Genomic DNA, 230564 nt, shown 5'->3' with positions numbered 1-230564 from the left:
CACAAAACAATTTAACCCTTCTGCTGTCACAAAGCAGTAGTTTTATGGGTTTCTATAGTCACTGGAGCCTACAGACACTGTATCCCACCCACTCATTGTTATTCTGCTAATGCCTCACTATGTTTACTATGTATATATGCAGTATTGCCTTGTTTGGCTGTCCCGAACTACTTGTCCCCATCCTCCACCTGGCTAAATGATCCGTCAATTTTAAACCAGGCTTCCTTTGGGCTAATTTCCAATGTCCGAGAAGGATGGTCAGCATGAGTGAAATATTAACTCAGTGCCAGCTTGATATAGAGGGACTCCTTTGTGACTAAACAAGCAGGTTATAAATTATGCAGCCACTCACTGTGTTGCTGTTGTGAAGTGCTATTTAATCTTTAGGTCAACATAATATTCTGAAAACAAACAAACATGCACTGTTTAATATTGTAATAAACTAAAAACGGTCCTGATTTGTATTACATGTAGGTACACATCTGATAGTCAAATTATACACAAACAATATTTAATTTGTTGATTTGCTTTATTTTAGTGCATTTAATCTGTACTATGTATTTGAAGTATTTGGTCATTTTAAAGTAAATTTAGCATCACTAGTATGTCACATCACCACCACTGCTGCTCTTGTTAAGGTCTCCAGTTTGACATTTCCACTGCAGTTGCCATGGTTCCCTGAGGACGTGTTCCCATCCAGAACTGTCTCCTTTTTTATTGTCAAAGCAACCACCAAAACATGCCATCCTCGTTCCCCAAGAAACCCCCATTAGTGTCATTGGGGACAGGGCCACTGCATGTCGGACATATGTTCACTGCAAAGCTACATGTCTCTACACCGCGCACTGTTTTGACTAAATAAATGAGGTTGTTTGCACTTAGACGTGACAAATTAAGTCAACACTAATTGTACTATGTCTTTTTTATGACTCTTAAGTACTACAGCATCTAAGTAAAGTATATGCAGTGAATGTAAATTTAAATAATGTAAATAACTTTTTCAAAATACAAATTGAATACCTTAGGGAATAATCGAATTTGTGTCACAGTACTCCACTTGTCCGAGATTTTAAACAAACATTAAGTCAAGTGTTTTTCCTCTGTTGGCTGGCTACAGGAGCTGGGAGTGTTACATGTAAATGCATGTGCACAGTCCAAGGCCATGTGAACGTAATTACTCTATTAACAATGGAATTTGGTTAAACATCAATAGACTGGCAGTTCATTGCATCTTGTGAGTCATTTAGAGTCAGCAGCAATCCTCTTACAGCCTTTCATTGACCGTGTGATACCCAACCCCTCTGTCTCCACTACTCTTATACACACAACCTCACATACTTTGTTCAGAACATGCTAAAAGTACAATAAGTATTATCCTCAATATAGGTTACATAATCGTTTCATTCTTCCTTTGTCAAACCACAACTTCCCCCTGCTTGAGGATGGGTATATAATGAGTATAATTATATGCATTTTGTGTAATTAAAACAAGTTGGTCCTATTGAAGTTATTTAAGTGTAGAATGCTGTTTGAATATGAGGTTTCCATACTTGTATCAACATCTTTATTGAAAATACTCCAAGGTGATCATTGATGATTTGTTGATTGGATCCCAATTCAAATGAAATTCAATGTTTTGCAGTAGTAGTGTTATTATGCAGATTATGAACTGACATTTCACTGTAAAACTACCACAACAAAGACATAACCCTTTTGTTATGGTTGTGATGGAGCTTGACACTTTGTTTAAATTCAGACAAATGCCAAAGTCCTTTTTAGGAATATGAATGAACCTTCTGCTAGGTAACAATACTGTTTCATGTTTAAACTGCAGAATGATAAGATAATCCTACAATAAATATTAATGATAAAACAAATTTGTCTTTGAACTTGGGTCAACCCTCTACAGTTGTTAGCCTTGCATTATTGAGTTTCTGTAGGGATTTCTGCCTTTGTTGATACAGGAAACACTGAAATCACAGTTTTACTACGTCACAGTCGGATGTGGTTGCCTTTTTCTTTTGCTGTTGAATCAGTTGTATTTGCTCAATGTGAGTAATTCTGAAAGTCTGATAAGGTGCTATGGCATTGGAAAGACATGAGAAAATTATACAAGTGATAAGAGTGTTTCCAGGCATGAGTGTGTTGAGTGACGTGTGTTGTTTGAATAGACTGCAGTTTTAAGTTCAGCCCCCTTTTACCCTCTCGAGCTCACATGACTGCTGTGGGGAAAAGATATGTCCTTATATATATGACCCTTTAAGTTCCTGTGTTTAGCTCCGGATGCCCTTCCTGGTCCAACCATCTGTAGGCAATAGACCATGACATGACATTCATTATCTTGAGACCATGCAGCTGTGGATGGATTAGCTTATTTATCTTACTACAGCTTACTTAGTGTCTTTACATCAGCTTTAAGAAGTAACTAAAGTTGTGTGTGTCTAAACATTGCCACTACTCACTGCATTAACAGATAAGAAAACACGTATTGTCACAGAGATCAGATCGCGACAGGCGTGCTTTCAATAAAATGACATATCACATGTTGGCGGTGTGATTCTAGCTACCACAAATGAATGCTGTCATTGTGTCTTTGGGGAAGCCGTGTCTGTGTACACTGGTGTGTGAATGTTTTTGAATGGGTGAATGGTTCCTTGATGTAAAGTGCTTTGAGTGCTCAAGAAGTTGTAAAACGCTATATAAATGTGACCGTTTACGATTTAGACCTTTTTAAATTATTCCCACCAAATGTAGATTTTTGACATAAAGATTTACTGAGAACTTTATTAAGAAATAGTCTTAATAATCTTAATAATTCACCCTTGCATTTCTGAAAACATATCATTATTGTGCTGCATACATAAAACTGATTCAGACATATGGAGTTATAGGCTTTAAGACGCTGGTAAATCCAGATGTTGTGTGATTAGGATGAACTAAATTATGACTCTTCTGTTTATTGCCTGTATCTTGACCAACCCATTGATGTTGGCTGTAAGATGACCAGCGCCTTATCTTGCTCGTGGGACAGATGGCTAAGCCGCAGAGGTGAGAAGGGGAGGACGTGTGCAGAGCTCCTGTCACAGACACAATGCCCGTCTTGTGTTTGGTTCACTAATTATTTATGTAACCTAATCATCCCGAGGAGAATCCCGTCACTGCTATCCTTGTCCGTGTCTGCCTTTGTTGTTGAGAGTGTTACCGTGGTTACCTGAGTCAGTGGTCATAAGATAAGACTCTAAGGTGGACTACAGAAACACAGTATGACGACAGGTGTGCTTCCCGATAGCAGGTGACGTAATACACAGGCACCTAGGTATAATGTTTCCTGTGTACAACTGTGAAAACACACCAGACAATGTGTCTAACTACGGAAACATTTTGCAGAATTCAATATCTATTATTAGTATTATGTCCCAAGAGGCTATTGCTTGTGGCTCTGGCAACGGAGCATCTTTTTGTACTTTGGTGGTTGAACAGTTTGATTGCAAAGTCAAGCAGAGGTTTAGAAAACATTAGGACTGTTTTTCAAGTATTCTGTGTTTACCAGTAGTGGCCCATCAGTGCATTGGGTTGTTCCAAGCTTCTTTTAGCCTCCTTTTTACGCTGTTTTTACTAATGTTTCTCTGGGGATGTTTACAGTCTTTGGCGTTCAATCCCTAGCTCTATTAACTTTCATGAGAGGATGGTTTCATAGTTCAGTTCTCAAAATACTGTCTGCACCTCAAGAACAATGCTGGCTGGTCAGTCTTTCTCCTTTGGCACGTCATTCCACTGTGGCTTTGAGAGATTGATTTCTAAAATATCGCTGCCACTGCCGTACTGCTTTGGCCATAAAATCCCCACAAGACCTACACAAAAGGTTGTCATTAGAAACCAGGTTGCCATAGTTTCCAGTCAACCAACAGCGCTCACTCTCAAGTGTCCACATCAGCAGCTTTGGTCGGCCATGGCAGCAAATGTAAACAATCAACACACAATCAAAGAGACTTGTTAGAAGTGACTATAATAAATCCTTTGTGAGTTCAAATTGATTAGCAAAGCACTTGGGTATCCTACACTGATATTATGGGATTGTTAAGTCACTTGGCGTATTTCTGACTTCCGGTCCAAGCAGCTGGAAACTTAACAGACTTTGGCATTTTGACACTATGCCACTATGCTGTGCTCCATAGTGTTCAACTAGCACAAAAATTGTAAGCATACTACTTGTTTGCTATCAGCCGTCGGGTGTGTTTTGAATCAGAAACCAAGAAATACTCCCTGTGTGACTTCATCATTTAACAATCCTATATGTATGATATGGTAAAAGAAAACATGTTCCTAAGATGTAGTTTACAGTGGATATTGTACATTGTAGTTTTTATGCTCCTTACTTTGATAGTTATGCCAAGCCATTTAACATATTTTCGTGAATATCAAGCAACGGGAAAATAAATAGTTCATATGCGGAAGTAGTAATGTGTTGTATGGTAAAAATAGTACTGTAGTAGTGATAGTATATTGGGTTTCAACACTTCATTTGGGTAATAATTTGGCACACGTTGCTGGTTTTGAAATGGATGCAATAGGATCTTTGCTAATATCTGTAGTAGGCAAGTCATGTACCGGTAGTCATAGTCATGTTGTAATCGTGATAGTTATTACTTAGTCATTTACATGGGTAGGCCTGTCATGATAAATAGTAGACAGATGGAACAATACTTTTTGGGGGTCAGTATTTCTCATGTACTTTTTCCTTGTACTAATGGGAAAAATTGCGTGCAATGCAATGAGATTTGAGCTGAATGTAAATTATGATATTCTATGACTCATTATAAACATAAACTAACTACTTGTGTTGCATTCTGTTATTTATTTATTGAAATTTGTGGAGGTTTTTAACAATATTGTACATTAAGAACTTTTTGTTGGATAATTCTGCTTTTTTTTTAGGTTTCAATATTATCGTTTAATATATCGTTTTATACTTCAGCAATATATCGCACTTCAAAATGTGTTATTGTGACAGGGGTCAGTTCATGGGGTTAGTTCTTAGTATCTGTAAAGTATTACCGGTACTGGTAATAGTAGTACAATTAGCAGAAGTAGCAGTAGTAGCAATCTGACTTATTTATTCAGTCAGAAGTCACCTCCAGCTGTGCAGCCCTCTTTAACTGAGTGGGACCTCACATAAAGTCACATAAACAGTAGGTTCATATGACATAGTGTTTCCCACAGGTTTATATACAAGACTATGATGGTACGGACAAGCTACATGAATAATTTTATTGAATGCAACTTTCAGAATATACAACACTTTTTAATTCCACTAAGCTGAACAGACTGATGATTAAAGATTAAATAAAGTTACTTCTATATGTCATAATACAGCAAGCAAAACTTCAATGCTTAATGCAGTGTATACATACAAAGATAAAGAAAGAAGAACACTTAGCTCGTTTAATACTATGGGGGCTAGTGTCGATGGGAAACGCTGCATTAGAAACTATGTACCTGCCTATGTGTACACTGAAGAATGTGCTGGATGACTGCCAAATATGAAAACACAGGCGGACATGGGCTGGCCTGGTGGAAGAGAGGTAGGCAGAGGGTCACGGCAGATTATTTTTATCCAAACTGGTCCCTTGACAGTGTGCTTTTTGACACTAGCTTAACCTTAAACAGATAGAGAGTGATAGAGAGTTGTTGTGAATCAGACAGAGGATTAGCTAGGCCTGGGCAGGGATCTTAGGTAAGAACAAGGATTCTTATCAGACAATGACGTGTGATGTATTGCATTTGACTCAACAATAGAATATCTGTTATACCACATTTTAAATACATAGAGTTCAATTTTTATTCAGTTTAGTTTTTTATTATTACCATACTAGTGTTATTAGTGGACATACCGAGTGTTTGTCCACTGATCCGAAGGTTGGCGATTCTAATCCCTCTCTCGACATAAATAACGTCATTGATACAGCGGTTAGATCCACCGACCCACAGGTTGGTGCGATTCTAAGGCACTTAAACCCCCTTGCCTCCTGTGTTTACGTACTCTGAAGTATGAATGTGTGCGTGAATGGGTGAGTAGTTCCTTGATTTAAAGCTCTTTGAGTGCCAAGAAGGTAGAAAAGTGCGATATAAGTGTGACCCTTTACCATTTAGTATGTCATAATTGTATACTGCTTATATCATATCATATTAACAGGTAAGATGGGACATTTCAAGAAACAACTTTATAAAATGAATTGTAATAGACCACTACTAGCAGTAACTTATCAGACCTCATACCCTGTAACTTAGATTTTTTCTTTTTTTTTTTTTTACCTCACATTCCACAATAATTGCCCCAAGAGAAAAAACAGCTCAAGACATTTATGGGTAAGTACCGGTAAATCTAAATCAGAACTGTGGGTTGGTAAAAGTCATGAGATTTTTTACTGACCTATAAAAACAGGAACATTTCTGCTCTAAGGCCTTGATCAGCACAAGTTTGATCACTATCAAGAAGTTCTGTGGGCTGTAACATGAATCCTTCCAATGACACTGATGACCACGCCCACTATATCGTTGTAAGTTAGTAAACCCAGAGCATTGCTTTGGATTGAAATCAAATTAGCTAAACCACTTCTGAGCTATCAAGGCAAGGCAAGGTAAGTTTATTTGTATAGCACAATTCATACACAAGGTAATTCAAAGTGCTTTACAGAAGAAGAAAGACATTAAAATTACACAAATCAAAACATAAATAATCACCCAATCTGCAACTCTCTCACCCACTCGTTTGCACCCTTTAAAAACTCTCTTTCACTCTTTAAACACTGTCTTGCTCAGTTTAATAACTTTCCCATTACTTTACAAAAAAAAAAACAAAAAAAAAAAACTTTCTTGTCACTTCTCAAATACTTTCCTGTCACTTTACTATGTCTAATAAAAGTCCATCAGTCCATGTTTCTTTTGTCATCATAAAATTACCATTAAAAAAGAAGAGTGCAGAATAAAAACCGTTCAGTCGTCTGCACAGCTAAACAGAACCGTTTTGAGCCTGGATTTAAATATTGTCAAAGTAGAGGCCTGTGTCACATCTTCAGGAAGACTGTTCCAAGTTTTAGCTGCATAAAACTGAAACGCTGATTCCCCATGTTTAGTCCTGACTCTGGGCACCAGCAGGAGGCCGGTCCCTGAAGTCCTCAAATTGCGAGATGGTTCATATGGCACTAACATGTCGGAGATATACTTTGGACCTAGGCCATGGAGAGACTTATTCACAAGCAGAGCTGCTTTAAAGTCTATTCTTTGAGCTACAGGAAGCCAGTGCAGAGACCTGAGCACAGGACTTATGTGCTCGTACTTCCTGGTTCTAGTCAGGACCCGAGCAGCAGCGTTCTGGATGTACTGCAGCTGTGTTAAGGCTCGTTTGGAGAGGCCAGTGAGCAGGACGTTACAGTAATCTAACCTACTGGAGACAAATGCATGGATAATCAATCGAATCAGGTTCTTCCTCATTGCAGTATTGGATCTATTTGGGCTACATTTTGTTATCCACTACCACTATCCACTACTCCTGTCATTTGATCGAATTTGAACTCGGTCTTAGATTAATCATAGTATATATTCACAGTGGTGTGGTTGTTCCTTAAGTCAGTGTTAAGGTAAGATAAACGCTGATTTAAAAGCCTTTAACAACATGCTACACTTGGTTATCACCTGAACTATTTACAGAGATAGTTAGCTCTCAGCTAAACAAGTATGGTAGTGAACAGGTGGACTTGTAGAATCATTTAGCCATGTTATTTGCTAATTATTATGTCATAGTAACAAACTGACAGACGGAATTATTTCATAGTGTAGTTTTATTGTCAAGCCCCCACACAACAGGATTTAAATTAAGACATCACACCTTACGTAATTAGAGTTTTGGAATGATAATATGAAAAACAGATTAAAAGAACGTATGTTGTTTTCAAATTTGCCACAGTTCATTTTTAGGATTACATTGTGACCTGAATAATTGCAATTATTGATTAACTGAAAAATCTTCTTGACATCCCATAGCTGGCCATGAGTCATGTATTTTTAGACTGAATAGATCGCGTTCCTGCCACATAGCAAGAAGATCTGATTTCTGGGTGAATGGGGAATTTCTGTGTGGAGTTTCCATGTTCTCCCTGTGTCTGGGTGGGTTTCCATTGGGTGCTCCATGGGGCAACAGTAGCTCAACTGGTAGAGAGTCTTAGCCAGTGATCTGAAGGTTGGCAGTTCAAATCCCATTCTCAATACAAACATCATTGGTAGAGTAGTCAGATTCACTTACCCACAGGTTGGCGGTGTGATTCACGCTCCCACAGAATTCTGTTGTTGTATGTTTGGGCAAGACACTTAACCCACCTTACCTCCAATGTGGAAAAACCCTACATAAAAGTGTGACCATGACCTTTTACCATTTTCCCCTATGAATTACTATGAAACCCTTTCAGGTTTTCTTGTGGTCTGATTTACATTTAAAACCATAAACTATGACTCCTGACATTACTGTAGCATTCATGTACTGTTCTGTGGTACATCTGCCTGTGTGTACGTCTCAGGGGACCCAGAGCCACACAGGGACAGAAGAGCAGATGGACAGACAGACGACTACAGGATAGAAAAACTCAACTGGCACTGGACTCATGCTGTCCCTGCTGGTGCATAATATGGCATTTTGTTTCCATTTAGGTGTTATTGATGTTTTATCAAAGTTTAAATAGTCTATGCTCATTATTTTGGTATTGCATTAATACTAATAATAGAAGCAGTAGTTCACGTTTTCCTCTGGAATTGTTCAATCACAAATTTCAGTGCTATTTTAGTGTATTAAAAATGGCTTCTCCAAAAGTCTAAACTCTGCTCCTAACCACACGCTTTTAATGGCAGAGAATTAGCTATAGACTTCTTGATTAAAAGTACACAAACATATCATTGCCGATTAGAAATGATGGTATCTCAGATTCCAGTAAAGTTGAATGAATTGCGTAGTCCTCCTTGTAGTGGTTGTAGTAAAAACACAATAGCAGTCAGATACAGAGCAATAGTCACAAATTTGCTTAAAATGCTATAACATACCAGTAACTACCAGTTTTATGGGTCCTTTAGGAATGGAAAGATTGTATTAGATTGTATTATGGAATAATCCATCTGTATCTTGTGTAATAAATCATTATCTTATCTCCAAAACAAAATCCCATTACAGTTTGTTTTCCAGTTATTTGTACTGTAGGGTCCTTACTGTATCTTTACTGTCTGTTATCAGCTCCACTCCCAGTCCACTATCTGCAGTCCTCTCAATATCAATGGGAAAAGTTCAGCACCGCTTACAGTGATAAATGCTCCGCTTTGTCTTTTTGCTATGGTAGCACTATGCACTCTCAGCCCAGAGGTTAATTAATTGATTAGTGTCATTGATTAAAAGCGGCCTTTTAAAACGGTGTTAAAAGCAGAAGTAGAAAATCTATTCATATAAAATGACGCAGACTTAATACTGTACGTCCAATGCAAGTGTGAACTTCCTGTTTTTTGATTGCAAATGCTGAATTAGCATGCCAAAGGTCTGCTTTGTAATCAAAATATGCATTGTTCATAATTTATCCAGACGTAGTCCAGCGTAATATAGGCCCTTTAAAGAACATTATAACAGATCAGAAAATAGCGTACTATATTCTGATCTGTTATAATGTTCTTTCCTCATCAGAAACTAACACTTGTTTTGTTGTTTTGTTTCATTCACATGTTTAATACACAAACCCTGCATATTTACACTGAGTACTTCTCTCAAATAGAAAACACTTGCTGACATCAGAAGTTGGAACAGAGCATTCTGAGCTTTGCATTTGTAGACACACTAATAATAAAGGATTTTTCAAACATGTGTGAATGAAACAAATCACAATGTTTTTGAGGAGGTAACAACATTCTAATATGTCGCAGAAGCTCAGAAAAGTTGATTCTGTGTAATATAGGACCTTTTAACTAAATATTAGCAATAGCAACATATTCCATGTTAATTTGTTGACACCTTTTGAATGCTGTTTAGTATTTTGTTCTTGTACCATCTTATTTGCATCATGGTACAAGGTGTCAAGGCAATATGCAAAGTTCCTGATTTCAACATGGAACTATTCTAGGGCAGAAGTTAAGGGATTTCCCTATTTCTCTATCATATATTTTGTCATATTACCCTGCACAATTTCTGCTTATTTGTGATTGGGGCCAGTTAACCAGCCCTTTTCTCACCGCACAGGCTTAAAGTAAGTAAAAGTAAGAATTCCGATTTACTCAAGGTCATCTCTGACAAAATACTGACCAACATGTTGACACAGTGTGATTTTCCACCCATGCTGATTTTGCCACTTCCTGTTTGCTTTTATAATAAAGAGGAACATTTATAGCAGTAGTATGAAAGTGAATGGATGAATGTGAGCTAAAGTTGGAAGTAGGAGCAGCAGTAGTGAGAATTTTCTGAGGAGGAAGAGGGCCCAATGCCAGGACTGATAAGTGCTGACGTCACATGGGATGAGGTAAACCAAGAGTCCTCTCAGCCATTTATGTTCATTTGCCTTCCCTTTTGCTACTGTGGGTATGCTGTCCAACTAGACCAATTTATCACACTGAATATTATTGCTCTGAATATTGTGCTGCCCTTAAAATCTTGGAGAAGAGCCACTTGTCTAATCTAAAGTATGGCTTTTAAAAACATGAATCAAACATGAGTCACAAAACCTTACTAATAACCGATAATAAATCTTTTTCTTGGATATTATGATTCTTGAACTCGATTAAGAGCCCCAAACCCATCCTTGCAAACTTCAAGCTATTTGATTTAAACTAGATTAGCTTTACAGTACTGCTCTAATTTCTATTATGACCCAAATCATTGTGATAATGATTTGTCCATAATCAAAAAGCTCTATGTCAAAATCCCCATTATATTTTTGTAGACTTAAGAATTCATGTTAATGCATTCAGAATTTGTTTTCTGGAGGCTTGTGGGTGTGGCATAAAAGAGCTATGCAGTGCAGCTGTGGGTTTGGAGGAAGCCGCATGATCCACTTATGACCAGCAGTCATGTGACCATATATTACTGGCGTTAGACCTCTGTATGTGTGCTACTTCAGGTTAACAAGCACAGCCTGCATGTGTATTTGCTTGGGTAATCTTGTCATCTTTGCAGTGCCATCTGTTTAGCCATGCCACACCAACCTATCAACCCAGTTCTTTTTAAATTCAAGTTACCCACATCACACTGGATAGAAAGATATGTGTGTCTCTGTGGTCTGTTTAAAAATGTGATTTCAGTGCAACAGTGGTGTAAATGCTCTTGCACAGTAAGAGTGGATAGACCCTACAGTGTGCACTGAGTGTGCTCTTGGGACAGTACAGTGCCGCTTGCATACAACAGGTCAGGAGAAGAGGAGTGGGGGAAACGGACACAGGAAAGACAAGTAATGACAAAGAGAAAGAGAATGACTGGACCCAAGTCAAGCAGGAAGTGCTAACTTGTGGTTATGAAAGAGTTTGTGACATCAGTCATCAGACAAACCTAGGAGTGATTATGGTCATTTGAGAAAGTTGATTTGAATGGTGCTAAAATAATAGTTTTTTGTGGATACACTTTAGCTTGGTCTTTGTGTTCAAACTTTAATTGTTTTATCACATCCAGGCAAAGTCACATAACAATAGGTTTATTGTCCTAATCTCAGCCAAACTCCTTACTCAGCAGTCGCTGCATTCCAAACAATGACTAACCTGGTGACAAGAGAAAAAAGGCTTGGCTTTGAATACTCTCCTCACATGACATAAAAAAGATTGAGCTATACCACAGACACTCAGAAAGTGCATGCAATTGTTCTTTTATAGGGCTGTGCAATTCCTTCAGTCATTCCTTTGTCAATGATCTGCTTTGGTGTTTTTAATAGAGTGATCTACAGCCAATCCTCTGTCAGTAAACGTGTGTCATTCGGAGTTCAGTCTTAGGAGGAACAAAAATCTCTGCATTGTTTATGTTTAGGAAATTGACATTGAAGGCCACATTTACTTCTTTTTACACAAGACAAGAAATAAATCGAGATTATTCAATATGAGGAAAAAAAGTAATGATTATACCTTTGGTTATATTGCCTAGCCGTAAACCTGAATCAAACTTAGATGTGAACATGTGAGCTTTTCTTTGGTTTTAGATTTTGGTCAAACCACAAACTGTTGCACTTATTTCCAGACAGGAAGTGCATCACAAAAGCAATGTGGTCCACTCATATACAGCATTGTTCAAGGATACAAACTCACAAAATGTCAGTATATTTGACAATGTGTTTTTTGGTTTTTTTTGTAATCCTTTGAAGCACCCTCATGAATACCAATCTTAGCCCTTTCCTTGTCCTACATCACTTGCTGTTCATATTATCATAAAAGAGAGATTTATTGGCACTGACTAACACATATGGCATTACTGACCGCATGTTTTAGTATTGACAGACCAGATGCTGCGTGCGTGCGTTTGTATCGATCTTCCACGCCTCAGGGCCTCCTCGGCATCACTTACCCAGGGTCACGAGAGGTAGAGGCTCTGTTCCTGTACAGATGAAGTCCAATAATGATCCAGCAGCACCACGCATATTTCACATGCCTACCTTAAAAAAAAAGGCAACTCAAATTGAAAATCTTTAACTCTGCACGTTTGCTTTGTCAATTATGTGGAATTAGGGTCATTGTATTCGCTAATTGTGAGGATTTAGTGCTAATGCTTTGAGTAATCAGGTGTTTACTTTCCAATAAGGGATTCAAATGGGCTGCGCTAGGCTAATTTTGGGTCTTTATTTCTTGGATAGGGACATCTATTTATCTTAAAAGTTGGCATACTTACTATACCTTCATTTGCATGCTTGCCCCACTTCCTCGCTCATAATTGTATCCACGTGCAGATATGAGTGTCACCGATATGCATTGGTGCTAAAAATGTGTTTCTGCCAGAGTGACAGCTTTAATGCCTGAAAGCTATGCGGGTGTGTGTAAGGGGGGCGCGTGCACGTGTGTCTGAGAGAGCGTGTACTGTACTGTAGAAGGCATTTGTGGAGAGGTATAGTGGAGAGGAGGGGAAAGTGCTGGTATAGTGCTTATCAGGGAGCCAGCAGAAAAGCAGAAATCGCCTCCCACTGCTGAGCTATCAATGTGAGTTAATTGCGTTTCCTTTTTGAGGCCTACACCACTGCAGCAGCTGCGGTCAGGGGCTTTTGGTGTGTCCCTCAAAATGTGATTGGGGTGTTTAGGTTCTATCTAAGGGGAAAGCACCCTCATGTGTAAAACACAGGAGAGAAAGTCCAGTGTTTTAGCTGCGAGGGAGGTCTCTGGCATGATTAAGAGGTCAAAGATCAACTGTGATGTCCTTGAGTGAGGCTTCATGTTTTAAAATGTGAGTTTCTTAAGCTTCAAGATAATATAAGCTTTCCAAGTATCACCAGATCTTAACCTGGACTATATCAGACCTAAATTGGGGCGAAACATGGTCAGAAATGAAACTATATATTGGTTAGAGAAAAACATAAATAGAATTGCCACTGCAGGCAGGAATAGGTCAACACTATTTTGGCTCATGTTGCGTGCAAATGAATGGCATGTTTAAATCCACAGCCAGGACAATCCCTAATTTTAATTTCAGTAATTATTATTTATGTTGCACTATAGACTAGAGTACTACTTGCACTACTTCAAAGTAAGAATTTACTGATATGGGTAACATAATGTTAAGTCTTTTGGAATGTAACATTTATTTTGAATTCTGCAGACCCTGGCGTCCTGGGCCCTATACATTCCTATACTCCCATGTGTTGATAAGTGAAAATAAACTATGTCAATACCACTCAGTATTTATAAGTCTGTCTGTGACATTTTTGACAGAGCCATACAAGCTTTGGTATATACCGTCTTTATACAGTGCACTAGCTTATAGTGCGTTTCTACTGTGTCTGCGTATGTCAGCCTGCTATCCATCATGCACTTTATTTAGTTAGCCCCAAACGGACTTGACACAAATGATACAAACCACATTACCTCGACAGTGACACAATGAGATGAAGAGGGGAGATAGGAGGAGAACAGATAAACTGGAAGAGGCAGAAGGTATGTAGAGAGAGAGAGAGGAAGAGAGAGTGAAGAGAGGAGGTGGGCTGGACTTGGCATGAGCACAGCCTGTCCTATTGAGGAGGACAAGGTCGTTCAAGGTCTTCCGTCAGGCGTGATGGCTGGAGTGGGGGTAGTGGGATATATATGGAGTAGTAATGCATTGGCCCACAGTAAAGATGTTAGCGTGTATGTATTCAGAGCTGGTTGTCATTATGATAATGGACTTACATTAAATTGCTGTGGGTTTCTTGGTTTTGCTACAGTAGATAAATGCTGTATTGTATCTGTTATGTTTTAGAGTTTTGTAGCTGAGAGGAGAGGTAGAAGCAGCCTATTAAATGTCTTCTGTTGTTCTGACATTTTTTTTCAAGTAGAATATAAATGTTGCTTATATATAGTTTCTGAATATGTATGAGGTCTGCAATAATGAATCAAACAAGCTTTTTAACTGATCGAATAAGGGGAAGTAAAATAACCAAAACCTATTCTTCTCATTTCATTTGTGTTGCATCTGGTTTTTAGACTTATACAATCATGAGATCTCGTATTATAAGTTCCCATATCAATGTTCAACAAGCAAGTAATATACCCAGGCAGTCTTTCAGGTAGTCCCTTTTAAATACATGGCTTTTTTTTTGGAGGGCTTTTACTGTGACAAATAGTTATGTATGTATGTATGTATGTATGTATGTATGTATGTATGTATGTATGTATGTATGTATGTATGTATGTATGTATGTATGTATGTATGTATGTATGTATGTATGTATGTATGTATGTATGTATGTATGTATGTATGTATGTATGTATGTATGTATGTATGTATGTATGTATGTATGTATGTATGTATGTATGTATGTATGTATGTATGTATGTATGTATGTATGTATGTATGTATGTATGTATGTATGTATGTATGTATGTATGTATGTATGTATGTATGTATGTATGTATGTATGTATGTATGTATGTATGTATGTATGTATGTATGTATGTATGTATGTATGTATGTATGTATGTATGTATGTATGTATGTATGTATGTATGTATGTATGTATGTATGTATGTATGTATGTATGTATGTATGTATGTATGTATGTATGTATGTATGTATGTATGTATGTATGTATGTATGTATGTATGTATGTATGTATGTATGTATGTATGTATGTATGTATGTATGTATGTATGTATGTATGTATGTATGTATGTATGTATGTATGTATGTATGTATGTATGTATGTATGTATGTATGTATGTATGTATGTATGTATGTATGTATGTATGTATGTATGTATGTATGTATGTATGTATGTATGTATGTATGTATGTATGTATGTATGTATGTATGTATGTATGTATGTATGTATGTATGTATGTATGTATGTATGTATGTATGTATGTATGTATGTATGTATGTATGTATGTATGTATGTATGTATGTATGTATGTATGTATGTATGTATGTATGTATGTATGTATGTATGTATGTATGTATGTATGTATGTATGTATGTATGTATGTATGTATGTATGTATGTATGTATGTATGTATGTATGTATGTATGTATGTATGTATGTATGTATGTATGTATGTATGTATGTATGTATGTATGTATGTATGTATGTATGTATGTATGTATGTATGTATGTATGTATGTATGTATGTATGTATGTATGTATGTATGTATGTATGTATGTATGTATGTATGTATGTATGTATGTATGTATGTATGTATGTATGTATGTATGTATGTATGTATGTATGTATGTATGTATGTATGTATGTATGTATGTATGTATGTATGTATGTATGTATGTATGTATGTATGTATGTATGTATGTATGTATGTATGTATGTATGTATGTATGTATGTATGTATGTATGTATGTATGTATGTATGTATGTATGTATGTATGTATGTATGTATGTATGTATGTATGTATGTATGTATGTATGTATGTATGTATGTATGTATGTATGTATGTATGTATGTATGTATGTATGTATGTATGTATGTATGTATGTATGTATGTATGTATGTATGTATGTATGTATGTATGTATGTATGTATGTATGTATGTATGTATGTATGTATGTATGTATGTATGTATGTATGTATGTATGTATGTATGTATGTATGTATGTATGTATGTATGTATGTATGTATGTATGTATGTATGTATGTATGTATGTATGTATGTATGTATGTATGTATGTATGTATGTATGTATGTATGTATGTATGTATGTATGTATGTATGTATGTATGTATGTATGTATGTATGTATGTATGTATGTATGTATGTATGTATGTATGTATGTATGTATGTATCAATTCTTTTTCTTTGAATTTAGCCAATTTTGTTGAGTTTAGCCAATTGTTTAGTCTCACTTGGTTCTCCTTTTGTACTGACTGCAGTGCATTTCTGCTTTGAGAGAGAATTATTTTCTGAGGTGATACCATAGACTTGAACCACCGCTAGGCCTATCTTTTTTCCTTTAATATCCTGTGCTGCCCTGCTTCAAGCTACAGTACATAATATTTGAGATAAAATGAGAACATTGATTTCAGTTAGCACATATAGCCTGTAGGAGTTGCCCTGCAAGCGAGGCACTTTGCGTTAAAACAAGAATAATGTGATGGGAAAGTAATGCATTTGCTAATGGCATCCAGTGCATTGCTAGCTTAGTTGTGTTTGCAAGGCATATAGGTCCATGCACGCAGGCGTGGCTGCTAAAGATGCTAAATAAATGAATTAGCCGATAATATTGTGTGATGATGCAGAACAAAAGATGGATTCAGATGGATTCAGACTGTTGACTTTTGGATTTGCAAATACAGTTGTAATTTTCTGGTCTCACTCCACAGCAAACAATTCAGCTCATGAGCTATGATTCATATATTGGTTTTATATGGATCCATGAAATACGACTTGTGACATTTTTGTGGCCTGTCATTGGTATAAATTATAATACTTTTTAGGTCTTAGCTGAATAACTTTGGTTGTGGTGCTCTTTGTTGTTTAATCTTTATGTGACGTGTACGTGTGCATGGATTGGATCTGATCTGAAGAGCTGGTGTAAATCACGCAGAACTGCACCAATGCGCTTCCTCATGCGTAGGCTTCATATTGTTTTTTTTTTTGTCATTTCTATGTCAATTTTTTGGGAATACCAGAATCTGTGTATTATTGAATGTTTTGTCTGTCAGATTACACTAATGCATGATCAGATGTTAAATACAATTAGTGGTTTCTCCAAATATTTTTTACCCTTACATGAGTAGTTTATTGGGTTACTACTTTTTTCTTTTTCTTTTTACTCGAGCAATATTATTTTAAAGTTAACATTATTCTTACTTTCATACAAATTTTGGCTACTCTATCTACCCTGGTGAAAGGTGAAGTCAAATGAGTCCACAGTTTCTACCAATAGAAGCAGAGAGAATGAGGCCCTATACATTTCCGAGTCTCTGGTTACTTTTACTCTGAACCGGCTCATTTTTCTAACGTAGTCGTGTGGCTTTTCCTTGAACTGGCATGTAGTGAGAGACACAGTAGGTGTCTGGAGTATCAGGGTGACTCACGGTTGGACCACATCCCTCCTCTTTGTTCCTATACACTGAAATTCTCTGCAGACTGGTCGGGTCGGCTCATGCATGTCATAGGAGGGAATCAGAGACATACATGCAAAGAGAAGCTGGCAAAGTTTCTTATAAGGATTCCCATGCAAATAGATTACAAATGAGGAAAAAGTGTGTCACATGATCGCACATCTCTGTATGGTTTTGTGGTTATTGCGTGTAAACAAGCAACAAAGGTTAGACACGGAAATTAAAGCAAAAGGACTGATCTTAACTTTGTCCTGTTTGCGGGTGACAACTTAGCAGAGATTTTGATAATTTTACTCTGGATCTGTCCTATGAGTATTCAAGGAATATCTGTAAAACACTGATATTGTTCACACCACCACTACCATAACTATTGGTGACAGTTGGCTGAACCTATCCCACCAATTATGAGCTTTAGGCATGACACACTCGGGACACTGGCAAGTTTGTCACTTTTACAACAGTTCCATTTTTCCTCATCATTCAATTTTAACTCTGAAAATAAGTTCTCCAATGTTTAATGTGTAGGTCAATGTGAGTCAGTTATTTATTAAATGGCCAAAAATTTCCTTCCTGCAGACTTCCCGCTCCTCTCATCACTGATTAACATTCCTGTCACAGGACTGATGTCAGCTCCTGGTGTGAGGAAGGGAAGCCCTCATTAAATACCAGGGCAGATCAGGTGGACAGGCTTTAACCGCTGTGAGCACTCGACCGCTTATCTCATCCCACCATATGGATTATTCATTTTCTATAAAGACCAAGAATTAGGACAGAGAAAATGGCACTTTAGTTACAATTGTAAAGCATTCAGATGAGGCTGTGTTTGTACAAATAATTATTTACAATTATGCATAGCCAGAAGCTGTTGTGCAGAATACTACTTCTTCTAATACGTCTTTTGTGCCCAAATGTATTTAGATTAAGACTTCCTGTTGGTCATTGCTATTTTAGCCAATCAAGTTTTAGTTTTCCACCACTTGTTTGTTTATAGTGGCAAGATAACAGAAAAGGCGCTGTATGACTCCAATGCATTATTAATATTGGTGCTTGTAATTGTCATCTGCTGTCTCTAAACATCGCCCCCTGTTGTCTTTATGTCCACAGTGAATGAGTATGTGTTCATGGTCCAAGCCAGAGGGATCCAGATCAGGGAGAACGTGAAGAACATCGGAGCTCAGGTCCTGGAGCAGGTGGTGAGGGGCACCTACAGCAATGGCACAGGTAAGATATAATCCCATCCACATTCACACATTTTGTAACTTCAGTGTGACTAATGCATTTCTATTGATGCCATATTCTAGACTACTCCTATGACTTTAACATGAGTGACAGTGATGCTCCGCCCACCACATACCTTCCAGAGGGCTTCACTTATCTCTCATCACAGCTCTGCCCTGAGCGACTGCCCTCTATGAGTGAGTACATTTTTACAGTTTAGCTTTCGACATCGCACTTGTGGCTAATGTTTAAGTGTTTAAACCACACTAACAAGATTGCTTTGTGGGATTTATTGAGGTGCCCCTTCTAATGACACATCATTTTAATGGTCCAGATGCATTATTACACTTAAAATGCATGCAAAATGGGGTTATTGCAACTAATGGATTGGCGATTTATGTGCCAGGGCAATTAGTTGTGGCTCGCTTCTTTTACTATGCACAGGCAGTGAGGCCTATTGTAATTTCTACTGTTTGTTTTTCTCTCCCAGCGGGTAGGCTTGAAGTGAACATGAGCGAGGTGTCTTTGGAGGATGTGGAGAGGTCGCTGCTGGAGGTACAGCCTGGAATAACCATGGGAGGGTACTGGAAGCCCCAGGACTGTTTACCTCGATGGAAAGTAAGAAAGTCATGAATACTCAATGTAGATACTAATAATAAACACATTGTAGGTCATTTTGAGTAGAGCTGGGCAATATTGATATTAAAATGTATCGATATAATTTTGCACAAGATATAAACTTGGCCATATCGTAAATATTGATATAATGTAATCCTATGAAAAAAGAGTCGATGCTCAGCCTGTTTGTTTCCCTGACTCCTCCCATCACATAGAGCACAGAGCTGCAGCCTGATGGTTGCCTGTGTCACAGGCTGCTCCATCTGCATGTCCTGCTCTCAGAGTCTGGACTAATACTGTCCACCAGGACCCACAGGGATATGTTAGCAGCCCCTGAGTTTTCAGGGGCTACTAACATATGGCTACGCTGTATACTGCGCTGCTTTAAATTAAACCCAGCCCTAATAGGCTATAACTGAGGGCAAGTAAGCTGTTATTTAAAATACTATTATTTTATATTGGATTTTTTTTTTATTCAGGAACAGACATCACCAAAGCAAGTTTCACATTTACATTTCTACATTTTGTATCATCAGCCTATAGGGAAAGATATCACATTAAAAGATATCATGATATACATCAAACATCGATATATACATTTTTGTCCATATCGCCCACCTCTAATTTTGTGTAATGTAATTTATCAAATATTATAAACTTATTACAAGAGTGCCATGTCACATGCATGTATTTGTTCACTACAATGTTTTTATGCCCAAAAGCACGACTCCTGCTAAATAAAGATTAATAGAATTTGGATACTGTAGATGAATATTCCATCTAAACACAATATGAATTTAAGGTTTGTAGTAATAGCAGTTGAAGTGATACAACGTAAGGAACATTTTTTATTTAGGACTTCTGAATAAGAAACATATGTTTATCCATCTCATTTATTCTGCAAATGCCAAGGGCTGTGAGTGTGTTTTTATGTACACAGTATCCTGGAGCAGTGTCAATTATTACCTTTCTTCAACATCCAAATGTTGCTTAATTTTCTGCTATGTAACCTTCTATTCATAATTGATGTATACCTATACCCCTGCTTTCATCTTTCTATACTTTCAACAATATCATGAATTCTGTGTTTTTGTGTTGTTGTTTTTAGGTGGCAATTCTAGTTCCATTTAGAAATCGTCACGAACACTTACCCATCCTCCTGAGACACCTGGTGCCCGTGCTGCAAAAACAAAGACTCCAATTTGCCTTTTATGTAATAGAGCAGGTACATACCCTCTAAAAAACAAAACAACTCATTTTCACATAATACTGTTGTTTCTAATATCTTGAAAAATACATGCACAAAACAATGTGTTGGTTATGTATAGCATCTTATCAGCAGCTTATAACAATTCTGTGGTTAAAATAATCTGTGCATCTAAAATGCATTCACTGAGCAAATGTGGAACCATGCAACTGGCTACTTTTTAGGATGTACCCTGCCTAAAGCCCAAAGATGCAAAAAGAGAGTTACCATAATATAGTAATAATCTCTTTTTTTTTTTTTTTTTTTAAACATTCAATTTTACACACAAGATTTTAATGGGTCAGGTTTTTATTATGTGAACACAAAATTTGCGAATTTTCAGAGAATTGTAAAAAAAAAAAAATTACAACATGCATAATTTATATATACTAAATATTAACCTCAATATTATTTTTCCCCCAGGGGGGCACAGAGCCATTCAACAGAGCTATGTTGTTTAACGTTGGCTATAAGGAGGCCATGAAGGACTTCGACTGGGATTGTCTGATCTTTCATGACGTAGACCACCTCATGGAGAATGACAGAAACTACTATGGCTGCACTGGCATGCCCCGGCACTTTGCAGTACATTTGGACAAGTACTCCTACATGTAAGTGCTTCCCTCCTGCCCGCTTTGAGATTTATAAGTATCTCTTTCCTTAATCTGTAATGTTTAATGTCACTGTCCCTCCAAGGCTTCCGTATAATGAATTCTTCGGTGGTGTCAGTGGCCTCATGGTGAAGCAGTTCAAAAAGATTAATGGATTTCCTAATGCATTCTGGGGCTGGGGAGGAGAGGACGATGACCTATGGAACAGGTGAGGAAGAACTGACATAAAGAGTCATTGACCCACACCAACCATGTGACTGTATTGGTGTCATTGACTTTAGTGAGATCTGCACATCAACCCATCAAGCAAATACAACAACAGGAAATATTTGGCTTTCTGGGGACTAAAATGAATCCCTCATTTGGGTTACCAGTTTCAACACTGACAGTTGGTTTAAGACAAAAACAAGTCTCAGATCTGAATTCCCATTATTTGAACCCCAGAACGTGCAGCCAATCCTTAATAAGTGCTAGTGCAGCCTCTGCAGCTCAGTGACTGAATTCTGGAGGTTTTGAACTTTCAGGTGAGGCATGGCCTGTCCAAATACTGAGAATGAGAAAAACTTACTTGTGCTCTCTACATGCACGCTAAGGCACTGGTTTAGTTGTGATTGTAAGACCTTATTTAAAACTGTAAGAGAGCAGACTACATACAGTTCATTTAAAGAAAGGCAAATATTTATTTGGCGTGTAACTCTAAAGTTTACCTATGATCACACTTGTTTGCCAGGTTTTTAGTGTCATTAGAGAGAACTATCTCAACCAATGTTACCTTGACAACAGTTTGCAAACTACTGGGTTTGGCCGGTTGAGAAATAATGCTTTTTTCCTCTCTATTTGTCTTTGGCACACTGCATCATTGTCCAACCATAAGGCTCCAAGGCAGCTGTAATTCATTAAGCTGTGTTTGCATTTTACTATAATGATTAGTATTGTATTCCTCTGTGTTTTCTCTTTAGATTATATCATGGGAGAACATTTGGAATTTAACAGTACGCATATCTTTGAGATAACTGTTTACTAAAAACATGTTGCCATTCAAAGCTTACTGTGTGCTGTATGGATTGACATGGAGTAACTTTGTTTGTACAGGGTGCATTACGCCAATTACACAGTGAGCCGTCCACAAGGAGACCAGGGGCGCTACAAGTCTATCCCACACCACCATCGCGGGGAGGTCCAGTTCTTGGGGAGGTGAGTGTGTCTAAGTCTGAAATAAACTCTGGTCTATGGTGAAAAGTGGCAGCTGATAATTGTACTGGGGGCTTAGGCTCATGTGATGTAAGCCAGTCACATGAAAGGCCCAAAGCAGTGACTTTCAGAGTTTTGAAGCATTTAAAGACTTTGCATGTGATGTGCGTCAGGGTCGGATTCCAATCATGCTTTTGCACTTTTACTCAATTTGGTAATTCAATATAACAGGCAAGACTGTCTATTTTGGCAAAAAGATAAAAACTTGAAAAATTAAAGGTTAAATTAGTGAAAGTTCAATTGTAGTTTGCAATTCAAACTGTTTGCAAAAAGTGCTCAATATATTGGTAAATTGTACACGCAAATTGTCTTAAATAATTTAAATAATATGATCAAATGTTTGTTTGTATTTTTTCCTCAGTTCTAACCCACTGTAGTTGTGTAATATATATGTAAAATCACACCCAGAGATATACTCCACATGCATGCTATGAACAATCACAAAACCTGCCTGTCCAGTTTCATGGTATTGTTTATTAATTCACAACTGTTACATACCATACTCTCACTTTGAACAACTCACGTGTTTGTACTCCAACACACCCTTACTCGCTCCCCCCTCCTTTAGCACACCTTATTTTCACATGCAAGAAAAAGTTCCATTTCTATCCTCTATTGAATTTGTAATATCTGTTACTTTTCCACAGGTATAGTCTTTTGCGCCATTCAAAGGAGCGGCAGAAAGTGGATGGCCTTAACAACCTGAACTACTCTCCCCTGGTGTCCAGGAGGCCTCTGTACACCAACATCACAGTCAGCCTGAGCAGGAAACTAGCTCCAGTTGCTGACTATTGACCTACACCCTCAGCTGGACTGCAAAAACAAAGCCCTCACTGGGAAGTGTCCTGGGACAGCAGCCATATTGTCACCATAGTCGCAGCACTGTTTAGGAAATTTCATTTCATTAGATTTTTTTTTTTTTTTTTTTTTTTGTATGCAAAAAATGGATGACCAAAACAAGTATGTTTGGTAAATCATACAAAAATGTGGATCAATGTTGCGCTAATCTGTGCCATTGTCCCCATCACTCCACTCATTTGGGCTTATTGTAGTCTTCACATGCCTTTTCAGACCATTTTGGCCTTCAGCATCAATTTCCCACAACCCTCAGCTCTGTCTTTGCTAAAAAAACAGTCCCTCATACATACATGCACACATTTTACTGGGCTGATGTTGTCCTGGGGATTTGCTCTGCTCTTGCACTTCTTATTTTCACAAATGCAGTAAAGATATTTGCATGCACATGTACAATACACAGCCGTGGGATGAAGCCTGGACTCCTGCAGCTGGTTCTGCAGATAGTATGCCAAATTATATTAGAGACAAGATATAGAAAGACTGTTTTATTGAAATAGTTAATATATTCATCATTTCATTTAAGTACTGTGATGTCCTTGTATTTGCATAGGAGAATCGGATGTTCGGGCTTGTGTACGTGACTGTATCAATGTTAGCAATAATAATAATAAGCTGTAATATACCAGACAGCTGAAAACTTAGAGCTGACTTCCTCACTGTATACAGATGCAATAGCCGGGTGCTAGCTTAGCCACTGGACTAAGAGCGACTGTGTATGCAAATGTTTCCACAAAACACACCTTTGCCTAACAAACATGACCATCCCCTACAACCCTGTGTGTGCGCATGTATGTGTGTTTGGAGAGGAGAGGGGGAGCTATGCAAAGTCCCTGCCAGTGCACGAGTGGCACTGACGATAGCTTTGGGCTGGTTTGTGTGTGTGTGTGTGTGTGTGTGTGTGTGTGTGTGTATCGTCTGTAGAAACAGACACGAGGGAGGAAGAGAGAGCGAAAGAGAGAGAGCGAGCTGGCTATTTTAGGTTCCATAATGTTTACTCACTTTCACTTTTAGGAGGATCTGGAGACTATACTTGATCACTGTCATTGTCACTGGTGTTTACCAAAGCTGTTTTGAAGCTTGGATGTTTTTTCCATTAGTTTTGTGTTGGTAAAATGGTTGTCTGGGCCTTGCTTCACTGCAGTGAAGCAAGGCCCAGTGGAAAAGTGGAATTATTTCAGTGTTATTTCAATAGTTAATTTCCTGCTGAACTTTCATTCATGCATTCATTTTCTTATCAAATTAGCAGATAACCTAATTGTAGATCCTTTGAACATAGATTTGGCATAGGTTGTAGCGAGATGCTTTCCTGGTCAGAGTGCACATGCTTGTGACCTCTTGTGGTTGGATTAATATACACAGTTACATTGACTAATTGAGTTTAATGTCTGTAGGCATGTGTACTGTAACTATTGAAATAATTCCACTTGGATGATAAAGTGTGTTAAAAACACAAACAGGGGAAGTTCACATGTTGATGCTATAACAAATCAGATCTGGTGATGAACTACTCATTACCCTGTTAGCTTGTTAGCTTGCAGCCCAAATGTCAGGCAGGAGATTTTTTGAAACAGCATGCAGTGAACTAACAGCAGTGCACAGTGTCTTTTTGATTTGCGTGTTTAACAGTGTTGATTTTCAGTAATTTGACCACTATTGTAAAACTTCATTTTTCACCAACACATCTTCATCATCATCAGAGTGTGTCTTTAGTCTTGAAGCTATACTTCACACAAATCGCCTTGTATGCATTTATAAGATGTGTCTTTTGGGGGGAAAATGTGGCTAATTGTTTATGTTACCACAATGAAATAACAAGAGGCAGGACCTCGTTTTTATTTATTTGATCTTTTAAGAATTATTTTGTGTAATTGTTGAGTTCTATTATCTTGTTGTTGATGTGATAATTAAGTAGGTGGCTCACATGACCGACTGTGTTAGATGCACTGAAACCTGTAGTCCCTAATATGTATTTATGTGGGGTTTTGAGGCTAAACAGGAAGTGGTCCATCTTATCTACATTGTGCAATGAAAAGCTAAAATTTTTACAGTAAAATAATGGCAGCTGTGGTTGGCAGAAGGTTTCCTGTATAAAATGTATTAAAGCAGCTTAGTGTAGGTGACTTGGATTCTTTAACATTATTATGTTTTCCTGTAAAAACCTAGCAACCACAGCTGTATGTATTTTACCAAAATTTTACATTTTTGATACATTGTGATGAAATGGACCTGCCCTTGTAGCCTGACATGTATTATATCTGATAAAGCCATTTTGTGTGACAACCACAGGAAAGGCAAGACGCCTAAAAGAGCTAGTGGTCTCTGTCTTTCACTAAGCACCTTGTGGACTAATTGATAATCAATGGTGCTGATTTTTCAGAGCTAACCTTTTGCGATGGCTGCTCTATGCTCTACGTGCTTCACTGGATGTCTACTTCAAATTCCTAACCCCCGCCAATGGAAAGAACATACTGTAAATCGTAGTACTACATCCCATAGTGTGAAGATTGTACTAATTGTCATATTTATTATCACAATAAATCCATTAAAGTAACAAATGAAGTTATTCAAACTAAATGCATAAGTAACAATAAAATAACATTAAAAAAAAAAAAATTACTGAATCCGTATAGTACACTTTTCGTCCTACTTGCACAGTATCTTAAACTGAGTTCATCTTATGCTTTTATCTGTAGTGAAATTCAGCCGTTGCCTTTTCATTAAGCAGTGATGCATCAAGCTGCCTATAGATATTTGGTTGCCACTTCAAAAACACGTTGTATACCTCATAGCCACTCACTAAGAGGTGACTGTGACAGTCATGGACCCTAGCGACTTACTGTATGTGTTAAGTTTTCTTTTCCTTGTGTGTTTGAGTGAAATGGCTAATGTATAGTTGATAAAAGGTTTCATTTTCTATTCGTTTTTCAACCTATTCTATATTATCCACATGTTTATTTTTCATTGCTTTAAATTAAAAGCTAGATGGACTTATAGCAGAAGCCAAATGTTAACTAAAAAGAGAAAACTATTTTTTTTGTGCAATGAACTGGCAGCTTCATCAGCCATTGCATTTTATCAAAGCAATTCACATGATCATTTCAAAAAAGGGTAACCAAATAGGAGCATGTTTTTTTTTTAATTTCTGTTTGTTTTTCTTATCTTTCTGCACAATCTAAATAAACAAATGGATGGTAAACCCTCTTAAGAGCATGCCAAAATATGTTTATCTTGTGGTCTCATAGTAGACCATAACCAGGCTTGCTGCTGCTCATTTGAAAACAAACTTGACCTTTGACACCCGTTGAGCTCCCCTGTTCAGATCCATTCTGTGTCTGTTTCAATGACGGTATGCTGTTTTACCATGTACCCGATGAAACTGGCAGCCTTAAGCTTATTAATTTATTGCAGTGTTTTTGTTTTTTTACATTTTAAGTTTTTATTTTTATAAGAGAAATGTTTAAATTGAGAAAAAATGTTCATATCAAGAAAAAAATCATTGTAAATATTGTGTGTAGTGTTTTAGCGAATTATAAGGACTTAAATCACTACAGATGCTAGTGTTGAGAACAAGACTTTGGAGGGGTTGTGGACAAGTGATTGTGGTATCATTTAGAGGTACTCAAAATACTTCCTAGTACATCATTTTCACCCATTACTTCATCCCAGTGTCCTAGAAGTATCATAATTTATTGTATTCATGTCCATATTTGAGTAACATCTTTGACTATAAACCATTGTAGATTAGCAAGTACCGATCCAAAATGGCACCCAAACAAGAACCACAACCCACTCCAAAAACACATATTTTGAAGGAAAGCAAACTAGAATAAAAATATGAAAAAATACTGCTACATTTACAGTTATACCTGATTGTAAGGAGGTATAGTCCTCCTTGACCTGAAGCCATTTGAAGCCACTTGTCAAAGTTTGATGTCAGCCTTATGTGTATCTGTTTGTGTATTGGCACATTATCTTTTGATTATTGAAATTTGTATGATGGAGACTTTTCTTTTATACCATCATTGTTATTGTCAGAGTACACCGATAATAAAAGACAAACTTGTAAAGATTCATATCATGTCCCCAATGCTTTCTCTTAATGAAATCATGGTATGGTGTTTCTTTTTTCTCCAACCGATGACATAGCCAAGGTGGAAGAAGTCGTCTAAATATGTTCTCAAATATTGCCTGGTCGTCCAAAATAGTACAAATTGTTATAGTACATTTATTTATTTTGTTTGACGTGGAATACTCCAGTCACAAGTCATAGATCAGATCTCATAGTAAGAATGCATAATTGAATAAAACAAATAGATTATTTTAATGCTATGCTGAAGATTTCAAGCAAAGCAATAACATCTCACACTGGATTGCCTACTACTTCTGTGTTGTGGTTACAACATGCACAGACCTGCTTCCTGTTAACAGACATTTATTACTTCCATAAAATGCAGATGTCAAATAGTGCAGCCAACAGGAACACATGACACACACTGCTATCACTGTGTTGAACTATGAGATAATACTTCAAAATGATCAAGAGGAAAAAAAGGTAAAAAGCATTTGAACACTTTAGATGTTGACAGAAGAGTTGGAGGTGAGTCTAAAAATATCTCTGATTTCATTGTGCAGATGAAACGGCAGTAGCTAGAGCAGGGAAAGTGTTCTGCTAACAGGTACGGATATAGATATCACCACGTCCTCTCTTAGTGTAGAAACAGAGCACAAAACAAAAGAAGACATTTGTATATGATATTTGGACACATTCAGAGCGGTCATGATGTCACTAACTGCATAATGTAATTGAGTAAAAGGGAAATTGTACTTTAGTATCCCTGTACGCCAATTTGTCATCTGCATTTGACCCATGCTTCAGTGCCATGTTTGGTCAGAACTACCTAGCTGGAGGATTTGATGTTGTTAGGTGCAATTGAGAGTTTCCAGAGAAAACCTGACTAGATTTACTGTACATGGGTGTCAGGAATAACTGTCTATGGAAATTAGCCTGCGGCTTCAATCTGGCATATTTACATATGATACATATGTCCTTTAAAGGGCCTGTACCCATTTTTTATCATGTATTTGAGCTAAATTTGTCTTGCAGACATATTGTATAAGCAGCTCTTGAGGTCAAAATAAGTCTGCTGCGTGTTATCTGCATCTAATTATAAGTGTTTTATTGTCCACTATCAGAAGTGCATGCTAGTTGTTGTTGTTAGCTTTACTGTGGCAGCAAAACTCCGTTGACATGTCTTGTTCCTTTTTTTTAATGCATAAATTAAAAAAAATCTAATTTAATTTGATCTTGATTAAAATCTCTGATCCTATAAACAGATCAACTGACATGGAGAACAAGCAAACTATGCTCAGAAACGCCCCACCCAGACTGGTAACTGACATCGGGATCTTGTTTCTGTGAGGCTAGTGCCCTTGGCTCTTTATACAAGTTTGAAGAAAAACTTTTACAAACAGCCATCAATCTAGACACAGTACAGATATTTCTAAGCTGTGTACAAAGAAATACTTAGATGCCCACTCTATCTCCCACATATGGACACTTGGAGACCAGAGCAAAAGGCAGAATGAGGAGCTTCGACTGTGGAGGTCACTTGAGATTCATTTAATCCAAACAGCTGCAGCCCTGTAGCGATTAGCACATTAACCGCACATCTCGGCCAGTTAGCGAGTGACAACTGATTCAATTATCCTCCAGCAAAAACAACAACACACCAAATAGGAGGGGGATTTTGTAATGAAGTCCATAACTCATTAGTTTATTTGTCCACCCACGTAAATCTGCAAAAAGGCAGAGGGACTTTCCATGTTTCCAGGTCAGCTGAAGTAGTGCTTGAATTACTCATTAGAGATTTTTGTGAAGACAGTTTTAAGTTTTAAATTATTATTATGTGTTGTCAGGAAAAGATGTTGAACTTTCTGTGTGCCAGTTTGTGTTTCATGATGACAGAGATATCCAGATCAACAACTCTGCAATGTGACAGTTATACAGTAAATTCCATCATACAAGTCTGACCTGTCCTACAGCTTTACATGAACGCAACCTTATAATCAAGTTTTGATGAGGACTCTATAACATGTTTAAAGCTCAAATTGTTATAGATTAGTTGAAATGGGCAGTACATCAAATCAGTAACACATGTTTTCTCTGCAGCTCCACGGATTTTAGCCGCACAGAGCTCTATCAGCAAATTCTCCGTTTGCTGCAAGCCACTCCCTCAGTATTTTTTGTTCTTTTTGGACAGCAGCTGCAAGACAATTAAATAGCTAGTTTCATTTTAGAAGTGTCAAACAAGTGTGGTGTATTGTTCTCCAATAATACAATCTTGTGTTTTAAAAGCCCCTTATGTTGATGCCTCGGTGTGACCAATGCGTGAAGGATCGTTGGCAGAGGCTCTGTGGTCGTGTCACTCCTCAGACCAAGCCACATAAGGAGCAGCCTCTTCAGATGTGAGAGCTGCTCTGGCAGGAGCACACTGCTGGAGTTGTTCATTCAAACATCACCCCTACCATCAGGGCTGTAACGGGTGCCCAGAAGAGAAGAAAAGGTTCATTTGAAAAGATGAACTGCTGTGAGGTGTTATAATTTGATCATATTTTTAAAGAAATCAAATAAAAAGTACCTTACAAAGGAGCATTGTTAATATCATATGTGCACTTTGTAATTTTTCTGGTACATGCAACGCTTTGGGTTAAATTGTAACTATATATGTATTAAACATTGAGACAAGCAGGTAACAGCACTAGACCAAATTACAGGTCAGCTCTGTGAAAAGATGACCCCCATTGCTATTCAGTTTTTCTGAGCAAAATAGATACCAAAACAGATACAGGAGGATTCCAGGCAAAGCAATAACATCACCAAGGAGACAAGCAGGTACATAATGCATTTTTAACTGAAAACTACTACAGTTGTTACTGTTAACCCCTGTTGCTAAAATGTACTGTACTACCTTGTTTGCTCTACATAAACATGAATTGGATGCATTATTTAATAACGTAAGAACTTAAAGTCATTGATAAAAGTAATAATGGTGCAAGTCAATAGAAAAGTCAACACCACTGCAAAAATGCTGCTCAGTTATCATGTTCATTCAGTGACATATATATTTTTTCATTCAGACACTCTCCATTTGCACACATAAGGAGACGCCTCTTCAGAAGTCAAGAGCTGCTCTGGTATGCACATGATTCTGCCCACATTAATTCATCTACACGGCACCTCTCTGTCTCCAGCCTCATCTCCCCCTCTCTCTGATGTATCCATCCTTGTCTTTGTACGCTGTTTGTTGTTCCACTGCACTTTTCCCAGCAGAGCTCCATGATCTGCAACTCCACAAGGATCCTTTTAAATAAACCTTACATAACACTTGCTTTGGTTTTGATTGCCACTGTTGCATACGTCGCTGTCTGTAAATGAGCACGCATGAATCATTATTTTATGACATTTCCTGCCATTAGAAGAACAAGATAGTGAGAATTTCTGTGTGCAATGGGCGGCACTCTAAGAAAAGCGAGAGATAAAGGAAAGATCAAGTAAACAGCTGAGGGTCCATCAACTGACTTCAAACAGCTCCACTTACACCCAGTATAAGTTACATATAAACTATGTCAGCATTGGGACGGCTGTATTCCCTATTGCCACTAATCATCCAGCCATTTTTAGAGAAACAACTTTCAGCTATGGGAGTAAGATTTGTTTATTTACTATTGAACTGTTACCATATTAGGGAAAATGCCGTTTTATACATATAGCTTTATAATGTTTGATATCACTTATGAGGTATGATAACATGATATATGCCTCAGAATGTAGTCAATGTGATTTTTTTTAAACTGGAAAAACAAAGAGGGATATGATAGGAAAAGCATATGACGCAAACCTATACCTTACTTTTTTCTTATACAAAATGCTAAATTAAAATTCCATGGTCATGTGACAGTTGGAAGAATATTTTAGCCATTCCTATGCAGCAAAAGGGAAAATTACATTAATCTGTGAACTTTACTCTACTTCTACTAACCTCTATACTGAGTGACACAGTTGTGGTCTATCTACATGAAGAAGTTTACTCACAAGCATACGTAAATCAATATGTGCATTGCTCATTCTTGTGCAGACGCAGTGAAAATAGGCCCTCGCTTCAGCCAGTGTTGTGTCCTTCCTGCAAACGCACTAGCTCAGCTTTGAGATTCAACCAGCCAGAAATGCCCTTTAGCCTGCTGCAGTTTTTAGCTTTCCTCTTGGTTCTCTATTATATGTGTGCTGACATCATGCATTCAGGGCTCTCTCCTATCAGCTTCAATCAGGTCTGAAGAATATAGGACAATAGTGCCTCACGGGTTCCCCTGAGTTTCTATATGTGTGCAAATGTAATAGGCATTCATCACTTCACAGCCTGTTATGTAATGTTTGTCATGGTCTGTTAGGTGTAAAGAGGAGCTCAGTGTTACAGCATGTAGACAGCTGTGACCCTGCCTACGCACACACATACAGGCTCACACAAACACACACACACATGCATACATACACTCACATGCATATAGCTGTTGTTTTGTTCGTGCACATGTTATCTCCGGGTTAACAATAGGCTGATCCTTTGTTTTGTGATATCTCCCATGGGATATCCTGGTACAGGCACCTGTCCGGCCTGAGGGCTTCTCTCCTGTTTGTCTGGTTTCAACTAAGTAAATGTATCCACAGAAATAAAGACATGGTATGACGTCTGGTCTGAAAGTGTTTGCAATATGGTGTTATTGACTGCGCTGTTTGGGAAAAAAGAACTCAACGGAAATTAATGTCTGATTTAGGCCTGCATCAAAATTGTTAATCTAATGCATATTAAGGATTGCTTGGAAGGGGATTATTCCAAAATTGTGAATAATTGCACAAACATTTGTGGAAAGTTTGTTCTGAGGGCTATCGTACGTTTACGGATTTTGTCCCACCAATTACAGATTTTCCCTGGAAATACAAAAAAATCCACAAATTACACTTGGACGCAAACCCAAACCCACAGTTGGCTTCAGTTTGCAGAGTGAAGAGAAAACATGTTTAACACCAATTTAACTTTAATGAAAGGTGCACTATAACTTTTCTTCTCGTTTTTCATTATGATGCTATAGCTTTCCTTGAATTAATCCACAATATGAAAGTTATCTTATCTATCTTGCATTTACTGGCTTAAAAAATACCTCACAATAAACATAGACTATATCTGTGTAGGGGCTCATTTTCCCATAGATCTTGGTCCCATCACCTGCTTGTCTCCATAGAATTAGATTTTGCCATACGATGGGACATTCCATGAAAAGGAATAACATCTCCACCAACAAGGGATTTATGGGGTGGTCAGGATGGACATGGTTGGTGCGTTTCCCATTTGTTTTAGTTGTCTTTCTCACTCAGAGCTCCAGTCATGAGCAGCATGTTGTGACTCCTGTCCGTACAAGCTTCCACTTCACACGTCCTTGACACTATTTTGTTGAGTGTCTCGTCGCTGTTTGCAGCTCTGTCTTCTCTCCTCTTCTTCACTTCTCACTCACATTAAGCTGTGCATTGGTCAGTTTCAGGGCTCCGTTTAGGGCTGCGTTCACGCTTGCACATCCATCAAAACTGGAGCGAAACTCAGACTATAACCAAAATGAAACAACATCAGGTCTAAAATGCGCTCAAGTTAGAAAAAAAAAAACGAAAACAAAAAAAACTACAAGCCAGAGACTGTATAATTCACATTTCCATACTAAAAAATGGATAACTTTTCACTTTGCTGACCCCTTGTGGCTGGAGTTAGTATCAAAAATTGTGTAAAGAAGAATTTATATATATACAGTCCATGGTTCTTGCTCGTGATTTATTTGTGCGTTTACGTTATCGGGTATCATGTTTGAGCAACTACATGGACACTGGGTGGGGTACTAGTTCTTGCTTCTTCAAGCTGTTCCCTCTCCATTCATTGTTGGACTAAACCCCAAATTATCATGTTTTGGAATCTCCTTTCGGCCGAGCCCAAACAATGATTTATTCACTCAGATTTGCAAAGCGCTACACCCCCATTTCTTTTCCTATCCTATCTCACTATCCCAGGTTTGAGACAGTAAACACATTTTAAATTACAACTGAACTCAAAGCCAGGTTGCTCTGTCGGCAGATTTCAGCCCTTATCAGCACATAGTTTAGACAGCGACATCCCTCCCTGATTAATTTCCTGTCAGTTTGTAATAGGATCCAGAAATGTATCATTATTAATATGCCTCGGACTATATTGGCTGTGGGAATAAGAAGTATGTACTGTTGACGTGAGCAGTTTTGTCAGAGAGGAGAGCCCACTCTTTAACAGTCTTTTTTAAAATTATTATTATATTGACATAGATGCGGTTGTCATGGAGTTTTTGCAGTTCAAGTGGAGTCATGAGAAAGTACCTAGTTATAATGTGCAACTGTTTGAAAATGTCTTTCTCTCCCTCTGATGTGGGAATGTTTTTTGCATACTACAGCTATTACTGCTAACTACTACAACCACTATTACTACTACTTCTAATACTTCTACTACCACCATTATTACTACTACTACTACTACTACTACTACTACTACTACTAAAGGTTGGTAGAGGGGCCCCTACCCGTTTGTCTCCATGGAGATTAAAAGGTCTTTCTTGAGCTCCTCTGATGTGGGAATGTTTTTTGCATACTATAGCTACTACTACTACTACTACTACTACTACTACTACTACTACTACTACTACTACCATCACTACTACTACTACTACTACTACTACTACTACTACTACTAAAAGGTGCACTATGTAACTTTCTTGGACCCCTATCCGTTTGTCTCCATGGAGATTAAAAAGTCTTTCTTGAGCTCCTCTAATGTGGGGATATTTTTTGCATACTACAGGCACTACTATTAACTACTATTACTACTACTACTACTACTACTACTATTACTACAATTACGAATACTTTAAGTTGTAATATGTAACTTTCTTGGCTCCTACCCGTTCGTCTCCACGGAGGTTAAAAAGTCTTTCTTGAGCTCCTCTGGTGTGGGAATGTTTTTTGCATCTACTACTGACTACTACTACTATTACTTAAAGATACACTATGTAACTTTCTGGGCCCCTACCCATTTGTCTCCATGGAGATTTTATTGCTTTGCCTGGAATGTTCCACAGTATGACATAAAACATCATTACAGCTGTTTTTATTGCTCCACAGTGTCTTGAATGACATGCATTGTTACCAGGAGCGGAGTCGCATCTCCACAAATCTGACCTGTAACTTGGCCTGGTGGTGCTTAATGCCATGCAGTTGAAAATTCCAGTCAACGCAATAACATCTCTGTGGAAACAAGCATTTGAAGGACCCTTTTAAATAGATGAGTAAAAGGAATATTTTTTAGATGATGTTTTTGTTGAGACAAATGCACGTGATAAATGAATGAAGCTGACTATAATGAGCCACACAATGAGGTTAGACTTCACTTCTACACCTGGATCTCTGGACAACATCAGGCTTTATGCCCTTGTTCTTTAAACACAACATCTCCAACTGATATAACCAGAGCAGGATGGAGCAGTCACAGCATAATGAAAACCAGAGGCGAGGTATAAAAATAATAACAATAAAAAAAAAATCCTGGCAGTGCGAGAGTATTGAGCGGATGAAGAGGTCAGAGGTCAAAGGTGGGATACAGGGAAAGAGGGAATGAAACAACTGTGAGATGAACACTGTGGAATGGGAGGGGTAGAGGCAAAAGCTCGTACTGAATTGAGATGATGTTTTGGTGTATTAAAGTCCATATTTTGTCAGACTAAAATATGCTTAAAATAATAATACTGTGTAAAAAGTACATAAATCAGATATTAAGTAATAGTTCCAGAATGTATCACTTCAAAGTCTTCCAGTTTTTTTTTTCTTTTTTATCAGTAGCTTTAATCAATAGAAAACACATGTGCATGGCCCTAAAGTAATACTAGATAGAATACTAGATTTGTTATTTTGCAAAGATGACGTGCATGTTTCGGTTGTGACACTATAAAGCCTGTTCTATCAAAGTAGACAGGAGATAGTAGTGGGGATGCCATATGATTTTACATCTGGCCTGACCAGAGTCACAAGATAAAAGATTATTCACTGTCAAAAGGTTATACAAAGCCAAAAAAAACAACAAAAAAAACATCCAAAAAATGTTTTGTGCCAATATTTTGAAAGATTTTCTGATTATAAATTGTACATATGAACTACAGTGTCCAGACTCTGTTGGAAATGTTGATAAAATATCTTAAAGGTGCACTATGTACTTTTTTCTAGTGGACGGTCTGCCACCTGTTTGTCTCCATTAACATGTTACGCCTGAATGTTCCACAATATTGCATTAAACTTGACTGCATCTGTGGAGAGGAGGCCCCACGGAGACCTTCACAATAACAATTCCTGGCATTTCCTGGCACAAGGCATTTTAAAATAATAATAATAATAATAATAATAATAATAATAATAATAATAATAATAATAATAATAATAATAACAATAATAATAATAATAATAATAATAATAATAACAATAACAATAACAACAACAATAATAATAATAATAATAATAATAATAATAATAATAATAATAATAATAATAATAATAATAATAATAATAATAACTATTATTATTATTACTATGCATTAAAACATTTGTAATTTAATAATCATGCATATTAACAATAACATTTCCATGGAGACAAGCAGATGTCAAACTCAACACCAGAAAAGTTACATAGTGCACCTTTAAGAACTATAATTTTAAATGTACCATATGATCTTAGTTAGGATTAGTAAGTCTTAAGTCTTTATTGAATTTCTATTGAAAAATACAACATCCTCAATTTGTTTTGTTTTTTTTAAACACCACAATAGTTTGATACTTTATTCCTTGTACATACCAACATATCCTGGAAGGCATTTTTAAAGCAGGAACACAATTATAATTCATACACAATGTACATATATAGCACCATAGTTGACAGTACAGTATTATTAAAGTGTCCACACGGATCTGGTGTGCTTGTCAGTAGAAACCCGTAGCAGCGTATTAGTCTTTTTTGCGCATCAACATTACACAATTCTTTTACATTTGCCACTTAATCATGATAACACAATGCAGTCACCTCATATAAGTTAAAAAAATGAAAACGTATGAAAACATAACATTTGTCCAAGCAGAAAATGCCCCATATAAAAACATCACTATGCACAATATAGGCACATTATATTGTGTTCTGGATCTTTCCACTTGGCTGGTCAGAATTCCCCACACATCTGGAGGCACTAGGAGACTGGGGCAGGAAGCATATGCATATCTTTCAATACTTCAGTTAATCTGCATCTGTGCTGGTTTTGAAATGACAATACAGGAAGTCTTTTTAAGTCTTTTTCTGTAGCACTGATGATCATGCTACTGGTCACCTTTTCGGCTCGCAGCAGCTTCCTTAGCGATACACTCTTTGACCTCATCTTTGAGTTCGGCCAGTTGTGCTGAATGTACTGTAAGAGTACCATTCACTTTGGCAAGATACGTATCCGAATGCCGCTCTAGTTCTTCACGGATCTGCTCCAAATGCTCCGTTAGCTCTCCCAAACCGCTACACTGGCCCTCTACCTGGCTTACCCTACTGTCCACATCCTTGACCTCCTTCTTCACCTCCAGTGCAGTGCTTTTGCAGCCCTGAAGCTCACCCGATAGGCGTCTTTTGAGTGCTACCAGCTCCCCTTTAAGGTGTGCTAATCTCCTCTCCCCAGCACCCAGGAGAGAAGCTTGGTGACCCACTACTTTGGTTATTCCTTGAACCTGGTTAACTATCTGGTTCTCCCTCTGCTCCCAGGTAGCATTGGCATGTCCAACCTCACTTGCAATAAATCTTATGGAGTCTTTCAGCCCTCTGAGAGTCTTGTTTACTGAATGAATGTTGACTTTAAGTAGCGTGATCTCGCCACTAACTGATCCTTCCAGCTCTTCTTGGGCAATCTTGAAAAGCAAGTTCTGTAATGTGTTATTTAGCAGATCAAGTTGGTTGGATTGATTGTCTAATCTACCATTCATCTTTTTCTCCACATCCTCACAGTCTTCTACCCCTTTGCCATTGATGCCCCCTGCTGGCGAGGTAGAAGGAACGCAAGATGAGGTGCACAGGAGCTCCAAGTCGATGAGCTGTTTTTGGATGCCACCGATTTCACCCTCAAATCGCCTTTTAACAGATTCTATCTCCAGAGCGGGGATCACCTGACCCTCCAGTAGAGCAGGTGAGGTGGCATTGCTCAGCTCTCCCACAGCCACAAACACTTTCTCCTCCAGCATCTTCAGCTTGTCCTCCAGCATGGTTTTGAAGCCGTCCAGCCCAGAGGGGAGCCCGGACACAGCGGTGATGGTGGCGCCATCTGTGGTGGAGTTGAGCCGGTTCTCGATGTCCAGGAAGCGGGTTTCGATCAGGGTCTCCACCTCGATGTTCTGATCTGCCAGTGCCGTTTGCATCTGCCTCTGCGACTCCGTCAGGCCCTTCACCGAGTCCTCCAGCAAGAGCATGCGCTGGGAGAGGCTGTTCACCTGATGCAAAAACAAATGCTTTTTATTTATTTATTTATTTGTTTATTGATTTATTCATTCATTTATTTTTATTTTATTTTTATTTTTTTTAAGTTTCTTTGCACAAACAAATAATGCATAAATGTATTCTCGGTCTGAAAAAAAACCATTGCCCTCATATAAAAAATAAATAAATATTCTCCCAATAATTAGTGCTAGTGATGAAACTATATTCTGTTGGAAAATAAATTATAATAAGTAAATAATTTAATATAAGGACAAGTTCAACTGCAAAAACAGATATCTCCATTTTGAAAAATTGTCATCTTCTTCAGTGAAAATAATGCTGAGTGGATTTTATCAGGGACAGGTAGATTCATCCATTATAATAACAAATTGGACTAAAGGGACTAATTCTGTCTGCAATTGTTTTCAAAATTCAGTTTCCATAATAATGCCAAGCTGAAGCCCATGAATGTATTTTGTGCCTAAACATTTCCCAAAACAATCTACACCAGATTAGCTGCATAAACCCATACCTGTCCGCAGCAGCTCTCAGTGAGGGTGAGTCCTTGGATCTGAGCCTGCAGAGTCCCCAGCTCCTTCCTCAGTCCTGTCTCCCTCCCATCCAGAGACTGTTGCATCTTCTCCTGTCCGTTCATGTGGTCGCGGTGACACTGCTGCTGCACTTCGCTGATCATCTTGTCACAGTGGGACTCCAGACCGATCAGACGCTGCTCAAAGCCATCCAGGATCTCAGAGCGCACCCCAGCCAGCTTCTGATTAACGATTTCCTCCACGTTCAGGTTAGAGCCAGCGATGGGTCGTCCTCTGGGGGTTTCTAGTAACTTCTTCAACTGACCATCATGACCAAGGACCATGCCCTAGAGACAGGAGTGCAGTGGTCTTACAGGTCAAATATGGCTTGAAATAAGATAAGACATTAAGTTTACTTTCATCCCAATAAAAAGGAAATTTTTAGTTAAATGCATACGTGTTAGTCTAATATAACTCATTTCACAAACACAAAAAAAAATTGCACTACCTGTTTGTTTTCATTATGATTACATGCTTTCCCTAGAATATTCCACAGTATGGCATTAAACGTACCTCCCTTGCATTTATTTTATCAAGGTGTTATGTTGTTAAAAATGCCTTTAAAAATATGCCTTCGTTTTGAGAGTGCATGAGGTTGCCTCTCTACAGATCTGACCTGTACATTGCCTGGTGACGTCACCTGTGTGTCTCCATGGAGATAGATAAGTTTACTATTATACTATTGAACACTCCAGGTAAAGCAATAGCATCTCTATGGCAACCCTCCACCAATTACATAGTGCATCTAAGTATTTGTGGTTACTCTAGATATATGTACTTCTTTGTTTTTGGATAGATTATTGGATGAATACTTCTAAAATAATGTGTGAACAGGGACATGGTTGATCACGTTTACCTGGATCTCCTCTATGATGTGTGTCTTGGCCCTCAGCTCATCCCTCACTTCTGTTACTCTTCCTGCCAGGTCCCCAAATCCGTTGAAGCTCTCCTGGCCCTCTAAGCCGTCTGGACGTCCGTCTGGGATCACTCCGAAGCCCACGCTGGAGTCAGGGGTTCGGGGCGTGTTTGGGAGCAGAGACACCAGGATCTTGTTGGTGTCTTCTCTCAGTGAAGTCCTCAGCCGCTCCTCCAGTCCGACCACCACACCGTTCAATGTGTCCAAACTATGGGAAAGACGCCTCAAATCTGCCTCCATGCGGTCCAAGCGCTCACCAGTCACTCCAGATCCCCCAAAGGTATGTCCTGTTTGAAGACACATTGAGGAATCGTGTTGCAAAGTGTAGCCAAATATTTGAGGTGGGCAATATAACATCTGCAAGATAATTGGGGCTTCAAATAAACAATCATTCTAGAAGTGGACTAGAGAGCTTTTTTTTTTTTTTCTTTTTGATTAGACTTTGGCTGATGAGGATTATCGTAAATACATTTTTTAATCAGAACAAGTTGGAAATATGCTTCTACTTCTACTTCTAGACTTCTCGTCAGAGAATAATTACAGAAAGTGTAGTCGATTAGGTTCAGTTATTCCATTTAACCATTGCAGCCTTAATAACGATACCTACATTTTGAAGATACGCAAAATTATAACGTCAAACACACTATATTAATTATAACAACATTATTGTCAAAATAAGCTAATTGAGTTCATAAAAAAAAAAGAATAATTCTTTATTACTTTCAAGGCACTCAAAGTACGTTACATCCTTTAAAAAGCAGCTTGTTATTCAGACAAGTTAATTTACTACTCTTTGTCTTATTTTATCTGTTGAACATTTATTGTTGTTGTTTATCTATTTTTATCTATTTTTATTTGCACTCTGTAAAGCACTTTGTGATTTTATCTGTGAAAGGCGCTATATAAATAAAGTTTACTTACTTACTTACATCAAGGAACAACTCATCCATTCACACACACATTCACACACACATTCACACACCAATGTACACAGACAATTGGGGCAAGGTGGGTTAAGTGTCTTGCCCAAGGACACAATCACAGCATACATCTGTGGGAGCTGGAATCGCACCACCAATCAGTGGATCTGACCGCTCAACCAATGATGTTTGTGTCAAGAGCGAGATTCAAACTGCCGACCTTCAGAGCAGTAGACAAACACTCAACACTCATGGGCTACTGTCTCCCATATAAATGTGACCACACATTTGCAACGCTATCCTCCATAGATTTTTCTTTGCTTATGTTTCATTTTACTGTCTAAGTCCAATTCAATTTGTGTGTTTTTTGAACCACAATAGGATCATTCATTTTTGTCAACTTCTTAACTCAGACCTTACCGGTGCCAGTCGGCAGTTGTCCTGACGGTATGGGCCTTGAATCGGGCACACCTGGGAGGGGTCTGCCTGGTTCGATTTGTCCCTCTCCAGGTTTGTGGTCAACTGGGGGGCGGGGGCCGTGGGGGAAGCCTTTTACCCTGGGACGATGGGGCAGAGATGCACCTTTGTATGGAGGCATAATCACCCCAGGCTCAGACGTTGGCCCCTCTACACAGCTCTCCCCAGAGTATCCAGGACAGCACCTCCACTCCAGCTCAGTCACTGTTTTATAGCCCACTTTGTACTTTGGCTTGTATATTGTCCTGTACCTGAATCAGAAAAGAAATACAAAAACGCACAATTAGTTCTTAATGATCTGTTTACAAAAAAATCCAAATTTGGCAGAAATAGGGACTTGATGGAGAGTAAACAAAGCAGTTGAGTTTTTCAAGGTTGTGTATAGAATTAGAATGATAGTGAAAGGGAAAATGGGATTAGTGAAGCAGAAATAAAAGGATGAAGTTGTTGGCAATGGGACTGACCAGATTAGAGGGAGATTAGGAGATTAAGGTGAAGTGTAATGTAAATGATGTGCTATCAGAGGATTGGATTTGTGTCAGTGGCAAACTTCACTTTTCCATGTTTGATCCAAATTGATTCTGATTGTGTGCCAAACTCCTCCTGAGCCTTCTGTAGAATCTGTTGTGCCATTTTCTATTGGGAAAATGTTTTACTAATATTGTTCATATATTGTCAATTATTTTTGATTAAATTAATTCATTGAACATTAGACTGAATTATTGACCTCTCAACATTCTCAGTCATTAATGTGGCCACTAGAGGGCAGCATTTAAAAGCAGGATGGTTCTTGCTCTCACTGACTCACCCCTTTAATCTAAAATCATCAGTCATTTAAACACTTACATAACAACGGGACACTTCTGGCCCCAGATGCACTTGGTGGTGTACTCGGCCTTCACAAACGGGATGGCCCCATCCTGCATGATACATGTGATGTTCTTCTGGACCACATAGGCACAGTGGTTTCTGTGGGGAGATAAGATACTTTATTATCATCATAGAAAATACATACTGCCATTCAGATGCTACCTTCTTACAAAACAGTTATCACATTTAGAGAAAGTTATTCATCTTTCACTTATTTGTCTGTTCATCTGCATCCCAGGTTTCAATGTTACATTTATATGGCCATTGGGTGCCTGATGTCATTCAGTCACTCTTTGTGGCTTTGGTCGCAGCACAATTAAATATACTTAGATCAGTGAATTCAGATTTATGTTTACATAGACAAATTGAAAGTCATCTATTCCTGGTTCAGTTATTCTGATCAATAATAGTGCATTAGATTTATATAGCACTTATTGATTATTCAAAGCCGACCACCAACAATGCTCACACACAACATTCATACTAGACAATGTGTGTGAAGTGCCTTGTCTAAGAACATAACAGCAGTTTCCACTAGAGCCACTGTTCCCTCACAGTGGCACCTGGTATTCTCAATCTCCCTTCCAAGGACTAACCAGGACCGGTCTTGCTTAGCTTACGAGATCTGGAGACATCAGTCATTGGCAAGTCAGTTGAAAGCTTATAAGGAATTTGCTTTCTGCACCACAATAAACCACTTTATTACAGAACTGTGAGCAATAAATGTAATCCAAATAACTTGATACAATAATGCCGTCAGTTGAGGGTAAAAGTGGAAATAGGAGTGTTTTTAATGTGCACATATCCCACCACTTATTCATCTTTAGCTGTCATAAGGTTATGGGAAGTTTTAGGCATGTTAAATTCCATTGGATAACAGCACGGGGTCTATTGTTTTAAAGCCATTATCAGTACTGTATCTGTGGCGTGTCTCTAGGTTAAGGAGAATGAGATTTGAAATACTCATGGCTGTTTTCAATTGTGGAAGTGTTTATTCGTGTAATATGAGTCCCACACATAATAACTTCACTGTATCCACTTAGAGCAGTTGTTGCATCATTTTAATGTCCTGACTGTCTTCTTCTATTGCTCTCCATTCATTGCCAGTGCAACAACAGCAACTGCCTCATGTCCCCTTGGCCTCTCTCTCTGCTGCACAGGAAACGATGATCTGCACTCCCCAGCCTCACGTGAAGTCTCTCCCATCCTGAGGGGAGCGTTTAGAAGCATATGCACCACTTAGCTTTGCTCCACAGCTGTTTCTGGACAAATACAAGGGCTCTGATTGGCAGGGAGAGGGAGCGAGAGGGGCGAGTGGGGGCTGCATGCCAAGTGAACAAATTCAGTGGGCTTATGCAGACAGTATGGCATGTTCAAATGTGTGAGAAAGCATTGCATGACTGCTTTCTGCAAACCTCATCTGTAGAGAATGGATGTGGTGATTAAGGTTGCCCCCTAGTGTGTGGAGTTAGAACTTCTTCCGACATCATGTGCACATTGATTTGGAATTGATTTGCAACCATTTGTGTTTATTTGGGTTTGGACATGGAACAATAAGATTTTGGTTTATAAAGTTTCAGTTTCTGGACTGCTACAAAGCAACACTTAATTACCTACTGACAGTTTGAGCTACGTGTCTAACAGAGTAGCATTGGCATCAGCATTCACAAACATTTCAGTTGGCAACTCATGAGTCAATTTTTTGATGATTTGATCTGATAAAGATTCCCAGACCTCATCAGTAATATGATGAAAGTGCCTTCCATGTATACAATCCTATATTTAGATATGAAAATTATGCTTTAGATGATTCCCTCTTCACTCTTCATGATAGGCTTATTGGACCTGTTGCCGCAGCTGCCTCGGAGTTCATCCAACCACCACAATCACTCATTCTCTCAACACATTCATACATAAGCACACTACGGCAAATGCACTCTATGCACTGGTGTGAAGGACTGAACCGCAAACCTTAAGCAAAGTGGCATATACTGCTAGTTTATAGAGTACACACGACACCATGACTGGCTCCTCATGTGTGAAGTTGGTATCCTTGCCTCCAAAAATCCATCCAACCTATGTTCTTTGCAGCCAGTATCATAGTAATTCAGATGCATAACATTTGGATCTCATCAGAAAAACTCAATACAGTGGTACAAACTCTGAAAGCACAGCACTACTGCCTTGTACACATCACAGCTGTGTTGACAGGGAGCAGTGTGTCGGTCTGTGTGCCCACTCAGAGGACATATGTTAATGGAGGGGGAGCAAAGGGGAGCAAGGGGGAGAAGGAGGGAGTGGGTCTCAGTGACAGAGCTTCTTTCATCCAAGTCTGACAGCCTGCTGCCCAGTCTGAGCTCTGAGAAGAAATGTGGATGTGAGTGCAACTGATGTGGTGTGAGGCGATGCCTTTGGGTGCATAAAGCTCTTACCAACTTGTCAAACGGGCACAGGATTTGAAGCAAAGGACAGCATTTGTGTTATAATCCATGTTGGTCAGTCTATGGTCAACTGTGTCTGCATCTCCATTGGCAGATAATACTTACATATACAGTTGATTAACGCCCAAAGGCAGGGTTACAATAGTGTTGCAGATCTGGGACTAAGCAAAACACTTCACCTATCTTTCCTACCCCATGGCAGCTGTGGTTACAGTGGTAGCTTATCATCAGTAAAGAGCTTTGGGTGTCTACAAAGGTGCTATATAAAATTCTGGAAAGATTATTATTAAATCTTTTGTTTCACAGAGCACTGACATAAGTAATGTGTATTATATTAGCACAATCCACATGGACTCATTCCTCAATAGTGAATAACTTATGTGTCAAATGTACCTATCTTGATTGCAAGGTGCTTCACAGTACTGCAAAGGAGTATCAAATAATCAGAATAATATGTTTACACTTTTAGGTAATTACTTAGAGCAAAAATCTAAACATAGTATAGACAGCCAATCAGCAAAAAGCCTTTATCACACAAGCTTTCAAAACCTAACTCACTAAAATAGTAATTATCATGGTTTGCATCATTGTGTTAAGTTGTTACTACAGACTCTTTATGCCTCATTATGATGCAGGCCAGTAGACAGACCAAATTACATGAGCTTTGTCAAGTGTAGCATGTCAAAAAGCTCTGGTTCACATTGGCTTACGATGCTCCAATCATTATGAAGTAAACAAAAGCATAGCATTGCACCAGAGTCATAATATTTCACAACACTGCATTCATTTGTTCTGTCAGTACGAAAATATTGATTGAATTTCAGCATCTTTGTCATGCGCTGTTACGTCAACAACTCCACCTGCTGGCTTTGTGCTTTACAATCCCACAGAGACATCAGCATGACGATCACTCCCTGTGCTCTCATACACTCCTCAATACTAGTGAAAGCATCAAGGTTTAACGCCAAAGCAATTCTCAATTTTCAGACTTGTAAAACCTCATTTGAACACATGGGTGGTATGGCTGACACACAGGATTACATCATGCTTATGTGGAATTATGGAATGTTGTCCCTGTATGTTATTGCAGCTTTTAGGGAGATGACAACTAAAGAAATTCCAAAACTGCTGTCAAGTTATTGGATTTTGTATTTTACCTTTCTCAAGAAATATCTCAGAAACCGATGGCCCACCAGCACATCCCATAAATCAGTGGTTCGCAACTGGTGGGTCAGGATTCAAAAGCGAGTCCAATTATAGACGACTGCAGTCAAAAATTGCTTTGACAGTGTTTATGAATCAACTAAACTCTGAGAAGAAATATTGTTTACTACTGTTTTGAAATTATCCTATTCTATAAAAGTCATCTGCAAAAGGTTTACAGTCTAAATTATTTTAAAAGGGTAACACAGACGCATAAAAATATGTCATACTACAAGCCTAAATCACTAAATTATGGTCATTTAACATATTATTTAAAGTATTCTATGATCTTGACCATAATAATAATTACCATTCATACAATTAAGTAGTCAATATTTCCTTGTGTTTATACAGTTTCATTGGAGGACCCTTATTTGACCCTCAGACCCAAACACACACATGCTGTAGCTGCTCCAAGAATCCAGATGTACAAAGAAAACACAGTCCAGATCCTGGCCCTGCGTTCACATATCTGTCCATGTCATTTGTGTCTGGGACTGACATTTTATCCCTGCTTTTCCCACTAAAGTCTCGGAGGCTGGCCTTGAGAGAATGGGATCGAAGATTAACGAAGATCCTTTCTCCACTGCGCCAGTGAATGCACCAGCAGCAGGTCATCTCCTCTGTTGTGTATAAACAAACCTCTGCTGCCCAACAAGCTAAGAGTGGACTAGAGATAGTGGGAGCAAACCTGAGCCATTCACTTTGATAATGAAGGACAAGAATAGTGCAGCACCATAGGAGAAACAACACACCCGTTGTAATTCCAAGTAATCGTGTCAGGGTTAGCCAAGCAGGTGTGTGGTTGTTCAGATCAGTAGTCTCTTAGTTATAGCTTATAGTTTTATAGTGGGATTGTGGGAATGGGATAGTTAGAATCATCACCATAAATTAAAGGTTGATTTAGTAACTTTTCCAATGAAGCGTCTGCCACCTGCTAGTGTCAGTGTAGATGGTATTGCTTTGTATGGAATGTTCCACAGTATAGCATCATCCTCCATGGAAACAACCAGGTGCAGGTCTAAAACTATAATGCTTTGGATTTTGGGTCAATGGCTATTCCAAGATGTCGTAATGGCAAGCTCTCTTTCAGCCTAAAACAAAATAAAATAAAGCATTAGTTACTTTGTTAGCATGCCAATTTGAGAGATTATCCAAGGTGACCCATGGGATATCATTAGCAGAATACAGTACAAGGCACTAGATGGAAATAGAGCAGGTGAAATATTACCGAGAAGTAGCAGCACTAAAGGCATGATGAGACTTTAACTTTGCCCACGGGATAGAAAACAGCTTCTGCTAAGACATGACCCTGAAATAGAAGAGCAGAGAAGGTCACTAAAAAGGGAAGTTAGTGACCCACTTAACCCATGTAAAACTTTAGCTTCACTGCTAATTTATGACCGTTTAAGTGCTGCGACCTTACAGCTTTCGCTGTAATGGTCAAGTCAAATTAGCCAAAACAACAAGCAAGTACAAAGGAACTCCCCACAATCAACCGAGAAATCTACTTACACCCTGATTAGTCCACCCAAGCTCTAGTGATTAGACTAGTCCAGTACCTCACCTGACCTCATTGTCATATTCCCAAAGTTATTCTCTAAATTTATTCCACATTTTCAGATTAATAAATGCAATTTGGCTTTAATAAGTGTGTGAAAGACAAATTCTGTAGGATTACTTCATTCATTCAATTATGAGTATTAAGTTTGTGAATCTTTTGAGTGAAAAAGAAGCACTCAAGGACTTGCTCCTGCCTCCTATTAGTATCTGAGTTATTGTCTCAGTGGGTGGGGGAATGAGCATATCATTTGCCTCTTTAAAGTTCTGACCTTTACCTTTCATAAGTTTTAAACTTGGCACTTAATAATGCATAAGCATATGTCTCATTTCTGTCAGACAACACAAAATAATGTATGTTTTAGAAATACCCCAAAGCTTTAGTTGACATGAGATTTGACCATATAAAATACCAGTAGGACTGCAAGCAGTTTGTATGAAGCAAAAAACAATGGCTGATGCTGTCAAAATGTTACATTTATCACTGACATGATCAGAACAAGTTTGCTGAAGAAAACACAAGGGAGCTTCATGGATTACATACAATGTGCAAGATTGCTCAAACTCACATGAGTGGAACAAAACATCACCTCATCATATAGACAACATCATTTCTCATTCATTTTTCTCTTTCTATTTATTATTCCTGCTGGTTTTACTCAGATACGGCACTACCATTAGTCAAGGGTATGTGCGGACTCCAGTTGGCCTTCATGACCACCATTGCCCCAAGCCTTAGAACTATTTAATATTTCACAATAAATAGAAAACTCCATATAGCATCTGATTGTTAAATCCCCTAGAAAAACAGCTGGTTCTGCTAATTCTGAAAGTTTTATATACACACTTTCACAGGATAAGATTGGACGATATATATGTCCCCACTTCCACCTTCTCACTCAGTATTGTCTTGTTTTGTCATCACACCATGTCATTTTATTGCAGCTCCAGTCACACTGTAAATATTTCCAGTATAGCCTTACAGTTCCTAAATCCCTTCAAAAGCTCCCAGGGGAAAAGACAGAATTCCCACCTTGGATTCTCATGTGGAGGGTTTCGGCAAATATTATTACTGCTGGACCTCCACCCCGCACCGGGCCCAAAACAACTCACCTTTCATCCCCTGCCTCTTTCTCATAACCTCCTGCTGCAGGCTTCAGCTCTGCACCATCAGCAGCTTCAGGTAAGCTCTGTTTCATTTTTCAAGCAGGCATTTCTACATTTACTTGACCAAAATATGCCATGCCTTGCATTTTAGTTGAACCTGGTCCAAATAAATCTCTAACCATTGCACTAGGAGCCACAAGTTGAAGACTTGGATTTGGCAACATTCTTCTCCTGACTTGTTCTTGTATGCATAAGCAAAACTTTACTTAGGCCTACGTTTAATTTTACTTTTAGTTATTAGATTTTTTTAAAATTAGCCCCAGTCACAGTCACAATATTGTTGTTGTGGCCATGCGGGAACAAGAAGTAGACAAACGCTGATCAAGAAACTGCACTACTGTACCACAAACACCTCCATCTTACTATAGGATGCTGCACCTGATTTTACGCTCTATATAATAGGAAAATACATCTACTTCATTTTAAACAATTTGCAGCAGTCACCCCAACCTTATTTCTTTCCAAATGCTACTGTTTTGTTTTTATGGTAATGCTAACAACAACTAGGATGCTAACAGAGCCCTTTCTGATTCCTGGGCAATAAAACACTTTATTGTATGCATTCAGGACACAGTCATCTCATTTTGACCTCAGCCACTTTACACTTTAAATTGAATTCTTCTGTTTTTTGGGGTAACTTTACAATTCAACAGTTTTCTTCAATTATGTGGCTTATTTTTGACACTTTTGGTTCCTTCACACTGATGACTTTCTCACCTGCAGGCTGCCTGACCCTTTGAACTCAAGCCCATGGGGTAACTTCTGACAGATTTATGACCATCAATGGACCATATACAAAACTATCCATCTTTATAAGGACTTTTATCATGAACAACTCACCTCTTGTGGTTTTTCCATATATATATACTTGCAATGATGCCTATTCTTGACCATGCTACACCCCCCTAGTGCACAGTTTGCTCTTGCAGACACTGATTAGCCTTAAAGGGAGGACAAGCCAGATTTAGGACAGAGGAGATCTTCCATAAATAAGGTCACACGTTACGCTGGCTGTTATTATAGCTCAGGGGCACACAGTTACCCCAACAAATGCTAAGAATTTCGCTAAAAGGCATCAGTGCTAACCTCAGTAAATCAAGCAGAATGTTTGGACATATCAGTCTCCAGTGTTGTTTTGAGATAAAGTGTATTTTCACTGGGAGCATAGTAAGCGGATCAAGACCGGTAGTGAAAAATTACAATGGTAACTTATCCCTAGGCATTTCAACAAGTTTATAATCTACTTTGTATGGGAACAGACTCTTGTTGTTATTATAGCTATAGGGGTTACATTATGAGCTCCTTGCACAGACTTTTAACTGCTGAGGTAGAATAAGGTCAGAAGCAAGTTTTCATTAACTGTTCAATACATCATACTAATAGCAGATTTGCAGTTATTCATGACGCTGTGACTGGCAACCACAGCATTTGCAACACTCCATTTCTATTGTTCATATTGTCCACTTCAGGCTGTAATGGTTGTTTTTCATGGGTGACAAATGATCCACTTAAAACACTTATATATCTCATTGACAATGTTGACCCCCACGTCACCTTGCCATCATTAATTTTCCAAATTAAAAACAAAACTATTGACCTCACAATACGCTTGTAACCCCATAGAGTAGTATTACATTGGAAGGTCATGCATCAAATTCATCTTTTCCCAGATTTCAAAGCCTAAACATCCCAGAAATCAGCAGAGATGGTTTACTACTAAGGCCGTGTGACCCCATAGCAGGACACTGGCTTCATTCTTGTCCTCTGTTGGACATGTCACACAAAGTTACAACAACGAAATTCGACCTTTGACTTCTCCTAACTCTGTGACCCTTACCCCCTGATCTCCATCTCATACATCACAGGAAAGGCCTTGCATATAGACCTAATCTTATCAGACAAGACATGCGGCATAATCAAGTTATACTAAGGCGATTTGGCAAAATGGTGACGCTGTAGCCTAGCCCTGCGCTTTATGGAAGACTGTGGGAATCAACAGTGACAACCCTGAATGCGTCTGATACTTCGCTCTGAGATTTCAGCAGTAATGACAGGAATTTGTGAGAGCAATTATGGATTCAGTGAACAGCTGTTAGCTCTTTGCACTTGACAACACCAGTGACATCACAATAATAATTTAATGACATGAAGAGAATTCATTTGAATGACTCTTTTAGCAAAACATAAAAGCCTGTGTTTTACTAGTGGGTAAGCCTCTTGGTTGGATAATCAAATTTTAAATTGATGAAATATCAACTTTCCATTTTATTAACAATAAAATGGAAAGTTGATATTTCATCAATTTAAAATTTGACCTGCAGAAAATTTAACTAGCTTGAGTTTGTATTATTTGGTTTATTATTTGATCCTCTGATTGGTTGGCGATTCAAATCCCATTCTCGACATAAACATCGTTGGTTGAGCAGTCAGATCCACTGACCTACAGGTTGGCCAGCTCACACAGATGAATGTTCCCGTTGTGTCCTTGAGCAAGACACTTACCTACCTTGCCCCCAGTAGCTGTGCACACTGATGTATGAATGTGTGGGTGTGAATGGGTGAGTGGTTCCTTGATATAAAGCACTTTGAGTGCCTCGAGGGTGGAAAAGCGCTATATAAAAATGTGACCATTTACCATTTGATTCAGTATTGTTATATCTTTGTCAAAATTAATTATTTTTAAAGGGATTCAGCTTCATCGCCTTTCTCACTGCAAGACAGGACCATTGTATCTTAAAGCCGTACACGTTGAATTAAAATAGTTTTGTCGACAGATGAAACTTATTTAAATATAAATGTACATCATTTTAAGAAGTACAGTGAAACAGTGAATTTATCTTGTCCTTTGAGTTGAAGAGAATATCCCATGACAACAAGGCCATGGAAGACATTACAATTTTAGTGTTCTTGTGCACTTGGGGAACATATATTTTCTGGGGAGCAGTCAGTGGTCGAATTTAACGACTGCTATGACTGCTAAATCAAATGACTTGCTCTGCTTCCAAAACACAGACAATCATTCATGGTGAAGAACAAAAGACCTGCCAACAGCTGAGAATGCTTCAGAAAATGTCATTGAAAAATCATGTTTGGTGCACGTGAGACTTGAGCTGCTCAGATTTTACAAGCAAAACTCTTACCAGGAACAAATAAACATGTAGACACCACTGGGAGCACACACTTAGACTGTGGGGTGTATGTTATTTTTAAGCCCCTCTTTCCACTGACCACTGCAGACCACAACAACTGAGCTCATATAACTGTGCTGAGGTGGTCTGACACTGACAAACAGGTCCCAGGGGTGCCATGTGTCCAGCCAGGGTCACAAGGGCCTGTGTACAGACTAGACTTGGACTTGCAGAAATAACTTGCAATCAAAACTTGACAGTGAAAAATTGACACAACAGGAAAAAAAAGTACATATCCACCAAGGTACAGCACTGCATATTGCAAAGGTGCCTTACCGTGCCTTACCCTGAAATCAAAGCTTTTTTAACACTTAAATTAGCCTTAATAAAGACTTAATTCATAACCCTAACTCCTAACCCTTTAATTAAGTTCTTACAAAGCTTGAATCATTCCTAATCATTTCATTATAATTAAGTCACTGATCATGATTTACTATCCAGTTTTGTAGTTCAGGGGTAAATTCTCTCTCCACACGCGCACACACACACACATATACATACATACATACATATATATATATACTACCCTTCACATACTTTGCACTGCACAGTAGTATGGCTCTTTCATCTGTCAATATCGGGATCGTGCCAGCATCATCAGCAGCATCTGTCACAGCCACTCTGTGTAATATAGCTGTCATAATTTGGTATGTGGCGTTGTAAATAAAGAATATGGAGCTAGTGTCAGAGGGTAGATTTTCAGACCAGATGGTAAACCTATTCCTCTGATGATGGCGAGGTTTTGCACGTGAACGTACAGTAGAGGGTGGGAATTATGATGACTCAATCTTAAAGTAGAGGTGGTCCCAGGCAGGAAAAATAAAAGAATTCCCTATCCTAATAACTAAAGTGATGATGATGTTAAAGACCTTACCATTCAAGAGACTTAGGGGAGTAATATGAACCCACTGAGGCAGACAGCATTTATACAGTTAATTGAATTTACATTTATCTCAACTTACTATAATTGGTCAAAATTAGCATGACTAATTTTAGTATAAAGCAGGTTCCATACTGTACTAAACCAACATCTGACAAGGTTGAAACAAAGATCTACCTAGAACTAAACCAGGTCTTAAGGCCATCAACAGAACTATAAGATTTAATACAACTTATAAAATCAATTAGCAGGTTTCACTTAAGTATTTTAACAAGCTCCAAGCCAGGCTTAATCTAAACCAAGATCAGTAAACAAATTCTTAACCTGGATCAAAACATGTCTTTAAGTCCCCATAATGTAAACAAGAATGGGTACAATAATCGATAAATATCCTATGCAGGCGTCCCACAGTTTGGGAAACACTATTGTAGGAGATGTATTGAAGCAGCAGGTAGCCGAGGCAGCTGTCCAAATGGATAACAGCTCTTGAGGTAAGCCAAGCAAAAGAGACAAGAGAGCAAAAACCTTCGGGTCAAACCTGACGAACAAGGTAAGAATGCTCAGAATGTTTAGATGATTAACAAAGAATATTGTAGGTGGAAAAAGTCTGTTTTGTTTTGTATTTTATGGCTTTGAAATTGCAAGCATAGTTTGATTTCTCAACCCTGACATGAGTTTCTTGTGGGAGTTAACCATTCTTGTAACATTTTATGCAGCACTCTCAATTTGAACAACTGTGTAACTGTGTTGGTATTGATTTGTGATACTAATGCTACAACCCTCTGCACTCCAGCACAACTCAAGTCAGACTGAGACAGGACAACAATTATGTGATCATCTTTAAATGTACCACTGGAATTTCCACATAATGTCTTTGTTTCCCTCATATGAGGTGTGATGGTTGCTGTATAATGTTGAGCCTTGGGCCACAGATGGTTTGAGGTGTGAACCATTGGAAAGGAGGCTGCAGGGCTCTACATTAAGCAGTACCATACTCATGCATCTCACCTGCTTCTGCTACAATGCACATACACTTTGACCTTACTGTTTGCAAGAGGTGAAAAGACTTTTGGTGCAGGGATTCCCTAACTTCAAAATTGGACTTTGTAGAGCCAAAATTTAAAACCAAATAAGAATGGTAAAGTAGAACTAACATTGGAAGAGGTGGTGACTTAAATCTGAACTAAACCAAGTAAAAAAACAAAGATACTGTACATTCTTTTTGAACAAGGATGAAATCAAGTCAAGACCAAACCTAAGAATTCACCAGAATAGAAACTATCAACAAAACAATCTGGTACCTAACCAAGCATAAACAAGGACTAAATGGGAACTAAAATATTACAACACAACTAAGCCATATCTTAAACAGGTTTCTGCAGAAACAAAAAAACAAAATTTAATTCCCAAGAAGACGTTTGTTTGAACCTGTTACAAAATCACTTACTTGTGTCTTGACATTGGTTTGTTTGGCAAGTGCTGAGGGTTCAGTCCAGCCTTGTACAGGTTGTATCTGCTTCCATAGTAAGGGTTGACATGTCCTCCATAATAAGTCCCTTTACTGTGCACCAAAGTTAGAAGTGCTCCTAAAAGTAACAGCTGTGCAAAACACGACCTGGTCCTCATTTTTTTTGTTTGTTAAAGCGTAGATAAATCCGAGGAAAAGCTGAGCTAAGTTGCAGAAGTTGTACTGTATGTTGTTTTCTTCATAGGCCCCAGATGGAGATAGGGAGCCCAAACAGTCGATGCATAAGCAGCATCTCCTCCAGCTCAGCACCCGATTGGGATGTACCAACGTGAATAGCCCATAGGCAGAGGAGAGGAGGAGAAGAGGGCAGAGGTGTGCAGGAGGTGGGGGTGAAGGGTCCAGTCCGAAGTGTGTCTAAACTGGGAGCTGCATGCATGCACGGGACGGGGGCAGAGTAGACTCCCGGAGTGCTCTGAGAGAGTGAGAGCAGCGTGGAGCAGCAGTCAGCCTAAAGGGGCAGGCTAACAGCATTTGCATAGCCCACCCCAAGCTCCAGCCCTCCACGTGCAGGGACAAGGGGGAGGCTACTGCACTAGTCCCAGATAGTAACCCCCAAAATATGTGCAAACACGGACGTTGAGGAGGTTTTTAGGGATCATAATCTGAGTTTGTACAGTTGGGTAACACTTTGAATTGTGTAGTTTAAACTATATTATCCACAAGTGTGATTTATGAATTATTAGACTTGTAATTTCTGTGTTTTCGCTTAGAAAATAAATATGTGGGTGTTTATGACATTGTGGGGACCATGATCTGTATACACTCAATTTATGGGGACCTGCCTCCTTTATGGGGACATATGACCTTTATTAGTAGATCAATAGAATGATTTAAAGTTCAAATATGGGTTATGGTTAGACTTTGGGTTAGGAAAGTGCAGTTAAGGTTAAGATCAGATTCCAGAACATTAATGTAAGTCCATGTAATGTCCCCAAAAAGCATGGAAACCCATTTGGGTGTAATAATAAGATTATTATTTTGAGACTGTACACACTAAATCTCTTGTTTATTTAATCTCACAATTAAATTAGAGATTGAGTCAACTGTTTCTATCTTGCAATCAAAGATCATAGATACCACAGAGAATACTGTGTCAACCAGTGTTCATTTTTGAAATTCATATTTATTTAAGAGGATTTAGTCCTTCATCCATGTGTGTATAAGCCATGCAAATCTTGTCTGTATGGCTTGAATTTCAGTATATGTTAGCAGTTAAGTTTTTGCTTTTAATGAAATATTTTTTATTCATTTCATGATTTTTCCCATAACCAAATTTACAGCAGGTCTGACGGCATGGTTCACTCATGGGTTAAAGCATTGAAAAAGACTGCTGGTGTCTCCTTACCCTCAAGTGGGCTCATTACCATAGTCTTTCATCACTAAAAGTCTTCTGTACACAGGCAACTGAACACTGACTGTACTGGACACAGCCGTATTAAGTCAGGGGGGAGAGATAAGGACTAAAAGAAAGTTATTTTATTACATTCTATGGTAAGTGTCTTGCACACTTGATACCAGTGTCCTGCAGTGTCTGTGCTACATCATGACATAACACTTTTATTAAATATTTCATGAACAATCAGTTATTTTATGGGTACACTGTCCTGGGAGAGCAACTTTAGTCTTTTCTTTGAAAAATGTCAGATAACAGCTGTCCACCAGAAAGGCTAAAACACATGTACACATACTTTGATTTTCTCCACTCGTGCAAATTCTGGATTACTTTTTCATTAATAATTCCTAATTGGATTTACGTTTTTACTTTGAAAATTGTCTGGAACAGCATTATTACAATTCTTTGAAACATTTTGCACAGCTGTCCACCAGAAAGACACGTAGTTACTGCTAGCCATCTTCGTCCAAATCTGGATCACTTTCTCAGTCCTCTATCAAACCAAACCGGCCCATTAGGTTGTCAATGTGGAGCATACCATGGACTGAGATAAAAGCAGAATATTCCGAGCTTTTGTTGAAGTCTGATGGCTGGCACATTGTGGACTGTAGGTCTCATGTGATCTTTACTGTTTTGCTTTCACACTGACCTGAAAATGAGGAGTTTGCAGAAAAGAGTAAACGGTATTCTGTCCTCATGGGGGTGAAAAGGCTGCAGCTCAAACAAAGGGTCAATCCCAGACACCTGCCCCAGACTCCATCTCTGTCTCTTCAAGTCTGTCAGAGTGATGGAGAGATGGGTGGAGCTTTCTGGTAACTTAACCCCAAATGGAAAGTGCGAATGAGCCAGGCAGAACACATTGATACTAGAGCGTCTATAGAAGTAAAAACAACATGGTGGGTCCTTAACCAACACAAATAGTTAAAAGGGTTGTAGTTATACAGTAGCTTTGTTTTTACTTGTAGTGGCAGCAGACTGACAGATTGCTTTTACTTTGTTTAAGCTTTATATCAGTTATACACCAAAATATAAATTCATGTTAATAATTATTGTGTTGTTTTTCCATTCCGTCTGAATATAGTTTTTTTGGGTTAATCATTTAATGCAGTGAACCCTAAGCTTTGAGGGTCTTTCAGGGCAGGGAGGGAGATAATTAGTTGCAGGTGGCTAACAATAACATTTTAATGAATTAATTTTTAAACAGTGACCGAGGTGAAACAGGAGGAGGTCCATTGTGTCCAGACTTTGAGCATCTGAGCACAGATGCCTCGCAGCTGCTACCTAAGCACATGCAGAGCTAAAAATGTATTTGTTTTTTTAGGGAGTGAGATACAAAGACGTTGAGGGCAGTTTTCAATTGTTAGAAATATATAGGATATAACCACTTTCTCACTTGATTCATAAAATACAGCCTCTACCACTTTGATCCTAAAACATGCATTAAACAAGACTGACAACACTGACAATTCAAAATAAATAACATATTGTCTTTACAATAGGCTTTAAGAACCATATTCTCTTAACAATAGGCTTTTAAGGACAGGTCATTTTAAAAGAAATACGGCGAAGGGAAACGTTTCATTCATCAAAATGAGTGAAGGCACAGAGCTTTATGTTTTTAAATAATACACTACAAGAGCGGCCATTTTTGGACAAAGCTGGTCAAATATGGGCACTTTACTGGGGTCAGGGAGATCTTCCTGTGATGGAAACTGCTCTTTTTTTCCACAAAAGCAAGAGGAGGATATGAACTCATAAAGACGGAGGTGTGGGAAAGGCACGGCATTTCAGAGCATACACGAACACTCTCCTCTGCTTCAAACAGGATCTGTGTCCATGTTGTGGTCAGTGTGTGTCAGGTATGCACACCACTGTTTACCATCTGTGGCCCACCGCAAATAAAGGCCTAAGTAAGTCAACAGCACACAAGACAATTCATGAATGGAGTAGTTTGGTCCTCCAGAATAAGACTTAAGTCAACTGTATATAATACAAAAGCAAAAACAAACAATTATCTTATATGAAGGTTTAATTTCCATGTGGGTTACTATGGAAAACTGTTTGTTTAGACCAGACAACATGCTTTTACAGTCCTTTACCAAGAAATCTGTACCCAAATCTTATCTCCATGATTTTCTATGGGCGTGACTGACAGGTGGATTAACCAATCAGAGAAGTGCATGGTCTCTGTCAAAATAAACATGGCTGCTTACGGGGAAAAAAGAGGATTTCCGCAGAATCAACAAGCAAAGAAGAAAACTATATAAATCTGATGTAGAAGATGTTACAGATTTTATTCTCTGGGCTTTTCCATTAACTCAGTTGCTTTGCACATGTCAGAGGAACTACATATAGCTACAGCTGCCTTGTGGCAAACTGATGGAGATGTGGCTGTCTTTGTGTGCATAAGGCCACTGAGAACAGTATAAAGTTTCTGACAACAGGATACCACCCACCCCTAAACGTTTGGTTATGTGTACATCTTTATCTGCCTGTTAAATGAATAATCAGTTCATAATTTGCAACTTATTCAAAGCAAAACAAACCGTAAGTGTTTTTATAGACAGAAATGAGCCTCATGATTGACAGAATTTAAGTACACATTTATCCAGAGCTATTACATTTATTAGCTTGAGTCTGCTAAGGAGATCTGTAGTTTGGACTCCCTCTGCTTCTGTCCACTGGGAGGTCTTAGGAAATCTCATCATCGCTCATCTGTTTTATCCTCACATCAAATTTAATGTAATGTGCTTTTTGCATGGAAGTCCACAGGTTGAGCTGAATCACCATATCCTGACATAGCAGCCTTTTAAAACAACCCTAATGCTATTGGAATCCCCTGTCCGCCCTACGCTGGGACAATGACTACAGGCAGTCTCTATGATTTATGGGACAGCCTTATACAGCATGAGCTCACTCCAACCAAAAGCACCATCTCCTGCCCTGCCAAGTGTGGTGGGTTCACTGCAAAATTACACTGCATCTGTAATCAATGCTATCACGCGGCGGCACGCACACGGCTCCAGTGGGTATGATCCACGCTGGCTGTATGGGTACATCTGGTTTGCATCAGAGAGGGACCACCACCACTCGAACCGCGTGCGCTTCAATCTCCTTCGTTTTTAATACGTCGTCATACTTCGCCAATTCGGAGCAAAATACAGAAGCACAATGCACCGCTTCATACGCCGGAAAGCAAACTGACTTGGGTCTAAATCCAAAACATTGAGCTGCTGTTGGAATATGTCAAGGCAAAGACAAGTGTGTGCGTTCCCAAACTGTGGGAGGGAGTGTGCTGGTTGGCTTTTGGGGACTCATTTATGAATGGTTTGGACAAGGTTAAGTTATGGTTTTGACCTGGTGCTATGGTCTATTATTTTTTGAGAATAATTCTGTTTTAGGGTTTGGTTTCAGTATTATCGTTTATTGTCTATATTTACTTTAGTAATATATCACACTTCAAAAATTTTTATCAGGCCTAGACCTTCCTTTGTCCTTGATTACAGCTTATTTACACAAATAGTGCATGTGTTATTGCTTTGTCTAAACTTTCTATGGCCTAAACATATGTATTTCTATGCATTTCCAGGTCAGATCTGTGAAGAGGCGATCCAGCTCACACTGCTTTTATCAAGGTATTTTTGAGAAATAAACACATATCGGTGACAGAACAAATGCAAGACGCAATAATTTTATGCCATACTGTGGAACATTCCAGATAAAAGAACTAGCAACTTAAAGGATACAAGCAGGTGTTGGAGCATGTACCAGAAAAGTTACATGATTCACCTTAAATTGGATTTTCTGGTTCAAACAAGACCAGGTTAAAGAACAAAGCCTGCACATTTAGGCTGAGTTCTTCTCTCAAACTGAAAACACCTCTTTTCCACCTTGTGATGTCATGTGGTAACACAGGAAGTGCGCTATTTGGGTAATTTCCGTCCTGGAATTGACAATCTCTACTGAAATAAAGGTCAAATGTAGCTGTTTACTGTAAAACTACCTCTTCATGACATCACAAAATGGAACAGAACATTCTGAGCTGATGTGGACAGACTAATAATAAAGTGTTACTCAAACACGTGTGAATGAAACAAAACGCAACTCCAGGTATGTTTTTGAGGAGGTAACAACACTCTGATACGGCTTAAAGGTCACGAGAGTCAATTCCATGTAGTATAGGCCACTTTACTATTTTGACTATTTAGAAATGATCAAGACATGTTTACTGTACCTCTTTTCTCTCCTTGCTTTCGACTTGTACCTCACTGTATTCTACTTAAATCACACTCACGTGCAAAATCGTTTCAAATGTAGTTCTCTTTTTAAATGCTGAGAAAACCCTGGCTTTAATTGCATTCTGTTTTATTGTGAATGCTTGGACTGGTGGGGGTCAGTGGTCTGCAGAAAATATGAGGTGTGCTGAGATGAACATGGTTTAACAATGAGCCCCTTGTTTCCTCAGAAATGTGCAAAGCAATTAAAGACTGGTTTACTGGCCACGACTGCTCTTCTGGAGGTGACACAAGCCAGCGGGACCCAGATCACTGTTTAGATCCTGAAGCATGCACCGTTTAGAGGCATGCATAAATGAATTCCACTGAACAGAAAAACATAGCGGTAAGGAGAAAGAACATTTTACTAAGTTGAAGGAACATTTCATTTAGAATTGCTGAATTTTGTGTGTTTTGGTAGATACACACTATTTGTTGTGAGAAAGCATTCACAAAGCCTGGTTCATTCTGCCTCTGGTATGTCCACACATTATTTAGCCCTCAAAAACTTGGCATGGGTACTATATTGCCCCAACTCTGCTATGGCCTGGGCAAGATCTTAATGATGACGACAAAACCATGAGACATTTTACAGTAGAAAAGTGCTCATTAAGCTGCTCTGACTTTGGGAATAGTGGGTCCAGTCTCAAACCTCAGCTGTAGGTTTAAACACAAGGGTGGAGCATGGGACGTCAGCTCCACCTTATCACCCATAATGTGTTCTACTCATAAAATGTCAAAATGCATATTTGGTATATTAGACATTCACGAACATAATGATTTTTAGTCTAGCTTGTGGCAGTGATGTAGTGTTTGGTGGTAGAAACAGTACAGTTGTGTCATTGGCTATAGCTCATGGCTCAAGACACACATGTGCATTATTCTAACATACTGTATCTCACAATGGTTTGGATGTGCTGCAAGGAAAGGCAAGGCAAGTTTATTTGTATAGCACAATTTGTACACAGTCATTCAAATCACAATACAAACAAATCAAAACAGAAATAATCATAATATCATAAAATTAACATTAAAAGAGAAGAATGCAGGATAAAACCCTTTTCATATGCACAGCTAAACAGAACCATTTTGAACCAGGATTTAAACATTGTCCAAGTAGAGGCCTGTCTCAAATCTTCAGGAAGACTGTTCCAGATTTTAGCTGCATAAAACTGAGACGTTGATTTCCCATGTTTAGTCCTGTCTCCGGGTATGTCTAATAGAGCAAAATCCAAAAGCCCTGGAATGTATTTTATACATCTCATCAAATCTTCTTTTTATTTTTTTGTTTGCACAATGCCTCTAACAGCTCCCCTGCTATCTAAAAAGTAACTTCTTATTGATTAGATAATGCCTTCTTTCAATATTAAATAATGGATTTAGTTCCCATGAACCCTCAATTTTTTTCATTCAATTTTCATATTTTCCTTGTGTAATATTACCACAAAATAATACTTATCCTGTCAGCGGTGCCAGCAGAAAAACAAACCACCACCCTTTATTTCAACAGAAGCAAATGATTTGAGTACATGTATATTTTGAGGTTAAATATTATTGGTTCAGTGCAATGCGTTATCAGTCTGGTGTGTGAAATGCAAGTTATGAGGTCCTGGCAAAAGTTATGAAGTTTAATATAAAGATTCTTTGATAGTAAAAGTTAAACATGATATTCAACTGGAAAGGTTTGCATTACAAGTACACTCCTTCTAAAAATGTAATACAAATTCAAAAAAGTGAAAAACAAATAATGCTATTGTGCTCTATAACAAGACAAAATATGTTCCATTGTACTCTCCTTTGTTTACCAATTTAAAACACACCAAAGTACTTTCATTATTATGCTGAGGCTATGGATAATTTAGCTGTAACTGCTATCAGTGTTTGTTACTACACTGCACAAGAAGCTAATCTCCTTATTTGATACGTGCTGTACCATTTCTTATCTTTCTTAGAGACCACAACTCACAATAGCCACTTTCACTGCAAACAGGAACCGGCCAATTACTCTTACAAGGCAGAATGATATATTTGGACATTTTCACTCAGCACACAGGGGGTTGTTAATGGTTCACTTAAGGTCATCTCTTTGTAGGATGGTTAAGTCAGTGTTACCTTTTCCTCTCGTATATCCATTGGCATCACTCACCATGTTGTTAAGTGGTTTAGTCCACTGCACATAGAGCCCAGTTAAGACTCTGCATCTGTACCTGTGTAGAGACACTTCTTGCCCTCTCTCTCCTTCATCACCACATTATAACAGTGGAATGCACCTCCTGGTCAGCGCTCGGACTTCTAATGGCTCTAGTCTTAAGTGCAGCGACTGTAATCAGTGACAAACATTCAGTCTGGGCACATGCCAAATCCGCCCTTTGGGAATGAGATTTCCAGTGTTGATCGGTGGTGCCAACTGGTCTCTGTTGCAGCATGTAAAAAGTCTCTTTGGGTGTCTGTCAAAAATGGGAAAACTTTCTGCTACTTAGTTTGAGAATTTTATGACATTTATTTAGGGATCCAATGAAGTGATTTGCTCAACACAATTACAGGGACATATATCTAAAAATGGTTATATGAAATAGACCTATTCAAATGAGATAGGCCTAGACCTAACTTTGTCCTTGTTTACAACTTATTTATACTAATAGTTCACTTTTTATTGCTTTGCACATAAACCTATCTATTTTTATTCATTTCCAGGTCAGATCTGTGGAGAGGCAATCCAGCTCACACAGCTTGTATCAATCATCTTTGAGCAATAAACATGTATCCGTAACTGATGCAAGACAGATTAGTTAAATGCTATATTGTGGAATATTCCAGCCAAAGAACTAAACTGAATGGATACAAGCAGGTGGCGGACTGTGTACCAGAAAAGTTACATGATGCATCGTAAACTGGATTTGTCCTGGTTCAAACAAGGCCAGAGCCAATATTACGCTATTTTCTGATCTACGGTGTAATGTTTCATGATCAACAACATAGCTGGACTTGTGTTTTGTTCCATTTACACATGTTTAACACAGAAATTCTGCAAAAATTCTCTTTGAGTGTCAAAAATAGGAAAACTTTCTGAGTTTTAGAATTCTATGACATTTGGTACAAGGAATCCAATGACATGATTTCCTCAACACAATAACAGGGAGAGGGCTAGGGAAAAGTGACATTCTCTATTACTACACGGCATTTTTTTTTTTTACTCTTCCAAAACATATAGTTATGTTTTACTTGATGTCCCATATCGTAAGTATATTGTGTATTATTCTGAACTAGACCACAATTTTTCCATTTCATTTCTCTAATCTAATTTATAACACTTCTTATTGATTTATAGACAGTAGACTGCATCACAAACTACAAAGGAATACCTCCATGTTTGAGATAATTAACAATAATTCACAGTGAACTCGACAAATCCCCAAATGGAATCTTCAAAGATACATTAGCACATAATTAAATTAGGCTCGTCAAATGAAGAGGACCCAGCAAACAGAGTATTTTTTAATTGAATGAACCACAGCTGTGCAGACCAAAGTTTGTTGCAATAGGAATGTAAAATATGTACTTTTGGCAGTAACTCTTCACAAGTGTCCATGATTAAAGCCAAGCTGATGTGTGAACGGCAATTGTGTGAGTTATAGTCTCAAAGGGAAGTATTACCGAATAGCAAGAGAGTCCCAAACCAAACTTATTATACAGAAGAAAGAGAAAACTGAGGACAATAAAGGAGTGGTGCCTTGAGAAAAATGCAAAAGAACAAAGCCAGTTATAATTTACTTTAAGAGTTAGGAAATACAATGTTGTTTTTCTCTTTTTTCAGTCACACCAGATGCCCTTCCTGACGCAATTAATCATTTGTCATGATTTGTATTTTTGTCACCCAGATTGAGACCCATGTCGTACTCCAGGGATTTCAGTCATGGGACCAACAGGTGCAAACATTAACGGTGAACAATTTAATATGCCATAAGGTCCACCACCTCCTTGTCTCTATGACGATGATATGGCATAAAACATGTTTATTATGCATTTATTCAATTGTAGGTATTTTCACTGCTAGGAAAAAAAAAAAAAAAAAAAAAAAAATATCCATAGACTTATAACTTGGCCTGGTTTGACCTGCTTGATAGTTCAGTTTAACTCAAAGCTGTAAAACATTCCAAGCAAAACAATAACATATCCATTGAGAAGAGTTACATACTGCACCTTTAAATATGACTTAACAATATGATCTTAGCATTTTAAAATGACAACTCAAAGACAGATGTACAGATGCTAAATGTAACAGTGATGGCCTTTAAGCCAGAGTGTATATCAGTCTGCAGAGGCCCAAGTGTTGACTTTATGATTTATAAACAGCACAGTTTGAAAAAGCATCAAGAAAACATTTGGCAGAAGTTGTCTTATGAGTGGGAGATTAGTAGCCGATGCACTGTTGGCTGTGGACTTTATCAGTCGCTTTAGGCCTGTATATGAATAATCAGACCACCCACTGTTCACTCCCCAAAATAGAGAAACACACACTGTTAAAGTCACAATACAGAAGCTAGCTGTCCACGACATTTATGAGGCTGCATAGGAAAACTGCTGAGTTAACTTTCCACACCACAAATCATCAATTCGGTAAACTCCTCATTGAGGTAAGGCCAGGCTTTCAACACTTGTCTCCTCCTATACACCACACTACTCAGACATTTAATATGACGCCCAGTTCCTTAATGGCAGATGTAAAAATTGCAAAACATTCTCCTTTCCTGTTCTATTCCCACAAACAAAAACAATCACTAAGACTAAAACTATCACCACACCAAAGTTGGGATGGAGTAAAAGTATAATATGGTACATTGCAACTTTTGTGTTGCAGTCATAAAATGAATTGTATTGAAATATTATTTTTTTTTTATTAGAAGTGAGATTCACAAAGCAGTGTGGAAACTTTTTCTTGGTAATTATTCTCTTTAAGTTTAAGTTTGTGCAGCACATCCAATGGGTATAAGAGGTGGAGAAGACAACAGAGGCTTTCAGATCAAACGGCTTCATCAGAATCTGAGCTGTGCCCTGGTCCTCTGGAGCTCTCAGGCCAATGCACATCACATGGCTCATAAGGAGAGGGGCTTTAACAGGAGGAGTGCAGGTCATGGGGAGTATGAAATAAAAACAGTTTGACATGTGCAATGCAGTTGTGCATGGGTAACACAGAGATAACAGCACTCACTTTCAATGGAAGTATATTTATAGCTAAGCTAAGGCAACTTTGTTTGAGCCCATAGGAAAAGTTCTCTCATTTGGCCCATCCTTGAATCGTGCTATAGAAATAAGCAAGCATGTGCCCAGGGACCCATCTCCAGACTATGAGCTAGCTTTGGGCAGAAGTGCCAGTTAGATTGTCCTTAACCTATTGTGAATGTTTTAGGATGATGGGAGAGCACCCAGAGGAAACCCACCATGACACTTAAAGAACAAGCTCTACCCGATTCAGGAATCAAACCTGGGACCTTCTTGCAGTGAGGCAAGAGCACTAGCCATTCAGCCATTGTTCTCTGAAAGTCTCTTTAATCGTTGATATTTAGAAAACATCTTCACAATAGAAAGTTGAGAAATTTGAGTTTGAGCTCATACGCCAAACCGATTAAAACCTCACTTTGCACTTGCCTTTTAACTCCAGAGCCTCATAACACAACCTGCTGCCTCTCACACACCTGACTGCATTATTCCACATTAAGGGCCCACACGTGCCAGGCCCTGTGTTGGCACTTGGTCCAGTGACTCTCTATTCCCTTGGGCCAACTCTAGTAAAACGGCCCCTATAAATATATGGCCAACTGTTCCCCTTCAACTCATAAATCTCCAAAAGCTGCATTTCTCCCCCGTCGTGGCATCTGGCGTCATTTGTCACATATGTGGTGAGCAATTAGGTATAAAAGAAAACCAGGAAACCAAGGAGAGGCCATATTAGCTGGTGCCAGTGCTCATGGCTATATTAAACACCACCACAGAAAGGTTTTGGGATCCCAGAACTGCTGTGAAAAATGAACTATGGACCAAAAGTACAGGCACTGGGGATGACATCACTGTTTTTAAAAAGATCATGGGAATTTGAGTTTTATGATTTGTCCAAAACATGTTCACATAAGTCTTAAACAGGAGAAAAATTTATGCCACAGCCATCCTGCAAACTGGACAATACTGACCAGCCCTTGCTCCTAATGGGCAGCCAACACAATATAACTTACTGAAGAAATAATGTTATGATGGATAAATATTATACCTATTCAAGATATTTTTGACATACTGGTGCAACATAATGGATACTACTCCCTAATTCCATATAGTCTGAAAGAGATTGTGATATAAAAGCCTAATTTATGGTGTCTTTGTGCTCCACATCCTGAGCCAGATCTTTTTGTTTCATTATTCAAGTAATAGAAGCCAAAAGCTAAAATAGATCTTCCCGTGTTACACCCTATAACTTCCTGGTGCCAGATGCTGCTCTGTATGTGACCAATTTTGAATTGAACCACCATCTTTGGACTTATGAATTCAAGGAAAAATCTATGTGTATTAAAGTTGGGGCATATGACATGGTAAAATGTGGGGGGGAGAGTGCAAGAGACATTCAGCAAGAAATATTTTTCAGCCTGCAAGCTTGTGTTTCTTATTACCATTGCAAATTCTGGAGCTGGCATGCCACTTGCATGATTCCATAGAAATACCAAAGTCAATACCAAACTAGAATGTTCTCCATGGAGATGGATCATTTCTATACCATACTGTGGAATAGTAAAGCCAAATGAACAACATTTTACCAGGTAGAGGTTCCCTTCCAGGCCAAATAAGAGTCAGTTCTTCTGGAGTTGCATGCTTGTTCACAATAAGGACTCATGCTTTTCTATGTTGTTTGTGCAATACACACATTTTTGTGTACACACAAACATCATAAATGAAAAACACATGCTTTTATTAAAGTCTGTTTTTTGGCTAAAATGTTACATTGTGCAGTTTTAATTTCACTTTCATTTTGACACAAACTCCTGGACTTAAAGCGTGCCCAGTTCTTCCTCTGAGGTAAACCCCAATAGGAGACTTATTACTGCAGCTGTTTCCTGTTGCTGTGTAACTAGCATTAGGTGTTTCAACAGAGGGGTCACACAGCAAAGCTACTGTCCCAATCCCAACCCCATTATACCCACTAAAGGCACGGGTGAATGAGACGCTGCTCAGGTCTGCTGTAAAAGAACTGCTCTCCATAAACCTTAATTGAAAGTCTTATAGTTAAAACAGACTACAGTATACATTCCACATGGTTCCCTCCACTTTTAACTCATTCATCAAAAACTTCTTGGGACTTCCTGGCCTGGTTCTTCAAAGTCATGGGCCATAGAACTGGCTGTAGCATGCACCTGCAACAATAAAGATTAAAGCATGTAGAAGCATTTTCCAACTAGTATCCACATTTCGTGTTCTCCTTTGATATAACTAAATCGCAACATTAGAACTGTCCTCTACTGGTTCACCTCTGTTCCTTTATTGAACCACATTTGATAGTGATCTCTGAAATCTGGGAACATCCCTCTATTGCTTTTTCCCTTGTTTTAATTAAAAGAATGATACAGCTGTGTTATACACCTGTCATTGGCCATTATGTTGCGTTTGATATGTGTACAATTTCAAGGTTAGTAAGTCTGGAATGAATCACATAGAATCCTGAGGCAGGTAGTTTGAAGAAGGTTTGTCCTTGGTCCTTATAGCCATCTATTTCCACAGCAAACAAAGGACAATAGCACAGCACTTTGCTATAATGGGGCTTTGACCTTCACACTGGAACAGTGTGTGAAAAGAGGTCCACGCGATTAGCGATGCACATCCAACAATTTGACCCAACCTATCGACAGCCAAAACCTGCTTTTATTCACCTCTGGGCCCTTTTTGTTTCTATTATATTCTGTACAATGCAGGTTAGAATTCTTTTTGTATACATACAACAGGAAGTCTGTCTTTTTTAATTCAAAGTTACAGAGGTGGTTAAGGTGGTTAAGATACAGCGTGAGAAATTTGGAATGATTTAGAAAATTTTGAATGACTCCAGCACTGATTTGTAATTCTTCAGATTATTTCAGCCAGTATCACATCTGCTCTTTAGGCAACAGTCAACAATTTGTTAATAAGAGATAGTGACCTATACTGTCCTCCATATGCTTAAGTCATAAAATAAGGGAAGAACTTTCGATAAAACAACTTTGATATAAACAAGGCTGCTCAGTTTAAAATTTGGATTTTATTCTCGTAATATTACAACTCCACAAATAATGTACTTCTTATCTTGGATTAAATGTACATGTTCTTATACTGAAAATCTTTAGTTGTCTTTTGTAGACAGATTTCCTGCTTATGTTAACCCAAACGTTATATTCTCTTGTTAACTGCCTTGAGCTTCAACCTTTGACCTCCAGCTATTAGTAGACGACTACGACAGCGAGCTCAAAGGGTAAGCATTAGCATACCTTCTGCATTACCAGCATTACTGCAATATGAAGGATTACTTTTCTGTTTAGGCTATCCTCAAGCATTTTCATGGTAGTTACATCTCTACTTCAACTAATGCTAGTGGTAATAAAGGGCTGTCGGGGCTTCTGGTTTAGGAGAAAGAACATAATGCGCCGAAATTAGACCAAAAGCACAATGTGGCTTCTGTTGCTACAGTCAAACTCACCCCTCAGTGTCCCCAATGTGCAGAGTCAAAATCATTAGCAGATGTCAAAGAGGCTCCTTTGACCGGCAATATCACAAACACACTCGCTCTCAACTTCACAATATTTTTCGGTCTCCTCAGTCACCACGTCTGGCCATGATCCCTTGCATTTCCTCTCTCCCATCTGCAGCTCTCACATGCACGTTCATTTTGGCCACGAAAACACTCCCTGAGAAAAATACAATACCCAAAGTAGAAAAGTAAAGGTCAACTGAGTACCTGAACCTGGCTCTACTTCAGACGTCCCAGTTTTGAGCCCTGTGTTCCATGTCTCAGCAGATTTATCCAAGTTGTCCCAGTTCTTGACCAATTTGATACCTGCCAACAGTGAGGAAGGGAATGTATTTTCATCAGTTTAGCTGAAATACAGAACACAGTGCTTGGAAATGAGCATAAGGCAAAACAATTTACAGACAGAAGTCCCTCCGATTATATACTGACACAAGAATTTTGAAAATCTGATCACTCTTCGCTACTGTCCAGAAATGAAATCACCTCCAACACTTACAAAGTTTCACTACAGCAAAAGGATAGGGTTTTTAATGCAGTTACAACATTGTAAAATCAGTTACTTTTAGTGACCTTATTCAGACAGACCTCTATTACACATAGACTACAGAGAGACGGTGCATTGTTGACTTGTTGGTGCACATGAACAGTTTACACAAATCAACCTATCCTCAATATAACATTTAGTACCCAGCCTTTTCTCTAGTTCTCTTTGTAATAAACGGGATTCACAGTAAAATATCAAAAATGGCTCTAGGGACTGTAAAATATTTAGGTGTGAAGATCATTGTGGAAGTGTAGGAGTATGCTAAAGATACTGTACTACCTTTACTTTTTAGTTATACTGCGATGGGCCAGTAAAAATACAGGCCCTTTGATAATATAGTTAAAAGAGAACAACGTTTGCCTCGAGTAGACCCTGGTTCTGAAAGAATGTTGATGAGCTCCTGATTTTTGATGTAAACATGTCTGTCAGATGATTTTATTCTTGTAAATCTTCATACTTATAATATTACAGCTTTATTATTGTAAAAATCCTGTTTATGTTTTTAGGGCTACAGTTTCTTTCATGAAAATACAACTTGCCAATCTTCTAAAAATATAATTTTAAGTTTTTTTTTTGTTTTTGTTTTTTTTTGCTTTGTTTTTTTGGGTTGTTTTTTTTAATGTGACCCTACATGACTCTCGTATTATAAAGCCACATCATTATGTCATGTGATGCCCTGTATTGTGTGTTAATTTGATGATTACCGGTCCTAATTCTGATAAACCCAACGTTTACACCGTATGGCTTATATGAGAACTAGATTTACATTTGATATTATTGCCCTCAACCTAACTACTTCTCTGTTCCGACTCATAACACTTCTCTGGGGAAATTTACAACAGGGGACTCCAGCACAAGCACTGCAGCCTCCATCAGCTGTAGCCGTGTAATTATCACCTCATAATTAGTTGTCCGTGTTTCACAAGCCAAGAGCCGTTTTAAAGGTGTGCAGCATGGGCCAAACCCTCACCAGCCCGTTAAGTGAGAGCAGACAGGCCTCGAGGTTCGGCCGAGTGGAGGGAAAACTGGATCACGTCCCACAGTGAGACACAACACACTCAGGAATTTACAGCACTCAAGAAGCCAATGAAAAGCAGAGGTTTCAACACAGCAGGAGCAGGCAGCTGAGGGGAAAATACTATTACTATTACTATTACTATTACTATGACTATCAGTGTTTAGCAGCTATGCATAATTTGTTTTACTGAAAGATCATAAAGCAAAAAGTAGTAAGGAGTAGTAAATTGTTTCAAAATGCCACTTCACCTGCCTTGCCCCCAAATAACATGCATTTGGGAAACAAAATTGGATAATGCAATACCTTTCACTTAAAAAATCACTATAAAGTTGTCAAAAAATTGATACCCAGATACTCAGAACTAGATACTACATAAAAGGGATGGTTTACATTGGCGGAACACCAGAACTGTGCTAATAATAAAGAATTATTGAAGAAATTGTTGGAAATTCTATATGCATAATTTTAGTATCAGAATCAGTGTAATGAAACTGCGCTTGAAATTTTAGTTACATTACAAATAGTCACCACCAGGTACTTTTTCAGGGACGCAAGCAGCCGTCTTTAATTAAATGCCCTGTGGTTTTCCGGGTTTTCCAAGTAAAGTGATAATATCTATTAGGATTTACAGGATTAGTGTCCGTTACAGGGGGAAAGTGGAATGTCGGAAGAGTGTGGTTACTCTCTCAATCAGCGCAAATCCTGTGGGCATTGGCCAGGACCACAGAGCCTCAGCGTCTGGAGGCAGTGGGCCAGTCCGGATCACTAGACCTCTATGAGACTAGACCTGCCATGGATCAGTGCTTCTCAACATGCGGTACAGGTACATACTTTTGCAGTTCAAGTCCTGGAAGGATTTATAACCATGTTCTAGGTCTTGCTCCTCTGATCTTCCATGTACAAACTCACAGAGCTCATGGTTATTGGTCTTAGAATTTATTTTGGGTTTAGTTGTGAGTAATTTGTTCATTTTACCCTGTTTCTAGTTTAGTCCTTATTTATAGTTCTTGTTTTATTTTAATCTGTTTTAGATTTGGTGCAGGCTCACGGTCTTGAAAACCTAAATATTTGCTGAGATGGTGAAAAAGGGTTTAAACTCACTGGACTATCTCATAACCACAATCTGGCGTGGTTATCTGGCATTTTCTATGAATGTTTATATGGGAGAGCGCTCATACAGACCAAGCTATGGGCTATTAACCATTATGGCAGCTGTGATGGTGCTAGAGGAACCCCACATTCATCACATGTGCAGGGTCCTTGGAGACTCTCTGGCAGAAATGTGAGTTCAAGTCCAAACCCAAAGCATTAAACAGAGAGGAAAGGGGGAAGAAAAGCTACATCAAGACCAAGAGGGCCAAATCTGTCCTCAAAGAATATGGTGAGCAGGATTTACTATACATGAGACATCTGAATGAACTGCGGCTAACTGCTAATGCTCGCCTTGCACTTCTGTATGTCCAAATGTACAATTATCACTAACCACACTGGGTCAGAGATCCACAAGGGATGAAAGACAGAGGCCAAGTGCCAAGACTACTGTGCAAATTTAGTGAGCTATGTTATAGGACTATAGTTTGCAAAGTCATAATCTAAATTAATGCTTTTCTTGGCAATATGTGAGGCGGGCGGATGGCGATTGGCTGACCTTTAGTTTGGATCAGCATTTTGTCTGGCTCCTTCCTTCTTCAGGCAGATAAGGAGAATCTATTTATTTTTTTATTTTTTTTATTTATAAATTAGTAAAGTCAGTAAGTTATTATGTAATTAGTAATTAAGTAGTTTTGTCTTGTTTAGAATTAGGAAGTATTGGATTGTATCTATTCAGTCCAAGTCATGGTTTCAACCTATTATTTAATCGATAAGCAAATGTTTCTGTTAAGCTCTAATCTAGCATGTAAAATTCTTTTCAAAGCAGCAAAGAAAATGTCCAGATCTACACAATTTGCGCACAATAATATGCATATGTAATATAAATTATATGTGAGCTGTAAGTAACTATAAATATTACTGCATATATGAGGTGGGTTGAGGATAATGCAGGATGATTACGCCCCGAGGTAGTCCTTGTTCCATCCTGGTTCAGTCCCATTATTGTTCCAATGGCATAAGCAGGATTTTCATTCAACACACAAGTAAACTAAGGCTTATAGCCAATACTTGGGTTGCTTTTCCTCCAAATGTACAATTATCACTAACCACACTAGCTTCCAGATCTGTGAGGAGGAGGGATGAGAAGCAGCAGCCCATTACCAACACTGGTGTAGCCCTCCATCTTGCATTGTTTGTGTGTCATTTGGGTGCTGTTTACCATTAGCGCGTGGGGGCAACATTCAGACCATGGATGTCAGACTTTCTCAGGGTTAGAGTAGACTTCAACAAAAGCAGGAGTCAGTCAGTCTGCACAGAGCGAGAGGCCCCTAGCAATGCCCAAACAGGGGCCCAGGGTCACTGCATTTATGCCCTCCGCCCATGTGTGACCACCAAGGACAAACTGGAACAGCACTGAACTCTACAAGGACAGATGGAGTATAGCTGGTCAGTAGAAGGAGACACAATATGAGCCTGCAGACAATCAGTCTACAAGTACTGTTCACAAAATACAAAGTGAACTGGCCACCACACATTCAGGGGCATTTTCTCCCAATAAAGCATTTTAAAAAATAACTCAATTACATTTTCATTAAAGGTGCACACTGTAACTTTTCTAGGTTGAGGGCTTGTCACCTGCATGTATCTATTATTGGTTTGCTCAAACGATTCCATAGTGGCATTTAACTTATCTCTATGAAGAGCAGCAAGTGATGCCACCAACCTGTTAAAGGTCATATACTCACAGAGAAGCAAACTGTGTTACAGTAAGAATACATGTAATTAAATACATGATATAGATATCTTTAATGCAATACTGTGGAACATTCTAGGGGGGAAAAAAAACCTTCTCCATGAAGATAGGAAATGTCAAGCAGTGCGCCTTTAAATGTTACAATTGCATAACATAGTCTGACCCTCTTGTTGTAGAGAAACAAACCATGTCCACTTTGAATAAAGTTAGTGGAGCCAATAGTACAGTAGAAAGTTTACCATTCGTCTAAACACATCCTCTTACTTGTGTAGTCATCCCAAGTTCAAAGACAGATGGCGAGCTGGCAGCCCTGGATCCTGTCTGTGAGCCAAACTTATCATGATCCATAAATGCCATTTTCTCAAGCAGAGAGCTTCCCTGATTTGGATGGGTGTTTAGATGATGAAAGGAATTTCCTGTCTTTACTTTGCTGAGATCAACACTGCTTAAAACCATATCTAGTGAAGACATCAATGCCAAAAGCTTCTCATTGTTTCAACACTGGATACCAACCAGGAAGTCATAATAGCAGGTATACAGGAGGTATACAAATCAGAAATGTATCCAAACGACTTACTCACTCAAGAAAGTGGTTAGGAAAAGTCAGGGATTTGGGAAGGAGCTTGGAAAACTTCAGTTTCATTTCCAAATATTAAACAACAATTTGGAGGCTACGTTTGAGAACTTGGAGAGATTACCACAGAATTCAGAGTTCTTGTTCTTGATGGGCTGCTGATGAAAGTGAGTACGTTGTTGTATATAATCCGGGTGGCCAAAGCTTCTCCAGCTGTCCCGTTTTGGACCATGCCAATTGGACACACCAAGACCCTAGGAGCCATTGGGACCACAGGGACTTGGGCCAAACACTGAAGACTGATTTACTGGTAAGAGTCGATTAGCGGTAGGAAAAGAGTGGTTTTGCTGTATCGCTTTGATTAAATGAATTGAGAACAAGCTAATTGAAAATTAATACTTGGCGCTGATTCGGTAACATGTGGACAAACACTGTTCTGGGAATATACGTCAGAGGGATCCAGAGATTCACACAAAACAAACTCTAATGCTTCCTCTGCTAATTTGTTATTCATCCATCTTTCTATCTATCAGAATGCCTTTTCAGCAAGGTCATTTTGCTAGCAGGGTTTAATTTGTTCTTCTAGCAAAACAAGTAATTCCAAATCTAAATTTGGCTAACTTCCCCAAAGTCCATAAGTTGTATTCACATTCCCACTGCAATATTAGCATCACTGATACACATTACCTCAATTACAGAAGACTGTAACTGGCACCAGGCACAAGCCCCAAAGCACAGCACAAGATCCCAGACGCCTGGTATCTGTATTTGTTTACAGAATACAACTTGGTGCATTTTTATTTTTTTTTTATGTGGAGAGCTACGTGGCTGCTCTGAATTTGTTTCCGTTGGTTCTGAACATGTGCAGAGAGTTCACATGTATAATGACACATTATCAGTGAATTATGATAAGTGTACTTGAAGCCAGGTTTCATTATAAAAGATTGTGTGCTGACAGATTATTTTGGTCTTTTGACATTTATTTGGGAGAAAGTAATTTTCCACATTAACCTTTTGTCTTCTCTAATTAACTGAATAACATTTGAAAAGGTTAGGTTTGGTTACGATGAAGCTCAAATTTGTTGCATGGTTCTCATCCAGACAGGGCGTGTTCAGAGCACTCTCCTGCCTGAAGTGGGTGTTCACTATCACAAATACTACTTGTAGGAGGAAGATAAACCTGGAGTAGAGTAGCTGCCCCTCTGCATATCAGAGGAGCCCATGTGATGCTTAGGCATGTCCCACCTGGAGCAGGCCCTGCGGAGCACCAAAGACACATCTCTTCTTTTGCCTTGGAACAACTCTTATCATTGGGCAAACTCGAGGAATGGTCTAGCGTGAGGTGCTAGGTCAGTGCATGAGTACACAGCCGAGTTAAGTGTAAGATGGTTGTTCTTTTACTTATTTGAGTACCCACATGTGCGTAGCAGACATGCATATACAAGTAAATATGCAGTGAGTATCATAGATGCAGGCATCTGACAGGTTTACATTTCCTAATGCAATTACAGACAGAAAGTGAGAGTCAGAGCAGGTTCTTGTTACACTATGTGACATCCTATACTGCAAATAAACATTAAAAACATGACAACTGCAGAGCCACACAAAAGATTAGAGACAGGGATTCAACTCAAGCAGACATTCATCTGCAGTATCATATCATCAGTTTGACAGTTTTAAAAATGAGGCACACAAAAAGTTTGTAGGCTTTGTTGAATTTTCATACTTTCCAAACCAAACTCTTTCTGATGATAATATCAGTCTTGTAAACAAATGGAAAGAGCGAGGCATATACCTCACTCTGCTTCTGTCATCCTTCTTCAGGTTTGCAGCAACAGTAACCAAATTCACTCTAATCACGAAGTCCATGTGTTAGAAATAAAGTTCATTTTCCCATCTTTGATTGTCCCCCGAGCTTCCACATTTCATCACTTCCAGTAAAAATGCAGTAAAGGGTTCATTGTGTTCAGTGTGTCCTCCAGTTCATTGTGATCATAAAAACAGTAAGGTCTGGTTAGTGGGAATAGAAATAAGTTAGAGGTATGATCTCTGAATCAGTGGCTGAAAAACAGCAGTGGAGCGCAATCCGGCAAAAAGTGCCAACAATATTTGACCTTTTCTTCTCTTAAGAAAACACTCAATGGAAACTCAATGGAAAGAAAACACAAACAGTCACACGTGCAAAGGGAGCCGTGTGGAAAGTTCTATAGTGTTCCTCACTTTGGTCCATGCTGTGCTGTAATCAAGCTGTAGGATCAGGAGTCTGTATCCGCGCTGATAACACATGACCTCTTAACATCCAAAGGTCAGCTGGTATAGCACTGATGTGCTTTCTTTATTTATGTATTTTATTGAAGAATAGTGCACATGCTTAAAGACAGTTTTAAAGTACTGGCCCAGTTTGATATCAACTCACATATATAAAGTAATTTGTATTTCAATTTGACAAAGGCTTTTTGCCATTCATGATGCAGTCCTCATTTATTCAGAATTGGGACTTCAGAAGTGCACACTGGTCTCTGTGTGTTTATCCAGTTTCTATGCATAGGAGTAAAACAATTATTTCATTAGTGGATACGTTAGCTGCTCTTTCACACTGCATTGATTTGGTGTTGTAGTTTGGGAACTGCAGTAATAATAGTATGTGGAGACTGCATGCATATTTGGTTCTCTGTCCGTCGGGAACCCCAGGGGCAGGTTCAGCTCTAGTGTTTTGATATTACACATTTTTGTCAATGTTTTTCTTATGAAATACAATTAAGCCACTGTTAATGAGCCTCTTTCTGGAGTGTGAACATGTGGCCCTAAGCCCCACCTCCCTTTATAACTCTCACATACACGACACAGTCCAATGCTTTGGTATGTAGACACACAAACACAAACACCTAAGTGAAAGTGGGCGTCCGCATGCAGCCACTCCACTCTGTTTGTTTTCTGTGGATGGCTCGAGTCCAATGGGTGGACTTTCAAAGCCGTCTCTAATCCATTTGATTAGCTGAACTCAAGAACCTGGGCCTCGGACAAAGAGCTCTTTCACACATGCAGTCGCTGCTTACAGCTACATGTGATCTCAGGAATCCGTCCATCACAAAACATTCCCGCTGCATTCCACCTCCTCCCTTTCTCTCTCTCTGCTCTGTTTGTGTTCCTTGCTCACCCCTCAGCTGATAACAAACACTGATATGTTTAGATTGATGTAATGTATCGCTAGGTAGCACTGTTATTCTTTCAGTGAACCTTGATGATAACAAGCGTGCTGGATTTTAAACGCAGTCATTAGCCATGCCCGTCAAAGATATTGCTACTGAATTAGGCAAGGCAAGTTTATTTGTACAGCACAGTTCATACACAAAGTAATTCAAAGTGCTTTACAGAATAAGAAAGACATTCAAATCACAATGAAAAACAAATGTAGAATAAAACCCTTTCAGTCATATACACAGCAAAACAGAACTGTTTTGAGCCTGGATTTAAACATTGACAAAGCAGAGGCCTGTCTCACATCTTCAGGAAGGAGTACAATTACAGTATTTTATTTTTTTTTACCTCTCTTCTAAAACACATCAATGAGAAATTAATATTCATCAACATCTTATGATTTGGAAAAATAAACGCAGTATCTTCCACTGATTGACAAGCCATAAGCCAACTAATTTCCTTTTCACCTTTCTGTTGTTAGTGTGTGCTGTATATCATGCACAGCTCGCCATTTCCTATGAACATTGCACTAATATCAATGTGTGTATTCCATAAGAGAAAGTACTTAGCAAATCATATTTTCCACCATTCACTCGCAAATGTTTAAGTGACTGTATTTATACCTGCACCAAGTAAGTGAGGGCACAGTCCACAAACTTGCTAACATATTAGGATTGAACTCACGGAAACAGTTCTAAGATTACGATCTAACCATGTCTAACCAAACCAAAGCACTAACCACTTTTTACTCTCACTTTGAGTTTTGAAGAAAGATTCCATTGTATTTACATTGTCTTTGTATATCTCTGATGAATCTGAAGTCATTAGCCAGTTTTATATTTGTGATTTTGGTTTCAAAACTAATAAACTTTAGCCAGCTTGGCATTTGGAAATACTGCAGAACAAATACACATCTCACAAGTTCCCTAATGATCTTTATAAGGAAAACTAATCTTATCCATTCACATTTTTCATTCACGTCATTCCTGGACACCCTAACATTTCACAAAATGAAATTGAATTTGCTCGTGATAAACAAATCTGCTCCCAAAATAAAACAGAGGCACTAAACGAATTCCTCCTCATTACATTTCATGTCAACATTTCATTAGCAGCGCCCCATGTGCTCCTGGGCCAGTGTCCCGCGTGGGCCCAAGTTTTGGCAAAGTAATGGACGGACCATCTGGTTACACAGGGCCCCTATTGACGCTGGAAGTCTAATGGCAAAGAGTGTACAGGATCCCAGGGAGGAGCATGGAGATCGCACTCACACGCACGCCTCCAACCAGCTAAAGCCCAAACATCTGACCCAACCAGGGAAGCACGCACTGCAGTAAAATGGTGATGATCAGAGAGACCCCAGAGGAGCTGCAAAACTGCAAAAAAAAAGTGTGGTGTGAATAAATGGAAGCAAGTGCAGGCCTTTCTGTGAATGTGGATCAAAGTTCAGAGAGATCCCTTAAGATTACAACTATGTCACAGAGTCTTGAAAAATGTTGTGCAAGCAAATGATTAAAGGATGAAGAATGGATTTCAAGAATTAGTACCATCAGCTTCGAAAAATTATCAAAACATTACATCAGTATTAGTAGTAATATTCAAAGTGATTCCTATTCATTCAAAATTTTCTGTCATTTTACTCACTTTTTTTTTCAGTTGCATAGTTGTATAACTGTTCTATGTTGAATAAGATTTGTTGGATTTTGAGATGTAAAACAAGAGCCACAATTTGTTCAAAAACATCTGTAACTATTCACTGCACCAATATAAAGAGGGTGAATCTGAATTTTAAAGCCATTGGTCCTGACACCACATACCCCACAATGCCTTGCACATGCAGACATCTGCCCGATCCAATGGAACAAGATGTCAAACGAACACTTTCACATGACAGCGCCCATAAATAAAACAACAGCATGTCAAAGCAGTTAATGAAATGTGCATTAGATATCATCCCCCAAAGACCTATTGCTGCTCTTTTATAGGTTGTTCCAGACGAAAGCACATGGGACCGACCCGAGCTGAGGCCTGACTATAGATGGTAAGTCTGCATAGTTTTACTGAGGTGAGGGCACTGTAAATTAGAGTACAGATCTGCTGAACACGAGGGAAGTCATGGTATGCCCTAAAGTACTAGAATTGTTTCATAAAGTTGGTCAAAGGCAGTATATTATTATAATTACAATGTGGTTTATATTGTGCTGAGCTGAATCTAGACTAGAGCTAGCAAATGCATTTGTAATGCCTGTATTGATGAAAAATATTAAAATACTGTGGACCCTTTACAGAAGTTAGATTTCACAAAGAGTAGAGAAAATACTTGTAGTCATAGTTGTGTGGCTGCCATTGAGAATACTGTGACTCAAAGAATATATAATATAATGTACATATAATATATAATGTCACAAAAAATACGCCAAGATCTTTTTTTATTATACTTTATGTTTAAAGTCATTTTCACATTTTTTACACACATTTTTATCACAGCAGAATATGATATGACCCTTATAGTGAGTTAAAGACATTTGTGGTTGGCTTTTAAGGTGTCAATTTTGTCTATTTCTCTTGACATGTTTCTGTCTCAAACTATGAGTCATCATTTTCATTTTAAGTTATTGTTCACAAGTTGCCTCCATTCCTTACATGTCTGTATTTTTGGTTTACACCATTTTTTTTAGTAATGGTCTTCTTGCAGGCTGTTAATAGTATTTTCAACAAGCAAGTATCCTTCTTAAATACTATAACAGAGGTGTTCCCAAGGTACATAACTAGACAGGGTTTGCGGAGAGTCTATCCCAGTACCTCCATTATTACTGGGTGTAGAGTGTCCCAAAACAGTACAATTTTCAGGCATAACCAAAAGATATCTCCAACAAAGTTGTACTCCGGACCTATATTTACTTGTAATTTGGGCTGTGATGGAAAAATGAATTATATTTTTCCAACAATGGTTTCCAACAAACTCTGAAAGGTGGTTTGTGGTTTGTTGGGTTGTACAAATGTTTGACCATTCTCTATCTGAAACTGCAATACCCAGTGCCAAGGTAATTTTTTGCATTTAACTGCAATTAGTTGCAAATTTCCTTTTTGAAACTTGTCCCATTCAAGTTCGGTTTTCTTCCCACTATCCTGTACTGATAGCCATTATCTGCAGGAGATACAGAAACAGGAAACCGCTCACAGTGATGGTTTATGTTAGCTGTCAACATTTATTAAAAACAATAAACTGTGCAAATCTCTGACAAACGAAAAGCCTCCTCAGCCACAGTTATGGTTCTGATGGAATTGGTTGGTTTGAAAGAAAATAGTGAAAGATGGTCAGATTTTGATGACTGAGAGGTAATGAGATGATTTGACAAAGAAATTAGAGATTCAAGATAGTGGTTCATCTGCAATATATATATTTTACCATATAGGGCCAACAAAAAACACCACTGACCCTTTGAGAGGATTTCTGCTGTCAGGGAAGTGTCCATTGGACCAGTTTTGATATAATATGCTACTATCATTCACTAAAGAATTACTATGGAGTAGAACACTGACTTTGTATGTGGGCACTGACTTGCCTGGGTTGATCTTTGTTATGTTTCAGAGACACTGGGGCAGCGCCGTACAATAAAATGTTTTCCCCAGAAACAGGAAGACAAGTTTAAATGTCTATTAGTGTCATATTGTGTAAAGGCAGATTGGACACAGAGCACAAAAGCAACTGGCTAATGAAGGCCAGAAGACAATGGCGAGTGGAAATGAAAGAAATGCAATGCGATTTTTGCTTTGTTCCTGAACATGCAAAGCATCCTGTGCAGCAGCAAGCATGACCAATCATATCTCAAATAAATACCATGAGGGCACATTGGAATCATGTTTGGTATTTTTGGTCATAATATAGAGCAGAGAGCGGGCATTGTCAGGCATGGCCCTGGCAGGTATATTATCTCTTTGCCGGCCAGATGTGAGAGTGTCCAGCCTGGCAGCGCTCACATCTGGGTTGCATTGGACCCATGAGAGAGGTGAGGGGGAGGCAGCTGGATCATATTAGGGCCTAGGACACTAGCCAACCTGCTGTTTGTAAGACTATTGGACCTGTCCTCAGTACTAAACTCCCTCACAAGAGTTAAAATGGGGCGTAAACATGGTATGGCAGACACAATGTAAATCAGTGATACTTAATATAAATGGCAGTTATTAGTATAGTCAGTGAACTAGGCCGGCAAGATTCATTCTCATGCTATCTGTGAGTTTGCAAACTCCAGAGAATTCATCCAGCCCAGCTTCCTCTGTTGTGATCACCCAATCACAGGGCAGCATTGTGGTTTGGGCAGAAGCCAAAAGTGAAGCACCTAAACAGAAAGTAAAAAAAAAAAGAAAGAAAAAACATGGCAACCCAGATGAATGTTTAGAGGAAACAAGGACTATTTTGTTGTTAAAAATGTGCATAAGGTAAGCATTTTTCCCTCAACTGAATTTTACAAAAGTTTGATTTCTCGTTGTGTTGCGCTAATGGAATGCTTTGACCAATCAGATTAAAATATTCACCATGATGTACTGCCTTTTCCCAACCACTTTCAGCGAGAGCCGGTAAAGATGGATGTGTAGAATTCATATCAGAGTGTTACGCATATCAGTTTTATCAGTTGAATATATGGTACCATGCAAGAAAGCATGACTATGTCTATCTAGCCTTTACTCAAGTACAGGTGTTTTGATTGCTAAAAAACATGCATTCTTACAATGAGTAGACTTGTCGGTCCATAGACCTGACTTGTCATTGTTGTAACACCACGCTTGACTCCCATAGAGATACTTTGAGGCCATACTGAGGCCAAATTTCAGACAGAAAAGTTATATGCACATTTGAGTCATGAGGTTAAAAGGCAAAAAGTTATTCCAGATATTTTGTGGAACCAAAATTACTTCAGTAGCTTAAAGGTTATGAAATTGAACTTCTGGTCGATACACAATTTAAAGGCCACTTTTCATCAGCTTAGTCCAATCAAAGCCAACCTCAGTGGACAGGCTAACCATGGTGTGTGTTTGTGGGCCTAGAGCCTGGGGTTAGATTTAGATTTTAATGCAGGGGGACAGTTGTGTTCAGTGGGAGGTGATGACTCTAAGCTGCCCTGACACATACAGCCTGCAGTGGTGACGGGGATATTTGGACGTGCCAGTAGCCCGTAAGCCTCTGGTGCATTTGGAGCGATGGAAATTAGAGGAAAAAAAGTGCTAAAAGGCCACCTCTTGATTTTTTGCCAAATGTTTGCCTGTGGGAAAATGTTTGATGAGGAAATCTACACACACCTGGCTCTAACACCTGTCGGGCTCTGGCTCAACACTGACACAAAATGTCAAGTGGACCAGTCAAAAACAAGATTACTCAGAAGTGCAAAATGTGACTATGAGACCACATCAGTCAATGCGCACGGTAAAGCAATAAGCTCTGTGCACGTTAAGTAGCTCACTATGTCTCACAGCTTAATGTGACTTTTAGTAAAAACTGAATGCACAAAATAAACCTATTCAAATTCAAATTCATTAAAATAAAGACTATTTCAGTTTGTGGTGTCTCATCTCCCCTTCTAAACACAGAAATATTTGTGATGTTATTAACATGTTGTCAGTGCCATTCACCCGCAGCTCCCTGTCCACTGACTTATCTTTAAATATTTATTCATTTTAGCATGACTTGGCAAAAACATCATGGAGATAAAATTGGACAAGAACTAGTGACTCTAACAGTGAAATCCATTATATATCCATTATATATATATATATATATATATATATATATATATATATATATATATATATATATATATATATATATATATATATATATATATATATATATATATATATATATATATATATATATATATATATATATATATATATATATATATACATACACTTATAATAACCTCAGGAGAAAGATTATGCCGTGGATTTAAAATAACCCAATAAAATAACCCAATAAACCATTAAGCTTGCTAATAAAATTGTGGTTTTCAGCAGTGCCAATCACGCCAGTCTGCCTCTATTCATCATCACTCATTCATTATCTCAGAAACTATAGAGCATTTACAACGGAACTAAGACCTTGTGCATAATTACAATTCATTTTAAAATCTCAATACAAACTTCAGCTGTAGGGGATCGATATAGTAAATCATTGTTGGATTTAAGGGATTTTGGATTTAAGGAGTATTTCTCTCCTGAAGTAAAAGATTTTCAGGGATATACAAGACCAAATTGGACCCAACTGAAGAGGACAATGGCTTGGCAGTTGTCATGCTGAACATCCAAAAAATAAATAAATAAATAAATAAATAAAATAAAATAAAAACTAAATAGAAATAGAGGCACAACAACACAAGGCAATAATAAACTGCAGTGATAAGGATGTGATTAAAAAGAAGAATACAAAAAAAAAAAAAATTCCAGGGTAACCATAACATGTGGAAAACCGTTGTAAGATTTTTAGATTCGTTTTAAACTCCACATTGTTAAAGATAATCTCACCTCAGGCTATATAAACCCAAATACATTTCAAAAACTAGAAAATTATTTGTGGTCAACAGCACATTGTGGTGTTGTTTTACAGTCTGAAGAGAGAATATACATCATTCCTGCCAGAAATCAGGATCCACCCAAAAGAGACAACGCTTAAGACTCCAGAACTTACACATGGTTCAGAGGATGCCTAGATACTCTTCATATTGAGTATCAGAAATGCTGTGTGTGTTTTACATTTTGTACAGGCATTGTTGTACTGTCCAATAGTTAAAACTTAAGTGAAATATGAGAAAGTGAATCCGCACCAAAGTGTCCCAGCTAAACTATGTGACCTACACTTCTACCAATCTGTCCACAGAATTTACTGCTGCAGTTTGCACTTTTCATTCTTTGAATTTTCCCCTTTATGTTCGGCCAACACATATTTTGTCACATACTGGTTCCATATGTTTGATAAGTGCCCATGGCAACTGATAACGATGTTTGAAAGCACTTAAAATTGTGAGTTAGAAGTAATCTCTTTTTTAAAAAATAAATTGCATGTACATGTCTTTGCTTGGCTCTGGCTTATTTTGTGATTGGTTATCCAGCATGCTAATATCACCAGTCAAAGTCACTCAAATAAAAAGATTTCCTACAGTCACTTTTGGCTCAAATTTGTTTTTATAACTTATGACAAGTTAAAGCAGCTCTAACTCAAACCTTATGTTTATAGTTGTGTTAAAGGGGCTCCACTGAGGACCACCCGCTTCCACAAACAAACTGTTTGGCCATGGGACAGGCCAGTGTTTTATGTGGTTCTGATGGCGTCAGAATCAATGAACAGAATGAAAATTGTTGAAATTGCATTATATGTATATGCTCAACTTTGGCATCTGTCTAAGTTTTAAGAGTCGTGCTGAATGAAAACACATCCTGTCACATTCCCAAACAGATGAACTTGGGGAGCACAAATCTTTCCAAAGCAGCAGTTTAGCTAAAGATGATGCAGTGATTGTCTAGTTCAGTCGCCACAGGGAAAATATCCAGTTGAATCCTTTTGTATGAAGCGAATAATAATAAGGAATCCATTGATCCAAATGTCCATCCAAAGCATAGTTCTTTTCCTGACATTTCGTGGTTGGAGTTGTAATTCTGGTGTTTTGGACCTAAATCGCAATGATTCGATATCCTGGATTTACTATATCTTGGCCAGTTTCCAATCAATATAGAAATGTTCAATGTTCATGGGTGACCTTAACCCATCCAAAACCTCTGTTCATAGAGCTAATAAGAGTGTAAAATGCTTCATCATTTATCTCTCATCAGTATTATTTTGTGCAGTTCTAAAAGGCACATTTGCAAACATGACCATATGGTGATCATTAGAACAGTATTATTGTCGTACATAAAGCTGTAGTATCTCAGTTTGTAGTACGTGATTCCCAGTGGTTCTCTGTGGGGGGCGGAATCATGGCATTCCGAACTGTTTCCTGTCTGGGTGACACCAGTAACACCAGTCTTTCCTTCCTCCGTGTCTCATCTTTCTTTAGGGAAAATATATAGTGTGTTTTTCCTTGCTATCTCTCCATCTCTGCTGAACAATGCTTCTGTTATATGGAGGCCATCCTGCTGAGGAGCTGTTAGCCTCACTGTCTCAGAACTCATTCACTCATAAACATCTCGTGACCTGTCCCACTGTCTAATTTTCACCTGCCACGTTTGTCTCTCCTCAACAATGCAACACGTGTTTAGCTTGTTTTTCCTAATTATTTGCTAATGAGGTCCAACGGTTGAGATTACTTCACTGGAACAGGGCCCCAGAAGTCCCGCCATGGCCCCGGATATGAACTTTGACCTATGGGTTGACTGTTAGTTTAGCCGTTCAATTACAGTCCTGAAAAAACAATAGGCCACAGTAAAATTATTAGATCAGTAAGATTGTCTATCAATTTCACTTCTCTGTGTCCTCAATTCTTATTAAGACCCAAAATTCCCACTGTACTAGAGTCAAATAGAGATAAATAATAGTGACCAGTGAAAGACTTTGTGAAATATTAGTCAATTTGAAGTTATGTTTATAGCGTGAAAGCTGCCCCACCTTCTTTTAGTGACCTAATGATATTACAAACTGCTTTAACAAATCACACACAATGGGCTACATCAATAAGAAATAGCAAACATTCAGTAGTAAAAAGTAACTGAAATGATCTATTATCTTCGCTGACCTGTGTATTAGCAACATTCCAGCTCTTCAGCTTTCTCATTTCAAAGCATTTCTCCTGAGTTTTGTTGATGGACAATTGTGTGCCACTCCTCTGTTATGTTTTCAACAGTCTCTACAGTTGCTATGATGCAATATTGAACAGCTGGGTTAACGTGGCCCTCTGCCATCCCTTATTAGAGGTTACACTGATCCACTTAAAAAGGCGGGAACAGTACAATGACAGCATAAAAAACCACTTGAGCCTCTCACTTTAAGGAATTTGTAATTATCCTACAGGTATGCCCGTTGTCTCCGCGCAGGTGCACATGACAAAGATGGAAATGCTGTTAGGGTGTTTACTACACTGGAGTTACACTATGCAGTCTTTACGAAGCTAACACGCTGTAAATCTAGCGTCACGGTGGACTAAAAGACTGCTTGAAAATGACTGTTATATATCTACTTGATGGTGAATTGTAGACAACAGTGACATTACTTTATTTATGTGTTAACAAACTACTGCCAATAAGGCCTTCTGTGTGTAAGTAGTTTATTATCCATGTGACAGACCAGGCCAAAGGGGAGAAGCAACGTCATGGGGTTGCACTGGGACAGCTTGTTAAATTGAAGAATAGTGCACATGGGTCACAAAACACTGTATTACAAATACTTTATCTGTTCATGTGTCTTAAGTTATGTGATATTTACTTGATTCTAATTGCTACACCATTAAGAAAACAGTATATCACACAAGATGATCTCTTAACCCCCTTGCATCCACTTGAGCTCAACAGTTTCAGTACTGTTGCTTGCATACATGTTGTGTATTTTTCATCTAGTTTGGACTGGCAGACTTTCCATAGTAATGTCTATTGATACAGCGCCTTGTTTATTGGGTCAACTGAGATCCAGAGATGCATAATGGCCCCGGGGTCTGCTGGTCAAACAATGTCCAGATGCAAAACTTATTCCATCAACTCACAATATTTATTAACCTCAGTCAGGGACAGTACCAAGAGTTTCCAGCAAACTTTTACCTCTCATTCGTGTGTTCTCCAGAGGGAGCTATACTTGCCAACTCACCATTTGAAGCAGCAGGCATATTTTTTGTAGATAAAAGCTCACTGAAATAAATCTTACTTTCAAATGACAAGCCCAAATGGTGTTAGAGTCAGGCCCCATTTAGCCTTTACATGTGCAGTGCAGTCAGTGACCGCTCCAAGGACACTGTTGATACTGCTGATGTGTATCACTGGCCATAAGGTTACATAAGCTCTGGATCAAGATTAAAAACACAAATTGGAAACGAAAATCCTCAAGTTTTTAGTGCGCTGCTCCTCCTAACACACAAGCCAAGCAGCCCTGCAGAGTCTCCCTGCCTCCATTACAATATCACTTCCATATGGAGCGATGGACAATTGCAAATCTAATGTGTGGTGTTGCCTGCCAACTAATTGGGTAAATACTAAATAGGGTTTACGTAAATGCAGATGGACCATGAAATGTATCCAATTAAAATGAAAATTTATGCATTTTTATGTCCACATCATTTACAACTGAAATTATTCTAATTACAAAAGTTACAGTTGCAACTGAGGGTAAGAACACAGATCATATTCACATGCTTCATTCCCTAAAATAAACATGAAATCAGTACAATTCATTTAGCAAATATATGTTTGAATGTTGTTCTGATTGTTTGGTCCATATACACATAGTCTAAATATTGTAATTTTTTTATTTATTTATTTATTTATTTTTATCAATAAATGTACTTTTTTCTATTCCATTCTTGGACAAGTGGAGCCATGTATTATAAAAACATTATAAATCAACAATACCCATGCAGATTTGTAGCAACCCAGAGCGGACATGTGAAATGAAATGACGGAAAGACAAGCACAAAGGTCCTTTATTCCTGTGTAACAAGCTTCATATACAGTTGCCCAGGTGAAATATGTAATTAATATTGTAAATGACAGCACATACTTTTATTGCTGGTATATGGTCTGTTCATACCATGGTCACATTGGCTGGGTTTGTTAATCTGACCTTTTTGCATCACATTTGTTTATGTCAGTCTATTTACAGGTCCTTAATAAAAAGTCCTGCTGTTACTAAACTCAGTCAACACTGGACACAATGTTCACTTGATGAGACTAAATACATTCATTAATTCTAGCTTCTTCTCGGCCAAACAGCTTCTCATTAACGTTGTCTAACATTAATAAATGTGATTTACAAGCTGGTTTGTACACAGCATTCCTGTCCAAACCAAAACCATACTATTGCATTGTGTGAAAGCCAGACTCTAATACCGTATAGCGCTGCTGGACACATTTCAAGTATCAGACTATATGTTTACCATAAGCTACTAACTGCTCTTTTTGTTTCTGCTATGAAAAAATAAAATAAATGAGTAATACAGTGTGGGATATGAAGTTTGGAGCCAAAATGCTTTAACTACAAACAGATGGATCTTGATTTGTTGAACTTAATTGATGGAGGAATGGAAATAATTTTAGCCTCGCCAATCAGAGGTAATGGCTATTTCTCCCCTGACACTGTGTACTAATGACACTGCCCTATAAAATGTGCACATTACCTGGTTCCATAAGGTTTGTGTAAACTACATTTCTTGACACTGCTCCATTGGTGTTGTATCCCATAACTCAGATTGCCTCATGTTGATTGCAAACGATAGGAAATGGATTAGTCCAGTATTTAAGAATTATGTTTTCGTCCTGCATTGGCTCTCAAAGACCTGATTTAGACATGCTTCTTGGTTTGCTGAATATTCAATTAAAACCTAATTATTTCACTGATAATGTTTTTGAAGACCTCTTGCACACAATGATTACAGACATTTTGAATTTATTATATATCGGCTCCAGATTGCAAGTGTTGCTTATGTTCAAAATGTCATCTTCTGTGTTATAGGGTCACATGGAGATAAAGTAAAATAAGCAAAATAAATTGAAAAATATTTATCAGATCGAAAGTGAATCCCATTACACTGCAGTTTGCCTGAATGTGCAGCTTGTTCAGTTCAGCCAAGAGGTTAAAACAGAGAGACAATAACAGTCTATGATTTATTGTGTGAAGGTCTGACTGAGTTTTTCAGTGAGTGGTTCCCATATAGGCTAAAACCCAAGCCCCTGTTGATTTGCTGTTGTTCAACCTGTGCCCAGCTTTCAATCAGGATCAGAAAATACAAAATGGTCTGCCAGCTTCAGTCCGGACATGTGCATGTGTCTTGTTATGCTACCACACAAGCTCAACTCACATAGGCCACAGACAGAAAGGTTTTGCGAAATGCTCACCTCTGGCTTCTAATTACAGCGAGGTGTGTGTGTGTGGGGGGGGGGGGGACAAAATCAGTGGACAACATGAGTCTTAATTTCTTCCCTCACACAGTCTGTAGCAGGATGAATCCATTCAAAGATACTCACATTTCTCTACCTTCCTGCTGGATTGATTTGAAGCACTGCTTTTGTGAAAGTGAAAGTGCGAGGAGCACATGGCATATTGTTATTGCTTTCTATAGATCATAGTCATTTGTTCATATATGCACAACACTTTATTCTGTACACTGTATAATAATAGTGCCTTAGTCCTAAATAGCACTTATATAAGTCGCTTTACAATTTCATGCATTAGGCATTGACTCCACACTCGGTGGTGGTAAGGTACTGTTGTAGCCATAGCTGCCCCGGGGTAGACTGACAGAAGCAAGACTGCCAATCAGCCCCTCCGACTATCACCTACATTCAGCACACTCCACTTTCATACTAGGCACTGTGGGTGAAGTGTCTTGCTTAAGGACATAAGCTCAGGTTTTGCCACTGGCACCTCTTTGTGGCATCTGGAATATGGAAGTACCAGTCAGACCAGGCCTTGCATGGTTCTGAGATCTGATGAGATCAGGCTATGACAAGGAGGTGTGGCCACATGTATTCATGATAGACCAGAAGAGTAAGTAATGGAGATTGTATCTTATATTTTGCAGAGAATATGGGCGGAGAAGTTAAATAGACTGACCCTGTCTGAACTAGATATAACAAACCTACACAACAGATAGAGTACTGCCGTTCTTTATACCAGAATGATCATAGTCCGCCAACCCACTTTAAATCTTGGAGTGGATTCTCTTAACCACTGTGTGCTTTTAAGTGAATGGGGGAAAGTTGGAGTAGGTTTGCTGCTGATGCAGAGAAAAGACAGGAACAAATGTCTCTCTGGTTAGAGTCTGGACGGTTCAGTTAATAACATTGGAATGGACTGCACAACAGTAAACACAGAGGGCTGCAATCAGTCTCTACTCAAAGAGCAAAACACAGCGAATTACCCCTGCAGTGTGGAGGAGTGTGCACTGTAAAAGTAATCATCTTATCATTTGTATCAAACGAACAGTAAATACATCAAAACAACAGGGTATGATGTACAGCAGGCATTGTCAAATTAGATGGTTATGGTCTTACAATGTTGTGGCTACATAAAATATGGAACTGCTTTCAATATTACATTCCCAGGAAGATATTTCAATGAGATTTAAGCATGTCCCCTAAAAGAATAAGGTAGTTATTAGTGTATTCCCTTGGAGATTGAGGTCTGGTGGATTGAATGGAAGGGAGGAGGGGGGTGTTTATGTACTACAGTTGTTTACTTTGGCCACACTATAAGCCAGAGGAGGTTATATGATCATGGGTGTAAGCAACTAAAGGGGGTATTAGATAATTGCCAACATATTGGAACTATAGGACATTACATGGAGTTGTTCAGCCTGTTTTTTTTTTTTTTTTTTAAGTAATGGAAGATACACCAGAAAGAAAAGATTTTGCTGCATACAGTGTTACTCCATATAACTGTTGCCTTACATCAGAAAGAGCAATGAATGTACAAAATAGTTCTAATGATCTTCTCTGAACACTATCCAGTCTCCAGTACACTTCCTTACGTTCTAAACAGTACCATCTCTGAGCCACTTTGTCATGCTTTTTCAAGACAAGCTCAACCCTAATCCACCCATAACAAATCATGCTTTATTGTTTACGTTAATTTAACCACTAAAGGATACATTAACTACCTTTTAGCTCAAACATACAACCCAGATGCCCTCCCACAGTGCCCAGCCACCTTTCTGCTCCTGACCCCTATACCTTTGCATCCTGGGAAAGCTGCTTCTGCCAAAATGTGAACATGTTCTTGTCATTGGAGATCAGGTTTAACGCACATATATCCGCTCCCCAGTGTTCCCTTGTGACCTGTGCATGTGCCCCTGCCAGATGAAGCACAGGTATGTGGGGAATGCCATTACAGCTTACACCATAGAGGGAGAAGTGAGAGGAATCACAGTTGGGGCCTCCAAGAATATTTGTTCAACCTGACTTCATTTAACATTGAGGCCAGGGTGGAAGAGATGAGTTTACTGCTATCATACTATCCAGATTGTCTTCCCCCCTGCAGGCTACAGCTGCTGGTAAATAAATGTAAGCATAAGTAGTTAGCCAGGTATTTTGCCCTCTCCTTATATGGCTATCTCACCCTAATCTAACGTATGTCTTTAACCCTAATTTGTAGGGCTTGGATTATAAATGCCTCATTTTGCGCCTAATCAACTCATTCCAGCACCTCCTGTTCTGGGTCAGAGCAGTGGTGCAACATTCGGTGAGGTTAATATCCCATCATGAGGTGTTAACTGTGTGTGTGAGTGTGTGTCTTTCTTTGTTGTACAGGGATGCACGTAGAAAATTACTATGAATTAAACATAAATGCAGTGCAGCCAGCGCCAGAGGTACTCACTCACAGCACATTGTGACACAACACTAAACAAAATATAACTTTGCACCTTATCAGTGGTGAATTTGATTAACCATGTGGCAAGTCCCTTAAACTCTCTTAACCAAAGAAAAACAATACATTAAATATCAATTCATTATTCAGGTCACACATACCAAACACAGTAGGTGCCAGTGACTCCACTCCACATACTGTACATCTCCAAACCTCTGAAGTATCTGAAGCATGCTAACATCCACACAGATGAGTTAGCGGGAGCCTGCCTGTCTGACATCTGATTTCCCCTCAGAGGGCTTCGGTCATAATGCACAGAGGAATGTAATCGGCTGAACAGTGTCACTGAATCAATACTGAGGCGTCCACAGTGAAATATTGATTTGAAAGAAAGCAAAAGGCCAGAGAAGCATGACCAGGTTATTTTGTGTGACAGTGTAATCCTTCATACCACTCCGGACAAGCCAAACAAATCTCACGTTTTAATAAAGACAGGAATTCTGTGGACCAAGAGGCAATCAGAGGAGGGCGAGTGTCCAGAGAGCACTAGATCTGTGTGTTTAGTCCCTGGAGCTTCAGACTCAACTGGATATCATTATATAAAGAGAATGTAATGTAAATATTATAAAGTAAAGCAGAAACAATTATAAGATGCACAATGTCAATGTAATGTTGTTGTGTTGTTGCTCCACTGTTGTATGTGTTAACCAAACTAAAGTAATGAAGAGCCTTATCCCAATCACTTTTAATAGGAACTATCCCAAACTGACTTGTATAACTAAGCTGATATCAGTATTGCTACTCAAAATTTAGATAAAATGACTTTTTTATTTATTTTATTTCATTTAGAAGTTATCTTTAGAAATAAATTAATTTACAAATAAAAGCAAACCCTTGAGACAAATACACCCACATCTCCAGGCTCCCTTTCAACTCCAGTAGAGTCGTTCATCCTAGATCACATGACCCACAGCCCCCTGTGCAAGTCAATTAGTCATAACATACCTTTATGCCTATTACAACAAGCGCTTCAGAGCTGCAGCACTAACGAACATCCTCATTATTAATTACTAGTTATTGTTTCCTCTTAATGGATTCTTTCTTATGCCCCAAGTCCACTGTTAAAGTTGTGCTCATTTTCTGAATAAAACAAAGCTGCAGCACATGACTTTTTCAGTGCCACCCTCTGGTTCTGCAGACTTTGGCAGTGAGAGGTTTATTGGCCAGGTTGATCCTGTTCCTGTTGGCTTTAAGAACTCACTTTTATGTGCCTAAGGGGTCAGTTTTGTTTCATAAAGTGAAAAATGATTAGACTGCAGAGGAGTGACAGGGCAGATTTGAGCAGGTCCTCTGGGCATCTTTAAAAGGAACAAATCTGTGCTCTTTACCCAGCAGGATATGAGGGATATCAGCTGCAGCCGCTGGCCAACATGTGCCATTGGAGCCATGTGGGCACATGTGTGGGAACCACTTTGCATGCATTTACCATGTAAAAAAGCAATATCCATCCATTCAAGACAAACAGCAATGTTTAAGTTCATCTTGGTTCACTGAACAAAACATTGCAATTGCACTAAGCATACAGGGTGTTCCAATGTGACCATGCCAAGAATTGTCTGCAATGTATCAATACATAATAATCCAAAACAACTGGTAACAGTAAAGGCATTCACCTGCAGTAAAGACAAAAAAAACTAGTACTTTGTCATGTTGGTGAGTATTTTTCATTCATACCTCCAATGGTTCTTTCATGTGTTTCATAATATGAAGTTTTAAACCATGATTCTTGACCATGACTTTATACCCATATCACTAGACACTGATGTTAGGCACACTATATCTGCTTGAATCACACTTTATAAAGGGAGTTGGAGTGAAGCTATTCCCAAGTGGAGAAGTCTGGAATTCTTGTAGATTAGCTCCCAATCTCCCTTAAGCATGAAGGCGTCTGCAGAGCGTCCCAATGGAAAAGGGGTTGAAGTGCTGATGCTGGTGTGTACGTTTGATATATTGTCCTCCCCAAAATCTGTATTAGCTCCTGTGACTTAAAAGTAATCAAGATTGTTTTTTCCATTAAAGAAGACTTGGGCATGCAAAAAGACTGAGGGAAATACTCCACCAAATGCACATGTGTATAAGAGCAAAATATATTTCAAACTAAAACATACAAATAGCAAGCAGGGAGTGTAAATTCATATTATAATTGGTGTCAAGAAGTATTCTACAAGGGAACTGCAAAGATGTCTCTATGTCATATTTGATTATTTGCAGTGACATATGCTTTTCCTGAACAACAATGAAATGGAAGAAGCTAATTGCTCAGCCTTCTATATTGGATGTTTATGTATTGCAATGGGGCCTCCCTTCACACACACGCACACACACACACACCCACACACACACACACACCCACACACATAGTCCCATGCATATAGAACAGCTATTTACCAGGTTTCATTCTGGCACATTCAAAATCATGAAAACATTATTGTTGATTTAACTGTTGTTTACCCCATGTGATTGTTCTATTGGCAGCATCTCTCAAACCTGCACGCCTCTTTACAAGACAAAGGTACGCTTTCATTGCTCTCTGCAGATTAAGCACTGACAGCCAAAACAATCCATCCGTATGAAAACTTCCCCAATCTGCTCATTAAACATGACTAGTGCACGGCAGGGGTTTCCGTCTCCGTGCGGGTCTCTGTTTGTCTACCCACAAATCCCGCTATCTTGGGTGTTGGGGTGCAGGAAAGGATCCAGACTGAAAGCTGTGTGAATGGAATACGATTAGCTGAAGGCAGATCGTCCCTCCTCATGTCTGTGTATAAACTCAGCTGCTCTCACTACATGTTTGTTTTGGACTAGTCGTCTCCTCTTTACGAAGCATGGATCTGGACGCAGAGGTGAGTACTCCTGTCAGCTCTGACACCCCACCTGGCAAAACACAGGAAAGCACTCATCTGTGTGGAGTGCTGTGTTTCCTCCAGAGTCTCGAGACATATTCATTTGGCAGGATCAAGCATTTGGCATAACATGCCTAGTCTAATGATTTTTTTGCAATCCAGATATAGAACCATAAGTCGGGTAAGTTGTATGCATCTAAAACCTAGAACAGTCTTTCTGAAGATGTGAGACAGAGACTTCGACAATGTTTAAATCCAGGCTCAAAACTGTTCTGTTTTCTGTTTTTTTCTGCTCTTTTCTCTTTTATGTTTTTGATTTATGATTTTATGATGGGTTTTTTTAATATTTTGATTGTTTTTCATTGTGATTTGAATGTCTCTCTTATTCTGTAAAGCACTTTGAATTACTTGTGTACGAATTGTGCTGTACAAATAAACTTGTCTTGCCTAGAACCTATGGGAGGAAATACTGCAGTTGCATTCTCAGAGTACATAAAGCATTATGTGGTAATCTAGATAATGATGTGTTACACTGACCCCTCATAGCTGTAGTTACAGGAATTAAACTCTCAACAAATTCAGGAAATTCAGATGCACTGTCCGCTCAATCAGTAACTATCCACATCCATCACTGATACAGATAAAGTTTCCAAGGATGTTACATTTGACTGTGTCTATTTATTGAACTTAATGTTGTGTTTAAAAAGTTTAAATCACCGATTGATTCAAGACAAACTTCAAGTGGGAGACTGTTGTCACTGTCAGACTTTCTTAAACTAAAAGTAGTTTTCTGTTTCATTGGAAATTCATCTCTTATTCTGTGGTTATTACTTGGTTGGTAACGATGGCTGGTAACTGCCGTGGCCATACCGGCTTGTCAAATCTCATCAGATCTCAGAAGGTAAACAAGGCTGGGCCTGGCTAGTACTTGGATGGAAGACCTTTGTGTCCTTAGGCAAGACACTTTAGCTCCCTATGTTGTGTATGCATCAGTGTTGGTGGGGGTCCGAGGGGCCGATTGGCGCAAATCTATCATCTCATCTATCAGTCTGCCCCAGGGCAGCTGTGGCTACATTAGTGGCTGTGTATGGAGTGAATGAATAATACACTGTAAAGCGCTTTTGGTGTCTTGAAAGGTACTACATAAATTTAATGATTAATTAATAATTAATTTATTAACCGAACATGGTGGTACAACAGGCTCCTTTCAGAGATTCTGAAACTCAGTGGCACTTTCCTGTGTCCCCAGATATGAGGTAAATGTAAAGATGATTCTCCAATTAGAAAGCAGAATAGATGCACGTGCCTCTCATTAGGGTTGCCAGTTTCAATGCTGAAATCCAGTTGGTTTAAACCTAAAAGGACTCTCTGCTCTGAATGGTCACTACCTAAACCCCAGCGCCTGCAGCTAATCATCAGTCAGTTCTTGTGCAGTGTGGAGTGGCCCCAAATTTAACCAGTTTGTGGTTCACTTACACAATAGCTGGGCCCCATCCCATGGTTTGTGGCATGTCAGATTAGTGTCCTCATAACGTACATTCACTGCCAAGCACATTCTGACTTCTGCCACATATGAATAAAAAGGGGTTCAAATAAACAGAAGCACTTTTCTAAATAAGGAAACAATTAAACACGTATGAAAATGTTTTTGTACAAATAAACCAACCAGTGAACATTTGAAAAGATGTTAAGATGTGCTGAGGATAATCACATCGTAATGTAATGCATGCGATTCACCCCATGATGTTTATATTGTAATCTGAAAAGTTTCTGGCATGTCTACAGTGGTCGTCATCAAACAATGTACTGCACACTGTACTAGTTTGTCTGCACGGCTGTAAGGCATGACATTACCCTGCTGTGGTTGGTGGTTAAAGAAGATATTTAAGAGGCTTAGGGCTCAAACAAGGAACTGATCCAAAACTTGAGTTATATAGTGTTTATTGATCATACAGAGTGAAGGTGGTTAACAAAAACACATTGACAGAATGTAGAAGGCAGTGAATGGAGACTCTAGCTACAGTATTGACTGTGGGGCAGCTTGTTAATATAAGCAAAACACCATAAGGCTTGTAATTAACTGTTAAATTGATGTGCCCCAGTTGAACCACACCTCAAGGATGTTAAATGCAGAATTTACTAAGCCATATTTTTAAGATGTCACAGTCTTGTATTGGGCTATGATCCCCAAGCCACTGGCATATAATTTTTGGGAAAATTCTAATTTTCTTGACGAGAAAAAGACATTCAGTTAGTGACAAAACTGTGGGGCAGTGGAATAGTCGACCAAGAACCTATGAGATTCCACTTATATGAAACAAAATCAATTAAGCCCTCAACCCCCTTGGACCATCATAGAGACATAATGGCGGTTCAATTCCTGCTCTCAACAAAAACATCAATGGTTGAGTGGTCAGATCCACCTTTGGCCATGCAATTCCAGCTACCACAGATGAATGCTGTTGTTATGTCCTTGGGCAAGACAATTAACCCTCCTTGCCCCCAATGTCTGCGTACACTGGAGTACGAATGTGTGTGTGAATGAGTGAATGGTTTCTTGGTGTAAAGCGCTATATAACAATGTGACTATTGTATTGGTAGTTTATCCATAAATGTGATTTGCCTAAAAAACAGGCTTTTCAAATGATAATATTTGATCAAACCTACAGTCAATTGTCTCATGTTAATAACACCTTATGTCTACAGGTTTGGCACACGCTTTGGAGCAGATCAGTATAGACCAGAAGTGTTTCCACTGTCTTAAGTCAACAGAAGAGTGCGCTGCGTGTTACTAATGTATCCTCTGGTACCTGTGGGGTCTCTCCTCGGTATCGTCTGTTACTTGATTCTCTTATGTTGTTTTCTCAATAATGCAAACTATTGGTGCTCATTTTTCTTTTGATGTATCAATAACTGAGATCCTGAGGTCCTAAATGTGAGAGGCACTGAGCCAAGTCTGTGGCCCCTGGCTCCACTGTGCCTGGCCACAGCACTACCCCTCACACTCTGACAGGAGCTGGTCCCTTCAGACACACATAATTGTAGTGGTGAGAGCAGCAGCATCAGACCAGAGACAGTCGGGGCTTCTGTGATCAGCTGAGACCCAGTCTGGGATCATGGCCAGCAACACTGAGGCTTTAAAAAGAATGGTAATTAAGAGTCATTTACTTAATATGCCTGTTAAACATACCCCAAATGAAGAGCCATTGTTTCTTCAGAGGCTGCTCTCGATTATGGAATGTTGGAAAAACTAGTTTTGGCACAAGTTGTAATTTTATGAAGCCCTTAGCTTCCTTATGCATACATTTTTGATCAAACTGCTTGAATTAAAGTATGTAACTCTCTTTTTAATTTTTAAACTGAAAGCACTTTCTGATGAAATTTTCCCCATTTATCCAGGCTTGGGACTTGTGGCTTGATTCGAAGTATGTAAATAAATCTGCCAGGACTTAGTCATGTAGATACTGTGAGGTTATTATTATAATAGTTACTATTGTAATTATTACAACTGTGAACTTTGTACCAGTCCTTAGAGTCTTCATAAATGGATTGCATTCAAACACAGACTGGTTGAGGCAGGTTAAGTGTCTTGCCCAAGGACACAATGGCACACTCTTCTCTCTACTGAATTTCAGATAGTTATAGTACAATGTAAAACATAAATATACTGTGCGTCCCAAATAGAAAAAAAAAAAGAATTATCATCAAAGTTACATCAAAGTTATTGATCTCTATCAAAGCTGCGTCTAATACTTAAAAGTAAACAAATAAGGTGTTATGTGCAAACTGGTCCATTTTGGAAAATATTAAAATGCCTATATTTAACTCATAATAGTGTGATCATCTCACGTCCTTTTTCAGGCATAACAGGGAAATAATGATAACAGCTCTCCCTGCTGCTCTCCAGACCATAGCTCCATAAGTCAGATCCAGTTGGGACAGGCAGAAGTGATGGGACAGAGCCAGTGGGATACCATAGGAGACTCAGCCACAGTGAATAACGTTCAGAAGAGAAGAGGGAAAAGATTTACAGATGGTTAAAAGAGATACGGGAATTGTGCTAGGGAAGAGGGGAGGCTTCCGGCTTCTTCTAAAATCTCCATGTGTCACAAAACAAATCCCGGGTCTTAAGGAATGACCTGCCGACTGATAAATGGGGGACTCAACTACACACCTGTACTGGGCTTGGAGGCAGAGGAGGAAGAGGAGAGGAAACATTGGAAATACTGCATGTTTCATACAAATAAATGATTTCTATCAGAACTGTGTTGTGACTTGGACTTGTGTGTTGGAATCTATTACAGATGTTTATTTTTAGTGTGACCTTTATGTTCTTATTCTTGTTAAGGGTCATGTTGGGATCCTACTCCAACTTGTGCCCTCTGCTGACAATGTTGATATTGCACAGGAAAGAATAGGCTCATACAGTTTTTTCATACACCATATTTTAAGAAATCCTGTGTTCAAAATTGTTCAAAAGGCTGTGATATAGGATACTTTTTTTACGCTTTGTAAATTTGGAGGGTACACTATCTGCTTGTCTCCATGGAGATTTTATTGCTTTGTCTGGAATGATTCACACAACTGAACCTGTATCTTGGTTGCATCAATTGCTTGTCTCCATGGTGACATGAACATTTAATACTGTGAAACATAACATCTCCATGAGGACAAGCAGGTAACAGACCCTCCACCAGAAATGTTCCATAGTGCACCTTTTAGTTACAGTCATCCTGATAGCACTTTATCGACTGATGACGGCTTCATTGTTTGATTTTCGTTGGTTAGATCGTGAAAAGTGACTGCTGTTGTGATACAGGGCTGTACTAAAACATACTGAACCAGGATTATGGAAAATCACATCACATACATCATACAGTTTGATATTAAGAGTTTCTTGGACTCATGGCCTGCGTCTGTGCATTGTAGAAGTTACATTCCTTCAATGGTCCTACTTTTCATTAGTGAAACAGCTGAGAGGTGCTTTCGATGAATAAGTGTGAGGAATTTCCTGTTGGATGGTGACTCCAGATAAGTTCCTCCAAACATGGAACCATTGACACACTGCAGCATAAAGAAATCCCACGCAGTGCAGCAGCAGGGTATTATACTACTTTCAGGGGAAAAATCCATTAAGTGGCTCCTTATTACAGCAGTTTTCCTAATGATAAGTTTGAATGAACTCCTGCTGCAGTGGAAACACCTGTCACCTGCTCACAATATCCTCGTAGTCTGATGCTTTATTGGCAGCACAAGCTAAAAGCAGCATTACACTGGTGACTAGTGGAGGAGGATTTCCCATTTTAGAAAAGAAAGAGAGAGGAAATTAAAGCAGACAACGGCACTGAGTTTGTGGCACAAGCCAATATGAAATATAGAGAGTTTCCAAAACACAAAAAGGGTGTGACGTGTGAGGCAAAAGAGTCAGTTCTTCTAGATCAGTGTTTCTCAAACTGTGTATCACTGGTATTTGGTACTTGGTGTGAAAAGTCTGAGATCCACTAAATAACTTTTCTGATGGAGGGTGAGCCACTTGCATATCTACATGGAGATGTTTTCCTACAATGTTAACTCTATCTTAGAACAGACAAACATGGGACGTCACCTGGCCAAGTTACATGTCATATCTGAGGAGAGGGGAATCCACTTACAATAAGAAAATGTTTTGAGGTATTTAAGCAATGAAAAAGATATAATTAAATTAATATAAGAATGCTGATAAATGCCATACTGGGAAACATTCTGGGCAAAGCCATAATATCTCAGGAGGTTGCAGGAGGTTGATCCTCCATCAGAAAAATGAATGCACCTTTAAGAATCAGAAATAAGCCTATTTCAGATTTTTCCCACTTACATCACATTTAGGTAATAATCTGAACACAGACAATAACAGACAATTGCAGTGGGTTTTGTTGGAAATGCCAGAATAATAAATCGAGAATCGCTGAATTATTCAAACACTGGATGGCTTTGTGTGAGTGGTGGGAAGTGAGGACAGCACGAATAAAAATAGGGACAATTGATGTGAGCCGGAAAGCACATCAGGAATAGCCTGAATAGCTGATAGAAAACATTGACAGATGAGTGTTTTTATATAGCCACTCAATCAGGCTCCTCTCTTGCCCTTCCTCTCCATTCAGCTGTGCTCCCCAGGGTCTGAGGCATAGCGGGCCCTCCTTTCAAAAAAACTCCAAAAACTTCACTCAGTCATGATCAAGGCGGCCGATTAGCCTTTTCAGACTGTGTGTATTCAGGGTGCACGGATATTCAAATCCACTCTGCCGCTACAAGGTCTGCCAGAGTTCACAAGCGCCCCAACTGTAGCCAAAGTCAACACATATATTCACTAAAAATGGAAGTCGGAGATCAGTCATCTACGGGCAGGTGAGCGATAGGGATCTGATAGACTGGGGCCTGGGAGTTCAATGGAAATGAGTCTTTGCTGTGGTTTATCTAAACCAAAATGAAATATCAAATGTTAGTTTAGCTTTCAAGGAAGATCTATAGCTGAGGTGTGGACATTTTTATTACATCTGTGACAAGACAAGCGGACGTGTTTTCATGTGAAATGTTGTGTTGCTAACAATCGCTATAGTAACACTTCGACCCTCTCAGGCTGTAAGGGGAAATTTATTGGCCAGCTGTTTGGGGGCTTGTGTTGTACATGATCTGAAAGACAGACACTTAACCACTGACAGAAACATGCCTCAGAGCTCTTGACGCTTTGTTTTTAGTCCCTGCGCTAATCGCCTGAGCAGATCGCTATAACACAAAGTATTGTTCGCACACGCTCACTCGTCGCTGCTGGGGATGTGGGGATGGAGTTTCCAAGAGGGATTTTAATCTTATGCATACAGACTTTTAATACCCCAGTTGAGCAAATCTCAACAGCTGTATTCATGATGGGGGAAAGAGCACGCGCTGGTTAAACATTGGGGTCACATGGGTCAGACATGTGAAGATAGGGGTGTTAAAACAGGTCCATAGCAACAGAACAATAGAGCAATCAGCAAGAGACATTTACTGACCTTTGCTGGCCAGGCTATGCACAGTAATGGCTGCAGTGCTCTGACCAGAGATATTCACATTCCAGAGTCTGTATGTAGCAACTAATACTGATACCAAGTGAGGTGGAATGAAAAGACATTTATAATTCTTAAAATGTTATTTGCTTTTTATGGATGGCTTCATTAATTTTATTCTGCACTTTTTATGTTTCTGCTCATAATAGGCTCCATGCACAATCTCACTACTTCCTATCCAATTATATCTCTTTGAGGTTTTTGCCAAGTCGCACTAAAATTAATAAATATTTTAAAATAAGACAGTGGACAGGGAGCTGCTGGTGGATGTCACAACACATTAAAACCTACATAAACAAAATGAATACTTCACTTCATTCTTGCACATACAGTTATGCACCACTTCTTCAAACATAGTCTGGGGTTCAGTCAGTCTTTTGGAAAACTATTAGATATGCTTCGTCTGCAGACATTGACATATTAATAATTAAGATCCCCTCTTCATCAAAGATCAGATTTACTCAGTCAGCAATGTTTAATATAAACCACAGTCATCACAGGGCCAGGTCAAGATGTCTGCCCCTTCCTCCATATGCACACATCCGTCCGAGCTTGGGAGGAGGAAAAGAGAGGGAGACTGAGTGGGACAGAATAGAGAGGTTTGTGTTAGCACTGGCAGCTCAATGATAGTTTATGGACAGCAGCTAACACCACACATGGACGTATAATAAGATCACAAGACCACACCATGACTGACAGGGTGACTGCAAGGCCTCGGGTTCTGCACTGTTGATGCGGTCAGTTTCCCAGCATGCAACAGCAGCTGTACGCCAAAGTGAACAAAAAGAGAGGTGACCATACTAGAAATTTGACAAGAGAGAACAGTAAGGGTCAAAGGTTTGGGGGAAATAGTTTTAGACATTGCTATATGAGCCAGTGGGTTAAAAACAAATAAGTGTATTGGTAGTTGGGTTCTTGCACATCAAGTCCATACACTAAATGGTTTAATGCTGCTTAGTCTGAGATTTTTTCTGGTTCTGGTTAAGAAAATAGGTTTAGCCTCAGGTGCCCATTTTTAGTGCTGACATTGGCCTTATTTGGTGAGGGAGGAAGCTTTTTAAACTTGCAACTTGAGTCTTTTTTTAGTAATGCAAAACATTGAGACTGAGAATTATTGGTGAGTTACATTATCAGTTCCTAACAGCTGATTTACACTTACCATTTCATTGCTAAATAAGGGGTTCAAAACCAAGCACACTTTTGTTCACTGCATACACTTTTTCATCCCAGAATGTCTCCACATAATTGGGGTACATTTCCTGCTACGTCCCACTGATATGTTTCCACCATGTGTTCCAAGCCACTCTCTCTCCATCTCATTGGATTCAAAGGCAAAAGAGCAAAGCAGTGCTGGGTCCCCGTGGTCCCAGAGTCAACCACAAACTGCATTGATCTTCTATTAAGATCAGAGCATGTGCTTAAGACGAGCTCTCTGTATGAAACCCAGTATTTTCTCTTGAAACAGATTCTGTTGTGAAAAAGCAAAGAACTCTTGTGTTGTAAATTTGAGGAAATGTCAAAATACTTGATTAAACCAGCCCCAACTCCTTTTTCTTCATTTGAGTAAGTAAGCCTTTCTAAACCTTTTTTCTTTCATTAGCATAAAAATACACTTTAAATCATACTTTGGGCAAAACTTAATTTTGACTTTGACAGGAGCAGTTACCATAATACATTAGTCTTATATAGTGTTTTTCCAGATGCTCAATTTCTTGTAGTATTCATTTGTTCCATACTAGGTAATGGTGGTCGTATTGTAGCCATAGCTGCCCTGTGGTAGAGATGACAGGAAATCAGATTAAACGTCTGTTTTAGGTCATTTAGGATTATCAAAATTATTTCTATTTGCTAAATGTCAGAATAATGAGAGCACATTTTTTCATTACTTTCTTCAAAGTTAGAAGTTTACATACCAGTACATTTCAGTATTTGGTACTATTACCTTTAAAATGTATGACTTGGGTCAAACGTTTTGGATATCCTTCCACAAATTCACAAAAGTTGGCAGGAATTTTGTCCCATTCCTCCGGACAGAACTGGTGTAACTGAGCCAAGTTTGTAGGCCGCTTTGCTCGAACATGACTTTTCAGGTCTGCCCATAAATTTTCAATAGAATTGAGATTGGGGCTTTGCAATGGCCACTCCAAAAGATTGACTTTGTTATCCTTAAGCCACTTTGTAACCAGTTTGGTAGTATGCTTCGGGTCATTGTCCATGTGGAAGACACACTTGCGCCTTAACTTCCTTGTTGATGTCCTGAGATGTTGCTTCAGTATTTCCACAACATGTTCTTTCCTCATGATGCCATCTATTCTGTTAAGTGCACCAGTCCCTCCTGCAGCAAAACAACCCCACAACATAATGCTGTCACCCCTGTATTCACAGTTAGGATGGTGTTCTCAGGCTTACAAGCTTTCCCCTTTTTCCTCCAAATGTAATGATGCTCATTATGGCCAAACAGTTCAATTTTAGTTTCATCAGACCACAGGGCATGTTTCCAAAAATTAAAGTATTTTCCTCGTATGCATTTGCAAACTGTAATCTGTCTTTTTTTTATGTTTCTTCTGGAGTAATTGCTTCTTCCTGGCAAAACGGCCTTTCAGCCTTTGTCCGTACAGTACTTGTTTCACTGAGGATAAAAACACACTTACCAGCTTCAGACAACATCTTCACAAGGTCTTTTGATTTTGTTCTTGGGTTGATATGTACATTTCGGCCCAAAGCAAGTTCATTTCTGGGACACAGAACCTGTCTCCTTCCTGACTAAGTATGATGGCTAGACATTCCCATGGTCTTTATACTTGTGTATAATTGTTTGAACAGATGAATGTGGCACCTTCAGGCATCTGGAAATTACACCCAAGAATGAACCAGACTTGTGCAGGTACACAATTCTCATCCTGATATCTTGGCTGATTTCTTTTCACTTTCCCATGATGTTACACAAAAAAGAAGTGTGTTTCAGTTGTGCCTTCAAATACATCCATAGGTGTGTCTGTAATTAACTCAGATGTTGTCAAAAATCAAATTGGAAGCATCCAAAGACATGACATTATCCACTGGGTTTTCCCAGTTTGTTTAAAGGCAGATTAAATATAATATGCAAACTTCTGACTTTGAAGAAAGTAATGAAAAATTTTCTAATTATTCTGGCATTTAGCTAATAGAAATAATTTTGGTAATCTTAATTGACCTAAAACAAGAAATGCTTGCCCTGATTTCATGTCAGACATTGTTCCTTCATATTTACTAGTCTTACAGATATTGAATTGACTTACTTCACACCGAAATCAATCATTCAACAATGACATAATTATATCAGAAGCATTCTTTTTTTTTCTCAGAGCCTCCAGACTCTAGAAGCTGAGAGTTCTACTCAAAAAGTCAAGCTGGAAAGATATATGCTTGAAAAATAAATGAATCAGATCTTCTGACGGAGCAGATGACAATAGCAAGGGCTGATCCATCCATCACTGTCATGGCGATTACACACACTCTCTGCTCAGAAAACATGTGACTTTGTTGTTTTTGTGAGCTTCCTGCCTCCAGCTGTTGAACAGAAATTTTTTTTGGTGGTTTGTCAGAAAAAAGGCCTGGGAAAAAAATCAATCACTGTCCACTCTAGTTGCAACACTTAAATAGTTAAAACACCGCAAAACCTCAGCAAAAATCCGTGGCCTGCATCATGGTTCGCTGTCGCCATCTAATGGCCAAGTCAAAATAAATATATACACAAACGCATTCTCTGAAATAGTTCTGATCAAAAATACTATCTTTAATATGTAGTATTTATGATATATTTAGGTATAAAGATATATGTAGGTATAAACAATCAAAATGAATTGAATTCCTGTGGGCAATTAGAATTTTACTAAGTGCACAATACATCAAATATATTGAATACAGATAACAGAGATGTATTTTCAAATTACAGATATCTCAAGTCTATCAGTAACATGATCACTACATGACATATCTTGCCCTCTGAGGGCAAGATATGTCATGTAGCAGTAGGTGCACTGTTCATTGAATTCAATGTGGTGAAGTGAACATTTCCCCTTTTCACATTTTCACTATAAAAACAATGTAATATCTTTCAGTTGACTATGAACCCCTCAGGCAGCTCTACTACCACAGGAGCACAGTCATCCAGGTCGGCGTCAAAGTCCCATCGAAACTTTTTGGTCAAATGAGCTTTGAACTTCTCTGCCCTTTTACGCAGTGTGCTGTCCACTCCAGGTCCAGAAGAAAACTGGAAGAAGTCCTGAGTGAGAGAACAAAGTAGAGAAGTAGAGAAGACATACATCAGACATAGATCAAAAAGAGCTATATTCAAGTCCAAGGAGTTATTCTATTTATTGTGGACCATTCTGTCACATTGTTTATGGATGCAAAATGCTAGTAATGAAGTTATGTGTTGAGACCATTTTGTATTATTTGGTACCTGCAGCGTTGATGTGAGGAAGTTATTCTGTGACACAATGTCGACAAAGAAGTCAGGTGGGATTTCTCCGAGCTGGTGGTATAGCACAGCGATGAGTCCTAGATACAAGTCTTTATGTTTTCTCATGGCGTCCTCCGAGCGACACAGCAGAGCCAGCAGTGTTTTCCAGTGTTCAAATCCTTCATAGACATTGCCAATCAGGAAACACACAAAGGCAAACTGTAGCTCCCCTGAAAGAAAAGACAAACACAAATGTCAATATTAAGTGGAATTTAGAATGACAGTGGTGTAAATGTACTGTACCTAGTAAGTTGAGAGGTTGAGTCTGATAGTACTTTTCCAGTACCATGTCGAGGGCATAACTGTGGTCCATGCTGCACAGTGTAATCTCTGCTGGGCTTGCTCCTGGAGGGTAGGTTTTCTTGGGAATGACAGAAAACCGTAACTCAGTCCCTTCTCTCTGCTTCATTTTTGGAAGCCTGTCCAGCCCCTCTCGCATGCTCTGGCAGGCCGTGTCGTTCCTTGGCTGCTCGGCTCTGTCCTTGGTGTGGGTTAACTGGAGTTCAGGAATCACATCACTGAAGGCACAGATTCGACCTGAAAGAGGCTGGAGCTTGGTGGCTACCTCTTCATTAAGACGGTCAGTTAGGGAGACCCATTTTCTCATGACATCATAAGGATAGGGGCCTAGATGAGGGTCTAGCTCCTGTAGATTTGCTCTAATCTTGCTCACCTCTTCCTCATTCTTAGAGGCTGAAAAGTCCAAGTCTTCCTCCTTAGCATCCCAATTAGCCAGAAGGATCTCCCTTGGTTTTAGCGTGAGGAAAAGGCCAGTCTTTGGTCCAATCTCAGTGCCACAGCTGGGAGAGTTAACGGAAGAGTAGTGGAGAAAGTGAAGTCCTGGGGGAATCATCTTTACCCCGCGGAATTTCGGACCAACGTGCCAACTTTTGCAGTCGATGCCCAGCTCCGTGCCCCGCGGAACCCCGAGCAGCACCAGGGTAGCGCCTTCTACAAACAGTTTTCGGGCAACATCTGGATCCATATCCACGCTGCTACTGGCCATTTTTTTAGAAGTGGATGTCGTTATCGATCAAAATTGAAGACAAAATCAAACAATAACAACGATTATTTCTCCCTGTCCATTTCAATAATAAAAAATCATTACTTGCTTAACTGTACACTAAACTAATATCCCAGATAAGTAGTGTTTTCCACGGTTAATACGTCTAAAAACGTAAAGCGTAAGAAACATGCTGTGTTAAAGGAACAATTCTGTTGAATCGTGAGTGCGTCGTAGTTTGAGGACCCCGCCTTGACTGTTCCGGACTGAAACATGACACAACATTGGTTCCGGGCAGACGATTTTACTTTTAAATTTGTTATTTTATATATCAGAGCAGAATTGAATTAATATGTGTAATTAAAAAAAAAGTCTAGAAGAGGGTTTTTTTTTTTCTGTGAGGCGAATTTATTTAAAACACTGACACTTCATTTTGCACTATATTACAACTTTTTACTTGTACTTAAAAAAAAAAAAAGAAAGAAAGAAAAGAAAAATACAAACACGACATAGAAAATCATTATAATATGATTTTTTAGCCTAAATGAGAACGGCAAAGAAACATAAATATAAAACAGAGCACCTAGTAAAATATTAGTCAGCTCTTTAGACGAAAGAAAAGAAAATGGTCACAGTTTTACATTTTAATCTAAAATATATATTTTAAAGAAGACATATTGCGCAGAATTGACTTTTAATTGTGCAGGTGTTCCTCCATTATTAGCTTCTCAGAGTTGTATTTTGATTGGTTCATGCATGTTTGAGTAATACGTATTGTCCTGCATTTGAGGCTTGACTGCTCAGCAAATGTATACTTTACCTACCCCCATCTCAGTCCATAACCATAGTTTTACTTGTAACTTAAAACAAAAAACAAAACAAAAAAAGGTTGTGATTGGTCAAACATAAAAGATTAAAAATGTTGCATTAAGCCTTTTTAAATCAATATTGCATTTTATATGAAGAAAATGTAAAATAATCCAGACTATTTCACTGTAAATACACTGTGAAGTTTCTGCCAACATACTGTAAGAGCTTTTATCATTCTGATGAGCCGTATCCTCTTTTTTTTCTTTCCTTGAATTTTTTGGACAGATGCACAAGAAAGCCGTTTGCCCTGATTGCACAAGAACACAGGAATCAGAATATTTCTATTATTCAGTCAGTCAGATTTGTAAACTTGTTCCTCACCAAATAACCCGGGCTGCAGTTGTGAATAATGACTTGCTCCATGCTTTCCAGTGGGTGGTTCAGTTCAGACTGTTTGCCTCCAATCTGACACCTCATCCACAGTGTCATATCATAAATTGAGCCTAAGATACGATGCGCCTGTGTGTGATACAAATACATTTATCATATTAATCACCTCAATTTGCTGAAAAGCAAACATTTGTCGTTATTATTTTCTCTGTCCATGGTGCTGAAAATGATACAATTATGCTACCATCAGTTACCTTCACAGAGGGACACAGGCTTTTCTCTTTGGAAGTGTTATAAGAAGTTGTAATATTCTACAAAAAAAGAAGAAATTAAAATGTTACAAAGAAAACAAAAAAATACTCATACACCAATTTAAAATAAAGATAAAGCAAATGTCTGCATTTCATTTATAAACACTAGAGGGCATCACAGTATAGTACAAAATTCACAGTTTAGATAAACGTGAACGCACAAGACTTTGCAACTCAATGAAGATCAGTCCTCTGTATGTGCCAAGGATCTCCGTGTAATTACATCGGCGTTTACCACCAGAGTTCACCAAAAGGACCAACACGACGACAACGCGTAATTGAGCTCTGGTCACACACTGAGAATAAAACATTTAATTGTTAAAACAACTTTAAATCAGCAGAGGATAAAAGCAAGATGGACAGTGCACGACGCGCACTTCCACGCGCTCTAAAGACGTAATTACATTGCGCCATCCCGCGTTATTACCATTTATCATGTTGTTCTTGAGATCCTCAAACGTGTAAAGCCATCACTGCCACACGGAGCCGCCTCCTGACTTTCTCCAGCTCGGTGGTTTCTTGTATTTTGAAGGCAGTATGGCAGATTGGTTACGTTTGAGACGGCCTACTTCCGTTATGCTGCAGCGATTTTCCAACATCACCGCCGTGCTTTTGCCTCCCGTCACGGACCGTCAGCGCTTGGCTTTAAATTTCACCAAACTCCAGTGTCATTAATTCCATGGAAATTTCTGCCATTAATCATCTGCTTTCAACTTTTTCGGGTATAGGTTCATCCAAATAACTTTATAGGCGCATGTGTGTGGTCCGGCTCAACCAAAATAACCATGTTTTATGTTAAGAAAAGGCATGAAGCAATGGACCTGTCAAGTCCCTTAATGTGCCCTGACTGGGTGTTTATTGGATTCCATGACAGATGAAATCAACTATGTAGAAAAAAATATGTTTTTAAGCCAAAAAATGTATTATATTTTATACAAATCAGTTTTCATTTTTGTAATGTAGAGAAATTTGGACAAAATCTAATGCCGTTTCCATAATATATACAAAGAGTATATGTTTTAAAAAGCAACAGCTAACAACAAGTACATGGTGCACATGAAACAAAAGCCATGTAAGGATGACAAAACTGCCAAGCTGCTTTATCCAGGGCACAAACAGACTTAAAATATTGCAGTGGGATGATAATCTGGGTGATGTTGAGAAGGTGGTCCAGCCAACTGTAGTCCATCAGATCTTTTAAAGGCATTATTGACCAAACTCAGAAAGTGTTCTTGATTTTGCTGGCGACCAGAGCTAGTATCTCTCCAGTGTTTTTCTGCCAGTTCAAGACATGTTTAGACTCTGCACACCACAATTCCCCGTGACGAGGCTCAGCGTTTTCACACCGCTTCCGCACCTCCTCCTGCTGCTCCTGAGGGGCGAGAGTGGGAAAGACAATAGATAAAAGATGTACATAGTTCCTTAGGTGGAAACATTTAAACTTGCCGTCAGACTCATAGTATAGATGTATTAAAGAGTAATACTGACTTAAAGTCGGTAAGCCTCACCTCTGTACCATGTTGCAATTCAAACTTGTAAAAAAGAGCCCAAGCATCTCCCAGATCTGGCTCAATCTTCACTGTTCTCAGGAACCATTCTCTGGCTTTGGTGATTTTGCGCTCACTCCAGAACAATCTATAACACATAGCACAGTTAATACTTCATGAGCAAATATGCCATAGCAAATATTATTTATTAAATATGAGGCATACTTGGCCACAGCGAGCAGTACATGAGGATCATGTTCACACTTCTTCAAAGCATCCACACTCTTGGTCTTTCTTTGGGGTCTGGCCTCTAAAAACACTGCCTCTGCCCACAGGATACCTACAAACAAAAAGAAAGGGGAATGAATATGTGCCTAGTGCAAGTTTAACTGTACATTTGAGAACAAATATAGTATACCTGAATTTGGACACTCTTGCAGGGCTTTTGCCATCAGTGTGTTTGCAATGTTTTTCAGTCCACCCCGGAACTCTAGTCTCACTGATTCCAACCTAATATACAAATTGAAATAGAAGTGACATTGAAAGTAAAGTTGTACAAACAATGATAAGAATTTGTTTGGTGACATTCTTTGATTGTATATTAAGATACCATCGTATACAATGGATGTAATAAATGCTAAGTTTCTCACCAAAGTTCGGGGCTCTGAGGGTTCTTGAGACGAGCCTTTTCAAGAATTGCTCTGGCTCTCGTCAGCTGACCCACTCTTTCTTCAAGACGAGACAAAAGCAACCACAGTGGCATCGAATGTGGACACTTTTTAAGCTAAAACCAAGAATTTTAAATATAACATGATTGTTCAAAATGGACAAATAATAATATTTCCAGCAGTTAGGGTTAGCTCACCCCCTGGTTGTAGGCCTCTCTGGCCTTGTCCATGTTTTCACATTGCTCTTCTATCTGGCCTCTCATCATCCACAGTTTGGGGAAGTCCTCGTAATGTTTGAGAGCTTCAGTGCACAAGTCATGGGCAGCTTCAATGTTTCCAAGAACCCATTCTAATTTTACTGACTTCATAAAGACCTAAAGAACATACAAAAAACAGAAATAGACTGATCGCAATATTCCCCCCAGATGGCAACACATAGGTAACTAAACACAAATTCCTTTTAACTAGCACTCCATCCATACACTAAATCGCTTAGCAATATGCGTCAACAATATAATAAAGCAGTAAGAGGGGCTTTGTGTATCTAAAGAACAAATAAATACCCATAGATACAACAAAATCATCAGTCTTTATAATATAAAATTATATTTAATACCCTCATGGGGTGTTTTGCAATACTTTAAATCATTATCTAGGAAAGAGCATTTATTTAGTTTTAAACCTACCCGAGCTGTAGGGGCACTGCTCCGGGCCTTGGCCAACAGTCGACGTGCTCGCTCGTACTCATTGTTTTCAGACTCTAGCTTGACCGCAGCTAACCAGATCTCCTCACTGTTGGGATTGGCCTGAAAAAGTAAAATAATAGTAATAAATGGTTATGACTATTTACAGTGTAACACAACTCTCTCTTTTTTTTTTTTACCTGAAAAGCCAAAGCCAGAATACTTCTGGCAGCAGGCACATCTCCAGCCAGCCATTTGGACTTAGCCCCCATCAGCCATAACACCTCAGCTTTGGGACAGTGAGCAACAGCCCTCTGCAGAAGGGCTTCCAGAGACTCCCTGGGAACAAGCGGTACATTAGAACCAACACCAACAATCATCAGGAAAAGCACTGTCTATGAAAAGCTCAAGAGGTGCAATTATTAAGCGATCTAACCGTCCAGATGTTATACCTCATAGGTGTTTAAAAGATTAAAAACAAATAATGGATCAAATGGGCTTACCTTGTGCCATGGCTTTTCTCAAAGTACGCAGCTCTGAGCCAAACACTTTTCTTGCTGGGAAAAACTTGGAGCGCATGGGCATAGATGGCTCTAGCACACTCTAACGCTCCATGAGCAACACACTGAAACAGAGATGGCAATTAGGTTGTAAAACTAAATTAATCATTATCAAATTATAAGGATCTTGTATAAGTTTGTAACTTGTAAAACATACACTGTCTGCATCCTCCATCCAGGTGTGTTTACAATCTTCCTCTTCAATGCCAATCCCGATGACAGCCCTTATCACAGCCTGGCACGTGGCCACGCTCCCTGCTTTATCGCACTCCTCTGCATCCTGCATATCAAAACATTATTCAGAATTATTTACTCAAACAGGTCAAAACAGAGGGAAACTATGAGAATGTGGAATATTGTGACTAAAATACAAATATGTGTTTGTGTGACTAATAAGACGTTATTAAAATGACACACCTTTTGAAGCAATGCCAAATGATAAATCGGTTATTATTGTTACGATAAAAGTATTGGCATAAAATACACAACTTTTGCCCAAGGTAAAAAAAAAAAAAAACTTGCCCAGACAAATAATTGGTATTTAATCTGTCAACATCTGAGAGCTGGTAATGTACAATTAAAATGACAATGACGCATACGTAGATCAATGAAGTTGAACTCAAAACACACAAACACCAGTCACAACTTTTACAGTACCTGAATCCACTGTTCTCTGTTGATCTCCACCCCATTGGCACGTAGAGAGGTGATGGCTCTGTCAATAATCTTCTCTACCATCTGAGTGTTGCCATTGGCCTCCTCCAGCTTTGCAGCAGTGATCCAGATGTGGCGGTCAGTGGGGATGTTCTCACGAGCCTTATTCAGTACACGGCGAGCATTTTCATAAGTCTCTAACCGAGCAAGAGCAAGCCAAAGCTGGAAGAAAATAAAAAATTTTGATTTTTGATTGAATAAGATAAATTATATATTCTTTGATATCTGTTACATTGGTATACATTAAATGTGTAGTTTGGCATTAGGTTACTTAATAGGTCACTTAATATTGATGTCCTCTATGTATGGCAATACCTCAACACTTGTAGGACAGCACTCTACAGCTCGGCTAAGCATGATTCTGGCATCTTCTGGCTCCTCCAGTTCCACAGCAGTCTTCCACAGTCGCACTGATTTGGACACATTTTCCAGAGCTACAACAAATACCCATACACATAATTAATAAAATGTAAAGATTATTCAATTACTTTTATGTGTAGTCCTTTGGTCAGATTAAGTTATTTTAAACGTGCAATATGAATACACTTGAATTACATATTTTTTTTCCTAATTGATTCAGCAAATACTAATAATATTAATATTGCTGTTGCATACATGTCCTCTCTTAAATTTACAACACTACCACCTACAATACTACCAAAACACATTTGGCCGTACCAAAAGAAAGCATTTGGAGAAAGCCTTTGTGGGAGTGTGATAGCAGAACATGTAGAGGCTAGAGAGAGCTACTACAGGAAACAGCCCATCCATCTCTGTCAGTGGAGTATGCGGCTGGGAAAAAGTGTTGTGAATGTGTATGTGCATGTGCATGTGTTAGGGCAATGATACAAAGTTCATAAGGGTTGTTGAATAAGAGGCGGGATTACAGCTGCAGAATGTTATATTCAAGTGTAAGATGTCTTTGTGGGTGTTTTTATGCAACTATTAACAATTTAAGTACAGAATGTTTCAGCTGATATTGATGTTTGGGTTAGATAAATATATTTTATTTTGATATATTTCACTTGTCCCTTATTTGACCCCACACTATCTTTACATATATGTATTTGCTCTTTGTTAATAAGACCTACTCTTATATTGTTATTTGTGAGCTACAGCATCCAAGTAATTTTCCTAATTCATCAATAAAAGTCTGTGTATATCAAATAAATATATATAAATAATACTCTTGCTCATGCATTGAATAAAAATCATTTTCATTACCTTTTCTGAGGACTCTCTTCTTGGCTCTGACATCTGTCTCCAACTCAGCAGCTCTGATGTAGATTCGAACTGACTGTGGAAGATGGCGAACAGCTTGGGCCACCACAGCTTTGGCTGTGTCTCCCGGTTGCAGCCTGGCAGCCTCCAGCCACACATCCTCACTCTAGAAAAAATATAACTAAAAGGTCAATCCACTCAGCGTAACTTTATTCAAACTCTGTATTAGTTACATAATAAAGTATCTTACCTTAGGACACATTTCTGTGCCCTTCATTATCAGATTTCTGGCCACTTGAAGTTTACCCGTCACCTCCTCAAGCCTGGCAGATGCAATCCATGCAGGTGGGTGATGGGGGTTGGTCTCCCTCACAGATTTAAGAAGTAGTCTGGCTTTTTTAATATCACTAGTAACACACAAATATACAGTCACAAGGTGTGTTTGAAAACTACACAGATGACTCTATTAAAGAGTATCTACCTGATGTCTCCTCCATGTGTTGGGATCATAGAATTCAAGTCTGTAAGGTATCCCTTTGGATCCACAACCGTTTGTCCACTGACAGAATCCGACACCTGGCTTAGCCTCATATCCATCAGAGTATTTCTGGCCTGTCCAATCTTCCTCATGTCCAGATCCCCTGAAGCTGGGGTCATCAAGCCTGGAGTCATACTGCCAGGATAGGGTGTGTTCAGTCCTCCAAGCTAGTTTACCAAAAAAAAAAAAAAAAAAGAATAATAAGGTGAAAATGAGAGTGTTTAATAATAACAAATGCTTGTACTGTAGCATAGTAATAAGTATATTATCCTCATGAAGAACAAAATTCTACATTTTACAGTAATTCATGCAACATATGCAACTGTAATAATTAAATAATTATCTGGTCAATACCCCGACTCCAGAACATGCCATGAGCTGAGATTAGAGGTTTTTGTCTGACTATGCGATATTACAAAATGAAACAGGATGTGTGCACTTTGGTGTTTTTGTTTAAAAAAAAAAAAAAAATGTCTGTAAATATTCTTCATTAGAATACCTTCAAGTGGTACAACTTTAGCTTCATATGAAACAAATAGTCAGTGCGATCAAATTACTAATCTGTTCATCAATCAACTAATTAATCTGCAAACTCCAGATCAATCAGTTAGCAAAATAATACTTGCAGCCATAAATTCATGATAAGGTCCTGTTTTTGTGAGTCATAACAGTTTTGTGTGAAAATGTGAATTTTACCTCCTCCTGCTGGCATAGATTATAATTACAAAATATGCACAAGCCATTCAACCATGTTAGAAATGGGATAGTCACATATAACCTATTTTGGTGTGTGATATACTGCTGATTAAACTATGATTCTGCTCAACACAGTTTATATAGTAATGATTGTGAAAGCCAATATGCATTGTGTATTTAGACACTCACCCCCTGCAGAGGGTCCACAGATGTATGGTTCTCTCCAGTCTGCAGGTGTTTGGAAAAGAAGCTGTCCGGGACAGGGGTGAGTTTCTCATGGCGAGGGTTTCTCTGACGCTTGTTTCTGGCATCTCCTACTTCAGGGATACTCAGCCACTCCTCCTCTGACACCTCAGCCAACTTTCTCTACAATTTTCACAAGAATTGAGGTGAAATGTGAAATGTAACAAATACTGACAAGAAAAAAAGTAAAATGCAGACTGTGCAAGTGCAATTTCATACACCTGTTAAGCAAGATATATTTTCTGAATTACCATTTCATTCTATTTCTTTGAAGTACTGTTTTTGACTTTTTGTCTCTAACTACTGAATAATAATAATAATAATTACTATTATTATTATTATTATTATTATAACAATAATATGTATTATTGTTATAGTTATCATTATTATTATTATCATTATCATCATGAACTTTGCTATAACCTGACAAACTTGATATGACTCAAATAGAATTCAGATTTTGTCTTTGCCTGGTCCTAAAATTTCTACTGATACAACTGTATGTAGGCATTATGTTTGTGAGCATTATAACAAACCTTCAAATCTGAAAACTGCTGCTGGATTTTGGGACGCTCCATACGGTATTTCTCAATTTCTTCTTTTTCTCTCAGTTCCCTATAAATAGTTTAGATATAGGTTATTTATTGCATTAATGCATTAAAGCAATTCTGTGCTGCCGAACATCCCCACACCTTCTTTCTTTTCGTCGTTCATCCATCCTTTTGTCCAGAGCCGCATATATCGCGTCTGCTTCTTCATCATCTTTCTCATACGGCCCACTGGAGAACAAGCTGCCTGCATATCCGTTGAACTATAGAATAAATTAGTTTTGTTACAATTATTTAAAATACAATTTCATTGAACATGTTTACATTATAGCTACCTCGTCATAGTTTGTATCGTTGAGATCTTCATCATCATCATCTTGGCTTTTTTTCATTTGGTCCCCCACTGTCCTCTTCCCTGGGGGGGCATGTCGGTCATCAACGGGATCATTGGCATCACGAGCAGGGCCGATATCAGATCGGGTAGTAAAGCCAGTAGCACTAAAATAAACATTTGATCAATATCGAAGTTGTCTTATGTTTCAAATACATCACCAGCGGCATTGCATCAGTCCAATATGTACTTAGCCAATACCAATACTGAAACTATGTATGTATTATTCTGGGGGCTGCTAGCTATACATGCTACTAATGAATTACCCTCTGCCTAGACCGGGGACGTATCCGAGGGGTGCTGGCATTCCCAGGAACGGTTTCTTCTTTTTTCCCATCAGAGGCGAGGCCAGGGGCATCACCGGGGGGGCACCGGGTGTACTTGCCGCCCCCGTGGCCCCTGTAGATGATTTGGTTGCAGTTTTAGGAGCTTGTTTAGCAGCGGTAGCCATCGTTGCTCCCACGACAAAAATCCACACCGCCAGATAAACAGACGGACTTCCGTTAGCAGCCGGAAGTGACGTATAAGTTTAACAAAAAAGTGATAGCGCCACCATGTTTGCTCGTTTGTTTTCAGGTTGTTGTTTTTTTGTTATAAATTCACGTTAACATAAAATCAGTTTCGTTTTGTATCAGTCTTTGATGATATAAAAAATACAATTCGAGATTTGCGAAGCGCGTTATCTCCGGTCCTTTTTTTCAAATGGCCGCATGAGGGCGCAAGGGGTTGGAAGAAATACAGACTCTTTGACAGGTTATTGGCTCAAACGACTGGGGATTATACTTATAAAAACTGTGATATTTTTGATATTTGGGTACAGTTAGGTCAGATGAACTCTTAATAGTAGCTTAATATTTGATACCATAACTTGATGTGCCTTTTAAGTGTTTTCATCTTAATTATTATCTCAGAGGCTCAGTGGGCCTATACAATTCTTCAACATTTTACTTATATAGAGCTATAGGTAACCTTGGCCTAATTCACACTCTTAGTCACATAGACATATTTAAACCATGTCACATGAAGAGAATTGAAAGTAATTAAAACTATATGTGATTTCACACACATTTTTCTCTCATTTATCAATTAGAGATTCACATTCTTTCTTCTTGTACCTTCAGGGTAGACATCACCTTTTTCCCGAGAGAATGTCTCTGCAGAGCGACATTTCATATTGATTATGAAGAGTGAAATATTGTGAGGGTAATTAAACATGTTGATTGGCTGTTTTTTGGCATTTAAATTTTAATGAACGAATGTGGAATATCTATCTATCTATCTATCTATCTATCTATCTATCTATGTCTGTCTATCTGTCTAGCTAGCTAGTTATCTGTGTGTATTTGTTACTATATATATCTGTAGAATCTGTAGAAATGAAAGACATAAATTCTAATAATGGAAAGCAGATATTAGCAGACAGAACAAGGGCACTTCAATATGATGCATTAAAGATAATTATTTCTGCTGCCCTGAACAGTGAGGGCAAATTGTCATTACATAAATCTGCAGTTTAATGAGTCATCCGTTTTATTTTTCATTTATGATCTGATTAGAAATTAACAAGGAAAATGTGCACAGAACATGATGTGAGAAGAGATAATGATTGCAGTGAAACAAGAGCCTTACTTCAGTTACTTCATTTTGCTTTGTGTCTGAATAAGGAGCTGTTATTAACCTTTGTGTATAGAGTGACTCTTAAATTGTGAATAAGGTTAACATTAGCCTTTATCATCCCCATAGGGAAGTTTGGGCTCTGCATTTAGCCCGTCCTTCAATGTCATAGGAGCAACAGGTAATTTTTTGGATTAATGTGGGAAATCAGAATGCCCAGAGGAATCCCATCCAGACACAGGCAGACACATGCCAACTCTCCAGAGAGAGGCCCGGGCAGGAAGGGAGTTCAACCCGGAGGTTTCATGCTGTGAGGTGAGAGTGCTAACCACTCTGCCACTATGCTGATCGATACATACAACATAATAGCTGGGGATTTGTATTCAGATACAAAATAGGGATGCTCAACTTTTATAGCAATGTATTATAGTATTATTTGTTGCATAACAAACAATTGTTATTATTACTATGTATTGTCTTTCTCTGTACTACTTAAAAGTTGAAAAAAAGTCTATCTACGCATGTGTAAGTTTGTTAAGTTATTATATGTATGCACAATGTTAACTGTTATGTTATAACTTTGTTTCCTCATCAAAAACATACCTGAAGTTGTGTTTTGTTTCATTCACACATGTTTAACACACAAACCCTACAAATTTATGCTGAGTTCTTCTCTCAAACAGAAAACACTCCACCTTGTGATGTCATGTGGTAATACGGGAAGTGTTCAAAGGTGTTTTTAAAGTCCACACACCTTCACTGGAATCATTTGGATAATTTCAAAAAGTAAAACTTAGTTGTTAACTTAAACACTACAGCTTCATGACATCACAAGATAGAACGGAGCATTGTAAGCTTTGCAGATGTAGACAGACTAATAATAAAGCGTTACAGTGAAACAAAACACAACTCCAGTTATGTTTTTGAGGAGGTAACAACGTTGTAAAATAGCTTAAAGCTCACAATATAGGGCCTTTAATTTATTAATGAAGATAGATCTAGTAGGGATTTCTCATTTAGGATGTGTTCAGTTGATTCTCTGCTTGGTCCAGGTTTAATCACAGTTTTGATGTAGTGTCTCTGTAAGAGTGAATGCACCCATAGACTTGAAACAAAGGCAAGACTGAGATTGTGCTGACAGTGGAAGCAAAGGGAATTCTACAGGTGCTGATTTGGCAGGCAAAATTAAGACAAATGAGAAGAAGCGGTGCAAGGTGATTAGAAGATATGGAATGAAAGACATATTTTCTTGGGTCTCTTACAAATTCAGGCCAAAAGCACATTTACTTTATCACACATGCTAAAATAGAAAACAGAACACGAACAACACCATATTTCACCACTGCGCACACCCTGGACCCAATTATCATCTCTTAGTCACAGGCTTTCATCGAACACAAAGCCTGACTTCTTTGTCTGAGAGGATTACTAATGATTTATTTAGCTTTGATTATACAGCAGGCATTATTCCGCAGACAAATGAAAAGCTACAACCGGAGCAGGTCATCAGGGCTATTCCTTTGTAGCCAATGAGAGTGACACAGTTGCGGCAATAGGTATAGCATTGATCCATATGGAAACAATAAGTAATGACACCACATCAAGAACTTTAAACAGAAATATGTGATGTTTAGAATGTTAATGATTTGATAAAAACAACATTTCAGATCAGAGGGCAGGAGGTTTGGAAATAATTCATTAGCCTAATTGCTGAGTGCCTCTATGCTCTTATAAGGTCACCTTGACTGAAGTGCATGAAGAATAATAATGTGATTCCTATTGCCATAAACCATGTCGTTAAGTTGGCAGATGAAATGTGTAATTGGTGTGACAACTAACATGTGAAAGGCAGAACTAATTTCATATACATACGGTCCTATATTGCACAAATAGACTCTTGTGAGCTTTAAACCATGTTATAATGTTGTTACCTTATCAAAAACCTAACCAATACCTGGACTTGTGTTCTGTTTTATTCACACTTGTCTGAGTAACCCTTTATTATTAGTCTGTCTACATCTCCAGTGCTCTGTACCACCTTGTGATGTCATGAAGTGGTAGTTTTCAAGCTACCTTTTACCTTTAGTTCAGTAGAAATCAGCAATTCCGGGGTTGAAATTACCCAGATGATTTTAGTGAAGGTGTATGGAGTTTAAAAGCACAGTGGAGCATTTCCTGTTTTATCACATGACATCACAAGGTGGAACAGAGCGTTTTCTGTTTAAAAGAAGAGCACAGACTAAATACGCAGGGTTTGCTTGTTAAACATGTGTGAGTGAAACAAAACACAATTTCAGGTATATTTTTCATGAGGAAACAACATTATAACAAGTTAGAAAATACTGTAGCACAGGCCCTTTAAGACTGTGATAATGACACCTTACTGATTTGTTGTTTTGTTCAGCTGAGTAAGCCAATCGTATAATGTTGGACAAGCTGAAAATTAGTGTATAAAAGCAGTTATATATCAAGAGAATTGTCTTTTTAAGAACAACCTCCATTGGACATAACTGTGTCAAAATCAGGATTATCTAAAGTCAATACTTGGACTGTGACTGGGTCTAAATCAAAACCAAGACTAAGGTGTAAGCCAGGTTTAGCAATTCATGAGGACTACTTCAAGGGCGCAGTCAGTGGCAATATTTGCATGTTATATATAGTAGTGAAAAAATATTGTGTTTTTTAAAAGTGACACTCTAGAATATGACTTTTATTATTCCTGCTATAAAGAAAAGCATTCAGCCATTTGATCACAGAGGACAGCGTTTGCACATAAACACTGACATGGTTTTATGAACACATCTTGAGCAGATCAAGATGCTGTTTTGAAAAGCCTGGATTGACAAAATAGATAGATGTGATTTGTATAAGAGTGAAGTCATCATGCAAGAAAGACTACGATGACAATGGTGTATCCGATCACCACTCACTGGAGACACACTCATTAACACACAGAAAGCACAAACAAGAGGCTGCAGAGGAGCGTGTGCGAGCGACGTGCAGGGAGTGGCAGGGAAATATATCTCTTAAATGGGTTCTGTCATATTTTTGCTCTTTGCGCTGAATAAATCTAAAGGGGACGCAGGCCTTCCACAGAAGCATGGTAAACTCCCCCAGGTTGGTGATTAGGAAAACAGCTCAGGGCCACAACTTAACACTATAAAGTGGATCCTTCTCTATCATCCACACTCATCTCAACTGAGTAAATAGCTTCCTGTGGGAATTCATTAGATTGCTTTTCACTTGAACCTGAAAGAGCTGCTTGGTTTGGATCACACTGACTACATACAGGCAGGCGAGAGCCTCTTAAGTTCCATTGAAATCCACCCTCTTTGAATGTCCTGTTTTTATGCATTTAGATGCACACAGGGTTAGTCCAAGTCTTCAGCAGCTCTTTTCTCTCTTTTTTATCCCAGCGGCTGTAATCCCATCGGGCAAACTTTGCCAAAGTGACACTCAGCTCCAACTCAGACCCTTAAAGAAGCACTGGGTAACTTTTCAAGATGTGTACACTCTTAAGTACTGTTATGTACCTCAGAAATTTCTCTTTTGAAAGGCAGCACTAAGAAGGGTTTGTTTTTCACATGACAAAAACAAGTTAGTGGAGCATGTGCCCTGTAGCCTAGTATCCAGACTGGTTCTCTTTGTATATTCTATAGAAAATCTCTCAGTCTGGTCACTACCTGCACCACCACCAACTCAACCTTGGTTTATTTCAGTGAAACGTGGGAAATGGAAATGCTCACTAGCTATTTATTATTTAGAACAAAATCAGACTTCTCTCACTTTAGTATAGCTTTTAGTGCTTCCGGAGCATGAGATTGGCAGGTAGATCAGTGTAGCGTCTGCAATGATGTGGTCACTGTATCGGACTGGTGTGGTTAAGAAGGAGCTGAGTCAAAAGGCAAAGCTCTGGATTTATTGCTCGTTCTACATTCCTACCTTCACCTATGGTAATTACCTTTCGGTAATGACCGAAAGGACAAGATCATGGATACAAGAGGTTAAAATGAGTTTCCCATGAAGGGTAGCTGAGTGTTCCCTTAGAGAGGAGGGTGAATAGCTGAGTCATATGGGAGGAGCTTGGATTAGAGTCGTTGCTCCTCCACATTGAGAGGAGCCAGCTGAGGTGGCTCAGCCTCTGTTTCAGATAGCTCCGGGACTCTTCCCCGGGGAGATGGTCTGGGCATGTCTCACTGTGAGGAGACCCTGGGGAGGACTATGTCTGGCCTGGGAATGCCTCTGGATCCCCTGGAGGAGCTGGGGGAAGTGTGTGGAGGGGGAAGTCTGAACATCTCTGCTCTGACTGCTGCCTCCATGGCCCGATACACTGGAAGAAGATGAATACATGTTTCTGTAATGTTAGTCTATTTTTTATGTTTTGTTTTGTTTTAGTTTTATTTTAATTTTATTGTTTTGACATGGATGGACAGTGCGTGTCCCAATTAGCTACAAAAAAACTCTCACCCATTTGAATTCTGGGCAATAAATCCCAGACTTCACATCTTTGCAAAGTATTGGAGAAACTTGTAATCTTGGCCAGGGAATGCACTTTGCCTTCTGATTTTTTTTTTTTTTTTCTTTCTTGATCAATGTGTACCCATTCTCACAGTGCATCTCTGGCAGTGTGCAGTTGTTGTAAGATGGCTAAATGAGAATCAATCTGGAAACTGACATGTAATAACCAATAACAGACCATTTTATTTTAAATTCAAAGTAAAATATAGTTTCTGCTATCATTTATTTGAAGCATGCAATAAAACTGAAATAACACAAAACATACAAAAATCAAGAAGAAAACACAGGTACCTTCTTTGTATACATTTTAGGTCTGCTGCCTGGCCCATGTATATTTCACCACTGTCTATCCTCTGAATTAATGATACAAAGTACTTCTGCCAGACAAAGAGTACTTACAAGTTGAGTCGTAAATAAACCATAGCGATGAATGAACAGAAACTGTGTGTGTGTGTGTGTGTCTCTCTGCCCTTTCCTGTCTGCTTGTTCACACTTTGATGATCCGGCGCATTCAAATTCTTCAACTCACTCTCAAGTCTTTTGGGAACATATTTTACTTCTTTAACTGTAGGAAAAGTGCAGCTCAAGTGCTGAGTCGTCTGAACGTAGAATTTGGAAGGAAGCAGAATCAATTAGCTGAATATGTTTGGAGATGACACACTGCAAAAGACACACTAAACCTCAGAAATATGGCTCTTTGAAGTAGTGCAGTGGAAGTATATGGCAGACAAGTAGAGCACAGCTAAAAAAAGGAGGATTGTGAGCGTGAAGGGAATCTCTCCTACTTTTTATTAGGAGTGAGCAGCTTTTTTAGTGATACTTATGCACTGGTATTCACTGCTGTACAAGGGCTGTTTTTAAAAGGTCTCTGTAGGATGCGTTCACACTTGAGCCTGCAAAACACCAACATTTTAGACTAACCTGCACTGGACTAAACTTGGACTAGACATCACTAGAACAAGATCAAACCAAGTCTACATCAGTGTTAAACAGGAGAAGTGTATATGCACCCTTAAAGTCATACACAATATTTAAATATATTTCTATTGAAGCTTTTTTTCATGCCATAATAACAGTGAAAGCAGGTTTTGTTTTAATATCACTAATAAGAAAATAAGGCTAGGGGTATATGAAATAATCCTATCTGGGACTCGTGCTCTTTTACCTGACCTGACATCAGATAAACCTTGAAAGGGGGAAATGATGCCACGCCATGATGACATAATAACATGTGCGTGCAGTGGGCAGACGCGCAGCTGAGACGCGAGAGCAGCTGGTCTGGACTCTGCGCGCGTAATGACCTTTTGTCTGGCGGCGGTCAGGTACGAGCTCTGGAACAAGGGGGCGGGGCCTGGAGAGAAGTCGCCTCATCCCGGGCTCCCTTCACAGCGTCCGGGACAACAACTGGCTCTGCGCGAGAGGAGGAGGAGGAGGACTCCGTTTGGTACATCCTTTCTTTCTTTCTTTCTCCGCTTCTCACAGTTGCTACGCGCAGACTACACTACACTACACACTCATATGTAGTAAATAAAGAAGACGAGGACGCACTGTTTGGCTCGGAACGTGAACGCTTTCCCCCGTTTTCTACAAGGATGATAGAGTCCTGCTGACACCACGGAGAGGTACACGCTCAGACCGGGAATGGCTGTGGACGGTAAGCGCGCGTTTATCCACGTCCTGTTTGGAGCGTTTTTGTATCTCATTGTAAAGTATTATCAACCGAAATCTACTTATGTCTCCCTTACTTTCATCTAATCTAATCTGATAGACATCGTCAGTTTTAATAGTTTATGTTTGGGCCACTTCAAAAGGCTTTAAGTCACATTTTTTGCCTTCATGATGCAAATCTTGTGCTGTGCGTTACAGAGCACTTTGAAGTAGATCTCTTTGTGCGCCACCTGCCTTGCCTGTCACTATAATTCAGGTTTCTGCGTTTGTACTGTAGCTTAAACAAAACATTAAGACCATGTGACTAGCAGGGTAACATTTGTGCGTAAAATGAAAGGATTAGCAGTTGTTTTCATTTCAGTTTTCAACTCATGCCTCCCCCTTTGAAGCACTTTTCATTTTTTCAACATTGTTTACTCAGGTTTAGGCTACTTAAGGTCTGTGACATCTTATTTAATAAATGGCTGTAGGGACAAAGCTCATAAGCAGTTAATACATCATGTTATTTGGGAAGTGTGCCAAGTAAGGCATTGTGAATGTTTTGCCCTTTCATTTTGGCATGATGGTGCAACAGCTTCAGGCAGACTAACTTACCCTAATCAGGGCTAGTTTCTTCTCAAGGGCAATAATATGTGTGAGAGCGTCTGTGTGCTAGTTGTTTTTTGTCAGTCAGCTATTTACTTTGACTCAGGAAGGATGGCTGCAGGTAGGACACTTCGTATGCATATGAGCCTTATACTGACACACTGGACTATCTATAATTAATCCATAGTTTACTTAAGCATCATTAATTTACTGTCTGCTGCCTCGAGTGCTGTTGTAAGATACTCCACTCTTTTAAGAATGGCTGAAGCTCTATTCAAACTGTGCACAGTCAAATTACAGGGGGAGATTTTGTATGACAATGTGCATAATAATTATTTCTTCTTGATTAGGTCTCCTGCCAACATAATTAAAAATAATAGCTGGAACATCTGTATGGTATCAGCTAAAAAAACATACTTAAAGTGTCTTAGGTCAAATAAACAAACACATGTAGAAAAAGGCATAAAATATCATAGAGATTAGCTGCACATAATAACCAACATAAATATTAAACTTCATTCTAGTAGCGCTGGAACTAACGATTTTAGAGGTCAGCTAGTCAGCAATGATTTTTATTTTACATCACTGCATATTTTAAAATACATTTTCAGCCAAATTAAAGTTGAAATATGATGATTGAAGGCTAAATAGAACATATTTACAAAAAAAAGTGTGTTATTGATGGATAAAATAGTTGGTCTTTGTTATAAAAAGTCTTTTTGTATATGTTTTAGTGTCCAGATTACCATGATCAAAATAAAATTACAATGTTTTTATTAGTTTATGATTATTTTTGATGAATTGCTGCAGCTCTACATTATAAACAAATAGCACTGAGTGGGCTATATGAGTGAAAGTGGACCAAAACGTTTGTTGAAAAGGATCCACCAGCTGCTGCATGTAATTGTAGACTGACCGTCAGCGTACATGCCCATCTTAATAGTCCAGTTGACTTTGCATTGATTTTGAGTTCAATCCCAGAGTAACATTATGCAGTGAGCTGTCGGTTTCAGCCCGGTGACACTCAATTACAATGGGTGACTCGAATTTTAAACACTGTTGAAAACCTTGTCTCATCTTCATGTAAATTGCTTGAAGAATTACAATTTCTCTCTCTTTGGATTGCTACATGGCCATTTTGGTTTATAATTATGCTCAGCTCATGTTTGGCTATTCACTGTGGCTGAAATTCATCAAATGTTTGCTTTAATCGGCCGGGGCATCTGGCTTCATTGTTGTGTGTGAGATAAGCAGCCGCGCAATAAGCGACGCTACGTAGACAGATGCAATGTCCAGGCCACAGAAGACGGGATTTTTATTCAGAGGATGATGGAGAGAGGAGATGTGCGATTCCTTTCAAACGTGAAGCAAATCTTCAAATTTCAAAAAGAAGTGGGAGCATAGAGATGAAAGTAGTGGTCCTGGTCCTGTTTAAACAAGTAAGTATATATCTGTCCATAAGTGAATAGAAGACAGATAGGAATGAGCTAATGGGGTTTTTGGCGCAGCCCAATAACGATATACAGACAATATTATCTAAATTCAATGTAATGTAATGAAATGAAATGTGTTTATTAGACAAATGTGAAATGTGCTGTACTTTGCATCCTAATTTTGATGCATGTATTATTGTTTTCATTAAAATTTTTAATTAGCATTTTTTATTGTAAACTGTTTTGCATCAGTCTGACACTAAATAAGTTCTATAGGGACAAAGCTGTTTTAAAGCCTCCCAGAGAATCGGTGCAGTGTTGACTTGTTGGTGCAAATGAACATAGAACATTTTACACAAATCAATCTGTGTGATTTCAGATTTTAGTGGCAAAACTTTTCTCAAATTCTCCATTGAAATTAAAGTGATTCACCACAAAGAAAGCGCAGTTTGATCACATTAACGGGAAAAGTGCGTGGGGCGGAATAAGGTCAATAGGCCTTTTTTTGCCCATACACATCTAAAAACATCATATTCACTTGCTTTTAGCTTCTAAAACTAGTTTCATACGTGACCACTGATCATTATTACTATTTTTTTTTTACACCAATATTCCTCCAATATAACCTTGGGGGACCAAGCCTTCACAGCCGCCGCCCCCACCCTCTGGAAATCACTCCCACAACCCATCTGCAACTCGGACTCATTGCAGTACTTCAACTCAAAAATAAAAACTCAACTATTCCCCCATGATGTTCACTGTCATCTCCTATTGTCGCTCCTATTGATTGTAAAGAGTCTTTGAGTGTCCGAAAAAGCGCTATAAAAGTCTGATGTATTATTATTATTTTTAGAGATCAACCGATATGTGTTTTTTCATGACCGATGCTGATTGTTTGGAATCCAGAGCAACTGATGGGTCATAAACTTTGCCAATATTTTTGTACGATATGCGGCGCCGACTTTGATTATTTTCCCCAAATTCTATTGTTTAAATTTACTACAAACTCCCCCCAAGCCCTTTTTTTTACCACAAACCTAAAAGAGAGCTGTGTAGTCATGTTTTGTGCAGTTATGTCTTCATATTAAAGTGTTAATATAAAGCTTTGCCTGTATTCTTTAGGCTGCCGATATGCTAAAAAGCCCAAATATCACCCCTGTACTGTATATCAACCAACTAATACATCAGTCTGTCTCTAAATATATTCATTTACAGTTATTATAAAACTGCATTTCAGACTACACAACAGGAGCATTTGAATTTTCCACTATTACACATTTGCAAATGGAAGTAAACATTTCCAAAATAGTTTCTTACGCGACCCTTACAATGTGCACGGAAACACTGTGATGACTGCTCAGCTATTGGGAGCAGCGTGGTTCATCCGGTATTCACTTGACAAGGCTGCGTGGGGTCGCCCTGCTGCGGAGCCAGGCCTGACCACACTCAGCAGGCAGCCAATCCAGTGGAGCCACACAGAGAGCAAGGGTGGCTTTCATACAGCTATAAAGCAGTGTGACCGCTGGACAGAATCCACACACTTACATTCACACACACAGGTTGGGTTTTCATGCTTCTTCGGGACGTTACATAGGCAGACATTGATTTCCTGGACACTGATGCTAACTTTAACCTCAATTACGATAAATTTAACCCAAGCCCTATGACCAATCTGAACTTAAATTAAAAAAATAAATAAATAAAGGAATTATGTCATGGGGGTAGAAATGGGAAACATATTGAAACACGGATAACATCGCCGTTGTTGTTTTAAACAGTTTATTGTCTGTAATTAAAGCTGTTAAAATGACAACAGAAAGTGCTGATTAAAAAGAAACGTCTATGTAATCTTCCAAACTAGTCGATGAAGTGATATTTCAGCGGTTTTATGGTTAATAAAAGACATTTACAGGCATGTTTTGGCAGCTGATGCATTGTTAAAATATATGAACTGTACATCATTATCTATATAATCCCATAACATTTTGGGAGTTTCATTTTTATCATTTGCCCACCTTTTCATTGGGGACTTGATTTTTGCCTTTATGCAGTACGTCATTTACGCCATTCTCCCTCAACTCAACGTGTATATAGATTTTAAGTCCCCGCAATGTGATGAATCCTCGCCAATACACGCTCACATATATGCACACACAACACATATCGCAAAGAGGAGCACCCAGCCATGCTTACAATCGACCTGTCAGGGCTATTCCGAGACAAGAGCAATGCTGGACCAAAGAAAGAGGACTCATGTTTATGTAGCTCTGTGTTTTAGCCTGTGGGCTGACCTGTCACTGTCTGCTCCGTGGACACTCGATGTACTGTGTGCGTGGGTCTTCTGTAAGCTATCATTACTTCTGCCAACGAGGGAGTTTTGCTAGTCTCAGTTTCTCACAAGAAAATGGTACGAATGATTGATTTTTATTGTATTTTAAGGACACAATAATACAACTTTAAATAGTACTAGATGTTGTTATTTTTAAATATAACCAATCAGGTCTGTACTTCCATTTAAATTTCAATTTTTGTCTCCCATGACCAAGATCGACAGCTTAGGTTGCTGAACACTTTTTACCCAAGTCAAATTACTGGGGTGAATAAAACATGAACGCACAACCTCTGCTTGTCAAAACACACAGTCACAAATAACTTACAAACTGCTGGTTCTGGTCTTAGCATTTGTTCCCTTCCCAGCTCTTGTAAATGGCATGCAGGTTTCTTTTCCCGAATGCTTGTTAAACCCAATCCAAACAAGGCAATCTGTCAGAGGTGTTGTAATTATCTCTGTGAGTCGTCAAACAAAATTTCACTTACAACTGGTGTGTTTACTCAGACTGTGGGAGGCTGTTTAACTACGTTCTCCACATGTTTCCTTTACGTGGGTTATCCGAACCAACAGTCTATCAAGAGCGGTGGAAGTACATAAGTGTATTGTTTGTGCATTTCAGTTTTTATTGATGTCCAAGCTCCAGAGCTAAGAGACATTTTGATGTTTGCAGACTTTGCTTTGCGATTTGCTAATTACATCATACAAAATGTGAACAACATGTTTATCTGGTGCTCCTCCTTTGCCTTTGCTCCTCCTTCTACCTGGCTGCTTCCATTGTGCATAAGTCATGATGAACTGATAACATTTCATTTCACCCACGAGTCTAAAAGAGATTGATTAACCTTGTCCCTAAATATAAATACTCCAACTATGATATTCTGATGCTGCTGTGGTATATATTTTCTACCTCTAAGTATTTTATTTTTTAAGCATATCTTTTTAAACTTTGTGCATGCCCTTATTTGTATTTATTCAGTGTGTTTTTGTGTTGCACTTTATCACTGAAGTCAGTTTCTAGTTTGTGAGCTGTGTTTACTGACGATGGCAATAAAAGTCTGCTGATTCTGATGGGTTTTTCCTGGCTAATGCCGACACCGATTATTTAAAATACAGAACAACCAATAGCCAATAAGCTCTGCCGTTATTTGTCCCTCAAATCTCTGCATATTTAAGTGTTAATATAAAGCTTTGTACATAATTTTAGTCTGCAGATTGACCAAAACAAAATATCGACCTATGCTGGACATTTACGACCGATAGACAATGCGCTGCAAAGTCCAAATATCGGCTCAATATATTGATCAGTTAATATATGTCTAATCCAGGGTGTACCCGGCAAAACCCTTTAGTTATAGTTACTGGGATCAGCTCCACTCTCCACTCCCCCCATTTGGTAAACAACTTTTAAATGGATGCTTTGTTGTGTCTTGCATAGTTCTCCGAAACAAGGCCAGTAGTCCAGCTAGTGTGGCCTAGTTTAGCTTCCCTTGCAGTTTGTGTTTATGTACTGGTGTGTGAAGAGAGGGGAGAAGGGTGTTATCTTTTTGCACACACACTGTTGTTGTGGTGTTGCTGGCTGAAGTACCTCCATTTGGTTACCCATCCAAATGTGTTTTCTTTACTTTTGAGCATCTGCACTCAAGTCAGATGGTAAGAGCGTGTTAACCCTTGCGTTGGCTTAACACCGCAGGGGGTGTGCTGATTTTATGGGTCTGGCCATGTCAAAAACCCAAGCCTGCTGTTAACCTCTTTGGCATGTCCATTATCATCCACTTTGCCCACAGCAGGGAGCACGTCACTGGGTATAATTCTCCCAGAATCCCTCTGAACGGTCATAAAGTCCTCCGGGCAGCCATTACAGTCTGTGTGATCCCCGTCCACAGCTGCACCTGGTATAAGCCTGGATTTACACGCTCAACCAGAGGGATAAAGAGAGTGGACTCAGACTGTAGATTGACATTATGATCTGGGGCAAAGGTTAGCTTCTTTCATATTTCTTTTCAAATTTTTTCCATCTGTTTTATTTAAACAGTAGAATAGATGGTCTTCTTTCTTCTTAAGAGGTGGTACTGCAGTTTGTATGTTAGGGTTTTGATCTTATTTTCACATTTATTTAGTTTTAACTGCTAACACATGACATTTATATCAAAATGTTACCTTTTAGTCTATTGAAAACAGGGTATTATCACGTTTTATTAGTTTCACTTTCATTTTTGGCACTCTGAGTCCCCTCTCCCTTTGCTATCCGCGCTGTCTTCCCCTTCAGAGCACTATCACAACACAATCAGTGTGCATCCTGCTAATGAAACTACAACACATTGCCTCAGGTTTGGCAAGTTGTTGTGTACAGTTTTGTATCCTGCTTTTGTATATTTATGGAGAATTGAGTGGGAGCATGAATGATGTATGCTTGTGGGCTGAGCATTGGACAGAATTTTTATAACTAACCATAAGGAGACTTCGAATAAGTCCCAGGAGAGATTGCCAAATTAATTAAACATCCATGGATGACATCTAAAACATCTTCAGGCATGTTTTTAATAAAGGATTATAGTACTAACATGGTAGAAAGCAAAAAAAAAAAAAAAAAAAAAAAAAAGAGATCGATTTTGCATAATACCCCTGCTTTAATTTAGTTCACTTGCAACATTGAATCACAATACAGCAAAACATTTATCAGGATTATATTACATTATGTGCTCCCATTCGTCTTAATAATTACTTACTAACTATAAAGGCTTTGTTTTCATAGAAATAGTTTTAGGGCTTTTTAGTAAAGTTGAGCTGAGTTCTTATCTCAAACGGGAAACACTCTGTTCCACCTTGTGATGTCATGTGGTAATACAGGAAGTGCTCCAGTGTGTTTTCACTAGAATTATTTGGATGATTTCTGCCCTGGAATTGCCAATCTCTACTGAACTAAAGGTAAACGGTAGCTGTTAACTTGAAAACTACCACTACACAACATCACAAGGTGGAACAGAGCATTTTGAGCTTTGTAAATGTAGACAGACAAATACCAAAGGATTATTCAAATGTGTGTGAATGAAACATAACTCAGGGTATGTTTATTCTAACATGACTAAAAGCGCAAAAGTTTAAATTTTGCACAATATAGAACCTTTAATAACTGGTCCTGATGTGGCATTATAAGGGAAAAATAATTTGAATATTAGGTAAGAATCAACCCTATTCCCAAAAGCAAGCAAACTTTAACAGACCCAAATCACTTCGGTTACTTGTCTAATGTTGACATCAAGTGGTCCTCTCTGATCTAATCTCCCACCCACTTTGACCTTTGAACTTAAGAGTGAGGCCTGTCGGAGAATGATCCATCGGATAAAATCTGTCCTCCTCTGTTGCGTGCTTTTCCGATAAGTGCTGAGAGCAAGACAGGACGTCCTGGATGAATCTGCAGTAGATTAGCAAGAGCAAAGAGGGCATTTTATGTTGTGCACTTTACAGGCGTCACACTCCGACTACCCCATCCCATTTGCCCTCAGCGCTAACCTTGCATCCCTATAATATTTCTTTTGTGTTCCAGGTCGGCCTTCGTTCTACCCCTCCTTTACTTTTTTGAATTAAGAGTGTGCACAAAACCATATCCAATTTTGTTCCTTAATTAGCCATTCACGTAGGGAGCGGGATCAAGGCGAAACGGTTGGAGGACGATTGAGATGGGTGGCGTAGAGGATGTAATTTTTTGTGGTTTGTGCTAATTAGGCTTAATTTCATACAGAGGCCGTATCCCTCGTTTATCGTAGCGTCGTTAGTTACACATTAATCCTCGTAAACTCTGTCAGTATCTTCACATCTCACACAATTGAATCAACAGCCTTTGTAATGCTTCAGTGCTACGTCTTTATATGACATTGTTATATTGTAACATTAATAATGGGCGGGACAGACTCAAAGTGAAGATTTTGTTGTTAATGTGTTGGCGGTAGGGGTGGGCCATATTGACAAAAATGTATATAACTTTTATTTATTCTTTTAAGTATCAAAAATATAACTTTATAACCTTATTTTGTTCAAATCAACTCTTTTTCAGCCATTTTTAAATTATAAACAGTATTAAAATTTTGCATATATTGCCCATATATTCCAAACAACATCAGTGAATCTATTTTTTAAATATTTTTTGCCCAAAATTTGCCTTGAGTTGCGATATATCAGTGTCTTTCATACCATAATCAGCCTTCAAAGTTCAAGCTTGCTTTAAACCATGTTATAATGTTACCACCAGCGCAAAAACATACCTGAAGTTGTGTTTTGTTCATTCACACATTTGAGTCTTTATTATTAGTCTGTCTACATCTCCAAAGCTCAAAATGCTCTGTTCCACCTTGTGATGTCATGAAGCGGTGGTTTTCAAGTTTACATCTACCTTTTACCTTTTGTTCAGTAGAGACCGGCAATTCCAGGGCTGAAATCATCCAAATGATTCTAGTGAAAATGTATGGAGTTTAAAAACGCAGTGGAGCACTTCCTGTATTACCAGTTGGCATGAGTCTTTTCTGTTTGAGGTATGCAAGGTTTGTGCGTTAAACATGGTTCGCTAAAACAAAACACAACTCCAGGTCTGTTTTTGATGAGAAAACAACATTATAACATAGACATCGCGATTTGTAACATTATGGAAGTATGTAAACGCTTGTCTATGGTCACAACATCATGCTGTTGCTTTAAGTTTCATTGTTGTTACTTGCCTTCGTGTCTTGCCAGTCATCCAGATGACTTTGAGCACACTTTTCAAGGAGACCCCTCCACTGGTCGCTCCCTTTAGACCCAGCTACACAAACAGTCTAATTAAGAGTGGCCTTGTGCGATAGCTAAGCCGGGTGTGCTCTGTTAACAAGTGGACATGCCCCTCCCTCCCTGTGTGTGGGGTCACTGAAGCCCAGGCTACAGATTGCCCATTACACCAATTGGCTAATGGCTTCATCGGCCCCCCTAACAAGGCAGATATCCTCACGCACTGAACAGCCACGGTCACGTCTGGCCACTCCACAAGCAATTACACCAGCAGTTCGATCTGCGCTGGGAGTCGTCACATTGTACATTTGCATTAGATATATGTGTGTATAGAGAGAAAAGTTGCCTCAAAATGGAGCGGTTTCAAAATGACGTTAAAGTGGTATCCATCTTAATTGTCTCCTTTTTTTCCTTTTATGGCACAGCAGAAGTGAGTAAGCACAAGTAGCAGTGATGACAATTAGGAGTGAGTAGTAGTAGTAGTAGTAGTAGTAGTAGTAGTAGTAGTAGATGTAGTAGTAATGAGGTGATCCAGGTCAACTAAAGTCTCAAGGCACCAGTGTACGTCTTGCGTTGGTCATAAACCTGGGTAAGACCAAAGAGAATGTGGAAGGGCATCTGACACTGGCACAAAGGAGGCAGTGGCCCAACTCACTGTACCTTTCTAAAATCTCTGAAACATATTTTTCTGTTTCACTGGGGATGAATGACTTGCCCATGTTCCAAATAATCTTGCAGCATTTATAACGCCCACGAGTAGTGATATGTTGATACTAATGTGAACTGCATGGTGTGATATTCCCTGACTTTCATATTTCTCAACAACAGTAGAAGAAGTAAGTTAAGTAAAGTACAGATAGTAGAGCAACAAAATGCTCAAGTAAAAATACACGTGTCACATAAAAAAATACTAAGTAAAAGTATTAAAGTACTTTAAATGTAAAATACTTGTACTAGTACTTTAAATTTAAAATACTTGAAGTACATCTAAAAATGTGCTTACAGAGTAAAAAGTAAATGTATTTTACGCAGATTTTGAGCTCTTATAAGGCTTCAAATATAGCAGTGTTGAATTGATTTGAACTGAATTTGGTTCAACAGAAACAACTGAATCGAAAACTGCTCAAAATATTATCATGTTTAAAATAAACCCTCAGCCTTTTCAGCAGATGTCAAAGAAGAATAAAAAATATTTTTGCTTTTCAGTCCTGTTTAAAAATGTAGTGGAGCAAAACTAAAAGGTATCCACTTAAAAATGTACCCAAGTAAGGTACAGATACCTTCATTTTATATTGAAGTACAGTACTTTACTACTTTTACTTTGTTACATTCCACCACTGTTCCTCAAATAAGTGAAAGTTAAAGTGTCTGTACATTCTTGATTTCCATGTAATTGAGCAAAATATTTTTTCCCCGAGTACCAATATATTGTAAAATCAGTATAAAAATGAGGACTCTCTGCATCAATTTATCTTAAACATTTTATTGTCTGAGAATCAGGAAGTACGCTGTTAGAATGCTACTTGTTTTTAGCAAACTGTTTAAAATGAAGCGGTTATTATAATTTATTTATTTTTTATCCAACAACAGAAAGCATGATAACAGCGTCTATGTCTGCTGGGTATAATTGATTTGAAATGAGTCTCAAAAGAAGCCATCAGTGAATAAGGACATGCTCTCTGCCATTAGGGACGCTGTAGTGGCCCAATAAATGTAACTTTTATTAACCAGAAGAGCCTTTTTGTGTAATTTACTTATGTTCTATATTAATATTAAAAGCCTTAAGAGCCCTGTTTGTTTTAGTCTCTCCCACTAAAAGAAAGTGCTGTTTGGGACTAGTCACGTGCCTTGAGTTGGAATTGTTTTGTGCCAGTGTAAATCCTCAGCCCTGTGATTTTCCTCTGTGTGTCATAAAGTTTGCAGATTGCATGCTCTTCAGTATAATCGCATTTTTCATCCGAGGCACAAATGGGAGAAGGCTGTTTTGATTTTGGTTTGTGTCACGACAGCAGCTGCTCTGAGGCTGCAGGACGGGCCTTTTAACCTACATGTATCACTACTTCCACTGCTCCCTTTGACTTCATTTTCAGTGACTTTGGAGCATGCTGTTCCTTTTCATCATATTTTATTCTACTTAAGAGTAAGCTTTCCTCTAAGGATGGTCTTGTATCTCAAAAAATAATGCAACTTTGGCTTTCTTTTTTTTATGGTTAGAACTTTACCATTGTGATACAGTGCTGAGTCCGCAGGGTTTTACCAAAAATACACCCAGACCCAAAGAGACCACTTAGACACTCTTTTTTATGGGTGCCCTTTTCAAAATACAGAAAAAATACAAACAAAAAACAAACAAAACATATAAGAATACATATATAAGTCAATTTAAAACATCAACATCAACTGCAGGTGTCAGTGCAGATGTTTGTTACCAGATTATTAAATTGCATTTGTGGCACCAAAGTATCAAATTTTTCTTGTCCTTGAAATACATTCCATTTTTGAGAAGCAAAACAGCCAAAAGCGCTTTCTCCCCATCTCAGTTGTAGTGCGGCCAGCCCTTAGACTTATACAGTCATGTGATCTTGTATTAAATGTTCCCCTATCAATGATTAACAAGCAAGTGAGATATTCAGGCAGATATGAAGTAGTCCCTAATTCATTCAGATATTCAATTTGTAATATCTTCCAACGCAAGACAGGACCGAAATTTGCCTCAAGGGGTCTGCGAAGAAACATTTATCCCTGTAAGCCATCGTAAGCCATTTCTGACAGTTGCTTTCACGGCATCCCCTGTTGTTTCGCTAGCGCATTTGTTGTGTAGTGACATATTTCTGATCATGGGCATATAGTGTTCTGAAATGACAGAAGTGTGAGCGAAAGCAGGAGGAGAGTGTTGTCACGGAGGCAGCTGAGGTTACAGGGCTGTCGCTCAGAGTTAGGCCCCCTCCCCTCTCTCCTTCTCTCTCTGCCCCTCTGTGGTGCTGTGCCCGCCCCACACATACCGGGTCAGTAGTCCCGCTGCAGGATCAGAGTCTGTGCAGAAGCCAGCACACATACACACACACACACACACACACACACACACACGCGCAATACAGATTCATGTGGAGACAGAGATGATGGAAGCTAGAGTCAAGTCTGCTGCCAATGAGAAATGTTCCGATTATATATAGAACAATTTATAACATTTAAATCATCTTACCTGGTTCAAGTTACTCCACGCAAATTACTTCAGTCTTGGTTATTTGTTATTTCACCTTGTTTCACACATATCAAAAAGGGAAAAAAGTATAACGTACAAGATACACAACGTACAAGTCCAAATATCTGTCAAATATTTAATCGTATGTGTTTGTTAAAGATCACTGATTGCAATTTGATATACACAGGATAGCACATGGAATTTCAAGCTATGAGAACAAAGGGCGACAGTAGTAAAACGGCACTGGTTGGCGGTGCGATTCTAGCTCTCACAGATGAATGCTGCTATTGTGTCCTTGGGCAAGACACTTAACCTTAACCACCTTGTCCCCAATGTACACTGGTGTGTGAATGGGCAAGTGGTTCTTTGAAGGTGGAACAGCGCCATATTTGACCATTTACCAAAGTGAATGCATTTTAATGGGCCTTTGAAGAAAAAACTTGACGTCATATTAGTATAGTCTACTAATTGGATAGGAAGGTGAAGCAAAAGACAAGGTTAAATCTATCGACTGGATAAATTGTTGTAAGAGTGAAGACGTTTCGCTGCTCGTCCAAGCCGCTTCTTCAGTTCTGGTCAGATTGCTGAACTGAAGAAGCGGCTTGGATGTCCAGTCGTCCAGTTGGTAGATTTAACCTCGTCTTTTGCTATGGATCAGACCTGGACGACTGCGGGGTTACACAGACATAGCAAGGCGAAGAAAACTGAAGGCAAGTTTATGTCGCAGGCAGCTCTAACGAGAACTCCCTCAACTTCCTGATTCATTGGTTTGGTCTTAAAGATCCGCCTTAAGCCACCTCCACTTCATTGTGTAAAACATCTGGCAGCACCAGGAGGCAACTTTAAAGAGGGTTTAATTAGAGCTCAGCCTATGCTTAAAAAAGAGAACATGAGTTGTGCACTGGGTAAAGGAAGTAGCTAAAATATCTCTTTTTCCAGTATGACAAATTATAGAGCAAAGAAAGTTAATGTAACAAGACTTGGCTGATTGGAGTGAAGTCAGTGGTGGGAATACAGACAAAATGAAAGACATGTTATGTAACTATGAAGGTTTTTGGTTCTTTCCAGTGTTGCAACTAGACTGAAAACCCACCTCTTCTTCTCCCTGGCATTTAATACTAGCTATACAGGATATCTTGGTGTTTTATTGCTGTTTATTTGGTCAGCTGAAGTAGTTTTAAATATGCTATATAAATAAACTTGAATTGAATTGAACATAATTGTAAAGAATGACCAATTATGATATTCATTTTATTTATACTACATTAAACTTGTGCATCTTTAGCTTTCAGGCCTTACTTCAGTGACTGGCTAACCATATATTTAAACAGCAAATATGTGGTACCCAGACATATAGGGCTCATTTTGTTCTTAACACCCAGAAGGCAGTTTATATAAATACAGATGTAGTGTGTCTGGAGTCAGAAGCGGCTATACTGAATGAAAGTATTTGTAGACCAAAGCTTTAAGCAGTCATGATTTCCTTTGGGATGCAGAGGCACAAAGACACTCCCATAGGACTACACTCATCATGTTGCTGCCAGCGTATTTACAATAATGTGTTTGCATAACCGACTTTGAAGCATTTCAAGCATTTCTTCGCCAAATCATACTCTTTGGGACATCGGACGCCTGCCGTGTTACCTGACAGCGAGGCCTCCAGAAATCAAGTGGGACGGTGTGTGCACGAGCTTGGACCAGTAGTAATTGGCATGTCTATTTAAACTGTGTTGTCCGGGCAGCGCAGGAGTGGAGCTGATAACGGAAGTATTTACACCTTGAAAGAAAGACTTCCAATTTGTTCAGTGCGCTATGGGACGGGGAGGACAGAGGATAGCGGAGAGGCCCTTCAGGTGTCTTACTGATAAAAGGACAGTTATTGAGTAAAATAAATAAATAAATATGACTAAACACTAGATTTACTGGAGACTCATAAAGGTATAATTCAATTCAGTTCATCTTTATCCCAGAGTCGTGATCCGTTTTTAAAACAGACAAGGACAGTGGCAATACAAACAGTAACCATTTATATTTTAAAAAGACAACCACACCAGTGTCTCCACATCTCGCACCGAACCTTATATTTATGAATGACGTTATTGTTTCATTTTCTGACTTATTCATCCTGCAGATAAAAATGTACATTAAAGTTCACTCGTAACAACAGTAACAAACATCTCTGTCACACTAGTCCATGGCGCCCTCCTCAAGCGTCATTATAAGCCACCTGGAGTATTTGGAGACTGGCTTTTGTAATGAGTCCACAGATGTGCAGGGTATAACGGTGTACAATATGATTAAAACAATTCAACTTTAAATCATCAGTACAAGAGCCGAACATGCACATAAGAGTATTTACCTGAGCATACAACATCCTGCATTATCTATAACTATCATCATTATCTGCCATATCCACAGTGATGATATGCCCAAGATATTTTATTGTCTGTGTAATTCCTCAGTTATCCAGAGTAAAAGAAAAATTCAAATCTGGCAACTGGACAAAAGATATAAGGCAGTGTTCTCCAGTGATCTGACCAGAACTGAAGAGGATGAGCAGCCAAATGTCTTTTTTAACATCTATTTTAGTTGTAACCCTCAACACAATTTTAGACAAAATGTTTATATCTCATGTGTCTTTGGTCCTACAGATCTTGATCATACTCTTTAACGCTGAACAGAATAATAATACTGACAGGTGATGAGTAAAATGTGTTTGTTACGTTTTGGATGGGAGGGACACTAATATTTTGTCCCCAGAGTTGATGGTCAGAGTGCTTTAGTCCATTTTCCAAACTCAAAATTCTAGTGATAAATAGTGTCATTATAACAAAATTATTAGCCCTCCTTTGCACTTGGGAATAAAAACCTTCTGATTCAACCATAAATTGTATGTATAAACGTACATAGCTAACCTGCTAGGCGCCACGTTCCAAATAGGAAGTGATTATGGGCGTGCTTCCGGCTCCATCGACTCTGGCTTCAATTAGCTTTTTATTGAAAAGCCGTCAGCACTCTTTATAACTGTTGCTGTCAGGCTCGTCATTTTGGTCTTGAAATGTCCGTATTGACCCGCTCTACATGATTCTGGTATTTTTATTTCGCGATTGTGTCTGTAACGGGAAGGGGCATTACCTTCAACAGTTTCGCTCCAGATTGCCTCTTTGGTTGCTATGATACTCGCAGTCAGAATTCCTAATATTCAACTTGGCTCCAAATTCGCCCTTCAATGAGCTTCATTTTATTGCAGCCAAACGCTAAGGGTGACGTCACACTCACTTAGTCCACTTCTTTATACAGTCTATGGATTCAGCAGACAGAATTATTACAGGTGAAATAATGCTGAAATCAAAGTGATACAGAGAGAAGCAGGGTCGTAACGATATATCTCACTAACTAACTACAAATACCAGAGGAACTTTACTATTCAAGGTTTATGTGGTCATTGTTTTTCCCTCAACCACATTCTTTACCCCAGAACAGTTCTTATCTCCTCTCACCTGCAGTTATTCACATACTTAATCTCACCTTTTGACTCTATCTTTACAGATTTTAATGCTATCTTTCATTACAAATGCTCAATTTTGGGGACAAGAAATATAGTGCAGACCTCATAGTACTCACTGCCTTTATTTAGATAGTTTTCTGTCTCATTCTACTCTCCAATCCCTGCTGCACCTGTGTCGTTTTCATTGGCAGTTTATGTTTTGTATTTTCCTGAAAACCTGAACCTGAAAAAATGCTACGAAGCTATCAGGCTAGGGAGTCATATCTTTTTTAGATGTGTTGAAGGTGTTTAGTTTTGTAGGTAGGGTGTGCGCTTCAAAGTCTCTTTCCACTTTTGTGTAATAGAACCTGGACAACATAGTCGTATTAATTTAAAAATGAACTGAAGAATGAAAAGACATTACTGTATTTCATTCAAAGCATCAAGCAGCAAAACCACCATCGTCATCATCTCCCTCCACACATCACCACCGCTGCCGTGCTATTTCTAATCACTCATTCGACTTACAAATCTACAATGCACTTCCCGAGCCCTATTCAAATTCACTGGCACATTTCCCTGTCTGTCTGTTTACCTCTTCTGCGGTATTAACTTTTATCTTTTTCTCACCGCTCCTCTCCCATTTATTGGCTTATTTCTTCCATCTTTCTCACAGCCTGTTCCTGCTTTCTCTTTGTGTGAATTTGGGATGGATTATCAACTATGGTCTCATTCATTTTTTCACTTGACTGTCTCAAACCCCCTCGGTGCAGAGTAACCTTTGTGTTTACACCATGTTTGTCCTGGGCTGTAAGCATTATTTTCAACACGCTAGATTGGTCTAATATGTCAACCATGTCCGTGAGAGATGCTGACAAACTGTAAACGTGTGTTAGTGGGGGCTTAAAGACACTCAATAAAGTATCGGGCGGAGCAGAGCCTAACTCCATCGTGCAAGTGCTCCTAATTGATTTATGCTCCACATGTGACAATCGCAATGAACTGCAGCTCGATATTGTCACTGTATAGGCTAGTTTGTATAGGAGCTACGAAGCCGTTTAACCTCGGAGGATGGCTGTGGTCTCCTTGTGGGGAAATGTAAGCGCCGTTTTCAACTGAGTGTAGTAGTTCAATTATAGAGTTTTGTAAGCTATTACTGAACGCATTACAGCCTGCTCTTTTAAAGTGGAATATCTTCTGCTCCATAGACTGTCTAGTGTCCTGCTGACAGTATAGATTCTTCACACAACTTATATTCCAACTCCAATTAGATTTGAAATGTTTTGGAATCTTTTTCAATCAAGATTCACGGTGGACGTTTTAAATCCATCAACCGGCATCTTGTGATATTTCAACTCTTAAACTACAGAGTACAGTACATAATTGTGTCCATTGAAATTCTATTACAACACACTGGGCAGCCCTAATGTCAAACAAAGACTAATTTGGAGATCTGCTAAGGCATCAACCCTATCTCACAATGCAACTCACATGCTTAAACCAGAAATCTACTTCAGGTGTGGTCTCTCTACTAAACCAGAAAGCTTTATACTACACAATTGGAAACGTTTTGCTAAAATTCCTATTGTGCTCATTTAGTGTTACAATCATTCAATAATAGAACAAAATCTAGCATTTACGAGTGACTGCACTATACTGCACAACTCCATATCAGTTTGTAATCAAATGATTTTCTAATGTGATTTGAATGTATTCATTGTGGACATAGAGGTGACTTGATGGATCATTTCAAGGTTCATTTGAGTTCACCTTGGGATGTAACCGAGCCAGGGGACATTATGTTAGAAATGAGGACAGATTGTCCACAGACAGTCTTAAGAAAAATGATGATGGTGAAAGTATATGTGTATGTGATTGCTGGATTCACTTTAGACTTCATTAGTGGACCATCTGTGCACATCGCTTCTATTTTCAAAGGAACAGTGGAAAGCTTTAGCCAAAATATTCAAGTACACATGATTTTATTTGATAGTACTTTTGTTTTTGTCACCATGGTTTTATCAGTGACATAGATCTAAGCTGGGACCACTTCCAGGCTTTGATATCTTGTGGCCAAACATTAGTTAATTTAGTTAGACAGAACATTTTGCCACTCAAGGGAACTGTTGTAAACAAACACTAAATATTTAAAAGTCCTCGCTGGAGCTCTGGAATCTGAATGAATACACTAGTGTAGTCTAAACTGAAACTCAGCACAAAGAAGCCTTCTCTTTAGGGCACAGGAGACGCTTTAGTCATTATGTAGCACATTTTTTGCCTTGCAAATCCAGAATGTTTTCTCTCTGTGTTTTTTTCATAGATTGATATCAGTGTGGTCCCCACGCCCCGTTTACATCTCTCAAACCCAGCCTAACATGATTGTGCAGTCGGATTAGTTTATTCATTTACAAACAAAATGACATTTCTCTCACCTCAGATTAACACAGGGTTTAGTGCGTCGCTCAGTGATTCTGCAGAAATCTGCAGTGTTTTTCAGTCAGTTGTGATATTTTTTCCTATCCTTTTTTTCTCGTAAGCAGCCATATTTGTTTGGTACCGGCAAACTATGTATGTCCCTGATTGGATAATCCACCTGTCAGTCACCTTTCTAAATACATAGAAATTCTTAAATTGACCAATACTTCCCCCTTGACTGGGGTTTAGATGTTCCTGTGTTAACTGAGATGAGGAGATGAGGTGCAGTGGTGAATATCTGTTGTCCATATCCATATCACAGCAGCAGTACAATTTTAGTTTTCAGTGGAAGAAGATAAATGATTCAATTACATTTATTAGCAGTTTTTAACACAATGCAATGATCATTCCAAATTGTGTAGAATGTGACCTTTGCCAAAAACTAAATAATCAGTCAACCTAAGCGTTAACAATCATGCCTAACCTTTATTTGAGCTGCTTATGAGGCTCTGCTGCTAAATGAATTACTGCCATTTCTCCAATGCTTTGCTCTGCCTGTTTGACCTTTTAATCTCATTTCCATTTTGAATTTTTGCCAGTTGCAACATTTAGACAAATCTGCCAAAGTAGTGACTGTGAACATTTGTCATCTAATTACCTTGCAAGGAAAAAAAACAACAACATCAAAATAAATACAAGATTAATGTGATTGTGCATAGGCATGTCATGATAATTACTCAACATATTATTTATAGATCAAATATCTTTGGGGCTCAATATTCATCATGTGTTTTCTTGTACAATTATAGCTCATGTTAACTATATTTTTAAATGTATTTAATTTATTTATGATAGATAGTGGCGATTTGGCTTGTCATTATTTGACGTGTGTGTATGTGTGATATTTCCGTGTGTTATTTTGGAGAGAGTACGGTAAGTTGGGGATAGCAGAGGAGAATGCTAGAACTAGTAATTCGTAAATGAGTAAAGAAGATATAGAGAATGTAAATGAGGGGAGAAAATAATAAATAATAAATAAATGAAGTAAAAGAAAGAAGAAAAAAGTATGATAATAATAATATTTAAACAATAATAATAATTAGATGTTCTGATTGGTAAAGCCCACTTGTTGTTGTTTGTTTGTTTGTTTGTTCTTTCTATGTCATTGTTCTTTCTTCCTCTTTCTCCTTCAGTTTTATTCTTGATGTAGAATTTGGTCCTGGTTTAATCTCAGTTTATTTATTTATTTATTTATTTATTTATTTATTTATTTATTTATGTTAAGTGATAAGGATTCATACTGCATGCTCTGGTTTGTTGCTTTAAGTTGGCATTTGAATCGCAGTGACTTTCAGAATTGGCATCAGTTATTATGTTTTGGAGTATTTTGAGTAGATTGATAGATTGATCACTGAAATACTGTACTATTAACAGCTGAACAACTTTCCCACTTTCACCATTGTCTCTCTGACCCCGCCCGCACTGAAGCATAGAAACAGTCTGCCCTCGCATGTCATACTAGGATTTATCTGTGAAGAGTGCAGCATGGCAGAAAATGTTTTGCTTGTGATGCATAAAAGTATAAATATTAATGTATTTTCCTTGAATGACCATGTTGCCTTCGCTCTTGCATTCGTTCCATCATGCTTTACCGAGGTCACCGCCATGTCTGACCCCAGAATCCCATCTCCTCTCTCTGCGGAGCTAACAGAGCTGCTGTTGAGGAGAAGTGGTTATGACAAGTCTCGGCACAGGGTGAGGGCCAACACTGCACTGTACCCGACTGTGTGTTTTATCTAAAGGGAGCTGTAATTGTATGTTTTCTGACGCAGTGAGAGATAATCGATAGCTCTATCTCTGGAAGTGAACTGGAGAGTGGAGGAAAGTGGTTTCTCTGTCAGATGCTACAGATACTATACCTCACATGGTCCTGTCCTTCATAAATAGAGTATGTCATAGGCGCATGTAACTACAGCTGTGTAAAGTCTCATTTCATTGGATACTACCGGATTAGTTATTGAATTTAATGTTTTAAGACTTGACAAGGTGTTATTACGCTATTATCTGCTTTATAAGCATAGAAGCAAGGCTGCCAATCTGCACCATCGGCCCCTCTGACCACCACCTATCATTCACGCACAATGTGGGTGAAGTGTCTTGCCTAAGGACACAACAACAGAACTTGGGGACTCGATCCTCCAACCTTCAGGTCGGGGGACCAACACTTTAACCACTGAGCCACTGTCACCCCAATAAAGGGTGTGAAGGGAACCAAACACAACTCTGGGTATGTTTTTGAAGAGGTAACAACATTCTAACATGGCTTAAAGCTCCCAAGAGTCAATTATGTGTAATGTAGGACTTTTAAGGATAAGTGACAAAACAATTAATGAACTGATTTTTCTCTGATAACCCTAAATTTTCTTAATCTTGATTTTCAGAAAAGGTGAGATCACTCCAGTTGCGCTTGTATTTATAGTTATGTGGTTGTTAATAAGCACTAAATATTTAAAAGTCCTCGCTGGAGCTCTGGAATCTGAATGAATACACTTGTGCAGTCTAAACTGAAACTCAGCACAAAGAAGCCTTCTCTTTAGGGCATATAGGAGACGCTTTAGTCATTATGTAGCACATTTTTTGCCTGGCAAATCCAAAATGTTTTCTCTCTGTGTTTTTCATAGATTGATATCAGTCTGGTCCCCATGCCCCCTTTACATCTCTCAAACCCAGCCAAACATGATCGTGCAGTCGGATTAGTTTATTCCAGTGACACATGTGAAACGAAGGAGTTCATTCACATTCTTTATCATTTTCAAACAAACTGATATTTCTCTCACCTCAGATTAACACAGGGTTTAGTGATTCGCTCAGTGATTCTGAAGAAATCCATAATGTTTTTCAGTAAGTTGTGATCATTTTTATTTTTAGAAAAGGTCAAATTGCGATTGTAGTCTTCAGTAAACTAGTTGTGGCATCAGATTTTAAAGCAATTTTTGAACATATGTGCCGAAAAATTCCTACGGTATCAGACTGCTCCGTTTTCATACTGAGCACTCAAATTGTGCAGCTAAATCTTGGTTTGTTCACTTCTCCTCACGCATATTTCATGTGTGTATTTACCATAATTCCCATACTTGTTTCATCACGCAAGCAGCCAGTATGCGTTTGACCTTAAAGATGGACATGGGATAATTTGAGCAAGTCTCCACCTGATCCTCATTGTGCTTCCAGAGCCCTCAGCCTCCTTCCCCTCCACATGAATGCTCTCACACTCTCCAGCTACTCTCACATCCTCTGTCCCAAATCAGAGCAGACAGGCCTCATGCGCATGTGTGGATATGGAGGCCCCGTTTTGACATTTCAGAATGATATGCCCTGAAAATTGTGTTAGGTTTTAATAGTGTTCCATTCGTCATTAGCTTACTCAAAGTTTGGATTATTTTTGGATAGTGCTTGTTTGAGTAATGTTTGAGTAATCAGGCATTGCCCTGCATTTGAGGCTTGACCATAGAATGTATATATAAATGGACGTAGTTAAACTGCTAGTCGCCGTGTTCCAAATAGGACGTGAGCATGGGCGCGCTTCCAGCTCCATTGACTCCAATTCACTTTACATTGAAAAACTGTCCCCTCTCTCTCTGTAACTGCTGCAGTGAGCCTCGTCATTTTGGTCTTAAAATGTTTGTATTAACTCACTCTACATGATCCTGTTTTTTTATTTTGTTATTGTGTTCGTAAATCAAGATATGAGCATTAATAGCAGACAAATCAGGCATCTTGTTTCCCTGAGGTCACTCCCGCAAAGCGCCCACTCTGTGCTAAACCAGCGGTGCGAGCAGGAAGGGGCGTTACCTTCATCAGCCTTACTCTGGATTGGATCTTTGGTTGCTATGATACTCGCGGTCGAAATTCCAGATATGTAACTCGCTCCAAATTCACCCCTATAACAGCCTAGCCTCGATGAGCATCATTTGACTGGAGCCGAACTCTGTGGGTGACGTCACACTCCCTTAATCCACTTTTTATGGGTTTGACGCTTGCTCAGAAAACGTCTGTGGTCACCTACCCCCATCTCCGCCCACTGCACTGTACTTACTTGCGTTTATTCAAAGATTAGGGGTTTGGATCATACATTTAGTGTTACAAAAAGGTCCCTTAGCTATTTTTCTACAATAAAAAGACGTAACTGAAAATGTGCTGCTGGCTACAGTGAAATGCCACTATGAAGACGTATGGCGCCTCGGATCTGCGGTTCTGAACAATAAGTCAATTATTAAACCATTTTATGTATAGTTGAGTAGTCCTTAACTTGTAACGATGATAATGTGAGACGAATAAACTTCACATATTCTACACCACCGTTTCATGTCAGTCAGAGTAGATAATAGACCGCAGTGCACCATGGGAAAAAAAACCCCTGAGGTCCTTCCTTGGTTTTATATTTATATTTTTAACACTACCACTAGATCCATGCCTCTACCCCCCACGCACTCTTTCAAAATGGAGTAATTTCATGGCTCATTCCTGGGGTTAGCGCTGCCTGTGGTGGAGTGGAAGTCTCCTAAATAGCCTCATGCTTCACTGTAGGTCCAACAATTCTAAGTATAAAGGTAGAGTCTGCAGCACATGCTTGGTCAAGGCTATATTTAGGGTTTAATGTTTAATATGCATGAAATCACTCTATGAAGTTTCTTGCACGCAGATTACAGAGGAGCAGAGGTGACCGTGAGTTTTCTCTTTCCTCTTCTATATGAAACTTGGTCTGAAGCTAGAAATTTGATCCTTCACTGAACTGTAATAAAGACGAGTGTGCCATAACTCCAGTGTGTTACCCTAACCGCTAGTCTAAAATGAGAGAGGGGAAGACGGGCCACTTGAATCTACCAAGAAGACACAGGTTTATTTTGAGGTTACGGAAGTAATGAAAGCTGAAGAAGTTGTAAAAAGTGGTTTTACTTTAAGTTTTATTACTTTTGTGTAAATGAAAGTAGTATAGTTGTAACAGTAAATATATTTACCATTGTAGCTATACTATACCATTGTAGCTATACTATACACAGTACACAGTATAAAGGCTCTGTAATTAGTAGTAAGGATGGTACAAAGTATTAAAGTAATGTAGATGCAGCAGAAGATTTAACAAGCAGTGTGGTAAAATATAGTTGTTGTATTAAAAGGAGTAGGGCTTTGACAAAAAATGCTATTGCAATTGTAGATTATAATAATTAAAGATGTATAATTTATTTATTTTTTTTTTTTTTTTATATTAATTTGGCAAACATGACCAAGATAGGCTTTTAATCAGTGCAATTTAACACATAGTCAAATGTATTTATCCAAAATGTGAACTCCAAACATGTCTTTCCTCTCAGGGAATTGGCTGCAGACCTCTCAATTATAAAGACTCAAGTTGGTCATGGACAAACTTTGAAATGATTTGATTTCATTTTGATTAAAGTTTGATTAACTGCACACTTCTAATCAAGAGTATTTGTACTTTAAAGCTAAAACACATACTGGTATAAGTTACAGCCAAGGTTATTGCAAAAGTTATAGAAATGATACAAGACAGGAAAAATCCACCTCCTCTGATTTGGATGTTCCCTTTAGAGACAAATGAGTAACGTCCAGTGAGTCCATGTTAATGCACTGCAGGTTTTGGATTGGAACGACCTTCCAGGCTGCCATACCTAAAGGCTTAATTATCTTTTCAAAGGGAATACCCCAGAGAGCCCACAGCCCCTCCACACACACAGACAGACACTCAGTCAGGAGGAGGTGATGTGAGGATACACTCCACTGGTTCACTTCTATTGACCTTCGCACTCTCTGACAAATCCACTACTCCTGTGTGACAGCGTAGCCTTCAATATGGCTGATTCTGGACATTTCTCACTCTTAGGGATGTGGGCTGCTCTATACATCACAATCGCATCCAAATCGCAATTGACTTGGCACAATTATCAAATAGGCTCTTATCGTTATTTTTTGTGTGTGTGACTTGACAAAAACTTCATAGAGATAAAATTGGATAGGAGTGACGCTAACAGTGAGGTTGCTGGGCGCTACTGTGCTCAGAGCTAATTACAAAGGTTGCAGTTATAGTAGAATTACCCGTAGTTTAGTTTACATGTGATTCTTGTATTAGTTTATGAGCTCATATTTCAGTCTTGCTTCAAATGTTAACACTCCTGGAGTTGTTTACGTTGCACATTTTGAATAGAATCCTAATTTTTGAGCATATATCCCAAATCAAATGGCAATACTTTTTTCATAATAGATTTTTTCAATTTACCAAGACCAAACACCACCAGTCAAATCTTTAATTCACTTTAACTTTAACAGTTATTGATAAAGCAAAAAATCTTGAGATCCCTCCTCACTCTGCATGGGGCTCTTTTTTATGTATCATACAGAATTTTAATCTAAGGTTTGGGGGGTTCAAAAAGAGCTTACATCTTGATGTTTTAAAAAGGGCAGTATTAAGTAGTCATAGCACATCTTATAGTAAAAGTATGAGAGGTTGTACTCCAGTTGAGGATGAATGATACAGGACCTGACACATATTTTGTCTATGATGGTATTTAGTAATGTTTAAATTTTTGTGTGTACCAAGTCGATTGTACTTGCTTTCATAATAGTGAGAACTGTAGTCTATAAATATCCAACTAATTTCTATTTTCTTTCAGCCTGAACCTGTCCTGTAATCTAACACAAAAAAAGTTCATAGAGAAGGCCTTGAACTGGCCACTTAACACCACTTAGTGACACACAATATGACATATAATACCTCGAGCTCCTGGCACCGGTCCATGGATTTCAATGGGGGAGAGTTCTGTTACAACCCTGAAACTGTAGGATCTCATAAATTTCTGAATATGCAGATTTAATGAACAGAAGCTGAGCCATGCACTCCTGCAGTCAGATGCAAGATTAAGGGAGACTTCAGGAGGAAGTTAGGGGTATTTAATGGCTTTTGGCTCACTTTGATTTTGTGCTTACATCTGGAGCCAAGAGGTGAAGCTGTGCAAGTCTATTACCGTGTGCAGAATGAGCGCTGTGCGATTTTTACGATGGCGGTGGGTTGCAAGGTGTGAAGATATGGAGAAATGATTGAAACTGAAGAGGAACTGGCCATATAAAGCCAAGTGATAGCTGGTTTATAATTGCAGGGATCAGCCTGTAACAGCTCATGAAAGCAAGTGTTGTAGCAATGTTTTAACATCTGCCTTTTAAATAAATTTCATGTTTATTTGCACATTTACTTTGCAGTTTTTTAATTAATAAAGGTCTTTGCAGTGTGCTGTGCCAATTGAATATTTTGATGATTGTAGTATAACTCGTTCATTATAATGGTTTGGAGAATCACAGTACTAAGTTTGACTTGACCTTTTGTGAGATTATTGTTAGTTTGTTTTATTCATGAATAGTTTGTTTCCATAGCCACCTAAATTGGACACAAAAGCTTCAGTGTACTGCAGAGAAAGTTTTAGTTTTATTAGTTAGAAATAACGTCATTCTATTCAGCCAGCATGATGTTAAACCATAAATATTAAAATAAAAAAAAATTAAAAATTACCTCTACATTTTGCACACTTGCTTCAAACGTAGGGAATTTCCATTTTGTTTTTTTGCTGTTTTTTTGTTTGTTTTTTTACATTCCATCCCAAGTTTTATCATAAAGTAGTAATTATGATGGTTTAACCAACAGGAAGACTGGCAAATACTATTTTACATATAATGTGTTATCTCTACATGGCAATATAAGTAGAAATTTCAAAATAAAAGGTGCCTATTGAATACATGCTTGAACCTACATTTGCCAGGGCACTGTCTTGTGTATCCTAAGAATAAGTTGCTTCCAGGCCTACAGGGAGAATATTCATCATTCGGTATGCATGTAAACATTGTGTCAGCTCTTTTAGTATAATTCCCTCTCTCTCCTCTCCCTGTGCTTTCTCTTGTTGTGCTCAGATTGGCAGGTCTTTAGAGTTTGTGCAGCGCTTTAGCTTCCCACGATGCTTCCTCCTGTCTCTGTCTCCTCCATCCCCCTCGGCTCCGAATGTCAGTAATTACAAAAAGCTCGAGCTGCGTTTGTCCACCGCGACCTCAAAGCCCTGACAGCCAACCAGAGCAGACGGCGGCCAAGGAGACAAAGAGAGCGCAAGGAGAGGGGAAAGATGCTGCAACTGCATGAGGAAAATATATTGAAGTGAGGAGAAAGGAGCAGTCAGGCATCAGTAGTTCTCAACCTTTTATCTCACATTAATTTCAACAAAGAGATATTAATTAAATGTAAGCAGGGATATAATTGTTTTAGTAGTCAAAAGGCTAGAACAAATTTAAACAAGGTATTTAACAAGACTCTGGGTTGAATAAATACTACCATGGTTAGGTTTTTTCAACTTTTTTGAATCCGATGATAGAACATGTTTTGCAGACAGTACAATTTATTAAAAACATTTAGGTTCTTACATTACATTTGAGGGATATTGTCACTCAAAATCTCACTATAAACCACAATATGAAAACTTAATGCCACTGACAATAACCCATGATAGTCCCCATTAACTGGTAAACGCTCACATTTTTATATAGCGCTTTTCCACCCTCAAGGCACTCACAGCCCTTTACATCAAGGAACCACTCATCCATTCACACATACACACATATATGCGCAGATACTGGGGCGAGGTGGGTTGCCCAAGGACACAGTGACAGTATTCATCTGTGGGAGCTGGAATCGCACCGACAACGTTTTATGTCGACAGCGGGAACTACCAACTGAGCTATAGTCACCCCCGTAACTCTTTAGTGTAACCCTTTAGATAGATATGTTTATTATTTGACGCTGCATAGCTCAAATGTTACAGTAATAAACTACACAAAATAGGACACATTCTCTGCTCGTGCGAATATGTCATTTTAAATATCAAAGTCTATCTGTCATTTATTGAACATGAAGTTGATAGTAATAACAGTGACTGGCTTTTCTCTTAGTGCAAACAGGTTATATTTTACTTCTCTTAAACTTGACAGCAGATTGTCCCTCTACCTGTCTTTCTGTTGAAGGGTGCTTTGTCATCCCAGAATGCATTGAGGGAAAATGACATGGTATAGAACAGATTATCACAGTGAAACGCATTGTCGCACTTTCAAATCTCGCTGTGCCTTTGTGTGTGCTCCCCAAGGCGACAGGAGACCGGAGAAAGTGAAAACAATTAACAAGATGAAATGTGTCTTCTGCTGTAAATGTTCAGTTTTTTGAGAGGAAACAGTATTTACAACTTTGAGAAAATGTTGAGGTGTTGTAAGGTGTATGGTTCATCGAGTTCTTGTTTCAGATGCTGCGTGTGCTCAGTGTGGTGTGAACGACTATGATACGATTTGTAAAATAAAAAGACACAAACACGTGTATTTGTATAGCATGACTATATCTGATGTGGTGTAACATATTTTCAAATGTCAGCTAGGTCTGGGTGCTGGAGCAGAAAAAAGTAACATGATGGCATGACATGAGACATCATAGAGGGAAGTGTAGAGAAACTGTTGTTGTATTTTTTATTCTCTCTCTCTCTCTCTCTCTCTCTCTCTCTCTCTCTACATATTTATATTTATATTCATATTTATATTTATATTATAGTAGTATGGGGTAGTATCACTTTCTTGTCTTCATGAAGATAATGCCATACCTGAGCGTTCCAGGCTATACAATCTCTATGAAGACAAGCAGGTGGTGGATCTCTAGCAGAAAGGTTGCAGGTTGTAGGTCTGTCATCATAAATATTATATGGACTTATTGTATCATTTTCGGGGGTCAGTATTTAGGCACTTTTTCTTTGTACCAGTAGGAACATTTTCTTTTTTTCCCCATAGTTGTTAGTTTAACAGGATTTAAAGTTCTGAAGATGTTATACAACTGTCTTCCTCCAGCACTGGCAGACGCTCTTCAGTGGTGCAGTCTAACGCCTGGTCCAGAGAGAATCAACAGACACAGAGACACAGAGAGAGCAGTGGTAGAACAGGGAAGAACAGAAATCAAATATTCATGATGCAGGATTTAAATAATCAAGGCCGACTTATCTGGAGACCATTTCCAAATCACGCACGTCTTGCACAATGTGCACTTAGTCTAATTGTAGATTATAGCTTCACCATCTGTTAGCTGCATTTGAATCAGAGCATAACGCATGTAATCTAAAGATGTTTTAGGATTATTAAACATTTATTTAGTTGATTTTGGTGCATTGCTGAGTGCAAATAGACTTTGAAAAATGCTAAATGAAATACTTAGCATTCTTCTTCTTGTCCGCAGCGGCGTCCAGCTTCAGTTTCTGCCGTGCGTCTCTGGAGCACACAGTGTCTGCTGAAGAGCTGAGCTACCAACTGCCGCGCCGCAACGGAGGAAGTAACCTGACATGGCATGATGGGCGTGGCCAGAAGGGGGCGCACACACGTACTGTTAAACTGCTGCAACAGCCAGGGACAGAGGGCATCCAGGTAACACATAGACTTCCATACAACTTCCATAACGATTGTTATTCATGTTTACATTTTGGGACTGAGAAAATAAGTTAACTGGATTTTGACTCTTCTACATTATGTTAAAAATGACTATTTTTGTCTAAAACTATTGTTATTAACATTATAGTATCAATATCACGTATTGACACTCTATTAGAATCCAAATGGGCGTAGTTTTAGTATTGTAACGACTTAATACTAGACAGTGGCAGTTGACCATATGTCATTTGATTAGAGACACAATGAAAAGGTTGTTTTTGTTCAAGATGAGGATGGAATGGGAATTAGATTGACAGCTTATGTTGGATATTTTGAAGAGACAACACTGAGATGGATTTGCCACAATGATGTTCATGTTAGATTTGTCAGACTGGGAAAACCAACAGAATAAAATGCAATGAAGTGAGTCATTGAGATTATGGAGTGGACAGCACTGATTCTATGTATTATAAGTGTTTCTATGTTAATATTACAGTTGAAGAACAGACTGAATAAGACATTTACAACAAACATATAACATTACAATCTTACTATGGCAAACATTTCTAAAGTAAATAGAGATTCCTTTGAAATACCCATTATAAAAGACACATTGATTTTATTATAGGTAGATTGTTGAACAGCATTTCACAAGCTTCATCCTTCAGACGTTTAAGTGGATTATCTTGTACATATGTGTGGTAGGTGTCAGTTGGAGTTATGTGGTAAGTGTAGTACACGACATGTTACAGCACTCAGACAATACAAGAGTACGTGTACTATAAAATATATAACTGCTTGGAGCTGTAATTCTAATTGCCTCATTGATCAAAAAGTAAAAGAGTAATAGGTTATTTCACTAGCAACGGCCACACACAGCAATGGTACACGATAAAGATATTTATTGATGATGTGAATAGATGTGGAGGCTGGGTAAAGACTCAGGATGGGGGCTCTATCTCAGGAGCTTTCCTCAGTCAATTCAGGACCCCCTTCCCCTCTCTGTAGGCGGTGAGGTCTTTGGACTGAAAGATGAAAAAAGAGACACAGGGAGGGAGGTGTCGAGAAAGGGGAGACAGACGGGGTTTTGCTGGGATAGGCTTGTATAAATAGGGCTTCTGGGTAATTAGAGGTGTGGTTGAGGTGAGCTGTGATTCACTGGAGAGGTGCAGATGGAGGCTGAGGTGTGGTCCTGCTCCTGAATCTCTGTTAATGGTGTTAAAAATAAACTCTTTCGAAGTACTATATACCTGCAACTTGTTCCCACTTCTCTCCAACAACTGAAACTTTACATTGCCTCGTAGTGATACTTTCAAATAGGAACACCAGTAATAGTAGATTTCTGTGTTAGGTCTATCTTTAAAATGTTCTCAACTGCTATCCCCTCAGTCTCGTACATGAAAGAGGCCGGGGAGCTCTGAGCGGGTCATTTGTTCCATTTTCAGCTGGTATGAGGCAACATTGTTACCGTAAGGCTGTAAGATGTTCATGTGCAGTGCGGGATTGCTCAATAATTCATAAAGAGTGGCCCCCTCAGCATTAGCAGCTATAAAAGGCTTAATAAAGATGGGTACGGAGCTGTTTCCATGTGATTACACTGGGGCTGGATAATTAAAGCTCTCCATAGCATGAGGAGTGAGCGTTATCATTCCCCGTGGCTACAAGACTTTATGCATTATTCAACAAATGGAAGAAGTCCAGTTTTGTTGTTAGTGCACTTTTGTATGGTGTAATCATTCACAAAACAGTCTATAGTGTCTATGGATGTCTTTAGGTGATGAATTTGTCTCTAAACAACCAATATTTTATGTGTAGGATAAGCATTCACCTTTAGAACTTACTTTAAAAGACTACTACAGGATGGAAACTCCACTTTAAGGGCATGAACCTGATTTTTGTCCACGTATTTGAGCAAAATGTGTCTTCTTGCTCGAGTATATATTGTATAAACAGCTCTTGTGGTCAAAATAAGTCCAGTGTGTACTGTCTGCATCTAATTATTAAGCATTTTCTGAGAATCAGGAAGTCCATGCTAGTTTTTAGCATCACTGTGATGGCAAAGCTTTTCTAAGTAGTAGGTAAGTGAGTAACTAGTAAGTGAGGAGTAACTTTAGACCGCTCCAACCGTTAAAAATGAACTACTTCTGTTTTTCACATTTTTAAGGGACAGTGCTTGTAAGTTGCAGTATGGCCGAGCGGTGTGCAATGTAAAGCTTGTATTTTGTAAGCTTTACTCTTGGGAATGCTCATTATACTGTTGTGATTACTTTACTTTGCTTATGCACACTTGAGCAGTAATGAGAGAAAAGTTAAGAAACCTATAGACTGCTACCTAGGGAATGAATGTGTGATGAAGCTTATTTTAATTTTAGGCTCAGCACTTCAGTCCCAATATATAGTTGTGCAAAGTGAGCAGAAAAGACAGTGTCAATATAGGAGTTTAAATCTGACCTATAGAGCTAAAACAATAATTGGAATGATTGCAATTAGTTGGCTCGGTGCACAGCAGCATCCTAGCTAGAATACTGTGTCTCTCTTCAGGTTGTGGTTTTGTTTTAATATTTATTATGCCCCAAAATTGGCATTAGCATTTGGACACAAACATCTCTCTTTCTAAACAGACACGTGTCCTCCAGTGAAGTGTTCTTTTTATTTGTGTAGTGTTTAACATGTTGTCAGTGAGCTCCTTGTCCACTGCCTTATCTTTATTTATTTATTTTTTTATTTATTTTAGTGTGACTTCGGACAGGAAGTAGTGACGCTAACAGTGACGTTGCAAGGGCGCTGTTATGCAGAAAGCCAGATGCTGACAGTTAATAGTTAGATGCTGCCTGAACTATACAGACATCAAAGACGGCAATATTATTAAATTAAAATGACTTTTTTTTTTTCTCAAATTAACTTTATTCATAAATATTCTCTAAGTAGAAGTCTTGAATAAGCATACAGTATTTTAACTTTTTTCTAGTTAATATGAATTTAACTTTCTCAAGGTACAAGAAAGTAGAGGTAATAGTTCAACAATACAGAAAAAAAAGCTGACTGGTCGACTACTAAAATAATTGTTAACTTATTCATTCTGTTCTGACATTTGATTTGTCAATTATTCATTTTATGGCAAACAACAAATGATGCATATGCAATGTGTTACCTATATTTGTTTAGTTTTTTTTTTTTTGTTTAGTTTTTTTGTTTCTTTAAGAAGGAATGTGTTCTTGCCATGTCTTTTTTTTCTAAACACTGAGCATTAGCTGTAGTTGACTTTCCCAGTGTCGTAATATGACAAAAGGGACCATTGTACATCAAACAGCTCCTGCTCTACCTTTGAGATGAGAGCAGGGAATAGGGGGAATAACAGGACGACAATTTAGGAGGCAGGAGTCAGAGAGTATCGTCTTTCTTCTGAAATCCTTACTGAGCGCTACAGAAGGTACAACCCAGCCTCTCTCATTTGTCATGCTGGAGGAGAGCGCATGCACCCGAGCAGGAGGCAATTATACCAGTGTCCCTATTAGAGGACATAGAAACTGCCCTTTGAAACAACACTATGCACCACAGTGACAGAACCAAAAGAAACAATGAGAGTCAAAACAAGCACTGATAGGCACCCTGGGTCTATACCTTTTGCATGTTATCAAAGCTTCATATCGCAAAGTTGGGTTAGCGAAATGTTCATAGTACCAAAACTAGATACTCATTTGTAGTATAGACAGGTATAGATAGAGATGTGAAATAATAAAAAATAAATTTGACAAAAATGTACCTTTTAGAATGGTCTTAATATGTCAGAAGATTAAGATTAAAGATATTGTGTTGTTTTATTAATATTTTTACTATGAAAATCCATATAAGCCTTTTTATAGCACTGAATTTGAATTTGAAAATTCAGTATCATGCCAACACTGTTAGGGACACTTTTCTCCCTTATCTCCCTCAAATGAAGTGTCAATAATTTCCCATACACACATGCCCGTCCTTGTAATTTAAGTTATAGTGATATTCCAACTGACATAACATTGTCATTAATAAGAAATAAACAAACATAAATGAACAAATAATGCAAATGAACTAAATGATTACACTTAAAGTTAGCATCTGTAATTAGATTAACCGACCTGCTCCTGTTGTATTCTCACACTCCACCACTAGAGGCTGTCTATGTTACTTATGTCTGATAGAGTGCTAGCTTTGGCCTGACAGAAGAAAACTAGAGAGCATAGGTGAGCCAGGTCAGATGAGGGGGGTCGGGGGAACAGGGTTCACATCTGCCATCTACTGGTGAAAACAGATTGAATATATTTATAGCTGGAACCTTTAAATACTGAAAAATGTCCTAAAATTTGAATTTGTTGTAACGGTTTGTAGTTTCCTCCCACCTCTGCCTGTTAGAGCAGAGTTTAGTGCAGTGATATGAAAAATGAGATCAAATGAGAAGTGGAAATGGAGAGGTGTCAGCTGAGATGAGGGATCATGAGTGTAGATCTTCCGGGGTGCAGAGATGGGAAACCTATTACAGGCAGTAGATGAAGGGCTAGGTTAGGTCAGACAGAGCAGCATATGGAGGAGACAGGGCAAGCGTTTAGAGTCCTGTGGAGAGCCCTCAGTGACAGTAGAGAGGCAGACCGAGCAGGTGTGAGCTACGTCAGCTGCATTATTCATTTAGATGTGACCGCTAATTATCTATAACCTCAAAAAAAAAGTTGGAAAGCTGTGAAATTTTAAAAAGACTAACCATATATCACCATGAATCATTGCATTACATTCACAATACAACACATTTATGTTTTAAAGATGCACCATGTAACTTTTCTGGAGGGGGATCCTGCTTGTCTCTATGGAGAGGGTTGGTTTTTACTTTGCCTATAATGTGCTACAGTATTTCATTAGCATATATTTGTATGTTTGCATATATTAACATATATATTAGCATATATTTGTTTACTGCTTAGAAATCATCCAATCTTACAATGAGCAGGGTCACCTCTCCACAGATCTGACCTATAACCTGGTTTGGTGGCACTACCCGCTTGCCTTCATAAAGATGTATGTTTACGGTCATACTTTGGAACATTATGGGCAAAGAATTAACTTCATGGAGACAAGCAGATTGGCAGACGCTCCATAATAAAAGTTACAAATGCATATTTTAACACTGCTATTTATACAGCCAAGTTTCTTTTTTTTATTTTTTATTTGATAACCCGATTTCTTCTTCTGGTTTGCAAATGTTTGTGGTGATATTCCAACCTTTTTACCATACATCTGACCTTTTCCAAGTTGCAAAACATGAGAATTAACACAATTTAATGTAGCAATTAGCTGAGAAAAGTTGCTGTTTTAGATTGAATTTCAGCTGCTCCCCACGCTCCCTCGACTTTGACTATCCCTGAATCAGCACTATTCGAGGATACACAAAGCTCATCACAGCCCCTATATAACAGTTTTACCATTGAACTAAAGACGAGATCAGAGCACAACAGTCATGGGAAGATCGAAACAATGGAAGAGGTTGGAAAGACAAAAGGATTTATGAAGAAGCGATTAGAGGATAGGAGTGAGAATACAGGAGACATGAAGCAGAGGGAAGAGGAAGGACAAATCAGCCAAAGTAGCGTACAAACAGAATGATCAATAGAAATGCTGAGAACAGAGGCTAGGGCAGAACTAGGACGCAACTGTACACAAGCTAGAAGTCTTTGTTGAACGGTAAATGGTGTCTATTATTAATGACAGAGCATGTGAGGTCTTCTGGATGCATGGAATAATATGGTATATCATCACGATCACGGCTGTCTGTTTTTTGTTTAGTACATACTTCACCCAAAAGAGGATTAAAGTTGGAGTACCACATTTTTAAACGCTAAACAGAGGGAGCTGTTTTGAACTCTAACATATTGGTAGTTTTCAGACTCAAGAATACAATAATGTCACACTCCCAGATGGGATGCAAGAGCCAGTTTTTCCCTGTTGATTACATTGTACTTTGCCATGAAGTGTTCAAAAAGTTAAAATAGGTAGACCACCAATAATGCACATAGCTCTGTCTTGAGTTTGAATTTTAATTCCTCTGCCTCTATGTGCAGTCATATTTTTACTGTGGTAGTACTAAACCTACAGCTAGCTTAAGTTGTGAATCCCAGGGCCATATACGATAACAGTGAGACAGTATTACTTTTCTTTCCTTTTGAATATGAGCTCTGTAAACCCAACAAAGTACCTCGGCTTTTGTGTGTAAGCCGTCTCCTGGCACTACACTCTCCAGCGTCTCCTCTCCCCCGCGGCGCCCTTCCTGTCCTGTCCATAATGGATGAGGGCATCGCTCCCTGGACAGAAGTAGGTCTCGGGAGGGGGGTGGGAGAGCGGTGGCAGAGGTAGTAAAGGGTGCGAGTGCGATTGGGACCACTGGCCGCGAGAGATACAGGCTGATGGATGGATGTTCCTGAGAGGGGTACAGGGGGGAAGGGGGTAGTGGTGGAGATGATGGGGCGATCTGTCTGTTTCCTCAATGATGGTGTATTGATGGAGAAGGCTCTTACTCAAAAGAATGTGTTGCGTTCCCTCAGCCCTTTGTGGCTTTTTGTTACTGTACATGTTGACTATCCTTCTCTGTGACAGGGACAAGTCTATATACAGCCTATACAAAAAGTAAGGAATAGAAATGTAACAGAGGGGAACCATCAGGGACTCCTAGGCCTTCACAAAAGGCCCAAACATTTCAGCATTTGTATGTAAGATTTACTATTATACATACTATTAAGTTGCACAAAATATATCAGTAAAATCACATCAAACATTTCGATCAGCCGATGGTTTGTGATGGGGAGATGTGTGGAGACAAGTGGTGGTAAACAATGGTTGTGAGTGTCCATTTTGGCTCATGTTACAGGTTCATTGAAAACTGGTTGAATCAAATCATATGTCTGCAGTGAGCCCTGCCTCACTCGCACCTCTGCAGGTGCATGGAGCTGAAAGGTTATGTACGGCCGCATTGGTGTCTGTACTGGTAATTGTATTTGTAAATATACGTGTCTGAACACGAAGGTCCCAAGGGTACGGTTCGCCACTGAAAACTAATAATACAAGCACCTTGAAAGGACTAAAATTATGCAGCTTTTTCCGGACTTAGGTGTGCAGCTATTTTGTTTAAACAGAAGGATAGATTTGGATGGGTTGTAGGTTTGTTGTTTGACATTTTCAGTCTTAAGAGGAATAGCCTCTTGAGATGCTTTTTCCAAGGGGGTTGTCATTGGTTGTTGGTACCGATTTTTAAATTATATGAAGCTAGAAAATCTATTAGGAAATAATAGTGTTTGCATCTTTTGATCATACATGGTGCAAAAAAGTAAATAAAAATTGCTAATAATAATGATAAGCATTTCTAGTCCACTTTATTTCTATAGCAGATTTTAAAGACAAAGGTCACTTCTCAAATGCTGCATATCGTGCTATAAAGTCAACTATTTCAGTTGCACTGTGAATTGTTAAAATTCCTTATTGAATTTAGCATATGTGTTCCATCAAGATATATATTTCATATATTTGGTCTAAACTGTGAAAAAGTGAAAATGGCCAGGACGCTCACAGCAGTATTTATTTGATGCTGTCAGTGTCAATATTTTTAAAAGATGATGCAGTCTAAATCTTCAGGCGCTGGTGAGAAAAGCTTAGCAGAGCTTTGTCATCGGCCTTCTGATTCATCATAAAGAAACTGTACATCTGTTACTTTTGTGGAAAGCTGTAAAAAAAACAAAACAAAAAAAAACAAAAAACCTGTTTCAACAAATTTTGAAAACTAGTAATCATCATTATCCTCTGAGAAATATTTTAATGACAGGACATCACCAACAGTCCAGGTAAGAACTTTACACACAGCACTGGCTTTGTTATACCCAAGCTTTCTTGCCAAAGTGATTAATCTGTTCACTGGTACAGATGATATCTCACATTGTTAAATTATGGGCAACTAACTTGGCATAATTCAATAATATATAGTGATTGAAAAAGCATTAATTTCTATGAACCTGTCACATACGCTAGAGTAAAGAATGCCTTCAACACCATCTTTTTCTGAGTATGATACACACAACTATTTGCTGCTTTTCTCCATCCATTAACAAAAGTTGGCACACCCTCCCTGATCCACAGGCCTGGGCTCCATTAGACATTTCACCATACATAATCCCATTAAAAGCTCTTGATTGTGGAGTGGAGCTGCTGGCAGAGTGCTTGTGCTTCTCAGTTGAAAATCAGCCAAAGTCATTGTCATAGCGTTGGCTCTTCAGTGAGGGTGAGTGAATAGGGCTGATATGAGACTATGGGCCATGAGAGGGGCACGGAGCCGAGGGGACTTGGGGTACCATTGTCTATTTTTGTCCATGTGTGAACTGTGCGACTTTATTAATGTCCACTTCATTCTCCACACTTGGATTTAACACACTATGGATTAGTGGGTCAGTGGAAGTGCAAGAGGAAAGAGGGCATGCTGTTATCTAATCCAGAGCATATGAAAACACTCACGTACTTTTACACACAGGCGTGCCGCGGTAAAAAAGTGTATTGATTTAAAGCCGCAGGTATCGAAGCGGTAGTAATTTGTATCACCAAAAGTGTCATTAACTAGTAATTCTCAAATACAAAGGTTAAATGTAGGGGCAAGTTGAGGTTTGACAGTCAGAAATACTTGTTTATTTGGTCTGGACAAAGTAAGCTACTTGCATTGTGGTGAAGCTGGCCCGATGTGGTCGAAGTAGAAGGCAATTTATTTTAATCAACGTGGTAAAGCATGGGGAAAATAATACATATTTACAAAAAATAACTGGGCTCAACATAAGCAAAAAGCAACAGAAATTAAGAAACTGAGGCGAAAACCCTCATGTACCCTGGCTACACTGATGTCCCTCAAACATCTGATTGTTACCGCTTATATACCCCCCTACACAGGAAGCACCTCCCCCCGGTATACACTAAACACTAAACCAGTTCTCCCCTCCATATGGTCTGGCCCACGACCACACCCAGGTCTATAAACATGGCCGACATAGGCCACGCCCCCTCTTTGTCTGGACCATGTGGAGATTCAGGTAAGTGGATCAATGTATTAAACGGAATTGACAAAATGACTGAATTAACCAAATAAAATTTCTTTAGTAGCATGTGTGTGATGATTAAATTAAAGGTAAACTGAAAAACTAAACTAAACAAACCCGGTATAGTTCTGCTTAGTTGTATATTGAAAAACTTTTGAAAATGAACAAACGTGTGAATAAACAAAATGATGGTAATGTTAAAAGGCACAAAGGCCCACTTTGTCACAGGCATTATATACACTCTGTTGTAAACATGCCAGATTGTAGCCATGATCTATTTTGCATACGTTCTCCCACATTTGCCCTCATCAACAAACTTCTATTCATTCACCAGTGTACTTAAACATCTGGAAGCAAGCTGAGTGAAGTGTCTTGGTTAAAGGGTCCATACTGCGCAATCTTTTGATCTATGTTATAATGTTGTTTCCTCATGAAAAAATTACCTGGAGTTGCGTTTTGTTTCATTTACATATGTTTAACACACAGATCTTGCATATTTAGGCTGAGAAAGCACCACCTTGTGATGTCATGTGGTAATACAGGAAGTGCTCCAGTGTGTTTTAAAACTCCATACACCTTCACTAGAATCATTTGGATAATTTCAGCTGTTTCCAATCTCTACTAAAGGTAAAAGGTAGCTGTTAACTTAAACTACCCCTATATGACATCACAAGGTGGAACAGAGCATTTTGAGCTTCAGATGTAGACAGACTAATAAACCAGGATCACTCAAACATGTGTGAATGAAACAAAACACCATTGCGGGTGTGTTTTTGGTCAGGTAATAGCATTATAACATGACTTAAAGCTCTCAAGGGTAAATTTTGTGTAACATAGGAGCTTTAAGGACACAACAACCATTTGAGCCACTACTGCCCCATTGCAGCACCTGGTATTCCCAGCGGTCTCCCATCCAAGGGCGAACAATAGCTTCTGAGATCTGGCATTAATCTCAAGTTTGAATTGTAGTTCTAGTTTTTATGTTTGCTTAATATGCTAAAAAATAATTTTCTCAGACCTTGATATTTCAGTGTAATTTTTTATTTATTTTTTTTTCTCTCATGGTGTTCACTTATGTAAATTGAGATGATTGACGGGACAGCAAATGTATTCATAATAATATGCTATGCAACTTACCACTCTGACCTCTACATATAACTATAAGATAAATAGTGACGCAATGCTGTATAGGTAAAACTGTCAGGATTAATCTGTGCATCCCTGGAAAAGCCCGCTCTGAAGACGCCTCTCCACTTTGAAATGCCAGTGCCCTTGTTCACGCTGACTGTATAGATCGCAATTACTGTGTGGAGATGCAGCCTGCTTTTGACAGAGAGGTGAAATCTGCCAGTCTACGTGATGACTGGAGAAAAGGCGTCAAAGGCAGTGGCAATGGCTAATTTGCATGTTTCTTTCAAATGAGGGTTCAAATGTGAAAGCCGGGGCCATTATTACAGAGCAAAAGCATCTGTTTGTAATTAGGCCTTAAGCTTTAAAGCCGTCTGCTCATTGCTCATTACAGCCTCACGATTCATGTTTTTACAATAATATAAGGATGTGTTTACAAGAGCCTCTCTGCTGCGGATACGAACACTGGGATAAGCAGTGTTCCATTTACAGTATTTCCTGGGATATTACCTACATCCTAACCTTATGCATTGAAAATAAATGTATTTTTGTCAACTTTGGAATAACAAGGGCTGTGCAATTAATATTTGTTTTATTATGATTACAATTGTGGTTCTAATCAAGTAAAACTGGTATACTCAACAATTGATTACGTCTTGGTCTGATTAATGGGTGCTCATTTTGTTCCTCAAAAATTGGAACAAAACTAATTTATAGGCACAAAAAATTACATTAAATAAAAAGTCCACACTTGATCGAAGTACAAAATTACAATTTGGAAGGGAAAATTATATCAAGTATTAATTGTGTTTATTGATTTTCTATATCTTCAACTAGGACGGACAAAAAAGGTAAACTATGCCATAAACAGTGACTTACAGAATACTTGATACCTCTGTCACGGCGTCAGATCGGACCTGAATGCAGAAGTGCAGTCAAGATGATTTATTTACATTTAATTAAGCGGTTGAGCTGGTAGAGCAGGCAGATAGAGGAGCAGGACAGGTAGGTAGGCAGGGGAGCAGGGCAGGAAGGCAGGATCTGGGCACAGGAGAAAACACTTTCAGCCAAGAATCCAAAATATCAAAACGAGCCAAGTGAAGCACTAACAACTAATAATGTAGATCAAACGAACTGGCGAAGAGCGGCTGTGGAGCTACTCATCTTGTACTGCGGTAGAGAGCAGATGGAAGCCAGGTGTGCAGTAAGTAGCCACGCCCAGACAGGAGGAGACGTATGACACAGAGGACGAGGGGGGAGACAACTGGAAAAGCAGGACTGGACCAGAGCAGATCGCAACAACCGGCACTGAAATGTAGTTTGTAACCTACTGCATGACATGGACCAGCCCGAGTTTTACCATTTGTTATGCATCTATTGATAACCGCCAACTATTAACTATTCTAAAATTAATCTGAATGTGTATTTTGCTGAGTTACTTCCGACACTATTTATAAACTGTTAATGTATTTTTGTTCATCATGTTTACTGTATATCTTCTCCTTCTCTCTGCATATGTCTCAGCTGCGCCCGGGTGAGGCCTTTGCCGTGTACCACACCAGTCCTACGCTCTCCTCCCTGTCCAAACCAGTGGTGCTGTGGACACAACAAGACGTGTGCAAGTGGCTCAAGAAACACTGTCCCCACAACTACCTGACCTATGTAGAAGCTTTCTCTCATCACGCCATCACAGGTACACAATCTTTTATTCAACTACTTTCAACTGTGATCTGTGTTCTACTGTTGTTACTACTACTTTGCTTTTTTTGGTATTCAGAGATGTTAAGTATCACTTCATTATTATATCCAATAGCATTCATGATTGATCCTTTTTTTTATTTTTATTTTTTAGATCTAGATTTATAAAGTATTTGATAAAAAAAAAAGACATTGATCACTTTACTGTCCCGTTCCAAGATGGTCAAAAATACACGTCCATATAGTAAATAGTAATATTTTTAGTTTCTTTATATGGCATGGTGGCTCATATAGATATTCAGTTCACAAAAGACAATAAAAACAGCTGTTAAGGGAAATTGAAAATAACAAAACCAAAACCAGAGGGAGTGAACATATGTACACTCCATGTGGCCAGTGCAACTATCGCCATTGCTTCAGATAAAGTAAAAATCATTGTTTATAGATTCACGGCTTACAAACCAACTCCACAAAAGCCGCACCTCTCTTTGCCTTTATTTTTAGGTTTATGGTCCCACGGATTAGCCTTTTCGGCTGGAAACAGGTTTACACTCAAGTCTCCAAAGAAGATTCAAAAGGCATTCATGTGCGCTAACTCAAGCAGCGCGGCTTATTTTTGGAGAAGAAAGGAAATATCCATGGCTTGTTAATAGTTCAGGGTCTCTCGCTGCCACCAAATGTTGCTTATTTTCCTCCCCCACAAACAGAGGGACACTATAATATGCTATTAGGCAAATGGTGAGATCAGTAGCCTTGACCAAGCAGACGCCGCAGCAGTGCCTTTTATAGCTTCTTGTGGAGAACAGATTGCCACTCGGAGCCGAAGGGTCAGTCACCACACGCTAACACGCATATGCACAGCCCACTCGGCTACTACACTGTCCCTGAATATAGCACAGAACATATGGCTTTCTATGTGTTATAAATTGGTTTGGTAGTAATAGGCTATCAAAGTGTAATTTAACTGCTGACAAAATTTGGTAAAATCTAGTAATCACATGAATGCATATGCTAATTATGCAATATATTACAAAAATTACAGATGTCATATTAGAATATTAATTTCAAGAAATAGCTGACAATACACTATGGACTAGTTTACAATTTGTATTTTTTTCAGGCTCAATGATGAATGAATATAATAATTTAAGTATTTAGAACAGGCTCTGTGCACAGCAGCATGCTCACTAGCTCACTGTGTCCCAAAGATAATGGTCACTTTTATTACAATCTGGAAAAATAAAATAAACATTCAAACAGTTCAAACTAATTAAAAATAAAGACTACTCAATTATTTTTCTGTGTAGAATACTTCAGTTTGTGGTGTTTTAATATGTATCATGTCTCAAAATTAGCATTAACTTTAGCATTAAGACAAACATCTCTTTAATTAAAGTCAAGTATTAATTTGTGTAGTTTTTAACATTTTTTTGTTGTTGTTGTTGTTTTGTTTTGTTTTTTGCGTGAATTGGGAAGAACCTTATAAAGATAACAGGACAGAAGAGACGCTAACAGTGAAGTTGCCAGGCGTTATTTGCTACAGAGCATCAATAAAACCACACAGTTGTTGACAAACCATGGATTAGAATTAACACAATTTTGATTCTATTGGTGGTTTTCAGAGTGTACAATGTGATGTCATGATCTCAAAAAGGGACAAGAGCCAGTTTTGATCATTTCTATTAATGACTAAACCCAATAACAGACTTTATTACAAAAATCTGCATTTTAACAATATTGATTTTAGCTTCCCCCATCTGTATTTAATATTATTGGCCTATAGAATGTCATGACATCATCTGAAACACAGCAACACATTTCATACAAAGCAAACAACCTTTATTTTATTGTACTGAGATATTTATTATACCTGGCCGGAGTACATGATCTTATCCTTGTTTAACCACAGAATATAACTTTGGTGTTTCTAGTGCAAATGTGTGGTTTTGTTCTGATTCATATTAAAGGAACTATTCAAAAGCTCCACCTTTTATTAACACAGAGAGACACGTACTGTTTTTCATGTGGGCCAAGTGACCCAGACGTAATGATAGCTTTCAAACAGTGTCAAGATAAATGCATCATAATAGTAGCACGCTCACTGCCTCGGGATATTAATCTATGTTATGTTGTGTGGCTCTTTTGTGGCATTTTCAGACTGGCCTAATTACAGTCACAGCCTATTTCAGATTATTAGAGTAACAACTGCGCAATATACTGGGTGGGGATTTCTTTGTGCATGTGTTCATTGTAGATTGAATATATATGGGAGTAGTTATTAAATGGATTGCCTGGACTGTAAAGTAGGTCACTGTAGGTCGAATGAAGTCACGATGTTTTGTAAAACTGTGCTGTCAAATTTGAGAATTATGTTTCTCTGGTCATAACACCATTACAACTTTCTCCCGATGACTACAGACATCACAATAAATTCAATCAAATGAAAACAATTACAAAATGGCAAACTGCATTTTAGTGCCAGCTTCCAACCCTTACCAAATCATTTGATAAAAAACAGTGCACCGCAACCATAGACTGTATATATAAATGGACATGGCTAACCTGCTCGCTGCTATGTTCCAAACAGGAAGTGATCATGGGTGCTCCAATTCACTTTACATTGAAAAATTGTCACCCCTCTCTCTCTAACTGCTGCAGTGAGCATCGTCATTTTAGTGTTAAAATTTTCGTATTGACCTGCTTTACATGATCCAGTTTTTTTCTTGATATTGTGTCCATAAATCAAGATATGAACATCAATAACAGACAAATCAGACGCCTTCTTTCCCCAAGGTGCTAAACTAGCGGTGCGGGCAGGAAGGGGTGTTATCCTTCATCAGCCTCCCTCTGGATTGGCTCATATTCAGAATTCCAAATGTGGAACTCGGCTCCAAATTCACCCCTGTAACCACAAGCGTCGATGAGGTTCATTTGGCCGGAGTCAAACGTTATGGGTAACATCACACTCACATAGTCCACTTCTTTCTACAGTCTATGTCCGCAAAATGTAGGTGCTAAAAATAACATGAGCGATCCAAATCAAGAATTACATAGGGTTCTATATCCCGCTATGGTGTAAATTTACATGAGCCATGTGGCAGAAGAACCCCAGCGTCATGATCTAAACTCTACCCAGCAAGACTCGCCCTGCTGGGAGCTATGGATGATGAATATGAAATTTGACATAAAGCTATCAATGTTGTCTCCAGATGTCTTGTCACAGATTGGGTCCAGCGGCTGCATCTATTTACACATTATCATTTTCCCTTAGCCTCCTTAGAGTAGGTCTTGTAAAGAGGAGGTAGGAGACATAAGAAGAGGCGCATGGTGACATTGGGATGAGAATGAAGTGTGGAGAGATTTTGCTGTCAATGATGGCTTGGCCTTAGCAGTTAACCTTGAGTCTGTGTTATTGTTTGGGAGAAATATGGTTTAGTTATTCTCAAGTTTTATTACCAAGTACCTCCTCAAACCTATATATTCTTTCAAGCCTAAAGAAACACGACTTGACAGTGTGCTATATAAATAAAAGGTTTAGTTTTTTATTTTTTATTGCACTTTTTTGTTGCAATGGAAAATATACGGATGACTGGATTAATGAGTTGACTTCTGCTGTTCTAACCAACTTAACAATTTGCTTTTCCAAAACACAAAATACTGAAATTTCCATCACACCATCAACAGTGTTTGCTGTATGTATACCACAGTTTGAGAACCTCTTGACCAGAAAACCGTGTTTCAACTGTTTCACCTAAACGTTCTTCACAGAGATTCTATCACTTTCCCTCTTCTTAAATCGTCTTTTTACTCTATTTTACAAGTCATTATGGGCTGAGCCTGAACAAAAACGACTCCCATTTGCCTGGAGACAATGTTAATAAGCAATTTATTTGGAGTCTAAATTGAGAGAAGCGCTGCTCTTTGTTTTCAGTGTTCTCTTCTCTACCTTTGACATGACTGCTTTGCCGACTATCTGCAGGCAATTATTAGCAGCCATATTAAGTCTGTCTCTAGGGAATTGATTTGAACTCTATTCATGTGCTTTGTCTCAATTGTACAGATGCACACCAACCAAGGACAATGTTTCTAGGTCAAGATGGTTAAGCTTTTGTGCAACTACATGTTAAGAAATTAGAAATTAAAACTGCAAGCGGCTATAAAGGCCCCATAGTGGTAATTTTCATGTTTAGGGCTTGAAATTTGTGACTGAGTTGGCAGAAAAAGAATAATAATACTTACAGATAATATAGGCTGTCTGTGCTCATGCTCAGGTCATTTCAAATTAAACCAGATGCAACAATGCAACAATCTGTTTGCGGTAGTGGCCATTTTGTTATGCTTCATTCACATACAGCCAAGAGAACTTTCCTTCTGTCTATATAGTAGTCATTGTAGTTTTATTGAAAGAGAAGATGGAATGATTTGCGATGTGAAAAGTAATAATTTTCTTTTCATCTTCATCTTTTAGCACAGCATTTTTCAGAACTGTGTTTAAATTCAAGTACATGGTAGACGATTGATTTGACATGCTTTGGGAATAGTTATAAGATAGATAGAGAACAGGTGAATTGTTTTTAGTTGAAAAGGTGCAACGGCTTATGGGAAGATGTAAAATTTATATTCTTTGCTGACAAAATATGCACCCAGGAAGAGATGATCCACCTAAGAAAAGATTTGGTTTTCTGAGTACTACCTGGCAACTCTAAACCTTGACTAAACTTGTTACCCTAAGGAGGTGGATACAATAGACATTAAGCAAACGTTAGAACTGTAAAGAAGTCCATGTACCACACTTTAAGAAACACTAATCTAGAGCATCTGAATTCTGAGGGCCAGTTTTACCTCTTTCATTTCTATATTTGACACTATTGATAGATCTATTCAGCCTTTTTTCATCCCATTATAAAATCCGTCACGTTTATCATCACCAGTCTCTTGGGGGAACTTCCACTGTGCCTGCTTTTACTGCGATCTTCCATCTTACAGCTTGTCTGATATTCATTTTTATCAGGACACAGTCTGCATGTCCTTCCTGTGTCACTGGGCAGGGTACAGAATTATAGCTTTTTACAACGTTGTCTCTGTATGTCACATGTTAGCCCGGGAACAACTAGCTAACTATCATAACACTCATCTCTATTACTTATCTTATCTAAAACATATATAGGCAAGCTTTAGCGTAAGGTGGACTTCATACCCCCTCCAATTTGTAATTTGTCCTCGACATTTGACCATTTAATGCTGTCAGGGTCACTTTTCAGGAGGTGAGCGTAGGCCTGTCACGGTAAAACATTCTGAAGCACGTTATATTGCTACAGAGAAATAATAATTGCAATAAACACAGTATTAAAACTACAAAGCAGGATTATCCCAGTGAGCCTATTTTTAAATATACTGTATCATTAAAAGGCTTAAGCTGCAACAAATATAGTAGAATGAACTTATAATTAGCCATAGAAGTTATTTATTCAACCCTCTACAGCTCAGATCTTATCGTTTCACATCAAAAATGGCTAAAGTCTCCCCACTATTGCAAATAAATTGTACACGTGATAAATATTGAGCCCCAAAATATATAGTTTCAACTTTATGTATTGAACGATAAGTTGATATTGTAATCATCCTGCCTAGGTGAGGGCAATTGCAGTGCTGCACTCATAAAGTTCAGTTATGTTTTTCCATATATATCTCACTTCTGCTTGCTATAGATTCACATTATAATTAGGAGTACAATGAAATCCATTGAAATAATATTTGATATCATCATATGTAAATGTTATGGTAATGTCTGTATGTTTGCGATTTGCATTGTGAATCCTAATTAACAGTAAAGACCCCCTGGTTACACATATAAAAACTGCAGTGTAATAAAATGATTTGCTGGGAGGAAATGGTGAGTGAACAGGATAATATGGACAGGGCCTGTATGAGTAATGAGTATAATTATGGGCCGGGCGGTGCGCAGGTATGATGGATTCTGCTCTGCCTGCCCTGGTGAAGGACACTGCTCTCCGGCCTGTCGTACTGTGTGTCTATGGACTAGTGTTGTGGAGCTCGGCCCCGCTGCAGTTTTCTCTGGGTAATGGTATGTTAAATGTGAGAGTCCCAGGGTTAACAGTTAAAATGTGTTGTAAAATGCATCCATAGAAAAACAGCCCATACTGGAACAATACAAATGAGGCTATTATAGACACGGGATCCTTATAAGAAGCAGGAGTCAGGAGATGTTAGAAAATGTTTGGGCTTAGAGAACATAAGCATTACTTGACCTTTGCTGTGAAAATGGCAAATGTAAGATGTCCTACTACGCAATCTGCAGATATATATAGTGCATGTTATTCCAGAAATGTTGAACCATCACTCTCTTTTATTCTCTCTCTCTCTCTCTCTCGCTCTCTGCCTCTCTCCGTTTCTCTCTCTCTTCTAACTTGGCATATTATTTGTCTATTCTTCTAAACAAATCTTATCAATTCCTGTTTTAAATGAATTAATTTTAAATCTATGTTTCCCTGAGTGATAAAACCTCCTTTATTCCTTGATTCCAGTTTTATAATATATATTGTGTGTTGCAGGGCGGGCATTGCTTCGGTTAAATGGTGAGAAGTTGGAAAGAATGGGGATAGTTCAAGAGACCCTCAGACAGGAAGTCCTACAACAAGTCCTACAACTGCAAGTGCGAGAAGAAGTCCGCAACCTCCAACTCCTTAGCAGAAGTGAGTGAAAATGTGTTAACATGTGTTTCAATGCTCGCAAGTTGGTTTAAAACCTAAAAGGACTCTCTCTGATCTGAATCGTCACTACCTAAATCCCAGTGCCTGCAGTGGTGGTGCAGCCTCTGTAGCTTGGTGAGTGAATTCTGGAGGTTCTGAGCTTTCACAAGAGACATGGCCTGTCCATATACAGAGAATGAGAAAAATCTGTGTCGTCTATCTGCAGGTTGAGACCGTGGCAGGTTTAGTTGGGGTTGCAGTACAGTTTTTAAAACTGTCAAAGCGCAGGCTACAGTTCCTTTAAAGCATTGTCAGTACTAATGAAATCTTAACTAAAGGTCAACATTTGCAATACTAGATATACATTTGCTCTATACAAATAATCAGTTAATTAATTGTTTTCTTGTGGGGACCAGACAACATAAAGAAAAAAGCAAAACAACACTAAAGAGCAGAATGTAAGTCTAAATTGAGTGTGTCTGGCCCGAGCTGCCCGCTGTGACAGACGTGGGCTGGAACACTCAGGTGCACTTATTTGTGTGGGGTTGTATAGGGCTGTATTGATGTGAACTGTTGATTTGTGGCCCCTGCCTCTGAATGATGCCTTCTCTAAACACTTTTACGGTCGACCATCAATACAGCAGTGCTGTTCATCACAACTGACCTACATTCAGTCAACTACACTATTTGTTCAGGAGTCCTTTAACAGAATACTAAAATATTTTCTAAAGTAGAAAATAGAATGATTTAACAAACACAATAAAAAAAATAAGTCTTTTGTGAAATAAGAATGCATTCAAACCTGTTTGATCCTGCTTTCAAGTGTAAATTCAGGGTTTGAGTGTTCGTGGGAGTTCGTCCAACCAGTCCACATGTGCTTTGTGGCTCTGGAGAAGGCATTTGACCGTGTCCCTTTGGTCAGTGCTCTTTGAGTATGGGGTTCGGGGTCCTTTGCTAAGGGCCGTGTTCACATTGCCAGCAGTAATTCAGACCCATTCCAAGTGCATGTTGGACTCCACCAGGGTTTCTTTTTGTAACCCTGTTCATTGTTTTTATGGACAGAATTTCTAGACACAGTCAGGGGCCAGAGGAGGTCCAGTCTGGGGACCACAGGGTCCCATCTGCTGTTTGCAGATAGTGTTGTCCTGATGGCTTCATCAAACCAGAAACTGTAACATGCAATAGGACGATTTGCAGCCAAGTCTGAATCGGCTGGGATGAGCTCCTCCAAATCCATAATTCTTGACCAGAAAAAGGTGGCTTTCCCTCTCCAGGTGGGTGGAGAGTTCTTGCTTCAAGTGGAGGAGTTCAAGTATCTCAGGGTCTTGTTCACGAGGGAGGGAAGGATGAGTTAAAAGGCAAAACTCTCAATTTACTGGTCAAGTTACCTTCCTACCCTCACCTATGGTCATGAGCTTTGGGTAATGACTGACTCGCAGATACAAGCAGTCAAAATGACTTTCCTCCACAGATAGTGTTAGGAACTCAGTCACATGTGAGGAGCTCAGAGTAGAGCCGTTGCTCCTCGGACATCTGGCCTGTATACCTCCTGATGCCTCCCTGGAAGGAGGCCCAGGGGAGACCCAGGACACGCTGGAGGGACTGTGTCTCTCGGCTGGCCTGTGAACGCCACCAGAGGAGCTGGAGGAAGTTGAGCCCAGTTTAAATCTGATGTAGACTTGGTTTGGTCCTGTTCTAGTCTTGAATTAGCCCTGCTCTACTTCAGGTTTAGCTCCATGTTTACTCCCAATTTTTATGTTAGTGTGAACACACCCTAACCACAAATTTTACTCAGCTTACTATTATTATTACTACTATTTTATAGTAATTGTGCTGGTAAATACTACTCCTGCTATTCATGGGTTTTAACTTCCTTTTCATTGGCAACATATTGAGGACTTTTAACCATTTATATTATATAATATATTGCTTTACATTGTTAATTGTTATGCCAACGGTCCTAACGTTTTAGCATTCTTAAACCCATGAAGAGCTACTACCACTATGAGCATTAGTATTAGCATTACTATCTCTACTAAAGCACCTTATTACTATAACTGCTACTACTCGTTTGCTACAAATGTAAAAGATCATCTACTTGATTGAAAAAGTTTTTTAAAAAGTTAACAATTACTCTTTAACTTTTAATAATACAATCTGGTCATCAAATCCACTTTTTCTTAATATCCGGAGTTCAAAGTACTGCACGGACATTTCACAAAACAGTTATCTTAAAACCATATGAACGAGTCGTTCTCCGAGTGATTCTCTGTGACACAAGGGCCCTGAAGATGATTGTGAGCTCGGCCGATGATGGTTTTTTTTCCTCCGTGTTTCTTGATGGACCGAGAGCTCTTCAATCACAGCTCACATTCACACAGAAAATGAAGTGGTTTTCTCTGCAGTCAGACTGATTAATACTCAGAGAAATGTGATTGATAGAAATTGTACAAACAACTTCAATTTTCATCTGTTCTCACCCACCTTTTGGACATCTGTCACAGTTCAAAGATTGTGAAAACATAGGGGTGTAGTTATAATTTGGTGAAATACATGTACTTTAAATTAGTATATTAAAAAATACTATGACTTTGAACTATTATAAGTAGAAGAGTAAAGGTTTCCAGCATAATTACTACAGTTATGTAAAACTTCTGACAATAAATTCATTCCACATTTGTCACCTTCACTTTTTACTGAAAAACTCTATGAATGCAAATGTCTAAAACCAATCTGTTGTGCCTGTTCATTTATTTATCCTTTTTTGCTAGAGGTAATCAATTTACCAGATTACGGCATTAGTAATAACAATGACATTCGGCTAATCAGGTGTTTTGCGTGAGATTAACCTGGAATGAACCACAAGTTGGAACAAAATTGAGCGGTGGGGAAAAATAATTAAATTGCTGTAGGACACTTCTATTAAAAGTGCAATGCAAATGTAATTTACCAGTCGAGCAAGCGCAGACTTTAGTGCGATGAGGGCAGGTTAATTTGCTGGCCCCATCTCACAGCTGAGGTTCACAGGGTTGGAGGGGAAGTGGAGGTGACAATGAAATGTGAAGTGAAGGCCAGACCAGAGAAAGAGCTATGCACTGGACACACTCAAAATGTAGTGCATGACTCCTATTGGGCAGCTGTCAAAAAAAACAAAAAACACTGTGTAATTCTTTATAATAACTACACTTGTCTTAGTAAATCATGAGCAAAGACTTAAATCATAATGAGTAACTAGTTTAATAAGAATGATGACGAGTTTAAATGTCCTATTCTGTATTACGCAGACTCATGTCAGCTTTAAGCCATGTTGTTTCCTCCTCAAAAACATACCCAGAGTTGTTTTGTTTCATGTTTGTTTTGTATGGAGTTTAAAAACACAGTAGAGCACTTCCTGTATCCTGTACCACATGCCATCACAAGGTGGAACAGAGTGTCTTCTGTTTGAGAGAAGAACTTAGCCTGAATATGTAGGATTTGTGTGTTAAACATGTGTGAATTAAGCTAAAACACAACTCTAGGAATGTTTTTGAGGAAACAACATTGTAACATAGATCAGAAAATAGCATAATATGGGCCCTTTAATAACTACTTACTATTAACCAAAACCTAGCCTTTTAAGTAATTATTAAGCCCAAATGATTTTCCGTTCATTATTTGTCTATTATCAATTAAGTGTTTTCAGATTTTCAGTTTTCATTTTTGATAATATGCTGGTAGCTTGTTTATTATAGTAGTCCATTCATTCATTCATAGATTGTTCATTTTCTCTTTACCTTACACACAGCATGCATCATTATCATGCCGTACATCTTGTCCTCCATCCAGACTTGTACTTAACACTTGTATTCTGTTGAGTGACTCTCCCGATACACAAAATCTAAGTGTGCTCAGTCTCCGTGTTGGCTGTTAAAAATGATTTATCTCCCAAAGATCAGACAAAAATTAAATATCGATTTCCCAGTAGCTTTTCAGAAGAGGGTGAAAATACACATCAAGGATTCTGATCTTAGAGATGTTGGAGCGATTTGACATGTCAGGCTTTCTCAAATGTTCATTCAAACTTCTAAGGCAGCAATCGTCAAACTGTCCCCACTGTTTATTACAGTATAAGTTATGAAATGAATAAACAATTTCATTGTTTGTGGATTGTGTTGCGCTCAAATCAAATGAACCAGGAAGTACGAACACATAAGTCCCGTGCTCAGGGCTATGCGCTGGCTTCCTGTAGCTCGAAGAACAGACTTTAAAGCAGCTTTGCTTGTGTACAAGTCTCTCCATGGCCTAGCAGTAAAGTACATCTCCGACATATTAGTGCCATATGAACTATCTCGCACTCTTGAGAACTTCAGGGACGAGCCTTTTGCTGGTGCCCAGAGTCAGGACTAAACATGGGGAATCAGCGTTTTAGTTTTATGCAGCTAGAACCTGGGACAGTCTTCCTGAAGATGTGAGACAGGCCTCTACTTTGACAATATTTAAATCCAGGTTCAAAACCATTCTGTTTAGCTGTGCATATAACTGAAAGGTTTTTATTCTGCACTCTTCTGTTTTAATGTTAATTTCATAATGATTATTTGTGATTATTTATGTTTGGATTTGTGTGATTTTAATGTCCCTCTTATTCTGTAAAGCACTTCGAATGACTTTGTGCACCAATTGGGCTATACAAATAAACTTGCCTTGTCTTGCCTCTAAAAAAGCTCCATTACCCCAATATTCCTACTACTCTTATCCAGTTTCCTGGCTGCTATTCTGCCTATTGCCTTATGATAGCAAAATCTCTGTATCATACTTATAAGTAACTTAAAGGACCCATTTTACACTATTTTCTGATTTTTTATAATGTTTCCTCATCACAAACATACCTGGAGTTGTGTTTTGTTCCACACATGTTTAACACACAAATCCTGCATATTTAGGCTGTGTTGTCTCTACCTTCTCACCACTTTGTGATGTCATGTACTAATACAGGAAGTGCTCCACTGTGTTTTTAAGCACCATACAACTTCACTAGAATCATTTGGATTATGTTAGATGTGGAATTGCCCATTTCGCCTGAACAGGTAGTTTTTAACTTGAAAACTATCACTGCATGACATCACAATGTGGAACAGAGCATTTTAAGCTTTGGAGATGTAGATAGACTAATCATAAATGGTTACTCAAACATGTGTGAATGAAAGCAAACTCAACTCAGGTATCTTTTTGATGAGGTAACAACATTATAACATGGCATAAAGCGCAGAAGAATACATTTTGTGTAATATATCACCTTTAACTTAAGTCAGTCCTTAATAGAATACTGAAGACTAAGCAAGAGAATACATCATTACATCTTTACATCAACAAAATATATAATGTTTTCTGGATGTTTGGCAGTGAAGAAAAACAGACAGATTTCTGATCAAGTGCGATAATAGTGACTCAAAAAGAGGTAATGGAGGATAGCGGAGAGAGAGGGAGGACTTGGCGTCTATAGGGCAGTATACTGTATTGTGCTCTGTAATGCTAATGTGTCTGGGACCGAGCCAGTTGCTCCGAGCTCCTAATAACATTTCACACTCAGCGCAGAATCACATTAGTTTTGTTTCAGACAGATTGTATAAAATTGTCTTCTTCACACAAAAAAATGAAATTCACTTAAAACATCTGTTACAGAGAGAATGAGACCAGACTGCACATTATCTTCATGCTTTTATTTATCAGTGTTTTTTGAGTGATTTTTGTTAAGCCCAAACAAAATGAGTGTAGAATAAAAACCTTTCAGTCATATGCACAGCTAAACAGAACCGTTTTGAGCCTGTATTTAAAAATTGTCAAAGTAGAGGTCTGTCTCACATCTTCAGGAAGACTGTTCCAGGTTTTAGCTGCATAAAACTGAAACGCTGATTCCCCATGTTTAGTCCTGACTCTGGGCACCAGCAGGAGGCCGGTCCCTGAAGTCCTCAGAGTGCGAGATGGTTCATATGGCACATATTCACATGTCGGAGATGTACTTTGGTGCTAGGCCATGGAGAGACTAGAGCTGCTTTAAAGTCTATTCTCTGAGCAATATTGAAACTAAACATTATGCCACTGACAGCAAATTTAAAGCACAAAAACTATTCTAAATGTCCAATATTGTTAAAAATTATGAGCTGTAGTAATAGTAGACAACAGTAACACTTTAGGACTTAGTTTGCATCTGTATTGAGTCATAGAAGTTATAAATTCAATCTTTTACAGCTCAAATCTCATCATATAGCCAAAAAAATAACCAAATATTTCCAAGTAATACAAAGAAAATATGCACATAATAAGTATTGACCCCCTCGATATAGTCATATAGTTATTGTGACAGGCTTAGTTTTCACATACAGATTACACACACACAAACATATTCAGTGACTTGTCAATGTTGCTACTTTAAATTTGTAATTCTTTACACAATAACTAAAATATACTTTAGCAAGTACTTTATTTATACAATATTTTAGAAACTTTATTAACCAATTAAATCAACAATCATTTTGTATAATCAATGAAAAAAGCTTACTGTAGTAGAGTGGTAACGGTCGTAGTTATTTCCCTGTATTCCAAATGCTATCATTAAACTTATAGAGTGCCCTTTTACTCAAGGGACGACAGCACAGGCCCAAGGAGAGAATAAAGCATATTGTGTGTATCGTGAGGAATAATTTTGACTTTATTGTAGCGTTCTAGTGTAAGGAAACCAAAGCCAAATTTCTTCTGGTTGTTTATTTTCTGAACACAAGGGCTACTGTTGACCATAATCCATGACAGAACAAGAGCAAAACAACAGCAGTCTCAACTCACTAGAGCCAGTCTCCAAAACAGACCAGTATCTGATGAATAGAACCTTCACATCAACTTACTGGCATAGCAACAAAATGCAAATACAACAAGCAGTTACATTAACAACAACACACAAACCGACAACAAAATATGTCAACTCTGAGCTAAACACAAAATATCAGATCATTACAATATCAGCTAAAAAAGTGTGGTTGTCATTGCTTATCAAACCTCTTAATGTTAGCTAATATATGCATGAAATACAGGCAGACTTATGTCAAGCCTGCATCTTCATGTCATTATCTCGATCTCTATTTGAAAGAACAGATGCGACCAGGTGGTTTCCCTGACAGCCAGTCACCAAGCACACCACTACCAGGCTGTTGGCATTTTAGCTTTAAACCCACATCTCCCCATAGAAAAAGCACCAGCTGTCTCTAAACTCGACAGATTTAAAATGACATAGGACAACCTGCATGAAGGTGGGGCACGTGAGCAGAGGGCCGATTGATATGAGGCTTGTACATTATGTGAGTAGTGATTCTCTCTAGTGTTTTCCCCTATGGAGCGGTGCAGACGAGAATGAGAATGAGGCAACCTGCTTTTATGTCATGCTTGCTATGTATTTTATATTATAACTTGGTGCATTTGACTGCTAAAGAGACAGCCCCATGGTAACACTCAGGGTCTAAACTAAGATGTCCACTTCCCAACAGAAATGATCATCTTTTTGTGCTCAATGTTTTAAGTCATGTACCTTGGTACCTAGTTACTTCTAATTACTACTGAGAGCGGATGGGAGCAAACAAACACATCTTTTGATGAAATATAGATGTGTTCTGAAGGAAGAAAGGAGTGACTTTATAAAGATATAGCGGCATCCACAGGCAGAAGTGTACACCCCCCACCGGGCCCTCATTCTCAGAGCTGTCCAGATGTTTCTGTTTCAGTCTCAAGTCACTGTAGGCTTTAGGCTAAAGAAGACAACATCCTTTCAATCAACACAGTCTGCAATATGCTTACTACACTGCAAAACTATATCTCATAAAACAAACAAAAACAGAGGTAGTAACTTATATAGTAACCTAAATTAATTTTGTCTCACCGGATACATTTACTCATTTAACACATGGGATGCAAGCACTATTTTTTACCTTGTCAGGGGTGTAACAGTACGTTTTATATATTGATAGATGAACTGTCTCCCACACTCACATTTATTCTTTTTCTGTTTTTCTGCAGCCTCTTTTGGAAACTTCTCATAGCTGTGCTTAGCAGTCCTGTCCTCATCCACATCACAACATAGATCTATGGGAGCCCGAAGACACTCAGGAGCGCGGGAGACTGGACCAGGGTTAGGACTACACCCCGACCAGTCCAGAGGATTCTCATTCACCTCAAACTCTTTTCAGACTCAGAGGCTGTAATAGGTCAACAACTATAACTAAGTCCTTTGTTAACTTTTGTTTGTTTTTGTCTGGTTGTCTTGATATCTATAGTAAATACATTCTCCAGTGCAGTCGCATTTACACAGTATCATTTTTTCAGATATGGAAGAACTCAACATCTAAATTAAGCTTCTTTTAGCAATGAACTTCAAATATCGACTGGTACTTTCTAGTTACTTACAGTGCTAATTAGGGGGTAATTCCTGAACCAATAAATCCTACTTAGGAAGTAGCCTATAGATCAGTAATAAGTGTTTTTACAAATTGAAAATTCTCATCAAACTGGATGCAGTAGACTTTGACTGGTTCTATTGGCCTAATTAAACCCAATATACCCGATATATAACCCAATATACACTGTAAATCTGTAAAGACTGTAACTGTAGATTTTAGAGAGATATTCAAAATGAATGACTATACTTGATGTAGCAATAGCTCTTATGTAAAAGGCTAAACTTGGTATTTTATACTCTAATTCTATGGTAGAATGGGTTAGTGACATAAGTAAATGGAAGCACAGTGCTATGTTCAATCAGATTTGTCAATTAATGCATGTCATATTTATAACAAAACATGCTGCTTTAATATTTTTTTCTATTTTTTTTAATGTTTAGCCTAAATTAGACTTTCAGGGGGAACCCCTGACCCAAGACACAGTATACTTGTAGAAGTAGAAACACACCATAATAAACTTTATAACGGGCACATTTCATCCTGTATTTGGCTGAAGATCTGTAGAGGTTGATAGCCTCACAATACATTGCATATGGCACATTTGTATTTGGGAAGGGTATACTTTTATTCAAACCAGCCTCTGCTGTATTTTTCCGTCTTTCTGTCCCCTGTGACACACTGTGATTTCAAATGCGTGGATCCACAAAGCATGACAGCTCCAGAGACAGAATCTGGCACAGACAGGATGTTTGATGTAACTGTAGGCAGCAGACAGCTCAGTGAGGGCCATTAGGACACAAAAATATAAATAAGCAGCAAAACATCCCTTTTGTCATGATTCTGTTGAAGTACTGTGAGTAAAGAGTTTTACCTGGGAGAAAAGTCACTGCACAGTCTTGGATTACTTAATGTTTTTGTATATTTGACAAAAAGTATCTGGTTGTCAGATGAGTGTTGGACTGTTTAAAAATAATGGACAATGTGAATTCAAGTTTTCTTTGTAAATATTAAAATGTATGAAAATGAAATTTATGAGCTATGCTACTTGTCACAGACACATACTGACATTTCACACGTTTTAATATGAGAACATTGGCCTCTGTGACCAGGCCCAGGATAAAGTGGAAGGAATTTGATGGATGGCTGCTATTAGTGTGTGTTACATGGTGAGAAGAAGCCATTTTACTTTTTAAAACATTTGAGGGGGTCAGAGTGGTACCACATATGTGCAACACCTTAAACCAATGCGCCACACAGAAACAAGCTAATAATAAGTCAAAACAGTATGTAGCCACCATGCCCTGTAATCTGCTCAAATCAGGTTTTATTTTTCTATTGTTCAGATCCTCAAATCCAGTTATACATATCAATAATACAAACAGATCTTCCACTTAGTCTACACAGTCCACTATTTTATTAACATGTTTTGTAGACAAAAGCAACAGCATAAATAACAAAAAGTTAAAATACAAAACATAGTCCAACAAAGTCCTACTCATGGAAATCTCTAAAACAGTTCTTTCTCTTGCTGAGGCACAAGTGAACGTTGCACTTTACACATTTACTGACAGTTAGGCCCTTGCAGTTGGGCCGTTTGCAGCGCTGTCGTACTGTCTCCATCACAGGCCAGTGCCCCACAGAGTCAGAGCGCACCTCCTGTGTCGGGATAGCCTTAGTGGCACCTCGCTGTTTCTTCTTTTCAAACTCTTTCTCTATTTCAGAATAAGGTTGACCACTTCTCTTCCTAGACAGATCCTTCCCTTGCAGACACAGCGCCTGTGCTATTGACGTTCTAAAATCAAGGAAGTCTTTCTGCATCTTTTTTGGAACATTAAGAAAATCACAGTCACGTTGATATAGGAGCCAACTGTTCACAATGACCATATTAATGAAATAAAAAAATAACTTATGATAGAACTTCCTGGACTTGATCTGAATTGGAAAGTTGGAAATAAGTGCTTCAAGACTATTAACACCACCTTTAAACTGGTTATAGATGCTGATTATGCTTGGGCATTTAACTGAGATAGTCTTTTTTAACTTCCTGTCCCATCTTTCCACTTGACAAACTGGCTGGGCACTGGCAAATGTGCTGGCAACTATCAGTCCTCTGTGGTTAAACCATTTGACAGCTCTGATTTCGACACTTTCAATAACAACCTTCTTCTCCTCGAAAGACCCTCGTCCATTCTTCTTCATGACGCCATCCTTGCTGAAACTGCAGCCAGGCAGCCGATTTTGCTTCATTGCCCCAAGGGCTGGTATCCCCTTATTTGCCAGTACAACAAGTAAATCCAAAGAAGAAAAGCATGAGTCGAAAAACAGTAAGTGGTTGGCAGAACTAGGAATGACTTGTGCAAACTTAAGCACAACATTTCCTCCCACTCCCCTGTCCGGTTCCCCAGGGAGAGGCTCAGAGTACCCTGTAAATATGTCAAAAGAATGCACCAGGCCATTTGTGTCACAAAGCACAAAGATTTTGTATCCCCATTTGTATAGTTTATTGGAAAAATATTGCTTTAGATTAGTTTTTCCTTTGAAAGGCACTATAAGCTCATGAACAGACAACATTTGGTTTTGTGGGAGAACATGAAATTTTGTGAGGAGTAAATTGATAAATGGACGGATTTTATAAAGCTTATCATTGTTGGATGCCAGGTTGCTGTTGTCATTAAAATGAATAAATTCCTTGATTTCTTCCCATCTGCCTCTGGACATGATATCAGCCACCTGTGCCACACGGCATTCGGCGGACCAGTAGAGCCGGGACCGTGGTAACTGTATGACACTCATGTACAAAAGTGTCCCAAGAAACTGCTCCAATTCATTTTGATCCAGATTAAGAGCACTGTGTTTTTGCTGAAAATAAAAAAGATTACTTTGTTGTACAATAAGCTCCAAAACATCATTATGAAAAAAGTATCTGAAGTACTGAATGGGCTGCTTGATTTCTTCAACATGAGACCGAGCCCCTCCCCAAACTGGGAAGTCTTTAGTAGAGTTCTGTTGTGGCACAGTTTCCCACTGAATCTCTCTTGTCCCAGTAGTGGCACTGGGGCTTGTAGGCGCAGTGCAGTCTTCATCAGTACTTTCATCTTCACACAAAAGATTACGTTCAAAGTCTCCATCACAGTCCTCACTGTCACTGAGACCACTGTCGTCACTCTCTAGAGGCGGGATCCAGGCCGATACATCGCAGGCTGATGGTCTGTTCATTTGTAGTACCTAAGTAAAACACATGGCATAATTAAAATATAAATAACCCACATATAAAGAGCATGTTTTATATCAAAATAAGAAACAAACCATTACAAGGCATTAGGTTTGATCTTTGTATTTTGCAATTTCAATAAAGTGGCTCAGTAATCAACATTCCAGACATATGAACTTGTGCGTTTTGCTGTATGCATAAAATAATGACTTACTGAATGATAAGCCAATCAGGTGGGCCGCAGAATCACGTGCACAATCGTCTTCCACAATGGCGGCCACTTCGGCTTTAGTGGCTACTTCTGTGGAATGTAAACAGCACACTTTTAAAGAGGAAAGGCAGGAAACAAAGGAGATAAATCATCACCGTTGAATTACAGTGCACATGGCTACACAAGATGTACTGGAATAGAAATAAAAGAAGAAACAGAAGTGTAGTGAACATGAACATATTTTGTGATTCTCGTGGAGGAGGGTGTGAAACAGCAAACCGAAGGTCAGAACCTGTTTGGGTCTTTCTTTAGCTCTAGTCCCTACAGTTTTATCTAAGTAGAGCAGAACCTACCTCCAATGTCGATAATTGTCCAAAGTTAGACGGCAAACACTCTTGCTGTGGTCCGCGGAGCACTACAGCTTCCTCACCACACTACACGACCGCTAGATGGTGTCAAAGACCTTGAGGATCATTGGTTTGCAACAAACTGCAACAGTAGTAGGTTGTACCAATCAATGAGAGGTATCCCTGCAGATTTGGAGCCTTGCAAGGGCCTGTTATTCAAGGCGCGCTGTGCAGCTTTTCTGATGGAGGCTTCACCATTCACTTGTCTACGCGGTGATTTTATTGCTTTGCCTGAAATGCACTTTATGGCATGTAACTTATCTTTCTTGCAGGGTTGTCTCTCCACAGATGTCGCACATGTAACTTGACCTACTTGTCTCCATGGAACTACATCATTTTAATGTCATACTGTGGAACATTCCAGGCAAAGCAATGACATCTCAGTGGAGACAAGCAGGTGGCAGACCCTCCAACAGAATAAAATAAAGACAATGCACCCTTACTTACACACACATTGTTTATGCATTGTCTTCCTTTTAAGTTACGGTTGTCCTGGGCTTTGGCTGTTTCTTTAAACAGTGTGAAAGGTTTTAAAAAACACTTGACAAAGGCAGTGGCTACTTTGGATTCATCACACATGTGTGGTTAAGAAACACAAAGTGTTTAACACTTTCTTGTACATGTGATACAGTAAATGTTGAATAACACTAATAGTAAGTGGGATTCTGTGGGTTACGCACTGTCCTACCAACTAGACCCAGCTTCAACCCACTTCACCCAGACTTATGTAAAAATACTGTGCAGTAACTGATCGTGGTGGTAGTCTACTTGTAGACTAGCAAAAAAAAAACCCGACTCAGGTCATTAATGTGCAAGGTGCATATGATATTTATACATTTATAAATTCCTCAACATTTTAGGATATTGGAATATTAATAGGTAGGCTATGCAAAGCAAAGCAAAAATAAGCATACACTTCCCTCTAGTGGTACGTTTGACACACTGTCGTGGCCCTCGCTGTTGGTGCTCTTAACATCAGATGACATCATGGATTTGCATGGTTGCACGAATAGAAAATTTTAGGTCATGACTGGCACCAATCAAAGGCGGTTCGGTGCTTTTTTATCTGAATGGATGGAGATGGAACTCATTTCTTTTGTTTCAAGGGACAGTAAATGACCCGATGAGATAAAAGTAGACAATATGGTCAAATCAATAGCCTACATGTGCCAAAATATAATTAAAACTGTTAATGACATTAAATATCACACATTATGTATAATTTAATCACTTATCACAGGGGCTAAAATGTAACTTGTAATTTTGACCTTGAATTAAAGGACTATTTAGCATGATGACAAACTAACTATTCTAATTAAGGTCCGTCAGCAACTATCCAAAAGCCTTTACGCACCTGACTTTACGCACCACCAAAATGTTTAACACTACTTTTTTTCTGGATTTGGCGATACTTATTTAGCCAGGAATACACGGGGGACTCGTCTGTCAGCAGCAGCAGCAAAATACTTTAAGTGTGTTGATTTAGGGAATTGAACTCTGACCAATTTCGTCAGGGGCGAGGGAGAGTCGTAACGTCGTCGTGCGTAGCAGCTTCAATACCGGTAGACTATGTAGCGGATTTATTAAAGAAAATCATAGTCCCTAATACGCTCTATAAAGATATTAATAACGCGAGAGTTTGCAAGTTGCCTCAAGACTGTAGTTGGAACTGTCAAAGGTGGAGTGGATACGCGCATGAGCCTACTGTACCACTGTACGCGGCCGCTGGGAAATATCCGCTGAAAAAACGCAATAATCCCGAGGTAAGGAGCAGAGAACGTGTCGCCTCCGATCGTGAATTAATGGCTTTATCTTATTTTCCATCGCTTTGTTTTCTTTTACTCTAACCAACCGTGCTGTCGTCGTCGAAAATACTGCTCTAAACATATTTTTGTGCCTCCCTTCAGCTCCAGCCAGCGTACGGATTTTTTCTACTCCTCCTTCGTAATAAAGTCGCCATTTTGCTTCACTGCCTATATAAACCATTTCGTATTCTATTATCCTTTCCTGAAGGAGCTTGGACGTGTCTGTGTTTCGCGTTATTTTTGACATTTGTGGAGTGCAAACGAGAAGACAGAGGTTGGAAAAGTGCCTCGTGGTTTACATATTAATGCAGGAAAGGAGGGGGCGAGCCCATTAGCAACTGGGATTATGGTCAAAGTATCCATGGCTGTTTTGAATGGGTACACTACATTGTGATTAGTCTCGGCTCTCTTGTCTTCCGCCTCGTTGTCGTCGGTAGAGTGGGCTTCAGGACGAGTTTCCTCTCTGTCTTTAGCTCCAAAGCCGCTGTGACCGCTCCTTGACGCACAGCAGGTGCCAGTGCCATGTAACATAACATTGGTGGAATAAACGCCCACTTAGGTGCCGTCTCGTGACCCTTTGCACCATCACGTGGGTGACCCGAGGGCACGCGGACCATCTCACAGCCTCTGCCCGGGTAGGTGTGGCCGAGTGAGACAAACAAACTAGTGAACTATTTTCTGATGGACAGTAAACTATTTCCATGACTTCGTTGCTAAACTAGGGATTAGCCTTCCCTAAACTGGCAGGCAGTTGATGATGTTATCTTTTGGTCTAGTTTAGTTGTTGAAGAGGTGGAAGGAGACTCCAGGCAGATGGAAACAGAACAGAGCCAAATGTTTTGCACTATAAAGTTTTGTGTTATAATCATGTAAAGCCTTGTGCATAAACTGTTTGATCTTACTTTGCAGTTTGCAGTAGTCCCGTGTCTTTGTTTGAATATTATTGTAACCCTACTTGCATAAAGCTTGACTTTGGAGCCTAGAGTCAAAAATCATTGAAATAATTTGTGTTAAAATGAACATATGATATGACTAATCTATCACTGACAAACGAGCCAGTCTCCAGAGAATAGCGTGGTGTGTAAATTGATAGTGTGACTCCCCGCTGTGTGGCCCTCTGTGTGGTTTAATTCACTACTGATGAACAGGGTATGTTGTTGACTTGCAAATAACATCACTTAGCAGTATTAGTAATTTTCATCTTTCAGCACTGGTCAGCTGGTTTATGCAGATGTTCCCGACTGAGATTGTAGCATTACATGAAACCAGCTTGTTGTTTTTTCTCATCTAGTGGTACCATACTTGGGTAAACCTGGCTTTATTAAAAACTGAGACTGTGACACTACCTGTATTTCATTCACCTTGTGTGTAATGGGCAGAGCATGGAGTTGGTGTGTAGTCTGTGAGCGTATTGATTTTCAGCTGAAACATAGAAGGTCGCAGCCTCATTACCACTGCAGATGATTTGTGTCACTGTGCTAATCTAACCTTCAGACCAATACACCTAATGGCCAACATCCACAAATGACACTGTAAGAAACACAAAATCTATTTATAATGTTGTCTTTACTAATAGACACTCAAGAGGCAGTGAACAAAGATTAATGAGTTGACTCCCCAACTACAAATCTACTACTGAATCTCATGGGGCTGTAGTTGATTAAAGAAGTTATCAGTTGACTTAAGGCATGATGTGTATCAGTAAGTTGACTAAAGAGAGTTTGGTTTTACTTCAGCAAAAGGTCTAAAACTATTGAGTATCATTTGACCATATATCAGATCCAAATGTCACAAATAAAAACTATGCTTTGAGAATATTTATCTGTCTAACAGGAAGAAATTACTCCTAAAACTCCAGCTAATACAACACACCTTCTCCTTTTTAGTATTCTGCACATAAATTCATAAATAGTTGAGTAGTTAAGTTTGGTTGACTAAGAAACCAACAACAGAATATTCAACCAAATGACTATAAGCCCACACCCTCGGAATCTTGTAACACATTTTTTTCTATATCTGCTCTTCTTTTGCAGCCATGGAAATCCCTGGTGGCCCGAGGTTTGGGAAGCTGTCCTCTGCGGGGCTGCCAAGAGCTCGGCCCTTTAAGCCTGGACTGCAGCAGGACACAGTGAGAGCCTCGCCAGCCCCAGAAACCAACAACAAACACAGTGAGTGACATGTGTCAGGATGGCCACATACCAACACGCCGCTTCACATAAGCAATTCAATATGTCTGTACAGAGTTCAGCTTGGTCCTGTAATCATGGAAACATACACATCCTAACAGTTAAAGCTTTATAGTTCTTTATGTATTATCATTGATTATTATCATTATCAACCACAAGCCTTATCATTTGAAGTTATTGAAGTACATTTTATAGTCTTTTGTATCTAATCAAACGTAATGAAAGTAAATCAACTCATATAATACACAGCAGTAAAAAATCATTTTACAGTGTATTAACTAAAGATAACCAAGAGTTGTAATAGCACTATGGAGTTAAGCTTACATTTAGAAAAAGTTCTTCATTAAGATTTGGTCAATGGGCACACTTGGATATTTCTCACAAAAATAAGTAGCAGTAGCTTATTTCTTAGAATAAACACAAAATAAAGTCAAGTGTTTCCTCCATTAAAGGCCAGGCCCCATAGATTTGCATGTTTGGGTTTGTTTGTGTGGATAGTTACTAAACAAAACAGTCAGTATTATAGGACCTCGGCATTTATTTCTCTGCTTCAATTTGTTCAAATGTAAATTAAAATGTTTTATTTCAGCGAACAGATCAATTTTATCTTTGAAATGAACAGATGCATGTGATTATTACTTAATTATTTACTTTTTACATGTTAAGTGAGAGCCATTCTTGAAGCTTGTTTTCAGACTGCCCAAGCACAGAATCTATTTAGTTGTTGGCAAGTACAGCGAGGACAAAAATGGTTAGAATCTATTACTTCATGCATTCATGAACGTCTTGTAGTACAAAAGATTATCATTGCGCTTTAAAAATGCATTATTGTATGTTTATTAAAAAGCAAAGAAACTACACTTTCATGCATAAGTCTTTTATTATTGCTCAGTTGAAGAGGCTGTGGCTGTATCACACCAAGCCTTGATGAATAGAAATGTTTGGCTTGGACTCAGGAACCTGTTTCGCTCGACTTGTTGGATCCTTATCAGTTACTATATCTACAAAAAGGGAGTATTTCCTTTCAACGGCTCCAACTGTCACCCGTCTCATAATCCTTTGCCCTATCTGTGTGATTCCTTCTTTGTGTAGGAAGTTCTGTTCATTATGTCTGCACTAAAGACAGCTTCCAGCACCGTTTGATTGCTCACGATAAGGATCTACATTCCTTTGCATTATAGCAGCAAAATTCTCCCATTTGGCTGGAAACTGGCTCTCATCTGGCGCACTACCAGGGGTTTTCCTGCTTTAGTGGAGGCTTAGCTAGTCTGTCTGCCAGGAGGACTGGGATGTGTCTTTGTCAAAATTGTCATTACCAACCACTATTAACTTCAACCCTCTTCTGTAAATCGTTTTATTTCTATACCATTAGATAATATGGCTACTGGAAGTCAAAAACCTCTGTGTTCTTCCAGCTAGTCCCATGCCCAAATAATTTGTGTAAGCATCGTTACAAAGCTCCTGTTGCTCATGTTGCCAAATCAATAATCCACTGATTGTACACTGGTAGGCAGCAGATGGTCTGCCTGCAGTCACTTTCATAAAAATAAGGCCAACTTACAAACTCACATTTCTTTAAGAGAGAGAAAAAAATAGACTGGGATGTGCCAGGAATGACCTTCATCGCATTCATTCATTACAAATATCAATTTAATAAGCAAATCAGTATAAGCTTTGGAAAAATTAAAAAAGAAATACTAAACCTTACTTTCAAATTCCTCAATCATGTACATGTTATATGCTAAAACAAAGCATCCAGTTTGGACTGCACTGTGTAACACTTTAACAAGTCATCTCATTATAATATAAGTCATGTGGTTATCTTTCCTCATCTTCTGAGGTGAAGAATGTATGACCTGGAATAAGTGATGCAATAGAGAAAATCCACTCTGTCCGTGTGGTGTTAGCGAGTTCTTGAAATTCCTCTCTTTTATTGGCGGAAACTGAGACGCTGACTACAAATGAGCTCTGTGGTTTATCCTTGAGTGTAATTGGTGTGGGTTGTCAACTTGCCACACCAGAGAAACAGGAGAGGATTTGGTGTCACTGCTCATTCTCATTCTCTTGTTAAATTCTTACCAGCCTAAACGGCTAACTATAACCGACATTTAAAATGTTACTTTTTAACCAAATTTTAGGAATTTGCTGAATATCAAGGTGCAAGTTAAAAAGTGTCTTTTTTTCTTTACAGTAATGGGCACAATTTGATAAAGGAGATCTATTATACAAAATCTTTTAAGAGTTTTTAACCATGTTATAATTGTTTTTCCTTTTCATTTACCCTCTCAAAGTTGTATTTAGAGTGATTCATGCATGTTTGAGTATTCTTTATTCTCCTGCATTCAAGACATCATACACGCCCACTGCCCACTGCCCACTGCCCGGTGCTCTTTACAAACTGAGTTCTTCAATTCAATTTTTTAAATCACTGATACATGTTGGATTGTATAGCCATTTTGGCACAAATGAAAAAGCTGCTCATTAGTATTATCGGCTGCTATCCAGAGGAGGGCCGACAGCACGGTACGATAGAGCGGCACTTTTTTGCAGTGACGTTTTCAGCATCATACTGTAAAGGGGTAGGGCTGAATCGGCTCCCATTGGGCTCCGCAATCTTCCAACCCAGAAGTCAGTTGACTTGTTTGACTTGTTTATTAAGTTGTTTTAGATCAATATTGCAATTTAAATGTTCAACATATAACAATGATCCGTAATGATTTAGAGAGTAAAGTAAATATATGTATGTAATGCATTCGACATATTCACTGTTTGGATAATTAAATGAGTGCATTTCCTAAATTCTTGGTGTAGAAAGTACAAACAAATACTGCTGTAAATATTTACTTGTCCCTTTTATAACAGGGATATAACAGATTATCTCCTGCAGTATATCCGTTATCACATTTATTGGCATATTGTAATTTTATCATATCGTTAGCCAAGTATCATGTATTATATAAAAATGTGAGGGCCCATGTGATTCCAAGCTCTAATTTTTACAATGAATTTAGTCACTAACCATTATCCATCAAAACATTATGTAAATCTGCCTACACATTAGACAGTTATGAAGCACATATAGCATGTAGTTAGCAGTGATTGTTTATTGGCCCTCTGTCAGCTCACCTGTTGTAATGCTCATCATCCACAGGAGTGTATTTGCCACATATGTGCCCAGTCATGTGAGGCTGTTGTGATTGGACATCTGCACTAACACACTTTTGGACGTGGGCCAAATGGGCATAAGGCAATAGATTAGGTTTCCAATAATATGAGGCCAGCAGCTGATGCGGAAGGCAGTATAATCGATGCAGGTTGGAGGAGGAAGTGAGGAACTGAGTCACTATATTATGTTGCAGAGTTTCCAGCCTAAACTGTGCATTTGATTCATGTGTTTTAGTCGAGTCCAAATCCAGTCAACCACAGGGGTTTGAGGAAAACAAGAAAACCGACAGCGAGGTTACTGTGGGGTTACTCAATCTTGGTTTTGTTTAGAAATGTAGTTTACTAAATTTAATTAGGTTGCACAGAGCGAGCTTTGGGTGGTTAAACATGTTCTGAAGTAAATCAACATTATTTGATTCAATTTCAAAGTTACTGAAAATTTCACACTGTCTTTCCTTAAAGAGTGTTCATTTGTTTATGACCTTTCTAGTGGTTTGAGCAGTTGTAGGCTTTACTGTGTGACGTGTGTATATTGTTGGTCTTTGCTACTGCCAGGGGAGATTATTTTGTGTATCTTGTGTCCTAAACTTCTCTCTGCTTTACAAAATTACTATCTAAAATCACAATGTTATCAATGAGTACTTCACACATTTTACATGATTTTGCATATCAGTTGGTTTTACTGTTACATGGGGCGTGTAGGGAGATAGCATGGGTAATCAAAACTACAACACTTTCACTTGCAACTTTTAATACAGTTATATTTAATACTCTGTAAGTCTATAATGAGACTTTAAGACATATTGTTATGTTTAAAACATTGAGCAAATTTTTGTTTTGTTTATTTCTGTTATAAAATTGGCTTTACATAAAAACAGTACAGCACAGAATAGCTGTGAATGGAAATTGGTTCTATTTCCCTGACAACTGGTTTACCAGGACTGATCATAGAGTTGTACAGAAAAGAGAGAGAGAAGAGTTAGAGCTAGAGTTGCTGAGCGAGCCTGTCTTTCTTTCACTTTGTCTGTGTCTGGAAGGAAGACTGTTGTGTGGCAGCTTTAGTCTGAAACCCGGCCTGACTCAAAGCGAAATATGGGGACGTCTTCCAAAAGAGGTGTGTACTACATGTGTTGGTCTGTGGAGTTTGTTAGCTTGTGTGTGAGAGAGGAGGGAGTGGATCAAGCATAATGTGGAAAATATAAAGCAGTGGTGGTGCTAGGAGGAGCAGGGTTGTATAGAAAAATGCTGACACGCTGTTTGCAAAAAGAGAAAGTTGGAAGTCAAGAAGCATCATGTTTGAAACTTCCTCTTATGTCTTCATTACTACAGTACAATGTGTTAGTGTTTTCTGATGTGTGACAAATGTTTTTAAAGAGATACAAGTTGCTTTTGTGTTGAAATTGTTAAAAAAAAAAAAAAAAAAAAAAAAAAAGGAAAATGGAGGATTTCTGTAGGGCTGTGCAATTAATCAAACGAGGTCGAGATTCAGTCATCTCTAAAAGTCTAAAGGATCATCTTGGGTCTTTTTAATCAAGACTCCACAGCCAATCCTCTGTCAGTAAAAAGCATGTGGCTTGGAGCTGGGCTCAAACTTTGGAGCATGAAATTTGAGTAATTTGTGTCACAAAGCAATTTTTAAGTGTCTGCTGTTTATGTGCAGGACATGAATATTGATGACAATTTTTATTTGTTCATAGTATGAGACAAAATGCAATTGAATCAAAATTATGATTTATCAATAAAAGGAAAAAATGTGATATTTTTGTCATATTGGCCAGCCCTAAATTTCTGTCTCTATCCAAGTCACTGTTTAACTCCAGAAGTGTTTTCTAATTTGTAGTAAAGTGTTTGTGGTTCAATATAAAGAGAGTTTACCCTTGAATTTGATCATCTTGGAAGTTTAAGGCCATGTCTGACACTGTTTTGTACCTTTGTCAGATAGCCATATGGTTTGCACTGCAGATGTCTCTTGCACTTCTCCTTGTTGTTTTTGTGCATTACCTTTCTTCTACCTTCTTCCCTAATTGTTATTTCCCATTCACTTGTGTCAGCAGGGACCTGTTTTTTCTAATTGTCTGCCTGAACTACAATATGGCTAAACGTCTAAACTGTACTGTGTCCTGGCAGAGACAAAGGCTCCTGTGTGAGTGTTTGTGGAGGGAAACAAATGTCTGTTTTGTTTTCCTCTATAGTAAATAACAGCTAAAGAATATTGTTTTTTATGGGTTTTTTTTTAGCGTAGGCTTTGTTTGACTGGACAGTACAGTATGTAACGAGGGTGAAGAGCAGAGGGGGACATTCATCAAATTGTCAGGATTGTGAATTGGTCTCACAACACTGAGGCGGACGAAGGGCCTGGCAGTGGTGGAAGAAGTACTTTTTAATTTTGTTACTTAAGTAAAAGTACAGATACAGGAGAAATAAAATACTCAAGTCAAAGTAAAAATATCACATTAAAAAATCTACTTAAGTAAAAGTATTAAAGTATCTGTTTAAAAATGTACTTACAGTATTTCGAACAGATTATCAGAGCTAACAAAGCTTCAAATGTTGTGATTTTGAATTGATAGTTTTTTCTGGTGTGTTTATTTGTATATTTTTGTTTGCTCAGACCGTGAATGTGTGAACAATAAACCCTTCAGCCATTTCAGCAGTTCTCAAACTACAATGAAAAATACTTTTACTTTTTATTCCTGTTCAAAAATGTAGTGGAGTAGAAGTAAAAATGATACATTTTAAAATCTACTTAAAGGGCCCATATTATTCTATTTTTTATGCTATAATGGTGTTTCCTCTTCGCAAACAGACCTGGAATTGTGTTTTGTTTCATTCACACATGTTTAACACACAAACCCTGCATATTTAGGCTGAGTTCTACTTTCAAACAGAAAACACACATTCCATCTTGTGATGCCATGTGGTAAAAAAGGAAATGTTCTACTGTGTTTTTAAACTCTGTGTACCTTCACTAGAGTAATTTTGATCATTTCAGTCCTGGAAATGCCAATCTCTACTGAACGAAAGGTAAAAGGAGCCGTTAACTTGAAAACTACCACTTCATGACATCACAAGGTGGAAAAGAGCATTTTGAGCTTTGGGGATGTAGACAGACTAATAATAAAGGGTTAGTCAAACGTGTGTGAATGAAACAAAGCACAAGGTATGATTTTAAGGAGGTAACAACATTTTAACATGACTTAAACTTCACAAGAGTCAATTCTGCGTAATATGGACTTTTAAGTAAAGCAGAGATACTTAAAATGTATACTTAAGTACTGTAATTTACTACTTTTAGTGTGTTACGTTCTACCATTGGAGCCTGGCGTATGTGTGTATTAGACCACTGGAGCTTCTCACCTATATAAATTATAAGTTATGGCTAAATGCTACCAGGTGCTGCTTAATGGAGGACAGCTCTTGACTGTTTAATGTATAATCGTATGAAGTGCTTCTGTGAATATGCAAATTTGTGGATGATGTAGAATTAATAAGTTTTCAATCCAATCCACTTTACTTCTGTAGCACATTTTATGAACAAAAGGCTGTTTCCAAAGTGCTGCTCATAGTGAAATAAAAAGTTTGAACCATAGAATTTCAACTTTTTGCTTGTGGAACACGTGTCTGGAAACTGGGTGTACTGCCACAACAGCAAGAGATCAAGGCACCAACTCTGCTACTATCCAACTTGTACTTTTGGGACTATGACAGCTTTCATTTTGCTTCTTATTTTGTTATATTGTATTTTTTGCTTAACACTTTTTGGTCCCAGGTTTTCTTAAAAACCTGTCCAGAATATTTTTCCCACCATACTGTATTTAAAATTCTCCTTTTACTATTGAATACTAGTCTTTGCCTGTACATTGATTTGTCAGTCTGAACTACCATATGCCCAATCTCTACTGTGTTCTAATAGAGACAAAGGCTTCTGTGTGAGTGTTTGTTGAGGAAAACAAATGGCTGTTTTGTATGTTACTGTGCGGTCTGTGTCTGCGCTGTATCATTGTGTGAGTGTGCATGTGTAATGTTCACCCTTTACACCCGGGGGAAGCAGTTGCCGTGTAGCTAGAAGAAACTCTGAGGTTATTTGAGATCATTAGGCAGCTGCCAGCACTCCCGGGTCTTCTTGACTACTCTCTATTCTCCTCTCCTCTCTTCTTCTTCTCTTCTTTCGGGGGTTAATCAGTTTAGAGCAACAGTTGCAGACAGCTGGGAGCGCGTCATAGTGCTCGTACATTAGCTGCACAGCTGTTTTCTTCCCTTTAGCTTGCGTCGGAGAAGCAGCCCCAGACTGGACACAATGGGGTTATTTTGTTCACAGACAAAGGTCGTGACTGCAGCACAATGTACAACTCAACCAAAACAAAGTGACGGATACTACAGCCATTCAGTTGTGCGTAACCTCACATCACCTCAGAACAGTTGTATTGGAAGTTTCCTCAAAGGTTCAACTCGTCAATCGTATCATATATCACTGTATGCTACTTACTAGTTTTAATGCAGTGTACTCACCTATTTGAGTTCCAATTTTTGATCAGAATCAGAATCAGAAGACTTTTATTGCCATAGTCTGTGAACACAGTTCACAAACTAGGAACTTGCTTCGGTGAAAAAGTGCAACATAAACACACTGAATAAATACAAATACAAATAAGGGCATGCACAAAGTTAAAAAGATATGCTTAAAAAAAATCTAGTGAAATACTTAAAGGGAGAAAATATATACAACAGCAGCATCAGAACAACAGTGCAAAGTGGCTTATTAAAGTGACCGTTATTATAAAGTGTCCAGTTAGTGCAGATATTATAAAGTTAAGAAGTTAAGATGTTATGATTTGGAAATGAGCGTTTCAAATTTATGCTTTGAATTGAGTCATTGTGTCATAATGTGTGTGTGCAGCTCCATATATTTGTGTATTTAGTTAGTTAGTTAGTTAGTTAGTTAGTTAGTTTATTCAGACACACACAGAAAATAAATAAAACATTGTCACAGTCACATACACATATATAGAATTTGTTCATTCATTGTGTCTGAAAGGCACAGGCTGAAGCAAAGCTTATTTATGCCTGCCTAATTCCACATCTAAAGAATAATATACAGTATACAACAAAAGAAATACATTTGTTTTTATATTCTTACAGTTACCTCTGGATTTATATTTGTATATATAATAATCATTAGTAGTCCTTTTTTATCCTGAACATAGATGTTATTTTTAATCATCAAAATATTATTAGTATTACTATTTAGTTTTCCTATTACATAATTCATATTATGTAGTAGACAAAGTTTATACTATGTTCTTTAATGTTCAGTTCAGTTGTCATAGTAACATTATACTATTGCTCTATATTTTTGTAGAATTTTTAATTTATACATTTTCTTAAATACTTTGATTGATGTGCAGCTTTTTAATTCATTGTCCAAATGATTCCATAAATTAACCCCTGTAACTGAGATGCACATAGATTTTTTTGTAGTTCTTGCCATGGTTGTTTGGAAGATGCCAGTTCCCCTCAGATTATAGCGACTCTCTCTAGGTCTAAACAGCTCCTGGATACAGTGTGGAAGCATGTGGTCATGTGCCTTATACATAACAACTGCTGTATTAAATTCAACCAGATCGTTTAGTTTTAATGTTTTTAGTTTAATAAAGAGTGGGTTGGTGGATGCATAATATTCTGCCTGATTGACAATCCTAATCGCTTTCTTTTGAAGTAAAAATAGAGGATTCATGTTGGATTTATAATTGTTCCCCCATATTTCCACACAATAATTAAGGTATGGAAGGAAAAGAGAACAATATAATATAAACAGTGAACAGATTTAAAATAGTTTTCATTTTACACATTACAGCAATAGTTTTTGATATTTTTGTTTTTACATTATTTATATGTACTTTCCAGCTTATTTTACTATCGATGGTGATACCTATATTTTGACCATCTTTTACTTATGTCAAGGCAAGAAAAGTTTATTTGTATAGCACAGTTCTTACACAAAGTAATTCTTCTTTCTTTCTGTCTTGTTCAATGAGAACACTTTTTCATGAGTGCCCTGTTTAAAATACAATCAAAACAAAAAACAAAAAAAAAGTATATAAGCCTATATAAATCATTATAAAACAGGTGCAGGTGTGTGTATAAAAGTTAGTTTCCTGATTATTAAATTGCGATTGTGTCATCAAAGTATCCAGTTTTGCTTTACAGAATAAGAAAGACATTAGACTTTAGACTTTAGACTTTAGACTTTACTTTATTGTCCCCGGGGGGAGATTCCTTTCCACATACACAGAGCACGTCTGACATATACACAGATAAACACCAAACATCACACTCACATAAACATACATTACAAAAACAGACATTATGCCTCAACGGGGCCTGTTGTTTAAGAAAGCAATGGCCACTGGGACCAGGCTTCTACCGAACCGAGCCCTCCTGCACCTGATCGCCCTGTACCTCCGTCCTGAGGGCAGAGGGGTTAGATGGTCCTGGAGGGGGGTGAGTGGCGTCCTGTGTTATGTAACCTGTTGTCGCCTTCAGTCAGATGTGCAGTGCTGTCACATATCAACCATGTCAGTAACAAAATGGTGATTATTATGGCCTTTCCTGGGTGGATCATCTTTTCACCCTAGTGCATCTCGACATAGAAAAAAAACAAACACCAACAGAAACAAACAAGTCAGACATTCAAATAACAATACAAACAGACAGGCAAAATAAAGTGTATTAAAATAATACACTTTTGTTGCTCATAGTTGATACTGTAATAAAATGTTACTACAATAAATGAATTAAATAATCAGTATTGTCTTAACCCGGTCTCAGTAGAGAAATCATTTGGACCTATTTGTTCTTCTTGCCTAACGGGAGCCTCTCGTATTATCATGGTAACTGAGACAAGCGTATCCCCATAGCAACAATAGCATATCTTTCCCTGGAGCAGTTTTCATTAATTATGCCTTTCTTTTACAAGGCCTTTATTTTCTCAGACAGGAATTAGGATGCATGCTCAATTTCCTCCTCAGCAAAAGAGCTGCACCGTGGACTACCTCACCTCTCCAGCTGCTACCCAGACAGCTAACAGAGAGACACTCTTGTGTCTAGAGAATATTAATACACTCATATCTATGCATACGTATCTAATTTTCACACTCTATAATGGTTTGAATTTGGCTTGTTTCTACATTTGTATGAATATGTCACAAACTATGTGGTTTAAAATCCAATCTCACGCTGGCTGGCATGTTTTGTACCTACATTATTACTCAGTTGATTCCATTATGCTGCAAGTTGGTATACTTAAACCTGCTTCACTCAAAGTGAAAATTCTGTACAGCTACAATCTGGCGACACATGGTTTCGCATTTGATAAGGAAGCTCAATTATGGAATAAAATAATAATAATGATCCTGAGTATTTCAATCGTAATTGAAATCACTAATATTTAAATGATTATTCATACAGAGAAATTAAGAGAACAAACAGATGAAAAAGTAGGAGACATACTACAAGTTAAATTGCAATCGTTGTGTGTTATATACACATTTCTTTGAGTTTTACTTCTCTCTTACATGCAGCATCCTATTCTGCAGTCAAGGGAAGAAGACCTTTGTTTATTACCTTATTTAACCTGCATGCATTTCACAGAGCATAATCTAGATCTAAATATAGTGTTGAGTTTGTAATGAACCAGACTATATTTGCATGCGACGCACAGACAATGGCCATAAAGACCAACAAGGACTTTGTGATGTTAGAGATGAACTGAGGTAGTAACAATACAATGAAGGGATGCACATTTGGGCATAAAATAAAAATAGCATTGCATATATATGCGTACTGTAAGTGTCTTCTTTCCACTGGCTCTTGCTGTATACAGGCACACAAACCCCATGAATAAGTGGTTTCTGTATATGCCCTTTCCCTTGAATTATTTTAGCTATGTTGTGCGCCCTACGAAAGTACAGCAACAATCAATGTATTGTTGTTGTTTTCACAGGTCCCATGTTTGATGACTTGACAGAGGGGAAGAAAAAAAGTGGCCGTCCTAAAACAGAAGTGCAAGAACTAAAAACTATTCCTGTAAGTAAACTAAGATGAAAGATAACCATGCAACCTTTTGCCCTATTAGACCTGACTTCTTAATTTAACTTACTGTACAGCTTTTGAGCCCATAGTAGCTGAACACTGCAAACGCAGAATGAAAAGTGTGCTCTTTGAGATAATATGATCAGTTTAATATTGATATATCTGTTTTGATCTCTGTGCAGGCTCATTTGATAGCACAGTGGAAGGAGGAGTTTAAGCGGCGCTCGCGGGTGAGGTGTCCGTGTTCAGGCTGTTGGTTGGAGTTTCCCAGCATCTACGGAGTCAAGTACCACTATCAGCGCTGCCAGGGGGTGAGTCAGCCCCACTGCCTCTTCATGCTGTGAACATGTTCTATGAACTCTGCCCGTGCACTTCACACAGAATACTCCAACTAAAACAGATTTAAAAAGATGATCAATTAACCCATTTTCATAATACACATTGTCTGTGGCATTACCATTAGCCACTAAATCACAAAACCGCCATTTATTGCTCTGACTTCAGCAAAGTGTAACAGTTGATTGCATGTGAACAATTTAAGATAATAGTAATGTATAATATAGGACAAACTGAGCAAGATAATTAACTGAGTGCTAACTGTTAAATTTGTTCCATTATCAACGATTTATTTAGCCAGAATAAAAAAATTAAAAAATATATATATTTATTTAGTTACAAAGTACTTATTGGGACTTCATAACCTGTGTTTTTTATATTATTTTGGATTAGACCAATAATAATAAACCTTTTTAAATGTGTAATCATGCATCTTCTAACTCTGTCTGCTCTCTGTGTCCAGTCCACTGTAGCAGAGAAGCTGAGTCATGGCTGCCCCTACTGTGAGGCCGTGTTCGCCACAAAGATTCGTCTGGAGAAGCACAAACTATGGAACCACCCAGAGCGCACTGCCAAGCAACCCAAGGACGAGGAGCCGAAGATACACAAGAGCCATGTCAAGTCCAGCGTCAAGAAAAGGTGACCACAATTTACTGTTACATCATGGTTCATTATCATAGGAATAGTAATTCAGCCTGTTTCTTTGCTGTTTCATCTGTGAGGCTTTTCATTTTGGACTAAAGAAAGTAGTATAATGGAAAATGTCAAGTGGACTGGTGTGACATCCTGAGTCATTTTGATTTTTGTTATTTTTTTACATGTTTAAAGGTCTGCTACTGTTTTACTTTTGGCCTGCTCTAATTCAGCCACAAAACCTTATAGTATAACGTATAGCATTTCAGGAAAAGCTCATCAATGTAGTAATGATGAATGAATGTCAGATGCATTTTGCCCACATATCGTTGTCATTACTTTAATATGTAATACTGTATAGGATTTTTTTTTTCCATTTAGCAGAGCTGTGGCCACATATGGTCTAGTTTACTAATTTTGCCTTAGGACTGAATTGGTGTAATTCCCTCCAACAGTGACCTACTTAATAATGTGCCTGTGTGTGTATAATGCTAAACTGCCTCTTTTCTTGTGTGTTCAGACCTATGGAGAACAGTCCCCCATCCTCTGTGTTCTTTAAAGTAAAAAAGACCCATGAGGCGTCCATGCCGTCACAGAACGGAGAACTGTCCCATCAGAAGGCTGACAGGAAATCACACATACAGAACCAGAGTTCACCCAACCTCCACCAGTCTGTACCATCTGTACCAGCACAGCTTCAGTCCCAGTCCCAGAGCACATCATCAGACGCAGGAGGCAGTGAGAGTGAAGGGGGCCTCCCTCCATCTTACCCCGATGAAGATCCAGAGAGAATGAAACACAGTAAGACTGCTGTACATTCAAATTATTTAACAACCACCGTCTTCTGCATTAGAATGTTTTCACTTGGAGAGATATATACTTCATAGAATTTTTTACTGATCATTGATTGTCAGAAATTTGCTCAAAAATATTTCAGAGAATATTTCTAATAATGAATTTAATCATTTAATTATGAATGGTTATTGTTTTGTTTTTCACTTCAAGGAAGAAAACAGAAAACTCCCAAGAAATTCACTGGGGAACAGCCCTCTATCTCTGGCACATTTGGTTTGAAAGGTGGGTGAATAAGATGAAAGGTATAGAAGGTATATAGAGGCCAGATAAGTGTCATAAACTACCATCCAAAGAAATGTATGTTTTTATAAACTTCCTGAAGTGTAATGAATGGTGAGCCTCAGTATGAGGAAATTTCATCATATTATTGCCTAGTGATTGTGCCTGTCCCCCACTGTTAGAAATCATTTTTTGCCCATTAAATGTTCTATTGTAGCTAATGTTTTCTTATATTAATCAGTTATTCAAATGCATACACCCGGACTTGGATTCATATTTATTCATTGATGCTACTAAAGTAATCCACACAATTTTATTTGAGCACATGACCGTGAACTATGAAATGTCTCAACAACTGTTTGGTAATCCATGTTATAGCTATTTTATTCTCTATGCTTTGGTTATGGACTTGACTTTTTTGATTGAATTTACATTAGCAGTTGACTTTAATTAACATAGTAATGATGTTTGCAGGAATGACTAAGGTGGAGGAAAAGCTCAAAGCTGGTCGTGTGAAGAGATCAGAGGGAGGGACAGTCACTGAGGAACCACAGAAGAGACCCACTCCTGTTTTATCTAAGAAAGATCCAGCCACAACCAGCTCTGGTAAAAGGATATTATTATACATTTGTATCATGTCAACATCAGACAGTATGGAGTGGCAGATGTTCAGTTTCCCTTTACATCGAACAGGCCTTGTGATAGAAAAATACATACCTTTATGGCTATGTTAGAGTGTCATGTATTTTTAGAAAACAATAGTGACAAGAAAAAAAATACATACAGTTTTTACTAATAAAACTTTACTGTCCATACCAGTACAATGGTATTTTAAAGTATTTTACTGAAGTATGTGAGTACAGTGTTGGGTGCTTTCCTGACTCCCCAGGTGTTGTTCCTGATACTCAGTGGCAGCGATCCATTTCTGAGCGAGGTGAAGTTGTGTGTCCCACCTGCTCAATTGTGACCAGAAAAACTGTTCAAGGACTGAAAAAACACATGGAGATCTGCCAGAAGGTCAGTGAACCCAACAGCTGAATGTAGTACAGTCACTATTAGAGCTAATTCAGCTACTTGTCTGAAGTACTTTGGGTCAGTGTAAATAAAAAAATAAAATAAATAAAGCAGATAATTGTGTAGTATTACACCAGAAATGGAATACATTAGCCCAATAAGCCCTGGTCTCCAAAGTGTGTCCACAGCTATTATAATCCTGTCTGCCTCGTGGCTTTATTAAAGTGACAGAGTGTTACTGAGCAATGACACAATCCTCACATTTCCTCTGGGTCAATCAACAGAGAAAAATCTTGTGTCCAAATCAATATTGAAGCAAAGTGAAAATCTCGTGCAACAAAACTTGAAAGACGTTTTTATGTTGCTGGAGTTAAATAAATCTTTTTCATTGGCTGTGGTCAAAATGTTGCCACGGTGATAAATGTAGTAAAATGTGTAACTGATTTTTTTTCAGTTTTATAGTTGTTTTTTATGCTTTCCTATTCGTTTTAGCTCCAGGACGCTCTCAAGTGCCAGCAGTGCCACAAACAATTCAGGTCTAAGGCTGGATTAAATTACCACAACATGGCTGAGCACACCACTAAGGTAAACCCTCTCAGTATTGTATTATGCAATCAAGTGGACATTCTTAATAGAATTTTAATGTGCATATCAATTATTTGTTATTGTTTGTTCAGTCACACACTCAACAGATCACCAATAATACTATATATATTTTGTCACTAAAATGTACTTTATAATAGGCTTTCTTTGGATATACTAAGTACATTTTTCCAAACTGGCACCTGTGTTACTGTTTTTCGACAAACTTTCTTGCTGGTTTCACTTGCAAGTGTTAAGTCAAATTTAACAGTGACCAGTCCATGATCCTTGACCCTCCGTAATTTATTTTGTTACTTGAGAATCTCAGACTGAGGCTTGTACACCGCAGTGACACTGACCTACAAACCACGAGCTGCTGCTAAGAAACTGGACACCACACCAAAACTGCTCTCATTCAAACAGCAGTTAGACTTGCACTTGAGGCTATGTAACCTAATGCATGTTCATACACCTACAAGAGTCAATATGCGCTGAGTTTCATGTTGTGCTAGAGATTAACAGGCCATCATAAATACATTACATTATATCTTATGTGTTATAATTTCATAAGTGAAACAAATAGAGGTGCAATCCTTCAGTTTACGATTTGTGCCAATCTCAAGCTTAGTTATGTCTGGAAGATCATCCAAATAAGTTGTGCGAAATCAAATACTAAGATACATTTACAACTATAGTCATTGAGAATAACATCCGCTTAGTTTTGGTTGACTTTTCCAATGAATAATCACTGACAACAAGCTTGTTTATAACTTTACAGTCCTATTTATTTGAATGTTCTTTACAGGTTTTTGATACATTTTTAATAAATGCCTTTAGCTTCATGACAAAAATAAATTCAGAATCATCCTGTGGTGTAGTTAGTATTTACATCCTACATAATAAAATAGTTCTTTCTGTCAAAGTACCTGAATTCTTGAAAGCAAGACCTCATTAAGATATTCATTACATTGCATTAGAGCAGTCGTATTCTTATGAAAGGTGCTGAATAATTCAACACTCCCTGTTTTAGAAAGGATTGTGAAACATTAATGGCTGTGGTATACACTATACTATTTCTGTGCTGTTGCAGAGCAAAATTAAATAGCATTACTTCATATTTCACTTTCACTTGTTAGTTGTTTCTGTGCTCTACATGTACAGTTTATAAGATCTTTTATTATTTTTATTATTATTATTATTGTTGTATCATTTGTTGTCCAATCATTTAGCTACTGATCACATGGTGATACATAGCATGTAGAGGTGTAATATCTGTCAACCTAGTTTTTGTACATTTCAAAATGATTCTTTATCATTCTTTAAAGTAGAGCTATTTATTTTAGGCCAGTTTGTCTGCCTCCAAGAAATATCCAGTTATAATTTGTTATAGCTTTTAAATCAGATGCCCTCTTAGACAGAACACCGCTCAGTTTTCCTGGCTTGGGACTTGCACTAAGAGTGCAGAGGCTTTTGAATCCCTGTGGCAGAATGATATGATTTATACAATGTATAGAGTGTGGGACATCAGAGTGGGCCAACAGAAGGACAGAAGCTCCCTACTGAGTCTGACCTTGATAAGTGCGTTTCTGCTGCTTGTTCACACTCTCTCTCTTGTTCATACTTCCTCTTTCTCCCATGTCAAAAGGCCATTAAGAATGCATGCTGATGTAGTTTCTTGGTTCAACTCCTGCCAGTGTAAATCAAAGACTGAATGAGTGTCTTTTCTTTTGCCCTCAGGCTTCTGTGTGATTTATGTACATACACTAGTCCTGGTCTGCCTCCAGCTATCCTGCTGTCCGTAACATCTGATCACCATTATGGAATCTTTACACATTTTTACACATTATTGTGCTTTATTTTTCAAACCTGGGGATTTGGCAAGATTTATTTTGTACTAATTTAGTTTGTTATGCTATTACTATCACATACTTACTGTACATATAATGCATTTCACTATGAAATGCTCGCACTTTTCCATATTGTGATTTATTACCATGCACTTGTACACATTTTCCTCTCTCCTCTGTGCCATCCAAATACCATCTGTTGTTCTTGTCATGGTGTTGGTTTATAGCACCAGTCAATACTGGAGTGAAAACATAAGATTTGACAGTTGTCATAAACATGCTTTGAGTAACTGCTTCATCGTGAAACCATTTAATGGTCCTGGCACAGCCAGAGTAGCTGAAATGGAAAACACATTTATGCTACTAATACTTAAAGTACTACTTATGGTTTCTATAAAATGAAATAGGGATTATCTAACTGAAGAAAAACCTAAATAAACCAGAACAAATGTAAACAACAAAACTGCTGTTTATTAATTGATAATGAATCTGCCAGTGGCATCCATAGCACAGTAAGAAAGGGTCTGCTTGTTGTCGAAGTGTGTTGAGTTTGTTGCATGTGACATTGTGTTTGGTTCCCCACAGTCCTCTGGGAATGACGACCAGACAATGGGCGAGCACGAGGAGAGAGAGAGACTGCGCAGAGTGCTCAAACAGATGGGACGAATCAAGTGTCCTAGTGAGGTGTGCACGCTCACGACTGGAATTCATCTTTTCCCTTTCTTTGTCTACTTCTTCTTGCCTGCTTTCTAGTGATTTGTCTCGTGTCCTTTTGTCTTTTTCCTTTAAATCATTGATAAATTAAATTGGTTAGTTATATGTTTCACACCAGATGCCTTTCTCCACACAATACTCCTTACTGGTCCAAACATTTAGAAAGCATTGACTTTTTATTTCATGTGCCTAATGTTTTCTAGTATTTAATGCTGTTTTTTTACATACAGTGGCACAACATTGTTATTGTTATGATGGCACAGTCTTCTCCTTTATTCAGTCATGGCAGGAGTGGTACAACGGCCCTGTATATACTATAATGCTTCTACATGTAATGAAAATGTGATTTATTATGTTGCATTTATGTTACATGTCCTTAACAGAAGTCCAGGTGTGGGACTGGACCAATGAATTAGCCAATACCTTTTTATTACGGCAATGTCATTTTGTTTATACAGTAGGCCTACTGTCTGTCATGTCAGATTTTCTCCACCTGCCACTTCGACTTCTGTAACTCCCACTCCTCAGGCATTTGCTATTTCAGTCTGTTTCCCCCTCACGCCTTGTTACTGAAATGTTGCCCGACAACACCGTTTCAACATGCTGTTACAATATTACAGAATGCATATGACTAAAATAAATACTAACCTTTCATATTTCTATATAACACCATGTTTTATATTGGGTTGTTTGATTTGATGAAAATGTGTTACTTTTGGGTAAACACTGACAAATATCCACCTCATTCTGCCCTGCCCACTTCTACTTCTAACTGCTACTAACCCATACTTGCAACTAAAGTATTAGATTAAGTAGATTAATTTGTATATATTCAATGTACATTTGTAACAGCAAGTCAACAATGCATCCTTTCTCTGGGTGGCTTGAAAAATACAAAACCATACAAATGAAAGGAGGGGTACAATTAATGGCAGCATCCATGGCAAATTCATACCTACTTGCTCAACAGTTATTAATTTGACATTTTAGTTCATACCTCTCATTTTGAATATGTTTATGATGCTGAAAACTTCTCTTTTTGTCTTCCATTCCCCTTCACAGGGATGCTCAGCCCACTTCTCCAGCCTGATGGGATATCAGTATCACCAGAAGCGATGTGGCCGAGATTCTTCTGAGGATGACAAGCCTGTGTTTATTTGCCAGCACTGTGGGAAATCCTACCGTTCAAAGGCTGGAAAAGACTACCACATTCGCACGGAGCACTTGAGCCTCACCACCAACAACACAGATACCAACAACAACACAGGCAAAGAGCGGGTATGACATTTGACCACATGTTGATTTTAGAGGTTCAGTTAAATAAAAGTTTATCAAAATAATGTAAAATATGTCATGTTAAAGTTGATCTGTAACTTTTCTGGTGGGGAGTCTGCTTGTGTCCACGGAAAAGTTATTGCTTGGTCTGGAATGTTTCCCAGTATAGTATTAAATGTATTCATCTCAATGGAGACATACAAGTGGCTGAGTTACAGGTCAGATCTATGGATAGGCGACCCTCTTCACAATAAGAATACACATTTTTCAAGTTATTTTTTTAGTAATTAAAACACCTGTAATTGAGTAAATGCAGGATAGACAAATGTAATTCCATACATTGGAACATTCCAGGCAAAGCAGAAAAGTACTTGTATGGTAAAGAATATAATGACACATTTTCTATTAGGAATCCGAGAAACCAACATCAGGACACAAGAAGGAGCACTGTGGCTTACCTGAGAAGAGGGACTGGCCAGACAATACAGCGAGCCAGGCGAAGGAGAAGCAAAAAGAGCCAACAGTAAAAGACAGGGATAAAGAGAAGGGGAGAGTCCCTGTGCAGCCCTCTCAGAACAACTCCAGTTCAGCCGACGACTTTGAACGTACCCCCAGCGGCAGAGTGAGGCGCAGGTCGGCCCAAGTCGCTGTCTTCCACCTACAGGAGATTGCTGAAGATGAACTAGCAAAAGACTGGGGCACAAAGAGGCGCATTAAAGACGACCTGGTACCAGACACTAAAAGGGTAAGGAGAATATTGAAACAAAGTACAATACTAAGCATGGGAACACTAGCGTATTTAATGTGATTTCTACATTTTGGATATTAGTTAAACTACACCCGGCCTGGCCTTCCTCACTTCAGCCCTGAGCTGTTAGAATCATGGAAAAACCAAGTGAAGGAGAAGGGCTTTATCTGTTGCATAAATGAAGTAAGTAGTTTCAGTTGAAATCGTGTATCTTGTGTACGAGTTGTGCTATACAAATAAACTTGCCTTGCCTTGCCTTATTATGCGAATTGGTAATTTAAATTTGATTAAATTGAGTATTGCCTTATCATTCAATTATTTACTACTGCCTTCGTCAGTCTTTTCAAGTCTTTGTACGTATTATTTACATAATAATGTTAATTAGTAAAAACAACAAAAAAATATTTGTGCACAGTGTGGAATCAGACAGTTGGCAGATATGAGTCACTACATGCTTTGAAATCCCACTTGTTGATGTCAGTAGTACTTGTTTTAGCATCATCAAAACATTATGAAACCAACCCATGTTACACCCTTTTTACAGAACTGTGAAGCTGTGTATTCAAGTGTATCAGGACTAAAGGCCCACCTCGCTAACTGCAGCCAGGTACTTGTTATTTAACCACATCAAGCCCTAGTCATAACGGAAACAGAAAGTAAATGCAGTGTTGCTCACTTAAACAGTTGTAACGGTTATCTGTGAGGATGTCTATTTAAGAATTTGTATTGCAGGGTGGAGGAGAGCTGGGCAAGTACACGTGTCTCATCTGCCAGAAGGAGTTCAGTTCAGAGAGTGGCGTTAAGTATCACATCAACAAGACACACTCACAGGTGGGTTATTGTTAGTAATAAAAGCATAATGCATTGCATAATGAACACAGACTGATTAAATATGTTTTTGAAATTAAACAAGGTAATTGGGTTGGATTTCTTTGTCTTCAATGGTAAAAATGGGAGGACAAGGTTTCACTCTTGTTCTGTTTGTTTGCCTCAGAACTGGTTCCGAGCTTCAGATACTCAAGTTGTTTCCAGCAGCAGCAGCAGCAGTGGCAGCAGCATCAGCAAGAGCAAGCCTTCAATGGAGAACAATTTGCCCAAAGCAGAGGTAAGAAACGGAGCCACCGCTGGAAAGAAACGAGGCAGGAAGCCAAAAGAGCGCCCCCTTGTGGCATCATCTCCCTTAACAAACACTGAAGCTTCAACCACTACACAAAGCTCTTCCTCTGACGAGAGCCCCTCCTCCACAGCACCACCATCTCCAGCAGAAGTCTCAGAGCCCACGAACGTTTCAGCAACTTCAGGCCCAGACAAACTGCCTGACAACTCAGCCAGCAGACGAATCAAACCCGTGAAATTATCCTTGTCAGAGTAACCTTCCCTTTGCCTGATGCAGGTGCCACCGGAAATGCTTTTTAATAATCTTATGTCAGGAAACTAAAGGACACTTCTATGTCTCCGTAACTTGACTATGTGGAGAAAGCCAAGACAACTATTAACAACAGTCTGTACCGGTCAAGTATAGACGGTTGACAAAATGATATTTCAAGACTTGGATTAGTGTCAGTTCTATATTTTTCTTTCATTCCACATTTGTCTTCTTTTTAGGTCATGTGTCTTCTTTCTTTTTTTCCAGTCACAACAGTGAGTGTAATTTTAAAATTCATGATTTTTCCCTGTCACAACAAAGTGTGAACATTTTTAATTCATGATTTAGTTTTTTCAGTCCAGGAAGTTATTTTGCCTACTAGCATTTCTGAACTGTGTTGTGTAGTATAATGACTAAATTTATATTTTAATGCACTCACTTATTGCCATAGATCTTTTCATGCCTGACATACTACATACATATAGTGAGCAATCAAATACTGTGTTTTGTGTGTGTAATGTTGCTTACTCTTTCTCTGTTTAGTCTTTCATTTATACATTTATCTATAAGCTAAAATGTTAGTCAGACACATATTTCACCCATGATTCTTTCCTGTAGCAAAGTAATTTTAGTAGCAATCTATTTGACAACTACCATTGTCAAAAATATGTACACAGATCTATTACACTGAAATTACTTATCAGTATATAAGAGTCGATAAATGTATATGTTTGGATAGTATATTACGCTATGGTGATATTTAATATAAATAAGCCTTGTTCTGTCTGAGGGGGTCTGGAAAAGAGAAATGTTGGGACAGAACCAAATGTTTTGTATGAAGCATGTTGCACCATTGGAGCACAATCAGATGAGGTGATAATGATAAGGTATTTATTAAGGCCACAATACCTGGCTACTGCTTGAGCTTGAATCAAAGAGAAAAAAATATATTTTATAAAATATTGATAAAGTTTATTAATCATAAAATCTGCAAATGAAGATGGACATGTAATATGGTAAATAGAATTATTCCTGGAAGCTACGACCTTGCACTTTAACCCCTTCCCTTATTGCCCTCTTGTACATTTGCACTCCAGGAGTATTCAACCTACCCTATAGGCTGTCCAGCACTGGAGTTGGAACTTTTTGTAAAATTTAAACACAAAAACATCTACAGTTGTCAATAGTGGTTAGTGTATGAGCATGAGGAACTCACACTCTCACTCACTTAAAGAGTATAGTCTAAAATGACCAAAAATATAAGAAAAAGTAAGCCATAACAGGTGTAATTTTAGCATTTTACCTATGTTGGTAAAATGTTTCAATCAAATGTTCACTTTATTCAAATTAAAGTAAATACTTGAATCAGAAACATTATTGATGAAAACTCAATATTTGTTATATGTGCACTCTAACCCAACAGTACAATTTGTATACTTGACAGCTTTGATGGGAGAATACCAGTGACTTAAAAAAGGTACTTTGCTTGTTAAAAGCAAGTCGAGTCCAATAATCCACCTTGCCAGTTTTCTCCATCCTGGCAAGTCATAAATTTTGCACCAATCATTTTCAATGTCATCATTTAAAAAGGTTCTGATGTCAAGAAGAGAAACGAGATTGCGTCACCTTTTTATATATTAAAGCGAAGCAAAGTTTGTACAGGTGAGGCTGATTATGCATGTGCGCCCATCTCTGGTTGTGAGGTGGTGCTTCTTCATCTATCCAGGTTCAGCCAGCGGAGGAGAGATTAGAAAAGCACTGATGGGTCCCAAGAAGACCTTTTCAAATCCAGACCTTGTGTATGTGTGTGTTTTGACCTGTTAGCACCTTTGTAACGACTGGATGTCAGAAATGGTAACACATTGTGGCACAGAATCAGTTCATCTGCTGCTTGTTACTTGTCTTATTAATAATGCTACATTGACTGTGTTTACCCAGCAAGCTTTGTTGTTGCAATATATGCTAGTTTAAGCACTGCTTTTTCCAGTGGGTATTTTATATTTTATCTCACCCTTTACTATCTGTCTTCCTAGTATGTGGATAAGACACATATTTATCCCAGAGTGTAGGCAAACTGCTTAGAGAGTACAGCAATATACCATTAGCTGGTTTTGTTGGCTTGCTTGTTTTTATATCAATGTGTGTTCTGAAAAAATATTTCCTATTCACTCCTTTGCTTTGATTTTTCCTACACACACACTTTTTAAGAATGTGTGATTTGTAGACCACAAAAATAAATTCTAGCTTTTCTGTTGGCATACACTGATGTTTTATTCATTTTAACAATGCACATAAATTGAGCTTTGTAGTGACAAACACAATGAAAGAGACATTATAATCTTCTCAATATGGGAAATATGTATGTGTGTTTGTGTATTTAGTGCACTTATTAAACCATGAGCTAGGCTTGAAATAGGAGTGTTGTTGGAGCTTTCTAATTACCCAGACTTTGTGTGGTGTGACTTTTGTACCTGGGCAAATGGCAGGCTCTAGTGTCTTCCCATTGTCAGAATATTCTCTCACAAAACCTTATTTGGACAGCAGACGGTGGGTTCTTTTGTTTTTTAAATGCTTACACAGATCTGTTGTCAGGGCTATTGTGATGAACGAAAAACTTCTGTTGTAGCTTCTAAATGATTGTAGTATAACAAGTGAAATGAGAGTGACAAGTCCATATCTTAAATTATGTTGTATAATACCTAACAATTAGGGTATAACCCCTGACAATTTTTTCCCAAACTTGTTGTATTACCTGTGCATTAGTATCCCTTGACTAATTAATAAAGGTTTCTTGACTAATTTGTGTCTTATTTTTAGACAACATGGTCGATACCTTTAACAAACTTGTTATTAAAATGATATTATCAGACTAGGCTATTATAAGTTAATGGTACAAAATTTCTATGGGATCACAATATTCAGACGTTGTTATGGTAATCCAATAGAATATACAAAAAAAAAAAAACGCCTGTAAATGTCATGGTTGAGGTTCAAGTAAAAAAATTTTATTTTTATGCAAAAGTGTCAAAATATCACTTTTTAGGCTACCTTACATTTGGAATATTTAAATTTGTCAGTTTTTGTTTGTTTTTTTTGGGGGGGGGGGTTTGCAACCTCTTTTAAAATTATTTTTAGGCCTTTGGACCTTCTATATTTTGCAGATTTACACAAAAACAAGTCCATAATTATCTATTTTTCTATCATGTCTCACAACTCTATTGCAAAGTGTTAAAAGTTATTGATGTCTTTCAATAACTAATGTCAAAATATCATACTTCCAAACAGGAGAGGGCAAGATCTAGTTCCCCTGCATGGATCAGCTTACAGGGTATGTTGTATGTCCACTTAAAGTATGAAGAAATGTTGAATCCTGATCATTTCTGTTCACTAACTGAGCTCTTGTAAGGCTACAACCTGAATCTACTTATCAACCATAGTTATTTTACCTGCCATTTTACACATAATTTGGAAAACTCTGGAGGTAAGTTGTATATTGTTGCGTAACCATAGGCTCTACATCAGGGGTGTTCATTACGTCGATCGCGATCTATCAGTCGATCGCGAAGGCATTTTGTGTAGATCACGTCCCGTCATCCATCCGGTCACATGACTAATATACAGGACAACAGTCAGATTACACCTGACCCTAGGTCACATCATGGGCGCTGCACGCGCATAAACAAGCGCGAGTTAGTTTATCCCTATAGCGTCAGATCCTATGGTCGCAGATAGAGCGGGTTGCGGACTTTCCAGCAGCGTAACTCCACGCCCAGTCGAGCTCTCATGTAAATTCAAACGGCGTCTCAGAGCGGAGACATGGGGCTATCTAAATATTTTACCCTCATTACGGTAATCTGCCTCTGTTTTCCCTCGAAGGCGACGAATGAGAGCGCGGGGCTGCGGGGATTTTCACACTCATTTATTCGATGCGTAAAAGAAAAAATACAGATGGATGTGTAAAATAGAAGTAGTTGTGTGAAAAAATGTAGTCAGTTCTGATACTTCGTTTAACATGATTTTTATGGCTATAAAAAAAGACAAAACCGTAATCAACATGATTAGCTCTGTTATCGCTTTCAAACGAAAAATGCAGTTTTACTCCTGGCTGTCAGAAGATACTGCCCGAACTATGCATCCCTCACTGATTCCATTCAGTGTCATCAGAGCAGTAATCATCATTCAAGTAATTATGAACATGTAAGAAGTTCAATTGTGTTGTGCAGTATTATCTCATGACGTTGTGCAAGGTACATCAAAATGCACTGTACATGTAAGAATTCATAATACATTTAGAAATAAATATATGTTTAACATTTTTGTATTAGGTGGTAGATCTTTCAGACACGATCATTTCAAAAGTAGCTCACATACTGAAAAAGTCTGAGCACCCCTGCTCTACATATTATGTAACACGTGGTATTGTGATGAGAACATTTTGCCAACCCCGAGAAAGTCCCAGTCCAAGATAAGAAACTACAGAAGTAAAAGCACTTATGCATTCTGGGGATTGGTGTCTCTTGGGGGCGTGTCCGTGGTCTGCACACGTGTCTCAGTCAAGAAAAAACGCCTACAGATCCCACAATGCCTCGGTGCAGTTGCTGCTAACAGTAACTGCACACCTGATTGTCAATAGATCAGTTATGTCTGTTAGCATAGGAGAAAGAAGCTCGAATATGGAGAATGAAGATAAAAATGCTTGTGTGTCTAGCAGGTAAGATGCGTTGCTATTGTACGACTGGGTCTTCTGCAGTTTTTTATCTAAAGATGAGCTTTAAACATACAACAAAAATAGTAAAGGACTCGAGCATCTTTACGGAAGCACGACTTGTCACAATGTGTGCCTTCTTCTTTTTCTACTGAATTCATAATTTGACATGGATATGACAGCAGGCATAGCTTGATAAGGGTAAAAACAAGGAATTCTGCCTTAATGCTGTCTGTTTGTGGGTTTTAGCATAAGTTATAACAACATCATAAACATGTGGCATTGGTCAGTACATCCACTATGATTTAAACAAGATTATTTGCTGTCAGTGGAATTAATGTTGTTATAGTTGTTCGTAACTTTATTTATCTGTTCTATTTTGCCGTGCGATGACAGAGAAAGTCAAAGCTAGAGCATAAGCTACGCAGGGCAAGAGCATGGCATGGCCCGAGTGCCACGCGAGCTCAGAGATGACTCATAAACAATCATCTTTTTCGTACATCAAAAGAGCCATAAAAGGGGGTTTTCACTGAAACAGCCTACAATTATAAAGTTACACCAGTGTATCTAATTCGGCTTTACTACATAATGATAGCACGCCTACTGGCTAAACCTTCCCTCAAAAAGCCACAAGGGGGAGTCACTGCACTGGGGTAGTCACGGCTGAATACACCGCGAGAGCTGCGCACGTGGGAATTCTTATACTATACGTCTTGCTTATCAGAGCATACTGCCACTGCCATTAACATAACCTCCTTCACTAAAAGGCTTGGATTTTTTGGTCCAAGCATATCTGACAGTGCTGCCCTAGTTTCAAAAATAGGTTACAAAGATTAGAATTTGGGCCTTGTTGAACCTAGTGTCTATTTATCACTGAAACTTGTCATTTCATTCCATAAATAGTAATGTACCTCACAGATCTTGGCATTATACCCAAAAGAGTAAATTGTTGTTTATTTTTGTATATGCATATTTAACTGTGGTATTGCTGTTGTTTCTCTGCAGTCCTGTTGAGCAGAGTATTCTGAATATTTGACATAGCTACCAGTTCAGGCTTCTTGTTTCTGTGCTAGACCTTTCTTGCTATGCAGCTGCTGTCTAGTGCACTCCAGAGCAACATGGCAACTAATAAATGTCTCCCCCTGTAGTTTTAAAGGTTATATAACACAAACCACTGATACTTGGCAATGTATTGAGATGCTCTTAAGATAGAGTAGTTTAGTTAGGCTCCCTTTTCTCCTTCTGTTTGTTTTGCTACGATAGAAAACAGTCATCCTATGTTCTAAACTGGTGGAATAATGATTTGTTTGTCTGTAGCAGTGGTGACCCAGGAGGCGTGTCCCTGTGTGTGTCTGTGTGTGTGTGTGTTTAACCCAAGTTGATGTCTCAGCAGTCCTGTGTGATTAGCCCAGGGCACTTCTCCGCCTGTCAGCTGATGAAGCACTAGTGTTGGGTTTCATCATGTTGTTTATTCCCCGTGCTCCACCACAACTCCAGTTTGGTTTCTTGCCGTGTTTGTGGGCGTGTTCGCTGTAGCTCTGACGTCAAAATCCTGTTGCAAAGAGGAACAGTGGATCCCAACAGGGCAATACACAAATTCATTCCCATTTGCTGTTTCTAAGCTTACATAAATTCTAGTGTCTTCATGTCTTCAAGCGAAAACAATATTCAAGTTTCATAATCCAGTTACTAGAGGTCATAAACAAGCCAATGCACTCTTTGTGCCTCTCCAAGCTTTGATAAATGGGTGTAACAGGTTATTATGCAGATCACTACAAACTTTGGGTGAGTTAATTTTGCCTGGTTTTGTTCCGGTTTGATGGCCCATAGTAGTAGTAGTGTCAATAGAGCAGCTGTAGTGGTAGTAGTAGTAGTGTCAATAGTGTAGTTTGCAGTAGTGGCAAGTAATAATCCAGTAGTAGAAGCATTAGGCATTATACTCTGATACAAGCTTTTAGACCATTTTAGTAGGCTTTTAGCAACAACTATCAGTTTTCTGTCTTGTGCAAATAGAAGCCATTGTACAACTAGTAGTTGTAACAACCCTATTTTTTGTTGAAATACTCTGACACAAGCTTTCCTGTTTTTTTACTGTTGCTTTTCCCCTCTGTTACCTCCCGTGACATGTTGCAACACTTATTCGTCAAAAACAGATGATCCCCCCCCCCTCTCCTTGGTGTGTGTGTTTATGAATGTGTATGGGCTCGCACTGGGAAGGTCTACTTTAACCTGCTGCTATTAATACTGGCTAATGAACATAATCTGCAGGCTAGGTGATCCTCTTACATTTGTTGGCCAGACGACTAAAGGGGAGGAGTGAACGAACAGAGGAGGGAAAAGCCTTGCCCTTAGTCAGTCAGAGTGTACAAGTCGCCGAGCTGCCTTCTCCTCCCAGCTCTGTCTCTCTTCACACTGACCTGCTGCTCAATGGAACAGAAAACAAAACTCATGTTCAAAGTTTCGTTTCTCCCCCATCCTCTTCCCTCTTCATAGTCCCCATAGTGTGCCTACATAACTGTGGATGTGTTGCTCCAAAGGGTATTGCTGCTAAGTGCGTTAGCCCATATTATCATTTTCTTGATAATTGGGGGGAATATAAAACAAGAATACAATTTGCGTATTGTCTTCAGTCATGAATTCTCTACCAGCATACTCCGGTGCTAGAATATCAGGTTGTTGGACACTAACATCTGATGGCAGGTAAGTTATTTTATTATTTTTAAATACAATTTTTGTATTAAATTTATTTATTTCTCCTGCATGTACTGCTTATGTTTTGATTGTGTTCACAATTTTAAGCAAAAGGAACGTGTCTGCACCTCTGAATGGTACTTTGTCTCTAGGGATCTGCTGTGTGTGGTGTTACTCAACAGCAGACAGCAACCATTGTACTATGTGTTTGCATTGTCTTGGTTTGCTCATGCATTTGTTAGGAGATGTTTTTTTTTTTTTCTTTCAAGTAAGTGGCTTTGCTATGCCAGTCCTTAAGTGCTTCTGCCCATTTAAAACTAGGGATGCATTTATGGGACTTGGTATTCACAGCAGGCACCAATAATTAGCATAAGCATTGTAGCTCTCTTTGTCTACTGTCTAAGTTTGTGATGTTAAACATTAGCTGCTACAGAGATGCTATCGTCATTTAGATGTGCAATACCACTTAAATGCTTCACTTTTAGGGCCCTACCAGTCAGTCAGGAGGTCATCTGTAATCAGTCAAATGTTTGTCCAATCGCTCAGAAATATTGGATTATTGGAAGTAACTTGCAGGCGCATCTCTGCTGTTTTTATTTTGCAAATGTTGTGCTATTTGTGTAGTGACTCCAGAGAGTGTGCCTTTAGTGAGCTAAAGTTAGGACTCTGGTAACCTTGCACTTTACCTTCTTCAAAACTGTCATCCTTTATTATTGTCCTCTTTGTGTATTGTCTTATTACCATTACTGTTTTATAGTGTTCTTTGATGCTGACTTTTCAGAACATTGTACGCATAGTTTTAAGTGCTCAATACATACATTTGTTATTATTAATATTTATCATTTACAGTATAGGTTGAGATTCAAAATGGCCCTTACCATTTAAACCCAAAGCTTAGCCATTTATATGCATAATAATTTGCCACATGGCTTTGTGGCTGTTCATGTTAAATAACACCATTAACAAAACTGAAGAGCACAAGTGCTTCAGAGTTCTTGACATTGGCTCCAAAAGAATAACAATCAAGAACAGTCAGGCTCGCCCTATAATTTTTTGTAGCTAGAACCAGTATTTTTCTATTGTGCTACGAATGCCTGGGACAGTTGGTATTTATGACGTTTCTTAAGGACAGGGTGATGGCATGGGTGGTTGCATTGTAGTAGTTTCTTGACAGCTTAGCCTAGGATGTAGTTCTAAATCCAAAACAAACATAAAAACCTGTTGTGTTACGTAGCTTGACTCCTATCACTTGTAGCTTCACCATCTCCTGCCAATATTTAGTTGTGGTGTAGTCGCTGACAAAGTTACATCAGATGAGTTGGTGCAATGGTATGATTCAGCACAGTGAAGTTTAGCTAATCTTTTATAGCTCTCTGGTTTGGGTTGAACTGATAAGTCTGCTGCAGCTGGCTCTACCTCATACATGTTTTGAGTCTCTAACTAGGCTCAGGTGGTTCTCTGATAAGATAAAATGCATGTGCTTTGTTTGCTTCACTTTTGACCCTGTGACACAACCTGGGCAGGTTTATGGCTCCATACATAAAATGTGCTGGGCTAGAGACAAATAGACAAAGAAGCAGTGTTTTCTGTTGGTTCAGTCAAAATGGCATCTGGATTTTTACAGTCATCTTTGAGTGAAGTGTGGATGAGTCGCATACAGCAGTAAGTCTTTTAAGAAACTATATGCATATCACAACCAAAATCCAAAACATTGTCCTTTTTTAAGGTTTATGTTGTGGAGTGGGGTCCACAAAACACATTCTTATTTTGTGATCTTTAAATTCTAGTGTTGAAATTAAAGTAGCAACCATATGGGTATATTTGCTTGCTTATGTTGTATTTGCAAATTTGAAGGAATATATATAGGGTGAATAAATAAGTTTCAAACTTTCAATTATTGCCTAGAAATCTATAGATGCACACAGCACAAAAGCCCTATGCATATTGACAGTGACTTATTTGTATTTGTTCTGGCCTAACATTTTCTTTTCCAATTTTTAGCCTGAAACAATCTCTAATATTTTCTTAAACCCTTTATGTTACATTGTCACAAACCAATGTGAAGTGTTTTCACATAAAATCAATTTTTCTTCCTATTGAATAAAAGATTGTGTCATGTTCCTTGAGATGTATGACTCAAGTCATTCAATGTCATCCCGATCTTCAATTAGTACAGTTTTATGGAAAAATAAACATGAACTCCTCACGGTTACTGTACTTTGACACTTGGCGAATTATTGAACGAGACCGAACAAAGTGAAAATGTTGTATCAACTTTGATTTTACATTGGACACAACATTAACACAAGAAAACATGTATTTGTCATAGTGATATGTAACACACCCGAAGGTTAGTTTGTTTGTGAGCCATGGTTTACTTTGTTAGTAAAAACAGATCCCTAACACCACAATAGCCACAGTGACTGCAGTGATGGAACAGCACATGTATTTAACATAGCTAAATGCATGTGCTTAGTTGTTAGCAAGGACCAAGTTGTGACATGGAACTGAGAGGGAATCCAACCTATGTACATGACAGACTTTAGGTCTGTTCCAAACCTGGATAAATGGACAGATAAGCACCAAGAAAAGCACCTGACATAACTACAATGCCAAATGTAAATTAGTGAGGCTGATGCTATGGAAACTTAACAGTGGTCTAAATGTTTATTTTTAGATGTATGGGACACAATTTTCATTCACCAAATAATAACAAAACAAATTCCTAGTAAATCATCATGGTTTTGATTTATGAAAGGCCATAAAACAAAAGGTTATCTGTTTTTATCTTTTTCCAGTGGAAGTGGTGAGGGGTCACTGGACAGACTGCTCCCCTCCGTGAGCACTGGTCTGTCCCCGAGAAAGAGGACCACGAGCCAGTGTAAGTCAGAGCCCCCCCTGCTGCGAACCTCGAAAAGAACCATCTACACAGCAGGACGCCCGCCTTGGTACAACGAGCATGGTACACAGTCCAAAGAGGCCTTTGTCATTGGTAAGTTCAAATGCTCTTATTACATTATGGATGATTTCTTTAATATTATGAAAGTAACAAAAACATATGGTTATTAATGTACCCAAAAAGATTTTTAGTTTTCTTTGTACAGTAACACTAGATACATTCACTAGTGTTAAACTGAGATCAACAACACAAAATTGATGTTGTATAGAAAAAACACTGTTGCAAATAGATGATGTAGTGTTGGCTATGCAAAACACACTACACAAGTATATTTCTTTTTGTTTTCTCTGTCAAATTGGTTATATGAAAAAACTTTTGCCTGACTGTTTGCAGAACAGGTCTTTGTTTCTACCTGTTTTTCACTTGCAAATAGCTGCCTTGGGCATTTTAGCTGCACTTAACAATGTTGTCTCCATGTACCTTTTATTAAGGGCTGTACCCATTAAAACTAGGACACTGGAGGTTGTTTTAATGCATTAAATGTGTTTCTTTCACTGTTTATCCCAGGTTTGTGTGGTGGGAGCGCTTCAGGAAAAACCACAGTTGCCAGGAAAATCATTGAAGCGCTTGATGTTCCATGGGTTGTATTACTTTCAATGGATTCATTTTACAAGGTTTTTGCACATTTTCTACTACAGTCCGTACACATCTCCTGGTATCTTTCTACATCAAATTTCTAAGCATAAATATTCTACTCCTACTTCCACAATTCTGTTTACCTGTTTTATAGCATGGGCCAACATTGCTAATCTCAGTATTATATTGTTATGAAATCCTTAATTCAATTTTTTTTTTTTTTTACATTTTTGGTCCGTATGTAGCTCTCCAATGTAAATTTTACTGTATAAATTTAAAAAATCTAGATTATGGGAGTCACAAGCCAATTGTATTTGTATGAGTGAACATATTTTGCTGTGTGAAGCTCCAAAACTAAGATAATTTCAAAGTCCAACTCTAATGCTTCATTTCAAAAATATGAAGTATAGAGTGTCACCGCTGATGCCCCTCTTGGTGTTATGCAATCCTGTCCCGTTGTAACAGCAGCAGCTCAGACAGAGGGAGGGGTCTGACACTGACCAATCACACTACCACCTTCAGCAAGTGGCATTTCACACGCCACTCCACACAGGCTGGCATTTCCAACCTGACTACACACATCTATGGGACTATTTTTATGACACAATTTCTTTTCTTTCACCTGAACATACACCTGAATCTTTTATTTTTCCATCTATAAATATGCACTTGTTAATAGTTTTTTCTGATAACTCGAGAATGGGTGTTGCTTTTCTTGAACTGGGAAATACCGGTGTGGGATTTTAATGGTTGGCCAATCTAAGGGCACACGCACACATACAGACACATGACCTGCTCCAGGCATCACAAGGCCAAAAGATGTTTTCTAAGTTTGATCTTAGTCACTTCAGTTCCTCTTTGTGGAATACTTTTATATCCTTTTTACACATCACTATTTTTCTCCCATGTTATGCAAGCTACTGTAAGCCTTAGTACAACACAATGGTATGGGCTAGTACTGAAGTCCACCAAAGAAATTCTTGGTCTACTAAAGACATGTACTGCCAATCCATTAATCAAGTAAAAGTGGTATGTTGCTTAGAAAACAATTATACTCAAAAACAGCTATGTAAACAGAAAAGTGCAAACAGCATCTTCATTAGTCACTCCACACATTCTCCTTTCAGCTGTCCATATAAATCATTATAATCCAAATGAAATAATTAATACAGAATGTGTTTCACTAAGGCACCATCCACCAATTAATCAACCAAAGGACTACAGCTCTACTCAACAATGTAGAATTCGATTGTGTTGTAACTGAACTGTTCATTTTGTAGGTCTTGTCAAAGGAAGAGCAGATCCTTGCGGCCAGCAACGATTACAATTTTGACCATCCTGATGCCTTTGACTTCACTCTGCTAACACACACACTACGCAAACTCAAGAAGGGAAAGAGTGTCAAGATCCCTGTGTATGACTTTACTACACACGGGAGACAAAAGGACTGGGTAAGGATGGCTGCACTTCCAAACAAATTAATTATTGTAAGATTATTGAGATTACTGTCATTTAATTTCAGTCACTCAGTTATTTATTAAGACACTCACATTACAGGATACATGCTGACAGAATTGCTATTTTTTAAACAGAAAACAGTATATGGAGCCAGTGTTATCATCTTCGAGGGAATCATGGCCTTTACAGATAAAGAGCTTTTGCAGGTAAGGTTAATGTCCCCGGGTATTTTCAGCTATACAACACTTATTCCATTATTGTTGTGAAACATGTAGTGAATTCAACCGTTTTGCTTTAAAGCAAACACCCCTGTATAACATAATGCATTATTACGTCTATAAAACTGTTCCTTTATTTCAGCTTTTGGACATGAAGATCTTTGTGGACACTGACTCAGACATAAGGCTGGTACGGCGTCTCAGAAGGGACATCACAGAAAGAGGCAGAGACATCGAAGGAGTTATTAAACAGTACAACAAGTTTGTGAAGCCGGCCTTTGAGCAGTACATTGAACCGACCATGAGGCTAGCCGACATTGTGGTCCCACGAGGTGCGTCATCAGGCAAAAAGTCACAAAAATATTCTGTTAACACTACAGAGCTGCGATAGAGTTACAATAGTAGAGTTGCAGACATTATATTATGTGATATATAATCCTTAGGTGTGTGCATGAATGTGGACATGAATATTCAAATAGTTATATAAAAGACATTGTTGATACTTTCACTATCTACAGTCCAATTTATTGGTCCACCTGATATCTTGAGCTCTTAATAAGTCTAATCATTTTATATTTTATGTTTTAACAGGTGGTGGCAATATGGTTGCTATTGATTTAATCGTGCAGCATGTTCACAGTCAGCTTGAAGAGGTATGAGCCACACACAGAAACAAGGTTATCACAGATTACAACCATGTTATCAACCTTTCTTTGTACTATGCACCTTTTTTAGCATTCATAAATGGGTCAAACATTTATTACTATTATCCTCCATACTGTTAGACATTGCAACATCTTGCACTCGAATACGCCCTCTAGTGGACAAATATGTCAACACACGTATATCAGTTATAGTTTATAGGCAAGGCTCCATTGTTCATTGTGTTGGTCCTTTTATAGTGGCTATGATCAAGTTACATAAGTTACTTATGTAAATTGTTCATAAGTTATTATTTGCATTTCATATCAATATTTAATCCTTTCTAAAAAAAAAAAAAAAAAAAAATATATATATATATATATATATATATATATATATATATATATATATATATATATATATATATATATATATATATATATATATATATATATATATATATATATATATATATATATTTTAATTACCTTTTAGTTTACAGAAATTATTTGTCTTGTACTGTATACTATAAAATAATGAAATTAAATACAACATACCTTATCTATAAATTAATTTCAAATACATCAATTCATGACCTGTTTTTAATGTAGGAGATTTTCATTTTTCATATTGCTGTCTGTTTTGCCAACATTCCAGTTGTTACATTTAGCCTCACACAAACACACACACAAACACACACACACACACACAGAGTGGTAGCTTATGGATGCTGTCTCACTATCTGCTCACTCTCCCCTACCCCACTGCTCGCCCACGGCCCACAGCGCGAACTCAGCGTCAGGTAGAGTGGCCTTTATGCTCTCTATTCTCTCCTCATCACCTGCCCAGCTCACTTTGCTCTCCGGTCTTTTACTCTGTCGGTTCTATCTAGCCTTGGAGAAAAGGAAGTCTGAAAAACCCTGATCAGCTTCTTATTACTAAAAATGTCATTAGGCAGCAATGTATCTGGTGCAAAAGCAAATACACAATCTGAACTAAAGCTAAACTGCAGCCCTGTGCAAATGTTTTAGTGTTGGTTGGCCTAGTATAGTTCATAGAGCTGCACCATTTAGGCAAAAAAATGTAAATGCTTTTTTCTTATTGCAATGTGGATTCTGTGTAAATTCTTGGGGGCTTTGTGGCTCTATGGAGTGTTTGACCCTGGACACTGGATTCCATGTTTTGGTATTATATTTTTTATATTGCTTGGCAGGACCAGCCCCTTTAGAGCTATTCATTTGTGTATTTTATGAAAGCATATGGTTAAATAATATATTATATTAGTACATTTTAAACAGTTAATCTGCAGCCAACATACACTGCAACAGCATTGGGTCGCCCTCTTTGCTTTGCGAATGACAAGTGACAGTCATCCTGTGTCTAAAAATACACCATAAGTGAGTAAGTGACTGACCTCTTCCTCTCTGTGCCAACCCAAGTATAACAGAAAGTTCACCAGAGGAAGCTATTGTTGACTATTGCAAATCTCAACCGCAGAGAAACTTTCCAATATGCTACGACAAAAGTTTTTCCATTGAATGTTGGCCACAGTATGTGACAGAGAGAGAGAGAGAGAGAGGAAGTCTTCTGTGTCTGTCTTTAGATACAGGATGTGCTGGGGCTTGTGAGCTCAAATACCAGCTTTTTACACACTGAGACAGTGACAGTCACACTGCACCTCCCACGCGTTCGCACACTCTATTCACTCAATGAAAATCAATTATGTTATAGTGAGCAGTGACCCAGATGATCCTAATATCACTTCTTCCAGGTTCATAGTCTCCAAAATCTGCCTAAAACGTTGCACAGTGCTGTATATTAATGATTTGCCTTCAGTGCAAAAACTGATTGAAACATGATGATTTTAGCAGACTTCTGACTTTCTGGGACATTTGACATTCGGCTGTCATGATTCCTTCTTCCTGATGTGCAGTCTCATGTTTTCCTCCTCTGTCTGTGTCCTGTGTCTGTCACTTGTATTTTTGTGTCGTCCAAACTCTCTCCCACAGAGGAAACTTCGCTGGGATATGTGAGCTGATTTCATATGATTTTCTTTTGTTTGCTTCTGGTTGATGAGTATCTCAGTGACATGCAGTGTGGATATATGAATTATAAAGTTGTATCTAAACTTTTTAATAAAGCTTTATGCACTTCTGAGTCCTCTGAAAACTGATACAAACATTAAAGGCTGGACTCATCAGCAAATTACAGTTGCTGAATCTTGAAAATATTGTACAATATATTCAGCACACACAATGATATAATGCAATTTTAGTGTTCCACTATTTCATTAGGTGTAACAATATGATTTTCTTAACCAACTAACAAATATTTTACTTAAATTGAATCCACCTTCTATAGTTGAACTGCTGTGATGAAACAATAATACTCTAATTTGTTGATATCATCCTAAATAATCAATTGAATTTGTAACCTGTTGTTAAGGCAGTCTATGTTTTACTCACTGAAATACTCAACATTGTTACGGTTGAATTGGCTTTTGCAGGTTCACACTTTTATTTTCAAGTACTAATGATGCTAATGTTTCTTGTGCACGGGTTTTACTCACATCTGTCTGTGTACTGGTGCATTTGGATGCAATACTTGGTGACACGTGTGTCTAGATTATAATTATATAATAATTAAGCTAATTAATTATATAATTAATTAGCTTGAATTTACCTTATTTTCATTGTCCCCTCACTCTTTCCGTTTCCTCCTCTGTTGCCGTGGTCACAGGGCAGCTCTGGCCTCTGCGCACCAGGCCCAGCCCCTCCCCCAGACCCTCAGTGTGCTGGATAGTACGCCACAAGTGAGGGGCATGCACACCATCATCAGGTAATAATTAGGTTTAACACTTATACACTGAGGATGGACACAATGTCCAAATGTCAAATAGGAAGTTTAAATGTTCTCACACTATGGACATAGATAGTACATAAATATGTACATTTCTTATTTTTTTACCATTTAATATTTTTACAATATTTTGTACTGTAAAACAGAGTTAACAAGTTAAACAGGCTGTCTAATGATATTGTGCATTCAGGAACAAAGAAACCAGTCGTGATGAGTTTATCTTCTACTCCAAGAGGCTGATGCGGCTGCTAATTGAACGAGCACTGTCCTTCCTCCCATCACAGGTGCTTAAAGTCATTATTCATTATTCACTGAATATTCTTCACAACAAAAATATCTAGCCTTAAAACTGGATGAGAAATACCTCTGGGAATATGAATTCAAATTTTAGGGCAGGCTAACACAAAATATAAGATAATACAATATTCCAAATTTCATTGATTCATTGATTACATTGATTTAATTGAAAATCAAACCATGGCTTTTTGCTGAATAAGAAGTAGCTTGTGGGATGTTAAATTCTTCTCACTGTTACAGTACACAGATTGTATTGGCACTGTTGGTGTGGAAACTTTTCAATCTACAGCAATGGAAAGTTCAAACCGCATCATCTGAGACATGAAGCAATCTTCTGGAGAGACAGTTCTCCTCTCACTTTACACAGCTTACCAAGCACTCATTGATCATAAATGACTTGTATAGTAATGATGTGCCTAGTCGGGTTATAGAAGCTAATGCATTATGCCAAATATGATGTTCAGGTCCATACAGTCCAGACACCGCAGGGAGAGGATTATGAAGGCCGCTCGTTCAATGGGAAAAGGGTGAGTAAACACAGTTCACTTATTCACACATTAAGATATGTTTTTGTCTTCCCAATTTCACACAGTTAACCTTCATTTAATGTGTTTTGCTGCAGATCACAGGTGTGTCGATTCTGCGGGCCGGGGAGACCATGGAGCCTGCTCTGAGGGCTGTTTGTAAAGATGTGCGCATCGGCAAGATCCTCATCCAGACCAACCAGGACACAGGAGAGCCAGAGGTACTGCTCATTAGGAAACATGAAGTAAACACCGATTAAGATATCTAAAGATATTGGATTTGCTAAACTAAATATATATTAAATTTTTATATTATTGAAATTACTTCTCCAAACTGTCTAACTAAACTAAATTTAAAATTTGAAGATACCACAAGTTGGTAAATGTTTTGACAGTTAAATTCACGCTAGATGATGAACCACAAGTTTTTTTCATTTTCCTGTGTGTAGTAATATTTTTGTCACATATTGTTCTTGTTGTTAGACTTAATTCTGCAGGTCAAGTGTGTATCATTGAAGTTCTAAGCCACATCCTGTCCTGTTTTATGTTAACCTTCGTGTAACCGTTTCAGCTTCACTACCTGCGCCTCCCCAAAGACATCAGTGAGGACCATGTGATCCTGATGGACTGCACTGTGTCGACTGGGGCCGCTGCCATGATGGCTGTACGAGTGCTACTGGTGGGTCAGAGTTCATTACACACAAACAATGAATTAGATTAATAGAAATGAAACCGAGGACTTGTCTCTGTTTTTGATGCAGTTGTACATTGTGCATGATAATGCACATTGATATTTTTTTAAACAATACATTAAGTTTAGAATAGTTTATACTGAAACCATTTTGTTTTATTGGTAACACTTTATAATAACTACTCTTTTAAGAGACTTGAAAAAACACCTCATTCATAATGAACAAATAGTTTATTAAGAATGATTCAGCCTTAGTATCTACTTAAATAATTCCATAACCATAAATCATGTATTTATTATGAAACAAGTATGTCTTCATGCTTTTTAAGGTTAATAAATATGTAGTTAAAGTAGTGTAAAATGGTACTGTTTTACTCTTAAGAGCATTCAGAGCATCCTGAATGACATAACTGAATCTATTGGAGTTATCCTTCTAAATATACAGTGTTCTTTCACGGTCCCTAATGCTTCGTGTTCCTCTTTAGGACCATGATGTTCAGGAGGATAAGATCCTGCTTGTGTCTCTGCTGATGGCGGAGATGGGAGTGCACTCAGTGGCCTACGCCTTTCCACAGGTCAAGATCATCACAACAGCTGTGGACAAGAAAGTCAACGATCTATTCCATATTATACCAGGCATAGGTCAGTTACACAGCACTGCTCATGGGATGGGACAAAAGTTGACACTTTGGAAATGTATTGAGTCAGTTTTTAAACAGATCTATCTGCTTATACAAGTAATAGACAGTATTTACAGTTGTGCTGGGCTTACGACATATGACTATGTGAAAACTAAATGGCCAGTGAACTAATGCAGAACATTCTGTAACACAGGGCATGCTTTTCCTGCTTTTATGGAGGTTTCTTGAATTATATATTTTGTAAGTGAAAAATACTGAATAAAGGCATATTATTAACTACACTGTACATTTTAGATGGCATATACACAATCATGTAATACGGCATCGGTAGTTTGCTTTAGGGAACAGCCATAAATAACAGTTCTAGATAAGTAAGTATCCATTTGATATTTGTGGTGTTATTTTTAGTCGTAAAAGTACTAGTAACTGTAGTATCTGTAGTTATAAGCAACGCATAATTTTAATCAGAACTTAGATCAAGAAAATATTATATATATTTTTTCATTTTACAGGAAACTTTGGGGACCGTTACTTCGGGACAGATGCACCCCCAGACTGGAGTGACGAGGACATGGACGAGCCTAGTTATTGAACAAAGAAACCTTTTTTTAACCAAACTTGACAAAATACATTATACAAATACAAGACAGAAAAAAGACATTTTATTAGATACAAGGTTTGCTGTGATTGTAAAACCACGTTATGTATATTGAATGTTAACTGAAATTATAATATATTGTATTTTACAGGATTTATGTTGACTTGAAAAAAAAACAACATTTTATCTGATTATTTATATGTACAGTTTGCTTTTGCGTGTTTTGTTTTTTAAACAGTGACAATCATTTAAACTTTGCTAGTTTATTTTAAAGACCTACCTTGCCTTAAGCCATGTACTGTGACAGCACTGAATGTACATTTGATTGCACCACAAGTAAAAGAGTTTATTTTGTACATTTTTGCACCTGTCTCAACTTTCACTAAATGGCTGTTGCTTCTATTGCCACAAGCATTTTCTCATGGACCAATCAATCGGAAAATGCGTGGGTGTTTTTGCCTTTTTTTAGCTGCCTCTTCCTTCTGTGGATGCTGACCTGACTGCAGCTATGTTTCATTATACAGCTTAAGTATGCACTCAGTTATGCAGCGACTAAAACATTTACATATTTTCACAATAGATAGACCTGAACACATGACCGGTCCACTGTCGCATTTGCTGCTGGGAAAATGGGTCAGCTACATTTAACAAACACTGAACAAATTATTTTCTTGCGGACTTGACATGGTGATATATAAATCTAACTTTAGCTTAGTCTGTTCTGTCTGCTCATAAGGTTTGCACTGTAACCATTTCTATTATTTGCTGTGGTTGCACTCCACTGTTCTCATGCAGATTATCTTGAAATGTGTAATTTACCGTAAGATTATATCATATTTTGTGCTTGTTGCTTTTTGGCACCAGTAGAAGCATTGCTCAAGATCTGTACCGTAGTATCGTGTTACCTAAAATATTTGTTTGAGCAAAGTATATTTTTCCACCAAAGTTTGAGTAAATCTGTCAGCATGCTCTACAAAAAGTTAAAAGTGTCCTTAAGTTGACTGAGTAAAGGTTTGTATAGTCTGACTCCATCATTTTCAGATTTTGACAACAGTTGAATGTTTACTGCTGCTGTTGCGTGTACAGATAGGATTTCTAAAAGGAAAATAAAAGTGCAATATTTGGATTTTAACACTGTGTCCATGTTTCATTTTCACACAGCCTTTATTCAGCCTGAATGAGGGGCGCTGTAGTGCCACCTTCAGAACTCATAACTATCACAGTAATGGCTTTTAATATGAAGTTTGATTGATTCATATTTAATGATGATAGACAATTGGAGTATGTGAGGAATAAATGTCTAAAACACATGCCAAATGCCATTTTATAATAAAGACGGGAACATTAATCAAACTGGAAAAAAATCGGTGAATTCAATCAACAGTATATACTTTTGATATTATTACTATAAATATGAATATTCTCTATCTAGAGGCCTTCAGTCACTATTTGACCTTTAAACATGTAAATATTTTAAAATAGAAATAATCACTCAAATAATCTACTAATGGTGGACATAATAACACTAAAATAACAGTTGCAGCCCTAAGTCAGTGTAATTTTCCTCTATGGCATTTTCAATTAAAAACCTGTGATTACTTCTGCTCCCATTTCCAGATCAATATTATAAGCTGAATATGATTTTGCTATGTTAACAAATCATTAATATAGCATTTACTTCAACATATACGGTTAAGACTATCTCTTAAGTATTTCAAGAATCTCACACTCTGACACTTTGATTCTGGAGGTTTCCCGACACCTTTTTACCTCAGCTGCATTCTTTACATACATTTGATACTTTTCAGTGTAAAATCATGGTGGTTAAATCTAACAAAGTACTTAAGAAGTCCTACAAAGTCAGTTTGAAAAGGGATACTTTCTACTTTTACTCTATTACATCTGAAGGTATCTGTACTTTCTACTCCACTCCACTACATTTTGACTATTTTTGTTAGGCTACTGGTTGAGGCCTGCTAAAAAGGTTGAGGGGTTTATTATTTTTATTTTTAGCACATTCATAATTTGAGAAAAAAAAGAAAAAAAAACACAAAACAAAACAAATAAAAGCAGTGAAGGAAAAAATTATTATTAATTCAATTGTTTTTACAGAAAAATCACAGTAGACAGATCTTTATCAGAATCACTACTTTTGAAGACTTCAAAATCTGAACGAAATACCTTTACTTTATACTCTTTAAGTACATATTTAAACTTTAGCTTTTTTTTTTACTTTACTTAGTATAGTTTATATATATATATATATATATATATATATATATATATATATATATATATATATATATTTTTTTTTTTTTTTTTTTTTTTTTTTGTACTGCAACAAAATTGAGTACTTCTTACATCACTGCAAATCATCGACTTCACATTGCCACAGTGGTCCTTAGAACAGAGTTGTCAGTGGAAAGTTTACCCTGAGCATTCACAAACAGGAAGGCAGTGACAAAGTGTGCGTCCCTATTGGTAGCACTGTGCGTGATGAAGCCACTGTCGAGTATTGAAACCAGGAGAGCAAAGCGTGTGTTGTACTGTCATTTTCAGTGTGACATATCACCGAGCTGGATCCACACTGTGCAGATGAGTTTCAATGAGGAGAAACGCCTGTGCATTTTCCCTCATGGTAAGAATCCCACACAGACTCTTAAATGTTATGTTTCGTCAAATCTTATCAAACTGCACCCTTTACCAAACCTCACATTTTAATTTAACTATGCACTTTTTCACGTTTTTCTGTTGAAGATTAGGCTTAAAGAGTGAAGCAAAAGTACTTTAATTCACATATGCTAGGTTACATATTGCCGAAAGTGTGTTCTTGTGTGTCCACTTCGAGGCCTTCTACCTCTGCTGAAGCTATTACAACAATTATTACTTCTCAAACCAAACCTTCAACCCGAGAGCCTCTTGCTGTAAAGGAATCAAGTAAAAATAATCACACTTTAATTAGACTTTTTTGTAGCAAATTACTTTATTTCAGAATTAACTGCACTATTATTCAGTAGATGGCATGTGAGGGTCGGGCCAATGCCAGGCTAATGCGGTTAAATAATTCAGTGTTTCTTCTGAAGAGGTTGTGAAGCTTTTACAGTGTGGATGTTTTATGGCTTTACTCTGTGTAGTTTATCAGGAGATTTACCACAGTGTGAGAGTGATCATAAATCCTACATGTTTGCAGATGGAGAGATGCTCTGTACATTAGACTTGAGCTGAAATGGAACGTCTAATTGTATCTCAGTTTATTTGCTATGCTGCACATTAGCTAACAGCATACACAGCCGAAAGGTAGAACTTCACTCATTTAATCATACAATATTTGTCAGTCTGCTGGAATGGCAACACAAATACTTAACACTAGATTTATAGTATTAAAGCCCTACCGTGTAACTTTTTTAAAGAAAAGAAAAAGACTAAAATATGTGAACTGCTCTTTTTCCTGAGCCACTGTGCTCTACAACAATATTACTGCAACATTACTAAACTACTGTTTAGTGTGAAAATACATTTGACTCACTCAGTGGTGAGACAGATTCTTGGTCCAACAAGTGAAATATTTATTTTTTTTAACTTTCAAAAGTGATTTTACCTAAACTAGGCTGACAAAACATTTATTCCCCAATTCAAAGAGTTTGGGCATTTCAAGTCTTATGGCTTACAGTAACATGCATTTTATGTACAAAAACATGAGTAAAGGTATCTGCTTTTATGCATTCCATGAGGTCAATGGGAAATCCCATTATTTT

At 38.4% G+C, this 230564-nt stretch overlaps 8 protein-coding genes across 12 annotated transcripts; 4 read left to right on the top strand and 4 right to left on the bottom strand.

The window, feature by feature from the left end:
- The first annotated feature begins 18848 nt into the window (after nt 1–18848).
- On the top strand, nt 18849–27623 carry b4galt5 (UDP-Gal:betaGlcNAc beta 1,4- galactosyltransferase, polypeptide 5). Its single transcript, XM_055223365.1, has 8 exons — nt 18849–18972; nt 19053–19166; nt 19460–19587; nt 20696–20812; nt 21257–21444; nt 21530–21652; nt 22537–22638; nt 23343–27623. Exons 1-8 carry the CDS (start codon nt 18873–18875, stop codon nt 23488–23490), a joined length of 1020 nt encoding a protein of 339 aa, XP_055079340.1. The 5' UTR covers nt 18849–18872; the 3' UTR covers nt 23491–27623.
- An 8826-nt stretch (nt 27624–36449) lies between these two features.
- On the bottom strand, nt 36450–54302 carry LOC117373894 (EMILIN-3). Its single transcript, XM_033970014.2, has 6 exons — nt 53810–54302; nt 41900–42022; nt 40997–41304; nt 39597–39943; nt 38683–39027; nt 36450–38164 (listed from the first exon to the last, which is right to left on the bottom strand). Exons 1-6 carry the CDS (start codon nt 53986–53988, stop codon nt 37019–37021), a joined length of 2448 nt encoding a protein of 815 aa, XP_033825905.1. The 5' UTR covers nt 53989–54302; the 3' UTR covers nt 36450–37018.
- A 50509-nt stretch (nt 54303–104811) lies between these two features.
- aar2 (AAR2 splicing factor) lies at nt 104812–106757 on the bottom strand. The gene is made up of 3 exons (XM_033970046.2): nt 105715–106757; nt 105412–105641; nt 104812–105231 (listed from the first exon to the last, which is right to left on the bottom strand). Exons 1-3 carry the CDS (start codon nt 106475–106477, stop codon nt 105064–105066), a joined length of 1161 nt encoding a protein of 386 aa, XP_033825937.1. The 5' UTR covers nt 106478–106757; the 3' UTR covers nt 104812–105063.
- Nucleotides 106758–108803: 2046 nt separating this feature from the next.
- On the bottom strand, nt 108804–116233 carry prpf6 (PRP6 pre-mRNA processing factor 6 homolog (S. cerevisiae)). Its single transcript, XM_033969288.2, has 20 exons — nt 116001–116233; nt 115679–115841; nt 115488–115606; nt 115332–115410; nt 114742–114918; nt 113800–114023; nt 113569–113725; nt 113322–113484; nt 112413–112531; nt 112041–112259; nt 111541–111663; nt 111327–111448; nt 111024–111162; nt 110827–110946; nt 110338–110514; nt 110123–110256; nt 109891–109982; nt 109698–109812; nt 109494–109620; nt 108804–109357 (listed from the first exon to the last, which is right to left on the bottom strand). The coding sequence occupies exons 1-20, from the start codon at nt 116183–116185 to the stop codon at nt 109205–109207; spliced, it is 2907 nt and encodes a 968-aa protein (XP_033825179.1). The 5' UTR covers nt 116186–116233; the 3' UTR covers nt 108804–109204.
- Nucleotides 116234–123260: 7027 nt separating this feature from the next.
- samd10b (sterile alpha motif domain containing 10b) lies at nt 123261–180304 on the top strand. The gene is made up of 5 exons (XM_033969794.2): nt 123261–123520; nt 152059–152243; nt 163985–164153; nt 170731–170871; nt 178906–180304. The coding sequence occupies exons 1-5, from the start codon at nt 123508–123510 to the stop codon at nt 178926–178928; spliced, it is 531 nt and encodes a 176-aa protein (XP_033825685.1). The 5' UTR covers nt 123261–123507; the 3' UTR covers nt 178929–180304.
- Nucleotides 180305–180588: 284 nt separating this feature from the next.
- On the bottom strand, nt 180589–183153 carry LOC129456377 (piggyBac transposable element-derived protein 3-like). The gene is made up of 3 exons (XM_055222910.1): nt 183061–183153; nt 182711–182797; nt 180589–182510 (listed from the first exon to the last, which is right to left on the bottom strand). Exon 3 carries the CDS (start codon nt 182499–182501, stop codon nt 180777–180779), a length of 1725 nt encoding a protein of 574 aa, XP_055078885.1. The 5' UTR covers nt 182502–182510; nt 182711–182797; nt 183061–183153; the 3' UTR covers nt 180589–180776.
- A 1454-nt stretch (nt 183154–184607) lies between these two features.
- Nucleotides 184608–210749, top strand: znf512b (zinc finger protein 512B). Of its 2 annotated transcripts, XM_033969063.2 has the most exons (17): nt 184608–184877; nt 186953–187087; nt 198273–198355; nt 198544–198672; nt 199161–199336; nt 199851–200131; nt 200336–200407; nt 200879–201010; nt 201294–201421; nt 201911–202003; nt 204433–204531; nt 205624–205839; nt 206246–206581; nt 206666–206767; nt 207129–207191; nt 207317–207415; nt 207579–210749. In XM_033969063.2, exons 2-17 carry the CDS (start codon nt 186955–186957, stop codon nt 207954–207956), a joined length of 2520 nt encoding a protein of 839 aa, XP_033824954.1. In that variant the 5' UTR covers nt 184608–184877; nt 186953–186954; the 3' UTR covers nt 207957–210749. The 2 variants fall into 2 exon arrangements, with proteins under 2 accessions (XP_033824954.1, XP_033824957.1); XM_033969066.2 differs by lacking the exons at nt 184608–184877; nt 186953–187087 and adding an exon at nt 191279–191384.
- A 1791-nt stretch (nt 210750–212540) lies between these two features.
- On the top strand, nt 212541–227941 carry uckl1b (uridine-cytidine kinase 1-like 1b). 4 transcript variants are annotated; one of them, XM_055223101.1, is made up of 16 exons: nt 214999–215206; nt 215286–215355; nt 218145–218338; nt 218813–218919; nt 220162–220332; nt 220474–220545; nt 220700–220889; nt 221149–221210; nt 223209–223228; nt 223939–224037; nt 224249–224342; nt 224820–224882; nt 224978–225100; nt 225451–225558; nt 226056–226212; nt 226724–227941. In XM_055223101.1, exons 2-16 carry the CDS (start codon nt 215288–215290, stop codon nt 226801–226803), a joined length of 1608 nt encoding a protein of 535 aa, XP_055079076.1. In that variant the 5' UTR covers nt 214999–215206; nt 215286–215287; the 3' UTR covers nt 226804–227941. The 4 variants fall into 4 exon arrangements, with proteins under 4 accessions (XP_033825395.1, XP_033825396.1, XP_055079076.1 ...); XM_033969504.2 differs by lacking the exons at nt 214999–215206; nt 215286–215355 and adding an exon at nt 212541–212661; XM_033969505.2 differs by lacking the exons at nt 214999–215206; nt 215286–215355; nt 223209–223228 and adding exons at nt 212541–212661; nt 221985–222001.
- The last annotated feature ends 2623 nt before the right edge of the window (nt 227942–230564 follow it).

Source organism: Periophthalmus magnuspinnatus, chromosome 7, assembly GCF_009829125.3.
Source record: "Periophthalmus magnuspinnatus isolate fPerMag1 chromosome 7, fPerMag1.2.pri, whole genome shotgun sequence".
NCBI classification, from domain to species: Eukaryota; Metazoa; Chordata; class Actinopteri; order Gobiiformes; family Gobiidae; genus Periophthalmus; species Periophthalmus magnuspinnatus.
This window is presented reverse-complemented; position numbering and strand designations above follow the sequence as displayed.

Excerpts from the sequence above, each read along its gene's own strand:
- b4galt5 (XM_055223365.1), top strand. The coding sequence starts at position 18,873 with ATGGTCCAAGCCAGAGGGATCCAGATCAGGGAGAACGTGAAGAACATC. Across the intron at positions 19,167-19,459 it reads TGAGCGACTGCCCTCTATGA|CGGGTAGGCTTGAAGTGAAC; the intron begins GTGAGTACATTT and ends TTTCTCTCCCAG. Across the intron at positions 22,639-23,342 it reads GAGGTCCAGTTCTTGGGGAG|GTATAGTCTTTTGCGCCATT; the intron begins GTGAGTGTGTCT and ends ACTTTTCCACAG.
- LOC117373894 (XM_033970014.2), bottom strand. The coding sequence starts at position 53,988 with ATGAGGACCAGGTCGTGTTTTGCACAGCTGTTACTTTTAGGAGCACTT. Across the intron at positions 42,023-53,809 it reads AAACCAATGTCAAGACACAA|AAACCACTGTGCCTATGTGG; the intron begins GTAAGTGATTTT and ends ATCTCCCCACAG. Across the intron at positions 38,165-38,682 it reads CTGAGAGCTGCTGCGGACAG|GTGAACAGCCTCTCCCAGCG; the intron begins GTATGGGTTTAT and ends TTTTTGCATCAG.
- aar2 (XM_033970046.2), bottom strand. The coding sequence starts at position 106,477 with ATGGCCAGTAGCAGCGTGGATATGGATCCAGATGTTGCCCGAAAACTG. Across the intron at positions 105,642-105,714 it reads TCAACCTCTCAACTTACTAG|GGGAGCTACAGTTTGCCTTT; the intron begins GTACAGTACATT and ends CTTTTCTTTCAG. Across the intron at positions 105,232-105,411 it reads TCCTCACATCAACGCTGCAG|GACTTCTTCCAGTTTTCTTC; the intron begins GTACCAAATAAT and ends TCTCTCACTCAG.
- prpf6 (XM_033969288.2), bottom strand. The coding sequence starts at position 116,185 with ATGGCTACCGCTGCTAAACAAGCTCCTAAAACTGCAACCAAATCATCT. Across the intron at positions 115,842-116,000 it reads GTCCCCGGTCTAGGCAGAGG|TGCTACTGGCTTTACTACCC; the intron begins GTAATTCATTAG and ends TGTTTATTTTAG. Across the intron at positions 114,024-114,741 it reads CTGTGGACCCTCTGCAGGGG|CTTGGAGGACTGAACACACC; the intron begins GTGAGTGTCTAA and ends TTGGTAAACTAG.
- samd10b (XM_033969794.2), top strand. Across the intron at positions 152,244-163,984 it reads CAGGGACAGAGGGCATCCAG|CTGCGCCCGGGTGAGGCCTT; the intron begins GTAACACATAGA and ends CATATGTCTCAG. Across the intron at positions 170,872-178,905 it reads CCTCCAACTCCTTAGCAGAA|CCTCTTTTGGAAACTTCTCA; the intron begins GTGAGTGAAAAT and ends GTTTTTCTGCAG.
- LOC129456377 (XM_055222910.1), bottom strand. The coding sequence starts at position 182,501 with ATGAACAGACCATCAGCCTGCGATGTATCGGCCTGGATCCCGCCTCTA.
- znf512b (XM_033969063.2), top strand. The coding sequence starts at position 186,955 with ATGGAAATCCCTGGTGGCCCGAGGTTTGGGAAGCTGTCCTCTGCGGGG. Across the intron at positions 201,422-201,910 it reads ACATGGAGATCTGCCAGAAG|CTCCAGGACGCTCTCAAGTG; the intron begins GTCAGTGAACCC and ends TATTCGTTTTAG. Across the intron at positions 204,532-205,623 it reads GAATCAAGTGTCCTAGTGAG|GGATGCTCAGCCCACTTCTC; the intron begins GTGTGCACGCTC and ends TCCCCTTCACAG.
- uckl1b (XM_033969504.2), top strand. The coding sequence starts at position 212,591 with ATGTCTGTTAGCATAGGAGAAAGAAGCTCGAATATGGAGAATGAAGAT. Across the intron at positions 224,038-224,248 it reads GGCATGCACACCATCATCAG|GAACAAAGAAACCAGTCGTG; the intron begins GTAATAATTAGG and ends TTGTGCATTCAG. Across the intron at positions 224,883-224,977 it reads GCTCGTTCAATGGGAAAAGG|ATCACAGGTGTGTCGATTCT; the intron begins GTGAGTAAACAC and ends GTTTTGCTGCAG.